This window comes from Thunnus thynnus, chromosome 1 (genome assembly GCF_963924715.1).
Source record: "Thunnus thynnus chromosome 1, fThuThy2.1, whole genome shotgun sequence".
Classification (NCBI taxonomy): Eukaryota; Metazoa; Chordata; class Actinopteri; order Scombriformes; family Scombridae; genus Thunnus; species Thunnus thynnus.
Window position 1 is genome coordinate 38,924,873 of NC_089517.1, and position 274,555 is coordinate 39,199,427.

General features: G+C 39.9%; 3 protein-coding genes across 7 annotated transcripts in view; 1 reads left to right on the top strand and 2 right to left on the bottom strand.

Annotated features, from left to right (window-relative positions):
* The first annotated feature begins 5,426 nt into the window (after nucleotides 1–5,426).
* mesd (mesoderm development LRP chaperone) lies at nucleotides 5,427–9,217 on the top strand. The gene is made up of 3 exons (XM_067597772.1): nucleotides 5,427–5,607; nucleotides 6,929–7,161; nucleotides 8,386–9,217. The coding sequence occupies exons 1-3, from the start codon at nucleotides 5,452–5,454 to the stop codon at nucleotides 8,651–8,653; spliced, it is 657 nt and encodes a 218-aa protein (XP_067453873.1). The 5' UTR covers nucleotides 5,427–5,451; the 3' UTR covers nucleotides 8,654–9,217.
* Nucleotides 9,218–17,894: 8,677 nt separating this feature from the next.
* On the bottom strand, nucleotides 17,895–242,633 carry cemip (cell migration inducing hyaluronidase 1). Of its 5 annotated transcripts, none has more exons than XM_067597795.1 (30): nucleotides 242,489–242,628; nucleotides 241,681–241,783; nucleotides 143,130–143,302; nucleotides 125,352–125,489; nucleotides 123,770–123,908; nucleotides 121,948–122,184; nucleotides 116,652–116,831; nucleotides 105,184–105,254; nucleotides 104,363–104,458; nucleotides 101,710–101,831; nucleotides 96,737–96,884; nucleotides 93,905–94,096; nucleotides 81,276–81,445; nucleotides 77,804–78,013; nucleotides 75,713–75,918; nucleotides 55,779–55,848; nucleotides 54,602–54,730; nucleotides 49,549–49,634; nucleotides 46,785–46,916; nucleotides 46,426–46,461; nucleotides 43,162–43,317; nucleotides 38,466–38,646; nucleotides 34,985–35,200; nucleotides 34,106–34,317; nucleotides 29,993–30,178; nucleotides 28,681–28,885; nucleotides 27,375–27,461; nucleotides 23,442–23,599; nucleotides 22,898–22,998; nucleotides 17,895–21,686 (listed from the first exon to the last, which is right to left on the bottom strand). In XM_067597795.1, exons 3-30 carry the CDS (start codon nucleotides 143,182–143,184, stop codon nucleotides 21,559–21,561), a joined length of 4,047 nt encoding a protein of 1,348 aa, XP_067453896.1. In that variant the 5' UTR covers nucleotides 143,185–143,302; nucleotides 241,681–241,783; nucleotides 242,489–242,628; the 3' UTR covers nucleotides 17,895–21,558. The 5 variants fall into 5 exon arrangements, with proteins under 5 accessions (XP_067453896.1, XP_067453923.1, XP_067453913.1 ...); XM_067597822.1 differs by having other exon boundaries at nucleotides 242,493–242,625; XM_067597812.1 differs by lacking the exon at nucleotides 242,489–242,628 and adding an exon at nucleotides 242,167–242,462.
* Nucleotides 242,634–269,634: 27,001 nt separating this feature from the next.
* Nucleotides 269,635–274,555, bottom strand: part of abhd17c (abhydrolase domain containing 17C, depalmitoylase) — a 36,125-nt gene continuing 31,204 nt past the window's right edge. The window contains exon 3 of the mRNA XM_067597837.1: nucleotides 269,635–272,550. Coding sequence (XP_067453938.1) covers nucleotides 272,331–272,550 — 220 coding nt within the window. The 3' untranslated portion in view covers nucleotides 269,635–272,330. The remainder of the gene's footprint in view (nucleotides 272,551–274,555) is intronic.

Sequence of the window (274,555 nt, forward strand, 5' to 3'; positions counted from 1 at the left end):
TTTTCTCCTTAACTGAGGTTCCAAATTGTGGCATAATTCCAGATGGAGATGCCTTGGGAGACGAAAGCAACTTAATAACCTCTTTTCACTCTCCACAAAAAGATTCCTGCAGTCCTGAAAACCCTCTCACGTCTCGGGCACGTAGAGGTCTTTCTGCCATGGCTGAGATTTGATGAATGTCAAGGCTGACTAATGAGCATCTAACCTATTACATTGCAAATCGGTTAGGCTACCCATTGCTTTCAATCAATTTGAATTGCTTGTAATTATTGCACCTGTAGCCTGGCCTAAAAAGTAGGCTATCTCAAAATGAAAGAGAAATGAATCTTAAACCAAAAAAACTGTTAACCCCTGATAATACCTATTTATGTTAGGGATATATGACACCTAGTCAATGTATGCCTTTACAAAATAGAATATTTTGCCATTGGCTACATATCTTTAAGTGATGAACATGTGGCTGCATATGCTTAGATAATAATAATAATAATAATAATAATAATAATAATAATAATAATAATAATAATAATAGGATACATATCATTCATAAAATTCAACATTTTAGATGCCATATTTAATCTAACTATGAGTCTGGGAACCTCTGTCTGTCTGTGTCTGTCTGTCTGAACGGACACTGCACTAGTATGGTCTAATAGCAATTATCCAACACAGCCATATTTACTATGCTGCTCGCAAATCCACGCTGACTTTAAAAAATTGCGCACAGGAGTTGAGACTTGATGTGAGATTTGATCGTAGCCTCCGTTCACATCCAAATTGATAAATGCCGAGCTTTGCGTGGAAATGACTTTACGCTCACTATTCTGTGATACGTTCATTTGATAAATGAGGGCCATGGTGTGTAACATTGTTCAAAAATATTGCACTGGGAAATGATTGATTGCACAAAAGCAAATGGTAAGTCTATGTCAAGGTGTAACATAAGACAACATGAGGTTATTATAATATAAATGATAATGAATGAATAATACATATTGCCTGAGATATATTGTGTGCTAAGTAGTTGTGATATATAAGTGGTGGGTGATGGTGTCATTATTGCCTAAGCTAATCTTTACTATTTAAGTCATTCCTGTACACTAGCCATTGCTGGCTAATAGGGATGTGCAGAGATCCCAGTATTTGTATTTGTATCTGTATTTGTTGAGACAGCAAAATTATTTGTATCTGTATTTGTATTCCAATAAAAGAGGAAAGAGGCTTAAAAATCCTGTTTTTATTTTTATTACACTTTTAATTTTAGAAAATTATTATGCTTACTGAGCTAAAACTTAACTCATCGCCTCATTGCAGCCAGACGTATCTATTTGTACACCCATAACACAGAGACAGCACACCGTGTAACGTTTAGGGAGGAACTTCAAAGGCAATTCTTGCGTTGCATTTTTCATTTATTGCCTATTTTTTACAACCTAACTTTGTGGAAAGGAGAAGGAGAACAACAGGTTATGGAGAGTCTTTAAGAGCACTTGCTTGTGTCAGTAGCTCAACTTTATCTCTGGGGAACACCACCAACAAATGATTTTTAAAATATTTGTATGAAACAAATATTTGTATAAAACCCACTATTTGTGCTTTGCCGAATAATGTATTTGTATTCGGGCACACCTCTACTGGCTAAGCTCTATACATTTTGAGCAGATCACTGCTGACCTCTAACATTGCTAACTAAGCTCAAATTGTTAGCTATTCAGGTCACTGCTGACCATTAGCCATTGCTGGCTAAGCTAAAAAAAAAAATATTGGTAGCTGTCCAGGTCAGTGCTGATCTAATCATTGCTGGGTGGTTTATTCACCTAGGTCTATTCATTCACGGTACATCATTGATGCTAATCACTTAAGCTTAAAAAAAAACAACAATTCTGCATCTGGCTCATTATTATGTTTTATCTCTTAGCAGAATACGCTTCTTTGTATGATTAATGGTGGCTTGTTTCATTCCTGCTTGTTAAGTTAACATTATCTGGGGGAGAATATTAGGCTGTGTCTTTTCTAGGGCTTGCGTCCTTTATTTGGGAGATTTATCTTGCTGCTGCTCAGGACTGATCCCTTGATTACAAAATCTCCCTGTAGAGTCTAAGTGTCAGAGACTTTTGACAACTCTAATTATCAGTATCATCTATACAATACACAGTTATCTTTACTACATTTACTTGTCTCTCCTGATTGAATTGAAAGCAAAAATTCAGCCAGGAAGACTATCTTTACTTCTCATACCATCACGCCTTTCACATCTCTCATGCATGCATCTCATAATTTCCTTGGCTGTCATTATTCAGGGCTGTCAATTGAGCAATCAGCTGTTCACACCAGTTGGTCACATCTATCCAATAGCACGTCATCACACCTCCATTGTTAGCCTATCATGGTGTGGCTGTCCTCTTAAATACGTTTGTCTCCCTCTCTGCCTTTAGTGCTGTCATGCTGCTGTTATGCATGCCCCACCACCTCCCCATTACCACCAGTCTTCAGTCTTCTGCAGATTCATCAGTGCATCGTTTCATCGACCTCACCAGCCTTATCAATCTCAGCAGAAGTCATCAGCCACCACCAGTATCTGGATTCCAGGGGGGATTTATCTTGCTGCTGCTCAGGACTGATGTCCCTCGGTTACAAAATCTCCCTGTAGAGTCTAAGCGCCAGAGACTTTTGACAAGACTTATTATCAATATCATCTGTACAATAAACAAATATCTTCATTCATTCATCTCTCCTGATTGAAATGACTTCAAACAGGTGAAACCATTTCTGTGAACTGTAAACAGGATACAAGTAGTGCAAAGAATTGAAGAGTACAAGGAGTGCTGAGATAAATATTAAATGGTAAAGAAAGTGACATGTTAATTTATATAAATATAGTAGGTGAATGAAAATGTGCAAATGAGAGAGTAAGAAAGCCTAAAAAGTCTAACAAAATGATTATTGATTTGTGTGCAAATCATACATAACCACTACATTTATTAGAAATCATTGAAGCCATCATCAGTCATTAATTGTATACAACTGAATCATATTGGGTTACATTGTGTAAAACTCTCTGTATGATCTTTTCCAACTAAATATAAGCGTAGAATTACTCAAAAAATGAGATAGAGACCTATTTGCAGCTTAGGTTTTCATTTAAAACCATGCAGGAGCAGGTGTCAGGAAATGTGCCAACTGATTGCTCAGTTGTATTATTTAGGCTGATGATGTCATAGGCATAGTCTTAGGTAGAACATTAATACATATCAACACCCAAAACAACTTAAGTCTTACTAAATATGAACAATGAAGTCTTCTTAGAGTTGCATATTGTTATGAATATGTTGTAAACAGTGGTAAAGTACTCTTTAATTAGGGAAAAATAAACATATTCTGTTTAAGTTCAACTTAAGTAAACATACAGAAATATTATTATGAGCTAAATATACTTAAATTAATAAACTAAGTATCAATAAGTATTCAGGAAGTATCAAAACTAACAGAACTCGTTCTGTATTACATATTTTACATTAGTGAAATATTATTACTTGATACGTAGGTGGCATTTTAATTTAGCTGATTGAGTTGGATCAATCTTTAACTCTTTTATAAAAGGGTCCACAACACAGCTGTTTTCACTTACTTCACATGATTAGACCACCTGTGCTTAATCAATATCTTTCACACTCCCCTGTCAGTTTTGTTGCACCTGATAGAGCAGGACAACTGACACCTTTATCATTCTTACAATGGACTATGCTGACCTCATCTTTATACTCTTACTTAGTTACTTTCCAATAATAGTTGTAGATTTCAGTGGATCTGCTGTTTTTTTTTTGGGTAGTAGTATTGAATTCAAGTTGTATTGAATACAAAGTCCATTCACAGTTGTAATTACGATGTTTAATCAATAGCAATAAAATAAATGATTTGATTCATTGCTTTTTCTATTATGGCTTTTAAAGATTTATACTTTAGTAGATTAGAAACTTGACATATTGCTGGTGGAGAAACTGGACTGTTGCAGTATCAGACAGAGGGATACTGTAGCGAGAAATGATCTTTGTTGAAAGATTTACATGTTCAAAACTGATGTGAAAGTCTTTACATTAGCTGTCATCATGAGGGTGAATGCGCTAATATGATCATAATATGCAGGTATACAGATAGATATTATTATACTATATGTGAAGCATTATAGGGATGTTGCATGTTTTTTGGGTAGTGTGTGTGTGTGTGTGTCAATATTTTGTGTATCTTAATTTTGTTCCAAAATTACACATCAGTTTATTTCAAAATGATTTTAACACTACATATTTCCCAGAATGAGACTGTATATTTTATATATACTGAATGATGAACCTTCCTTCAGGTATGTTACATGGAAACAAACCCTCTTTTCTACTTGGTAGGAGGCTGTGATGAACACACTGTGACTGTGAGTGCTGTTGTGCTGTCAGTGGGACTTGCAGCTGCACAGGGCACAGTGCCATTGGGTGGAGTCGGTCAGAGAGGAAACAGCTCCACAGTTTGTGTCAGCAGGGCTGATCTCTGATCTCCACGACCCAGTGAACTCTGCTGGCCTTCACACGCTCCTTTCTACATTGTCTGAACAATCTAGTCACATGTACAGTGAGGGAACATTATTATTATTATTATTATTATTTATTTTTATCATTATCATTATTATTATTATTATTATGTTCATGACTGTACCAACCAATTTAAAACTAATGTATTAGTCTACTGTTACTGTTATTGTTTCCTGCCTATTATGATGGATGCTCCTCTCTGAACCCAGCTCACATATTTGTATAGTTATTGTATTTTTCCCATTCATGCTTTTGGACCTTATTTGCAGAAAAGTGCAAAATAAAGAAAAAAATCTAATTTAAACATGTAACTAAAAATATCAACTACTAGCACCTTCAGAAAAACCTAAAACAGCATTCTTTACACAACAGCATACAGCCAATTAACTTGTTTCCCTGACATCTCACATCGATACAGATAGCTCCCAAGTGTAATTGTGGGATTGTCATTTACATTAACAGATAACTTTTACTGAGTTTGGGGTTGATTTCTATGCAGATTGACGATAAATATAAGAGAATGAGCCAAATAGGGGTGGTGAAATATTTCGAAATACTTGTATTTGTGACACATGTGCGTAAAAAATGAACAACATCAAAAAGAAAAAATGAACAAGGTTTTTAGGGTTTCTGGCAAATAAAAATAAAAATAGGACAATAAACATGATAATGATAGCAACATGTATTCATTTGGCTGATGTTTTCGTCCAAAGCAAACAGACAAATGATAAAAAAATATCTACATTATTTAAATTGTATTTTTATTTTGAAACCCCCTCCTCTGATGTGTGTGCCTCCGGTCGGCTCTAGACGCGCCCCTCGCGTCTTGTGACCGGCTGACTCTTGAGCCAATCAGAAAACACCATCTGTAAACATGGCGTCTGGCTTCAGGTGGAGATGTGTGGTGCTCCTGCTCTGCACGTATTTTCTTTGTATTTTGGCGACAGACAGCAAAGCTAAGCCTAAGAAAAAGAAGGACATCAGAGACTACAATGACGCAGACATGGCACGGCTGCTGGAGCAGTGGGAGGTAACGTGTAACGTGCTAGTTCCACACATTAGCAACTAGCCAAGCCGTTAGCTCCGTTTATGAGCCGTGCATCATCAGCAACACACAACTCCTTAGTTTAATACTGTACCAATTTGAGCTATATAACAAGTTCTTGTTTGATAGTCTATGGATAGGCTATGTTCTGTTCTCTGATCTAACCTTGTCTCTTAAAGGACAGGGTCACAATTTTGTCTGTTGTAAAAGATCAGTCAGGAGCCCAAATGAACACGGAAACATGTTTTCTTGTTGTAATCATCCCTCCTGTTCATACTGACATTAGAATATCCCTTCATTATACACTTACAATGGAAGTGATGGAGGACAAAATCCACAGTCCTCCTTCTGTGCAAAAATGTATTTAAAAGTTTATCTGAAGCTAATATGAAGCTTCAGCATCCAAACGAGTCAAATCAAGTAGATATCTTTCAATGTTACAGTCTTTTTAGTGCCAACGTCTTTTTCTTACTATACTTCCACCACAGCTCAACAGGGAAACACTGTCTGAAGAAACTCAAAGAGGGAATTTAAGACTGTAAATGTGTCAGATATCCACTTGATATGACTAACTCAGACTGATGAAGCCTCATATAAGCTTCACATCAACTTTTAAATGACTGTGTGGACACACTGTGGATTTTGGCCTCCATCACTTACATTGAAAGCACATTTGAAGGATCTTTTAATAGTCAGTATGAACAGGAGGAATGATTACAGCGAGGAAAACCTCTTTCACTGTTCATATGGACACCTGACTGCTGTCTTAAGACATACTTGAAAAATGATGAACCTGTCCTTTTTAAGATGTGTACAAGCATGATTTGAGACATTACAACTAGTTTGGAACCAGCTGTCTAATATTCATCTTACACAAGTGTGATGTGGGAATTTGAAGCCTCCACGTCACAAACACTGAGAATGGACTTCACAGTGAAGTAGGAGACATCTTGTGTCCAGCAGTTAAACTTTTGAAATTAACAATATTCACATATTCAGAGATTGTGACATTTGTAATGAGGGAAAAGGAGGAGTATCCCTAAAGGGGTACTGGAACTTTTCTCTCCACATAGAAACCATCAGATACAAATAATCCAAAGAAAAGTATTTTTATAATTCTTAAAACATGACCTGAGGAGATCTTTAAGTGAGACTTGATGAGGTGTGAGCTGTGTTAACAAGCATGCTGCAACATTTTGAATGGGTCTGGGCACAGAGCTTCCAGTCATGTGCAGAGTGAGACAGTAACAGTGTTTCAACATGTCCTCTCATGACTCACCATGGATCATTTTCTCTTGGTCCACAGGAGGATGATGACATTGAGGAAGGTGACCTCCCGGAGCACAAAAGGTCTCCTCCACCCATCGACTTCGCTAAGGTGGACCCGTCCAAGCCCGAGGAGCTGCTGAAGATGTCCAAGAAGGGCCGGACTCTGATGGTTTTTGCTACAGTGTCGGGGGATCCCACTGAGAAAGAGACGGAGGAGATCACTGGTCTGTGGCAGGGCAGCCTCTTTAACGCCAACTTTGATATTCAGAGGTACAAACTCACTGAACTCATTCAACATCAACAAGTACTGTGTTTAACTGCTTTTCATACGACTGTTGGTCCTATTGAATACCTAGAAAAAGATGCCCCACTCTGTAATCTGATGTTTGAAAAGTAGACATTGACAATAAACAATCTGGGTGATCATGTGGGGTCACTTTCAGACAGTCCTCAAGCATAAATGGCAGATAGCAGCTTAAAACCCTGTCTAACTTGAACACGCCCTCATCACATATTCAAAAAATACATTCAATCACACACACACTCACACAGTATGGGATTTCTGTAGTTATATATGGGGGTGTGGAGGGGGAACATGATGTTTTCTTGTAGTTTGTGTGTACATGCTGCTCACAGGACAGCATTTTTCTAGAAAAAGGGCCAGTAAGCACAGTTGCAGTGACTACAGACTGAGACCAGGATCAATTGATTGTAAATTATTTCATTTTGTATTGGCGGGCCATTTTCTATATTTTTCTTATTGTCAACAAATCTCATGTTTGGATCCAAACCGACAATGAACGTATGTGTATTAAAGCCTGTTATATCTTATTCCTCTGTGCTGTAGACCTTCATTCACTATTAAGAACATGTCAATGAGCCACACTGCTGCACTGGGTGACATGTTCCTTCCACCTGAAGAGTTTGGTCTCAGTAGCTTGTTTAGAAGAAAGCCTAATAACCGTAATCACACTTTCAAGTAGTTCTGTGTTAGACAGTGCCACTTTGTACTACATTGTACATTGTGGAGCTTTAGTATAAATATATGTCATGCAACTTACACAAGTGTGATGTGGACTCTGACTGGACTTTTCAGTGTTTCCAGCAATTTTACAACATTTAAAATAAAAAAAATTACGCATATGCATATTCATACAGTCTAGATTTTAATGAGGAAGAAGGAGCAGATGACATTTTAACTCAACTTTTTGTTTAAAAACCATATCAGATACAAATTATTATAGTATTTTTATATATCTCAAAACATGTGTGGAGGGGTCCAAGTTCTTAAAATTTTAGATGGGCTCCAGTTCCAAACCGGATCATCACAAACTCCAGTGCAGCTTATTGAAACAATATTCTTCAATCATAAGCGTCAGGTATTGTGTATCATTACTAAAAACTGAAGTCATACAAGGTGTATTCAGCCATTTGAAACAACAGTCACATTACAGTGGAGGGTTTTGATCCACGTGTCCCCCTGTCCTCCTGCAGGTTTGTGGTGGGCTCCAACAGGGTGATCTTCATGCTGCGGGACGGCAGCATGGCCTGGGAGGTCAAAGACTTCCTGGTGGCCCAGGAGCGCTGTATGGACGTTACTGTGGAGGGACAGGTGTTCCCTGGGACAGCAGCCAAGAAAGATGACGCCAAATACAAGCAGCAGAATGAAGTCAACAGCAAGAAGAAGAGCAAGAAGAAGACAGAGAGCAAGAAGCCTGACCTGGAGGGGAACAGCGCTAGCCATCTCAAACAGGAGCTGTGATGCAGTAACGCAGGAGATGAGGGGCTCACAGGTCCCTTTCTTCTGGACTCTTGACATGTGACAGCCTCAGACTCTGGCAGCATGCCTATTGTTACCAGCAATCTGTGAGAGGCTGCAGGAGCACATGACGAGACCGTGGTTCAAAGTCTACTGGGTTCATTAACCTTGACTGCTGAGCTGTCCCTCATTGGTGCAGTGACAATTACATTCTTCAAATCATCATCCACTCAGTGGTAAAAAAAAAAAAAAAGCTCTTTAAAATCTGTTGCCTTCTTTTGTTATTTTCTGATCATCATCAAATGAAAACCCACATATGTACATATTGTTTGAAAGGTACACAAGATAAGCATCATTAAATGTAATTCTCTATGCCAGGAGCCATGTGAGGTGTGAAAGTGGTTTTCCTGGTACAGACAGTGGAGTCCCTCATCAGACCTTCAGGTCCTAGTCTGTGTTAGACTCTGTTCAGGTCCGGCTGCACTTCAAGATTTGATGCAACGGCAGCACTCACGTTTTCTGTTAGATTTTTCACTGAATATGAAATAAAGATTTTTATAAAATGGATTTAGATGTGTTCCATTGGTGATGTTTGAATTATAAGTCTTTGTAACTCATCTCTGCTCATCCTGCTGGTCTTCAAGGCCATTTTCCTTTACAAACAAATCTTAACGGATGGATTTTGCACAGTTGGTTGTCACTTTGTCATAAACAACCACCTGATGTCATTTGACTGAGGTTCTATACTAGGGTCACATGATGTCAACTGAGCCATCTCCAAGACAGATGAGCAAACTCCATGAAGATGATCACTGCGTCCCGGTTCCATACTACGTACTACTATACAGTACATACTACATACTAATCTTCATAGTGTACTGTTTCTGCAGTCAAGTATGAGTCACAGTTCATTCTCCTTCATTTCCTAGACAAAATCGGATATTTTCATGACAGAAGCATGCAGAAATAGCGATCTAGCTCTTCACAGAATGAACTTGATAATTCAGTGGACATCAGGTAAGGCAACTTATTGTGAACTGCAACATTTGAATTGTCACAATATTAGGTGAGTACTTGAATTGATTTTTGGAGCATGGAACCAACATATTCAGGCCACATTTCCTCCACCTGATTTCTTTTTCCCTTATCTCAAGCATCAAAAGTACATAAATTGGGAGACCACATGAACTCAGATTATCACATTATTGGTCTTCATATTGCAATAAAGGAAAGCACATGGTATTGCATCATCAAACTTTATTAAATCATTTAAATTAAATAAGTAGAACAATTTCTCCAAGAATCCGTGAACTGTTTGGGACACTTTCAAATGTGCCGGTCGGGGCCATTCTATACACTCATCAATGAATCACAAGCAGCATCAGAAGAAAAACAAAAAGAGCCTCCTGTAAGAAATTAACTAACTCATTGTATGCATAAAGCACAATGGATGGAAATTCCTTCCTTACAATCTGGGTAGACATCTGGACTTGATGGTATATCGATAGAGGAGGGCAAATGACTGACTGCCTCCAGCGAATATGGAAGCTGAGCAGTCCAGGTGAGCTGAATCCTCCTGACGACCCGACTCTGCCCACCAAGCTCCTGCAGGCAGAGGACAAAGAGTCTGTCCAGAGAGGGTCGTCACAATGAAAAATGACTTAGGTATTAATTAATAAATGAAGAAATGTAGAACTACAGAAATGGCCTTAAAAAAGATTATTTATGGAAATGTAAAAAATAAATCCAGGATTACTTTATTTGTCATTTTTCATTATCAAATGTATTAATTTTTCATTTATTTATGTATTTCATTATTTATTTCTGCATCTATTTGTTTATTTATACATAAGTCATTTTTTGTCCTCCATACAAGTGGGCCTCCTATCGTTTTTGTTGAAACATGATCCAGGTGAGAATTAGAAGGATCCTACCTGTCTAAAGACCTGGAAAACACTAACGTACTTTATCCTACCTATTCTGGAGGGAAGTCCAACATTTGACTAGTGGGTTCAACAATTCCATCCTAGAGGTGTAAGCCACATTGGTGAAGGAGGAGGCCACGTAAGGTTAATGAGCTGTCTTCATTTATTTAATGAATAAAATACTTAACAGCAACTATGACTGCTGTTATGACAACAGTACATTCTTATTTTGTCTCTGAGCACTTTCATCTGCCAGCAATGTCAAGTTTAGCTCACTGCTCCAATATGCTTGGACAGCTTGCGTCATACTTTGTAACACTTTACCTACACACAGCTGATCAGGTTTGAGTTTCTCCCCAACAGTGTGTGGGTCTCATTCTGCCCTCTATGAAACAAGACAGCATCATTCAGAGTCATAGTTGCTGTTAAGTATTGTATTCTTTACGTGGCCTCCTCTTTCACTGATGTGGCTTACACCTCTAGGATGGAATTGTTGGACCAACAAGTCAAATGCTGAAAGCTTCATGAATATTAAACAAACAAAAATGAGCTGACTGGCCTCAAGGGTGATTTAGATAATTGGTTTTCAAAGTGGGGTCTGGGGACCCCCAGGGGTGCTTGAGGGGGTCCCCATAAAATGGGGAGTAGTTTAATTTTTACTAATATTCTATTCACTAGAATTTAGCACAATGTATAAGAATGACTATTCTGATCAGAGGTTTGACTCTCTCCAGTTATCTTCCCAGCTACAGTATAGACAGGAATTCTCTACTGAACCTCAGATGGGGTCCCCAGGACAAAAATCTTATCAAATGGGGGTCCACAGCTTGTTACATATCAATTTGTGGGTCCTTGACATGAAAAGGTTTGAGAACCAATTGTCTGAGTACCAATGGTTCAATTGTGTACTGAAGGACTGATTAAGAATAAGCATTGCACTATGATTGTAATATTCAATAAACAGCATCCATTCTATATCATAAATATGAATAATAACCATATTAACTGAATTTGCCAAAATCAGAATGTCAGTATAGCTAATGCTAACAGCAGATTAGTGCTGATTAAAATACATTTCTAGCCAAAAGAAAGACATGACAGTAATGTCACATAACTTGCTAACACACAATATATTTACCTTGTGTTTAGAGTGCATGGAGAAATTAAAACTCACCTGGAAGAAAACATTGATGCTTCCAGTCCTATTTAGAAGATGGTTTAGTGCTGCACTTGTGGCCTCTCTTGGCCAAAATGAGTATTACAACAACAAACACTTAGATCCTGTCCAAACAAAAAAAAAAATCACCTGCCAAAACTTTTTTTTTCACCTTTTTTTACAGATGGAAAAAAAATTAAGCTACTTGTTAATTTGTTAAGCAACTGGAAAAAACCTTTATTCCCCACCTGTTCTTAAGTCATAAACACAGGAGAGAAAACAATTTAGATCAGACTTAGAAACTGGATCTCCAGAGATGTTTTTTTTCTCACTTGCCTCTCAGGACTTCCATACCAACATTACAATGCTATGATGCTAAAATATTGGCAAAATATACAGCTTGTAGAATTAAAGGATTCCTTTCAGATATTCTACGCTGCAATTAAACAGCTTTTATTCATGCTCGTTTTATTTGACCAACTGAGGACATGACATGCAATAGATGTTATGAGTACAGAATAGACCGAATAACAAAATTACAGATATACAGCATGGACAAACAGGATGACAAAATTATAGATAGATCGATAACATACATGAAGAATCTGATCAGGAGAACAACTTCCAGGTGCTGCCAATCAGATAAGACCTGAGCCATGCAGCCTCCATCAACATGGAGACCTGGGAGGAGGACAGACTACATATACACACAGGGGAGACTCACATCACACACACACACACACACACACACACACACTGGAGAGAGAAAGACATGGAATTAAGATACAGGGTAGAGAGAGAGACAAGAGGTTCAGGCTGAATGGCCGATGGTCCAGTACAGAAAAGCCTGGAGGAGAGAGAGATTATTCCAGAGAAAGGACCCTGCCGCCTGATGACTCTGGGGACACACAGGAGCCCTGCATTCTGAGAGCGGAGAGCAGAGAATATAAGGCTGAAGGAGATCAGAGAGGTATGAAGGAGCATTTTATGACATCAGTAGCACCTTAAAGTCTCATCTAACGTGGATAGGAAGCCAATGAAGGGAGGCTGGAATTGGTGTAATACAGTCAAAAAGCTCTAAAAGACTTAAACAAAGAAAATGTAATACCCTTTCCAAAGCAGAACAACTGCACATTAGGTCTGGACAATAAGTTTTAAATCAATTACTATATACTGTATAATACTACACCACTGCCATTTCTTGATTATGTACATGACTGCCTAATCTTACAATTATTGAGATGATGATGGTGAAAGTGGTTATGGAAATGACATTTTATTTGTATTTTTTACAGTTTATTATTTTACTCCAGTCTTCTTTTTAATGTTGTAACTGTAACATTGTCTGCTCTTTTTATTTGTTAAGACTGTTGGGCTGCATTTTGTGTATGAAATATTCTGTATGAAGTGTATTATTATGATTACTGACTATCATTTTCCAATACTCTGTTTCTTATTTCACACAATGGTGCACTGACAACTACTTCCAACTGAATGTGGACAAAACAAAAGAACTGGTCTTTAACACATCAAACACACCCCTCACTGGACTGAATTCCACCTCCATCCACAGCAAGACAGTAGAACAGGTCAACAACTTCAAATATCTTGGCCTCACATAAGACAATAAACTCAGCTTTGATCAACACATCACTGATATCCATAAAGGATCCCAGCAGAAACTCCATGTCAAGCAAACTCAGAGCACTTTCTGTTGCCCCCCACCTCCTGTTTTGCTTTACAAAAGCATAATCCAACCCTTCCTGCTGTACTGTTCTCCCTGTTTGTTTACCATGTTGGTCATCTCCAACAAAAACAAATGATCACACATGCTACCTCCAAAATCATCCACTTTCCTACACCCAGTCTCTTAGCCATCACACGCGTCACCCTCACAATAGCAAATGACACTGATCTCCCCTCAATCCACACCCCACACCACTGCCGTCAGGCTGCAGATCCAGACTTATCTGTGTGTGTGTGTGTGTACAGATACATGTATATGTGTTGGGATACAGTCAAGGGAATGAATGTCATGTTTATGTATTTGTAGCTTATGTATATCTGTACGTTGCTCTGTGGTTATCTGTATGTTTCTGTGTATGTACAGGCTGTGAAAACAAATTTCCTGTGGAACAATATATATATATATATATATATATATATATATATATATATATACATATATATATATATATAACAGCAGTTATTATGGAATGGTGTGGTTTTCCATTCCATATAAAATAGCATTTTATATGGAATAGAAAACCACATAAAATGAGAATAAATGTTTAATTCAAATATTTATAATAAACATAGGCTATTGTGCACTAAATAATAAGCCCTTACATCCTCACTCACTGGAAAATTGTGTTTGAATCCTGCCTGGTTCTGATGTAGTTTCACATGTCTTAAAGATGGCCTACTTGACTTCTTACAACCCCCAGAACCTTCCTGTACTTGATGGGGCAGGTCATGAAGGTAGAGGGACATAATGGCCCCGGTGTTAGCAAGATGGGTCTGTGTGGCCATGTAGCCTTGTGCAGCTTAGTAAGCAGGCTATCCATGACCCTGCAATTACTGCTAGGGCAGGTGGCTTTGCCAAGAATAGAGTCGGAGGTAGAAATCAGTGGAGGGCCTGATCCACCAGAGAGAGCGACCCGCAGGCAACCTGCTCCCTGTCATGCATGTTCAAAAACTTCTGACATGATGCAGACCACTGGTGCGTAGCTGCTGGAGAATTGAATTGTTTACACTCCAGGTCTTCAAAGTCATGAGGGGCACCTGCAACGGCGTGGGGTGAACCTCCACATCCTCCTCAAACCGAGAGGCAGGAGCCATAAGGTCTTCAAAGGGGTGACATCCAGAGCCCTGGATGCCCTGCCAATAACCTCCTCAAAACGGCAGTTTAACAAGGTGCTGCCTGCCATTTGCCCGCAAGATAAATCATTTTCCTCAGAGGATAAGACAGTCTCTACATCCACATCCTCTGAGTCTTCCCCCTCCTCCTCCAACACAGTAATGGAGAGAGGAAGAGGGTCAGTGTCCTTGTCCTTTGTGGCTTCAGCCATTCTCCCAATTTTCCCCTTAGGCATGTCAGAAAGAGGGGAACCAGCCTGCTTCACTCCGAAAAAGCGTCAGTGGGCCTCTGGTATGTGCAGACAGTATAAAACAGTCCATGCACAATTGAGGGTTCTCCCTGGACAATATGGCATGCTGATGCCCCAAACAGAGCACACACTCATCATGACTGTCTCCAAGGCATGGAAACCCCACAACCCACACAGGAGTGTTCCTGCTGGCTTGCCATCTTGACATCCACTCCGTTCACTTCCTTGTTTATCACCAGCCCTGTGGGATACTAGCCCTGCTGCTAATATAGCTAGCCTAGCTTATAATGCCGTGGAGCTATTTAGGATGCTTGGTGACAGCACTCGCTTTGAAGGGGAAAGAAACAGGGGATGTCCGCTGTTAGCTGACCCGGTCTATGCTCAATACGGATTACCACTGTGCATGTTAGCCAGCAACAGCCAGCAATATGCAGCAGGGGCACACTGGCGTCTAACCACCTTGGGTTTATTTATACTGGAGGCAAAGAGATGCTGGCTTGACAGGGGAATCAAGTCTTCCCACCTGCTGTCAGCCGACTCAAGTGTCTACGCTCAGCACAGGACCCAACGAGCATGTTAGCTCACAAACCCGAAGCAGTATACCAGTATGAGGAATCACAGCCACAGTGACTGGGAGGGTGAGCCCAGCCCGGGACCCACCAAGCGTGTTAGCTCACAAAACTGCAAGCCATATACTGGAACAGGGAACTGTTTGTCTGTTTTTTTAGATGAAGGGAAAAACAGAGCAAGGGAAACAACAATCCAGGGAGGCTGCCCGCAGACAGACGCCCAGCTACAACTTCTGTTGGTAAGTGGATTCACGCTGTGACTTGCACACTGTCATTCACTTCTCACACATTTTTCTTTCAAAATTGCAACACAGATTGTCACACACTGCACCTTGACTCAAGTGGAGATCAAACAATCAGTGATTACATGCCAGCACAGGTGCTTCATAGGTAAACTGTGGGGTGTGACCAGACAAGCTGGTGTGTCTTAAAGAAATATCCACGTACCTTGACAGCAGGGGGATCATTCCCCGTACATATGGAATATGTAACGGAGTGGAGAGATAGTTTCCATCTATAGATTCCCATATATGTGTATTACAGTTTAAAATGCTTTACAGAATTCTAGCCACAGAAAGCTGAACATAGCACAAAACGTAAGTAATTTGTGTTTGGTAGATTATTTGTTTGTTGTAACAATGCTTCTTGGCAATAAATCTTATACCGTTGGAAAGCCTGTTTATTTCCCTTTTAAATGGTCCCACAAATGCATGTTCTTTACATTTGTAAAGAACATGCATTTGTGGGATGAGCAGCAGAGCTGAGTATGTGGGTTGCGCCCATGAAAAATATACCAAATCTTCTCTGCCAATGCCAAACAGCTTATTCTGCCATTGACTCTTGTTTGGTGTTTGGTGGATTGGATGATTGAAGTTTGAAGAAACAAGACATATTGGCAATTTAACAATTTATTCATTTATCAAACAGGAGCTTCAGTAGTGTGTGGCAGAACCATACACAGCCACAACAGCCTGGCACCTCCTCCTCATGCTGGTCACCAGCCTGGTCACACACTGTTTGGCTGCTATGTCAAATTTGCTTCACAGCACTGTTCCTGGGGGCTTGTTTGGGATGCGGACGTGACTATGGGAGGAAGTCACGTCATGCGAGAACCAAATGGCGGAAGTACGGCGGTGTCTTGGTTAGACAATAGCAAGATGGCACCGCCCGGTGGTTGCCGTCTTGCGCTCACCCAATTCTGTGAAAAACACACGTGTCTGATGGCGGATAAGGAGAGATAGAGCAACGCTGTATCTAATGTTATCTGACCAACAGATGTGTCTGGTTTGTTCCTCGGCTCGGATGCTGATGGTGGCCGTCTTCACGCTGTTGGCAAGGGTTTACGGCAAGCTGGTCCTCGGCGGCGTGGTGGAGAAAACAGCAGAGTCGACTTAGTTGAAGAAAAGCGGGGCAGAGAAGTTCTGCATCTTCCTGAAGGAAATCCATTCCTTCCTTCTGCAGGAGGTGAGAGCACTGATTGCAGCAGCAGTCTCTCTTGGATCCAGGGATGGTGTTCAAGTGAACACGGCAAAGTCTGGTCTCGTCCGGCTAGGGGAGTCTTCCAACCGGTGGGGAAAAACACGTGCATGGTGTTGCCTCCGTTAGTCAAGCTGACTCACAGAGGGACAGGACTACCCCCTAGTTCAGTTCAACATGGAGAGCGATATTTCTCTGTGCGCATCAGGTTTTAAAGGGACAGTGATGTCACGGCTGTGTCATCATGACGCTCCGCTGTGCAGGAGCATCTCTGCTAATGAGGGACAGTTTGTTGACACCGTTTCCTGTTTAGCACCTAGGTGCCAAATTGCGAAGCATCACTGCAAATGGAGTTTGCAATGGACTCATGTTGTCTGTACGCAGCATTTTGGCGCTGTTCCTTTGTCTCAGGGGGAACAAAGGAAAAAGCACCTCATGGTCAGGCTTCAGAAGTTACATGTAGGCTTTCTTTATGTAACCTCATGGCATGAGGCCCAACAGAAGAAAAAAGAATGTTTCAAACAATAATTGTAATAGTAAATGAAGCACAAGGATACTTGTCCTCCAATGAGGAGGTTGGATGTAGATTAAATAAAAGAAGGATGGGACTGAGTCCAGATCTGTATGATTTGTTAATTACCTGCATAATTTTATTAAAAAAGTATTAAGTGTTTACAGCTATGCTAGTGGGGCTGTACTTAGCTACATCCTTATGTTAGCATGCTAACATGCTGAAGTTGACCAGCATGTTAAACCTAATGAGATGCTCACAGAGCTGAAGTTACAAACTAAGACCATGACTGTGATATATGATTTTATCATAGATCATATATATACTGTATTGTGGATACTATAAATGACACCTGTGTGCTTGTTTGATTTGAGAAAGCTATGTAACCAAAAATCAGCATAATGGATACACAGTATTTTAAGGAAGATGCAGTCTTGTGTACTGTATGTTGCTGCATTTGTGCCGGCAGCTGTATAGAAAGGAGTGACAGTCAGACAAACTGTTGGTCATCATTTATTTCTGTACAAAAGTCTTCAAAGAAAAAGATGGAGTTTCATCACTTTACAAGCTCAAGCCACATATACAACACATCCATTTGGTGTACAGTTAAAACAAGTCATATACACGTATGTAGTGAGTGTCTGGTACAAGTCTTAAAATGGAGCTATAAAGGTTTCTTACATACAGTATACATACAGGACAGTAATAACATTACAACTCAAATGATGTTTATTGTAGATTTGGATCAACGGTGTCTGTACAATAAATAAGTATAAAATATATCTCTTATCAATCTGGATTTTTAAAAACACATTAAACATACAAAACACTCAGTTACTGCTACAACCTCCGAAAAAAGACCAGCTATTTCGGCAAAGGGAGGGGGAATCCTTTTTCAAGCCAGATTGGAACAAAGATTTCTCTGTTGTTTTGAAATGGGGAAATTGCACATTTAAAAACTCCCTGATTTAACATTCAGTGGATAATTTAATTTCATCTTGTGTATTGTTTTGGGCTTCTTGCTGGTTCACTGCAAAAACACAGACAGATGGAACACGAACACAGATATGAAACAAACATGAGAGGAAAACATCACAACATCAAGTGAGCGAGTGCTCAGAATGAAACAGAGCAAGTTAACAACCACTGGTTTGGATGCAAAACAAGGAATGTTTCTATTTTTTCTTTTCTTTTCTCTCTTTAAACACTTTAGTCAAACAGAGCAGGACAATCAAACCACTCAACTTCTATGTCTGTCACATATCACAGAGACCTGCATGGGAAGGGTTCTTGCTGATGTGTTTGATTAGCTGGCTCACCCTTGCTTGGTGTTTGCTACCTCTGTTCATATCGAGGCTTCGCAATTGCATCACAAATTGCCTAGCAACCGTGGCTGACATCATGGAGGTCCATCGGAGAATTGGTCAGTAGTTAGTAATGTGTAAATATGAAACAAACAACCAGGCTAGAAAACAAACAAACAAAAAAAATCATAGAAATTATTACTGTTGATAATGATAATGAGAAAGTGATAATAATGTAATATTGCAGGTTTCTTTGCAAATGTAGGTTACTATGACTCGGTAAACTGGCAAACCCAATCTCCTACAAACTACAGTCATATGCAAATTATTTATATTAGCAATTTATGTTTATTTCCAGTGTTCACTGTGTGAAGAAATGATCAAAAAGTTAAAGCTAATAATGGTGTGTTAATTATTACTCTCTATTTGGTTCACTTCAAACAACCTTGGGTGCGTTGACCTGTTTGGTTTGGTTTGGTTTGTTTAGACAGGTAAAAAGATGTCAATTGAACTCGGATACTGACCAAACTTCCACTAAACTTTTCAATAAACTTTCACACCAGATTGTTTAGAAAAAGAATTAATCTGTTTACCATGACCATGATCTTCCCCTTTCGAAGGAACAGTGTTCAAAATAGTCTTGTACCCAGTCTCCTTACTTTGTAGCTACATCATGTTTTCCTCTAAATGTTCTTTGCTAACACAAAATATTTGCATATGAATGTCTTTGGTACTGTAGGAGGTTAGAATTTATAACTTCAGCTCTGTGAGCACTTGCATAGATCTGTAACGGACTTCGCTATTAGTTGAACAACATACTAAGACTGTTTTTAGTTGGTGGGACTCAATGTCTGAGCCCCTTACAGAAACTCAACGAGCTTCTGCAGGGAGCAGGTACGCTGGTAAGTGGCCTTTGTCTACAGGACAGGAAATGCCAGACTGAGATGTGTGGCCTGCTCACTGGCCACCCAGCTGGCAACATGCCAAACCTTTGCACCCTTCCTTGTAGGCAGCGAGCCCACACCACGATGACCCCATGGGTGTCTCCACCAGGCCTAACCACCCAGCACACACATACAAGCTCTTCTCCCATGTCTGGATCCAGGAAGGGGTCCAGTTTCCCTTCCGAGTGAGATTGTTCTGTCTGTCATTGGCTGATCCAAAAGGGTTCTTGAAAGGAGCCCATCTAGGTCGTTCATGCATATGATCAGGATGCCTCCTGGATATCTCTGTGGAGGTATTCCAGGCACACCCAAATGGGATGGGACCCTGGACCAGACCCACAACATGCTGGAGGGATTACATATGTCATTGGGCCCTCAGGATCCCCAGGAGGAGCCAGTGGATGTGGCGAGGGATAAGGACAACTTGGCCTACTTTGCTCAGCCTGCTGCCAATATGACCCTGACCAGAAAAAGATGGATAGAATATACAGACTACCCATTGAAGCTAGCGAATGACTTGATAAATATCCTATGTGACTTGAGAATTCAAAATTGATTTAGATTTCGCTCTTTTATCTCTAGCTCCTAGCTAGTAAATAGCCACTACTCCCCTATCTGTTGTCCAGTAAGTAACCCTCAATTCATTTTTTAAAACTTCTCAAAACCGTCATCACACCTACTTAACACAACGATTGGCAAAGTGCACTGTGGTGAGACTGTAGGTAAACTGTGAACTTCTCTCTCAACCTGCATCCAACAACTTTTGTAACTTTCCAAAATTGACAATCTGACCAGCACGTCTACATCACACAGGGATTATCCAGGTGTGCAGAACTTCTTTCTCAAGATTTCTTTTCATTCTTCAGACAACTACTTGTCACTTTTCCTTTGTACAAACAAGAAGAACATCATGAATGCCTTAATGGAGAGAGTGACTGCACCATTTGCGCAATTATTGTGTCTTGCCCTGATGGCAGGCCTCTCACCCTGCCTTGGAGTATGCTTTATCTGAACAGCTATAAACACTTTGCTTTCACACTCTGGACTCAACTGCGTCATCTAACTGCACCCTCTAAAAGTGACACCAGAGGGTGTCCACATTCAGATTTAGATTCAGTGACTCAAGGAGGTCATCATTCTGACACTGTAGATGTCAGGTGGGCTGGGGTAAACCAAAAGCGAAGTCCGTTAGAGGACAGAGTACTGTGAAATATTTAAAGGTTGAACTGTCATGCCAGTTTCTACTCTAAAGCTCAACAAGGTTTTCCGTGATGTTAAGATGAAACTAAGTTACGGTCAGTGTTTGCTGGTGCATAAAACAGATGTTTTTACAGAATGGCAATAATGGTAGGCTGACCAAATCCAATGGTTATGTAGCAGACAAGCTAATAAGGTATAAACATAACAATGACCAAATGTGTTGAAAATGAAATGTGATGAAATGACAGTGTTCAACCAGAAATAGAACCAATATCAACCATGTCTATTAATGTCTGTGGAGACAACCATGTATCTGCAAACACCGCTGGCTGTTGAAAGCCACTGTTGCCAAAGAGCTGAGGACCTCCAATATGGCTGCCAGAGGGTGTGTTGTCACCTTAAAACCCTCTACTGATGTTGGGGGTCTTACACAGTTATGGTTCATCATGGGCAGTGCTGGCTCTGGGAGTCTGGGGGTCCTCCCCTTATCAACACACCGAATCACATCATTCTTTCTCAGCACCGAGCCTAGAAAAAAACACCATTTGATCCTGGACCAATGGCTTGGAGTAACTGACTGTCACACTGCAGTGCTGGCGGTGTGTGTGTGTGTGTGTTTGTGTGTGTGCATGTTTATTCTTGTGGGGGGGTATGTGTGTCAGTATATGGGGGCTACATAGTCTCTTGGCTGTCTTCCCCACTCTGCCTGCCACTCATAGCATCATCTTGTGGACCACAGGGACAGGCAGGACCTGATGGATCTTGGCTCGGTCAGTGTCCACCTCCAGATGGACCCAGTCAGGTTGAAAGGAGCCCTTGAAGCCCACAAATGCCAGCTTATCTGCAGGGAGGCAAAATGACATTATAGTAAGAGAAATCATCTGAGCAGAGGGGTGTTTTTCAGCAACACCCAGCATCATAGTCACTTTTACACAGCAGGGGTGCCATGTGGGACCAGTCCAATTCTGAACTTCTGGCTCTTCACTCTGCAACTCATAATATCTGTTACTGCACTCTTTTGCTCCTAAGACACCATGTATGCCATAATGACTGGTTACTGCAAAAAATGTTGTTGCTTACATGAATTACTTTACTGGCTAATGAAGAGTCATTCTGTTATGTTTTGACAAAGTACCGTATGATCTGTCAGTTATAACACTGCACTAAGATGTTCCTGTTTTTACAGTTGTAGACATGACCCTGTTTTAACATTTCCATGTTATCACTTTCAACAAGAAAGAACTATTCATTCCTTATAAATCAATTTATACATGATACTTGAACATCAAATTAAAAACAGAGACATGTCATAAACTAAATGTCTATTGAGTGGTTCTTGATAAATCTCTCAACATAGTAAAAATTGTAAAAGTTTGTTAGTTAGGATCTTTATTGTCCACATTGTGGAAAATGATCTTTGGCTTTACCACACATTGTTAAAGACAATGCAGGACAATGATGAAGACAAGCATCAGGGACACAACATCATCAAACAACATAATTTCAAAGACATAAATATAGTAAAAATAAAGTATAGTAAAATAAAATGGTAGAGGGGAAAGATTTTTGTGGAATTCAAAGTAGACTTTTCATTCTGCAGCCATATTGCATTTGGCAAGAAAGACTTGCTGTACACATTGTTGGTGGCTCTTACTGGTCTATAGCTCCTCCCTGAGGGTAAAAGCTCAATGTGCGAGTACAAAGAATGGGAGGGGTAACTTATTATGTGGGAAGCTTTACTTTTTTATATTTAATTCATATTTCCCACTCAATTGCTTCCCTATAATGTTGCTCGCTATCTGCAGCTTCAGTTTATTCCTAGCAGTCGGATTTCCACATGAACACCAAATTCTTATAAACCATTTCCAGAGTTGGTCTTAGCTAAATTTGTATTTATGAAGAAATAATGATATTTTACCATTATTTTGGGTCAATTACAACCATTGAAACAACAGCACCATCTACTGCAGCTTTGTTGTATTTTGTTCCAGACATGCTGACACATTAATCACAATGCACCTGGGTACAGATATACTGTAGTTAGTTAGTTACCTTTTAGTTTGATGCTTTTGTCTGCTCCAAGTCTCTCCAGGGCTTTAGTCCAGGGTCCTCTAGTCACCAGACGGCCTTTAGATGTCATGAGAACAATAGAACTAGAGAAGGAATGAGAGACAGCACGTCACTGTAGCGTTCACATTTAGCTAACTATAACTGCATGTGTCTTTTAGGCTTCAGCATGTGTGTGACTGATGTCTCAGGCTCTATTTAGTGTAAAACAGCCTTGTGGCAATGTCATTTAATATCTGTGGAGGCTTCAGCATCCTCTAAAGGATGATGGTGGTTAGAGGAAGATAAAGTTTGCGTCTGGTGATGGAAGGCATCATTAGGGTAAGAAGATTTTGCAGATACTTGTTGAGCCATACAGCCGTCCATCAGAGAATATACGACTTCTATCAACATTAACCTAGGTCCACTTACTAACTTTCAGTCAATCAGATCTTCCTCAGTTTTTATATATTCATGCATAAGTAAAATACCAATAAACACAATATTGAATAGAGTGATAGTATAGTGGGATAGCAGTCACTCTTCTTACTTGTCTCTCAGTCCACTGATGTAGTTGTCCAGCTGTGCAGGGATGCCCTGTAGGATTGAGTTCCTGAAGCCTTTGCTCTCCACCACCTTCCCATCATGCCCGTCGACTATTGTCAGCTGAACCCCATCTTCTGGTTGGTACAACTTCCTGCCATTCACCTGTCACAACAAAGCCAGCCAATCACACTACTGTTCTGGGATGTATGGAATAGTTTACTCAATAGCGAGCAAGACATTTCTGACACTCCATTTCTGACTCACTACTCATCATCATTTTGCATCATCATTGTCAGCTGTAAAGTTACACTACAATCATTTTTGCATTTATAAAATGCAGCATATTGCATTTTGGGATTATTAGCATTGTTTTCATCCCATTGTGGAATTTTTGATGGCATTATCTAGTGGGTGAATTTACACACTCAGAATTTGGGCGTCAAATGATCACATAGGTCATTTATACCTGCACTCCAGAACAACTCATAGGAGCGTAATATGCCACTTTCCAAAACTGTTACAAATCACTGTTAAAAAATAATTATGTTTTATGGTGTGATATTGCTGTGGTTAAGGTCTGGTCAGGTTTAGGCACAAAAAACACTTGGTTAGGGTTATGGAAAGATTATGGTTTGGGTTAAAATCACACAGTAAACACACAGCATGACTCTTGCAGTTGGAAACATAAAGCGAACATTGGTCTCCTGCAGCTAAGTCCACTTTTTGCCTTTTTGCCATCTAACTAGCTGTCCACCCAACCTGCCTCCTCCAAATGGGGAAGTCACCTTATACTGATGTCATTTGAACTCCATCACTTCCACGGGTCATAATTACTAAAGCCACTAGATGGCGTCTGTCACTCAAGCATGACTATAGGTTGACTGTAGGTTGTAGAAACAGCTGTTTGTGGCTTGCAGCTCTCTCTCTCTCAAACAAACAAAACTATGTGTGCTGTTATTATTCAGGTACAAATGAAAGAAAAAAGACATTTCACTCCAAACATATTTTGTCTGCTACTTAGAGCACTACTATTTGCAAAAAGGTTTCCAGAGGGACTGGCTGACAGGACAGTAATCCTTGCTTAGCATGATGCTAACAACATATTAATACAATGGAAAATCCCATAGAAAAATGGCAAAGCAAGAGTTAGCGTTACACTCTTTAACTTACAACAATTAGTAGATGTTAGGGATGTGCAGAGAGTCTAGTATTTGTATTTGTATCTATATTTGTTGAGGCAGCAAAATTATTTGTATTTGTATTAGAATAAAAGTGGAAATAGGTGTAAAAATCCAGTTTTTGCTTTTATTACACTTTTAGGATATTAAAGTGTTAAAATAAGCATTTATGAATAAACTATCTTATGAAGGAGGTCCCCACAACGGGTCTCAAACTCAAGTCTCCTAGATCATAGACGACTGTGCTGACTACTGAGCTAAACCGAATGCATCACCAATGCGCAGACAGACCTGAAGGTATTTATATACCCATAACACAGAGACAGTACAGCATGTAACGTGTAGAGAAGAACTTCAAAGGCAATTCTTGCTTTCCACTTTTCCTTTACTGCTTATTTTTTACAACCTAACTTTGTGGAAAGGAGAAGGGGAATAACAGGTTATGGAGAGTCCCTTGTAAGCACTTTGTGTGTGTCATTAGCTCAGCTTTATTTCTGGGGAACATCCCCAACTCCAGGAGTGATGTCCAAATAAAGAAATGTGCATCATGTAGCAAGTAGACAGAGACTGAGATAGCACTGTAACCGACCTGCGTGCTGATATTTGATGTTTTTTTTTCCTTCCCGAAAACAAATAATTTTTAAAATATTTGTACGAAATGAATGTTCGTAAAAAAACCCACTATTTGTGCTTTGCCGAATAACATATTTGTATTCGGGCACACCCCTACTAGATATGTACACAAAACGGTCTTAATGAACCCATAATAACTTTTAAGATGTAACAGGAGCATTACCAAACAAACAACATGACAAGGGAGCCTTGAATTAAAATATGACAAATACAGCATGTGCAATCCATTGTACTCGGGACTCGGGGAAAAAAACGACCTCTGACACGGAAAGTGCGATGGAACGGTCATTTAAGTCGGAATTCCAAGTCGTAAATTTGGGCAACATCCATCCAGCTCAACTTCGCCAACAGAAATACACCTGACATCACAGCAATATGGCGGCGCACACAGTGAACAGTGCAGAATTACCCTTTCATCAATTTTTACTTTATGTAGTGTTTGTGTTGTGAAACTGTAACTGTAACAACTATGTTGTTGCTATTTCCATTTCCTTTCAAGTTCGATGCCCAGCTTCTCTGGTCTGCATGTTGAAGTGTCCTTGGCCAAGATACTGAACCCCAAATTGCTCATGATGGCTGAGCCATCAGTGTGTGAGTGTATGATTAGACATGATAGTCTCTGCCATCAGTGTATGAATGTGTGTGTGTGTGAATGCGTAAATGTAGCATGTAGTGTAAAAGCCCTTTGAGTGGTCAGAAGATTAGTTGCAGTCCATTTACCATTTACCATTTGTCAACTGTTGAATTAAAGAATAACCAGCAAAACTCTTTCACATAAGCTTACGGCATGTTAGCAAATAGGAACTAAAGGAGAGTAGCACCTTAACATCCTGTCATTCAATTCTTGTGCATGTTGGACTCTATAAAACAGCAGCAGAGCAGAATTTGCTCTCTAATAACATTAAATGATGAAAATGTATCTGTGGATTCACTGAGAGAAGTGTTGGTGAATGTCCCTCGCACCCATGATGATCATTACTTAAGACTTCAACTGTAAAATAAGTTTTGAAATCCATCAGTGATGCAGCCTGTGAACAAACTAAAATAAGGTTCTTCCTATCAGAACATTTTAAACTCACTTTTCTCTCTGTGCTCCCTCTCGTGCACAAGGTGCAAAATATGGTGTGTGCATTGTCTTTTTCGATAAATGTCAGATTATGTCTGACTAAAGCTACAAGGAACATTTACGTGAATGTTTGAATGACAAAAGCCATCACTTTAACAGCTTGATAAAGCCAGCAGGGTTATGAATTCTGTGTCTGAAAAGGGCTTAATCAACACATCTCACTGGTTTAACCTGTACACAAACAGAAATGTAAGAACAACATCTGTGGTTTTAGAGGGAAGTTACATGCTGGAACTACTGTATTTTTTCACAGACAACAGCCAGGCACAGAGACTGGGCACAGCTTCCTGGAGTCTTGCCGTCACAGTGAGGTTGGCAGGTTTGGTACTGAAAGTACTGAGTGGATATTGTTTGTCCAGAAATAGTTCCAGCACAAATTCCTCTGTACAACCCAAACTTATCTCACTCTTTCAAATAAACCAATGAGCGTACTTCCCAAGATGTTGAACCATTCCTTTAAGAAGAGATTTAAAACCTATTAATGCAGATGTGTGTATGGTCTCTGGAGGTTCTTTCCAAAGTCTTCATAGCAAAGTTACACTCACACTGAGCTCTGGCTGAGGGTCTCACACAGCAGCCGAGCTCAGTAGCTGGGAGCCAGAACCTCAACACACTTAAACATGACTTGTAAAATATTACCATCTACCCTAAAACATCTAATGGGAAATGAAATAGAGGTAGTTACAGTTCTCTCCCTTCCATGATCCATCTAAGTGCCTGTCTGGTTTGTTTACTGATTGTTCATTGATATCCAGTGTGCAGTATGCAGGTTATGTAACCGGACAGTGTTGTTGAGATCAGTGGAAACATACAGTTGCATGTAATGGGTGTAGTAATGAAACCGCTATTGTGTCTCTAAATGGCATCTCTTGGAGGACTGAAGATGAAATACTTCTTATAGTATATATTATAGACATTATATTATATATATTCCCAGTGGTCCAAGTCTGAGCTGTGTAGTAACTCTCCACCTGTGTGGACTGTATGAAACAAAGGTTACCTCAGTAAAGGCAAAGTCCTCCTTGATGTGGAAGAAGCGAGTGTTGTAGGACTCCAGTCTGACCTCCAGGAAGTGTTCTGATGAGTGCTGAGAGAAAATAACAAAAGGACAGAGTTGGGCTGAATAAACAACATTTGGCATTTCACTGGAAACAATTAGTCTCTAATTCTCACCACAATTACAGAACAAAACATCTGAGATGCAGTAAACACAACTGCAAATGTCACTTTGATATAAAACAATATTTCTAGAGGTTGCTGTGGGGAAACGGAGGCTCAGCAGCAGGAAACAGTAACAGTGTGACATTCACATAATACAACTGACAATTGCAGTGGAATGTATTACTCTGAAATATCAATATATGCATAAAATGTATTTAATATTGTGTGAATGACAGCATTTATACAGTATGTAAAAATAGAAGTGTGCAGATAAATAAAACTAAATCAAAAACCCAACTGATGAAAATATACAAAAACATTCAATGTGTTCAGTTTGAACATATAAGAATAACTGAAATATCAACTCAGATGCAATATTTAGACTGTAAAATCAGTCTGTGGACTAGGGATGTGCCCAAATACAAATACGTTACTCAGCAAAGCACAAATAGTGGGTTTTTTATGAACATTTATTTCGTACAAATATTTTAAAAATGATTTGTTTTCAGGAAGAAAAAAAAGAACATGTCAAATACCAGCATGCAGGTCGGTTACATCACTATCTCAGTCTCTCTCCTCTGCTGCACTGTTACATCTATCAGCAGGTCTTAACGAAGGGAGTCACATCCACCTGCTACATGACGCACATTTCCTAATTAAACATCACTCCCTGGGATGGGGATATTCCCCAGATATCAAGCTGAGCTAATGACATGCAGAAAGTGTTCTAAAGGGACTCTCCATAACCTGTTGGCCCCCTTCTTCTTTCCACAAAGTTAGGTTGTAAAAGATAGGCAATAAATGAAAAGTGCAAAGCAATAATCGCCTTTGAAGTTCTTCCCTACAAGTTATACGCTGTGCTGTCTCTGTGTTATGAGTATATAAGTAAGTATGTCTGTGTATGGATTGGAACTGGATTTTTACACCTATTTCCACTTTTATTCAAATACAAATATAAATATTTTTGCTGCCTCAACAAATACAAATACTGGGCTCTCTGCACATCCCTACTGTAGACTGTGTTCTTCTAAAGGCCTGAACAGTGTCAGTTTCACTAAAACTGTCTGAAAAAACAAGCTCCTCATATAATAAAGTCTGCATTAGAACATTTGAAATAAATTCAGTTGACCCTTCCCCTTTCTCACCAGCTTGGCGCTTGGAATCTTTCTGGGCATGGGAACATCCACAACAGGCAGCTCAGTGTGTCTGGGATAGGCCTGGGCCATGCAGTTGCTGGGTGGACTGCCTTTAGGGATGATGGCTGTGACCTTTACCCTCTCACATCCCTTGACAGAGCAGAAGGCAAACTGCTCCCTGTCGTTGTGGGCCTTTACCTTCAGGAACAGCAAGCTGCAACACACACACTACAAGTTTAGACATGGTGAACGTCTCTGTGTGCTCAAGTTTTTAATCCACTTACCAAAGCCCACATCTATCTATTTTTCTCTCTTCTTCTCACTGTGCCTGCTACTCAAGCTGTCATATATCCCCTTTATCATCTCTGCTTTGCTTTATATGTATTTTTCAAAATATATTTTGGCCTTGTAAGAATAGCAGTTTATTTTAACTGCAAAAAGCAACACGTGACTAAATCCAGTATTAAAATTCTTTGAGGTAAATTATTTAACAATTGTTGCTGGGTGGACATAAATTAGGGTGAAAAACCACAAAAATAAGATGGTTAATACATGAGAATCATCCTTTAATTTTAATATTTAAAGCTGCATTAGTTGGTTGTTTTTGGCCACTTGGGGGCAGCAGTTGACAACACAACATTGACATAACATCACTGGATGTTGTTATGGTTGATGTGTTAGCAAACATTTTCCTATTTACATATCCAGCAGACACAGAGCGACATTTACTTGGAGTGATGTTTGTGTCCACCTGATGAATGTGAAGGTGAAGATGTTTCTAGTACCTAACTGTGCCTTTCTGCTGTTTGGTGCTGAGCAGGGAGTGTACAGTGAGTTTATCGCAGCTTTTTCACTAAAAACAGCAGCCTGCTGCTGCTGGAAACCAGGTTGATCAGAGCTGAGTTGGTGGCTGGTGACTTTTCACATAGAGCAGGTCTAGACCGTACTCTTTAATTTACAGAGACCCAACAATCCCCCCATGAGCAGCACTTGGTTATCTAAAAGATGTTAAAAGTCTCTGCACAGATGAGTGGAACTGCATAGTTGTTGATAATTCTCTGTGGGTTTGTCACTTCAAGCATCACCTTTCACATTACACACAGTTATTTGATCCACTTTTAATATACCCACATATTGATTCGTGTAGCTTTAATCAGAAAACATCAGAACAGACTGTGACTCTGTGTTAGCTATATTAACTTAAAGCATGATATGAAAATCAACATGCAGAAAAAGTATAATAGTAAAATTCTTTTTTTGTGAGATAAGCTAAGGTGGTGCTCTGTGTGTGTGTGTGTGTGTGTGTGTGTGTGTGTCTGACCCAGTGTCTTCCTCCCAGTAGTAGTAGCCTCTGGCCAGGTGGGAGTGGTTGATCTTCTCCCTCTGCATGGTCCTCATGAAGACTCCAGTCTTGCGTGTCTGTTTGGTCAGGCGGTTGTGGATGTCTGAGATGACAGTGAAGGTGGTGCCTTGTGGGTAGCAGAGGCCCACGTTGATCCAGTCATTTCTGAAACACAAACAAGCAGAGCAATTTATACTCTGATTTCTACCTGTCTAATCAGGTCAATATCACATGAATTGAGAACAGAGCTAGAAGTTACTAATAAAAGATAAATGATTCTCTGGTTCCAGCCTCTTTACTATTTTTTTTTTTGGTTTTGGACTATAGGTCAGACAAAGAAAAAAATATTTCAGCTATTTTTTTCTTTTAACATTTTCTGACATTTAATAAAGTGAACAAAAAAATTAATTTATAATAAAAAAATCCCAATTGCTGATGATATTGGCTCAAATGGTAGAATAAAATAAAAACAATAATAAATTCTGGTGTTGAAATTCATATGCATAGTATACACGTATTAATGAACTGTATGGACAAAGTGCTAAACTGAGTTTAGGGAAAATTTGAAGCAAAACATTCATAGTATGCATCTGGAATTCAGATGCATATTCTCACTTAGCGTTCATTTTTTTCATGAGTGAAACTGAACTTTAAGTTAAAATTACTATAATGTCCTGCAAGCACATCCACTAGCCTGTACATTATCCCCATATATAAATTATGCATTGGCAATAAAACAGACACTTGCACTGTGTCTCATTTATACACTGCTCTGTGTGGCTGATCATCAGTCTGTTGTGTGCAGCATGCAAGATATATGTTAGATGTTACAATCTATCTTCTTTGACACCAGTTATTAATCTGTGACTTCTTTTACCCATTACAAAGATTTAACAAATATTTATTTTAAGGCTATCTAACCAATCAACATTTATTCTGAAGGTCAGAGGTCTGTATCAGAAGTCTTTTTACTTTCCAAATATTTGAAAATTACACTTTATTAATTTGTGCGCAAACATTGCTATACCGAATGCACAGTTTATTTACTAAGCTCTCACTTTATTCATCTGCAGTGGTGCAGCTTGATGTAGTTAAAGTATTTCAGTAAAAGTAGTGGTTTGGTCCCTCTGACTGATATATTATTATATATGACATCATTAGATTATTAATAGTGAAGCATCAGTGTTAGAGCAGCATGTTACTGTTGTAGCTGCTGGAGGTGGAGCTAGTTTACACTACTTTATATACAGTTAGCTAGTTTAGTCCAGTGGTTCCCAACCTAGGGGTTGGGCCCCTCCAAAGGGTCACCAGATAAATCTGAGGGGTTGTGAGATGATTAATGGGAGAGGAAAGAAGAAAAAACAAAGTTCTGATACATAAATCTGTTTTCAGTTTTTGGACTTTTTCTCTAATCTTTGATTTTTGCTGAAATATTGGATCATTTGAACATTTATTGAAATGAAAGCATGTGAGAAGTTTAGAGGGAAAAATCACTATTTGGTGGAGCTGTTAACAACTCATAGACATGTGAAATGTGACCCCGACTACACACTGCTTTTTGTAAGACGTCAAAAGACAAAAAGGTTGGAAACCACTGGTTTCATCTTTAACAATGTGTTGTATTTTAAAAGCTTGTTATATTATCCATTGTGTCAAATCTTCATCTGAAAAGTAACTAAAGCTGTCAAATAAATGTAGTGGAGTAGAAAGTATAATATTTCCCTCTGAAATGTAGCATCACATGGAAATACTCAAGTAAAGTACAAGTACCTCAAAACTGTCCCTTAAAGCTACTACAAGGAGTTTTTAACTGGTTATGAAAGAGTCTCATGATGCCTCTGATGTCTCTATGTGACTTACATAAATAAACAAGACCATCAGTGAGATGATTGACTATTTCTATAAAGTTATTCTAAATGCCTGTCACCAGGTCAGATTCCTCACAAAATCAAACAATTTATGGCATGACATGTAGCAAAGTTCAAAATAAATAAAACAAGTAAAATCTACGATATAAACTCCCTATAACAATCTATTCTACCAGATCCTTCATCAAAACTTCAAAAATCATCAGGAGGTGGCTGCACACACACCACACTGAATAAAGCAGGAAAAGAACAACCGTTTAATCCATGATTGGTTAGTTTACCCTCATCAAGACAGACTGCAGAAGTCTAAAATAAACAGGTCATATTTCAGCTCTCCCTGCACCTTCACCTGCTATAATATTCAGTGAACTGTAGGTGGTGCCATTGGTGTATGCACCATATGTGGGACTAAACTGCTCTGGCTCTCCAATCACCATGTTAGGGTGGACTCAGGCCATGGGGAATAGTTGACATGCTTGAAATGACATTCTCTTAAAATAACTGATGGTGAAACTGTAAACAGTATGAGAAGGGAGGAGCACAAAGCCTCCACAAAGTCAGGCTGTCCCCATTTCTGTGGTGAATCCTGGTTAATAGCAGGAATCAGAGGAATTATCTGACAGCATCCATCAGCTTCATTCACTCACCACGAATCACCCCAGTGACCTCAGGAGTTGCCCTGCCATTTACACGAAACCTTCAACCAGGGATCAGCTTTCAAAACGGTATGAACCCTGTCAGTTCACTTCCTGTGTCCCATCATCCACAAAATTTCCATGTAATTCTATACATGCTTCATTCTTTTTATATTCTTTCGATTTCAGCCTCGTCATGAAGGTTGAATATAATCAGTATAATTCTACCAAAGTGCTTGTTTGATTGTGGAACAGTGTCTGCAATCCTCACTTTGTAACACATTCTGTACTGTTCCTGAAGTGAATAATGAATCTCCATGATCAAATTCATGAAGACTTTTACATTAGCTACTCTACATTCCTGCAAGGCCAAAAAAGTGTCACCTCAGCATGCTCAAAGCTGTCAAACTGTACTGGACATTTCTGCAATGGACCTGTCAGAAATCACCTATCATAGAAATTATGATAATGAATGAACAAAACATGAACTTGCACATTTTAAACATTTTTGGGCCCACTACTTTCTTTTCCATCATGTTCTACAGTTTACAAATCCAACATGCCGCAAAGCAAAAATTCCACCTGGATACTAAACATTATCACCCCTCCTTGCTTTCAGACATAAAGTCTTCCTCCTCAACCTCTCCTTTTCCTCCCCTGGGTGGGTGCTTCAGTGCTGCTCCAATAACAGTGCGATGGAGGAATTGGAGGTAAAATACAGGCTAAAATTCACTTCACGGATGGCTGACCGCAGCAGATGAAGCCCTCGGGCTGCTCGGTGCAGTCAGAGAAGCGGGCTTGTAAACAGGTCAAATGTTGGTGAGGGATTGGCTGGATGCATTATGTGGGATCAAGAAGGTGAATTATGCTATCTGCGATGGTTGTAAAGTCTGTTAAGACTCATTAATAATGAAAATTCTCCTTCAAATAGGCAACCTTTTCAACTAATTTTGACATTGCTAATGTTGAAATCTAACAGCTAAATTACAGCTCACATCGACCTGACTCCACTACCACATTCACTTGTATTTACCACTGTCAAAGAGAAAAAAACACAGTATAATAAAACTCCACAGGGCACCAATAACCTATGGTACATTTGCTAGATGGTTGAAAAGGTGATTATTGGAGAAACTGAAGTGCCAACATGATACTGAATAATAATTTCATCTTGTTCTGCTCATAACTGTCCATTGAGTATTTGAAGTCTGTATGTAATATGTAATGTTTGATATTTGTTGTCTTGGCTGTCTGTATGTGTTATGCAATTTAGCATTTTTTGAAATTGTTTGTGTTGTTTAGTGTCATCTGTTGTTGTGAAGTCCTGTCATATATACTTGTATACTTATGTTCACTGTGTTTGTGCTATAATCTGCCCAGCAGATGGAAATTAAGAATTTGGCTAAATCTGGCACATTTACATCACACTGATGTTAATTAACGTGTGTATCCAAGACTCTCACCTGGTCAAACAAACTAAATGAGACTTTGCCTGCTATAAATATGCAGGTAAAGTTGTGTGCAGGTGGTGTGGTGGTGGAGTATGTGCTGTATGTGCTGTCACAGCTGCAGCTTGCGTGTTCACTGACTTGTTGAAGTTGATGAGCCAGATGGTGACCTCAGTAGGCGCCACCTGGTCCCAGTGGATGGTGTAGCCTTTGGCAAGTGTGATCACTGGCTGGAACTGCTGGTAGTGCTTCCTCTTCCCCAGAGCACCCTCTAGTGTCAGGGGCCGATCAGGGTACTCATCCCTCACCATGTGCATGTTCTGGTTGGCAGGGTTACGTGTCTGGACATAAATCTGGAGAAAACACAGCCACAGAGTGAAGCCTGATTCTCTAATATTTAGAAAAAAAGTTTGTGAAATATCATTATCAGAATATATTTCTTCTAATATCGTTTGATTTAAATGGTCCCTGGTCTCCCCTGGTGTGTGCTAGGCACCTCATATTTAACATGGTGCAAATGTTTTTGTTATATTATCCATTTAGCTATTTGACTTAAGACTAAAAGAATAATACAAAAAATAAAAATTAAATTTGGCCATGAAAACTGTTAAATATATATAAGCAGAACAACAGCAGACCCCACACAAGAGGCATTGTGTGTACAGGTATGATTAAGAACCAGACAAGTGTTTGAACTGGATTAGTGGATGAGTGTGACTGACATCATGAATATGTTTATTCACACTGCATAACATCTACTTAAAATATGGTTCAAGTCAACAGAATTAACCATTCACAATAGCACAGGCTAATGGACCAGATGGATGACTAATATATGTCTAGATATTCATGATTGATTTCTAATTTCACACATGTATTATAAAGAGAACTGTGATTGTGATATGCAAATGCATGTAATCAACCAATGCCAAACAGGGTGTTACAGAGAGTAGATTTGTGTTTGTGAAAGCTGATTTGTGAGGATGGATGTGTGAGTGTGTGTGAAGCTTGCTGACCTACCTGGGCATAGTGGCCGCTGCAGATAGCAGCCTTCCAGTCGGGTACGTCGATGCAGTCGGGGTGGCGGAGCAGCCAGTTGTCCTCTTTCACCAGGTAGGCTCCGGGATACTCACTGACTGAGCCGTCGATATCATGGAAGATGGTCGTCTTGTCCCCATCCATCTGCATCTTATTAAACCAGGGACCAGGCTCCCCAAAAAACACCCGAGATGTGATCTGCAGGAGGTGGGAGGGGGGTACATGGATAGGCATAGATTAGCACCTGCTCATAGACTGTATTTCATGTTCACATTCAAAATTATGAAAATTCTAAATATTCAGTGCTTCTAGTCCAGTTATAACTCTCAATGAAGTGAGGCAGCAAAGCCTCTGAAAAAACATTTGGAACATTTCTCTTTGTTTTCAGTTTTGACTGAATTTCTAGATTCCTCTGAAGGAGTCAATTGACTTTATCTGATACTGAAGTTTAGGGTAAACAGGGTGCTCTGGTAGTGAGGAAGGCTTAGAAGCTGCTTTAATTAAATATATCATCCATTTACCTTCAAATTTAAAGTCCCCTCCACTCAAAAATGTGTTTTGTTTCTTGTTCCTTTAGTTGGATGTTTTACTTTCACTGTACAGAATCATGTATGTGCAGAGTTTGTTTTCACATTCATCTGCTGAAGGAGTAAAGTTTCTCTGTGCGTAACTGCGAGTATGATTTCTGACATCACAACTAGTTTTAAGCCAATCGCGGTCCATGCAACTTATACAAGATGTGACATCATGTGTTCAGCAGGTCATCTTTTGAAATAAAAAAGTATTTATTTTAAAATTATTATTGAAAGCAGAGTATTTATTATACATCTTAAAACATGTTTGGAGTGGAGCTTGTCAAATATAAGAAATAAAGTTTATAGATTTATTAACAAAGTTCGGGGACAAAGACCACCCCTTGTACACATCCCATTTCCGCACAATAGAGTATTTACGCACACCTTATCCGTTCCTCTCCCCTTTTGTCTCAGTTTGCAAGTGACCTGTGACAGACTTGCATCGCAAACGCTTACCTCCCGCCCATGCTCCATGACCCACGTTCCTCAGCAAAATATTGTTCATGACTCTCGATCCAGCAGTACCAACGAGATACCTCCTTCACCACCACATCCACACAGAAGCCATTTCCATCGCTGCTCCTCAAAGGAAAGCTACTCCCTCAGACGCCGCACTACTGATCAGCTGGGATCCAGATACTCCATACACACCCATGCAATAGCCAACTTTGACGCAGCTTGTTTTCCTGCAATTAACATCTTCAACTGGATGCTCACTTACCTCCAGAGTGCTCTCAGAGAGATGAACGTCTTGGTCTAGCGAAATGATAATAAAGCCAAACTTTTCCAACTCTACGGAGACTCTACTTTCATCATCTCTCTGGCCAGCAGCTCAAATCCTCCCGCTCTTCCAGGTTCACCATCTAATGCCACTCAGATGCACACTGCACACCGATCACATCACCACGCGACCTGCTTCAATGGAGCCCTGGCTGAGGGCCAGGTTGCACTCCACATATATTTTCTGACCTAACCCTTCATCCCAATTCTCCTGCTTATTTCTTAAGTGCTTGTTTAATTTTTATTGCTCATACTGACTCACCTTTCTGTTTCTCCCACCACCAGTTCATTCCATCAGCAAGCCATGGAACTTTCTCCTTCCAACCCACTCCATTTCCATTAACTCTGAAGAACCATCCATTCCATCTCATACATAGTTGTCCCACGGTTTGCACTCTGTCCTCACACTCAGCCCCTTCCCCCCTTTTTTTTCTACTTTTCCTCAACGCTCCTTCATACCACAGACTTTGTACACCTTTGACGGCCTCAAGCCTTTATCACAGGCTTCTAAAGTCTCTGACGGCTCAAGCCTTAACTGCAGGCTAAACGCTTCTCTTCTTGCTTCTGACAGCCATTGTACTCCATCAAGGTGCATCATACCTATTGCTACTTACGCAACTGTATCCCTCTTGCGGTGGTGCCCATGTCAGGCTAAGTCGCCCACACAATCCCACCAAGCATGGTTGATGATGTCACCATATCCCAGAGCACCAATTACTGTAAGCACCTTCAAATTAGCCCAGAAGAACCATCCATACTGCCAGATCATCCATTTTCTTGTACATGGTTGTCCCACAGTTCCCACCCAGTCCTTGCACATGAGGTCCTTGAAATCCTTAGGGTACTGTATCCAGCCTTGCCTCACATTACAGCATGTTATCCAAAGGTCAGTAAGGCCGAACCATGTCATAAGCCGAAACGTGTGCCCCTCACTTCAGACTTCTTGGCCTGCTACATCAGAATTCTCTGCAAAGGCTACTTGTGTCCTTACACTGACAAGTCTTAGAATCTATGTTCCTATGGGTGTTCTCCGGCTTTCTGCGCTGCTCAGAGTTCACCGCTTCTCCCCTCAACTATGATCCATCTCAACACGTAACACATCCGATATTTTCCATTCATTCTTCTGAGACAAAGATGCCACTACCACACACCCTCATAGTTAACCTTGAGCAAAGCAAATTAACCAGCCTGGCCTCTCTCACTCCACATTTCTCTTTGTTTAAATTCATATCTGAGCCTTTGGAACCCATTCAAACCTACATAAACCAGAGACTAGCCCACTATGCCTCTCCATAAGACCCGCTCTTCACCACCGAATCAGGCAGAGTTGCTACGTGTTCCTGGTTGCACAAGTCAGCGATTTCTCCAGAGCCATACTCATACCGCGTCAGAGCTGCTCCAACTGCTTCCAGACAAGGAATCCCGGATCATCCATAAAAATTCCCTGCTTACCTAACCTGCCACGACATGGACAACATTAGAAACTTCCATGAACCCCTTTCTGCATGAAGTTTCTTTTGGGGGCTCTATCCAGCCAATGGACTGATGAGACAGTTTCCCCACTCAGTCTTGACTCCCCCCCCCCCGTTCCCTCCTATGTCTCACCATCCGCCGTTGTCGTGTCATTGACAAACTGCCATACATCCATCGACAGCCCTTCCCCCATCCCTTCACCCCTTCATCCCCTCATCCCTCGACCCTCACCCCTTCCTCCCTCCATCCCTAATCCCTTCCTTGGACTCTCCAACCCAGTCATCATTCAACATCTCAGCTCTCTTTCATTATCTCAATTAAACTATTTCAAATCCATATTGTTGTTGGCGTGGTCTTGGTTAGTGAAATGACACATTTTAGTATGTGTGAGAACAAATTTTTATACGGCAGTGTAAGTGTGATGAGTTTCTCTAAGCCTGGGGTTTATCTATTTCTTCATGTTCTTCTGTTTATTACTTTTCACAGAAATGTTGCCTCCCTCTGAATGAAAATTTAATTCAAACTTAAATCAATGGTCTGGTTTCATTTAGTCTCAAAACAACATCTAAGTTCCTCAGTGTCACTGACTGAATCAGTCCAGATGTTTTGTATATTTCACAGAGAAACTGACTCACAGGTACGTGGTCGAAAGTGATGTCAGTGACATTATTGTTGGGGCAGCTCTGCCATGAGTTGTTGAGCCTGAAGCCGAAAGCACTGGTGTGCCGTCCATCCAATGCCGTGTATTTCCGAAACGTACAGTTCTGCACATTGATGGGCCCGTCGTAGATCTGCATGCCTCGGATGGGGAAATCACTGCAGGGAAACAAATCCACACCCACACACCAATCCATCAGTAATTTACTCTCTACATTTGGTACTAAAGCAGGAAGGAGGGTGATGTTGATAGTGCAGTGTCAATTTGTGGAGGTTGGGGAGGAGTTCAAATTCCATCTCATACTGTCATTACTTCATCATGAGCACAAGCTTTGCCTAACTTGAACCATATGGCTGTGGTTGGCTAACATTTACCAGGTTAGGTTAGTCCTGAGTCAGGCAGTCAGCATGGCTGTGTCTTATATAAGGGAAAGTGTAAATAGCTGTTAGAGAATTTCTCTCAGTCATGCTTCATTGACTCATTTTGATGTAGTTCCATCACTGAGTGAAGTACAAACTTTGTTTGAAGTATTAAAGACTATTCTCCCCAATGTCACTGGTCTCTGCACTAAATTTTAGTCTAAAAAGTACATTTTCATCCAAACTGCTCTGTTACCACAATCCAACTTGGCAGGATTTCACTGCTTATTCATTTACATATATTGTCTTCCGTTCACTCACTATAATTTCCATTCATAATATTGTGAACAATATGTTACAAAGAAGAAAGTAACAGACTGGAGTAAAATATAGAAAGCCTAAAAAAGAAGAATCAAATTCAGCACGAATAAATGAGTGAAGAGTGAACTTTTGTCGACTTGGACAGTTTGACAAAAGTTAAAGAATGAGCATTGCAAGTGCAGAGAGCAGTCTTTCATCACTCAAATACTGCCTTTACTTAATGAATAATAAAAATATTAAGTGCAGACAATGAGAAATTCTCTAATAGCTATTCCACTGCAGTGACAGGGAGGCACTAACTGGACTATGGCTACTTAGTTTAACCAAATGATCAATCCTCCTTTGACTTTAACTGAAGCTGCACATATCAATATATATATTTTTTATGAACAATGGATCAAATAACTCTGTGTAATGTCAAAGATGTCACTCATATTTTATTGTCTTAGTTTTCAGGCCCACAAACTTTGATCTCATCAACCTGGTTTCCAGCAGCAGCAGCTGTGTTCAGTGATGAACCCACTGTACTCTACCTACTCAGCACCAAACAGCAGACACACACAGTTAGAGACTAGCTGGTGAACATAATGGAGAATTCAGATGCTTAACAGCTTGGGTCTTATATTTGTAGTTTTGGTCATCATTTCTTAGGTCTAATAAAATTGTACTCACCAAAATAATAAATCTGGAAGAACAAAAAACAAAAAACAATGAGCTGAAAGAGGCTCAAAAACTCCTGCCTTTTTCAGTTGGAAAAAGGCAGGAGTTTTACACATATGTTAATATGACCAGTCAGGTCAGATACACACTGGTAAGTGATAGTACAGTGAAAAACAGGAGTAAGACTAACTACCATAACTCACAGTCTAGTGTGTTTGGACTGGGGAAAAGAAGTGTGTGCACAGTTGACTCCCTGCCATGGATGCTGATGAAAATCTTTTCTACCCAGTGGCCTTCATCAAATGTTCAGCACTGCACAGCATGAGAGAACTTGTGCAATGGTGTGCCTAAGTTCATCTCATTGCATTAAAGAATGCCAGGCTGATGATGAAGCATCCAGACAGAAGTGCTTTATGTGGATTTCTCTTTTTCCCACACAATCAAGGAATCTCGAATAATACTGCTGTTGAGACATTCCTTCTATACTCTGCCAAGTGGGCCAGGGAGAGGACTGATTACTATGTCTGGCTCTCACACATATCAGTCTCCATTAAACTGGTACTCCACCCAAAGTCTACCTTTGGGGTATTAAACACTCACCCTTGAAAAGTGGCTGTCAAAAGTTGTCAGTTTGCTGCTTTACAAAGAACAGCATCTCTGGTCATTTAGAATAATTTTTTAAAGGCTTACAGTGGTAATATATGTAATATATAGAACTGTCTCAAACCACTCCTGCAGAATAATCTACTTCTTTTCTGTCCATCTGTATGATCTGTATGTTCCAAACATTCATAGTTTATAATAGTATACTTGAGCTATGAGTGTAGACTATCCGCAGCAGTGTATTTAGCTGTATTTTGACAAAACCTGTCACCATCAGAATTCTTTGTAATTGGCATTAACTCAAGCTGACCACAGCTGCTTCCCTTAGCAAAGGAGCAAACTACCAACTTTTCACAGCCAGCTGTCAAGCCTTCCTGGGCAGCTTTATTTACTCAGGGGAAACCAATTGAGAGCAACTTTCTCATTTACAGTGGTGCCCTGCAGATACACAACCAAACAAGTCATATAACAAAAAGAGTAAAAAGTGTAAAACCAACAATCTTACACTAAACATAAATACAACACAAATACAACACAAATAACTTATAAAACATCAAAGAACAAAAAGAAAATAACAGTGATATAAGTACATTACACAGGGATAAAACAGACACATTAGCATTCATTATATAAAACATTGTCCAACAGAATCTTAAAATGTTCTAGGGATCAAAATTTCTGTCTAATTTAAGGGAGTCTTGAAGCTCATTCCACCTATAAGGAGCATAATAGGTGAATGCAGTTCTGTATTCATATATGGGATATCCAAGGTAATGCAGTCTTGTGAATGAGTGTGGTATCCCATATTTCTAAGTCTTAAAAGTGGTGATAAATAACATGATAGTTTATCTAGGATGGCTTTATAAATAATAGCAAGACAGACAGTTCCATTCGAGTTGTAAGTAATGTCCATCCTACCTTCTCATAAAGGATACAATAATGGGTTCTATATACTGTCACCTGTAATAATTCTAAGAGAACTGAGACACACAGAATCAAGCAGTTTGAGGGTATGGGCAGCAGCATGCATGTAAATTACATCTGCATAGTCAAGCACTGATAAAAACGCTGCCTGTACAATCTGCAACCTTCTGCTAAGAGAGGCGCTGCTTATTTCTATTTGCAAGTCAAAAGATGTCTAGACGTCAAGGTACAAAAACATAGCTACATTTGGCAGAAAAGTGAGTTATTTGTTATATAGACTACATATGTTTATGTTGTAACACCATTTCACTGACTATATTTCAAGAAGTGTGTTCACACATACACTAGTATGCTGGGTTTGAATCTGATTCTGGTTTTGATCATATTTGGGATGTGATGTTTACAAAGAACATATGCATGCACTCACTGTGTGTGTCGCATTTTGGTTCATGTATGTGCAGCAGTGCAAAAGGGCTGAGTGAAGGTGAATATTAATCAGCAGCCAGTCACAGTGAAGCATGACAATAGTAGTTCAACAAATGGAAAGACACCTCTTCAGGAAATCATATTGTTATCTGGAGGTGTAGAGTGGCATGATGTGAACACACAGCACCACACATCTGCAGCCAGAGAAAGATGGTGTGGGTTTTTCAAACAGTTAATTATATTACAAAGATGACAGAAATCAGGCAGGTCTTAAACGTGTTAGATTAATGTCTGAATCTAACAATAATGTTGTTCAGGTGTCACTGAATTTATCCAGGATTTCACAGAAACATCAGTGCTGATGTTCTGTTTGTTGCCCACAGCTGGCTGTGTGTCACAGCTGGCTGCAGCATCACACAGCAGCTGAAACCATAAGTGTGTCTCCAAACTGAGAAAGAGGCTGTGCACATTTACACACCTGGCCCAGTAATGGTAAGATCATTAACACTGGATCTGACGATAATTAATGTTCTACGTTCTGCTACACATCTACACAGGTCAGCTGTTACACACACTTTTCAGCTTTATATCGTGGAATTCTTTGTAATAAAGCAGCCCCTCACTGTATGGATCAGAACTAGCTGAAAGATACTAGATCCCCCCCAATGTCTGACTGAAGATTTCACCCCTGAAATCATTCAATATCAATTCAATATCATTCAATGCCTTACAAGCTTGAAGACTAAAAGAGAGAGAGATAGAGACAGAGAGAGTGAGTGAGTGAGGAGTGAGTGTGTGTACAGTTAACACCAACTTTCTCAAGACGCTAATAACTCCACCCTAATTGCATGTGACAATTTGTGCTGGTCTTTGTGAGTTAGACTGTTTTTGCAACAAGGCTTCTTTGCATAGAAAAGGGACAAATTTTGCGCCAAATGTATGAATATTAACTAATTTACATACATGCAAATAGAACAGATGCACCATGACGCTATTTGCTTGGCAGAGCAGTGTGTGGCACATCTCACCCTTTGCACCCTTTTGCATCTTTTTGTCTCATTTACTCAGGATTAGCAGCTGCAACAGCCACACAAACCTTTCGTGGATTTGGCTCTCAGAGTATAGTTAGAACCTGCTACACATTAAAATATAGTCACTAGACATCTTGCATTTTTCACTTTTCAAAGCTGCATCAACAGATTTTTGTGAGACAGCAAGCAAAGACAGAAGAAAATACATCAAATTATCACCTTCTAAAGTTGTTGTGGCAACATTAGCAGTCATTGGGTGTAGTTTTTAGCCCCCTGATGCAGCTGGAAGCATGGTTGATGAGAGAGAAACCAAGACAAAGAGCTAAAAGATGCTATAACTGTCACTTACATGCCACGCGGGAGGGTCCTGCCAGTGAGGTCAGAACCCCCTCGGCCCCAGATATGGTTGTCGGGGAGGGACATCCCACGATTATCACTTTCACCTACAAACAGCGAGTTCTTCACCTGCTGACGAGAGCCATCGTCATCTGGAAACGTTCCTCCACTGCACACACAGACAGAAGAAGCAGCAGGAGTAGCAGCATTAGTAATACTAGATGTAGTAGTAGTACTACAGTATACTGTAAACAATTTTACAGTACTGTATTATACTACAGCAAACTAGCTTTTAGTTTGCATTGGCTTCCGGTAAAATCCGGAATAGAATTTAAAATCCTTCTCCTCACCTACAAAACTCTTAATGGTCAGGTATCATCATATCTTGAAGAGCTCATAGTACCCTATTGTCCCACTAGAACACTGCGCTCCCAGAGTGCAGGTTCACTTGTGGTTCCTACAGTCTTCAAAAGTAGAATGGGAGGCAGAGCCTTCAACTATCAGGCTCCTCTCTTGTGGAACCATCTTCCAGATTCGGTCCGGGGGGCAGACACCCTCTCTACGTTTAAGAGTAGGCTTAAAACTTTCCTTTTTGATAAAGCCTTGGACCAGCCCTTAGTTATGCTGCTATAGGCCTTCCCATGATGCACTGAGCTCCTCTCTCCTCCTCCCCCTCTACATCTGTACGCATTCATGTACCATTAATGCAAGTTTCTAACTTGGCTTCTTCTGTGGAGTTTTTGTGCTTTCTCGTCTCACAGGTTCCTATGGATCATGGTCATGGACCGTCTGGTTATGGATCTTGAGCCTCCGTAGGTCATGGTTGTGGACCCCGTGCTGCCATGGTCCTGCTGAACACCCATGCCTGCTATATTATTATTAGTCATATTTCTATTATTATTATTGTTGTTGTTGTTGTTATGCTTCTCTGTGTCTCTCTCTCTCTCCCCCTCCCTCTTTCTCTCTCAACCCAACCGGTCAAAGCAGATGGCCGCCCACCTAGAGCCCAGTTCTGCGTGAGGTATCTTCCTGTTAAAGGGAAGTTTTTCCTGCCGCTGTCACCAAGTGTTTGCTCATGGGGGAATGTTGTGTCTCTGTGAACATGACCTGCTCTATGTGAAAAGTGCCCTGAAATAACTTCTGCTGTGATTTGGTGCTATATAAATAAAATTGAATTGAAAATTGAATTACATCTAAAAGGTGTCCCATCTGCCTCAGTTCATTTTTGACAAACTGCAGTTTGGTCAGTTCACAAAAACTATGTATGAAGTCCAGTATCTGCAGACCTGAGATCAGTTTGTCAGTAATGTAGACAGGTGAGACACTTGACATGACCTAATGAATGACCATTACTTACAGAAAAAATATCATTGACACTGCAGTAGAATGTATGGAGTTATTCTTGTAGGGGCAAAATGCTCTCTGATATGATGTACATTCATATTAAAAGTAAAAAGTCGACTAAAAGAAATCATACTGCATGGTGGTATTTCTAAATTCTTTCCTCAGCAGTTAGTGCTATGGTCACTGAACTGGAAAATCAGAAACCTGCAAGCTGGAACCAATTTGAATAATGAGTGTACAGCATTATTCTAAATCAGCTGTGTGGGGCGGAGCTTATAAGGTACAGTAAGCCCATCTACCATCCAGTTTAGCGGCATAGTAGCTAATCATGTTTAAAACCTGTCTATAAACCTGAGCTCGTTCCTACACAGCAATCATTTTCATCTGATTATGCAGCTGTGTAATCCCCTTGAAGTTTGTTTGAACCAACAGGTCAAGAATCCAAAGAAGACTAAGTACCACAGTACCATCATTCAGCTCCTGTGTCCCTCCTGTATCATTTATTTACCTACTTTATGTACTTACTAACATTCAGCATCCCCTGCTGACATTTACCTGGCATTCATAATCAGCAATGCCAAAATACACACAGAACCTTGAAGAAGCATTCAGCTAGTCTTTCCTTCATTCATTTGCATCTCACCGTTATTATTCAACTAGATGGAACAGGTGAAACCAACACTCAACCTTCTCAGCCTTTCCCCAGCAATTAAAAAACAAATAATCCTGGTATTTAAACAGAAACTCCACCAGTTTTACACATCAAGATCAGTTTACATGTTGTGGTCAGTACTACTCAGCCTGTGAAAACAGACTTTGAAAGATGTGGGCGTTACCCGGCAGGGAGGCTCTTATGAAGAGGTGCTATGTAGCTGTGGATGTTTGGAGTGATGGTCAGCACCTTGGGGGAGGAAAAGTGGACATGACGCCTTTGATGTCTTAAAGCTGAAAAGGTTTATTGGGGCACCAGAGTGTTCTGCTCCAATGCTGTCTCTTTCTGTTACGGCCCCTGAAGGTCTGAATCCTAGTCTTTATCAGCTTATATGAAAAATTAGTCTAATTGGTTCACTAGTTTCTAAACAAGGAACTACATTTTACTCGTGACAGTTTATGTCACGTTGCATGGAACTGCAGCAGTTTTGGTTTGAATGTCTGACTGTGTCAATAGAACTACACATCCACCTATCTGTGTTGTCTAGGAATGCCTCCTCCGACCTTGGTGACCATGGCAATGCTGATTTACCCTCTATCAGAGAGGTTTCTGCTTTCCCCGAAACATCACAGACAGCTGGAGTCTCAAGGAGAAGAGAAAATGTCCCCTTCCTGCTTAAGAATTACAGTGTGACCTCAAGGCCCAGACTTGACCCAGTGTAACCCAATTTGTAACCCCTAAAGATGGAAAATTCCATAACACTATGTAGTTGCATTATGGGAAGTGCTTGACCCATACTAGAGACTAAAAGTCAGGATGTCTCGGCCTCTGTTGCATGTTCATGTCTTTTGAGTCCTGGGACTTTATGGTATATTACTAAATGTGTATCACCTTTTAAGCATGTGTGTGCATGCCTCTCAGGTCTGCTTTACCTATGCACACCTTACACCTCCAGGATTTCTGTGTGGTTGTACCATCAAGAGTATACATCTTGCTTTGTAAAGTCAGTTGAAAACTTCACACCAATTCCCACCTCTGTGACCATTGCACCCCTAAATTACTTTTCACACTGCATCAAAGCACTCCGTTTCCCAGTGCATCCTAAGCAGATTCCATATAAGGTGTTTTCCAATTACTCACACAGACAGAGGAAGAAAGGGGGGGTGGGGGAGTGGGGAGGTCGTTCCTGCATCACCACCAGTAAATGCAAACAGCAGCCCTTTACTTTTATCCACAGAACACAGAAATATGAACAGTGATTTAATAGCAGGGGGGTCTTACCTCGCTAGAGTGAGGCCAATACCATTATCTGCAAATCTAAACAAGAAAGAGAGAATATTATTGCTATGAGCACAGTCTGAGGTCTCCAGAGAATACACATACACACACACACACACACACACACAGAAGAAGGAAGTAAAAGTTATTATTACATAGGGATGAATTTCTCACTGTCATCTCTGTCATCAAACATGCAGAAAAACAACCTGCACTACTGTACATGAAACTCAAAATGATGATTTTCAACCACAGTCACACTTAAATTTAGCAAACTTCACACTCAGACAAACATGTGCCCACTCTTTTATTTGGCTAAAGTACTGCTCAGTTTCAGCCGCATCCATACATGCAGTACTCACTGGCAGTCATCCAGCCAGACATCCCCTCCTCTCAGCCAGGCTCCGTGGTCCTGGTTCTTGTAGGCTACAAAGTGGTGGATGAGAGCAGGGACTCTGGGTTTGAAGGGGTCAGCATCCTGGTGGGGGCCATACCTAAGTATCCAAACAGTAACCACAGCACCACAGAGAAACATGGAGTTGAAAAAGACAGCGTTGGAATTTAATGATATTTATTTATGTTCTGTATGTTCAAGTCTCACTTAAAGTTATAATCTTTAAGACTTCAGTCCTGATTGGTTTGGTGAATCTGTGGTTACTGGTGGTAACAACAGCCATGTTTTAGAGATATACAGAGTTCTTTCAAAATGACTGGCAGCAAACAAATCTTGAGAGGCTACTTAGGTGTACAACAGAAGAGGAACCTGTGTATCTTTTTAATGGATGCATTAAGAGCATTGGATACTGCACAGTGAGTCAGCCAGTCCTGCCAATTTGCCCCTGTGGGGCAGTACTGAAACAAAGAAAATCCCCTGCAGTCTTATTAAGAATAGAGTTATGATAGAAATGAAAAGTTTTTGTGTGCTCTCTGCAGCTAAAAGATTATATGTGAGTAAAAAGACACATCACTCTAACAGCACTGTACGACTGCTATAATTATTACTATTATTATTATTATCATTTACTATTATATACCATATTATGCATTTTCAGGTTGTAGGTACAGGTTGTGAACATTATTTAGGCTGCAACTAAAAAGTGTAATGTTTCTGCTTTCTCAGACAACAAATGCTGATTAGAGAGAGTTGCAATAATTTTAGCCTTTAGTTATTTGCACACGATGAAAAGTAAACCTAATAAGATTTGATAAGGGGGATGAAAGGATTCAGGTTCAATAAGTGGACTTGATACTATATTTAAATTTGATAAAATGCCATCAAACCCGATCCCTGGGCCCAAGAAGCATTTCCTCCATAGACTGCTGTTATATAAAAGTGACACCTGTGAAACTTTTGAGAGTCAGACCTTGAATAATCAGGTCAGTTATTAATCTGTTTATTATGAATTTTGAAAGTATGAAGGTAATCCATTAGTAAAATCTTCCCGACACAAAACATTTTATTTTGTAATAAAATTGACAAAATGATATTGAAGGGCCACCTACTTTTTTTCAAAGCTTTCAACCTTATCTCACAGACTTCATCAGTGAATGGAGTTTGCTCAGTTGTGATGTAAGTCACAGGATTACATGTGGTTGTATAGAGGGGAGGGGGTAACCTCTGCCTCTGTTCAAAGATGGTCTCTTGTGTCACATGACACAGGGTTGATGAACTTTGACCTCCTCCCAGTCAATGCTGCAGTTCCATACTTAGATCATGGTCTGATCAGGTTGTCTGCTCAAGTGTGCGGTGGAGAGAAAGCCAGCGGTTGTGTGACGGTGGCTGTATAATGTTGGCAGTGAACGTCAGTGCAATGTGTGTACGGTTTAGGCTATCTGTCAGTGAATAGATGCTCCTGCTGTAGCGACATTAGAGATGTTTCTAGTGGAGCAGCATGTCCACCCACTGAGTCCCGTTAATCTGCACATGTGACAAGTGAATTTGAAATCCTAGATTACAAACTTTGTTCTCTTTTCCACAGATCTAACACCCGCATCTCGGTGCTCCACATGCCTGCTCACCCAAACTTTGCTCTGTGCTCCATAAGAGTAGTTAACATCATGGATATGATCTGGATTGTGATATTAAAGATTAGATAATAATGTTAAATGGAACATAATGTTGTGATATTGTCCCTCCAAGCACAGACACACAGACTTTTAAAAGGCATCCATTGCTTCGACATTGCTATGTTTTGTGTTGTGTTTAAATATTTTAAATAAAATGTGAACACTCTTTTGTAAAAGTTTATTCACGTAACTAACTGTATTCCTTTCATAAAGCCATATTGATTATTCAAAGCTCTGTCAGACTGAAGATTTTGAATAATCAGCTTGAGCATGGCTCGGCGTCTGACAGAGCTTTGAATAATCGATATGACTTTATGAAAGGAATACAGTTAAAGTTATGTGAATGAACATTTACAAAAGAGTGAACATTTTATTTAAAATGTTTAAACATTCAGAAAATAGCCATGCCTCTTCTATTCAGCCTCTATTCAGTCTTGTAATTGGTTTGCTCGCTCTGCATGAAAGCAGACAGATTTCCCTCAATATCGATCCCTGCTCCCATTTACACATGACCCCATGCAAGAAATGTTCCTGAACATTTCAGGGATAGACTGCATGTGTGAAAGGGCCTTTAGAATGGCTATTGCTGCATTTTAGAATGCATGGCACAACTGGGTTTTTGCAGTCTCATATTTGCCTTTATCAAATGAATCTGTCTATCTATCTTTGACCTTTTTCCTGTGAGGCAATCTGTGAGAAAGCTTTGTGAGAAAGAGCATCACTGAATTGAAGAGGGAGTGGTTGGAATGGTGAGGTCAGGATGACACACTGGTCCTTTCATACTGACAACATGGGTTTTACTGGTAACTTACTTTTGTACTTTTACTTGAGTTGATTTCAGTGCAAATAATCTCACTTCTACTTGAGTAAGATTTAAAGTCACATTCCCTGATGTTGTTCTGCATTACACTAAATCCTAACGTTTGTCAGTAACAAAACATCGACAGGAAAACATCACGATTAGAGATTACAAATCCATCATGCTGAGTTATACTGGCTGTGATGACTTCAGCTTGTAATTCAGCATGTTTATTTGTTACAGAATGAGGAGAGTCTGACCTGGCTCCAACCAGAGACAGGAAGGGTCTCTTGTCCTTGTCGTTTGCCTGGGTGGTCTTTACTCCATTATCAAGGATTATTCCAGCCTGAAACAGAAAGAGGATAAACTACATATCAAGTGTATAAGACATTGATTACAATAAGAGAGAATAAAGCAATGTCAGAATGTAGCACTCTTAGATCTGTCCTTGTGTTAGACACTTGTGCGGGTTGATTAAAGATAAAGTCAGTGATTCTAATCCAATACACATTTTGTCAAATTCAGCGAATATCTCCTCACGGTGCTGCACGCTGAAAAAAATCCAGTGTCCATGGACAGCACTGGCTCTGTTAATGGGCATGTAAACACAGTGGCTGTGACCGAGCCACACAACATTACTCCAGCAGGGGGCATTCGTGCTAGTGTACAGGCCAGGGAGAAGTTATCAGAGCAGCTGTCTGTGTGAGGACGTGACAGTCTCCCATCTCCAGCACCTGTTGAATGGTGGGGGAGGGCTGGTGAACTGGAGAGAGAGAGGCTGTCAATTCACATAGAATTGGCCACGTGTTTTCTTCATGGAACAGACACACTTCCATTTTATTAAATTTATCAATTCACACTGAACCTGAGACAGTCTCAGGTCAGTGTCTCAGGACAGTCTCGCTGTCTATGTGTTTGACCTTATTAACTGTATCAATGAATCAATAAAAACAAACAGTGTTGATTTCTTCCTCTTCAGCTGACATGCAAACCATTTTGGTTCAGTAAATTTCTGCTGTCAGTCAGCCTGGTGAAGGAAGTTTGTCTGGCTGCTGTCATCTCAGCTGACAGACGGCTGCTTCTGTGGACAGAGATGCTGAACGCAGGTCGAGTGAGAGGCGGGGAGTGTGGATGGTCTGTCGTGCTCACGTGAGACAATTTTTTTTTCCACTCCTGATAAAGTGTCAGAGGCACAGAAGTGACTCTACAGTGACACATCACCCTGGATTCCACCATATTTCTCTTTTGGTCGTTGCCTTAGCAATGTGTGTCCATGAATTTGGGGGGCAGAGCTTCTGAAGGAGCATGAGGGGACGAGTGTATTTGTTTGGGTGTTTAGCTCAAATATCAACAATCTTTCTCCAGAATGACTGACTCTACCTTTAACTGAGGAGTCAGATTGTGTTTGGCTGCAACAAAATCTTGGTGTGTGGTAAAAATGTGAAATGAATATGAATGAATATGACACAAGCTTCTAAATCTCCTGCACTCCAGTGCAGTTATTAGAATTTGTAATTCCTGATCTTTTAGCTGAGCTGAAGCCATAATTCTAGTCTTATTTCCTACGGAATCAAATAAAGGTCATTAATATCTTGAGCTTGTGAAATGGTTGGTGAATGTGTAATAAAGTTTTGCAGCTGTAGAAATATTTTGTGTATGTGTGATTAAAATTTGTGCAGGAATATTTTCAACAGTGAGGTTTCACATAGCCTGAGAGACGGACACACAGATTTCCTACCTTTTTGTGTGACAGTGAAGTTACATGAGAGACGGAAACACAAAGTTAAGCGTAAGGCAACGCAGTTGTCCAAATGAATATTTTTAAGTTCAGGAAGGTTTATGTACCCAGAATAGAACAGTTATGTAGCTTTAGGATGTTAGCAAACGTCCGCCTGCATTACCAAAGTAGCAGCATCAACGCTGGCAAGAACTTTTCAAGCTGAAGAGTTTTCACCAGTGGCTTGCAAGCCTGGCAGCATGCTGGGCCTGCTCTGAACCCCTGCCAGGCCTAAGCATCGGGATTTTTAAAAAAAATGTATTTTAAGATGTTTTCTAAACTAAAATGTGTTATACAAGTAGTGTAGTTACTTTAAGGAATAGCGTGTAGCGAGTGTGCAGTCAAGGGAGAGAGAGAGAGAGCGAGAGCGAGAGCGTGTGTGTGACGGTGAGGCTGCAGCTAATTTTCTGCTGAAAATAAGCACAGAGACCCAGGAACATCTGAGAACGGCTTCTCACTAACAGCTGCGTGTGTTTACAGCAGAGAGCAGGAGGACAGACATCTCACTCCACTAGTCTGTGCTGAGACTCTGCTGCTGCTGCAGATGGTCACAGAGCAGACACTTTCAGTCTATAATTGTCATGTCTGTCGTCTGACCAAGAATTGATAACACGCTTAGTATTTTACAAATGATTGTTGATTTTATTTGATGAACGTGGACACTGATACGCGAAAATGAACTAAATGAGTTTTATTTCTATTAAAGTCTGTGTAAAGCAATAATAAATATGTGTTCTGAGTTTTTCACACCACAGAAAAATGTGTTATTAACCACTCAGCCAAATTTGACTGACTACAAAAATCGCAGAATATATAAAACTAGATTTCAAAATCATGAAAAAACAAACATTGTTCTGAGCTCTGAAAGGTGGGGGTGTGTCCACTGAAGGTGCTGAAACTGAACAGCCTCTGAGACTCTGAACTTAACAACGCTCATGCTGAACTCCCTTAAAAAATATACAGTTTAAAATAAGCCTTGTTTGTAGGTGTAAAAGCAACATGGATGATATTTTAAAAATAAAGTAACACTAGTAGCCACTGTTTAATGTGGCACCTATTTTGTAGGTAAATGTGGACTTCTTTCAGTAAAAATGTAGCTTACATGAGTAGTGAACAAGCATCCATCACCAATCATTGTTATGTTAAACTGTCATTTTTTCAGTGAAGTTCAGTGTCAATGTTAGTCACTTCTTTGAAAAGTGCCGGTGAGGGGCTGGACGTAGTAACTGTAGGAGTACGTCTGTATGTCTGTACACAAGGCTGCTACACAGGCACGGCTAACGCAGCATGAGTAGACATAGATATATCCTCTCAGTGGATTGGGGCTTTAACACCAACTCTACCCGTTAGCGGACACTTCAGCTGGGTTTGAAATAACTCCTTGAACACTACCGTTGACCGAAAATGGCCCCACTCACCAGTAACAGCTAATACTATGACACTATGAAAGGGCAGAGAGAGACAGGAACCAGGAATAGAGAGAGGGGTATAACAACAACATACACACAACAATAGCCTGTGGCCACAACCAAACCATGAACGTTGCAATTATGTGGTATACCAGGAGTCAAATACTGAGCTCAAAGGGACTGAATGCTTCTAAAGAGCTGCAGTGTTGGTTGGTACTAGCAACCCTTTCACATTACGCAGAACAGAGCTCTAAGGTAGGGACACTCCCCATTTAGAGGTAAATGATACATCACTGACTTTAAATTACAGATGAATGTCAATTTTGTTTCAGATATCACTTAGTGGAGCTGTGAATCCTATAACCAGAGATGTTCAATACAACTTCCATCAAAGTACACAAGCTGTTTCAGAGAGGTGTTGGAGCACAATAACTTTTCCTTATATAAAATAAAAATAGAAGTAATGATCAAAGCCATCCTCAGCCAGTAGCTCGCTTCAAAAAAAGACCCCACCGCGGTGTTGCTGCTCCGAAAAACCCCAACCTGCAGCCCTGACGCAACCTCGTCTCACACAAACATCCTGGGGTGGCAGCCTGGCATGAGTTATGCTCCCATTAGGATGATCCAAATTAAAAGTGAAAAAGGGAGAGAGGGAGTGAGACGGGAAAGAAAAGAGATCACTGTTGGGGGCAGACAAAGGAGGGAGATAACAATAACACTTCCTCTTCACCAGCGTCTCATAAATCTCTCTCTGCTCGAGCTGTGCTGTGCTCGATGCCGCAGGCGCCTCCAAACTCTCTCCTGCTCTCTCCGTCTCATCCTTCTCCCTCGGCTCACTTTCCTCCGTTTCTGTTGTCTGTCCTCTATTTTGTTGTTCTCAGCATTCATCTAAAGCTTTTCCTCTCTCTGTTTTCAGCAGGTCGTATCTGACACTCTGTAATCTCACTGCCCCCACCTCTATGAGATCCAAATGTATCAATATGCTGTATTAGCTGCTAATTTTTATAAAAACACACACTGACATCTAGTTATGCAAAGCCAGGTACCCTGACACTTACTGTCATTCTTACTAACTAAGTTTGGTGTGCCACAGTCTAAATACTGTTTCAGAAACTTTTCCAGCCAAAAGTAATTTAATATTGCACGTCCATAAATTTGGGACTCTCACAGAGACAGATGTGCCAGCACGCCTGTTTTACTATATGCCGAGGTGAAATATTCTGATGGCACACAGCAAAAATTTTAACATAATTACCATAACTATTGTAAAAAACAAAAGCAAAATGTTACCTCTGAAAAAGAAGCTACCTAGAGTGAGAGCAGTGATGCAGGAATGCATTTGTTTAGTGCAGAGTGTGCAGAGGGTTGAGCAGCGCCAGTGACTTTGAAGAGCCCTAATAATTGTGCCATATTATGTTTGGGGCATGGTTACAAACAGTCTGCCTGTTGATTTAAACCATTAAACCCCCCAAATAAATCAAAACGCAAGAGAAAATAAATGGATGTGTAAAATCAAGAGACACCAACAATCTGATGTATTCAGAAAAACTCAACAACTGTGCTAAGCTTTTAACAGCCCTTCTGTCTCCAGGCTCAAGACTATTTTTAAAGTTTGATGTTTCCAGTTCCACAATGTTTTATGTGTTTCATTTGTTTATTTTACAGTTTTTCTGTTATTTTAATGTATTTTGAGAATTCTATTCATTTTTTTTCTCTGTTCTTTTATTTGTTGGGTTTTATTTAATTTGGTGCTGATTTGTTTTAGTTTTTTTGCCTTTGTAAAGCACTTTGCACCACTGTTTTAAAAAGTGGCATATAGCCTGAATTCAGTTTATTATTATTATTATTATTATTACTATAACCTGCTTATGTTTATGGGGTGCTTTTAAGTGAGACTTCTTCCAAAGAACAATGACAGGATCAGTTGTTCATGTGTGCTACAAGACGACATGCAGTATATTCTAGTGTCAATATGTTCAAGTGTCAGAGCCTTCTAGCAGTCAAATGTGACGGAAGCAAAGGAGGAAATCAGGTGATGTTATTATAAAGTGACAATGTCCATGTAAGGAGGAGGTTGTTGTGAATGGATGAGTCAACATGAGAGAGCCAGTCTGTCCATAGACTCACCCTGTAGTTGGAATGAGCTCTGTTGTTGCTGAAGTGGCCCATAGGTATGTGTTCAGTGTGTCCGGGAGAGTACAGCCCCTCTGAGGGTCCAGTGGGCACATGGTGGAAGATGAACCAGAAACCTGTTTCCTGAGGGATCACACACACACACACACACACACACGCACACACACACACACAAAGAGGCTGTCAAGATATAGGTTATAAAGATTTATTGGTCCCCTCCAGACATGTTTTAAGACATATGGAAATACTCTGGAACAATAATGTCTATCTTATATGGTTTTTCCACAAAAAAGTATAATTACATCTTTAAAAACCTTCTCCATTAAAATTCCAGAATCTATAAATATGCAAATATATTCCATTTCAGAAGTTTATCAGCTGGACACAAGATCCTTCACTGTAAAGTCCATTCTCAGTGTTTGTGCACTGGAGGCTTCGAGTTTTCACATCACACTTGTGTAAATTAAATATTGGACCAGGATTGGCTTCAAAACTAGTTGTGATGTCACAAATGATGCTCATAGACCCACATCTTACAATCAGATTTTCAATGAGCACAGAGAAACTTTCCACCTTCAGCTGATGAACGTGAAAACAAACTCTGCACATACATCATCCGCAAAGTGAAGAGAACAACATCCAGCTGAAGGAACAAGAAGAAAAACATATTTTTGAATGGAGGAGGACTTGAGCTATCACACATGTAGAACAACAAAGAATCTGTGGACATGTGTAAATACATGTAGAGGTCTTTTTCTTCATACATAAACATGTGCACACTCCAAACACACAAAAGATCGTCTTGGCTTTGCCACTCTGTCAGCCTGTCTGTTTCTGTGTTGTTCTTCACAGGTATGCAAATGAGAAAAGTTATTACATTGGCGAGGATAAATGAGACTCCATTCCGCCCGACGTATCCTTGTGAAATCCCAGAAGTATGATCATAATTGGCACTCTATCATAGTGAAACTGCAGCAGTGCCTCTGTCTGTTGTCTGCTTGATTCTGAAGTTAATAGGAGTATACAGCCATTAATCTGACCTGGCAACGTGGTAATGAGACAGACCTCCACCTGGAGAGACGGGGGGAGGCGGGTGGGGAGTGGTATGGAGGGGGGAGAGAGATGGAGGGGTTGTGGAAGAAGAAAGTGAAGGCAGAAGTGAGAGACTCACCTCTGAGCCTGCAGCTGCACAGTTGATGAGGTTGTTATTGGGATTGGCGATCCAGAAAGTTGAAGTTGCACTAAGAGGGAGAGTGTCAGAGTGGGGAAAAGGAAAAAGAGAAAAGAGTTTGGTTATTGGATTTCACACAAATAGTGAGGTGATGGTAAATAAAAACAGTGTGATCACTGACTCACAAGACAACGGTCACCGAGGGAGAGAAAATGACTTGTGTGGATAAACAAATAGGCTGAGGGTCATTTAATAGAATCATTTTTTGTATATCAGTACATTTGTATAAATTAAGTCCTGTAAGGTGCAAGCAAGTCATTTCTTTAAGCAAAACCAGCGTTATCTGAATATGTCTACTGCAGTGATGTCACATGATATTATACATATTAAACCCAAATACAAAAGGAAAAGAAAATGAAAGGTTGTATTGTAATGCATTTATCAAGATTTTCCAACACATAGGAAAAAACATTTTGCAAGTGTCCAGTATCTTTCAAGTTTAAAGGCATCTAGTTATTAAAATAAACAAACAAAAAACAAGTCTCTATTGCACAGCACAACTATGCAATGTCCATTCTAGATTTTTATGGCTTTTGATTGGTCAAGAGAAAGTCAATATGCTGCCAGCGATGTAATTCACAAAAACAAGAGAGTTGTTTGTGTGCTCAATAATATATAAATAAGGCCATAAAATATTGATCTAACACAACATAAGCAAACATTGATTTTGATTCATGCCCATAAATAACAGAGTGGTTCCCTGATTGATTACAAGTCTTTATACAATAAATCCTTTACAGAAATATTAACAAAAGTTACAGATTTGTGCTTTTGCCTGTGACTGATGAGAACCCAGAGGGTTAAAGTTCTAATAACACCACAGCTCTATCACATCTCTGTTATAATATCCACCAGAAGCATTTAAGAAGTTAAACGTTCTCGACAAGTTACTGAATGTAAAACGCCTTGTCTCCCATATTGTCATCAGCACAGAAGTTCTCTCTTGGCCTTGTGAATAGTAGTTAGACAAAATATTTCCAGAAAATCAGCAAAAGAAAATGCAAATGAATGTGCGTTTTCATCCTCTACTGTTATGCAAATATTAAGCCATTGCAGAAGAAGTGGACACAATGAGATGACATCAGTAAAAGAGCGGCAGTCAAAGCTCAGATGGTGAAAAGCGATGTACAATACATGACGGAAATACGACATTTCTGTTTATTTCATGTATTAATTTGAGCAACATTACACACAGATCTGATGTTTTCTTCTCTTCAGTGGAGTTTAAGTCACACACTTCATATGCCTCATGACTTATTCTCTAAAGCCGGGCTCAGACTGCAGGAGTTTTAAATCCTGACCGATTTTGAAATCAGGTTGCATCACAAACATAAGGAGAAACTTCACAGATGTTCTTCTCTCTAATCTCAAACATGCACACATTATAGGATTTGAAAATAATGGCACATCACACACTACAGGATATTATTAAGATTATCGTGCCTGAGGGAGCGATGCACCGCCTCACGTGATCTCACATGATTTCACAGCAGATGTAAACGAAATGCTTTGCAGTGAGAAAAAAATAAAATCAGAAGGCAAATGAGTCTGGATGAAAAAATAGTTGGGGAGACACGTCAACCCAGGTTGTCTGTTCTTCAATGAGAACTGCAGATGAGATTTTAACTGTCAGTTTTAATATCTGTCAACAGTCATATGCTAGCCAACGTTAGCCCAAAGGGCTAGAATTTTTACGGTTGCTTGGCAACACCATCAGCTCTTTCTCATTGGCTACTGCGGTCCCGCTCAGAAAGTAGTGACATAATCATCCAAATTTTTAAGATTGGATCTGTTAACACCTCACTTTACCAGATAATCTGTGCCAAACATCGGTACCAACCAAGGTCCCAGACCAGATTTCTTCTCCGATTGTCAGGAGTGAATCAGGGATAAATTGGCCAAAACTCCTGTAGTCTGTTAAGTCTCAAGTCTGTTTCCATGGCATCTTATCACATTTTACTTTCACTGATACATCAACAGCCAAACATGAAAGCTTTTTTGCAATACATATTTCCTCAAGCATTTATATGCATACAATGAACATGTGCATAAAAGCAAGTGGATGGAAATGCACCTTCCTCTTATTTCAAGTGGAAATTGATATCCTTTGGACATCCAGGGTACAGCCCTGCTAGCAGACACAAGATGCTACAACGTTCATTACACCCCACAATACAAAAGTGTTGAGCTAAATTCTGGATGTATTATGAGAAGTGGATAATGTGTTGATGTTCAATCCAGAGCATACACAATTCCTTTATTACACAAATTCTTCCTGGTTTGCTTGTGCATTGTGTGGAAAATTCACAATATTTTTTAATTACTTGTGTACAAGTGTAAATTTTGGAATTATGATGGCGCTAGAAAGGTCAGGAGAGCTCACCTAAGAATATTGGAATTTATCCTTTGGAGAATAAAGTTTCATGCTCTGGAGTCAAGTGTTGGAAGGAAGGATGGACAGACAGAGCTACTGACTCCAGCAAAGGGCTACACTACACCTAGTGTTCATAACAGCAAACTCTGGAAATAGTGTAACTTGAATCACTGTTGGCTTATACTGTATCAGTCATTGACTGATGCAGAGGCAGGGAACATTAAATTATTCCTTAGGCAATGATGCAGATAATTCGAAGACACAATCCAACTTGTAAGCATAAAAAAACATCTTAAATTCCAATAATATCATTAGAAAGGTGACAAACTGTGGCAAAGTGGCTTTACTCTCTGCTACATCCTTCATCTTGGCCTATTTGTTAACCTCTCTTCTTAATTATGCAGCCTTAACAAGGGTATACACTCCTCTACCCATCACCCCCTGTTGCACCTCAGTTTGGATGAGAAAGGAATTAGCTCTGGTGTAATCAAGGTCTCAGTCAGTCTCAATCAAGGCTCAGTCCTCTCCAGGTTTCTTAATGTGATTTCTGTTAGAAAGGATGGGAGGGAGAAAGGTCCAGACAACACAGAGTCGACTCAGCAGACCAGCAATGGAAGAAGTATTCAGATCCAGTAAGTACCCATAGAACAATATAAAAATACTCCATTACAAGTAAAAGTCTTGCATTAAAAATTCTACTACATGAGTATTATGAGCTTGATCTAGTTAAAGTATTGCAGTAAAAGTAGTGGTTTGGTCCCTCTGACTGATATATTATTATATATGACATCATTAGATTATTAATAGTGAAGCATCAGTGTTAGAGCAGCATGTTACTGTTGTAGCTGCTGGGGGTGGAGCTAGTTTACACTACTTTATATACAGTTAGCTAGTTTAGTCCAGTGGTTCCCAACCTAGGGGTCGGGCCCCTCCAAAGGGTCACCAGATAAATCAGAGGGGTCGTGAGATGATTAATGGGAGAGGAAAGAAGAAAAAACAAAGTTCTGATACACAAATCTGTTTTCAGTTTTTGGACTTTTTCTCTAATCTTTGATTTTTGCTGAAATATTGGATCATTTGAATATTTATTGAAATGAAAGCATGTGAGAAGTTTAGAGGGAAAAATCACTATTTGGTGGAGCTGTTAACAACTCATAGACATGTGAAATGTGACCCCGACTACACACTGCTTTTTGTAAGACGTCAAGAGACAAAAAGGTTGGAAACCGCTGGGATCATCTTTAACAATGTGTTGTATTTTAAAAGCTTGTTCTCTATCGTATCGAGACTATCTCTCAACACAGTTGCATATTCCATATGCACGGAGACTGACTCCACTCTGAGAGTAGGAAACGTGAGAGCAGACATCCAAACTTTAGCTTTGGAAAGCGAAATTAGCAAAATATCCACTTAATGGAATAGGCTGTGGACTGTTACAACCTGTGGACCAGGCTTTGGCAGCCTTGGTGTCTCCGTCTAAGCCAGTCCTTGGGAAAAGAGTAGTTGCCCAAGCAAGAACTGCAAAATGATGGACGACTTGATGACTAAAATGCATTGCACTATGGCAGCCCAAACACAGGTGGCTAACACAGGGGCCATATTGGCCCTTAACACCATGCGACTCAGCAGCTGAGGGAGGAGTGTGGTGAAGACCTGCTGACGGAGCAGCAACAGGTCTCCTCACTTCTCCGTAATTTGATAAAGGGAGCAGGCAGAGGCAGCTGGCAAGGCTATGTCAGGACTCTGGGGAGTTCGGTGCCACCTGTGGCTATCACAGTCCATGCTGCAGCCAGAGGACAGGGTGTGTCTACTGAGGTTACCTGTAGAGTCGTCGTTGTTAACATCAGGTGCTTTAAGGTGGAGCCAGGACAGCCTCATCAGCCTAAGCATCCACAGCCTACCTAGAGTCAGGGCGATCGGAGGGGTCGGCTGGATGCATCACGGTGGGGCAGGTCTAAGCTTAGATGACATTCTCACTTTGCCCTTGTGCCAGTGGCACTGTCTTGGCCTGGCCAGGGAGATGTCTTGTATCCTTGTCAGTTGGCATAGCAGAGGGCAGGCCATCTGAGCGCCCTCTATCCTTTCACACCCAACCTTTGCATCTTGCAGGTTGGCCATGATTTCAGCTGCGTTTAGCACCTGAGCATTGGGCAGTGATACGCAGCATCTGGTGCTGTCACTAGTCAATTAATGTGTAAGGTGTCTATTTGTATACGGCGTTTCACAGGGGTTTTTTGTTTTGACACAGTCCTCTGGTGGTGGGGACGTCTCATTCGAATACCAGAATCAGGGATCTTGGGGTGTACTTGAGGAGCTGCATCTGCTCTGTCTCCTTGGTCTCCTCGCATATGGAATATGTAACTGTGTGGAGATATAGTCTCGATACAATAGAGAATGTTCGGTTACATTCTAACCTTGGTTCTCTGAGTGAAGAGACTATCTCTCCAGGGCAAGGCCACTCGGGAACCGTTCCAATCAGTGTTAATCAGTGATTACATGCACACTTGGGCCTTATATACCTGTGCATGGGCCACGTAGTGGTGTATTTTAAAGAGATATCCATGTCAACTGTCCCAGTGGGATCAATCCCTGCACATGTGGAATATGTAACTGTGTGGAGAGATAGTCTCCTCACTCAGAGAATCAAGGTTACAATGTAACCAAATGATGTTATATTATCCATTGTGTCAAATCTTCATTTGAAGAGTAACTAAAGCTGTTAAATAAATGTAGTGGAGTATAAAGTACAATATTTCCCTCTGAAATGTAGAGGAGTGGAAGTATAAAGTAGCATCAAATGGATATACTCAAGTAAAGTACGAATACCTCAAAATTGTACTCAAGTATTTGAGTAAATGTACTTAGTTACTTTCCACCATGATGGGTTGACAGTGATGATGTATGGATGCTGAACTGAACTGCTACATGAAAAAAATGGAGTAAAGATCACACAAGCTGGATTGACTCTAACGTGCTGGTACAGGCACCACTAATCATTTACATGGAAGTATGTTGGGAAAACATGTCAGGTCAGGATACAATGATAAAGTTGCAGAGGAAAAAAGCTGACAAAAATATATTAAAACTGCTTAATTGCACCTAACTAAACACATTTTCTGTAATTCTTTAAAACTTTTCCCACAAGAGAAAAATAAAAACCACTAAGTGGATCTTATAGTCCAACTGAAATCACATTTAGTCATCTCTTTCCTTTGTGTAGTCAAACATAATCAGTCAGTGTGTTAAATTGTATTGTTAATAGTTTTTTATTATTAAAAGGAAGAAAAAAGTTTTTGGGGAAATATCATAAATGCTCCTTTTTGTCTAAGAGGCTGGAGAGGTGTGTTTGGTTGGGACAGCAGATGGCAGGCTGCGGAGGTGCCAATGTTACACCACAACGAATGACAGTAAATTTGTTTACAGAAAGTAAAGCTACAAGTCATGAGCAGACTTTGTGTTGTTAGCAGTGGTATTGAAGAGTAAGAACCCCACCAGCATCTAATGGGTCCAAAGTGACATTTACACATATGTTTACATGCTGTTTAATGTGCTGCAGCTTAGCAGCTAATTAGCTATGTAGCTTGCTAACTGACAATAGCAGTGCACTTTTCCCCGGTGAATATCTGTTTGGTGGCTTGTTCAACAAGGTAAGCTGCAGGACAAGATGTGTGTTCATGTTTGTAAGTTAGATAAGAAGGAGACTTTAGCAGGAAAGCTAATGTGGGTGGTTGTCCAGCATCTGTGGCTCTTGTGTAGCAGGATGCTATCAGGCTCAGTGTGACCCTTGTTATGCATTATCGCTTTATGCAAGATTTGAGTTGCTGCATGGAAATAAGGACTACAGCTGCATAGACAGATAATGGAATGGTATTTCATTGAATTAATGCATTTATGTGTGGAATTCATCTTTTGGTTTCTGTTTTTTTTCTCAAAGGAGAACACAGGAAAAGTCATTTACAGAGCAGATATGTATGTTGTAGCAGACAAGAAATGCATTTTAATTTCAGTTGGAATTTAAGATGACTGATTAAATTACAGAAAACAGAAATATAGTTTTGATGTATTCATTCGTGACTCTCACAGCCTTGAAACATTACATTTTAACATTTACAACAATGCCCATGACGTCTTTTGGAGCACACAAACACCATAAACACACCTGTCACCTGTGCAGCATGGGGCTGTTAAACTGGAAACACTGCAGCTACACCTTATTGTTATACAGTCTGTGGGCTACACACAGCATGACATGGCTATGCGATGATGCTAGCCATGCTAACTAGCTGCTAGCCACTGTGCAGGCTGCTAAATGGATCTCTTTGTATCCACGGGTTGGTGCTCCTGTCAGTGTCAGAATGAATGTGTGTTTTTAAAACTTAGTGAGCTGCACTCAGGGCTCCGCTGTAAACACCACTTGAGGACGTAATAGAAACTGTTCACGCCAATTAATTTAGAGAGAGCATTGGCCAATGGGGAAACTCCAACACCGGGCTGGTCACACTAATGGTGTAACTTCATCACTCAGTGAGTCAGTCAGTCAGTCAGTCAGCGACAGACATTTCCAGACAAAAGCTGCAGCCTCACATCACACAATATTTTGACTGCTGGCTGTCAGAGAGCATTCAGGCCTGGACGCCTGCATGCAGCAGCTCTTCTACTTAATGGGGGTTTGTGTATACAGCGGAGGGCTGCAGGATAAGCCACACACATCCATACTGTTGATAGCTGAACCTTGTTAGCCATCTTTCAATCACTTGTAAGGTGTACACAAACACATCGAGTGGACACTGACATTCAGTTAGTGTGTGTATGTAGATTTGAGTAGACCTGGGGGCAGACCATTTTATTTTAATCTTCATTCTGTGCCACTGCATGTTTCCATCTCTTCTCTCTTTTAGACTTTGCAGTTTTTGTTTATGTTAATGCATAACAGACAAAGGGAAAAATGAATTGGCAAAGATTTTAAATATCCTATTTTCATATTACCTCTTAAAATAGCCTACATTCAATTCTATAATATGTCCCTATCTTATTTAATATAATTAATAGTGTTAGGAGTAAAGGGGGCGGGGTTTATAGTTCCTCTTTCTTCCTTTCCCTTTCTTAAACTGGACTGGTTTTCATTGAGAGGATAACAAGGGGGTGTGGTTAAGCTGCGGGCTGATAAAAGGACGCCACGGTGAGGTGCGTGCGCAACCACTGGAGTAATGTGAGGCAGCTCAGCTGGGAAAGCGCGAACCTTTGAAAGTGATACGAGTTGAGTTAAAGCCCAGAGAGACGTCCTTTTTAGAAGCGTTCGGGACATTACAGCCTCACACCTTTCCTGCACCCGGACCCTTTAGTAAAACCAGTTTTGTTCTTCGGGGACCCATCCCCCAACCAGCAAAACCTGAACTGAACCGCCAGAAGGAGCTCGCGGCTCACGAGAGCAACGCCAGAGCTGGCGAGGCCGAGCCGGAGGGACTTGCACTGCTAGTCGGCGTGGCAACCCGATAAGGTAACCCACCTCCAGACTGTCTATCTCTAACACTGGAAACCAGTCCGTCTTTCTCTGATTTCTTCCTAGTTTTCTCCTTTTCTACACCCTCCAGGTTAGGACTAGTATTGGTTCATTGATATTGAATCCCCTAGACTCGACTAGTCCGTAACATAATTTGGGAGACTCGTCCGGGAGATGGATTCGAAGCGATTAGAGTTCAGTTAGTGAGTTACATCCAAGCATTCTGTTTGCGGGAAGAGGCACAAGTGAGTTGGATTCAGCTCGGGAAAAGTTGTATGTTGCTAGGTTTAGAAGTAGGCCATGGACATACAGCTACGGGCAGAACAGCTGCTCGGTGCCAGACTCTCGTTTTAAACAGATGGTTGTGTATGTATGTAAAACTCAGCTAGCTAGACGAAAGGTTAAGGAAAATTTATCGGGTGTGTCGAGGTTAAAAACGAGGATAGGTCTGTAAGTTGACGATAACAGTGTGGCTTAGCGGGTTGGTTGACGGCTGGTGTTTTGCTGCTGTGCGCGGCGTAAGGGTGCATTGGTTTGTGGTCTGTCCGTAAGTTGTATTGTCATAAGCGCTGTGTGCGACTTAAGGGTGCATTGGTTTGCGGTCTGTGTGTAAGTAGCAGTGTCATGAGTGCTGTGTGACTTATGTTTGCATTGATCTCTGAGAATAGAGTGACCTATGAGCTACCTCCTGTTAGCAGGTTATACGTTTAGTTTATGGCCATCTGATAAGTTACCTTAGAGGTAATTTTTGCGAGGCCCTTGTCTCCTTTGGTTACCCCCACCGGTGAGCGCTCACTAACGGTGACTATGGCTACTTTCAGAGTAGAAGAGTTTTGTGGGAGCGATTTTGGGCGAAATGAGTTGCGTAAGCTTAGAAAAGAAGATTTGCTTGCGGTAGCTCAATATTGTGAGGTCGAGATAAATCCAGAAGCTAGAAAGCCAGAAATTGTGGAGACTCTCATATCAGCGTTACACCTGCATGATCCGGTACAGGAGAGAGAGAGGGAGGAGAGAGAGAGAGAAAGAGCGAGAGAGGGGGAGCGGATGTTTCAACTTGAGCTGGCAAAAATGGCAGCAAGAGAGCAAGAGCAGAAACTTGAGTTGGCAAGGTTGGCATTGGAGCAAGAGAAGCTTAAAGCTAACCACAGTGTCCTACAACGTAAGCACGAAGCTCGTTTTGATGTTTCCAGCTGTTTAAGACTAATGCCAAAATTTAACGGTGATGATGTGGCCTCTTTCTTCGAAGCTTTTGAGAAAGTAGCCAAAGAGCTAGAGTGGCCTGAAAATAGGTGGACGCTGCTTATCCAGAGTGTGCTTGAGGGTAAAGCTCAAGAAGCTTATGCAGCCTTAGATGCATCTGACAGCCGAGACTATGATGCTGTGAGGAAGGTGGTTTTGGCAGCCTATGAGGTGGTGCCAGAAGCCTACCGACAGAGGTTCAGGTCTCTGCAGCGGAAACAAGGTGAGACTTTCCTTGATTTGGCTAGGCAACAGGAAGTTGTGTTTGACAGGTGGTTAGCAAGTACCAACACACATACCTTTCAAGAGTTGCGACAACTTATACTGGTGGAGCAGTTTAAAACCAGTTTACCCCGCCACATGGAAATACATCTAAATGAGAGGGGCGTTACAGAGCTGAGAGGAGCTGCTATGGCAGCGGATTCTTATGAGTTAACGCACAGAGAGGCGCCTTGGAAAAGCAAGGTTGGCAGACAGGATAGGAGGCAGGCTACCACTGACAGGCCTACAGAGGCTAGCGTGGTTAAGCCTACTCTTCCCTCCCTGCGGTCTCAAGGACCAGGGAAAAGGTATGAGAAGCCTTTCATTCCTAGAAGTGATGTCATCTGTCATTATTGCAAAAAGCCTGGCCATATAAAGTCCAGTTGTCCTGGTCTCAGGAGAAGAAATGGGGACGAGAAAGTTGTGGGGTTGATAAATGCCCACCCACAGATTGGTCTTTGTGAAGTGGACAGCGTGAACCTGCCATCCTGCCCAGTAGTTTGAAGGTTTTGTGTCAAGGGGGGCTGTTTCTGGGGCACCTGATAGGGAAATGGTCCCTATATCCATCCTGAGGGACACAGGGGCCACACAGTCCTTATTGGTTCAGGGTATTATAGATCTCTCGCCCGCCACCTATTTAAAAGCTTCTACCCCAGTGAAGGGTGTGGGAGGTGGTTTTATTAGGGCTCCTTTGCACCGGATATTTCTGGAGTCTAACATTGTAAATGGGCCGGTAGTGGTCGGCATTGTACCTTCCTTGGCAGTTGAAGGGGTTGCCTTTGTGTTGGGAAATGATTTGGCCGGTACTCAGGTTTGCGTGACACCAGTTGTGTGTGAGAAACCTTGTGAAGTCCCAGAGACCATGGCTTTGGAAAGAGAACACCCCGAGGTGTTTACAGCTTGTGTGGTGACACGTGCTCAGGCTCTGGCTGCTGAAAAAGGAAATTCCAGCGAGCAGGATGAACTGTCTGGTGGGTTGGCTGATACCTTTTTCGCTAGGCTAGCTGAAGTGTCACCTTGCTCTCAGTTCACTCGGGAAGCCCTCATATTAGAGCAGGAAAAGGATCCTTCTGTAGCTCCATTGAGACAGACAGCTGCTAGTGCTGAGGACATGAAAGAGGTAGCTGAAGGCTTCTTTATCCAAGATGGAGTCCTGTTGAGGAAATGGCGGCCTCGTGATCGTCCTGCTTAGGAGACATGGACCGTTAGGACTCAAGTTGTGCTGCCTGAGAGTTTTAGGGAGGAAGTCCTGCGTTTAGCCCATGAAGTATCCATGGCTGGTCATTTAGGCATCCGGAAAACTCAGGAAAAAATCAGCAGACATTTCTACTGGCCCAAAATGCATAAGGACGTGGTGTCGTATTGTCGTAGTTGTCATGCTTGTCAGGTTGTAGGCAAGCCCAACCAGACCATTCCAGCTGCTCCCCTCTGCCCTCTACCGGTCATGGAGGAACCCTTTTCAAGGGTAATGATTGATTGTGTTGGCCCTTTGCCAAAAACTAAGAAAGGGAATGAGTACCTCCTGACTATTATGGATGTTTCTACGAGGTTTCCAGAGGCTGTGCCATTGAAGTCAATTAAAACCAGGGTCATAGTGGAGGCTCTGCTCCATTTCTTTTCTAGGGTAGGTTTACCACTAGAAGTCCAACATAATCGTGGGTCCAACTTCACTTCTGGTGCATTTCAGGAAGTGATGCATGAGCTGGGAATTAAACAAATTATGTCATCTGCCTATCATCCTCAGTCCCAAGGTGCAATCGAGAGGTACCACCAAACTTTAAAGTCTATGATTAAAACCTATTGTGTTGGTTACTCAAATGACTGGGATGTAGCTATGCCATTTCTATTGTTCGCTATTAGAGACTCTGTGAATGAGGCTACCGGTTTTAGCCCTTTCGAGTTGGTTTATGGACATCAAGTGAGAGGACCGCTGAGGATGGCGAAAGAACAGCTGTTGCAGTCAGCCGGGCAGACAGACGCTCCCAGTGGGATTTTGCAGTATGTAGCATCCTTCAAGGACCGGCTGCATACAGCTTGTGACTTGGCCAGGAGTAACTTGGAAGCAGCTAAGGGAAAGATGAAGGCTCAGTATGACAAGAAGGCAGTGAAACGTACCTTCAAGGCAGGGGACCAGGTTCTGGTTTTGTTGCCCATGGGTGGAGATAAGCTAGGGGTGAAATTCTATGGTCCGTATAAGGTTATTAAGAAAGTGGGTGCTTGCAATTATGTTGTTGAGACCCCCGACCGGAGGCACAAATCACGAGTATGTCACATCAATCTCTTGAAACCTTATTATACCCGTGACACTTCGTCCACTGTGTGTATAACCTCTCAAGTTGCTGTGGAAGAGGAGGCGAGTGAGGATGATGATGATGTTGGGTCAGTGGAGCCTGTTACAGCTAGGCTCAAGAATTCCAGCGCCCTGGCCAATCTCAGGGAGTCACTCAGTTACCTCACTACAGAGCAGAGAGAGGATGTAGTACATCTAGTGGACCAGTATAGTTCTTTGTTTAAAGATACCCCTGGCTTGACGAAGTTAATAACCCATGATGTAGACACTGGTGAGGCAACCCCCATTAAGCAACATCCGTACCGCATTAACCCACAAAAATGGGCTCAGGTGAAGTCAGAGTTGCTTTATATGGAAGAAATTGGTGTCATTGAACAGGGCTCAAGTGAATGGAGTTCTCCCTTAGTCCCTGTTCCCAAACCCGATTTAAGCGTACGACCTTGCATTGATTACCGAAAGGTGAATAATGTTACTAAAACTGACGCGTATCCCATACCCAGGTTAGAAGACTGCATTGATAAGATCGGCAAGGCACAGTATGTCTCAAAGTTTGACTTGTTAAAAGGCTACTGGCAAGTGCCGTTGACAGAAAGGGCAAAAGATGTATCTGCCTTTGTGACGCAGGAATGTTTGTATCGCTGTCGAGCTCTCCTGTTTGGCATGAAGAACGCGCCAGCAACCTTTCAGAGGTTAATGAATCTGGTAACCTCCAGATTACAGAACACTGTAACCTATTTAGATGATGTGGTTTGCTATAGCTCTTCATGGTCTGATCACGTGCAACATATGAGACAGTTGTTTGAACGGCTTGAGCAAGCAGGGTTGGTAGTCAACTTGCCCAAGTGTGAGATTGGAAAGGGGCAGGTCACATACTTGGGGCACCAGGTTGGTCAAGGTTCAGTGAGGCCGAGGACTGCCAAGGTGCAGGCCATTTTAGACATGCCTGTTCCAAAAACGAAACGTCAGCTAATGCGCCTTTTGGGCATGTGTGGATTTTATAGGCGGTTTGTCCCCAACTTTGCAGCGGTGACAACACCACTAACAAACTTGCTGAAGAAGGGAGTGAGGTTTAGCTGGTCGGCAGACTGTCAGAAAGCACTGGAAATGGTTAAAGCTATCCTAGCTAGTGAACCAGTATTGGTGGCTCCGGACTTCTCTGTCCCATTCAAGCTGGCAGTGGATGCTTGTGATGTTGGAGTGGGGGCAGTGTTACTACAGACTGATGTGTCAGGGATAGATAGGCCGGTTGCCTACTTCTCAAAAAAATTGAATCGCCATCAGAAACGTTATTCTACCATTGAGAAGGAGGCCCTGGCTCTAGTTCTGGCAGTTCAACACTTTGAGGTGTATGTCTGTAGTGCTGGAGGTGATCTGGTGGTTCTCACTGACCACAACCCATTGACATTTCTAGCCAAGTTCAAAACGTCCAGTCAGAGAGTGTTCCGTTGGAGTTTAATTTGGCAACCATATAACTTGACAGTAGTGCATTTACCAGGCAAAGAAAATGTGATCGCCGACACCCTGTCAAGGGGATGAACATGTAGTGAGAAGCCGTGAGTGCAGTGTTTATAGTAATGCATGTGTATTGGAGTCAAGAGACTGATTACATTATACATTGGTATAGTCTTTCACATTTATAGGCATAACTCCAGAGTAGACATTAATCATGTCACTAGTGATAAGATACCTTTTATACTAAGGGTCAGAGACTAGACATGCCAGTAATGAGTGTGCTAATGTGATGTGTACATTGTTGTTTTTAAGAAAAGAGAAAATGCTAAAAAAAATAAATAAAATAAAATAGAAAAAAAAACATAGGTGGAATCCAGATGGGTTTTTTTTTTTTGTTGTAAGGGGGGAGGAATGTTAGGAGTAAAGGGGGCGGGGTTTATAGTTCCTCTTTCTTCCTTTCCCTTTCTTAAACTGGACTGGTTTTCATTGAGAGGATAACAAGGGGGTGTGGTTAAGCTGCGGGCTGATAAAAGGACGCCACGGTGAGGTGCGTGCGCAACCACTGGAGTAATGTGAGGCAGCTCAGCTGGGAAAGCGCGAACCTTTGAAAGTGATACGAGTTGAGTTAAAGCCCAGAGAGACGTCCTTTTTAGAAGCGTTCGGGACATTACAGCCTCACACCTTTCCTGCACCCGGACCCTTTAGTAAAACCAGTTTTGTTCTTCGGGGACCCATCCCCCAACCACCAAAACCTGAACTGAACCGCCAGAAGGAGCTCGCGGCTCACGAGAGCAACGCCAGAGCTGGCGAGGCCGAGTCGGAGGGACTTGCACTGCTAGTCGGCGTGGCAACCCGATAAGGTAACCCACCTCCAGACTGTCTATCTCTAACACTGGAAACCAGTCCGTCTTTCTCTGATTTCTTCCTAGTTTTCTCCTTTTCTACACCCTCCAGGTTAGGACTAGTATTGGTTCATTGATATTGAATCCCCTAGACTCGACTAGTCCGTAACAATAGTTATTTGTATTATTATGCATTGTTTAAATGCAAGGCCCTGGACTACACCTCCGTTGTTTTGTTCTGTTATCATTTCTGTGACATTTGCAGCATTTCTGAATGTGGTTGTTTCCTGCTTCTACAGCGGGTTTGTGTATTAGGTTGTGTTTTCTGTTTTTATCGTGTTTTCTGTATTTGTGATTTTTTTTTTCTAAATGCTGCCTATGTGTTATCAAATTGCCTTTTTGCATGTGATTTCTTAAGTCGCAGTGTGTTGAGCCTTCAGGGCCACTGTATATTTCTGCATCTCCACTCTAGGAAATGTTCTGTTTTTAAATCAATGTGTCAGTCTGTTTGATTATATGTTTATGTAGTGCTTTACTCACTCTTAAATTATCATTTTTTCATAATGGTAAAAATTCTTCTTGATTTATTTTTGTGTGCATATATGTGCCCCAGCAAGCACCTTTCACACATGCACCACACATAATGTGAAAATCATTATAATTCCATTTGCAAGTATGTGAGAAAAAGCAGCTTAGGGTAATGAGTAGGAATATGAATAAATATGAATAGAAATAGCAGATGTGCAGTAAATGACAACAGTGCACCTTAAGCCTCTCCTTTCTCCACTTTCCCCTCTTGTCTTCTCTTCTTCCTCTCTCCCTCCTTATTCTGTGTTTCCTCAGTCTCTCTCCCAAACCCCCTTCACTCTGTTGCTCTTGTTGCAGATTAACACACTCCTGCAAAGGTAGATGTGTATTTTATTTTTAAACTAAATGCCAGAATTAAACTGTATGCCAAAGATGAATCTGCAGTCTTTATGTAATCTTCAATCAGCCCACCACCGGTTGGTGTAAGAACCTCAGAAAATGGATACACTGACTTCCACATTACTGCATATTAATCACGAGGAAGGTTGATAAGGACTGACTTATTCTCTAATAGAAAAGGTATTTCACTCTGGACAAAAGTGGTGAATTGCCAATGTTTCCATCCCTAAAGGACAGCCATACCATAATTATCATTAATTTAAGTCATGATAGTGCATGCAAAAGGAATGTATCACCTGTGCTTGACAGGGTTAATGTCGTAGAGCCATGAGGTGTGAAAAACATGGTAAAGCTTTTAATAAGGTTTATGTCTTCATCAGAGTAAGAAGAGGCAGTGGTGGTGTAGATGTTTAAACTGCCTTTACACAGCTAAGAGTCACCTCTCATTGGATGGACAGATTCTGGCTGTTGCTTATGTCTTGTAAATTTCACAGTGACCATGATGCACTATGACACACATGACAAAATAGATTCATGTCTTCATTTAGTTCATATGGTTTTGGTTTGTTTTGGATGTGGAGATTCAGTAGCTTGTCCTGCACATCAGTTTCTTCACAATGTCACAATGTTTCTTGTCTTTAAAAACACATTGGCTATATGGTTGCCTATGTGTTTTTGAAGGAGATGAAGAGGTCATAGTAACTATGACGGGAGCAAAGGAGGAAATCAGGTGACATTATTATAGAGTGACAAAGTCTACATAGGTAGGAGGTTGGGGTGTGCCCGAATACAAATACATTATTCAGCAAAGCACAAATAGTGGGTTTTATATGAATATTTGTTTCATACAAATATTATTTGTTGGGGGTGTTCCCCAGAAATAAAGCTGATCTACTGACACAAGCAAAGTGCTCCCAATGGACTCTCCATAACCTCTTGTTCACCTTCTCCTTTCCACAAAGTTAGGTTGTAAAAAATAGGCAATAAATGAAAAGTGCAAAGCAAGAATGGCCTTTGAAGTTCTTCTCTACACATTACACGGTGTGCTGTCTCTGTGTTATGGGTGTATAAATAGGTAGAGGACAGCACACGTAGCCTTGCTTTTGTAGTTAGCTAAATTTTAAACAGATATTTACAGTGCTGATGTGGGAGTGCTGGGGTTTGTAAAATAAGGGCTTTGTGTGTGTGTGAATGGAAACATCTCCACTGAAGAAATTGATGCTTAAAAACACACCTAACTGCCACAGCTTGCTGCTGGAGATGGCTTGGATGGATAACTTCTTTTGTCAAATGCATGCTCAAGGACACACATACACACACTGACTTCAAACACTTAAAGTGTTTAGGCTGAGCACATTCATCTGGCTCTGTTTAAGTGACAATTCTCATCCTCCTCATGCAACCCACGTGTCTCCTGCTGCTAGCAAATCTGACAAAAATTTATTGTTCTCATCTGAGCATTTAAATTCAACACACACACAACTCAACAATGACAGGAAAAGAGACAGAAGGAGCCACGAGGCACCGTGCAACACTGACTGGAAATTAATCATCACGAATCTTAAAGTGAGGAATGTTGTTAGTGCAATCATGTTTGATTAAATGGAAATACTTGAACCACAGTAATAAATGCACTGGGATTTGGAAATCATTACTGAATACAATGATCCAGACAAATCTGACAAAAAGCCTCATTAGGAATATAGTGCATTGTGTATATAACTAGATAAATTAGGAAAGCAGAGGAGAAGAAATGAAATGAAATGAAGGGAGTAGAAAGCAGGGGCCAAATAATGTTAAAGAGAAACAGCAAATCCTTCCAGTGTGTTCATTCTGGAGAGCAGGTGGATGACTCCGTATCAGTGAAAGCCTGTGCCATTATGCATCCCTAACCTTGGCCTTTATGCTCTGCAGCTGAAGGCAGAGGCAGTGTGGGGAGATAAAAAGTCATGTGACCTGGATTAAACTGCTTTATATTCAAAGCTGCATCTTTATGCTTTAAATATAATGCCTTTCTAACAAAGTGAAGGTGCCGGGGGGGAAACAGTGTACCTCTGCTGATAAATGTTTGTGTGTGTGCATGTGATCGAGAGAGCCAAGCTAGGCTTTGCAACACAAGGGTGAGATTCATGCTTTATCAGTACTTTTCAGTTTTACAAGAGAAAAGACTTCGAAGATGAAGACTAACTGGTTGGTTTGGCAAATGTACAGTACATCTGGTTAACTGCCCCACCTGAAAGAGTACTGCAGAGCTGCTTCCCGCAGCTTTTCTTAGGGAGAGTCCAGGACTGTCTCCCACGCGGTGGATGACACGGTCGAGAGCTTTGGCAAGACAACGTGGGGTCATCCAGCAAAAAAGTTGAACCTGGTTCAACTTTGGCTGCAAAGCAACGTGATGTCATCCAGCAAGGCACTGCGATGGCCAACCACAGACATGCAAGCGCACATTCTTGGTGGATTATTTTATAACATGATTTTCGTGTTTCTGCTGTTTACCTCGAAAGATATTGGTGGTTTTGGCGTCTGATGGCACTTTAATTCGCATGCATAAACTTATAGATCCCCTCCACTCAAATATGTGTTTTACTTGTTGTTCCTTCAGTTCTATGTTTAAGCTTCACTGTGCAGAATGATGTATGTGCAGAGTTTGACACTAGAAGGCTGTATTCACATTAATCTGCTGGAGGTGGAAAGTTTCTCTGTGCTCACTGTAAATCAGATTTTAAATGGTGTACCCTACGAGCATGATTTGTGACATCACAACTAGTTTGGAAGCCAATCCTGGTCCAATATTAAACTTTCACAAGTGTGATGTGGAAACATGAAACCTCCAGTGAACATACACTGAGAATGGATGTTTTAGTGAAGTAGGAGACACCTTGTGTCCAGCAGTTCAACTTTGGAAAGTGAAAATATTTACATATTTATAGAGTCTAGATTTTTTATGAGGGAGAAGGAGGAGATGCTATTTTATGGATTTCTTTGTGAAAAACCATATTAGATAAACATAATTGTTCCAAGCAGAGTAGTTTTTATGTCTTAAAACATGTCTGGAGGGGATCTTTAACAACAATACAGAAGAAGTCCATTTGTTGTTTTGTTTGTTATGACATCAGTATACAGTATATGATCATGAATTGTGTAGCAGATCACTTGCTGACCTTTAAAAATGTTGGAGTGTAACTGGAAATACCATCCATCCTTTTAATGGATGGAAAATAATTGCAGGTGATGCAATATTCGCTAAAAACTAATTGTAACAAAATGGCGCTACAGTAAAATAAAAGGGTGTGTATGTGTGTTTGTGTGTGTGAAAGAGAGAGAGAGAGAAAGAAAGAGAGAGAGAGCAAGAGAGACAGAGAGAGTTTTAACTGATGATCACAAGCCATCGCCAATTTGCATTCGGCCTCTCTCGTTCTACAGTGTGAAAGTTTAAGATTTTTTTCAGGACAGCTAACGCATTTGTTTTCTTTTATCTTTTAAAAAGTTTATTATTTTAATAAGTTTGTTGTCTCTCTAAAGAGTTTCTGTGCTGTCATGTGAAGGAGAATTGTTTTAAGCTGGAATCTCTCTTTGTTCAGTCTCTTAACTTTAGATGTAATCAACATAGAGATGTGCAGCATTGTACATAATTATCCCAACTTTTGAAAAGTATTCTGGCAGAGAGCAAACCACATTGTTGTAACAGTAATAATGTGTGGGAGGAAGTGCAAAAATTACATAACTAGCTTGAGATTAATTGCCACTGTTTGTGCATATGTGGTACTGGAGGCGTGTTTGTGTGGTCGGCCCACACTAAGCTCTACACCCCTCTTAAAATGATCATTTCACACTCCATCCAAAGGCTGTGATTGTTCAATGGTATATGTGTTGGTACATGGTAAATATTGAAGCCCCATTATAATAAGTAACAGAGTCATGTGCAAAATGAGACCGCTGCAAATGTGGTACTGCCACTGCGTGTGAAAGGGACAATGTGTACTGCACACCGTGGTTGAAAAAGCTTTAAATGTACCCTTATTACAAACTATTTGTCTTCACTCTGAAGAAGTCTGTGGAGAAGGACTTCTACAGTTTTTCTCATATTTGTTTCTATAATACAGCTATAAAATAAAAAGGATGCATCATGTTGTACAGTAATTAACACTTAGCTTGTATTCAATCTACTGTAAAGCACAAAGTTAACAAAACTACTTGAAACTATTTGGGAAATATGTCTGCTGAAGAATAGACTGATGTGTGATGTGACAGAGACATTGCGCAACCAGAAAATGTGCATGTGCATCCAGTGGACACGAGGAGTGAAATGTTTTTCATTGTATTGTCTCTGTACTCCAGCACGTTGGGTTTGAAACGAAACGTGAAAAGTGAATATTCACTTGAATGTGAATATGAGGCTGAAGTGCTGACTTTAAGCATTCAGGTGTGTGAGGGTGTTCCCAACCACACTGTCTGAACAATAAAACAATGAAAAACATGTCATTGTCCTAATACTATGGATTCCTCTACATGTGTTTGGGGTTGTTAGTTATAACAGTGTTTTCACAATTACTTGGCTAGTTGCTGAGAATTCTCTTTTTCAAAAAATGGGTATGAGCGAGGAGGTGTTCATCACACCATAACTAATGCTGCTTATAACCACTGTAGAGTGATCACCTTGTATATATCTCCAGCAGTTTAAGAGCTGGAGATATATGTTAGTTTTTCTCTTGAAAATCACACATTTTTGTGCTTAAGCAGGAGAAAATACTCACTTGGCCCTGTGTTTCCACTATATGACAATATCCCTTACATATTTTTGATCTGCTGATTACAGTGCCTCATTGAATCTCTATCAGACATATACTGTGTAAACCTTTTTTAACCCAAGACTCAATGTATTTTTTATGGCTGTACCATTCCATCAAATGGAAATATTCTAAATGTCTTGTGCATTATTTTCAGAGTTCAGCCTCCAGAGAGTGGGAGTGAAGAGGTTAAACACAGTACCTGCAGTCTTGCCGTGGGTTGGCCACGTATCCTGGGTATGCTCCTTCAGTGATGTAACGGCACATTTTGCTGTCTCTGTCTGAAGGCAGCAGAGTCCCTGCTCGCACCATCAGACCCAGGCAGTGGTCGAACGTGTTTCTCTCCTCCGGGCCATCCTCTGTGAAGAAACAGTGTCCCAGCGTGTCGTAGCCCACCACATCCTTTACCTACGAGGGGATGGAGATACATCGAGTTTATATGACACACTGCATGTCTCCCCTTGCAAATCTAACTGGAGGAATAATCGCAGACAAAGAGTTCAGTCAGCTATTAAAGTATCAACTTTCCAAAGAAAAAAATCTCATCTTTGCACCTTTTGATAATGTACCAGCATTCTTAATCCTCCTTACCTCCTTCATCCATGTTTCATCTCCTTTATCCATGCCTCTATGTGATTGCATATTGCAAGAAGGGAAGCTCTGACTGTTGCCTGTGTCTAAATGTCAAACAGCAGTTCAGAGTGTCTGGCCTTCTTGGAGTCTCCGTTCATGGACTCATGGATGTACTGAGAGAACTGCATACTGTGTTCCATTCACTCCAAAGAGGGTCGCTCAACAAGAGCATTTGCCAAAAAAGTTCTTTAAAGGGGACCTATTATGCTTATTTCCAGCTCTATATTTTTTATTTTTGGACTCCACTGGAGTAGCTTTGCATGATCCACAGTTCAAAAAACTTTTTATTTATCTTATACTGGCCCTTTATGCAGTCCTTCAGGTCAGCCTCTGTCTCTTACAGGCAGTTTTAGCTCCAGTCTCTTTAAGGCAAGCTTTCTGAAAGCTGAGAGGCAGCTGTATCAGAGTCGTGTTAAGTTACCGTTGATGCAAACCCAACATTTCCTGCTTTACTGCTTAAAATTAAAGCTTTTAAATTACTTAATAATGGGAGACTTTTATTGTGAAGAATTTACAGGAAGTGAAACATGGTCCTCACTGAATTAGTAGAGCTCCATGAGCAGCACTAAAAACTGGTTGACACAACAAGATATTGAGATATTTGGTGCTTTTTGCTGAGTGGATCAGTTGCATGCAGGGAGGAACAGCACAAGCAGAAACAGCCACAGTGATGATGATGTCTGATGAAGAGCTGCAGACGACTAGCACACCTCCAACTGGTAAACTACTTATTTTACTTTTCACTGCTGTGTAATGGAGTCATGGCTTGGCGTGACCACACCCAAAACAATGGAAAAATGCCATAATGTTAGCACAGTGGAGCAGTGAACTAATAGTGAAGTAATAGATCCCCTTTGACCTTCCACATTTTTGGCCCATAGAGCATTAGAGTCTGTCTCTGACTGAGCTGGCTGACTCCCCTCCCCCACCCCCAAACACAGGAATGACAAAAATTTACTGATACAGCTTTTTAAATCACAGTCATGTTGAAGTGTTTGTGATAATCTGAAAAGTTTATTCATTGTTTTACAGCTGTTCCTTGTGTAATGATTGTGGATTGGAAAAGTCCCTTTGGGCCAGTGTGCGTCACATGATCCTGCAATACTGACTGTGGCCTCTACACCTAATATCACCTCATAGCCCAACGCTGTTTCTGGGAGCTTGGACTCTATAGTTAAACACTCACATGGGCAGTGATGGGGAAAACTAGAAATGGGTGATTGGGAGGAAAAAGCAGTATGGTCTTAACCTGGATTGTAGTCATAGATTGTCCACAGCAATGATATAAAAAAAAGTGTTGTACAGTATGTTATTAGTTGTGATGAACATGAGCTCTGCGATAACCCTGGTACGGCATACTGCAACGTGTTGTATATCATTAAAGAAATAGCTTGACATTTTGGGAACAACGTTATTTGCTTTCTTGCCGAAAGTTAGACAACAAGATCAATATCATCCATACCATACCTAAATATTCAGCTGCAGCCAGTTAGCTTATTTTAGCATAAAGGGAAATAGCTAGCCTGTCTCTGTCAAAAGGCAGAGTCCTGTCATTACTATGAAGCTGCCAGGAAGTCTCTGACACATAAACCCGAAAAAACACATGTAGTAGTAATACATAAACAAATAAACAAATACAAAAAAGAAAAACTGAGCTCACCAGCAGTCCATTGGAGGCGTGGATGGTTACGCAGCGGGAGAAAGAGTGGTGGATGGACAGATCGCTGACAGAGGTGGGGGGGTCATAACCCCCCCTCTCGTCCACGTCTCCGTTCATATGGAAGTGGATCGGATAGTGTCCCATTGTCTGCTGACCCATGTGCTGCAGCTCCATGCCAGATATATGAACTGCCTTGAAGCCCCGCTCCACCTAATGACAGCAGATAAGATGAAACATCAGTCAGCGAGATCAGTCACGCAAACAAAATAAATAATAAAAAGACAGAAAATGACATGAATAAAAGCAAAATTCACAAAATGTTCCCAAATAAAAGTAAAATAGCAAAATATAAGGAGGGAAGATGCAGAAGAAGAGAAAGGCTGAAAGGAAAGAAAGAAAGGAGGAGGATGGACAGAGCGATAGAAGGATGCAAGACATAAGGAGCAGGGTGACAGAAAGGAAGAAGGGAATGATGATGAAAACAAAAAGAGAACATGTAAAAGAATGGTGATGAGATGGAGGAAGGGATTGTGGATGAAAAGATGGAGGAATCAAGGAAACATGAGAAGGAGGGACTATTACAAAGACAGAATAGAGGGAGGTTAGACAGAGTTCACATGTGATGAGAGTCAGGTGGATGAGAGGATGGAGAGGTGAAAAGGTGAGAGTGAAGAAAAAGGGAAGGGGAGAAAGGAAGAAGAAGGAGGAGGGAGGCATGGAGAAGAGAAAAGAAACATGGGATATAGGGAGTGGAGCAGAAAAGGGGTGTAACAAAGACAAAGGGGTGGAGAGGAAAATGCAAAGAGACAAGGAGAACGAGGGAAAGACAGAAGGGATGAAAGGACGTGTTTGAGGCGGTGACAGAGGAGTCAATGCGGGCCGACGGAGCTTCATCAGTGAATAACAGCAGCTTTGTTCATAAACCAGAGCCGCTGTTGCACCACATCACAGGAAAACCTCCTAACTAATACTTTAAGTGATCTTCACTATAACTTCAGTTGAAATTTTGCAGCCTTTGAGAAGATGCTACAAGTCCAACTGATATTTGTGGAGATACAAAGTTTGAACACAACAGTAACAGCATGACTGTCGAGGGTAGAGTATTGCTCTGAGGCGTTCATTTTGAAGGGCTTTACTGAAATCTCACTGGGGCTTTCCTATGTGTGTGTGTGTGTGTGTGTGTTGCTCGTACATGCTGTACACACACCCATGCATGAGAAATATGTGACATGAGCCTGTGATGGAAATGTATAATAGGATATGACAGCTTGCCCTCAGGAGAGAGAGGCATGAAGGCAGCAGGAATACAACCACAGCCTTTCTCTTCTGTCCTTTCCCATCTCTCAGCGTCTCTCTCCTCTGTCTGTTTTCCTCATGCCAACAGGTCAACAGGCTGGTATATAGGGCACAGGTTTTTTTTGAGCATCTTAACTTGCTCTGATTGAACTTATAGTGGTACATTAGAGCAATAGATTTGTTAATATTTTTTAAAGGAAAATATGGAAGTATTTACATGGCTGTGAAGATTTTCAGCCACCACGTCATTGTATATCTAGATTAAAAGTTGATTTAGCACCTCAAGAAGTTAATTTAGCACTTCTAGATTAAGTATTTGCATGTGCAAATGATGCTGTTGCAAAGAGCCTAGCACCTTATGAGCCTCGCAATCTTTTTTTAGGGATGGTGATGGCAGTTGATCCAACACTTTGGTCCAGACTGGAAGATCTCGACAACTATTGGATAGTTTGACAAAACAATGCCAACTCACCCTCCACTTACTAACCACTAACAACTATTTTTTTTCCTTGAGCTTTCAACTTTATCACACAGTTTTCATCAGCTCATGATGAATGAAGGGCTACAACTAACTATTCATTGATCGTTTGGTCTATAAAATGTGAGAAAATAGTAAAAAATGCCCATCACAATGTCCTAAAACCCAAGGTGTCTTCAGATGTGTTGTTTTGTCAGACCAACAAACCCAAAGATATTCAGTTTACTGTCACATAAGAAAAAGAAAGGCAGCAAATCTTCACAATTAAGAAAAACATTAAATGTTTGGTAGAAAAATAACTTGATCGATTATTAAAATAGTTTCTGATTCATTTTCTGTCCATTGATTAATCAATTAGTTGTTTCAGCTCTAGATGGATGAATGAAAAGATCCATCTCCATGACAACTGAGCAAACTCCATCCGCTGCTGAGGATTGTGTGATACAGCTGAAACTTCCAGAGAAAAAGTCAAGGATGATCTTTAATGTGTTGTCTTGAACTTTGGTTCATACATTAATGTTCCCCTCACGATTAACGGTAAGAACTTTGGTGATCCACTGACTTTTCATAAACCGTCATGATCCGGTCAAAATTTGACTGTTTTATGTGCTTCTTTAGAACAAATCTACTCTATGATTGGTTCTTGTATGAGGCCCAATAACCATGAAAAATATGTTGGCATTTGATTTTTTTTTTTTTTAATCATCAGTTTGTTATAATTGGATTTGCTTCCTTTAACTTTTCCCATTACATGTGTACTTTGACTGTAGAAGGCAAATGTATTCACTGATAATAAGAGTCATACATATCATACAGTGCCATACATTTGTTGTTTTTTTGTGTTGAACCAAAGTAAGAATAGAGAAATGTGCCTTCATGGATAAATACTGGGGATAAGATCAGGGTTTGGACTTTGACCTTTGACCTGTTTCTATATAACAGGTGCAGGGATATGGTCTGAGTGGTTTTCTTTAATTGTATTTGATTGTATTTCAGTGAAGCTAAGTAAGGCTCATTTAGATTAATAATTTAGATATGCTTAAAAGCTGAATATGTCTGCATTAATAAAACACAGCTTGCATCATAGCTAAACAAAAGATTGGTAATGGCTTCAATATAATTTATTTCCATCAAACATGCTATGATTGGCTCCAGTCCAGATAAGGCAGATCAGTGCAGGACATGTCTGGGAAAGAAAACATCTACTCAGGCCGTTCATTTTTTATTACTGAAAATGAATAGTTGAATTAATGCTGTTCTCTTTACAGACCATGTTTCTGTATAACAACTGCATTTAGGAAGCATCTATTGCATTACAGTCTGCTATAAACAGGTAAACTGTGCCATTTTCGTTAACCTCAAGATTGATTGCTACAACAGCTGTAACCATGGTAACTGACTGTACACATCAAAGATGGTGATAGGTGTAGCGTCACAATGCTTAGAAGACTTTATAATTTAAAATGAAAATGAGACACACTGAGGAAAACTAGACTCAAATGGTTTTAGCTTTTTGATGCACATAAAATGACAGAAACAGAAAATGACAGAAGCACTGTGCAGCTGTTACAAAACATGCAGATAGGTCTGCAACAGGTTTGAAGGTCAGTGCTCGATGACCCCTGGGTGGAAACTTGCTCATATGTATATCACCTGTTTGTCTGCTCAGTAAAGGGCAAGTTTGAGAAAACACTGTACCTTCAAATGTCCTCCAAAAGTGTCAAAATCAAAGAATTTGCAGGCCTCGTTGCCATAGCAGCCGGGATCCATCTCACCACGGAGCAGGATGTTGCGACTCAGCAGGCCAACCTCCGCCCTCATATCCACGCCGTCCACCTCCTCACCCATGTGGATGAACTGGGCCTTACCTACACACACACACACACACACACACACACACACACGGGCTCAACATTAAAACATTGCAGCAAACACAATATAAAGACATCTGTTGAAAACTGTTTTGTGGATATACACCCATCTGCTTACGGTGCTGTCTGTAGCGTCACTGTTTCTACTAAACAGTCCATTCAACAGAGCTGAGCACAGATTAAAAAGATGCACAATCTCACCAGAGACGAAGTACATTTTGTTTGTTTGCTGTGTGTGTGTGTGTGTGTGTGTGTGTGTGTGTGTGTGTGTGTGTGTCTGAGCAGATGTTTCAGATAATTGCAATGCAGAACATAATGGTGAATAAGTCAAGGTTTGTAGCACCACTTTTTATCTTTTTAAAGGAGAATGAACAGGCAGCACTTAAATACCATGAGGAAGGATTTTACATGTCTGGAAATGTTCACAGTGACAATTTTATCATATATCCATCTCACCAATTGTGAGATAAAACAGTAGAATGCCATTCACAGTACAAAGTGATCGACCAAAGTGCTCGCATGTGTTTGAATGGCAAACACAAATTGTTGCCAGATGATGATGTCATAATAGGCTTGTTTGAGATGACCTGCACCTCACCTGTAAAGTGGACGAGATCGAGCGGCTGCAGCAGAAGAAAGTGACAAAAAGCTGTAGTCAAGTCAAGACAGCCCTCAGAATGTACAGGAAGTCACAGAGATATTTACATCCTGTTAGATCTGATACAGATTTAATAAAATGTTATCAGATCAGTCTATTCAAGCTTGTAGCCTATTTAAGGAATAAGGCAGGTGATTTTCTGTATTTTTCAAATTGTCAACAAATCTCATGTATGGATCCAAACCAACAATGAACTGATCTACTAACAAGTATTGTGTGTGTATCCAAAGCCTGATATATCTTAGACCTCCGTAGACCTCCGTTGTTGTAAAAGACTATTAAAACGTGTCAATGAGCCACACTGCTGCACTGGCGGACGTGTTCCTTCACCCTGAAGACAATGGTTATGGTAGTTTGTTTAGAAATGGCTCCAAAGACTAAACCAGGAGAGTATTCTTGCTGATCTATAGTCTGAGTCATGTAATGTTGAAAAAGTGAATGAGATATTTACTTTCTCTGTTTCTTGGTTCAAACTTGACAAAGGCTATTAATTCTATACTAAATGCTACCTATTTGATTTTGAAAGCAAGGTGTCATTTTCTATTAGCAAATAAAATGCTAGCATTCTTTTTTTGCTAATTAAAGCTCATTTGATTTTGTCCCATTCGTCTCATTGATTGGTCACAAAAGTATTTACAACAGTCTATGATCAAGACCATTTCTGTCACTGCTGATGTCATTTGGTCTGATGGAAAGCTTTCTCCAGAAAGAGGAAGTTGAAGATGTCATTGAGAAAAAGATCTATAGTTGAGACAGGTTCAATTATTTTGCTGCATGTCCCTGTGAGTCCTCTGCATCTGTGCCCCCACTGTGCCAACACAGTAGTCTCACTGAAATGAAGTAGACAGCTATGTTTTTAATGCAGTGCTGTCTGTCTGAACATTGTCTGAGTGGGGATTCAGACCGCTTTGCTTCACCTGAGCTCTCTGCGGTCAGACAGTAAGGCCGGGGGCTGACCTGAAGACATAAGACATAAAAGCTCATATGTTCCTGTACCAAAACAGAAATGGACCTTCATCAGAAAGTTTGCCTTGTTCATTTATATTTCAATCCACACACAAAAAGGGAAAGACTAAGGGCCAAATGTACAAAGAATGGATTGCGCCCGCTAAGAGCACCATGAATTGCGCAGCATTTGTACCTGCAATCTGCCCCGTTTTAAGGTTGTATTCACAGAAGATTTTGCACTAATGATATGCTGGTGGAAAAACACGCCCATAAAGTTTTGCAGCTGAATGTAATTTGCCCTTGTTTTGTGTCTGTTTGAGTAAATGAAGCAGTTTCCAGTGTTTCAGGCTTTTTTCCACACAGATTGCTCCATAATGAAAACTGCAGAGAGCACAAAAGCCTTTAAATTGCGTGTTTTTAATTAGCAGAGATGTGCACACACAGAGCTCTCCAAAATCACAAACCAGCTTTCATGCATTTTGTCTTTTTTACTTCTTTAGTATTTTGCATCTATAACATAATCTATTGAAATGTCAACTGTCAAAATACAGTTATTAATGTGCTTCAGGCAGGTCTTCAACGTGTTAGATTCATGTCTGAATTGTACGATAATGTTGTCCAGGTGTCACTGAATGTATCACAGAAACATCAGTGCTGATGTTCTGTTCTGCTTCACATCTAGACAGGTCAGCTGTTACACACACAGTTCAGGTTTATAGACAGACAGAGAGAGAGAGAGAGAGTGAGTGAGGAGTGTGTGTACAGTTAACACCAACTATCTCAAGACGCTAATAACTCCACCCTGATTGCATGTGACAATTAGCGCTGGTCTTTGTGAATGAGACTGTTTTTGCAACAAGGCTTATTTGCATAGAAAGGATTTTGCGCCGAATGAATGAATATTACCTCATTTACATACATGCAAATGGCACAGACGCACCGTGACACTATTTGCTTGGCAGCGCGGTATGTGGCGAATCTCACCCTTTGCAGGTGCTTTGTGAATTACACACACATCTTTTTGTCTCATTTGCCCAGGATTAACGGCCACAAAAGCTGCGCAATCCTTCCGTGGATTTGGCTCTAAATGTGGAAGTGATGGTGGATGGAGAGACAAGGAACAACATAGACTGATGACTGATAAATTAATTCTAACGAGAATGACGGGCATGGAGACTGGATCAGATGACAAACAAATATAATCCAACAACACCGTACACACTATAGCAGTAATATCTACTGTAATGACAGCACTACTGACTAAAACCCCAACAGTCTCATTCCAACTTGGTCCAATCAGTTGCCAGACATCTATCAAGTGCAACACTAAGAATGCTTTGAGGACTGTCTGTGTGTGCTACTAACCACAATAATAAGATTCATCATGCTGAGACTGCAAAGATGAATAAAAGACAGAAGTGCTGAAGAGAGATTGGGGAGGCAGTGGGATGCAAACAGGACATCAGGCTTTTCATCCTGCCATGACTGATTGTGCTGATTCAGAGCAGGTCATCTAAGGACCTTTAGATGTGGTTAGACAACAAACTGTATGAAGTATCAGTTGAAGCATACTGAGGCCTTTAGAAACCCTCCAGTTCTGAACCTGTGCTTCCACTCACCCACACACATACACTCATACTGGGCCTCAGCAAGTATGAAAGCAGCAGTATTCAGTAATTTGCAAAGTGCAGCTCCTTGGAAGGCCAATTTGCACCCCAGCAAATGATAGTGAGGCTGAGAAGAACAAAGAGGATCCAAAAAGGAATGCTGGAGAGGAAAAGGGCAGCAAAAATAACAGAGTAAGAAGAAGAATGGTGCAGAAGTGATAACAGCTACACATCCTCCACTCCTACACATTCACATCCTTAACAACGCAAATGTGCTGATTAGGGAAAACAAAGTGATGCCAGGGAGAAAAAAATAAATAAATAAATGAAAGAAATGTTCAAGTGTGAAATCTGAGAGACAGAAGATCACACACCCACATGCTTAATCTCTTTTCTCCTCCTACTCCCTGCACCAGCGGAGCCAGGACTGTACAAGTACAAATGCACACTTTGATTCTATTCAGACTTACAAGAAAAATTGGATTATTTTAGATCTCAGTTGACTAGTAGTGCCTCCTGCATGTTTATCAGTTTTCAAACTACTTACATGTACATCTTTGAGGATAAATAACCAGCCTTGTTTATTTTTTTTAACTCTCATGCACAAAGTCACTGATTGTTCATAAAGTGATGAATAGCTCTTCATGAGGGATCAGCAGGGGTTGTCTGGCATGCTGCCTGATGCAGGTTGCTGTGGATCATGTCAGTGGACAGGAAGTGGGGTAAAAAAGTGGGGCAATAGTATCTATATCTGGAGACTGAAATTCCATGAAAATTGGAACTCTGACCTAATGTCTTTTTTCTTTTTTCTGATGTAGTCATTTTTTCTTTCTGACATCACAGAAATTGTCACTATATCTTTAAAAGGTGATTAAAGCATTATAAAGACTGCCTTTTCTGCATTTATAACTAATTCAGTTGACATACTGTCACAGTTATTATATGAATGGTTACTATAGAATACTATATAAGACATGCAGGCTCATGACATCACAGATAAACAACAGGACAAGAAAGATGACAGTAACACAGAGAAAACCTTTGGACAGGGAGGAGGGAACAATGCAAACAAATGTGAGTACACTCACGACCACACAAACATGCATGTGCAATCTAACATTAAATGCCTTGCCTTGCCCTCTGCAAAAGACCTGGATGGTAAAGGACCTGGACACCAGCATATATAATGTCTGACCAAAGTCAGTTCATCACCATGGTCAGTGAAAAGGTAAACAGTGTTTTTAGTAACTGAGAAGACGAGATAGTGGAATGCTCCATGCCTTAAATTCACATGGATCCTGGTGGCACATCCTGACACTAATTCTTGTCATGTGATACATATGAAATGACACAACACTAGGCCAGTGTGTGTTGCATTTAAATTAATTATTAACATGTACTCTTCCTGACCAGATCACCTGTACTGTGATGGACTTTCCTTCTGATTTTCTATCTGTGAAAACATGGCAGCTACTTGGAGTCGATGTCAATTTCAAAATTCTGAAACCACAAAATCAATAAGAAACTGGCAGCAGTTTGAGGAAGACACTTTCCTGTTTCAACAAGACAGTGCAAGACAGCTCCCTCAAGAAATGCTTTTCCCAGTTTGGTGTGGAAGATCAACACCTTTGGGATAAACTGGACTGTGAACCAAGCCTTATCACCCAAAATCAGTTTCAGACCTCACTAATGCTCTTGTGGCTGAATGGGAGCAAACTCCTGCAGCCAGGTTCCAACATCTGGTGGGAAGCCTGATAGCAGAAGAGTGGAGCAGCAGAGTAATGCCAATGGTTTTGGAAAGGCGTGTTCAACTGTCACATATTGGTGGGATTTTCAGCTTTCCATGTACCTTGTTTGGGTGTCCGCACTACTTCACCAAGTCTGGGTTGGACATGTATTTGTTCTCAGTGGATAATAAATCTCATGGTGAAAACTGGAGCTGGTGGGATGCAGCCTGGCTTTACAAGGCTAGGTAAATGTCAGGATAGAAATAGAATAATGCTAAATCCTACACCACTGCTCCAAGCCATTGATCTTCTCCACAACATTTATTTTCCACACTCATCATCATTTATGCCATTTAGAACTGTCAAAAGTTCAACATGTAAAACCTCGGCACAAGTTATTGGACTCAAACTGATAAATAGCCCCAAGCTATTCTGTCTCTCTCAGCCATCTCCAAGCTCTCACGTTGCCAACAACAAAAACAACACACCCTCCTGTCTGTGCTTAACCTCGGGGGCTAGGGAATAGACTTGATTATCACTACATGTTCAAAAACAGTGTTGCAAAGTGGCACATGGGTGGGAATTAATGAAACAGATTACAGTCATGTGTAGACTGACAGGAGCTCTGAGGAGCAGCCCCCCGGCTCACAAAAATAGGATTTCCACTCTGGATGGCCAAACACCCAGTGACGTCAGAGAGCTGAGGAAAAACAGAGAGGAAGGTGGGGAGGAGTGTAATGGACTGATTTCGTGATGCAGCCAGGCAGGAGAGAAATGCCAGCAGCTCAGGCAGAGATCTGAAAATAAATCCTTGACTCAGAAATCCACGGTTTGTGAATGGGTGTTGGGAAGCAACAGCTATGAGAGGACACGTCACATCATCTTACTGCTGACTTTTAGCCGCTGCAGGCACTGAGAGTATTTCCGAGAGACAAAGACCAAGGCTATTTTAATCATACAGGGGAACACTGAGGGCTGACCAGGCTGATCTGAAGAACTCTGTCTGATAACTCTCTGGGTATTTGTGCACGTATGATTAGGGATGGGAATCGAGAACCGCTTGCACTTGAGAACTGGTCTCAAATTGTCCAATCCACTGGAATCGAATGCCTCAGAGCTTATCAATTCCTCTTACCGATGCCCAGGCATGTGATGTTGACGGAACGAAAAAGGCGGAACTCAACTGTGAGGGCAGCTCAGCCTCCGGACTGTCTACAGCACACATGCTAGAGTTACCTTCCGCTATCTTGTAATTCATCTACAAAAAAGGCAGCGGTTACAAGCATTTTTTTTAATTTAATGAGTAAAAAAATGATGTTTGCGAGATGAACATGACCTAAACTGTGAACTTTCTCCGCCGTCACTTAGAGACTAATGTTAGCAGAGCAGAGCAGCGATCAGCAGTAACAAATGAGACCACTGGCCAACACACACTGCTGCATTAAACAGCCTAAACTAACTCTGAGGTGAGAAAAAGAAAAGAGAACAGAAAATAAGAAGAAAATAACTCCGTGCTCAGTCTGTTTCTTCAATGTCTTGGAAAACAGGGGCTTTCCCCGGAGCTAGCAGTGCAGCAGAGAGGCTGCTCTCCACTGCTGGAGACATGATGTTAATAACACTCCTTCTTCTGCTCATTTTGTTATTCTCATATAGACAGGAGACTGTAATTCATTAATTAATGCAGTTAACTTTTGGTTGAGGACCATTTAACATATCTACCAGTCATGTTTCATATATTCATCAGCATGCAAGGTTATTAATAAACAGTGGAGATAATAAAATAGTTGCATTGACAGTGAAACCCTGTGTAGGCCTACTTTTTTCCACACAGAAAATTGATTGGGAAATTGATAAAGAATTGGACTGATAAGCAGAATCAATAATGGCATTGGTATCAATAAAATCTTAACAATACCCATCCCTTCGTATGATGGTATTTGTAAGCAGTAAAAGAGAAAGAAAATAAATGTCTGTATTCATAATAGCATGCGTGCCAGTGTGTGTCAGCGTGAATGGGCTCAGTCAGGAACACACAGTCCTCCAGGATGCAGGCTGAGACTTTCCCTTGGCCCTGAGTCAGTCCAAACACCTTTCACTGACTCCCACACACTGCTCTAGGCTGTCTCAACCTGGCCTCTATCAGACTGGATGTTTATGTGCACATACACACATGCACACACACCGTAGACTCAGCCTTAACTCTCATGGAAGGGTTCCTAGAAATAAAGATGGTTTCAGTGTGTGATTTAAATCTTTTCAGGCAAATAGAAAGGCCAAATCACTATAGATTACATCTAGGTCGAGGAACACATTCACTACTGAGGCTTCAATAAGTGAAAGTGATCTCATCCTGAAGGAATGTCTGCGTTTTGTCAAAGATAGTACTACAGACATTAAAGTTAGAATCCTTAAGATTTCAGTCCTGGTTGACCTGTGGTTACTAGTGGTAACAGCAAGTGTCTTTTAACAACACAGCTCCAACAGATCAGTTGAAAATGATACATGTGCCAGCAAATGCACCTTGAGCAGCTACTCTGATGACAGAATTCAATAGAAGAAGATTTGGTGTATCCATTTCCAGTCCAGCCAGATGGTGGACTGAGAAGATTCATCACCTGATGTTGTTTTCATAGAGTTGACAAATTAGGAGCAGACTCTGGTTCCAGCAGTATTTTTCCGCCACTGTAAATTCCCCTTTTCAAAGTTTTCTTTCAATGATTCTCAACATAGAAACAAAAGAGACGCCTGAATACTATAACAACGCCAGGTTTATGTTACAGGCATCAGTTTGAATAATTTCAACTTCGTACTAGAGAAATCATATTTTTCCCAAGACTCTGGCACGCGGATGGCTCTAAGTGCTACAATACACATGAGCTACAGCAGCCTTTTCTATAGAGAAGAACCTACGCAAACTCAAAATGCTTCATTGATTCATAATGGGCCATTCATACATACAGTCTCAAAAGCTGGGACAGTGATAGGCTGCTATTCATTGTGAATGAGACCTAGCTTTGCAGTCTGGCAGCCCCCATTGACCTAGAGAGACTCAGAAAGCGCTTAGCTACACTACAGAGCAAAGCTGAAAGAGCCTCAACTTTATGCAAATGTCCTCTGACACAATGCGAGAGCCAATCACACTCACTTTGATTCCCATGGTAACGGAAGTACAGAGTTGTTTACTACTCCACTACATGAAAGAATGTGAAGAACCAAATGGAGGAAAAACCAATCATTGCAGTCTCCGGTGTCCCAATTCCATTTGTTGTGTTTAACAAGCTACCAGGACTTGAAAAAGAAAAGGAAACCAATTGTAAATGATGTGCTCAACGCAACACAAACACAGAGTTACAGATTAATGAGGGAGCAGAGAGTATGTCTAAGGGAGCAGAACACTTTGCCATAGTTGCTGAATTCATCCAAAATTGATGCATAATCTGAAAGCGAACTGATAAAAACTGCTGAATGTTTAATTAACAGAATCTTAAACCATTTCAGCTGGATGTTTCAAACTAAATGCATCTTGGGAGTTGGAGTTAATGGAAAACCACAGTTTATTACAACTTATTTTTGTAACTCCGGCCACCAGTTGCTTGTAATAACATTGTGCTGTGACAACACCGTGACAAACCAAACAGACCAAATGGGGAAACCAATACTGGCAGGCTATGGTGAGTCAAGTACAGTAGGTCAAAGTTAACTGTGATGGATGTTTACAATGGACAGTTTTGGTAATAATTACACATTCGTTGTAACCGTCTGTTATGACTGTCGTTAAGACTAACATGGGGGATTGTTTCCAACCTGTTGGATGGTCTGACTGCTCTTCTGTGTTTTTCAAGCTCTGCCTACACTTTGCATTAACATAAACCCAGGGCCAATCTAAGTGTGATTAAGTTTTTGTTATTCCAACATCTAAACTGTGAAAAAAGCTGCCTGATTGTGTTAAAGGTTACCAGAATTCATTACCATTTTAAGAAACTGATTCAGGACACTGTTTTACCTTTCTGTGTGAGTGATGTACTTGGACTGCTGGTTTTATGTGCATGGTCTTTTTCATTAATCAAGCTTATTTCTCGTTCGGTCACCTTTTGCTTTTAACCTTGTGGAACACTTTCCAACAAAGTGGTTTGTGTTTTAAGTCCTATACGAGTAAATAGGACTTAACGTGGCTCGCCATTTCAATTTAGAATGAAATTCCTTCAAATTAAGTGCTAAATGTGTGTTTGTGATTATTGTGGCCTGGCCTTTCTAAAAGATTTTGTTACAGCCTCAGCAAGTGGCCTAAAATGTTTTACCGGCACACTGTTGAGAACCGAATAGAAGTAGAAAACACAGCTCAACTCTCACAGAGACTACTTTAAGCTGAAGAACCTTTCTTCAAGCTGACGCCTCCATCTACTCAGATGGAGATGGTGAGTGGTGGCTTCCTCAGCTTCTCTACATACTTTCTCCTCTCTCTTTTAGCATGCTCCAGCAAACAGGAAAAGTATGTCCCTCTGTTTGCTCCAGCAAACAGAGGGACATACTTTTCATGGATTTTATTAAGTCAGTTATGCTGTGCAGCAAATACAACACAAATATCCCACAGAACAATCTTGGCAACAAGTAGCTTGTGAAACAATCTTGGCAACAAAGACTATGGAAAGGATGGCCTTTTTGCGGGCATGCCTGAGTGATCTGACATCACTTAGATGGGGAAGAAGAGGTATTTTTCAAACGAAATGTTCAGAGCAGGTTTAAGCACTGGCTTTTGACTTGAAGGAGGCATTTTTACATATGTTCACCTCATGTTTGATAACTCTGACCATCTTTAATGTAGACATTATAACAGTATATAAATGACAGAAAAACAAAAAAAGCCTGTTATGTTCCCTACGTTTGTAATTTTATCTCAAAGATAGAAGCCTCCCTGTTTACCGATTATTGCCCTACACCTGCACCAGAGCTGCATTTTCAGCTGCATGTTGTTCACTAAAAATGAGTCTAACCAACAACATATTCTGTGTTATTTGATCAGTGGATCAGTTTTATACACCGGAATAGTAGAAGACAAGTAGAAACAGCTACAGTGAGCAAAAAGTTGAGGATGAAATCTGATTACAGATGCTCACAGCATGGCTCGGCATATCATGCTGCACCCCAGCAGTATAAAAAAGTTATTAAAAAAAATTATTGACTTTCTTCTTTATTAAAATAATGTGAGGCAATGAATTGTCTCAGCTCACAGTTTGTTTGGCTGTGGGGGATACAGAGAGCGGAAGGGCGATTTTACATGCCACAGTGCCACTGAAAGTCTTTCACACTTTCTCAAGAATGCTACAATTTGATAATTGTGAGTCAAAACCTGCAAGAACAGTGAGAGACAAACTGGCGGCCATAAGAGAGGTCTGGGAGAAGTGGGTGGACTGTCTGCTATAATGGTTAAGCTACATTTGGGTCCAAAAAAGAAAAGGTATAAATGCAGTTGCAAGAACAATACTTTCCACTCATATCTTGGGATGTTTGATTTGAAAGAAAACTTATTTTAATTCTAACTATTCTAATCTTTCATCTGTTTCACTCTGCAGATGTCTCTCGTTTTTCACTCTGCATTGAGTGTTTTGTCAGAATGAGAGAGAGTGATGGTTATTTTGGGTGCTTTAACTGTGCGCTCTCCCTCATGCCTCTATGCGCTTTTTTTCCTCCATTTCCCGGTTGATGATCATGGAGGCTGCTGTGGAAATTGTAAATGAAAGTTGTGACAACATTTTAGGTGCTAATTCAAAAGGCTTATCTCTGACTGGTCACCGCAGTTACAGTAAAATCAGGTGCATCTACAGAGCCTCACCCCTCATTAAACTGATATAACAGCTACATGAGTTTCATATTTTACCTGCAAGACTTGTGTTTTAATGCTGTTGTTCATTGTATTAGTTCAGTTATAAAATCTAAAGGCACCGCGGAGCATCTCTCTTTACAGCACTGCCAGCCAGAGAGTCAATCACACTAGATGGTAGAGGAGGAGACGACTGAGACACTGGTGTGTACCTGTTTAAACAGAAGTTTAACCGACTTTGCTGCATTTAACATTGCAGCTGAGAGCGTCACAGCTCGGAGCAGGAAACACAGTCACTCTGCATCGCACTGCTGACCTCCACTTCCATCAACTCCATTTGGAAAGACAAACAGCCAATGAGGAAACTCCAACACACACCAGCCGACCAATGTAACTTTATCACTCACTCAGGCACTCACAGACAACCGTGGTTATAGGGCTGATCCGTGGCCGGTCTAGCCAAAAATGGAAGACTAGCATTTTGTAGTTGAATTCCTCATTGTACAGTATATAAGAATACATCACTATGAAATATATTGCTAAAAAAGTTCTGCTATTGTTTCCCTTCAATGATGATGTATTCAAAACTACTTTCTGCACATTTCTGCTACTTTTTTAGACTATACAAGTGCTATCTCTTGCTAAAAAATTGTACCTTTAGCAATTACAATAATAATAATAATAATACTAATAAACCTCTACTTTAATAAAGAAAGCAATTATGAGAGGTGTGTTGTAATAAAAACAAGTGGTGTCCACTGATTAAATGCAGTCTGTCTGCACTGTGAAGAGTGAAAACCCAAATATTCACAAAGTTAGTGATGAATGACAGGTTGTTTCTTCATGCAAAATAGATTAGGGGTTTAAAATTGAATTAAGCTGATTTATTTTCAAATCATTTTTGACCCTTAGGACAAGGGGAGTATACAGAATTTTAAGACTACACAATTAATAATGTTTCATGGGCACTGCAATTCTGAAAATATTGCTAGCAGCAGTTGTTGGTTGATTCAAACCATAAAGCTGATATTGGATGTCAAAAATATGCATCTTTTTACCTAACATAGCATGAGGCCTTGTAGTCAGTGAAAGCAGAAGGAGGGTTCACCTTTGTTAGTTCTGCCTTGTTAATTGATGGAAATTAAAGAGGAACGCCATTTTAAGAGTTCATATGCAATCATACTACAGAAATCTTGTTTTGAGTACAAGGACACAAACCCTTATTGGTATCAAAGTCAGTTTCAGATGTATGTTTCCAGATGTAGGAAGGTACAGTGTACTTTTCCAAGTTTTGTCTTTCCCAGGATCGAAATTATGTGATTTTTAAAAAATGGGCAGCATTCCCCTTTAAGTTAAACCACATACCAATTCCAAGAATAAACATTTAGTTACAGCATTATGGGGGCAGTGAGAGCCTATGAGAGCCTAAAGGCTTTAGAAGTGGGCTTATGACCCACTTTTCCAGCCAGTGGTCACTTCAATTACAGACAAGGAAAATGTGAGTTGGGAAGTTTACTCTCCTCTACATCAACAGCTACTCTCAAAAGATTACTCTCAAACATGTCAAAGAACACTATGGACTACACTGTATGTTAATGGCTAAAATTGATTAGTATGAGACCTAATGTTAATAGTAATAGATCTGAATTTTAACTGCACTGATGTCACATGTTTATAACATGTCATAGGATCTCTCACCTTGGACCTTGACCTGGTTGGGTTTGCAGGTAGTGCAGGGAAGCAGGATGAACTCTTCAGCCTGGTGCATGGAGTAATCAGTACTGGCCACCACCACCTTATCCCCGGATGCCCAGCCCTCTGGTTGGTCAGCAAGCTCCAGGATGCTGCTATTGGACATCATGTCAATAGTAATGGAGGCCTGTGGACGAACTACAGGGGGAGACAGTAAGCGTTAGGGTTTGAAGAATGCAGCATAGCTAAATTCACACAGGCCAGGCACACACAGCACTAGCCTACATTGAGAAGGTCAAACCCCACCCATGTACACAATACATGTGTGCATATTTAAGACCAACACTCATTTCCAACAATTTTGTTTGGCAGCACTGAGCAATGTGGTCAACAATATTTTTTATATTTCTAAGCCTTTTAACTGAATAACTTTTGACTTACTGTATGTCATGTGTGAGTGTAGGATCACAACTGGAGATGCCTGCCTGAACTGGCTTTCATATTTCCATATTTTAAAGTGTTCTCAGATTCTTGTGTTTCCTTCAATAACAATATCTTAGGCCACCTCCATTCATGATCACTTGGAGTGGCTGCTTTTCAGACGTTCTTCTGCCCATTCATGTCAGCTCCTTCTGGGGAATCCCAAAGTATTCTCACTCTTGATGGGATATATAATCCCTGCATTATTCTGGGTCTGTCCCAGGGTCTCTTCCCAGTTGGACATGCTCGGAAAACCTCTCAGAGGAGATATGAAGTAAGCGCCCTTATCAGATGTCCAAACCACCTCAACTGGCTCCTTTCAATGCAGAAGAGCATCGGTTCCACTATGATCCCTTTCTTGGCCAAGGAAACTCATTTCACTGCTTGTATCCACAATCTCATACTTGAGGTCACTACATTGGTTGGAACATTGATTGATCTAACCCTAATCAAGAGATGCAATCATCTTTACCATAAGAGTTTGGTACAACAACCACATTAATACTGGCACAGCACAAATCTGTCTGTCAGTCCTGCGTTACATCTTACTGTTATTGTGTGTTTTCTTGTGAGATACAAAGAGAAACAGTAGACATGGTGAGTTTGATGTTTTGATACAACATACTCAGACATGTACAAACCACGCAGCAACCTCTGGGGCTGAAAAATGAAGCCAATGTGGAAGTGGCAAAAACCTGCATTCTATCTAATAGACATCATGGGGCGACTCCACTGGCAGCAAAAAGAAGTCCAATTGTATGGAAGTCTATGAGAAAATGACCCTACTTCTCACTTTATTTATTAACTCAGTAAACTGTTTCCTAATGAGTTTATGATCTCAATTGCTAGTTTCAAGTCTTCTTCAATACAGCATGATGTTCATTTTGTAAATTAGTGTATTATGGTCCAATTTAATTTAAATTTGACTATAAAGCAGGGTATGCTTTAGGGCGTGGCTACGTCGTGATTGACAAGGCGCTACCACGGCGACAATGTTGCTTACTTAATGTAACCATTGCATATAGGCGTAGCTGCTGCTATTTCACAGTGTGTTTTCAGTTGACTAAAGTTAATTGAACATTGTGGTCGCCTAAAAAAGTCTTGTTCAGCGTTTGGTTTTAATAAAAGACCTATCAATGAGTTGGATTACCATAGATTGTAAATGCACCGTGCTAACAGAGCTAGCAGCTAGCACTATGGTCAGCTCACACAATGTCTACACAGACTGTGTAGCAAAAGCAGCATATTAGCAGAGCAGCAGCAGCAGTTTCAGTCCTCCGTCTATACAGGATGGGTTCAGGCACAGTATTGAGAGTCACCTGTGTTTCAGCAGTGCATAAAGCCCTACACACAATCACTTCACTTAGGCACATAAAACCAAAGAAAAGAAGCATAAAAATGTCCTTCAGGTTGCAGTTATACATGTTAAGCATGAGTGAAACACCTGTGTAAACAGCTATATTGATTAAAATAGAGGTGTATCTGTTCATGTCTCAGTGACATGTCTCACCTCACATTGAAGGGAAACAGGTTTTCCTAGAATGAGTGGGCATACAGTTGTACTATGACATCTTTTGCATGCAAGGCAATTGTGGAATGATGTAAATGGGTTGTACCCGTTGTAAACTTTGACAAAGATAACACCAACACTCCCGAGAACTCTCTGCATAACACAAACACACACACACACACACACACAGACAAGCCCAGACAGAGTCTGTGGTATCTCAGTGTGGATGGAGCAGCGTCTGTGAACTCTGAGCTGACAGTGTTTGCCTGCACCATGATATGGGCTCCATGCATTCCAACCATAGCAGCCTGCCCACACACACAACACACACTCTGCAGCACAGCCAGAGAGTGTGTGTCTGTGTATATATACATACACACTAAAAATCACTGGGTCAAAATGTACCCAATATGGGTCAGAACAACACCAACACAACATTGGGTTAATGTTACCCAGAGAGCCACTCAACACTTTTTTTGACCCAGTTTTAATGTTCTTATCATATTACTGTTGCGTTAACTAATGCTTATTATAATCTATTCTACTCTTTTTAAACGTACATGTCACAGCTTGTTATTGGTTGTCAATAACTTGTGCATCTTTTGCAGTTTTAAACATCATATGCACATCATTTTGTACAAGTAACGATAAATTTGTGGCACTTTTAAGCTAAAACTTGAGCTTGGTGTGTTTAACACTGGGTCAAAGTAACCATACTTTAACCATATTTCAGGTTGGGTAAATAACTCAGTGCTCCCATTTAAAAAGCATAGAAGTGAAAAAACGCTCATACACATACTGTAGTCACAAACATACACACAGAGACTGACAGTAAATGACAAACTTACCAAGTTTTCCACAAAGGAATCGGACTCTATAGTTGCGACAGAGGCCATGAGCCTGGTCCTTGTTGAGGCAGACAAAGCCATAGTCCTTGTCATTCTTGTGGATCACATCTCCTGTCTGGTTGGAAGGTATGCCATCATGAGTTTCAGCCTGGACAAGGGAAAGATGGATTATAAAATGAAAACAAGGTACTATTGATAACACCAATTTCCAACATGAAAACATTGTTGTTAAATTTTGTGACACACCAATGGTATGAGCCTTTTTGCACGGGTGTTACCAAGCACATTAACAATGGACCATGAAACTGAAGCAGCTAAATGGAATTCAGCCATCATTCATTTTATTAATTACACCTGTGTTTTTCCTATTGTCACATGTTAAAATGTTTTCTCTGAAAAAATGCCTATTGTGGATAACAATGTTCCTCAAAATGAAAGGAACACTTCAAAATGTTGGGAAATATGCTTGTATTGTTGCTGTGTCAGCTGCAATGGATATTGAGAAGTTGTTTGTCTTGTCTTGGCAGTTTCCGTTGTCCGCCATACTAGTCTAGGTTAACTTTATTGCTACTGCTGGTTGCCATTTCTCGCTGGAATTTCATGTGTCATGTTGGTTAGCTACCGAGCTGTAAGATATCTATAAATTACTTGCTGTAAAACAGCTGTGGTAATGAAAGGATGTGAGTCCCATATCCAATCCAGTTTCAACAACATTTTTCCACATATGAATTCACTGCTAACCTCAAAATTGCTCTCTTATATGAACATTATACATGGGACCTATGACAGCTTTACTGCTGCATGCTTGCAGAAACAGTGTTCTTGTGCTTTCCAATAGATTTCTCTTCATAACAGAGCTGATGGCAGTGGAGAGGCCAGCAGAAGCTGCCAGTTTCCCTTGTTTTTATTCAAAGGTTCATTTAGTAAATGATGCCAATGTCTGAAAATGTATGTGGTAACAAATTACTGACAATTCTGTACATGCTTTTTTTCTGATAAACCTCTCCCAAAAAAAGTAATAAAACTATGACCTGTTGAACTTCAGTACCCTCAGTGTTACAATTACAGCACAAAGTCTTGGAACAACAAGAGGAGAGTGCAGATGTTCAGCCTCAGGCACTGAGAAACTCCACATTTCCTTAGGATGGTCAGATAATCCAAAACAAATCACAACCACATTACGTAACATATTGGAACGAGACAACAAAAAACACTTGGTTGCTAAAATTAGAGATCCCACAGAGGCAAATTAGACAGTAAAAACTGCAAACTGAGGAAAACTTTGACTATGTCCAGATTCAGCAGGAAAATGATGACACATACAGAGCTGACAACCCAGAGAGGAGAGGGCTGTTCTCACTAAATGTATAAGAATTAAATAAATTTGAACCTACCTACTATATGGTAAAAGACAGCCAGAAAACTATATTTCCAACAATCTATTGGGAATTGTTTTTAATTTTGCAAAACACTCCATTAAGAGATCAAGAGAACAAGAGGGAAGATTGTAGAACATACAAAATAGATGCAATAAAGGTAGCAAATTGATCAAGTTATATAGCTGCACAGCGATCATAAAAAAGGGCAGCTGCAGGCTACAGCAGCTATTCTTCATTGTAATGGAATGGGTGTTGGAGGTGGTGTGGGCAGACCTGGCACTACTGCTTATCTTCATGAAAAGGAAAACAGCTGCTGCGTTATGGTGCCAGCCTGGATCCACATTCACTGACTGCAGCCTTGCCATGTCCCAGCAGCACAGTAATAGCAGGCTGGCTCAGTGCTGCTGAGTAGTTAAGCAGTTAAGCTTAAACTGTTGTAGGAATCCAACAGAACATCAGCATTGCTGTTTCTTCAGCAGAACCTATAGATATATTTTTGATCAGAGAGTTGCTTTATGGCTTCCTCTTCCTTGGTGTGAGATTTGTTATGGCAGTGAGAGAGTGTGAGACGGAGCCTGTGAGAGAAAGGGGAGAGTTGGCAACCTTCTGGTCACGATAAGATCAAGACTTGACTGAGTGAGTCACTGTTGTTGGTCCAATAATGCTACAACGCTGACTGCTCTTAGAAATACAATTTCCCCTTTTCCTGACAACGGACATACTTTGGTGTTCAAGAACAGACCAACAGACAGTCAACAGATGATACTTTGGCGTATCAAATTCAGATGTGCACGTGATCATTGTGCTAGCATGCTGCTAGTTGTTGTTGTGTTGGTTTTTTTTTTCAGCTTTATTCTTATTGATCTTTTCTGGCAAAAAGAAAGGGCTACATGATAGTGTATAGGAACAACATATGTTATAGGGACATACTCTATATGTAGGCCATTTTTTTCCAGTATCACATATTGATCATATCGTAGTCCTAAAGGTTCTATATGTAGAATTGTGAAGAAATTTACATGTTTTAATGTTTTTTTTATTGCCAAGGAGTGAACAGGTATTAATGTCACATAAAAAATGAAACCATCCCCAACTTTCTTGGTCGTCTGTAACAGCCTGTGGATTGATTTCTATGTGAAGGACCCGGGCCAGATTTTCTGCGAAAATCAAACGGAAGTCACGTTTTGCACACTCCTGAGTGCATTGCCTTTCTCCTGCTAACGTCAACAAACGACCTGCATAACCCATTGATGTGCTGTAATAGCTGGATAGAGCTAATTTTTCCCAGTGGCCAAAATCCCCCTGCAGCCCGAAAAGCATTTTCCCAAAAGACCACCATTGTAAAAAAAACGTCTGTAAAACTGTTGACAGGACACCTCGAACTGCAGACAAGGTCGATTATGACTCTTTCTACTATGAATTTTTGATCCATGGAGGTTTTATATTTGTAAAAGTTTCCTCAAGCCAAGAAAAGTGATTTTAAAATCTGTGATGTCATCACAATGCAAAGTCTATAGGAAACCTGGAAGATAGATTTTTTTTTTTGGCGTATGCATTAGCCCAGCAATTCTTATTGGACTAAATGAATGCTGTTTTAGTCCAGTATCCAGCTCTTATAATACATGGCATAACCACACAACTACACAACAAACAGCGTTACTGACTATAAAACCCTGCAGATGTTAGCTCTCCAGCTAATGAGATGGCTAGTTGCCTCCATCAACCACTACACATTTCACAACAAAACAACCCTACAATGACAAGTCACCCACCCGAGCACACACAGCTAAAACATTATTAGCAGAACATTACTAACCCCTTTTGTTTTTCCTGTTGGTGGTCAAAAGTTCGTAATAAGCACACATTTCACAACAAAACAGCAGTGCATTGCGCCCCAGCCACAACTTGTTGCTGCCCGGACACAGCCTGCTGCTTGCCGGAGGGGTTGGTTGATTAACGCATATTTGGGCGAGCTGGGTGTAAGTGTAAGTGAGGAAAGACATCACCTTCAATAGTCTCATTTTCACTTGTAGACTTGCCACACATTTATCCCAAGAAGTGTTGCAAAAGTCAAAGCGTAAATTTGTGACGTGAGAGAGCACATTTGTGAAGTTGCAGTGACTGATTCAAGAGGTTGTAATCAACGAGTTGTGGTTGTACTGGAAAATAGACTCAAGTAAAAAAAAAACATATATATATATGAGTAAATGTTGGATTACAAGCTTGCAGCTGTCATTGTATTTATGTAAATATCAATCTACACATTTGTGAATATTTTTCTGTGACTTCACATTCAGATATTCAGATTCAGGATATTTTCTGAGTGAAAATTTCAACATACAAGTTCAGATTTTTGCTCTACAAGTTCTCACATTGTATTCTACAAGTTCTCAAAAAGAAGTCTTCAAGCTCTCACATTTTGAAACATAATTACCTTCATAATAAACCTTACGACTGAGTAATTACACTATACAACACACTGAACAGTAACTGCTGGAGTTCTGGAGATAGAGAGAACTCCACTCCCAAAAATCCTGAGACCACAAAACTGTTGGATGTTCTTGTACCAAAACAAACATAGAAACAACCAGCTGCTTGTACTGTTTATATGCAGTGCAAAAGGCAAAAAAGGATAAAAAAAAAAAAATAGAGAGTTTGAATGAGATTCTGGATGAAGAGGCATGAGTAATGTGGACTGTAGAACCTACAGAGGGAACTGAAGGTGAGCGAATTTCAGGCTGAGATAGGTTGTGGTAGGTTTTTGATTTGATGTTGTAGAGGTGTTCATTCTCTTTACAGCTTGATCAGTATTTCAGCTGCACTCACACCGAAAACCTTTTCTCACCATTTTCCCCTTCTTTTTTTAATTTACCAGTATCCCTCAGGTGACACATGATTTGCAAATATCAAATATTTTTTAAAAAATCTATATGAGAACAACTAGCAGCCACTGGACCGGAAGAGTTCAGATTAGCTTCTTTACATATCACACACTAACTTGGACCCATCAGCTGTCATGCCCAAATTATATTCATAATTGGCTCAACAGTCGTAATGCGTGTCCCTGCCTTATAATAACAAACAAGCATATTTTCCCAGAGAGTTTGAATGTTCCTTGAAGCGCAGGCCTGTGAAGAGGGCTAGGACTGATGAACTGTAGACAGCTGATGTTTGGATGTTAAGACATTAGAATGCCAGATGCATCTAATTAGTAGATTTACCACTGTTTCATCTAAAGATGAACCTGAAATAATTTTCAAATATTTCACCTGTGCAGTTTGCTAGAAACAGACGTCACCTCAGGCTGTCTAACATTTACACAGATGAATCTGGAGGAACTCTGTGTAAAATGAGTGATAAATATTACCTTAGCAAAATCTTTAAGCTTTACAGTTTCTGTTGATAACCTCACTGTGCTGTTTCATATCACTTCAGAAGAACGTGATAATTACCCAGTTGCCAGCATCAGCAGCTCTCATCTCTGTGGCTTGGAGACTGCATTTTGCTATCAGTATCTGTGATCAGCAGACAGGGTATCTGTGGGACTCATATGCATATATGCATGAGCGTTTGATGAAGTAAGAAGAGATTTACCTGGATGTCCAGTGGACTGCTACACAGTCGGTCTGGATAAGCCTCATGCAGGTCCGATAGTTTCTCCCAGTCTCCAGATCCTCTCTCATCATCCCTGTCAAACCATTCTGTCCACTCTGCCTCTGTGGGACACACACACACACACACACCACCAGTAGCTCCCAGTTCAGTGGTCAGACAGCTAAGCGGTAGATATTACAATAATCTATGTCAAAGCTTTGACTTGTAGTCCATTTAGTCTGTCAGAGAACATTTGTAGCAGGGTAATTGAAGGGCTCCCATTATGTTCTCTGTCTGGCTGCCACAGTGGGGGACATGCAATTGACTACTGTGGGCCTGAATTTCAGTCTGAAGCCCCACACAGTCAGACTGCCTGAGAATGTTTGTGAGAAGCTCTCACAGCTTCTTCCACTGTGTGTTTATCTGCAGGCATGCGCACATGTCCATATATGCATGCTGGAGAGTGGCAGTTTTATTAAAAGAGCTGCTATCTGACGGGAGATGAGAAGCATCTAATTGGAATCAGCTATGAAGCAGTGTTGAAGGAAGGGTCGATAATGGTAGCATGCCAGACGGCTGGGACTGAGGCAGACGTATTGATGAGAAGATGATGTGGTGATGATACCACCAAGGCTGATCAATTACAGCTCAGGAAGAATTTAAAGAGACCAAGTGAGATGATGAAACACGTGTAGGAGTTTTGTTTGCCTGTGTATGTCTGTGTGTCTGTATTTATTAAGGTCCTGCAGTTGAAATTACAGCCTGTTACAACCACCATACTGTCAGGCAGAAAATAAGCTATTCTCAGTCCTGCTACCATAAAGATGCATTACACTGACTGCTTCAGTAGCTCGCTTCATGTTAAGTGATCTTATCAAAGATACTTATTATGCCAGACCATTGACTGTATATAAATATGGACGTCATGACAGCTCCCCAAAAATGAAGCCAAAACATCTCGATCGCCCCCTGGTGGCTGGCTGCAGTATACGTCATAAGTCCCGCCCCCTCCGTGTTAGTAGATGGGACATGAGCCAAACTAAAAACTTAAAGTATACGTTAATTAAATTTTTCCCAAATATGGTTTCTGACATTTTAGGTAGTTCTTATCACGCTGATGTTTGTCGAAGTGATAATTTTTCTGTTCTGTTTTTAATTAGTTTGATGATATAAAAAGGGGGCATTGCATCATGATTGACAGCTGTGACAGCCACTCTCTAATCTTTGTTAGATGACGGGACGGCTGAGGGGGTGTGTCCCACGGGCCGTCATTCCGCCATGTGACTCTACTGCGTATACTGCGTGGAAACACTTCGTCCATATTTCTATACAGTCAATGTGCCAGACTTGTGAAGTCCAAACCTAGAGTTAAATTTCATCATATTCCAACTTCAGAGATTTATTGGTATCAGCAATAAAAAGGCTGTGGTGGGAAAAAAACTATTAGCTCCTATTAGCTCACTACTATGTGAGCTAATAGGAATTGATAATGAGTCCCAGCATAATATCCTGTCATTAAATGATTGTGCGTGTCAAGAGTAATAACATTAACTGATGTGAAAATGTATCAGTGGATTCACAGTGAGGAGTGGCATCCCTTGCTAACCCTGAACCTAATAATGTATACTAATTAATGCTTAAAACTCAACTCTCTCCACCCAACCAGCCAAAGCAGAAGGCCCCCACCTAGAACCCAGTTCTGCTTGAGGGGGAGTTTTTCCTTGCTGCTGTCTCCAAGTGCTGCTCATGGGGGAACGTTGGGTCTCTGTAAATTAAAGAGTACGGTCTAGACCTGCTCTATGTGAAAAGTGCCCTGAGATGACTTTTGTTTTGATTTGATTTAAACTGAATTAAAACAGCAAACTAATTCTTAAAATCTATCAGCGATGCAGCCTGAGAACTCATAAAATACACATTGGTTTTCACAATTCACGTTGGTTCATTTTCTTCAGGAATTTGACTATGAACAAATTGCGAGTGTGTTGAAGTGAAAGCAGCAGTGTAGTGCTAGTCTTAATGTTTTTTTTACACTTTGTTAAAGAGGATATTTCAATTGACATAAAAAGCTTTTTAAAAATAGATTTTGATGACCCAATAGATAAAAAACACTCAAAAAGGTCAGAGGGACTCAAATCGTACCAATTTTAAAAAAGCTATTTATAATACCTTTTTTAAAATTGATCATTTTATTATTTGAATATAATGAAACACAGTAAAACTCTATGATTATTGGTGGCATACTATAGGGTCCATAGTTGAACTGATCTAGCATCTAGCAACAGGGAAACTTGATTCTAAAAAAACTGCAAATGTGTCAGATATCCACTTGATATGACTAACTCAGACTGCTGAAGCCTCATATAAGCTTCATATAAGCTTCACATCACCCTTTAAATGACTGTGTGGACACACTGTGGATTTTTTCCCCCATCACTTCCATTGAAAGCACATTTGAAGGGGATCTTTTGATAGCCAGTGTGAACAGGAGGAATAATTACAGTGAGGAAAACCTCTCTCACTGTTCATATGGACACCTGACTGCTGTTTTAAGACGCACTTAAAACAGTCACTTCGCTCAATAAAACACATACATGTTGTACAACACTTCCCAGCATTATTGTGCTTCTGTGCATGTGTGTGTGAGAAGAGTTACCTTGCACCCACTGGCTGCTGGTGGTGATGGTAAAATGCTCCCCATAACTCCAATGGAAAACACGAGAGCTCCGGGCCTCTGAGGACGCCTTGGTCCCTTTTAAAAAAAACACACACACACACATACACACACACACATTATGGAAATTCTGTTAAGCCGGGTATACACTGTGTGATTTTGGGCTGTCCCAGAAGAGAGATGACCAACGTGAAAGAAACTTAAATTTAGAATATCCATCTCACAGTGTGACTGCTGCTACGATCTATGTCTAACCAACCAACAGGAATGCAGCATGAAATGATGCACTGATCAACGTGACACTGGCACTAAACCCAGTGATGGAGGTAAAACAAGCAAAAGAAAATGTTTGGGATTCGAGCAAAGAAGAAAATCTTGTTGAGTTGTAGCAGCGGAAGCCTTGTTTGTATGATGTGTCCTCCACCTGTTATCATGACTGCGCCAAGAAGGACAAAGCTTTATTCTTGCTTTATTGTTTACCACTATAGAGGTGCAGAGGGATGACGCATGCTGATGACGTTTTCTTGTATATTGACTGTTGTAGCCTACGATTCAGCAGGTGTCATCATCATACAGTCTACATACATCAAACTTTATGTTGTCCCCAAGGTTAGTAGATCCATGTTGCACAGTGTAGCTTGCAAACTTATAAGATTGCTGAAATCTCACAGTCTATAGGTGCCATTATGTAACACATCATGTAACACAGAGCCAGAGGATCACTAGAACATGTAAGCTTTTTTTCTGAATGTTGTAGAGAGCGAAAGATCAGGCAAGAAGCAAAATTTAGAAGGGATTCCTACCTTGATAGACAGCGTGATCCTCCACAACAGAAGAAGCATCACCTTTCACGACTATAAAAGTCCAGGGATGCCTGTAGGCGAAAAAGAGAGGAGAGATGAAGCAGGAGAAGGAACAGGAAGAACCAGACAGACAGACAGAAAGAGAGACAGATGAAGCCGGAAAATGAAGAGGACAAACAAATAGAAATGTGAGGAACATCTACAATAGACTACACACACACACACTGTATGTCCAACCATGGCAATTCGTGAAATAGTCACGAAATTGAACCTAGTGATTCGTGTCCACGGACATGAATTTTCCAATTTTTTTTCTTGCCACTCAGCACAACTTTCAAACTAATGTATTTCAATAGGAGTACCTTTCATGCCTGCAGCACTTTTTCTCTGGACTCAGGAGCACAGAGGATTTTTTCTCAGTTGTAATTTATTTTTAAACTATAACCACTATATTACTCAACATTTAGTCACGGGATTTTATTCTTATTTTTATTTCTTTATCAGTCCTGTGCCAGGAAGTATTTTCCTCCCTGCTGATTTTAATGATATCCTCAACAACGCTCCAAAAGAATCACTGAAGGGTCCTTGATAGTGATGCAATACAGCAAAATGAAGGGTTAGTGTTATGGCCATTGGTTTTAATTATTTCATCTTCGATTGTGATGAATCAAGTTTTTTTGTCAGTTTTGGACAATAGCAGAAGGGACTACATTAGCCTACCCATGATCCTCAGCGACTGTTACTATGGTGAAGACACCAGCTAAAGCCGTGACATAACATATATTCAGTATAACATTATATATAGTACTGCAGATTGGTGGTTACAATCAGGAACAAAATACTGAGTACAGAGACAGACAGACAGATAGATGCCTACATTTTTGGGGGGTGCAGAATAACATTTCTAGCAAGAAATATAAAATTTATTTTCATAACATTCGTTCAGTGAATGTATATGGTATTTAGCTTGTCACTTGATACAGGGATTCTTGCAGGCTTTCTATCTATTGCTATGGTGGTTGCTATGACTGCTGCTATGACTGAAACCATGTACTTTCATGATTTTGGAATAATTTTCTTTGCATTGTGTATGATGTTCAATAAAAAAACATGGATTTTAGAGTGCCCCAGGAATGAATTGAATTTGAAATCCCAAATTCATAGCTTTGCAATTAGCTGACCAGAGGAGATCAGTTTCCCCCATAGTGAATGTAGACTTTTCAATGTATGTTACCATAGAAACTGCTCTGAGAGCAGGAAAGTTAGTCGTTAATCTACTGCAATTTTTAACATATTGGTAAGCATTCAGGATAAATAATAATAAACAAGCTGTTTAAACACAGTTTGAAGCGCTGCATAACTCCCAATGACACTGAACCCAAAACCTCATTTCTAGAATACTAGCTACATTACCTGAAATAAACCAACATCTTTACTTTTTCTTGTCATAGATCATCTAGATGCAGTGTAATTACCAGCTCGGCTTTACTAGATATTTGATATATACAGCAGGTATATCATTTTATGACCATATATTTACAACCCTATTTTGCAAACCGGAAGAACTACAACTGTGGTGCTGATTTGTGTCAAGGTGAATGGCGCTGCTCTAGGGAACTGTAGTTTTTTTTTTTGTTTGTTTTTTAAATATTAGTGTTTTTCCTAATGTAGCCGCTTCTGCTATTGTCCAAAACTGACAAAAAATACTTTATTTCTCAGAATCAAAGGTGAAATAATTAAAAGCAATGGCCATAACATTAACCCATGGTATTGGAGTTATCAAGGACACTTTCATGTTTTTGTGTGGAGAAATGTTGAGGATATCATTAAAATTGAAAGTGAGGAAATTACTTCCCGCCACAGGACTGATAAAGAAATAAAAACAAGGATAAAATCCTGTGATTAAATGTTGAGTAATATAGTGGTTGTAGTTTAAAAATGAATTACAACTAAGAAAAAAACAATACATCTTCTGTGCTCCCAAGTCCAGAAAAAAAAGTACTGCAGGCATGAAAGGTACTCCTATTGAAATACATCAGTTTGATAGTCTTGCTGAGTAGCAAGAAAAAAATGGAAAATTCATGTCCATGGACACGAATCACTGGATGAAATTTCGTGACTATTTCATGAATCGCTATGAGACTGGGTTGGTCTGTCAGCACTCATGCACAGATGGTGGTATTATATTCCTAATGATATTGACATAAAGATTGAGCAGCTGACACTCACACGTGGGGAGTGTGGGTAATTAAATGACCTATCCCAGCATGCATCAGTCAGGTAAAGACATATTGGCTTTCAGGGAGGAATGAAAGTGAGAGGTTGTATATGGATAATGTGCTGATATCAGCTGGTTTTGTGACTGACAGTAATCAACAGACAGGAAGAAGTTGAAGTTTATGACATCATTAATATTATTAATAATGTCCAAAACACTAAACAGTTAGAACCTCCACAGGTAAGTATCCCTTCACATTACTCTTTTATTCTTGATGAAATTGGACATATGGATATTAAATATCACATCCTTTGAGAGATATGTTCCTGAAAATTCTTAGCAGAGAATTTTCACAATAAAAATATATTGTCTCTTTAATATACAGTAGACCCACATGCTTCTACAGGAGATAATTGGATTTAATTTATTTATTGATTGTATTACCCCTATCAGCTCTTGAATGTGCATTTTTACCATCACCATATAGTTCTTATGTATGGATGATCCTACTCATTTGTTCATTATATGGACATTCAAGAAAAACAACATACTGTATATATAAGTGAACAATGTACAGTATTGTATTTGTGTGAGCCACAGGAAGGCCTCATTAGTCAAGCATGACCCCATGAGCTTTAATAAACCTCCGCACTCTTAGACCAGACCCTACAACTTAATGCATTCATGTTATTGATTAAACCTGTGCTTTTTATGCTATGTATTTATCAATATGTCTGCTATGAGAAAAGAATAAGATACAGTATATAATTTAAAGTTGTTATCCCTAAGACCGGACTTTTTATTAGCATTTAATGGCAGAGGCTGTGTATCTACCTACATTACTAATATAATGCTGGTAAGTACCCACATCTAGATGGAGTGGACTAAACTAGTAAAATTGTAATCTTTGAAGAAGGTAAAATTATTTTGTTAGAAAGTTTGTTTGGGAAAGCATCAAGGAAAATATATAACAATTAGTCATACCTGTAAGTACTTAAGACAAACAGATGGAGCATTAGAGAGAGTTTTATCTAGCACATACCTGCCAAGTAAAAAATGGCTCAGGGGAGATGGAGCCAGCTAGTAGTAAAACCTGAAGTCCCGTATGGAAAAATAATATATAAACATATATACCCCTACGACAGTGACACTGTCATATATGATATATATATGGACACATATTGTAGACACAAACAAGTGGTTCAAAGTATAGGATGGTATAGGTATAACACATACATGTTACACATGCAGTATATGTGCTATACATACATGTCACATAAATTAAAGGACCATATAATACAGTTTTTATGTTTATAAACATGTCCCCCATACGTCAAAAAAATGGTGATAAACATGTCACATATATTACTAAACTATATTGCCTTTTTTAAATCTCTGTTTATGCATGAACATATCATAAACATTTACATTTATGTACATATCATAAATGTTGAATATATTGAAATCACATATGGTGCCTGTGTCCATCCATCAACTCTCAGAAAAATAATGATTCTTAAATGGTTCTTCAAAAGGCTCGGTAGTTAGTGAATGGTTCTTCAGGTATTTTATATGGTTCTTTGTAGTATGAACAGGTTCTTTATTCTTATTTGAGTTATTTGATGGTTGGTGATGGCATAAAATAAAAAAAATAGTTTCCATGGTTTGAGGCAGTTGGTTACTAACAGACTTTGGAATTGTTAATTAGTCAATGCTAGGTCAATTAAAAAAACAATAAAAATGAATACCAATAAAATAGAAAAAAGACTCCCAACAAAAATAAATACTGAATTTGTGACAATTTCTAACTCCAGCATTATTTGACCTGCTTGTTTTCTATCTTCCAGCTTTACACTGCTGATGACTTCAAATAAAGTATGTTCTTTTTCAAAATAAATATTTTCTGATTCTCTTTTAAAATAAATTGATCAAAGTAGTACAGTAGTTAAGACGTCTTCATATTAGCTGATGTTGTTATATAGAACATAAAAAGTGGATTAAATAATAGTCCTGCATCCAATCTGCAATCTACCTTGAGAAACTTTACACAGAGATATGCACGTTTTTCTCCCCAGTGTGCCCTTTACTGGGGGGTCGCAAATCTGGATGAAGCCTTGCTACTTTAAAAGAGCCATTTCTTTATTTGTCTTTACTTCAAATCATATAACAAACTGAAGTAGTTGACAATACACCTAACCACTGGAAAGTGAGCATAGCTCTGTGGGACTGAGAAGAGTACACAAAACAGAGAGATGCATGGCTGCCCCGTAGGTCTGCACACAGGCAGAAAACGAGCACCCCCTCCAACTACATCCTCCGGGAAAATGGCCTTCTGTGACAGTGTGACAGTCATCAATATCCCTGACCAGCTCTCTTTTCACCCAGTCTGAGCAATTTCAACGGCACTGGTGAGGTCAGGTTAGTATTTTCACTGCAATGTTTGTAGCTAATGTCAAAAATATGCTTGTTTTGCTCTTTCAGATGTCTGTTCTTGAGTCTGTGCCAGTGTCTAACCAGTTAGCAGCTAACTAGCATGTTGTGGTAGTCAGTGCTCTATGTTAGGGTCAGTTGTGGAGACAAGCACGAGAGTCAACATCCATTAATATTGAGGTAAAGTTAGCTAGTTCATTTTATTAAAAACACACATTCAAAAAGGCGTGTCTGTTTTGTCAGAGTTTGCTGCGTTAGCTAATTCACATTAGTCTAAATAAGCTAGCTGACATTAGCTGTCTGTTGCTGTTAGCATCTGACAACCAGTAAAATGATCACTAATTGTTTTTGGACACATTTAGGAGAAATTGCACTGGATGCTTAATGTTTCTGCATCAGTAATGTTCCATAAAAAATGCTGCGATTTTGTTTGCTGTTAAATAACCACTTCGGAGCAGAAACCCTCCTGTCTGTATTTTCCGTAGCTAATGGAATACAGCAAAGCATTTAACCCTGATGGTGCATTTAATATAGATAAAAATCAAATTTCATGGCACCTGACAAATGGTGTAAAGCCATGATAACCTAAATTAATGGTCTAAATTAAGTTATATTAAATATTTATAGGCTTTCGAATAGTTGAACATTGTGTGTTATATCAAGGAGGGGTCCTTGAGAAAAAGCTTCATTCTGTTAATTAAGCTTAATTATGTTCTTAACTCTGTTAAAAAGTGGTTATTGAGTAAAAATAACACATTTGTTGACTTTCTAACACTATAGCTTATTAAGGATTAAACAGTACATACAACTGTTGCTATTGCATAACTCCCATTCAATTTTAAAAAACAGTCACATTTTTTTCATATCAGAACTAAAACAATTAAATGATAAACTAATTACCTGCTCGACAGGAAAGTTATTGGCAACAATTTTGATAAACTTTTTTTATTTGTTATATTGTTTAAGTCATTTATCACTCAAAAATGACAAAGGTCTTTGTTTACAGAGTCTCAAATTTGAGGATGTTCTGTTTTTCTCTGTACTGGATAATTGTAAAATGAATATCTTTGGGGTTTGGACTGTTAGACAGACTAAGCAAGATATTTGACAATGTCACCTTAGGCTCTGGAAACTTGCAACGGGCATTTTATAAGCTTTAAAAGCTAAACACTTTACAGGCTAAACAATTAAGTGATTTATCAAAAAATAACTGACAGATACATCTATGAAGAAAATAACCATTAGCTGCAGCCCTAATATTAATTACTGTCATAGTTTATAAGACATTAATGTATAATTATAAAACCAAGCATTAATAACTCCATAAAACCATATAAAACTAGTTAAACCATGCAAAACACAACAAAACTAATAAAACCCAATGTAAAATGTATATAAATACTGATAAAATCCAAACTGAATAGTAAATTAAAACATGCAAATGAATAAAAACTCAGCTTTAAAAGAATGTCCCACCCTGACACATTCCTTTGTAAAAGTTTCTGTGTGGTTCCAGTGTTGTAGCTGAGCTAGTGGCTCTGCTATGAGGCTCTCTGTTGTGTGTGCCTGTGGGGGAGTGTCAGTACGTAGCCAAGAAACACATCTAACAAAATTAGTAGGCTTAACATTATTGCAAACACTTTGCAACATGACCCCAGTGACATTGGACAGTTTTTCCATGAGTGTACAATTAATGGAAACATTCAAATTAATGTGAATAAACAAACTCTGGTTTGATCGTTGGCTAGCTTGAACTTTAGTTAGGCAGTTTACTAATGTTGCATAGCAGGCAGCCAGGAACTACTTTCTTGTAAATGACTCTTGTAATCTGCTTGTTATTTAATAAAACTGTTTTTATTGGATTATGACTATAATTTCCATATTGTAATATTTGGTAACCATTTTATAAAAGCAGTATCCCACTCCTGGCCATGTAGTATATTGTGACCACAATATACCACGGCCAGTCATGAGATATTGCTTAAATATACAGTAGTTTTTCTTTGCTTGTTTGTTTTTTTTAAAGGTTGCCCAGTCTTTTTAAATGGGACAAGTTTGCTTGTAGAATAACAGAATAACAACTGCAAAAAGTCAAGGCTGGATGTTCTTCACAGATCAGTAGTAGCCTATACACTTAAGTGTTTGTTGCACCTAGTTACGCTATAGACACATACACACACATACACATACATAAAGCCTACCTCAATAAAACTTTTTGTGTATTCTGTTCACATGTTAGATAAAAAAAGATGTTTTGAAGGAGCAGAGATGCAGAGCTGCAGCTTTGTGCTCTTATTGAAAATAACTGTCATTAGTCACTGACGCCAATGAACTAGCTGTACCAATACCAAGCTAAGTCCAACTGATCAGTATACAACATTTAACTGACTTCAGCTTTACTGTATACAGTAGCATATCTCAAAGTTCTATTTGTAACCTTATTTCATTCCTGTATGAGCTGCAAAACAGATATCATGACAAGATACAATGACAGTAACCTACTGTTAAATGTTTGTTAAATATTAGTGAATGTAAAGCTAATGTTTGCTTTGATGTATTAACAACTTTTAGCTACCTAGCTTGTATGGCTAATGTTAGGTAGGTTATAGGTTGTTTACCTATCCAACAAATATAATACCAACCTTTTCAAAGTGTGAAGCTCCCTCTGCATTTGCAATGCAGCACACATGTTCACCTCAGTTTTGGGAGAACTGAAATGCCAACACATGGTGAGTAGTTTAGGGGGCCTGGGAAAGTGAAGTACTCCCACTCAGTACATAGAGCAGTCATTGAGGTAATGGAGGAGTGACTCACATTGATCAGTAACTCTTGCTGCTGATTTGTTATGATCATTCTTTACAGTGAGTCAGTAAAATTTTGTCTACATCATAAAACAGAAATGTATAATTAGAGATGAAGGGGGGTGAGAATCAAACATTCAGCATATGTGATACTGACACTGTTTGGTTGGTTTCCAAATTGAGTTTCCATACCCCAGAATTTAAAAATGTATCTTTGTATGTTCCTCAGCTGACTTTAAATTCATTTTAACTGAGCTTTTAAAAAGCAGTTACTGTACAGTTACTGTATTTCTCTGCGCTGCCACTGGCACCACTGTGGCAGCTGCAGTAAACATATGCAAATTACATAACTGAGAATGTATTGCGGCGTCTACACTGTCTCATGAATTCCAGCTTATTAAAATGTCTCTGGGTGCGCCGCAAATTGCACAGCCTCTCTCCTGATGACACCACTGTTGGCCTGGTTGGCAACAGTGTCAGGAGAGAAGGCGACAAGAGTCATTAGGCAGGAATCCTCGCCTCACCATTTCTCCCATCCATTTATTCTGTCTTCCACAGCCACGGAGCAACGTGCAAATTGGGAAAGGGAATGTTAACTTCTGCTCTGTCCTCATGTCGTGTATGAAACCCTCTCATTGCATTAAGTTTCATAACACTGCCTGGCTCAGAGGCTAACCACAAGGCTCACACTGCCAAGATTCACCGGCATCTTCTCTCAGCCCACAACAAGGCCTCTCATACTGCAGATGACTAGTTTTGTGCAAAACACATTCATACAAGCTTGTGGTTAACTGTATAAGTAAGCTCTTAAAATTAAATTTCTTAAAAAAAAAAAAAATTCTGAATAACAAAAGAGCACAGTTGAGTCTTGCTGGAGGAATGTGTCAGTGTACAAGTGTACACATTCTTAGAGACTCAGAAAACCCTTATGTCAGAAACTCTGAGACATCTCCAAGGGTTTTGTTATCATGGCATGATTCAGTTTCCATTTCCCATGCATTCCTGACATAGTAACACTAGCGCTTCTTTCCCCCCAAAACACTGTCCGTAGAGTGAGATACAACATCACTAAAGCACACACAACATCTGCCACAGTACTCCATAAGCAGTAGAAGTGTGTGTGTGTGTTTGTGTGTGTAACAAGGCTTTGCTTTATTTTTTATGTCTCCATAAAAAAGGGCCAAACGAAGTTTTTACAAATATATATGTTTTGGGGAATTTTTTTTTCCATTGGCTAGTTGACAGTGCAGACACAGAGGGAAACACAGGGTGAGAGAGAGAGAAGAATGACATGTAACAAAGGTCCCCGCTGGAATCAAACTTGGGATCTTGGGGTGTGTGCCTTAACCAATAGACCGCCGGGATGCACAGGCTAAGACTTTTGCTTTGCTTTTTTCTAACAAATTAATAATAACATCTTTACCAAAAAAAGCACCAGCATTGGTCATTTGTTCATATGCTTAAAATGACCATTGCTTACATTTTACTGATGTGCATGTGCAAAGTAGGAAGTAGTGTGACACTATCATACCTTGACTTTGACACAGTCTCCTTCCAACAGTCAATGCTGATTTTTTTTAACGATGACCCTGAACTTTCTGCAACACTTTCCCCCTAAACTTAATCAGGTGGCAGATCAGTGGCTAATCTGAATTGTTTTTGGAGGGCACTGACAAACAACTCATTTTGTCATTATGGTTTAAGCATTTGTTGCTTGGGACAGTAGGACTATTACATTGTGCTGTTGGACTCAGTACTGGACATGACAATAGCTGTGTTTCCAGTAACCTATTTTTATGCGCATTTTGAAGTATTGCATTAAAAAAGCTTAATAGAAACCCCAAAATTAAAAAAAAAACTTACTCAATTTCGCAAAAAAGTTTTTACACTCGCTTGAGGTGGATTTGGGAAATGTTGAAAAAGAGTTTATGTGCAAAATGAGTAATGGTAACACCTTTATCGAATAAATAATGACATAGCAAACATTTAACTCACATGACTGATCAGCTGTTTCCGCTCTTGGTGTCTTCTGGTGTTTCCAGATAGCATGACGCATTGCCAATGACCTCTCTCCATTTTTCTCTCGTCAAAACAATAGAACTATTTGTTTTGTTCCCAGTTGGTAATCTCTACTTCTTCTACTCTGTTCACTGGTGGATTATTTAAGCCTCTACCGCCGTCTTCTGACAAAACTATGTGTAGCCAAGTTTATTCGCTTCAAACCAGTTGATGGAAATGCACCTAATGCGCATTTTCCTTTTTGCAACATTTCAAAAATTCACTTAAAATTCCCTTGCAAATCTAATGGAAGCACAGCTAATAATGCCACTTCTGTTCCTTCTTCAAGTATCTGCAGGCAGTACTATATCACCAGCAGGAGGACAGAAGACAAGGAAAGACTGCCTGTGCACTGCAGGTGTGCACACAGCCCTTGAATCAGGTTGTGGTGACAGATGGGTTGAAATTGTATGTCCTGTGTGGACTGTGTGTGTAGACTGTGTTTCATAGAGGATCTGGCAACTTGGGTAACATCAGACAAACATAAAAAAACATATGTATCTGTGTGTATAACGAATATTCATAATAAGGGTTGACGGCCATGCAAATTACGGGAGTTTCCCAGGAGAAACAACATGTGAAAATACAGAAGAAACCCGGGAAAACGGGACTGTTGGCAGGTCTGGTGCATCAGTACACTCTGACATTACTGCTGGGTGTGCTTACAGGTGCAATATAGTACACTTCTGACCACATCACATCCAGTGAAAGAGCCAGATATTTTTCTCAGGAGTTGGTGGAGACCAAAATAGCATTAAAAAGAGAGTGAATACTGGACTTACAGTTATCAGGTGGACACAAACACAACTGTTCACAAATGTTCCTTCCTTCCTGTGTCTGCTGGGTGTGTAAATCAGCAAGTGTTTGCTAACTTAGCCAACAACTTCATAAGGTTATAATATATCAGTGTTTGCAGCTAATTGCTCTGCCTTGTGCCTACAGCTTTAAGAAACATTAACAAACAGTCACCAGTTATATCAAGAGTGTAAAGGAAAAACCCCTGAGTTCGTTAAGGATGGGTGTGTTTTACTGTCCTTACTGATTATACTTTTCATTTATATGCAAAAGAATGTGGTCTGGCCTTATTCAAAAGTTCAAGAACATATTGCTTTCTGATATACAGGTATCTCTCTCTTGGGAAATTACACCTATGGGGATTATGATCTCCAGTCTCATCAGAGTCAACCACAGATACAAAAATTGCCTTTACAAAATCACTTACATTTAATTTAATGGTTGATCATTTTCCTTCCCATTATCCAATTGTCATATAGGTTCCACACATTTACAACAATTTATCATGATTCACACTGTCTTTATTTATATGAATTAACATTAGCCTAAAAGGGTACACATTATTTCTGTATAAAGTATAAAATGTAAGAGTGGACAAACTGATATCATGTGGGTTTTGCTCCAGTAAATAAACTGTAGGTATGTAGCATATATATATATACATACATATATATAGCCACCAGATCCCCTCATTGTAGGGGTCAAGCATTCAGACCTGTACCAGGTTTTCCTTTGTCACCCATCTGTATATATATACATATATACATACACATATATACATACACACACACACACACACACACACTCACATATATATATATATATACACATACACATATATATACACACACATTTACAATTGTTACACTGAAGACTTCTTATTTTAATGCTCCATACAATATAGTGCTGGAAGCTTAGACAACACATTTTCTTGACAGAGTGTGAACTGAATACCTCTGAGATTGTATTGGGAGAACTGAGCAGAAGTGTTGAGCTCATAGTACTGACCAGCAGGGTGTGACTAACAGTTATTGTCATTATGCTATTATTTTTTTTATTAGTTTTGTCTTTGTTTCAGAAACTTGAAATGACAATTTCTCTATCACAAGTTGCCAGAGGCTATAGTGATGTCATTTAATTTCAAAAATAATATTTCAGGAGCTCACCGAAATCCCAGAGTGCTGATGTGCTGGCTGCCCAATCTGGAGAGGCTCGTCTTGGCTGAGTCCTCCAAGTTGTTTGAACCCTCATCGTTGACCACCATGGCCATTATGAGTCCCTCTTCCACACTATCCACATACTTTGCAAGACGACGACTCTCGTCCTTACTGCGATATGTGTCAAACCTGTGGGAATGAATTAAGGTTACAGGAGGAACAAGAGAAAGAGAATCATTATTGTGTCTTCTTTTCATTGTAAAACACTGACTGAGTGAAGGACTTTTGAAAACCACTCTGCATGTAGAACAGTCCTATGTATTGATCAACAACTCTAAGAACCTCCCACAAACAGTATATGATGGGCATATTTTGTTTAAGTAAAAATTAATTCCCATATTTCAAGAAATTCATCACAGAGTACCAGCCAAAATCAGTGATCTGTGGGTCACAAACTGTGGGTCTACTCACAAACTGTGCAACCTGGAAAAGGAGATAACTGAGAGCAAGGCAAGTTTTTAAATGGGCAAAGGCAATTAGATGTAACCAAACCCAGACGCCGGCTGCAGGGGGTCGCTGGGAAACGTTGCCAAAACATTGCTTTCCCACCAGGGGAGAGCAAGGTGTGGTGACAGGCCAACAGCAACTTTTCACTGCAGCGCCAGCTCAGATAAGAGGGACTGAGAGAAGAAAGTAAAAAACTACAGTGCTGACGGACCCAATGTTGCTAAAGGCAGGGAAGTAGTAGAGGAAGAAGGCCCACTGGTGGAGAGCGAACCCCAAAGAACGCACCACGAAGAGGAAAAGAAAAGCACAGGAAACGGAAAGAAAAAGAAAGAGCCAACTTTTTGAAAGACCCTTTCGAGCATGCCAGACAGCTGCTAGAGGAGAAAAAGAGTGGGAAGTTGGAAGTCACCAGGGAGCAGCTGGGACAGCACGTCAAGAGGCAGTACAGCGATCCAACAAGGGACGTCCCGTTAAGAACACTAGGGTATGTGCCTCAGCCTACCCCGTCAACATCTGAGTTCAACATCATCCCCCCCAAGCTTAGTGAAGTCAGGCATGTCATGGAGAAGGCAAGGTCCTCATCAGCACCAAGCCCCCATGGAGTACCCTACAAGCCCTATAAGAAGTGCCCCAAGGTGCTAGAACTGCTATGGTACCTCATGAGAATCGCCTGGAAAAAATAACGGATTCTATCTGAGTTGTACAGAACAGTAGTGGTCTTCATCCCCAAAGAATGGTGAATAGTAATTGTATAGTGCCTTTCTAGTCTTCTGACCACTCAAAGCGCTTTTTACACTACGAATCACATTCACCCATTCACACACATTCATATGCTGAATGGGTACATACAAGGTCCCAACTTGCCCATCAGAGGCAATCTAATCATTCACACACATTCACACACTGATGGCACAGCCATCACGAGCAGTTTGGGGTTAAGTATCTTGCCCAAGGACACATTGACATGCAGACTGGAGGAGCCGGGAATTGAATTAGTGGATGACCCACTCTACTTCCTGAGCCACAGACATCCAGGATGCGAACTCCAAAGACATTGGCCAATTCAGGAGCATCGGGGATGGGATTGTTGACCAGAAAATCAGTTGCTCAGACTTGTGGAAGATCCCACAGGCAAGACTCAGCTTCTTCATCAGGCCAACCTATGACTCGCTTTCCTAACCTTGGAATCTCCACCAGTGGTTTGGGAATGAGGAATTCTGCTTACTCTGTTCCGCAAGCCTCCACTAAATCTTGTCAGGTTGCAAGACCGCACTTTCACAGGTGAAGAGAAAGCTGGCTGAGGTGCTGGATGGGTGTAGACAGGAAAGCAGGGGATTTTCACCACCAGTGGAACACCACATCCATTTTGTCAGGGAAGGAGGAGGAAGGAGAAGCACCAGGCCAAGAGAAACACCAGGGCTCTTTTCCTCCAACCAGTGGATAATGAGAATTGATCTCAGCAGACAGTTCCAGTTCCCCGGTGAGATTACCACCATGTCTCTTCATCCCATCATAGTAGTGTGGTCCACCAAGGCAAAAGCTGTACTCCTCACTGAGCTCACAGTCCCATTGGAGGAGGGGGTTGAGGCCACCTATGAATGAAAGAAGACTGAAGAAGGCTGTTGAGTGCAGGGAGGCCAGCTGGAGGACCACCATCTACCCAGTGGAGGTTGGATGCTGAGGCTTTGTGGGACTGTCAACCACATGCCTGTTGAGGGATGCAGGAGTGACAGCAGGAAAGATGGAGAAGGCAACAAAACAACTGGCAGAGAAGGGCAGCTTTTGGCTGTGGCTAAAGAGGAAGGACAAGTGTTGGGGAAAGCACACCTAACCCAGATGCCAACTGCAGGGGATGGCAGGGAGATGTTCCTGTCACTGCTCCATCAACAGGAGACGTCCCAGGATTAAAGGAGCAAAATGTTGAGGATTGGTGGTTCCTGGCTGATGACTCTGCAGCTCACCCATGGGCACTAGGGGAGGTGCATCAGGCAGTAATGCCCAGCAGGTTATACCAGCTACCTGTCCATTTACTGACTTACTGACTTTACTGACCAAAATCAAATGTATAAAATGGGCTTAAGAAAAAGTAGTGCATTTAAAGTGTATGTACAGTGCAGTAAAAACAAAAACAAAAAATAAATGACATAAAAGTGAAGATTCATTTTTTTTTTAAATTAATTATTAAAAATATATTATTTGTCAAAAAATATCTAATAGTGCGCCCAACCATCTTGTAACCTAAGAGGTGCACCACACTTAATAGTTCTGTATGTAGGAATCAGAAATTCCTTCTCATTAGTGACATCTGTGGCCGTTAAATGAGCTGCAGTCAACATCCTGGTGCTCACGCTCACGTGCTTGAGGCACAATACTATTGCAGGTGATGTCTTTTTCCTCACTTACACTTACACATAAAAGATCTCTAACGTTGTGTTTTGCACAATGTTTCAGCAAAGCATCTTTCACTCCTAGTCAGGCCTGGGTACTCAACATAGAAATCAGCATACAGGCTGTTACAGACAACTGAGAAAGTTGGTGAAGGTCTCATTTTTTATGTTACATTACTACTTGTTCACTCACTGGCAATAAAAAATGATTAATACATGTAAATTGTTTCACAATTCTACATATAGAACCTTTAATTAACCTTAAATCGCCCACATTTAATTAGGGACAAGTCCCCCACACTTAATTGGGGACAAATCCCCCAAAAATCAAAGCTTTAATTAATGTAACAAATCAAAGGTCAAACAGCTGAGTATAAGACATTTTCACTAACAGGATTGCCATTAATAACAAAATAAAAACTAAAAAAACAAAAACTCATTTCCATTGTGGAAGTACATTTTGACATGATGCACATAAGAGTCAAATAAAAAAACTACCCCAGCTATGCCAATTTGCCAATTGCCAATTGTTCAAATTAGTATTTTCTGGCATAGGTGTATGTCAAGGTGTTCCTGAATTGTCCCTACCAATATTTTTACTCAAACCATCTTACTATTTAATCCTGATGTTAACAGTGGGATCTATGCAGAATTGCAGGTTTGTGTGTTTTCTGCAAAAAGTGGGTTATTATGATAATGAATGAAAAAATGCCATATGGGGGATTTCTGACTATATGATCTGGCAACCCTCAACTTCAAGTTGTATTACATATTACTGACTAGCTACAGCCCAGCAGTAATAGTAGTAGAGTTGGAGTAGAATGAATGGTAGAGAATCTGATGCAGTTAGTATTAATAGTTTAACATTTCAAATGTCACAGAATTGTAAAGTCTTCACTGGAAGACTAATATAACTACGACTAATATAATTAATATTATATTTAAATTTCAGGGGTTTGGTGTTGTTAGCTAATTTGTGATTGTTACTCAGACATGTTGTCATTTTATTAAACAACTTTACTGTAGATGAAAACTCCTCCTTAATTGAATTAAGACTTCAGGTCCTTTTTAACCCCTTAACATCCACCCTTTTTATAGAATTTTCACCTATTTGGCATACCTAAATGGAAAAGCTCATAACAGAAGAACTTTAAGGCCATGATGCATGTATTAGGCTTCATTTGACAAGTGACATCATCTAGTTTCTGAAAATGTGCTTGTTTAGCATGTGGCTAAAACACAAACAAAACTACATCAGTTCAAATAAGTGTTTTTGGTCCTCGTCTATCATGACTCATATTTAAATAACAATAATTAAAACATGCTTTATGCCAGAACTATGCAGAACACCATATACCTTCTACATCTTGTCAACCTGTATAATAATCCAGACCTCTAGGCCTAACCTTATGGGAGCTAGGGAGTTTTTAGTTTGTGGTGTCACTGCTGTCCCCGAACCTCTCCAATCATTTCAAATTGGCCAAATTGTGCCAATTGCTTTTACTCATTACAGCATGATGCTACCGCTTACAACTGGCTTAAGCGGGTCGCTGGCAACCCGGTGGATGTTAAAAGGTTAAAGAAGAACCAAATGCTCTGTAATCAATCAAACATTAATCTTCTGTGAAATTATTAGGAGAATTATTTATGTATATCTGCTCACTTTTGAGAAAAAGGAAAAATAGTTGACTTTTGTAATTTTAGTTGCCAATAGCACCCCAAAATCTCAAAATATTCTCCCAGCTCACTGGATAATTAGAACGTCTAGGATTAGGGGACGCTATGGGTTCTTTAACAAAATCAGGGAGTGTACCTCCATAAGAAGAAGAAGCTAAAATAACATCTAAAAGCACAAAAGCAAAACACAGAGAGCAAATATATATATATTATAAATATATATATTGAACAACCAGTGACATCCACTTGTGTAACACTAACCTACTTCAAAGCATTATTTTCTTCCTTTCCATGTATGAGTGTTGAATTGTTCCCTAATCTCTCACTGCACTTGACTCATGCATATTAAATGTGTGGTAATGACAGTGTATTAAACATTTTATATGGTTGTCAGACATGGTGTAACAACAGTAAATCAGACTGTATTAGATATAGTTCACTGCCCTGCCTCCTCCTCTAAAATAGCTTAATCTATTTACAACAAAAACTGTTTATCAATTTTATCTGACTTCCATTTGGAATAAAAACATGATGGATAATTAATCATGAAAGGATATTAAGGATGGCATCGATTTCTAAATTTAATATCCTAGTATGAAACAATGCCAGAGCCATTAGAGGATTATTTGTCTCTTTCATAACAATCTTGGGGTTATGAGACATCAGCCACCACATCATTTCTGCTCTAATTAGGAGTCTCAGAGACACAGCCTCGGCTCCGAGGACACCTTCACCTGTCATCATGCAGGACCTCTCCGGACTTAGGGTCAATGACGTGGATAATGATGCCTCGGTTCCCCCAGCTTCTCTGGAACAGGTAGTTGTTTTGGTTGCTCTCTCCAGGGTGGAGGGTCTTGTTGAGGAAAGTCCATGACAGCTTCTTTCCTCCATGGATCTCAAGTGTACCTCCGGTCCCCACACCAATGTACTTCCGGCCAAAGTAACTGTGTTCCTGATCACTGTCATCCAATCTGAGAACAGTAATGAGAGTTATTTTTAAAATTACTTAGTTACATTCATTCAGTTAAATACGACTTACATTTGAGAGAACAAAGTATACTTCAGTTTTCACTTTAATGATGATTGGGTAAAAACAATACGATGCTTGTGGTGTTTCCCTTATAATAGTACAGGCCTGGTGGGCCGCCAGGCCAACGAGAACCCCCGCCAGGCCAAAAATATATTTTTAAATGCCAAAAATAACGCCAAATATCCATTCATTCAGAAATCAATAGCATTTGGGAGCCTCTAAGCAGCGCTGTTTTGAAATGTGAGTTCATGTCTGTGTCTGTAGCGTAACTCCTTTTAAGGAATAGAGCAGTGCATAAGTGAGTAATTGGTTTAATGAGAGAGCGAGCGGCAGACAACTGATTGTGAATGTGAGCGCAGCAGGGGAAAAGGTAAGTAGTAAATTGTCAGTCTGGCAGTAAATGTATAGTACAGACTACATTGTGTCACTTAATAAATGCTGCAGCTTCCCAAGACCAAGGAGGAGGAAGGGGGTTAGCTCCGAAGTTAGCAACAATGGGTTAGCCTAACCTGAAGACGCTAAACAGAGAATTACAGAACGGAGAAATTTCCCAATTGCCTTACTTTCTTCTCTTCCTCCTACTGAGGATGTAAATCTTTAAAAAATAATGTATAATTTCAATTTTTTTAAAGTTCCAATAATTTCCTAAAACAGCTGGCCACTGTAGTTTTTAGCAGAAGTCTCTAAGTCTTCTAGTGAGTGTTTCTGGCAGCAGGATGGTGTGTGTGGGATTGAGTGAAAATAAATTAGTGTGTGTGTTCATGGTAATGAAGGAACATGTCACTCAGTGCAACAGTGTAGCTCACTGATGTTAAATAGTTTTTGGACAACAATGGAGCTCTATGGCACAGAGAAATAAGATATATCACACTAGAGACACACACACAATACTAGCCCTGATCCAGTTCAAAAACACCATTTCCTGTAACTTGAAATTTTCAGTCACTGAGAAGGTCATAAAACTTGTACAAACTCAATACAAACTCACCAAACCGTAGACAGTGTTCCCAGCAATTGATAAGCTAGGTAAAACAACACTATGTCAGGCAAATGCGAAGAAACAAAAAATCCTTATTCATTCCAGAAGATTGCCCACCATCTGGGGAGTTCAGGATCAGGGCTAAGGCAATACTGGTTTATAAGGTCATTCTATGCTGGCTTTGATCTTTTCATAGGATTTATGGACAACAGGAAAAATATAAAACACTGGAAAACATCTAGTTTATATTGATACACTTACTAACATCAAATCAATCAAACTACATTTGATTCATCACATCAGAGAATGAACTAAACAGGAACTAAATTGAATCAAGTTTTTAACAACAGGCCAATGCTGTTTCAACATATCAGATATGATTTGTTAATGGATTAATGTTCGACATTTGTTAATGTTAATGGATTTGAATAGTGAGACTGGTTATAACCTATGTTAATATGTTGATTAGCATCACTTACTGAGAACACTTCTGCCCTTCAGAACACAGTATCAGCATGTTCTCATGAGTTACTTCACATAACTGTACCTTCCAAATAGGGAAATGGTGAGGTTGCCTTTATAAGGACAGTCTGGGCTTCCGATGTGCAGTTCCCCTTTGTTTCCAATCAGAATGTGTTTTGTTCGAAGCACTATGGGCCTGTTGGTGTCAGCAATCACCAGCTTTCCTAAATGGGCAAGAGACACAGACAGACAGAGAGAGAGAGAGAGAGAGAGAGAGAGAGAGAGAGAGAGAGAGAGAGTGATGAAGCTTCCTGGCAGGTTTTTTATGCCCCGGTGCCCTCAGACACTTCCTGTCTTCCTACCATTTATGGCCCTGGGCTCAGGCTGTTCACACACACACACACACACACACACACACACACACACACACACAGAACAGATGTAGCTGGCCAACCACCCCTGTTACCAGGTCTGCAATCCAATGATTCAATAGTGAAGTGGTGAATAGCTGTTGAACATCAGACATAACCTGCTGTATGTGCTGCTTTTCTTTGAACGGCTGAGGACCTGCTTTCAACAACGCTTTTTTCTTAAATAATATTACTCTGTTTGTGCTTTTGTTTTGCACAATACATTCTAAAATAGGCAATCAAATCTTTTTACTTCGAAAGATCTTTCAGTCTGAGATACTTCTGTCAAGGTATTGACCATATAGTAGAGAATAGACTATTCATGGCTCTACAGTTAAATGTTGCAGAAAACTATTTGAGGATATGAACATTACATCCTAACACCACCCCACTATGAAACAACAATATCTTCAATTACTTTCATGATTTGAATTTACACATTAATTTAATATATTTGCCAGATCCATTATTATCAGTTTAAGGTGTTATTTAGGTTAGGATTTTGGGTTACTTTAGGGATCTGATTTTTTTTAGATGCAAATTAATGATGTTTTAAGGGATTCCTATTCAATATCCAAGGATTTCATAAATTGACCTCGCTTTGGGGTCAGTTAAGAAAAATAAATAAATTTGGGGTTGATTAAGGGGTTTTATGGAGTAAAAGCAACATCACCATCAATTAATGTGCAAATTCAGAGGTTTCAGGGGGCACTTTTAAATATGAATGAAGGGATGGATTTAATGCTGTTTAGTCAATTTTAAGGGCTTTGAACAAACTACAAATCCCTTAAAACAAACAGATAATGCATTAAATATACATTAATATATTATAATCCATTAAATTTATTCATTAATTATTACCCTAAAACTCATTTAAAACATCTTGAGTAAATTAAGCAGCAAGCAGCATTGGCATGAAGATATAAACAGATACGGTGAACTGGCTGACAATAAAGGCAGCCTAGCATCTGGATGAAGGGATTGGATGTTACTAATGTGATTATGTCTCTTCAGTGGAGACAAAGCTTCAGTGGACATTTAAGTCACATGCTTCATGTAAGTCATAATTCATTCTCTAAGTCTGTCTCCATTGCACACGCATTTTGCTTTTATCAATATACCAACTTTTCCACCTGAGCCATGTGTAAAAACCTTTTTCTGAATTTTTGGTGTTTCCACTCAAGTTTTTAATGTGAAAGTGGAGATAAAAACAGGCAGTTAAAGAAGATGATCACAACATGGATTTGACTGGCTTACCTCCATTGAGAATCTCGATGGAGTGGACTGTAGCTGAAGTTGTGAGGAGGACCTTCCTGCCATAACCAATAGTAACACGGTGGTCTTCACTGTGTCCTGGCATCCATGGCTGCAGTCCTGGCTCCTTATCCGGACACTCTGCAAGAGACAGGAAAAAACACAAACATTTAACTTCTCAGCACAAATCATCCATTAATTTGTGAGCTGATACATCTCTCTCATGTTGTTGAAGTCCTGTCCCAGCACACTTCTAACAAAATGCTTGTGGGATTGGCTCCCAATTGACCAGGTGTGCTGTTAAAGAAGATGGGTTTTCATTCCTCATACAGCTACTTCTGTCACTTTTTATCTGTACAATGGAGTGCTACACCATGAATGCCTTTTAAAAGAGAACAGGTAGAAACACTGCTACCTTTAGATGTCTTCAGACAACACGTTTGAAGCATACTGAGGTATGCTATGCTGAGGTAAAGGAAACATCCACGGTGATTCATAGCTGCTATCTGCATTATTTTGTGGGATTTGGACCCACTACTACTACAGTACAACTCATAATATTCCTTATTTATACAACAGGTAAAAATCAAGAGTAACAAAAACCGGGGCAGATGACGCAGATGAATATGGACAAATGCAGGAAGACCAGAGATATTGGATCAAATAAATACAAGATTCTCCTCATGATAGTACAAAAAATGAAATGAAATGAAAATGTGGCTGTGAGTCACCTTTTCTCTTGTCTCTCCCTAGCCTTCACTGTATCAACAAGCAACCTTGTAGCAACGCTGCAGTTCCTCTAAGGTGTATGAAGACAAAGAATTGATGGAAAACATTCAGCCACTTTTAGAGCAAATGAAATATTTTACAATTTGCCTCGGCCACTGTAGCATTTCTCAGGCTTTATCGCCACCGTGAAGAAGTCTTTTACAGCTGGAACATTGCTTTTATAGGACAAATATGAAATACAAAACACTTGGACATGTTTTGAGGGGGAAAATGACTGTGTATATAGACATCAGGGTAAAAATCTGGTTTTGTATCAGTCCCTCAGAATCAATAAAATTCTCCTAGCCTTATTCTTGCAGTGCCTGGTGTAAATACTCTTTAGGCAGGGTAGAGCATCATCTATAATATGTTATTGTATGTAACTACTCTTTGCAGGGCCTTGTGGTCCTGTTCAGTGCTGTTTTTGTACCAGGCAGTGATGTTACCCATCAGGACACTCTTGATGGTGCAGGAGTAGAAATTCCTCAGTATTTGAGGGGATACCCAGAATTTCCTCAAGTGTCTGAGATGAAACAGTCTCTGCCTTGCCTTTCTCACCACTGAGTCAGTATGCTGTGCCCAGGTCAGGCCCTTGGTGATGTGGACACCAAGGTACTTGAAGCTGTCCACCCTCTCCAGAGAGGAACCTTTGATATTAAAGGGGGCGTAATTCTCTCCCTGCTTCCTCCCAAAGTTCAGCAGTAGGTTATTGTCCTGACACCAGTGGGTCAGGTCCTCTACTTCCTTCAGGTAAGCCTTTTCATTGTTAATTGTGATCAGGCCCACCACAGCTGTCGTCAGTAAATTTGATGATGGTGTTGGAATCAAAAGTGGCTACACAGTTGTGTGTGTACAGGGAGTACAGCAGGGGGGCTCAAAACGCAGCCCTGGGGTGCTCCAGTGTTAAGGATAAGGGTAGAAGAGGTGTGTCCGCCTACTGTCACCACCTGGGGTCTGCCCATCAAGGATCCAAATGCACAGGCATGAGGTGTTTAATTCCAGGTCCTTGAGCTTTGTCATGAGTACGGGGGGGAACTATCATTTTAAATGCTGAACTGTAGTCAATGAACAGTAAACTCACATAGCTCCCTTTCTTGTCCAGGTGAGATAGGGTAGTGTGGAGGATGTGTCTTCTGTTGATCAATTGGGACGGTACCCAAACTGTAGTGGGTCTAGTAGATGGTGAGGGGCACATGTAATCCATGACCAGCTGTTCAAAGCACTTCATTACTACAGAGGTGAGTTCGACTGGGCAGTAGTCATTCAGGTAGGCTGGTCTTGTTTTCTTGGGCACAGGAATGATGGTGGATTTCTTGAAGCACGTGGGTATGACAGACCGAGCCAGGGACAGGTTGAATATCATTGTGAACACCGGCGCTAGTTGGTTCAGCACATAGTTTGAGGACCTGTCCACTGATACCACTGGTCCTGCTGCTTTCTTGGTGTTTACACTCTTGAAAGCCCTCCTGATGTCATCTCTCTACTGAAGGAAGGATGTATGTATGTGTGTATGTATTTCCTTCGCATATCTTGAGAACCCTTCATCCAATTTACTCCACACTTGGTGGGTGTGTTGCTGTGGACCCACGGGAATACATTTAATATTAATAAACTGGGCAGGGCTTCAAGGTTCTGTGAGCAAGCAACAGAGAGACAAGCTGGTGAAGAGAGACACTGTGGAAAGCTTTCTCTGAGAGAGGGAAAGCCTGTGAATGACAGAAATAAACTTTATTTTCTGATTATTTCATTGTGGCTACGTTCTAAAGCACAAATAAATAATCATCAAACACGAAACAGGTGATTTACTGTGGAGACAGATGCTCTTAGTTTCTGTTTCATTTTCCTCCTCTGCATTTCTCCTTTTCAATCATTCATTACATCCAACTAATGCATCAGTAAATACAAAGAACAACAGGACAAATCTGTTTTGTTTTTTCCTTGTGCGAATGCTGTGCTTCAAGCACAGCGCTGATGAGTGAGAGAGAGAGGAGAGGGAGTGGTGGAAAGCTTTCTCTGAGACAGAAAGCCTGAGAATGAGATAAATGACTGACCAATCAGTGATCTGCAGTGTTTTCATGTCACTATTTAGTATCAGCTCAGTTTGAGTTTTTTCACATGGTGTACTGTAAAAAAAATTAAAAATAGACAGCGAAAAATATATTTATTTTTAAATGCAGCCCTCATTATACTTGAAATGAGAAAAGATTTACTATTACAGTACTTAACATCTGTGTATAATAGAATGTTAGTTTCTCTCATGTTGTTGGTGTGTATACTCATTCACACCTCACATCAACAGTATTCATTTTTTCTATGCATTGAAGCAGCATTACTGGAGGCCAAGCAATCAGCCTGTTCCAAACAGGCACATTTTGAAAGGGCACTACCCTAGTGCTCAGAAAGGGTGATAGGTGTGAAAAGTGTATCCACTCATCCATTAACCTCTGCTTCAGCTGTTTTTGCTTGCTGGCTGCCAATGGCCTCAAAGCGAGCATAAAAGTTCATTTTTTACTCAGCTTTTTACTAGAGATGCATCAGCATTTGACAAGGAGGGGGTGGGGGGTGGGCTTGTAATCTGTCATAGTTGTTAGACCTTGCCACATGCTTCTGGGATTACCCTCCTAGAACTGTAGTTCTACTTTCTTACCATAGTCCCTTTTTTCCTCCTTTACTGCTCTTCTTACATTGTAGGCTGCTGCCTGTCCATGTTTCCAGACTGCAGCCCTGAGTTGTGGGCTGCAGTGTGTGTGTTTATGGCATCCCAGAGGGTTCTGATAATCCATGATTTCTGGTTGTGAAATGATTTAACTGCAGTCTTGGGTACAGTTTTCTCTGTTGTTTCACAAATTAAATTCACCACAGACTCAGTGAATCTGTTTTTATGTCATCTGTGACATTGATGGTGGTGTCCTGGAACGTGCTCCAGATGGTGTCATGTAGTGCAAACTGTAAGGCGGCCTCTTATTGGCCTGACTGTTTCCTGACCTCTCACGTCACTGGGGACATGTGTCATAGTTTGTTTACATACTTTGACCTCAGCAAAAGGGATGCATGATCGCTCTTCCTGAACGCAGATAGCGTTTCTGCTCTGTATCTATTTTTGAATGGCATGTAGCAGTGATCTAGTATTAATATTAGAGTATTAATTCCCCTTGTGGTGCAATCAATATGCTGATGGAAGTCTGGCATAACCTTCTTAAGGTTAGCCTGATTGAAGTCACCAGCAACAACGAGCGCAGCATTAAGATTACTGGAGTTTATGAAATTGATAATTAATTAATAATTATTATTTAATTATGAAATTAATGAAATGTCCTGAGGTATCAGAGCTACTAGTGCAGATTAACTATGTAATCTTGTCACATCCTCTTGAATATATTTGCATAAATACTCGCCTATCATCCGTCCGTTACAAACCACTGTTACAAAAATGTTTTATACTCTTTCATCATCTGCCGCTTGGTTTGGTTCAGGTATAAAGGCAGTTAATGGAAACCTGTACTGATTCACATTTTATTTTCCTGAAACTTCGGACGTAGCTTAAAACTTGATCACCATCTTAATGGAAGCATAACTACTAGTGATTAACAGTGCCATCACCAGCCCAGCTAAGATATATTACAGTACAATATATTGTGATCAGCTTAAAAAAAACTGCAGTCAGTGACTACAAAATGGTCTAATTTAGGAAAGTGTTTTGTAATTACAGACATGGCCAGTGTTCACAAACTAGTTAGCTACAGGCCCGGACATTGGCAGCACCAGGACAATTCCCTTTGGCCTGCCTGATTCATTTACTGATTGGCCTGGGGTGTCAAGGCCAGTATCAAAACACAAAATCATTAAGGTAAATCATAGCAAAAACAACTCCAGACAGCTACATTCATTCAAATTTGTAGGCATGCAGTCCCCTCCTCCCGTCATTGCTTTTGACTGATGTTAATATCCCTGACACCTGTTTGGTCCAACACACAAAGCCTCCTGCATCAACAACATCATCGCCTGGAAACGTTCCAGTCTGTGCGCAAAATACAGTGATGCTGGGTTTTCCCCGCCATTATAACACTGAAGCACAGAGCCTAAGTGTTTTTTACAAGGCCTAAGCAGAAATGAACAGAAACAACTATGCTGAGAGTTTTCTACCGCGTTCTGTTGTCATTTATTGTTGCACTAGCTTCTCTGTCCCCTCCTCTGCTCTCTGTGTTTGACCGAGGGCAGGGCTCACACACACACACACACACACAGAGCAGCACAGAGTGGACAGCAGAGACGCCAGTGGAGACAGTGAACCAGGTGAAGTGAAGATAACATTTTACTCAAGTTGAGGACAACTACGCTCATGGCTAAAAAGCCAATAAGTAATTTATAAAACCACCTGCTCAACAAGCATAGACATGTCAAAAAGCAATATTTTTATAATATATAACTGCTTTGCCCGCAGTGTCCCACCCACCGCCGGTATGTTTTACACAACCACAACATGCTGGTCAAGCTAACAGCAAATTGTTACAAACAAGCTAAAACAAAAGCTGTCTGTATGTAGCTTTTGGCAATTTGGTAAATTCTTGTTAACTAAGCTGCTGTCTGAGACAAACTGGTCACTCCTCCCTCTACCAGCAGTATCTGCAGACAGTGAATCACTTCAGCAGCAGAGGGAGGAGGACAGAGGACAGGAGGAATGACTGATACTGACTGATGTCTGTGTCTAAACTTCACTCAGTATTTGGATGTCAGGAATATTATTTATTTTACTGGCATGTTAGATTTGTTTCCAGTGAGATATTATTGAGTTTATATAGTGACTTTGCTGTTGTAAACATTACTGTTGCTGCTCAAAAAACAATGTTTTGTTATATTTAAAATAGAAATCGATTCTAATCCTGAGTGTTGATAAGATAAATTGAATTGTTATCTAGATAAGATAACAATTCTAACCATACCCATCCCTACAGCTGGTTAGTAGCTTCGCCCTGACTGTAGGTGTCAGACGCACAGTGCGACATAAAATATATTTTATCTTTTTTTTATAAATACTGTTATAATACAAAGTCAAATAACATCAAGTTTTCATTATTTCTGCGTGCTCTTGCTGTGTTGTTGACTCAACTATTTTTCTGCTTGTAGCTTAATATGCTGGTTTCAGTCAGTTTAGTGTTTTGTGGTTGCGTTACGCTGCTGTGATTAGAAGATGAAATGACTTGTGACGTGCTTTGAAGATTTGGCTCTGCAGAAACTTAATTGTGTGCACTTATTTAAAAAGTAGCTTACATATGTGGAAGATAAATAATAATCATGCAGATTTATGTCTTGGTCCAGATTCATTTGGATTCAAATGAATCCACCTGGGTAGGTGGCCTGGGTAGGTGTGAGATTACCGGATTGAATTTTTGTCCAATGCCGGCCCTGGTTAGCTAATTATGACTTTATTCCTTTTAATTATTTCCTTTCTATTTTAGCCTTTAGTAGAGAGTTGAGAGTGCAAAGTCCTTGTCACACCAGCATTTAGAGCAACAGAACTTCAGGATGAAATGAATTCACTCAAAAGGATTTGATAGATCAATGGATTTGCTCACAGAGGCGAAGTAACCTTTCAAGTATAGTTCAACTTGAACTTTTTCTTGACAGGACTGACCTTCTAGGGAATGAAGAGAACTGGAGAGTCCAAATGGAAAAGCCATCATGTAAGCAGTGTTACACTATCCAATTTGAAATAAACTTGCTCTGTTGGAGTATAAATTGTTCCACAACAGAGATGTGGCACAGCATGCAGTCATTTATGAGACAAAAGTGGATGGAAAAAATACATTTCCTTAAATGAACAGTGTTAATGTGCTGTCCAGTTAGCAACCAAGAGCACAAATAGTCAACAAGCTTCTAGTGCTGCTTTGCTAGAATCAATTTTGCTCTGCAACTTTGTGGTGTAACCAGGCACTGAAGAAAGAAAAGAGGGTGATTACAGATGCAGGCACCAGATTCAAACCAGGTACACACATTTATACATACACAGGCCAACCTCTCACCTGTCATTGAAAGCAACAGATGAACACAAGTTTGCTTGGGGCTGTTTACAGGCAGTGTGGAAAATGTAGGAAATCATGAGGTGGAAGTAAATACAGCAGAGGAGGAAACAACAAAAAGTAAGTTACAACACACAATAACCCACTGAACATCACAGATTGATGCAGGTTTGTCAATGAGTGCTCTGCATTTGATTCTGTCATTCAGTGTCTAATCTGTAACTTTCTCAGCTTTCCAACTATTTGCATGGAGATAAAATAGCAAACAAGGTTATTGGATTGCTCACTCAAGAGTAAGAGTGACTGATAAACCCATTTAGTTTGTGTCTGTTATTGTCAGGATAGCACTGAGACACTATGTAACTGTCCAGTTTGCCCAATAAGTTTCAATCTATTGCTCTCCTGTGTGTGTGGTGGCTTCCTCATCTCCCTGCTGCCTAATGCATTCATCAATGGCACTGACTGGTTGGGGACCTGAATTGTCAAGTAGATTTCCCAGAGGCCTAACACAGATTGATAGGTGGCAAAGTGCAATCAGCTGGTTTCTGCTGTCTGTGAGTGATGGCTGCTTGTCTGTGGTGTGTTTGTCTGCAGTCCTGCTGTGACTCTAGAGTGGCTGGGATACTATTCCATTATCTGTCTATGTTACATTAACAAACCATCCATCGTAGCATGATAAGTCTAGTGACACTGGCATGGCATCCCAGGTGCAGACTGCTGTGCATACTGAGTGTTGAAGGACAGGTTCACAATTTTTCAAGTGTGTCTTAAAACAGCAGTCAGGTGTCCATATGAACAGTGAATCATTCCTCCTGTTCACACTGGCTATTAAAAGATCCCTTTCAAATACACTTACAATGTAAGTGATGGGGAAAAAAATCCACAGTGTGTCCACACAGTCATTTAAAAGTTGATGTGAAGCTTATATGAGGCTTCAGCAGTCTGAGTTAGTCATATCAAGTGGATATCTGACACATTTACAGTTTTAGAATCAAATTCCCTCTTTGTGTTTCCACAGACAGTGTTTCCCTGTTGCTAGATGCTAGATCAGTTCAACTATGGACCCTGTAGTGTGCCACCAATAATTATAGTTTTACTGTGTTTCATTATATTCAAATAATAAATTGATCAATTTTAAAAAAAGGTATCATAAATAGCTTTTTTAAAATTGGTACGATTTGAGTCCCTCTGACCTTTTTGAGTGTATTTCATCTATTGGGTCATCAAAATCTATTTTTAAAAAGCTTTTTATGTCATTTGAAATGTCCTCTTTAACAAAGTGTAAAAAAACATTAAGACTAGCATTACACTGCTGCTTTCACTTCAACACACTCGCAATTTGTTCATCTTGAAATTGCTGAAGAAAATGAATCAATGTGATCTCATGGGATGGTGTATAAACAGCATGCCATTTTTAAGTACATTTCGAATCTCCTGTCTATTCAGTTTTTTAAGCTTTTCAGATCTCATTTAATGCTGTTGGTTAGGTTTAGACAAAAAGCCCACTTGGTTAGGGTTAGGGAAAGATCATGGTTTGGGTTAAAATGATCAGTAAAATGCAGTAAAAATGTCTGACGTGACAGTAAAAATGTCCCAATGTAATGATAAAAATGTCCAGTTAGTTTTTTTTTTTGTTTTTTTTAAAAGAACTTTGCCACTTGGTGATACCAGGCTGAATGAATATGCCTTTGGAAACAAGTGGAACTGAATCACTCATACCATTTATTACAATTTCCACCTCCTTAAAGAACATGAAGGAGACAGACATAAAATGGAAATGCTGACACTATAAAACCACAGGCTCACATGCAGTATACAGTAAAAAGTTCCTCATCAGCAGCTGTTCACAGCAGCAACCACACACACTTCTGAGTTAGCGTCTGAACCTAGTCCTCCGAGATCTGTGTCTGCCAGTAACTTCAGTGTTTGACAGCTGTGAGTAAAACTGCTGAACCTGCTGCTTTACTTTTTGAATTCTTTTCTTCATTTAACAACACAGTGAACTGTGCCTGAACTCAATCTCAAAACCTTTAACACAGGTGAGTCGGGGAGAATGACACTGTGAAAATAAAGCAGGAGAAATATAGACTTCAAAGCACTGCACCTGGTTTCTTCACAACTCTAATTATAGGTGAAGAGAGGATAATAATGGACTGTAACACAGCAATGATCTGTCATGTTATTGTTTAGAGCCATCACTGTGGTGTGTTTGTGTTGAGTGTACTTGCCCTGTTCTCAATGGACCACTCCAAAAATACTGGAGCTTATATCTGAAGGGATACTGACAACACGGGGCCTATTGTGGCTTCATATTCTTTGTATAGTAAATTTCATAATGGTGGAGCCAAAAGTGAGAAAAGACATAACCAGCATTAAGACAAGAAGAAATATTACAAAACAACAACTATGGCTCCAGTAAACAAAATGAAATATCAACAAATCTACATGATCATCTGCAAAGAGCCAATCTGGGTGTTGAATCCATAAAACCCTAAATCATCAATTTAACTGGAGTACAAATTAAGAGGAAATATAATTGGTCATAAAGCTGCAAAAAACAAGCATCTAAACAGTATTTAACAGCTGACCATGAGGGGGGGGGAAGAAACAAAGGAAATGAACCATCACAACCAGTCATGATGTACTGAATCATTGATTGGCTATTCCTTCTGTGCATACATGTGATAAATCATGTTTCTCTTACACTTCAATGTCAGTAGGAGTAAGTCACTTGATAAATGTGTCTTATTCTTCACAGTCTGTTGGTTATTTAAAACATTCCTAAGTGTGTTTTTCCTACGAGTCGGATAAACACAGATGCTGGTTTTCCTCTCTCTGTGTGCAGTCTACTACAACAGCCCCTGACTTCTATTTGCTCAGGTTTTGTAGGTATGTTGTGCATGAAAACCAATACATACTTGGTAAAATCAACAAATCAAAACCAATCAATGACTCAATCAATGAACTGTATAACAGAGACCCAAAGTCATGCATTCTTGGTCATGCATTCCAAGAATATCATATCATTGCATTGTCCTTTCATTCAAAAAAGACAAAGAAAGAACAGGAACGTTGTGCTACTTTTAGCCAGTGCTGAACACACTGAAAGAGCTGGAATTGGAGGTCTGAACACTGCTGCACTTGTGTTCTAATGAAATGTGTTGCAAGTACACCGTGATGAGTCAAATATAGAGGAAATGAACTGATAGCATACACCGTCTAAACAAAACAAATTTGTCTTAACAACACATTTGTTAATGAACTGGAACCTGCTTAACAGTTGTCTTAGTCAGACCTTTTACACATTTTCATTTACATTTTCTTAATGAGTCTGATTATGAGGATCCTCTTTACATTTACTATACATCATCCTCATTTTCTTTTCTGAATTATCTTTGATGTATTCTATCATTGTTTGCTTTTTAATGGCTCAATTTCCCCATGACAGGGATCATTAAACTTTCATGTGATATAATTGCAAAGCAAATCAAACACAGTGCAGGCAGCAGCTTTAGCTACGGTGTTTATAGCCACGTGAGCAGAATGACTATGAATGGCAGCACCTGTCTGTCGGTCCATCGGGGGGGCCAGATGCATAAACGATACGTACGCACAAAAACCATGCATACGCCATTTCCTGCACATGACACTTAGTAGTGTCACATCTCGTAAAGTCGGTTTAGATATGAGCGCTATATGATGATATATATTATGATATAGACCATATAAAGAGCCACACAGAATGGTTCCGTGTAATGACAGCTGTCTTCTTTTTCGTTTGTTTCATTGACAGCTGAACAGACTGGTGGAGCAGGCGGTGAATTGATATGAAAACAGCTGGTTCAGGCCGTCTTCATCCATTTATGGTTAATTGTGGGAGTGGAAATGAGGCTCATGCACATGCATCCAGTTCCTCGATGACTGAGATTTATAAAACAGAACCATGCGCACACATGACTTTATAAATCTGATGAAAAGAATGCGTATGCATATTTCTGGCTTAGTGAGTACACACAGTTTTAGTCATGAATCTACACAGAGTTTGATGCATCTGGCCCCTGGTTCGGACTGAAATATCTCAACAAATACTGGATGGGTCACCATGAAAAACTGTACCAACATTCATGTTCTCTCAGGGTGAATTGTAATAACTTAAGTGATTCCCTGACTTTTCATCTGACACCATCATCAGGTCAAACTATTTATGTGTCCAATTCTTTGGTTTATGACTGAATACCTGCAAAACTAATGACATTCCCATCAGCCTCAGCTGTACTTTGTTTTTAGTGTTTATTAGCAAATGTTAGCATGCTAAGATGCTAAACTAAGTTGGTGAACAAGATAAATATTACACCTGCTAAACATTAGCATGTTAATGTCATAGTGAGCATGTTAGCCTGCTGACTTTAGCACAAACTGAGGCTACAGTTAGCCTGCTAGTTATACTTGGTGTTGCAGCTGATATAGAAAATTAGAACTCTTGTCTATGATGTCATGATTAGGGAGGGGCCAGAGAATTCAACTGAACTGAACTTTCAAACCCAAGCAAGCACATACAAGCTAATGTTGAGCAGAAATGCAGTTTTTACACACAATCTCTGTATTGCTGGAAAGATGACCCATGCCAACAAGGGATGCCAGCCAGCTATGTGATTATGTGTATGGTACCAAAAAAAAGTAATTTAGTGTGCAGTTCCTTTTTAATGATTCCTCTCCAGTCAAAGTGCCAGTCAAAGTGTGGCCAGTGTGGATTTTGGGATTTGGGATTCTACTGGAACAAATTTATGCCAGGATCAAAGTAAACAATATCAGCCTTATAGTGATCAGATCCAACAGATGTGTGGTGTCGGGTAAAAACTGTCATTATATCCCAACCAACTTATTCTATGTCTTGGAAGCCTTGTGATATGTTGATGAAATAATTACTATGTCAGAATTCTTTTGGCTTTTCTCACGAACTTTGACAATTTCTATAATTTCATTCATGACTCTTCATTGTTGTTAACACTCCTGCTCCTGGCAGTCTGTCTCAGACCCCTCCTGCTCTGTTACTTCTACAAGTCCTGCAGATCATGAAAGACTGCAAGCTTGGCCAGGGTTTAACCTGCTGTCTGCCTCATCTCAAAGCCCAGTAATGGCAGGAATTTAAGTCATTTTGATCACCTGAACTGATGTAGTGCAATCTCCACAGACACAAATGTCATGTAGACTGATCCCAGCATCAGGTTTGAGCTCGTCTTTGTGTTTTCATGGCTGTTCCTGCATCTAAAGCTAACTACACAGTTTTTCTATTTATTCCAATCATCTATTTCTGTGCAGCAGATAACTTTACCTAAAAACAGCTAAAACCTAAAGACCCTGGTGTTGCTGTCAGATGAAGACTATGCATCTTTTTTTCTGCAAAAACTTATAGGTTTTGAAAGTTTTATGAGCAGAAAAGTTGAGACAATTTTTCTAAACCCATAAAGGAGCATCATTATTGTTTTACACCTGGCCAGAGAAAACCAAGATAAAGTCACATGAAAACTCATATTCAAAATTCATTCTCAAATCTCATATTATTCATCCAATCATGCTCTTTATTATGATGTAACTTTGTGTTTGAGCTTGTTCATTGAGATGTGGCCCTGTGACTTAACCTCAAATGAAAAGCCAATCTGCCTGAGATTGAGACACTCTTGTAATTGTGATTAGAAAGATTTGCTTACAGCTCTAAAAGCCTCTGTTTGCAGTCGCAATAAAGCTGCAATAAAAAGAGCCGCTGAGAGAGAAGAAGGGATATGTGTTAAGTTTATAGTGGAGGAACTTTTTTCTAATGCCTTGAGCACTATTCTTCAAACGCACACAAACACACAAACACACAGAACAGGGCCAGGATCAGTTGTGGCCTTGTTGTTTGCAAGACTGCCAGAAGAAGATTTCTGCTTTCCCATATGACACATAAGCCTGAAATGTGTTTATATGCATAAGTTTGACTGATATTTGCTTAAATTTCAGTGCATGCCAGAGAGGTTTTGGTTTGACCCGAAGCATTGGTTAAAGGATACAAAGTTCCTGAGTGAACCAGTCCTGCTGTTCGGGTCAGTGAAGGCATCCCTCACACCAGCTCTGTCTGCCTGTCTGTCTATGTCAGCACTGTCTCTCAGGGATTAGTACTGTTCAACACCTCCTCAGCAGAGAATCCATAAGCCGATGGTGGTGCCACTGCAGGTGAACACTGTGCATCACTGCTACTCTATGCTTATAACACATCGTTGATGCTGATGTTACATTACAGCTTAATTGTAGCTATTATATCGATTAATTTAACAGGTCAATTAATCCAAGTTACAAAAAAACAAACAACAAAAAAAACCCAACACACTATATTTTCTCTTTTCTCACATGCAGTTATGCAAATAGTTCCAGTTTTATTTGTCCTAGTTTTAAATGATCATCTCTGCAGTCCCTAAAATACTATTACGCCTGGGGAGGAAATTTTAAGAGTAACTTTAACAGGAAGTATACCAATTAGCAACATTTTATTTTATGAACTGTATTTTATGTGATGCACTTCCACTACAGTAGCTCTGCTTCCTCTTCTGGACTTTTCCCTGGGAAGGAGTTCATTCTCTTTGCTCTGTATTCTTTCTGTTTTTGCTTTATGTCATGCTAGCTTATTACAAAAAAAGTGAATGTATTGATGTTTTTAGTTGTATTTATTTTCATGCATACATTTGCTAATTAGGAGAGAAGTTTGTAAAAGTGCTGCTGTGTGGCTTGCAACACCACAGTCTACTGCTGAGCAACCCAGTCTCACATCAAAATATGTAATAGCTATGTTGGTCCACATCGCAAAACATATTAGTTTCACAATAACAGCTCTAAAAAAATTTTTGTTGAGAAATGTTAAAGACATTATTAAAAGAAAACCTTGATATGGTAACAGTGAGGGAAAAACTTCTGGGCGGGTCCCCCGGTCAGCCAATTGCAAAGCTTCAAATCTGGATTTCAGATTCAATTCATCCCTTGAAAGAACATAACAGCTCAGATAACTGCACAACACAAATACAATGTTTCAGCAGCATCCATTACAACCACTAAAGCAAAGATAGAAAGCCTGACAAACTAAACATCATATACATTCACTGAATGAAAATTATGAAAATAAAATGCACATTGCTCACTAAAAATGTTCAAATCAAAACCCATTTCAATGCTGAAACTATCTTAAAATATTGCATATTCCTCTGAGAATAAAAGGAATGTCAGCTTTTTTTTTTGGTTTGTTTTTACAGACAGAAAGTTGTCAGTCACGTGATGTGGACACAGGTCAATAGAAAATAAAAGGCCAAAAAAAAGTGTAGGCATCTCACAATTTTAGAGCCGTTGTTGTAAAACTAATATGTTTTGCGTTGTGGACCAATGTAGCTATTACACATTTTGATATGAGACTGGATTGTGTTGAGATCATGTTAGCTAGTATGACTCTGCTCATGGTATCACACAGACACAGAGAGAAATTATGTTTATATACTACCAATATGTTTTGCTAAATGTGTTTTCAGGGAAACATGTTGCTGCCTGGATTATGTTCAGTAGCAAAATGTTTCCATTGGAGGAAGTGCTGTGTTCTTGTAGTGCATGCAAGTTGCAGAGCCATGGACAGCTTCAGGAGGACGAGAGAAAGAGACTGTATCTAATACCAAATATTACAAAGAGAAAAAAAAAACCACTTAACTAACTGAGCTAATCACTTAGTTGGAAATTCAGGCCTGTTGTGACTAATATGTCATTGTGGAAAAAATGCTATGTGAGGGTGTTTGTGGAGAAGCTTGTTTCACAATGCGGTGTCGTGGGGAAGGGCAGCAAAGTCTTCACTGCATGGTGATAGACAGAGGGAATATTCGGCTTTAACGCATCACAGAAATGATGAGAGAGGCTGCTGAGCTGAATGTGCTGTCAGGAGGCTAACTCCAGTAGCAACACCGCATGCACTGGTTGTTTAAAAATTGGTGATCTGACACCAAATCCACATACGATAATTATGCATAAAAGCAGCCCATGAGCCATAGTGCATAAAAAAACCCTGAACATGTCCATCAGTCATGTAACATGCATCACTGACAGAAGATTAAGTCTGCTGCACAGAGTTACACACACACATTTAAAATGACCGATGACAGGACCTTAGACTTTAATTATACTTTATGTATTTCTTCATGGCAGAATTAGAAACACTAATGGTTATTTACCCCCCCCCCATCTCAGAATTGTGTTGCATCCAGGGTGTTCAGGTCTCTTTTGGGGTAGCAAAGCGCCAATGGTTCCCTTCCTACTTAAGACACTCTTGTGTTTTTAGGTTTAGGCAACAAATAGACTCTGTTTCAGGTTTAAATGTTGATAATATTAACACATCCTGTGTACTTCAGGTCACTGTTGACTTTTTTAATATTTAACCGAGACCACCACCTTTCCTTAACCCTAACAAAGTGCTTTGAGTTGAGTTCACGCAGGGTGATTACATACAAAGTCAATGCAAAGTCGCCAGTTAAAAATGTTTCAGCTTGAGAGAAGAATTTGCACATATCATGGGGCTTTATGTGTTTACCTCATAAACGTACAGAGAGAAGGGGGGAAAAAAAAGGAGAGAGACTGGAGGGAAATAACAGAAAGAGGCTGAACTCACCACAAACACACAGACACACTCTTACAGACATGGCTGGTGTGTCTGTTGCCAGCTAGCTTACAGCTAATGTTCAGTAATGTATTTTGGCTGTTTGGGGCAAACAAAAACAAATGGTCCAGTAGTCAAACTCACACTAGTAACTCGAGGCAAAAATTTGCTTTGTGTTCTGTCTGAACAGAGCTTAAGAACGTTAATCATTCTTTATATGAGTGGATATTGTGGGAAAACAAATAAAATATGTCATCAGTGAACGTAATTTGGGCGGCATGATGTTTGTTTCGAAATGTATTTGCTGTTGCAAATTGACAGTTTTAATTAATTTTTAGGAGACAGTATTGGAACGGAAATGGGCTTGTGGTGCTCACAGCATGGAAGATCAGTGATTAGTGATTACTTACTGATTAGTTTTCACTGGAACTACTTTTAACCAAAGAAACAGTCCCTCTGAAAACAGTGTGTTCTGTGGATTATCCAGAATAACTGGGACACTGCTTCTGGAAACAGACACTGATGATGAATTCCTTGAGTGTCAAGGCTCTGAGCACCACAAACTAAACGCCATTCACCTCCGTTACATAGGTAAATAAATATGTTTTTGACAAAAAAGTCCAAATCCATGTTCACTTACTAACCTTTTCAACGGCATCTCACAGTATTCCATGAGATGAGACCATGAGATGTGGTGAAAAGCTCTGGAAAAGGCTAGTTAGTGGACATTAAGTTAAGATTTGTCCAAGTTTCCAAGGTTAAATATAAGCTTTCATGCTGTTTTTATTGTAATTTGGGTTAATCAACCCTTTAATAGCTAGTTTGCATGCGGATAATCACCTTTGCGAGAAGAACATGACCTATAGTGTGAACTTTCTACACTGACAGCGATCAGCAGTAACAAATGAGACCACTGGCCAACACACACTGCTGCATTAAACAGCCTAAACTAACTCTGAGGTGAGAAAAAGAAAAGAGAACAGAAAATAAGAAGAAAATAACTCAATGCTCTGTCTGTTTCACCTCAAAAACCCTGCGCCTGTTCAACGATTAATGAATTCATTAATTAATGCAGTGACTTTGGTTGCATGTATCTTATCTATCAGTTATGTTTCATATATTCATCAGCATGCAAGGGTATTAATAAACAGTGGAGATATTAAAACAGTTGCATTGATACTGAAACCCTGTGTAGGCACGCTTTTTTTCCACAGAAAATTGATCAGGAATCGGTAAGGGAATTGATAAAGAATCGAACTGATAAGCAGAATCAATAATGGCAGTGATATCAATAAAATCTTCCCACCCTTATTTTGCATTTCATATATGTTTCTGACAGAGTGTCATACACATATGAATATATTATGTACTCCACGTAAAAGTAATCTCAGTCTCTCTGAAGGCTACAGGGTTGTGATGCATTCAGGGTGTTTGTGGGACTAATCCATCATGGTTCTCAACAGCTACTGTTTGTTTACATATTGGAGCAGATGCTACATGCGCTACATTTGAGTACACTCCACTGCAGATTTCTGACTAAAATAATGTACGGTGATGAGTCAGACAGAAAATAACAAGCCAGGATAAAGTGTGACAGGCAATAGAGAGCTGACTGGAGAGAGGAAGGAAGCAGAATGCAGCCATCAGCCTTATCTTAGTGGTCCACATCCACTCAGTCACACAGTACAAACATCCATTAAAGGACAGCACCACCATGATGTTTGTCTTTTTATTGTTATCAATAAATCCTATTAAAGATCAGAGCTTTTTAACGGGGGCTGTAAGACTGAACACTAAGCTGTCAATCAAACAGGCACACTGACCTGACAAGCTGGATTCTTGAGGAGAAACTATATGTACTATATTCTGAAACAGACCTTCGACTTCACTATCAGTCTCTGGAGAGAAGCTTTGTCTGGCAGATGTCACTGTGCATTCCCAGGGACGTGACAAGGTGACTGACTTTAAAATCACGTATGTTTGAAAGTGACAGTATTCTTTTCAATCTCATTTACCTCAAAAATATTAGATTTGTCAAGGTTACATAATTCCGAGGTTCAGTTTTATCAATCACCTGACCCATATCATTCATGTCTGATTTAGCTACATTCTTTTTCATTCATTTCACAAACAACATCCTGAAATCTGTACATTGAATAATGAGAATCAGTTTGATATTACAGTGATGTATAGGGTGGTAGAATCTAATAACTGACTGATGAACTTGCTGTATTGACAATAATTGTATTTGATGTCAGTGTAAAATAGCAAAACAAGTGTCCTCAGTCCACCATTTCTGTGAAAATAAAGATCAGTAAAAAAACACTGTTCCTAACTCACCTGCTTGGATGCTGGGGAGCAGCAGAGCTGCCAGAAACAGGACACATGTCTTCATCTCTCTAAGCCTGCTGCTGACCAACTTCACACCAGAGGCCTTCAAAGGTTGCTTCAGACCTCCCAGTGGGCTTCCGAGTTGGAAGTGCCAAGTTCACAGCAGGAAGTCACCAAAGCACCTAGAACATCAAATTGAAAAGCAGAAGAGTCAGCATGACATGTACAACTAGGTGATTCTAAAGACTCCCTGGAGTACAAGCATGGCAGGAGGTCTGTCACATTTCTGGACAGCCATGTAGCACACTAGAGGAGTCTTTCAAAACACCAGCTTTAATGGTGCGGTTTAGCTTTATCTTCAAAGAGTTTTGGACAGCAGATCCTTACTGTGTGTACAGATGCAGACTGAACAATACCAACATAATATTGGTTTACTAAAGATGCACGGCACTGATATATGAAGAAAAGATGAAATCCAAATGCACAGTTATTATTTGATATCTGGCCTCAGCCCATCTACACAAGATTAGCAGCAGAAGTGCTTTGCACATTTCTGACATGCCGATGTGTTTCAAAGTTTAATCAGTTTCAACTTTGACTTTGTTTGTCAGTGACCTGTAACTTCCTTTAGAATGGGCACTATTGTTTTTTTTTTGGACGTGGTCTTGACATGGAATCGACCCCATTTGAAATCAATCTCAAAACTGCTCTGACTTGGATTCATCTCTGACTTAACTAAGTGGTCTTGACTACAGCCCTGCAGTCATTGATAAGGTTGAGGTTTTTCTAAAGCTGCTCAAAACATTCACTAGAATTCACTAGAAGACAATGTCATGCATTAATGTGCACACAAACATGCTGAGCATGGGAAACACTGATCATCAGACCTTTTTGGACAAACAACCCAAATGCATGTGCATCTGCAATTATGTCACCACAGTACTACATATTCATATAGAATCCAAGTGGCCCAGACCACAACCTGGTTTTTAAATAGGCTGCTTTTCAGAGAAGCCATCATGAGTGAAGAGTCTGGACAGTCACTGTCTGGCTGCCACGCTAGCAGCAGCGCCTGGAAGTTCTTCTTACCACAGCTTCATAAATAAATCTGTAAAATATGCTGTGACATTTTGCATTTCTAATTACTCATTTACTGTAATGACAAACGATGTTTACAGCAGATTAATTCATCTAAAGGTAGTTCTGCCTTGTGGAGATTCTCTTACCACTGCATGACCTCCAGAAAATTGGCTGAATCGCTGTAAACTGTGCAGCATCCAACATTAGCTTTGATTAGATTTAATTAGCTCATGCTGCCATGTGGAGAGCTCAGTGAGAGGCTGCGGGCATAAAGGAACTCTATAATAATTAATCATCATTTATTTTATCATGCAATTAGCTCGCTGTTTGACTTGGGGTGACAGAGTTTGTGGGAGTTTCTTGGTGCAGTCAGCTATAGTATGCTGGCCTATTTACAGTACCATGCATGTACACATACACTGTTCACACATTAATGAGCCTGGCACACTGTTATTTTTCATTCTGTTTGTTTGCTATACTTTGTGCTGCTAATGCTGCTTGTCTCTCTGTAATTCTTGCCAACACACTTATCTCTGTCCAGCTGTCTGCTGTTTATGGATGCAATGTGTGCATATGCTCTGCAGTCAATCTGGAAAGTGTGTACACACGCAGGTCACTGTATAGTAATCATTGGTAAACATTTCTCCCAGGTAATCTCCTCAGCATATTGGAATCGTATGATTATCTTGTCTGGCAGCAGATTATTCCCTAATCTGCAACAAAAGAAAGTGAGACATTCCATTCCTTTTTGCTAGCAAAGTGTCCATTTTAGCTTATATGTGACTTCTCACAGTTGTAGGTACTACAGATTTAATGATTTAATTGCCGTGTGGAAATCACGGTGAGTGAAAATGGGAAGTAGTTTAATTACACAATACTTTCATTCATTAGAAGTAATCCCACTGAGATGATTGCTCTCATTATATGTTTTACATAGCACCATTATTTGGCTACTCCATGAACAGCATAGACAAACTAACTCAACAACAAATTATAGAGTCCTTGAAACTGAATCAGATCAAATTAAATTAAGACGACTGTGGATACCGACATCAAAGTATGTGAGAAGCTGCATTCTGTAATCATTCTCCTCCAGTCCATAGAAAATGTGGTGAGTGCTGCTACAGCACAGTGAAATTTGCTTTAGAGGTAGGAGATGCAAACAGAACCGAATGGATGCAGGTTTTTCAGCAGCAGATTTTCAGGTTAGGATACATGTGCACAAGTTGAAAAGTTTTCAACTTGAGCAAGAAATTTGAGGTTATTATAAGATGTGTGACTCACACGAGCAAAAACACACCACAGCTGCAGATCCCCGACGGTGTCTACACTGGTTCTGTTCAGTCACAGCACTACTCCATACATAGCTGATGTAGATACTAAATCAGAAAGAGTACACTCCAGTTTGCAGTTGTGGCTGACATAGACAACTGTATGCCAGGCTGGATTACCTTCCAGGCAAAGTGGCAATTGCATCAGGTCCCCAGACCCCCAGGGGGCCCTAAAGCGCCAGGTCTACACCATTTTGGCTTTATCATGATTAATTAATAATTATTCATACATTATTAATATAGAATAAATTAAATAATAATAATCATAAAAATTTTATATGATTAATAGAACATTTGTTTAGGAATATGTACCACTAAAACCACCTGAAATGGCTATGTAGAGGAGCCTAAATGTGGTTGTTATTTTGGTTATGCGTATTCCCAAATAAAGCTGCATTTAATCAAATAACCAAAACATAACCAATATAAAGCAAACCCAGGGCAAGGCAATATTCCAGGATAGGAGTAGTAGGTCTCTGGGGCTCTTGGCAAAATATAATTAACCTCTTAACATCCACCGGGTCACCAGCGACCCGCTTAAGCCAGCTGTAAGCAGTAGCATCACGCAGTAATGAGTAAAAGCAATTGGCACAATGTGGCCAATTGGAGATGATTGGAGAGGTTTGGGGACACCAGTGACACCACAAACTAAAAACTCTCTAGCTCCCATAAGGTTAGGCCTAGAGGTCTGGATTAATATACAGGTTGATAAGATGTAGAAGGTATATTTCCAAAAACTAGAAGATGTCACTTGTCAAATGAAGTCGTGGCCTTACAGTTCTTCTGTTATAAGCTTTTCCATTTCGGTGTGCCAAATAGGCAAAAATTCTATAAAAAGGGTGGCTATTAAAGGGTTAAGATGATTTGTATTCATTTGTATTCTACTGTGTGTACTGCTCTCCACAGACAGTGTGAAGACCGGGGGATCAAATGGGGTCCTCAGCTCATTCTTGCCACTGGGTTAAATTTTAAGCATATCTGATCCACCAGATTTGTGTTAGGCAGACTGGAAATGCATCTGTCCTTGAAATCTAGTGTCAGATTAAATAAGAAAGACACACCTTTCTGTTCAGTTGTTAAAAACACTGCCATGTTATAAAAAAAACACTGTCATAACTGTGCATTCTGTGTACACAAGACAAGAGATAGCAGAACAAACTTGTGCATCAGTGTTTATTCAGTTGAAAACTATGCTACCAGCTGACAAATCTAAATACACAAGAATATGAGTAAATGTTCCATTTCTCCAGTTTCCTAATGAAGGAAAGAAGCAAATAGGACGCAGTTAGAAGACTTGTCATCGTCAGCACCTCAACATGGCAAAGACATGGCAACATCCTGCATGGTGATCCTGAAAGAATAAGAACAAATTCAGATATCACATTTGTTTTGTGCCATCAAAGTCAAGTCATTGGTGGATATATCTTTAGGGTGATTCTATGTATAAAAAGCTGTTCAAATAAGAAACGCTTTGCTGCATTTATTGTGGAACACTTTGAACCTTCACTGCAGTGATTGTTAGACTGTATGTATTTAAGCGACTGCAGGATCTAGATTCTCTAAATTCCTTGAGGAACTAGAGTGATCAGCACATCTGTTGGTGTGGAAGTGTGTGGAGTGTGAGAGTGATTACGGGGCTGTTCAAAGTACGCATGTTTGTATTCCCATTGATGCATAATGAGTGGGATTGTCTCATGAGAGGGCTCACATGTTTCCTTCTCAGGACCAAAAGGCTCCTGACTTGGCAGTGAAAACTGGTTTGGTGCATGTGTTCCTGACTCACAGTCTGCAATGCTGCCTCAGAGGAATATACTACACCTTTGATCACTATTGTAAAACACTGCTCATTTAATCATGGAAACCTGAAAAGGACCACTAATAATCAAAATATTACCTGGCCAAATGTTGATTACATTAAACTTTAAACTTAAAATCATTTTAGTCCATTGAGATATCCAGATGTGAGTCCCTCAGAAGCTTCTCTCTACAGCTGCAAATTTGCACTGATGTCCATCAGTTAAACAGATACCTGGGAGAGGTTTTGGGTAGGTAGCAAAACCCACAAAAGGCCAGAACCACTCCTGAGGGTCTGGGTGCTGACTACGGCTTAATATTCTACAAAGGAAACAGAACAACGGAAACAAATTAAAACATCATGAGGGGCAAGAGGAAAGTATGATCTGTGATAGCCTCTAGCCCTTCCATCCTAGGACTTCCACAACTGATTGGAAGCTTAAGGCTTCAGTGTGTTTCAAGCAAGTGCTTTTTGCATTTTCTAACAGCCTTTAAAGCAGCATCTGTCTGGGTCAGACAGGTTTTGTAACTTTCCAAAACATACAAACTCACAATCGGGCCAACTTTACGCAGCAAGTGGCTGTTCTTCACACAACTATGTCCACCATTTTTTGTGTATACAACTGAGTGCAACACCATGAATGCCTTTGAGGAGTGACTGTATGACAGTGTGCACTAATAACACCTCTCAGTCATATTTACAATGTCAATTGGATGATTTTGCAAATCCCCAGATTATATCCAGTGTCAAGGTTTTTCAAATTTTCACCATCTACAATATCTGTGCTTGGCAGTTGTACCTTTTGGAGGTATTCCAGGCATGTCCAACTGGGAGGAGACCCCGGGGGAAGACCCAGAACACACTCAGGGGGATTACATATCCTGTCTGCTCTGGGGTCATGGGATGTCTTAGGATCTCCCTGGAGGACATGGCTAGGAAGACGGATATAAAGGCTACTGTACTTTGCTTGTTACCATCACAACCCAGATAGAGGACATAAAATTGATAAGTGGATGCCTGTCGGTCAACTCCTTTGCTAGTCATTCAAATTCCTATTTCCTAGCTGTGGAGTCCCATTAATGGCCAACAAGCCCGTTAATAACACAGTTAATAACCACCTTCCCCTCAGTTTGTTATTCTCATACAGGCAGGAGACTGTAAGATTCTTTTAGATTATTTAATTAATTAATTAATGCAGTAAACTTTTTAAAATAAAAAGGCTGTGACCAGTTATTTTTCATGTTGTAATTCAGTGGCGTAAGGACACCAGTCAATGGTTTGGCACACAGTGGAGCAAGAGACTGAAAATAGTTCCGAATTGGCACCCAAGTATTGTGATAGTACTGAATCAGAAGATAAGCATATCATCCCAGGACTGCAATATCAACACTTTCATTTGTTACAACCTTTATTTTTCATCTTTTTGTTCCATTTTGGTATAGAATTTAAATCCCTACGGACACTTTTGTCTGTCAAATCATAAATTTTTTCACTTGAGGGCACAACATTCTAAATGTATGCGCACAAACCGTGTACACGCATGTATGTTCTCCAGCCTTTGCCATCTTTGTCTTAAAAAAAATCCTTGGAAAACCCTGTCCTCCTTTGCTCCCGTCATCATTACTACCACCACCAGAGGGCTTCTGTAACTTGAATGTAAATATATGTTGTTTTGGGGCTCTTGCTCTTTTCTTGGCAGAAGATGCCCCTTCATCATCACACTATGTTGCTATATCTCAAACCTCTATCTTTCTAATCTTTGAGGTTTTCTCAAAGAAAGATTTGCCACTCTGTAATTTCATATTTATTTATTTGGATTCCCATTAGACACTACCAAGGTAGCAACTACTCTTCCTAACCATTACTACTGCCTGGAGCACAGGGCGTTTGTCGATAGCCTAGAGAGTTCATAAAGGAGTGGAGAATCCTATCAACAAAATATCTTTGGCATGCATCATCAGGCAGTTGGATTAATGTGTTTTCTGCAAATGCAGTGAAAACTCTAATAGTTGGATGTCCATAGATGTTACTGCAGTTTTGCTTACTGCAGCAAAGAGTAGAATTGTATTAATCAAAGTACAATGTCTGCATGGGCGCCACCTTATTAGTATTACTGCTTTAATCGTATTATGACTGCATTACTGGTGTGCATTTAAACATAGCCATTGATGTTCCATGCATGTGAGAAATATGTTTCCCACCCAGGAGAGGATTACGTAAAGGATTCATAACAAGAATCAGCACAAGTTTCACATTGAACCAGGCTGGAGGAAAGTCAGGCTGTGTAGCTTTGGGTGGTGGATGAACAGATGCATCTGATTTCAACACTAACAGGTTCCATTCTGCACTCATGCCAAAATGTTTTTGTGTCGGGAAGGATATTTTTTTATTTTAGCTAAGGTTTTTCTTATTTACCCATGACCAAAACTCCACCCTCACCACATTGTTTGACCGTTTCATGAGGTGACTGCTTTATTTCTCTTATTGTCATGTGAGTCAATTCGTGACAGAAAAGCCAAGGATGCGTAGTCCAGCACAGATAACACCGAGGAGTGTCCACAAGCTCGTGTTCAAAAAGAGTGTGAAGTATTTCATCTGCTAATCGAATGCACTCTCGCTGTCACACACAGATCACACACACGTGAGTACTGGCAGGAGCCACTTAAGAGAAGCATTCATGCATTATTAATAATAAAAGCTTGTTCTGTCTTGACTTTCTTGAATTCTAAGTGTTCAAATTATTTTTACTGAGCAGTGATACCGCAGCGCTGGCAGCCAGTCAGTAGACCACGCAGCCACTTTTCCTCAGTAGGCCTGTCAACATGATATGGAGCTGCCAGCTGGCAAGACGGACAGTCAGTAAGACAGTCAGCCAGGTCAAAGCTTGTGGTTAGTGATTGAGATACATACAGTTAGATCTTTTTTTCTGGTCTGGCCTTCCCACCTTGATTATTTCTGGGGCCATGACCAGGATTTTACACGTACTCAGGTCAGCAGCCTCCATGGCACATGACCCTGCCTCCATCCCCAGAGAGTTTTCACTAGCTAGTCACCAGAAGGTATCTGTAACATTTGTTTAATATTATTTTTACTTTTTATTTATAGTTTAAGACAATATTGTAGTTGATCAATTCGTCAGTCAACAAAAAAATGATCAACTATTTAATTGGGTTTTTTTCAGTTATTTTTGAGTACATTGCCCAAAATCCATTGCTTCCAGCTGTGATTATTTACTGGTTTTCTTAATGTTCTATCATGGTAAACAAAAGTATAGTAAAAATATCTCTATAAAATACTTTGCAGTAACAGACTAAGATAACACAGTCCATGTGTTATCACTGACATGAGTATAAATTATATTTAAATGAAAGACTGAAAGGTCTCAATTCAGCAGCCCAGCAGTTACTGTTAGCTACAGTTAGTACTCTGAAACCACAGCCAGAAAGATGAGTCAATGTCAACACCTGTATTGTGTTTTAAGCTGTACTGAAGTCTCAAGTAAGTGATCATAAGAGTCCGGGCAGAATGGATGATCTGTTATCTCTAGCCAAGTCAGTCTAAGCAGCACACTCCCTAACACTTCATGCTGGAAGCAATGCATGATTTACTTCTTATGCCAACTAAAAGAGAAGGAAAAAGGTGTTGAATCCTTTTTGTATTATTCTTGTGTTTCAGTGTGGATGGAAAGGTTTTTGACACACAAGTTTTTAAATTTACATGCATGAGCAATGAGCAAGGACATGACCACAGTCTGAAGAGCTTAGGACAGAGCTATTCAATTACAAATTCAATTGGGCCAGATTATAAAACCTGGAAATGTAAATGGGCCAGACATTTTCAGCAGCCTATTTAAAAACCTTTTTTTTAAGCTTTTGGTAATGACAAATTTTAAATAAATGCAAATGAATGTAGTAAAAAAAAAAATAGCAATGTTTATTGTTTCACTTTTTAAATAGGAAAAATATTTTTGGTTACATATCTGACCCAAACAGAATTCTGTACTCCAACACAACAAACTCTTCCTGACACTCCTCTCCCATACTCTCACTTAGGTTTCCACTGTTGTCTTCCTGCAACAACTCAACTCTTTTACCTACAACTCTTTATTTCAGTGGAAAAAACAAGCACTTTTAGTGGACGTACATTGACGTCACCATACCTAGCTATCCAAGATGGCGGACCCACCTGCACAGGCGGCATATGTTACTCACGCTGGTTTTGTTTCCTGAGTGCTTACAGATTTTAGACCACGGCCACAATGCTGTAACTATTTAGGCTACATAATAACATTGCTATTACTTACTATTGTTTAATTTAAGCTTGCTGGGCCATTCAGCAATTGCTTCTGGGCTGGATATGGCTGACAATAGAATAGACTGGGCTTAGGATAACAGCCTTTAATCATGACATTGGCTTTCCTGTGGATGAATATCTGCTCTCCACAGCAGGGGGTTCATACTGCCAGCAGGGACAGATAACCTACCATTCACATCCTCAGTCTTTCACCTTCAGCCCTCAAGCTACCTGACTGAGAGACTACTCCAACACACACACACTCAGGTAGGAAATCTCTGTTTGTGTCATGTGTAATTCTTCAGTATAACTTTGGTGTAAAGAAACATTGTGAGGTCCATTTCAACATTCACATTCATTCACTCTTCCACATTCACAGAGCTGAAGCCATACGGTAGCTTATGTGTTCATGTGGCTTCCAAGCCCTGCTGGTTATTGGACGTTTTATGAGCTCAGAGTGACTGTGAAATTTTGAACACAAGCTGGCACTGCTCTGACAACACTCCCTAACACACATCCTAAAAATGAACTTCTGAGAGAAATTGCTACTTTCCTTGCTGAACTACACTGCCTGCCACACATACAGTGACACACACACACACACACACACATTTGCCAGCAAGTTAACTAAGGGTGGAGGACACGGTAACAAAAACTTACAATTAATCTCTTGCCGAAGCAGCACTGAGTCCATGAATAGCATGTAATAATATACCTCTGGGGGAGAACAAAGTGTTGGGTGGAGCTCTGTTAGTAGCATTAACAGCAGCTCTGGCTGAGGACTAGCTAAACACCGGCCATATGGAGGTGAATAAAATCTGCTGACACCACATACACACTTACTTTTTCCAAGTACATTTTTGTCTGAATAAATGTTTTGATCTCTGTCTCGTCTACAGGAAGCCAATCCCATTGCTGCCTCAGGAATAACACACCACTGCTGAAGATTTTGATAAGCTTATACTGCATTCCACTTGAAGTTGGAAGTCAGAAATCCTATCTGATGACATGTAGATACTATCTCCGTGGCTCGCAGTGGTCCACCTTATTTCACCTGCCAATAAGCTTCACCAGAAGGGTGTAACCTACATGTAATTACACACTATATCCTCCAAAAAAGCTGCCTAACAACCAGCAGGAGTCTCTGCTGCAGCAATAAGAACATTATCCCTCACCGGCTTCCCTCTCATGAAACACTGCCAACTGTGTTTCACTCATGGCTGAACAAGCTGGAAGCACCGATGCCTGAGATTCATCTCTGGTCTCTCAGGTGTTGGATAAATATTTCTATTCCTGAGCAAGGTGCAAAAGAGCTCCGAGCTCCGCTGATACATAAGCTGATATTATCTTATCACAGATGTGTCTGTATAAGCATATATGTCAGCTAATATGTTACAAGCAATGGGAGAACAGAAATCCCAAAGATATGTTTGAGATCATTTAGAAACAGTGTTTCCGTTACATAATTTTTCCACTAGTGAGCACTGGGTTTATTTTTTACTATGCTAAAAATGTCATTACAGGCAAGTTGGAAGTCAAAGTACTCATTTGTACTCAGTTTTTGTGCTGTTAAACTGGAAACACTGTGGCTACACCTTATTTTTATACAGTCTATGGGCTACACACAGAATGGCATGGCTATGCTAATGATGTTAGCCATGCTAACTAGCTGCTAGCTGCTGTGCAGGCTACCAAAATAGATCTGTCATATCTCTTTGTATCTGCGGGTTGGTGCTCCTGTCAGCATGGGAGCCTCTGTGTGAGATGCTTCGGTCAGGAAATGTGTTTTTTTAAAACTTATTTCGGGACTGCGCTCATTCTCAGTCCTGCTGAGAGTGAGCTGTGCTCCATTGTAAACGCCCCCTGAGGATGTAATAGATACACGCCGATTCATTTTGAAAGAGCAATGGCCAATGAGGAAACTCCAACACTGGGCCGGTCGCCCAGTGTTGGGTCAGTCAGTCGGTGACAGACATTCAGGATTATAGGGCTGGTCTGTGACCGGTCCAGCCAAAGATAGGTCAGTGAAGAGGTCAGTGGTCTTTGTGGTAAAGATGTAAATACATCCAGTATGAAACAAATTTAGAAAATTAAATATGATTTTAAGCAAGGGTAGTGTAGAAAATAAGATTCATCATCGACAAAACAATCTGAACCCAAGGTCCACTTAATCTCCTGGTCTGCAGCTGTTGACTGTATCACATGGTCTTCATCAGCAAATTAATTTTTTCTCAGTTGCTATTGCATTGAAGATCTTCAAACTTTCCATTATTCTGAGTACTTTAAAGACTTTGCATCCATGTTGTCTTAAAAGTTATTTAACTTAGTAAGTGGATGTTGAGTTAAGATTGTTTTACAAACTGTTGCTGTCAAGAATGACTAGATGAATAGACAAGTACACATGACTGATATACTCACTTCCCCCAAACTTGAAGTGCAGCATCTTATATTTATTAGCTGTTAATGTTGCTGTCTACAAACCCTTCATCCTACGTGCTCCAGTCTACTCATCCATGTGCAACTTTTAATCTTAATTCTATTTCTCGTTATTTTTCTTTCTGTTGATAATGAACCAGTACAGTACCAGTCAAAAGTTGGACACACTTACTGCTAATGTTAGTTGATGGGGTGGGGGTCAAATTCTGGCTAGGGCCCCAAAGAAGCATGGGCCAGCCCTGAAACACAGACACACTCATAGCAGCTGTGGCCACAGTGCTAAAAATATGTATATCATTAACAATATCCTGAAGCCTGCAGTGACAATGGATAATATGATTCACTCAGCAGCCAGTCAGCCAGTTCTGATGACAGACCTGTCTGAACACACATGCGAACAGGTATTTGGAGGTGGTGCAAGCGTGTGTGTGTGTGTGTGTGTGTGTGCATGCAGGCATACTACATACATGTGTGTATATTGTTGCGTGTGTAAAAGCAACCAGCATGACAACCAGTGCCTCCAGTGGTAACCCTGCATGTAATTTTGTGTGTGTGTATGTGTGAGTGTGTGTGTGCATGTGTGTGTGCGCATGTGTGTGCATTCTTGTGTGACAGAGTGCTTTCATCTGGGTCTCACCACATGTCTTCATGCTCATGCTAACCTTGTTAAGTGTACCTGGATCAGGTTGAGGACAGCACATTCAGTATGTGGCCAAATGTTATTTTCCTGCAACCAAATCCAGACTACTTTTCAAGAGACACACACACACACACACACACACACACACACACACACACACACACTACAAAATACCCAAAGTCTAGCCTTGGGCAAACAGAAAACAAAAGGCCATATTTCACAAATTTGCCTGGCAGTATGTTTAAGTAAATAATAATAAAAAGTAATTCAACTATTGTACAGTTTAGATTTTATACTTAATTACTTATACATACTTACTACTACCAATGTATATCATATTTTATATACTATAACAATGAAAGGGATGTCTGATTTTGGTTGTGATGTCATCCATGTTCTGTGTGACATATTATTTTATAAAGTTTGGGGGACAAATTGGATAGATGAAAAAAAGTTAAATGTTGGAAAAATGTAGCTGTCATTAAATGATAAAAATGATACACCCCTTTACCACATGTCAATAATTAGCACATGTTTACTTTTTTAAAGGTTCTTCATGTAATATATCTGACTACTCTAGTTTTAAACTATAAACGGTAGCGATATTGCTGATCATACAACTTCATTAGATTGTCATTCAACATCTAATCCAAGTTCTAAACATCAAACTAGGTCTTCTGTATATAAATAATGTCTGTTTGTCTTTTCTACAACTGTAAAAATATTGCTCAGTCAACTGTTATAGTCTATGCTTGATTATGAAGGTATTATGTAATGTACGCTCCCACCTCATCTTTCAAGCAGTTAAACCCTGTTAATCACAGTGCATTACACTTTATCACTAATGATGAACTGCATTCTCATCCTCGCTTTATGTATCACATAGATGGACTCTTACTGAAAAGAAAATCATAATATGATCATGATATTCATGAAGCTCTACTGTTAAAGCATTACTACACATCTCTTCTTTAATTTAAATCTTATAACTACAGGGTCAGAATCAACTATATTGGCCGAGTATGTTTAAGTATACATGGAATGTGACTTTGGTTTCCAGTAGCTTTATGATACTTTCTACTATGCACAGAGCCAAGAACAAATGTACAGGAAGATACATACAGCTACTGTATGCATCATTAGAGACACACAGTTTGTGGTTTGTCATATACAGTACATTTTCTGTACTGGCCCTTTCATCATACCAGTGGGGTTGACAGAATGGCGCTGACCAGACCGGTTGCTGAGCTCTCAAACTCCGGAGAGATAGATGTTCTGACAAGATAAAGAAGTAACAGCAGGATGCAAAGACGCTAAATGACTTCTTTGGTTATTTTAGCTGGAGTTCAATGGTGGCTCATATCTCCTGACCCTTAATGAAATAATTTTTGAGTTTTATGTGAAAAGTATGTGCAAAGTATTCAGTAAAACACATGGTCTAACAATAGCTCAAGTCAGTAGAAGCAAACACACCAGTGTAACACATGGCTGGGCTACTGCCGGATGCAGTCAGATCAAAGAGAACAGATGACTGGACTCTGAAGTGTAGTTTTTGTCTGAAGACAATTAATATGGTATGTTAGTATGTGTGCATATCACAATATGTTTTATGTGCCTTATTCTTTATTCCATACTGCCATCTATTGACTATGGATAGTGAAATCCCTCTAACAACTAAGTAAACAAATATGTTGTGTCTGCATTATTAATTTTCATTGTAAGATCAAATTGGGTTTGTTGAACTCTGTGCAGCTGTTAGCAGTGTGGAAAATCATCTTAACAGCTGGTTAGTTACAAATTTATGCTGAAATATTGTTAGACCATGTGTTTTACTGAATACTTTGCACATAAAACTCAAAAATGATTTCATTAAGGGTCAGGAGATATTAGTTACAGAGGAGGAGCTGCCATTTTAAGTCCTCACCACGTTTTCTCTTGAGAACTAAGTGATTAATATGCATTAGAGGTTGTGGCATGAAACGCGTTCTCCATGCCCAAAACATGCCCAAAACTCTGCCTTTTTTGGCTAGCTGATAAAAAAGGTCTGACGGACTTTTTCAGCAAGCTGGTCCTAAACTGAGCTCAGGAAACTCTTATGTTGTCTGGCCAATTTAACTGCAACTATTTGACAAGCCTAGTTAAAGAAGTTAGTGTACCCACATTCATTTTATTCAACATTCAGCTACAAAATCACAAGGACTCAACAGAAGTCATATCGCCGGCCCAAATGTCACTGCCTTGGAAAACCGTGCCAGTGATGCCTCGGCCGGGATCTCTGCCTGTCAGCCCTGAAGTGAAACCGCAGAACCGGCTGGTAGACCCTGCTGTTGGGCCCTCATCGGCTGGGTGAACCACTGCATCTGGAGTCGCTTGGGAGCGTAACCGGCAGCTGAGGCTCCTTCACGGCATAGCCCTGCAGGCAGACAGGCCCGCACCTCCCTTTAGGCCGTGCCGGAGGACTCAACACTATACAACAACTTTAGGAAGTCAGCTGAAACTGTCTCATATCTGCAACGACAAGAAGGCATAATCCATATCTTTCTGTGATTAAGAGTTGATGTTGAATAAGAAGAATTCCCATAGATAACTCTAATGTTAAATCACATATTTCACTTTTGCCCACTGAGTTAAGGCTTATCTCACCATTTAAAGATCTTTTATTCATTTGTTTGATTATTTTCTTCATTATGTATTCCTTACTAATGCTTCATTTATTCAGTTATTGGCAGGCATTTAGCAATAAATGAATGTCCTCATTTATCAGTAAGAAGTTGTCTGTGTGTGTTCTTCAAGCAGAAGACAGAGGTTCCTGTATTGGATAGAATTCCAATTCTTGGTTATGAGACTGATTCATTTAATGATATTTAATTTCCTCCTAAGGGAGGTGGTGCCCTATGTTAACGAGTAAAAACTCAAATGCTAAAAGTTAGGGGTGTGTGTCCGATTACAAATACATTATTCGGCAAAGCACAAATAGTGGGTTTTTTCACAAATATTTGTTTCATAGAAATATCTTAAAAATTATTTGTTTTTGGGAAGAAAAAGCATGTTGTTAAATGTTAAATACCAGCGCACAGGTCAGTTACATCACTATCTCAGTCTTTCTCCTCTGCTCCACTGTTACATCTATCAGCAGGTCTCAACGAGGGGAGTCACATCCACCTGCTACATGACGCACATTTCCTAATTTGGACATCACTCCCGGAGTTGGGGGTGTTCCCAAGAGATAAAGCTGAACTACTGACACAAATGAAGTGCTCCCATGGGAACACTTCATGAACACTTATTGTAACACTTTAATTTTCTAAAATTAAAAGCGTGATAAAAACAAAAACAGAAACAAATACAGATACAAATACAAATACTGGGCCTTCTGCACATCCCTACTAAAAGTAGTTATAGTCCTTCAACAGTATATAAAACCTGCGTAGACTTGCACAATAAATGTTTAATATGGTATGTACGTACTGTTGTACAATGTGTTTATTACACTGTGTACATTTAGTACAGCAGATGTTTTGTGCTCTGTAGTGACTCAGGAGGTCAGCAAGTCCTGGTTGGTGGGCAGATCGGCCCCAATAATCTTATCTGCAGTCCTACATGATTTGATAATTACTCCTTTATACTAGTTTGGAATAGTTTTTTATAACTCTTATTTATAGTTTTCTTTATAACTCAATTGCTTTTAAGAATGTTTTTGTTGGTTGACTAATTTTTATTCAACTAATTGTTTTACTCTCCGAGTAAGAAAACAAATTGTCCAACAGCTTTTATTTCCCATTATTGATGACGGTGATATCAGAACACCTCTGAATCCCATCTTCAGGCTTTACTGTAGTTTACAATAATATTTGTAGATTTGTCCTGAGGTGTCCTTACCACACGCATCATTGTTTGATGTATGACACACTGAACTGGTTACCACTTTGCTCTAGGAGACATTTTCATTGGTTGCTCTTTGTTTTCAAATGTATTTACTTTAACTATTATTCATCATATTCACTCAGACACACTCAACATCCTCTTTTTCATTGTGCTTAGAATCTTTAAAGAAATTGGGAGACATGTTTTTTAAGTTTAGAGCACCATCAAGTTGGAAGTTACTTCTTTTCATGACTTTAAGACTTCTTTGCTTGTTTGCCTTAAATCTACTTGTTCTTGTCTTTGATTGTATGTACCTTCATTTTTGTTCATACGTAGACTCTATACTTTGACATAATGTTATTTGATCTATTCATTTATTTTATTTCTCGTTCATTCTTTGTATAAATGATTCGTGTAACAGATATAGCAGGTGGGGTTTGAGATGGTGCGAGAGCCCTTATGTGTACGTCCATGTTGATATTATGTTGATTGTTTTGTGTTATTGTATTGTTTAATTTATCATCATTATTATTACTAATGTATTTTGTGTTGTTTAAATGTTGTAACTTTTATTTTCTGTGCCTAAGGACATCCTCGAAAACGAGATGGTGCATCTCAACAAGCTTATCCTCTATTTCAATTTTGAAATGAAAATATATATGTTGCTTTGTGTATTCTGGTTGTGTCATTTTTAAAATTTATTAATTTCTCGCTTGAGAAGGTCTTGAGCTGAATAAGATTACCTGATTAAATAATGTTGCCTAATACAGAATAACAACATGTACATGTTTCTTTTTCAGAAGAAAGACACATAGCTGTTGGAATATATGCAAATATGCATAATCTTGAGTATATATACACAACAGTGAGCTGAATTTTGACACCTGCCGGCTATAATAGAAGATCAGAGGTGAGGTGATGTGAGACTGACTGACAGGCCGACATGCTTCCCTTTCAGCTTTCTGTCTCTCTCTAATCCCTCTGTCGCTGCAATGAAATGATGAAATCCCTCAAGAGTTACATTAAAGTGGAGGAAAGGGAGAAATGACCTCATTAGAGCTAGCGGTAACATCAACAACAGCATGGAGTGTGATCCTCGGCGAGCCCTGCAGTCACACTGTGCCATCCCTGCACAGCCCAGAAATTACAGCAGCTGAAAATGTAAGCGTGATGAAATTGAAACACATGCTGCAAATGATGAAACTCATTTGACGTGGGCTGGGGGGAACAAGGTGCTGAGGGTTGGGATGGGGTTTTTTTTGTTTCCTTGATTGTTTGAAAGTACCTTCACTGTGTTCGTGTTTCTGTCAAAATGCTGAGTGCGAAGTGGTATAATGCAAGAAGATCAAAAACAATACAGGGAATCAAAAGAAGTGAATGCAAGAGAAAGGGAGATTATAGAGTTGAAGCAATGAAGTACTCAACACCTGAGATAAAACAAAATATATTAATGTGACTACGATTGGTACTGATCTACATCCTTTTTAAACTATAAAAAGCACACATCCAAATATGTCGTATTTTAGTCTCTGTGCCGTCTGCACTGGAATTAGAACGATATAATGGTTTTCCCTTTCATTTCAATCATTATAGTCCATCACAGTCCAGGCCTCATCAAAGACTTCAAACACAGACATAATCACATCAGTCAGGAATGTAACACCACAGAGGATGATCCAAGCAAAGCTGACTCCACTGATGAACACACCTTCAAACAGAGAAGAAGAGCTGTCTCACCAATGTTGAGTTTTTTGAATGACTGCTTGGAGCATAAAATTTGGCCACACCTTCAGAGGGGAAGGACATTTCTAACCTGGTTCCCCACTGACAATAAGGAGAAGGAATATTCAGGTTTACTACAAATTAGGTCTATCATTCATATCAGATATGATGACATTGTCCTGACAAGTTACATGCTGAGATCTGGAAATACTACAGTATCACTAAAAAGAAGAAACAAGAGCAGTGAGAACAGATGGGAAACAAGCCAACAGTTTACCCAGGTCATCTAGGTCATCTGGGTAGGTAAAACTGAAAGTGAGTCACTCATTACACAACTACAGTAGGCATGATTGGTCAAAGTTGAAACAGGAAGTAGGTCTGCAAACTGTGATGGATGTTTACGGACAGTTGGGGTAAAAATGTTATTTTTTTACCGTATTTGGTCTCCAAACTGCCTGACTGCTCATGTTTCTTGACCTGTCGGATGTCACTGTAGCTGTGTAACCTGGTTCTCAGATCTCAGTAATGAAATTGTTGGGTATAGTGTTATTATTACTGATTGGTAGGTTAGAAACCTATGCAAATAAGGCAAAAGTTGTAAAAATAAAAAAAGAAAAACAAAGAAAAGAAATGCAATTTCCCTTTGAGTAAAGGCCCAGATACAGTAGGTGCTACCAGTAGAGGTCACATACAGACACAAATTATATTTAGTCTGATTAGTTCAGGTATGGTATGGTCCCATTGTACTGTGTTAATATGCCTAATACTCTAGTGAATCCCAGTCATTGACTCTTTATGTGGTGTTTCATCACAGTAGAAAAATGTTTTGTTGTCTCCTGCCAGGGTTGGTTTTTGGGGCAGTGTGTGAAGTCTGTTAAGTGCAGGAAAAACAACTTATTGTTTTATGTTACGTATTACTGCTGCCATAGTTGGTGTTCTTTCCCTGTATCAGTCAACCACAGGTCAACCACATTTTAGATTGGGTGTAATTATCCTCAAGTCTGTCCAGTTGGGGTCTTTGATTCTCTTACAGATATGGATAAACCACATGTAGCTGTTGCTGCTGCACTACATGTGTGCAAGCATGTGGCACTCTAAACCTAACCCAACTCACTAACGCTGTTGATCATTTTGTTTGATATCATCACCTACTGCAACTGCCAATTGATGAAGGATGAAAATGAAACTGACCCTAAATCAGCTGCAATCAGCAGCTGCTGCTTGTTGATGCAAAATACGAAGCCTCAGCTGGTCACAGTAGAGCAGTAGTCACAGTTTAATCGATGATCAGTGATTTAGAATTGTGACTTCATTGACTCTATGTTTTAAGTGTGCTGTGTTTATATATATTCTTGGTGGACATGGTGTATGTAATTTACCATCTATTGTCAACCAGCACAAACGGAAATGATTTACAAAGAACATATTTCAGCCATCAATGCTGATAACAATCCATCTTGACTGGGAAATGGCTCCAGTGCCTGCTGTCTCGGAGATATTCTCAGCCTGTGATTTTCACTTCTGGCTGACAGAGCGCACAGCCAGCAGGCTCCCACTGATTTGCTAAATAAATATAAAAGACACTTGTTTTAATTACTTTTCCCAATTAAGCGTTTTCTCCTGGCGAGCCACAGCAGCCACGCTGAGAGGAAGAGAGGAGGCAAAGTGAGAGCGGGTCATAGAGTTGACAGTCTCATTGGTTCAAACAGAGAGACCTGCTGTGCCAAGACAGGCAGTCGTACAGATATACAACTGCTGTGCTGCTGCAGTGTTAACTAGGACAGAATCCCCAAACATGTTCCCCAACAACAAAAACACAGCATACAAGCTGGAGCCTCCATTTTCATCAGCTATGAACTATGACACATTCACACACATAAAAACAAGTCCTGAATTTAAAGATGATCATTTATAGTCTGCATTTTGCTTTCACAAATTCCCTCTCTTTAAAGTCAATATGACGCATTTAACTATAAGGGGAGTGTGTATGTGTGTGTGTGTGTGTGTGTGTGCATACGCAGAAGAACGAACCACAACTGCATATAATGTATACAGCATTAATCATGTAAAGATAACTTGGCTTCTGTAGCCATGACCATGAGAGTATCAGGTCAAAGAATCATCATGGGCACTTCAATTATATTCTGTACAGGACCAATGACAGACAAGTACACACTGCAAACATTCACGCAACGTCTTTCTCCCTCGAGAGAGGAAGAGGAGGAGGAATAGTTACTGAGGAAGGGTGGAGGGACAGACATTTCCTTCACTTTGAACAAAATAAATACTAGGTGTAGGAAATGTGAATGTGGACATTTCTTACTTACTAATATGACATTCTGACACAGGCTTAAAACAATCAGTTTTATTTTAATATTATTGTGTTTAAAATACCAAATCTGCTATTTTCATGTTTGGTATTCAAATATATATTTGACCATTCAAATGAATACAAACTCCAAATGCCTCTGAATGCAGGTTTTTGTTTTGTCAGGATGGGAACACCTGTTTTGAATGCAGTTCAAACAACAACAAAACTCAAAGCCAAAGAAACATATGGCATAAAAATATTCATGCATTATTTTGTTGAATCTTCTTCAAATGTTGATCAGCTCAATATGTGCTAAATGATTAATGATAAAACAACCACATTTTTCTACTATGGATGTAAAGGATAGTATAAAAGAAAGAGCAGTGACAGCAGTGCAGTGCTGGCAGGTTGGAATCTGGACTGACACATGTTGATGTAACTGCTCCTGAGCGTCCTGCCCTCTGCCACAATGCCCCCTGTCCACTGGAATGGCACATTCTTATTTCACTAAACTGACAACGCTTTCCTTAGTGCACACCCATTTTAATGCTGACACAACACGCCATGAATGTTTCCCAACCCCCGGTCTGTCTGTCTGTCTGTCACACAGTAAGGTGACACTTGAACACAAGTCAGTACATATTATTAGCCAGTTGAGGAGGAGGGGGTGGTGTGTAGCTTCAGGAAAATATTTCTTTGTCTGTTCACTTCACTGTGCTTTCTTGGAATGAAACCCTTAAGCTCTGCTGAACCCACCAATGGACCCATCTTTACATTATCATCTTGTGCAGAAAAGCACCGTTTAGTGTGGAAATTCCATGAAGATCCCAAATACTGTATGTCAGACTGAATTTTGGGGAAAAATGTGTACAATGATGCACAACATATGTAGACTATTTCAATTGAGTGGAATGGAACAGCCATTAAAAAAAAAAGTATAGACACGTAAGGTGAGAACCTGTGTGTCTATCACACGGTGCAGCCTCCATAATCAGCACTAGCATGCTGTCTATTATATTAATAAGATAAATACTGAAGACATAAATCTTTAGAAACAGCTCATAAATATACAGTAAAAGTCAAAAGTTTGGACTCACTTTCCCAAAGTATACAGTATACAGTAACTCATTTGTTTGGGACTATTTCACTTCAGTGGTGGATTAATCCGCATTTGGTGCTCTAATGAGTATTTCGGGCAGCAGGACGGTCTGCAACGATGTGACTCTTTGATGTGATAGGATATAGAAGATTTTAGAAACACACACTTGTTCAATTCATTGTTGGTTTGACAATAAGAAGAATATAGAATATCACCAGATTTATTCCATAGGACGTATTTAACATTTACAGAGAGAAACAGCAGACTTTCTTATAAATAGACATGTTAAGATCACTTCCCTGCAGTGAATGTGAGTGTATCAGGTCACAGAATCGTCACAGGTACTTAAATTTTTTCCCTGATTGACCAATGACAGACAAGTACACACTGCAAACATTCTTGCATTGCATTTTTCTTTCTCAAGAGAGAGGGAGAGGAGAAGGACGACAGACATTTCCTCTCTAGCTTTAAAAATTCAGGGAATGCTTTGGATTCAGGCCACAAAATGACAGCAGGCATTTAAATCTGGGCCAGCAGTCTGTGCAATGCCTCAGTATGCTCCCAGCCTGCACCCAGCAGGCCACATACAACCACCAGGCTAATCAAAAGCAACTTGAAACCTGACTGAAACCTTGAATTAACCAGGAGATACAGCAGTCACAGCAACATGCCAGCTTCATGCAAAACTATCAGTGAGGCTGGAGCCCTTTACCTCCTCAAGACCTGAATCATTGCCTTAACAGTCAATCACTGCCTCAGAAAAATGCAACACAGCTGCAAAAATTCCTAAAGAGTGGGTGTCTGGAGGTGGGCAGACTGGAGAGGCGAGGAGGGAGTATGGAGGGAAGAGAGGAAATAACTGCTGATCCTGGTGGAGGTGTCGCAGGCCTGAACCAATAAAACATTTAACAAACTGACTACCTATTTATTTAATTCCTCCCACTTCCTACATGCTCGACGAGGGGCGCGACTAAACAGCTGACAAAATCTCCATTTCCTGACAAATGACTCCTGACACAGCAGGGAACCACTCTGATAACTTTCCTGGAAACATCACGGATGTTTTTTAATAAGATCATCTCCATATGCTGTGTTTCTATGAGGGCCTTGCCAAACAGTCCGACATTTGAAAGTCAGATAAGAGGAGGATTTTTTCAAGCACACACATACACACACTCACTTTAAGCCAGCAATGCTAACCCACACTACATTAACAAGTCCAATGTGTGAAGGTGAGGTATGAAACGGTTGGTTGGTTGAGCTGGCCTGTCGTGAGCAGAAGATGGAACGTTCTCCCCTCCTCTATTAATCTGGTTAAATCTCCTTTGCTTGACAGGTTTGTTGATCTTTAAACCTGTAATGTGGCTGTGAGCACATCACATATCCATAATTTATAAGACATACTGAGGCCCACATACACAAGCATAGCTGAGCTGCTAGCAAAGCCATGAGGACACATCAGGGCTTCTTGACAGAACAGGGACATGAATCCGTGAAGCCAAACACATTTACACATGCTGACATGTCTGTGATTTGTGGTCAGCCAGTTGGAATATGAATCCCTTAAGAATCCAGAGTATTGACCGTAACAATGAAACTGAAATTTTTCTGTGCATAACTATCTTTCTTATTCAGAATCTTCTCAGACACTTAGTTTAACACCCATGTAGGGAATGATTCTTGGAAGCGTAATAATTTAATCTCATTCGGTCCTCAGAGGAGACGGTGTATTAGTGTGTAATAGCTTCAATGAGACAACGTTCACTTAACCCTCATCCTACCAACATAGAATAACTACTGTAAGAAACAACCTTCTCAAAACATTATTAGTTATTAGAGATATTATTTTAAAAAAAACAAACATATTATTTTAGGAATGTTATACTTAATTTGTATATTGTGTAAGATGAAACTATATACTTTTCATTAATACAAATTGCAGCTTTTATCCGAAGTACAATCTTTCAAAAATCCTTCAAAATGACTGACCGATAGTGTGTGATACTTTAAATTAGGACCCATGGCAAACATGAACTCAATAAATAGTTCCATCTATTAAAACTGCATAGGCAGAATTGGGTGCTTTTGACTGGGGTCCCCCAGGACCCTAATACATTGTTATTTTTAAAAAGCACTAATTAAAACAGAAACAGAACAATGATGTGAAGTCATTAGGAACAAATTGATTGACAAAGTCGTGAAAAGTTGGAATGATAATAAGAAATGAAGCACCTATGAGATAAGTATACCCCTGGGGTCTGCAGGTACCCCAGTCTGTAGGATGAAGCTTAAACACAGGGTGATGCCTGTTTTCAGTCGGTTTTTAAGAACAACAGAGCACTACTGGATGTCATTAAACAGAGCTAACCTGTTCTACAATCTTCACTACAGGAGCTTTGCCAATTACAATTATCTGCTAAAAGCAAGCAGGACATACTGTAGTTACAGGAAGACATTATGTCAGTATTGAGATATGTGCCCTCAAGAAGTAGACTTCATGGGTACTCAGCCTCCTGTGACTATTATTTAAGTGGTCAGCCAATAACACGGCCCATCAAACTGTCAATCTAAATGACACGATTCACAGAAATCACAGGGCAACATGTCCAAACGACACTACCTGTCAGGTGGTGAGAAGAGCGTGTTGTCACGGTAAGTAGAAATGTTTCTAATCATGGCCACATTAACCTGTTAGGGGGCCCCAGGCCAAAAAAAATTACCATTGGGCCCCTATTGATCCAACCTGCCACCCTCTGTGTATTGTGAATGTACATATGTGAGCACAATATGAAGTGAAATATTATGTTTTTTTCTGGAGCTTTCAACCACATCATCATTGAGATGATCAGTGCTCATCACATGGCCTAAGGCTGGTGTTCAAGACAGGTTTTGGCACTGATGTGAACGGTCCCCTTGATCTTTCTCCAGCTGTCTACTGACTTCATAATAACTGAGCAAACTACATTTGCTGGTGAATGATATTATATGTGATTGAAATTCCAGAAAAGGATCCTGAATTAAAGGACAGGTTCACAATTTTTCAAGTCTGTCTTAATACAACAGTCTCCCCCCCGGGCTTCTCAAAGTCCAGACCTCGGTCCGCATCCGGACCAAATGGCAAGTCAGTCCGGACCCAGTCCATATCTTGTGTTATGAATACACTAATGTTTTCTATTTTGAAATAAATTTTCTATTGATCAATAAATTGTGAGGTGAAATATACAGTGTAGCTGGAGATCATTCACAGTGATCCTGTCCCCAGATCATTGACATTGTTGTCTTGGCAACGTCAACTGCTGGAGAGAGTGTTGTGTGTTGTTGCTGCTGAGTTCATGCATTAACGTTACACCAGAGAATTTGCTATCAGTTCCTAAATTGCAGATACAGAATGTGTCTTGTTTTCTCTAGTACATAATTTCTACAACTAGTGTGACTGTGACATATGTCAGCCCATGGACATCTGACCTTGAATAGAAATCAGATGACCTTTGAGTAATAGGATAGAGAACCCCTTGTCTAGAGAGGTTTTCCTCACTGTAATCATTCCTCCTGTTCATACTGGCTATTAAAAGATCCCCTTCAAATGTGCTTTCAATGTAAGTGATGGAGGCCAAAATCCACATATATCATATCATAGATATCTGTCACATTTACAGTCTTTTTAGCATCAAGTTCCCTCTTTGTGTTTCCTCAGACAGTGTTTCCCTGTTGAGCTGTGGTGGAAGTATAGTAACAAAAAGAGGGACTTTGGCACTAAAAAGACTGTAACGTTGAAACAACCCTAACCCTACTTGATTTGACTCATTTGGTCTAAGAGCTGAAGCTTCATATTAGCTTCAGTGTTCATTTGGGCACCTGACTATTGTTTTAAGACACACTTGTAAATTGTAAACCCATCATTTAAAATAATCTTGCCAAAATACTGTTCCCACAGTCAGAATGAACTTTCATGCTTAAAATATAAAGGCCTTAAAAGTAGATTTTGATGATTTGACATAGCGTCCCTTCCAAAAAAATTTTTACCAGACACACAAAAAAAGGATCTTGCACTGTTTATATACTTGCTTAGATATTTAATTCATTTTTTCATATTTATTCAAGTTTGTTGGTATTATTTAGTTAACTGTTCAATTATATTTTCAATATATTTTGTTTATCAACATAAAGGTCATGCTGCATCAAATCCTCCATGCTGCCAGAATAAATTCAGGTGAATAATTTATTTATTGGTTTAAAAGTAGTCAAATATGTACTGAGTCTAAAAAATACACTGTTCTATAAAATCACAAACATGTAATAGGGATGCCAATATATCCGATATGCCGACATTTCCCAAATCATTGTGGCCGATTGCTGATGCCGATACCGATATATGCACATATTTTTTTCCACCTGGCTGAGGAGACTATTATGCAAGCAATCATAGATTGTATTAAGTATGATCAGAAAAGACAATACACAAAGAAGGAACTGGAGGTTGAAAGACTGGAGTTCAGAAGCTCAGCATTAAAACTTTACTGCTCAACCCACTTGGCAGGTTTATTAAAGAGTTCTTTGAGTTCATTAGACAGACAGGATTAATGGGTAGGATTTAATCTCTGGTCCACATGCCAAAGCAGAGGGTGGCACCTAATACACTGGTTGCAAACTGCCAATATAAACCAAAAAGAAGAAGAAGAGGAGTGGTACATCCTGTCAGCCCAAGTGTTTCCTATCTGAGCAGCCAAACATAGCAGTTCCTCCACGGACTGTTTCACCCTGATGGTTCTGGTGCTTCCTTCACAGGCTCCACTTCACTCAGCTGCCTGACAGACCTGCTGCTTCTTCCCACTTTAACCTGAATAACACAACGGGGCAAACTGGGAGCAATATCTCACTCTCAAACTGTGATTATATCACAGCCAAGAGGTGATGTTTGGGTGGGCGATGTTTTGATGCGCAGCAGAGGGCTGACAACCCCCTTCATTGTTATATAATCACAATATACCACCACCAAGAGTGAGATACTGCTTTTGTAAACTGCTTGCCAAATATTACAAATCGACACAACCCAATAAAAACTGTTTTATTAAATAACAATTACTGCTGCATCATTCATAGGAAGGAACAGACAGAGAGCTCAAACACAACAAGAGAGTTTCCTCACAAATGACTATTTGAGATGTTAGAGCTTGAGATGAAAGTAGACACAGGCTGCCATGCCATGCAAGAAGAAATAAGACATAACTCAAGCTTCTATTATGCTTAGAGCTGTATCTGCATCTGCAATATATGCAGGGAGGGGGATGCCACTAAGGTTCCTGCATACTCTCCTGCACCAGTCCCAAATTGAATCTCTGTGGAGGTCACCATAGAGGCCACACAAATCATGTGATTTAGCAAAAATGCTACACTGGAATTGATGGGAAAATGTTTTTGTCCATCATAGTTGTTCTGACAAAAAACCCTAATGCACAACATGTCTACCGGGTCTCAGAGACCTTGATGAAGACTTGGAGTCAGTATGTGTTGGCTGGCCTGATTGCAAGTGCTCAAAGAATAAATTTATAAGATTATATCACCTGAAGACAGAGTGCCTTAGTTTGTGTGAGTCTGTGTGAATATGTGGCTGCCGTGCCAGGCTATGCAACGCTGTTAATGTTCATCTTGGTGCCTGTAACATTACGTCTGATGATGTATAAAGCTTGTATGATTAAACTGTGGTGCATTCAAGCAAGTATAGTTGTAATGGCCTGACATGACATATGTGTTTCAGAACCTATAAAATATGATTGGTCTTGGACAGACTAGGCCCACCTGATTTCCTCTGTGCCCACCCTACGCTTCTGATGTTTTAGTAAGCCCTCATCTCTCTCTGAGTGGTGTACATGTAGATGAACGGGAGAGAAATCCATCATGACATATACAGTACATCAGAGATGTGACTATCACTCCTTCACTGTGTGTGTAATAAACATTTATTACATGTAGCAGATGAGATCTAAACCACCAAATTCATTGTCCTTCCTTAGAAGGGCTCTTAATGTGACACTTAATGTCACTGAAGCATTAAATGAAACACATCTGAAGAGCGCTACATTTATAAAAATGTACTTAAAAATCTACTCAATGAAACCCCGGCTGTCTGCAATACTGTGCAGTACACAAAATCAAAAATATGTAATCCTACATTCTGCCGACAGTACATTTGTAAATAATACATATAGCGCACACACACACACAAACACACACACACACACACACACACACTATTGTATTTTTTGTTAAGAGATCAGTCAAAATTCTACTTTTACATTGGATGGATTTTTTTTTCTTTTTGCAGCAGTAGCATAGAAGAGTCACTGAGAATTATGAACTTGACTGACTTTTTGAATTTTGAATGACCTCAGAATGAGCAAAAAAAAGAGTAAGAGTCTCAAAAGTTAAACCAATGGTTACACAAAAGGCACAGGCTAGACTGTATATTGGCATGTATGTACAGTATATCAGTGTATGAGCTACTGTACAGCAGGTACTTCCCCAGTGTGTGTGTGTGTGTGTGTGTGTGAAGGGTTAGAAAACCTTGCTGCTTCAAAAGGAGATAACAGATAGCAGCTGCAGGGCAGAGGCCTGTGGCAGATTGGTGGGGATTTTTATAGAGAACACAACCCATAAAACCAGCATGCCATTACCTTCACAGCCATGTAGATCTGAGATACACAAACATGTTAAAACACACAGTGAAGAAGTTAGGAGACAGGAGAAGCTGCTTGTCTGTCACAGAGGCAGTAAATCTCAGCAATCAAGACTGGAATGACACTGTGGTGTGAGAAGAGACTTTTATCATTTCAGGATCACATTAAATCATTGCAGTCTCTCCTTGGCAAGGTACAACAATTATCCTCCATTAAGCATTCCTATGTGTGTGTGTGTGTGTGTGTGTGTGTGTGCATGACTGAGTGTGACTTATTGGAACAAGAAGGGGGGCTAACCTGAAAACAGATAAATCAACACAGAAGTGGGGAGTCCATTTATGGGCATTATTATTTATTTAAAAGGAGACATTTAACAACACACACACACACACACACACACACACACACACACACACACACACACACACACATCAGTGTCATACTAGAGACTGAAATCCAGCGCCATGTGTCAGTGAACAGGGCACAACACATCACAGCTCTGAACCAGATGTTTAACTTGAACTCATAAAACATCCTGAACACTACGTTTGCTTCTCAGCTCCTCCCTCATAGGTACTTACACATTACTACACAATCTAGAGGTTTATATATGACTTCCTGAGAAAAACAATTTGTTTCACAATTCCTTACTTTTGGGTTACATCCTTAAACAACTGTTTGCATGCAGTAAATAATAAAATAATGACTGACAGAGCCTACAGCAGACTCCAGAATAAAACTAAGAGCTACTATATCTCACTGCATCTCTTTTATCTTGTGCTTAAAAAGCAAATTAAAGCTCCAGAGCAATAAGGCACCACTTATAAAGGGGTTATAAATAGTAACAAATGACTATATTAATGGTTAATACATCCTTTATAGATCAGTTATAAACCATTAATAAGAACCAGTTTGGGGCTACCAGGTGGTGGAAAATCATAATTTCTCTTTGGTAATGAAGCCGTTTTAAATGTTAGTGACCCATTAATAGATGCTCAGGGGTTTCTAATAAGCAATCAAGCATGCAGTTGTTCATGTTAATGAATGGATTGTTGTTCAGATACTCTGAAAAGCTTTCCCAGAAGTGGTTGAATTGTTCGAAACTGACAGGATTAATGTTTTTGATTTATGTTATGTTTTTTTATGTTTATATTAGGCTGCCACCTCTCGCTTGTTGCTGTGGTTGTATCTATGCTCTAAAGTAGGGTTGGGGATTGATATCACTTTATCTAATATGAATCTGGCTATTTTGCCATCAAGTTAGAAATGGACTTAAAATATCTATCGCAACCCAACATCACTCGCAAGTGTAGCGAGTAACTTGCTCATTAGCAAGCTTTTTGTAAAAAAGCAACCTATCACTTCTCACATTCACTTCATTTTAACTTTACTCAAACCCTCCTGCCCCACCATTGCATCACTTCATTATTGTCAGTGTTTGGTAAATCACTGTGGATCCTCATTTTCCTAAATTTGAAATTCTTCAACTTTCAACCCCTTCCTTTTTTCCGCAATCAGTCAATCCAGCGATGCCTGCTCTACTACAATGTCTTGAAAAACAAATTGCTTATGTCCCATAGAAAACAACAAGTGGTCAACTTATCTTTGTGCCATGTCACATTCAGTTAGGAGAAAAGTAAACCAAGGAGTAAACCAAGGTCAGAGCTACCTTCAGCTTCAACCTGTAGGATAACCTGGCTGCATTCAACTGTTTTGCACTCAGTGACATGTGACCTGGTCGGACAACAGAGAGGTCAAACAGAAGAAGTCATGCAGTCTAAATGAGGCACAGGAAGATTTACTACTGTTTTTTGTTGTTGGTGATGTTGAAGCTTTGAATTGTTTGGCCTCACTAGACTATTTGGGAAAGTATGTTCACTCAGTGTTCACTATCTCTAGAATGGGGTTGTGAGCACAGTGTTTAGCTATGCTAGGAGATAATAGCCAAAGCAATGACAATGCAATCTAAGTACTTAAACACTAAGGTCTCTTTAAGGGATCAAACACTGTGGGCTGCAGTGGTGGAACAAATCCAGAAACTTCATGTCGAGCATCGACAAAAGTGCACAATTAATTGAACAATGAGTAGAAACCCAAACTACATGTAACTGTAGTAACTTCAATTCTAATCATGCGTACTTCTTGGATCCTTTGAACCATCAGCTACTTCTTTTCACTGCTTTTATTTAAAGGAGTCACTCTGTTTTAGCTTGGCATGGCATATATTGTTATTTTCAGAATAAAATAAGCTACTCAGCTGAGAGATTTTAACAGATTTTGTCACAATTGTTTTTCATTTTTTCATGGGATTGGGCTCCCATCATGCTTTTGGTGATCCAGGTATTGTTTCAGCAGAGAAGTAGTGGATGCTTTCTCTCTGGACATTGGTGTGGTTCAACTGGGACCCAGCAGTAATTTTATGCCACAGGGTCGTTTGATGCCCTAGATGACCGAGAGTCTGCACAGACCTAATGTCAAATCATGATGATTATAAGGCCAGATCTGAAGTTATAGGGAGCATCTTTTTGTATAATTTTGAAGTGCATTTATGTCTATCTGAGACACTGCTATCACTGGAAAGAGCAGATTCCAGCAGTATGTGTATGACATATGTGTGCTGGACTTTAGTTGAGTTCAAAGGAATAATCTGACTGGACATTTGTGTAAGTTGTAGCTGTAACACATTTTGGTTTTAGTGAAATCCTTTATATCATCAGCTCCATCTGCTTTATTTTATAGTTTTCTCTCAGGTGAGGCACCAGGAGTTAGGGTTCCCATGAAGGGAAACTTAAATTAACAGTCTGACATTTTGGAAAGGTCTCTTGTTTTCCATCTCACCCAGAGTCAGATGAGCAATCTTTTTCATCTCTGTGTGTTCAGTACAGAGAGAGGTCCAGGATGTGTTTATCTTAGCTCAGCACAAAGACTGGAAGCAGCATCTAACGGCAGAACTCTGAACCTCTGGGTTGTTGTTTTAACTTGACCATGCCTTTTGAATGCTCTCCAGTCTATCATGCGAAACCAAAGACTTGAAGGTCTTACATAACTCTACACATGTACCTTGATTTGTCATGGTTACTACAGTCTCCAGTCACATGGACCTGTAGCCTGGGGACCATTTCTCCACAGCAGAAATAGAACAACAGACAAGATTAGGGGTTTTGTAATGTTTCCAATCCTGTTGTGCCAGTCGTCTGTCTCCAGGACATGAGAAAGTGTCTCATGGTCATTTTGGGGTTGCTTGGTTTGCTATGTTTGGTATTGTGTTACACTGAAGACACCAGGAGTCTAGGCATTTTTCATAAACATCATTAGAGACTGAGAACCCCCTGGGAAGACTGGAGAGGAAACATGAGAAGGCCACAGAAAACCCATGTTCTGACCCTGCTGTGCGCACGTGCTGGAGTAAAAACATACCACACATACACACATATGCACTTATCATTAATGTCACATGCTCAGTCAAAAACACATTTAAACATATATGTAGCAGACATGACAAGAAGGGGGCATGGGATTGATTCACTGAAAGATGTTTCATTCTAAGATCATTTGAAATATCTGAAGACTGATCACAAGATGTTTACATGCTGATGAGCAAGGAAATAAGACATTTTTCCTTGTTGAACAAGGACAATGTAGAAATGGTGCTCTGCTTTGAAAGCTCTGGTGCATTGGCAAAAACAAGTGAAGAGATATTAAGAGATTTTTTTTAGAATTGACACAATTAGTCAATTAATTGATTAGTTGATTGACTGTAAATTAATAGGCAATTATTTCCATTACTGATGAATCCTTTGAGTGACTTTTGTTACTGTTATTAGGAAATTGTGATCAGCATTTTTCGCGATATTCTTATATGTAATTAATCAATTAATCAAGTTTAATCAATGATGATAGTAATCATTAGTTGCACCCCTAGATTTTTTGGTCCGGGTATCATCGGATAATTCGTAATTCATTTGTGATTCAAAAACCAAAAAACGGTAAATCTGTTATTTGTTTCAAAATAAAAAACGTTTTTGGTGTCAGAATCAAATAACGAAAAACCAATCAAACCCGGCCTGTTTTTGGTTTTTGCCGATTCGTTTTATTGTAATTCCTTTTTGGATTGAATACTGCACAGGTCTGCGGACATTCAGCCAATTCGTTTTTGCATTTGAAACCAAAAACGGAAGTCACATGGTTTTTCCTTTTTTCCTTTTAAACCAAAAATGAAAAACGAAATCACGTGATCTATTCCTTTTTTGTTTCCCAACGAAAATCCAGAAAACCAAATTCAAAAGACCGTGCAATTTTGGTTTAGAAATCAAGTATTTCTATGTCTTGGTCATATTAGCATATATTTTCTGGAGTAATAGTAGGCCATTTTCCACATTTTCATCAAAGTATTAACCCACCTTATTGTATTCCTTAGTAATAGCAAAGGCTTTACAATAATATGACTCCATTACTGACATTTTTACCTGAAATAACCAGGTAACAGTTAACAGATTAACCTGTTATCCCATCACTACTGTGTTATTCCTGAGAACGTCTGCCTCATTATTGCCTTGAGATATTTTTACCTATTATCACCCTCTTGTTTTGCCCCATTGTTACTCTGTTTTAGCAATTACACATCAATATACACACCAGTTTTCTAAGATTCATCCATTCCAGATGGATGGAGTGTTTTTAGTCAAAAGGGAGAATAGATTGTTTTGTGTAGATGATAATATACAAAATACATTTGTCTCTATTGCCCAATTTAAAATAAAGTAACATCTTTGCCAGTCAAATTGTTTGTTATTAGCTAATTAGACATCATGTTCTTATGTCTTTATGTAACTCTACAATAAACACTTGTCATCTTAGAGGTGCACCAGCCTCTGATGTAAATGTGGAGTTACCAGATGAGATCTGGAGGGACTGTTTAGACCACAGAAGTGCAAATGAATACACTTTAAAGTTGTTGGGCTCCACTCTTCCAAAACTAAACTGAGTAAGATCTACTTATCAGTATCATGATCATGTGACATGTTAATTAGCTCAAAGATCATTCTCTCATTTACTGGTCCTGTCTTATGTTGTTATTATAGTTTCTTACAATGCAACCAGATCTATGCGTGCACACACACACACACACACACACAGAAACACACAAATGGATGCTAAAGTGCTGGAGATGTCTACTAAGAGAGGAGTACCAATGTAATGTCCTGCTGTCTTAAAACCATTTGAAGGTCAGCACATTTGCCACTCAGCGCACTGCATCCCACTCTCTGCTCATCAAAGGCTCTTTCACTCAGACTGGAGCTCTGTTAAAGTGCACTAGTTTGAGTGGATGTGATGGGGGCATAGGGCAGTATTTTAACGGTAATTTACCTCCATAGCAGTGTCAAAAGACTGAGAGAAGAGCAAGTTTGAGGAGCGAGTTGTTTGTAATTTCCATCTGAAATGTCAGATTTTTGAGTACTTCAACTGGGGATATGCCCTAATGCTTCCACACAGTTACACACAGCAGTCTGCAAGACTTGTTTGGTGTCTAATGATCTCAAAGACGGAAAAGGCAATACATTCTTCAACTGGATTTTAGCCATGCTACTTTGCCATCTCTAGTCATACCATCTGCAAGGAATAGTCACATGATGGCGATGCCTTGATTGGTTGGTTGATTGGTCTGTTGATCTACCACTTTGGTCTTACTTATACTTAAATATCTACTATTTACTATGAAATTCAGTACAGATATTCATGTTCCCCAGAGAATGAATCCGATGACTTTTCATCTAGCACCACCATATGCTAGACATGTTTGGCTCAGACTGAAATGTCTCCATCCAAATTGACATTCCTGTTCCCCTCAGGATGATTTATAATCGCTTTGGTGATCCATTGATTGTTCAGTACCGCCATGATCAGGTCAAAATTTGAATTTGTCCAATATGACCAAACACCTGCTAACTAATGACATTCCCATCAGCCTCAGCTGTTCTGTGTTTTAAACATGTCAGCAAAGGTTAGCATGCTAACACACTAATTTATACAGTGAACATGAGACACATTCACTGCTGAAGATCTGCATGTTAGCTTGATAACAACTACTTTTATTTCACCACAACTGCTAAGGATAAAAATCAATCTTTGGGGTTCAATGTTCATCCATTGTACTATTTGTTTTTCAGCCTCACAGCTGCTATTATGGCTGTAGTGTCTTGTGTCTTTACATTTAATCCTGGCTCATTCGGACATGTCATCACATTAATAGACTTTCAGTGTATGTAGGTCATTTGAGGAGTGTTACAGTCTCCACATTTTGGTGCCCTAGATGAGACATCCCTGATGGAATTATAATAATTATATGATACTTTATTACTTTATATCTAACTTTATTCAACTTCATTCACCTTCTGTCCTGTGTCATTTCACTGACATCACCTTTCAAGTAGTATCTTTACATGCACACTAGTCCCTGTCTGCATTAAGAAAATATAATGTGGTAGTTTTCTATTTACTAGTTTGTCCGATAGTATTTACTAAAATATCTATAGAGAGAGTGTGAATCTGTCAGAACATGATTTGGACACTCATTAACATCTGAATTAAAGATGTTGGCAGGAATGTTTGGGATCAGAACTCTGAGCTGGTAAATCAGCAGCAGTGAAATACTGATGTCACTGAATCCTCACACCACAGGGCCTAATGCATAATGCATCAGGCTGCATTAAGACCAAATCCAGCAATCCAACAATCCAGCACTACGACGCAGGGGGCCCCAGTGGTGGGGGCGTGTTGTTTGACGTACCGGTGAGACAATGAAACATGATCCAGGAAGTCGAGCTGGAGTTACAGATGAATGCATTGAAGCCAAAACACTGTGTGGCGGTTTGTAACACTCTGGAAAGTTTTCATGGTCATGGTCATGGTCGATCAAGTAAACAGCCAAATATGACATTCATGATACAAAGTAATCCACCAGGAATGTGCGATGTGTGATTGGCCACTGCAGCGTGACATCAAGTTGTGTTTCGGCAGAAGTTGATTCCTGTTCAACTTCTCGCTGGACGCCAGCTGCATTTTTTTGCTGAGCCCTATGCGGTCCCCACTCCTGCAGTGTAAATGCACGACAATAAAATGAATAGTGGATGCTGGATTTGGTGTGAATGCTGGCCGCATTCTGTCAGTCATTCTCCTGTAAACCCTGGGAGGGAGGCAAGAGAGGAAGGAAGCTCCACTGATGGGTTCATCATTCTCAAATGTTCCCTTTATCACAGATAATGAAGCCATCACAGCAGAATGGGAGAAGCACAGAGACAGACAGGAGAGATTCCTCACCTCTCTCTTTTGAAGCATTAGTCACTCTCCTTTTGCATCTCCATCTTCCTGTGAACCCTCATTAAGTGATTCAGTCAGTGCGATGGAAGAGAAAAAGCCTGCAGCCAGTGGCCATGCTGAGCCCAATGAATGACTAGTCATGACCGTTTAAATGCCACCTCCTCCTGCATGCATGTCCACTTATGAGGGCCACTGACTCACAGAGCAGCAGGATCAAGGCAGCTTGTTACATGATTTCCACTTCCACATAAACATGTCTAAAGGCATTAGAAATATCAGCGCGTACCCCAGATATGTATTCTTGCTTGGGTGGAACATCTTCCAAAATGATATTTGGATCATTGTGAGACAATTCTGGTTTATTACAGCTCAGATTTGAGCTCCCTATTAAGCATTTATAAACAGTAGGCTATATAAACAATGAATGGTTTTAACACTATAATGTAGTTATAAGCAAATATATAAATATATAATAATAAAACAGACTACAGTATATTTCTGTATGTCTTCTTTTTCTGCTTTCCTGTGGAGGGGTCATCCGTGGTGTGTTGCGCCTATTTTAGCCACATCTCTGCAAATGTGTGAGCAGGGAAGGAGGAAACCCCTGGTCCATTTACTGAATCATCGAGTAGCACATTATAGTGTGTTATAAACCATTTATTAACTGTTTATAGACTCTCTATAAATGCTATAGGGGGACTTCAGGTGTTAGCATTTTTGTTTTTTTTCTCCCATTATTTCTATGAGTATTGATAACATTACACTCATCAACGTAATTGCAACAATTTAGGAACACAGCAACATCTCTCCAACAAAGTCCAATGGGTCAAGAAACACCAGCAGTCAGATGTTCAGCATTGCCTCTGACTAAATGTGTTCAAACTGACAGAACTGGCGGTAATCGGGGGTGAAAGTGGATTTGAGATCAGGTCCTTGTCACTGCACAAGTGATTTCTGCTGTTCATGGTGTCAGGGGTCAAGGGTCAGGACAGGATCACAGTTTAGGGTGCCTGCAAAGATAGGAGCCGGCTCTGTGGGGGGATGTGAACCGCTCACATGTTACACCCGATAAAGCCCCGCACCAGCAGGTGAAAGAAGCAGGTGGTTGGTGACGTGTCTCAAAAGAGACATATGGCTGTCTACAACCTCCTCAGGTCTGAATCAGCAGAGACAAGACATAAGAGTACAGACAGAAAAAAACACATAAAACCCATTTCTGTAATGAATGAAAATGTGAATGAAATGTCATCGAGTAGCATCCCAGCTAGGATGCTGGGTTGTATTAAATATCAGATAAGTCCTGACTCACTAAACTGATATGGCCCTACATAGACATATAAATACACACACACACACACACACACACACACACACACACACACACACAGATTCTCTGCTGTACTTGAAAGTTCAAAGCAGTGACCAGTGGGGGTCCTCAAAGGCAGAGCACATGTTGACAGCCAGTTCACATCTCCGAGGTCCTTATAATTGATTTCCCTGCTGTAACTTTCACATTTGTCTGAGAGGCGTCACGTTAATGACTCTCACTCTCACAGACACACTTAGAGAGCTTAAGTGAGAGTCGAAAACAAAAACTGTTAGAAAATCACAGCAGAGGCTGTCAAAAGCATTCACTGTGAGTCTGAGAAGATCGGAGTAATACCCAGAAACACTGGGAAAGCCTGAGTCCTCAGAGCAAGACAGTAAGAGACATACAGAGCTAACAGACAGAAAGAAGGTCTTACAATCCAGAAAAACATCAAACAGCAAACTGCAGCACAAAAAATAAGAACCAGTCAAAGAACAAGATGTACATATGAGCACAGTCAAATACAAATTTACAACAAATGACAATGGAATGGAAATGATTTAACTCCCACCGATGAATATCATGTGCTGTGCATACTGACGGATCAGTACTGGCTGAAGCAAGCAAAAGAAAATAGGGGAAAAAAAGAATAAATGGACAAAACATATTCAGCAGTTTTACAACATGTACAATGCATTTAGAGCCACCTGGCAAATGCAAAAAACACAAGCCAGAAGCTCTACAAGTACAAATAAACAACACTTGTGTTTGTTTCACTGCAATATCAATTTATCTCCAAAAAATGACAGCACAGCAGTGTCATTTGAGAACACAGTCTGCACTGTACAGGTATATGTCAAACTCCCTCTGAGAGGCAGACAGGCCTCAGTTTTAGCTACACTGTACAACAGTGATATTTGAAGTAAAAGGGTGAAAGACAGGGTTGCAAATGTTGATGTGATATTAAAGTCATTCATCACATCCCGCAAGGAAAAACCAAGTTCAGCACAACAGCAGGGAGCGGGGAGTGACCATAGCAACTTTCCCCCTATGAGAAGTTATACTCAGAGCCTCCAGGTGGATGCTGGGTGGGGGTAGGCTTTTTGAAACACTATATGAAAAGCTGTTGTAGTAGCAGTAAGTACAACCAAAAGAGTGAGCAGAGGATAAATTTCAAGGATCAAAAGCGTGTGTTGGATATATGATGCAGTTAGAAGACTATGCCATGTGAGTGTAGCAGTGGACTTGCCTCAACAAGATCTAATATAGACTTTATTGGTGTAAAGTTCTTCTGTTTGCCTTGTATTTGCTGTGGGCTTTGTCTTCCACCACATGGCCAGCTCTATCATCTGTGTGTCTTGGATGCAAGTGAGGTCTGGTGGTGCTAGTGATCATATTCTATTCTTTCTTTGCATCAAAGGGCCCACTGGCACTCAGGATACCCTGATGAGAGATCCAGCTATGTGATCAATCAGTGCCAGTGGCCTCTTGTATGCATGGCTTGTGAAACTGCTAGGAGGCCCCCCTGTGAAAAAAGTGCCCCTAGTTGTTCTCTGTGTAACTCTGTAGTAATTTAATTCAACACAAATTATTTTTAGGACTATGTATAATGTAACACAGTATAACTGAAAGACTAAAGGTTGTGTTTTGACTCAGGTTGCCCTACAAGACGATGCCTCAATGCCTGCATGTTCACAAACAAATCTGCAACCAGTCAAATAACCACATACTGGCACATAATGAAGCTCAGGCCTTTGGAGCTTCTATGTATATAATAAAATAATCCAGTCTTACTTGTGTGCACTTGATCCTTGGAGGTTTTTTCTTATTTAGATGAACTGACCCTTTAATATATTGATAGAGAGTGGGAAACATCATAGAACTGGGGATGCTAAACACACCACATCTGCAAAATGTGTGATTCCAGACTGTGTCTGTGTTAGGCATGTGCAGAGAGTCCAGTATTTGTATTTGTATCTGTATTTGTTGAGGCAGCAAAATTATTTGTATTTGTATTCGAATAAAAGTGTAAAGAGGCTTAAAAATCCTGTTTTTGCTTTTATTACGCTTTTAATTTTAGAAAATTAAAGTGTTACAATAAGTGTTTATGAATAAACTACCTTATGAAGGAGGTCCCCAAACTGGGTCTCAAACTGGAGTCTCCCAGATCATAGATGACTGCGCTGACTACTGAGCTAAAACTTTACTCTTCACCTCATTGCAGACAGACCTCTAACTAACAAATATTTTTAAAAATATTTTTTGAAACAAATATTCATAAAAAACCCACTATTTGTGCTTTGCTGAATAATGTATTTGTATTCGGGCACACCCCTAGTCTGTGTATCCACAGTCCACACTAACATGATGGATTTGTCTTTTCACCCCCCAGTGCTCACAATGATATCTGTCTTACAACGCTAAACTGAGCAGCTATAAAGATACCTTACAGACAGACAGTTAGAGAATGAAAAAAATGAAAAAGCACATGAACAGACACAACTATAATCTTCAGTGAAGTGGCATGTAAAAGCAGAATGTGCTGAGACATTTGGCTGTGCTTCAATAAGCCCCGGAGCGACTAACGAGTATCTTTATGTTGTATGAGCTGTTCTGTGCCCTGCTGTCTGCTCTGATTCCCTCTGTCAGCTGTCACACGTCTACCTCTGTACTGTGAGGATGTGTGAAAACTTTACTGTTCATTGATCAGCAACACACACACACACACACACACACACAGAGGCAGTTGCATATTTTTACATTGATAGTTGCTTGAGTGAAATGCTGAAACTTGTTTGTGTCTGTTTCTGGGATTTAAAGATAAAACCCACCTCCCATATGCCTCATCTTTTATATTCCTTACATGGTACATTTGCTCTATCTCTCTGTTCCACATAGAGTGTGTGTGTGTCCATGTGGTTTAAATCACAGGCTGGTGTAATAACAAGCCACAAGAGTGCTCAGGCCCTTTTGTCTAAAACTGCTACTTGTCCTAAAAGAGGCAGTTCATCTTTGAATTGGTCCTTACCAATCAATCATGACAATCACTACCCAGAGACAACATGAGAGCTGTAAGAGTTAAAACACAACAGCAACATGAAAAATTACATTAAACATTTAAAAAAAAAAAAAACTGCTGTGCATACCACTCAAGTTGTTTCTCAAAAACAAGGCAATTTATTGCTCACAATAACAATTGTCTTGCTGTGCATACTGGAGAGACCATAATTGTGAGCCTGGTTCACTCAGCAGCTCTTCTTATTATGTGGAATGGAACACAATTTTAACAGAGACGGAGTGTGTATTGTGTGTGTTGTTAATGGCAAAATGACAATGTGTCTCACAGTTGAGAATAAATAACAGCATTTTCAGAGTATTGGGGAAATGGAGATGAGTTTCTTCCAACTTCTGTGGTAACTGCATAAATCACAAAACCTATTGCAAAGAAAACCAGTGCTCTTACATGTCTTCACAAGTCCATGTGTCTCTAGCCATAAACTCTAAATTCCACTTTCTGATGTAGTTTTACTCCTAGAGATGTAATATCAGTCTGTCAGCTGGGCCACCATTTGTTTTGCATTTAACAATTACTGCATGGATTGCCATGAAACTGAGTATGGACATGCATGTTATCCTCAGGATGAATTGTTACAATTTTGATGATTCTCTGACTTTTCATGTAGCATCCCAATCAGGTCAAAAAAACGACTATCATTCCTATCGCCGGCATGAGACTAGTTTTGGCGTTTCGCTTCTCTGGCTCTCTGCTATGGCTCTCTCCTTTTCACAGAAACAAAGAGAAAAAAATTCACATACATAATTTGCACACACTCATCCGCCCATCCAGATCACTCTCTTGGGCGAGTGTGTGTGACATGTAGTTTTCCCCACAACCCCAAATCAGTTTAGTTCAATCCAGTTTCACAAACATAAAAGAAAGACAACTCAAAAGACTGCTGCGGGTTTTACCGCTAATCCCCACAAAACAAACCAACGATGCTAGCAAAGCAACACAGTACTTAAAATAAGCACAGCAGAAACATCTGACAGGTTGGAAAACCATGTTTGACTATAGATATATATATATTCAAACATTACAGTTATGGCTGAAAACAACAACAGAAATAAACAAGTTTGCCAAGTTCACATATCTCCACAACTCAAATCAAGTGCCAATTGTCTACCCAGAAGTGACTGTTGTATTCATCAGAACTATAGTTTTAATGTAATATAGAGAATAATGTAATATAGAACTATTAAACATTAGAACTATAGTTCTAATGAATGGCAGAGTAATATTTTTAGTGATGAGACATTTTTCCTTTGAGCACAGCTAGATGTGCTTTCATGCTGATTTCATCACGTTCTAAATGTCTAGTTGACCAGTCAGATTGCTTGGTTGGAACTACCTGTTAACAATATATTTATAATTAATTAACTTTATAATTAACTTTATAATAACAGGGCTTCATTTAACTCTATTATATTAGTGCTTTATTTAACTCTATTATAACAATACTTATTTAAATCTATTATAACGGTACTTTATTTAACTTTATTATAACTACTTTATTTCACTTTATTGTAACAGTAGTTTACTTAGTAGCTTTGTGTTTCAGTAGTTTACAGTAGTTTAGAGGAGATTTCAAAATATATATTGTGTATCGCAATATAGTAATCTGAATTGTCAGGATCATCAGATAATGTGTTGATGGGTAAAATATTATTTCCTGCAGTATGTGGTGCTGATGATGACTCATTGGAAGTTGTGTATATATTTGATGAACTACATGTCATTTAAGCCTCACTTCCTGTTGCATGTATGCAATAATACATAAGAGAAATATTAATGCAGAAATACATTTACCAGAAGTATGTGGGAAATAACTGTAACTTCATGTGTCCACTATGTGGCGCTAGAGAACACCCACTAATTATCCGTCATATTGCTGTATATCATGTGTAGACCACACCATGTAAATTTCATGTCAATCAGATGATGTTTGTCACGTAAGGCTGATTTCCTGTTGTCAGTAGGTGGCGCTATGACTATGACTTATTATTGACATGTAGATGTGTTCAGGCCTGGACTCTAGTATGAGAAATTTGGGGCTGACTGGACGATGTAAAACCGAGTTACAACATCTTCCTGTTTAATGTCCCAAATATGTTTTGGGCAAAATTGTCCAGCATGCCACGTTAAGGGCGTTCCATGAAAACTAAACTAAACTAAACTATTATGTATAGACTGATGAGAGCAATGAACCCACCAAATTTCATGCAGATCAAAGAAACTTTGTTCCACCATGGCTCTGTGTTTGGGGGCGCTATGGAGCCCGCTGGCAATGCCCGGGCACAATCGCTACAGAAGTTTGCAATTTTCGCCTGTTCTGATGTGTCTGCCGATTTTTGTGAGTTTTTGAGCATCCTAGACTCCTCAAAAATGGCGTACTATAATAATAATAATAATAATAATAATAATCCCTTCAAAAACAATAGGTTCCTCGCACTTTCAGTGCCAGAGACTGTTGGGCACTTTAGACAGCTGCCACTCTGGTTGTCACTATTAGCTAAGACTGCAGTCTGCAGTGTAATTCCATAAACTTCACAGAAAGAATTACATCAAATAAATACCAAATAAAGGTTAAGCTTCAGTTGCACCTTTCTGCTTTTCTCCACAAGCAAGTGCCATCTCTTTTGCTCACCAATGTGTGCTTTCTTTTTCTCTTTCTCACTCTCTCTTTCCTGTCTCTCTCTTGTTCTGTCTTTCCTCTCACTGTTTCTCTCTCTCTTTTCAGGAAGTTGGTTACAGAATGCGTAAAAGTCTTTAATATTATATCAATTTCCACCCCTGATCCCTGATAGAGTCAGCAGTTCACCAAAGCAGGGCAGTGTCCAACCTAGGTCTAACAAATATGAGCAAACAAACAAACCCAATATACCAAATAAGCAATAATAAAGTATGTAAAGTTTTACTTTCTGGACAGAGGTAGAATACAATGTGGACAATTCTTTGTCTCCTTATGTAAAACTTAACCTGCTGATAGATTTTATTTACAACTCGAAGAAAATGTCATAATGATAGGTGAGAGGGTAACAGACAGGGCTGACAGACAGAAAGCAAAGACAGAGAAGACAGAGGAGAAAAAATGAAGGAGGAATCCAATAAAACCAGAAGAATTCCAATGAAAGACAATATGGTAGAGTGAAACAACAGAAAATGGAGGGTTTATGTGATAATTCAGCCAGTAAATGTCACGTAAATACCAAGACGTCAGAATCCAGCTAAGTTTGATTGCACTGTGCCTTTATCAGCCCCTAAAGCAGGCATCATGGTCAGAAATACACTTCACATGTATAGTACTGGTGTGAAATGTCAGTGGTGCGAAGGCAATCACACCTCATTAAACTCCTCTGGTCTAATCTTTCTTTCTTTGTTTCTTTCTCTGTGAGAAAGACAAAGAATCAGCAGAGAGCAGGCAAGGAAGACAAGAGCTAATTATATTGTGCTACATGAAATGTCATGTAAGCTGTAGGATCTCTACACAAGACCCTCGTTTTCTATAAATTACTGCTTGCATGCTACATTATATATTAAGACTAACCTTTACTGGAGTAATGTGAAAATAATGTCAACAATTGGGATGTGCAGAGGGCCCAGTATTTGTATTTGTATCTGTATTTGTTGAAGCAGCAAAATTATTTGTATTTGTATTTGAATAAAAGTGGAAAGAGGCTTTAAAATCCTGTTTTTGTTTTTATTACGCTTTTAATTTTAGAAAATTAAAATGTTACAATAAGTGTTCATGAATAAACTACCTTATGAAGGAGGTCCCCACACCAGACGACTGTGCTGACTACTGAGCTAAAACTTTACTCATTGTCTCATTGCAGACAGACCTCTACCTATTTATATACTTATAACACAGAGACAGCACAGCGTGTAACGTGTAGGGAAGAACTTCAAAGGCAATTCTTGCTTTGCACTTTTTATTTATTGCCTATTTTTTACAACCTAACTTTGTGGAAAGGAGAAGGGGAACAACAGGTTATGGAGTATGGAGTGTGTCAGTAGCTCAGCTTTATATCTGGGGAACACCCGCCACACCAGGACTGATGTCCATATGAGGAAATGTGCGTCATGTAGCAGGTGGATGTGACTCCCCTCGTTGAGACCTGCTGATAGATGTAACAGTGGAGCAGAGGACAGAGACTGAGATAGTGATGTAACTGCTGGTATTTGACATGTTTTTTTTTTCTTCCCGAAAACAAATAATTTTTTAAAATATTTGTATGAAACAAATATTTGTAAAAAAAACCCCAACCCACTATTTGTGCTTTGCCAAATAATGTATTTGTATTCGGGCACACCCCTAGTCAACAGCCAGGGCATTTACATGAAAAATGAAAAATCAGAGCTAGAGAAAGAGGTTCAGACCCTGGCTCCTTCCTCACCTCTAAAGAGCTGACCAATCACCGTATGAAGTGAGTGTGAAGGTCAGATCATCTTTTTTCCAAAAGTTACAGAAATGGTTGGACACAGAGCCTAATGTGACATTGCAAAGGTGTTGCCAGAGGGGGTTTCTGAGGCAATTGAACCATCTGACAAACACTTCTGAAGAAGCACACTGGCAGCTTGAGTGACAGGGTGAGGAGTTCAGACATCCAAAAGGAGTTTAGAGTTGAGCTGCTGCTGCTTTGCATCGAAATGAATCAGTTGAGGAGGTTCAGGCATCTGATTACAGTTAGGGTTACATGTGGATGTGGGGGGTAGTCCAGACATGTCCAACTGGAAGTAGATGCCAGGTCAGACCTAGAACATGCTGGAGGGATTATATATCCCATCTGACCTGAAGGCCTCAGGATATCTCTGGAGGAGTAGAAGATTTGGTTGGGCAAAAGTACATCTGGGCTACCTTTCTTGTCCCAGACCCAGATATACTGTAAGTGGTGGGAAATGCATGGATGGATGGGGGCACCATATGTTCATATGACTTTAAAAATCTGATGAAAATAGTGTGTATTGAAGTCTTTGCTTTTGTGTGCACACAGAAATCTTTGGTATTTTTGTAAGGTAGAGTGAAAATGTTCCCAAAAAAGCAGAGATTGAGAGCAGCAGCAGTTTCCTGTGATAGCTGTCAGATTCCACAGCAATGATACCAACACTCAGGTAACTCAGCTGACATAAATCACACACACGCACACACACTTCACACTTCATGAGGCTGTATGTATTCCACAGGCAAGTATGATAAGGCCTCCTCTGTGGCTGGTAAAAAAAAAACTCACATGAATAAGTCCATGTGTTATGTCACCAGCCATCACAACCTGCCACCTTCTTGGCAGATAAAGAGTAGAGGTGTCAGGTTCATCCAAGCATGAGTGTGTGTGTACTGTTTGTGTGTGCATAATCCTTCCACACTGTGATCTCACTGACCCACATAAAATCCTGGAAAGGAAAACCCGAGTTCAACACGTTTGCTCATTATGTGTAGGCTTAGTACCTTGTTGTGATTTATGTGCACTGTCTATGCCAGGGACAGCTACGGCTACACACAAACACATATACATACAAGCAAATACATGGATGCATGCACACACACACATATACTTAGTCAAGTCAGAGCTACACCCGGCTGGTGTTGCATAAAAGCCCCTTTTTGCACACTGTTTACCGTGCTGCCATTTTCTGATTGGATGTCCGTGGTCTTAAGCTGGAGTTTATACAAGTGCTCTGTACAGCTGCAAGGAACTGCAGCACCCCAACTCTACAGCTAAATCAGTCTGCTTTCCCTCTAAATAGACACTCTCACTCCAAGTTTTTCCTGTTTATTTTGACAGTTGAAGGCCTAAATCCCAAATCACTGCTGTGTCTAATCTTTTGAGGCTAAATGTTTTTAGTTTTTACTTATTTTCATTGAAAAATACCCAGATTTTTAAAAAGAGATTGATTTTTACTTGAGGTTCAAACTTGACCTCAGAAACAGCAGTTGACAAAACAGTCTTACCTCAAGGTCCATTTAGTAGCTGTTCTTCAGCTTTCAGTCAAGTCATACAATCTTCATCAGCAGATTTTGTTCTGTTATCATGGAATAGAAAATTTTCCATTTTTCCATCTTTTTCTTAGAAGTTGATTTTCATCTGCTGATGTGATATAATTCAACGCCACAGTTGCCAAGTCTGCTTATTATAAGCCACTTTGGATTCAGATTCAAAAAACTTTATTTATCCCAGAAGGGCAATTCGGTTTCACAGCCTACCCAGTTCACGTAAATAAAATAAATACAACTCGGTCTAGCAGCAGCATTCCAACATCAACATCAACATGTCAGTGACAACCAGTCAACGAATGGTACAACAGCAAGAGCAGCAGGTGACACACCTTCAGGTCACCACGTAAGGGCTGACGTGTGGAGTCAGGTGATAAGAACAAGTTTACACAGACTGCCCTACATTTAGCTTACTACTGTTGGCATTAGCAGCCTCATAGCAGAAGGAATGAAAGATCCTGAATAACAGTTAGTTTTCCTCAGGGCCGCATTGTAGCGCTGGCCTAAGGGCATTAAAGAGAATTCACCAGAAAGAACATGGTCAGATTGACTAATGATACCGTTTGCTTTCTGGACCACATGTTTCCTCCAGAGGGAGCACAGGTTTTTTTGCTGGACTCCAGTGATCTTGGAGCACACTTTAACAATGCTGTTTAGACTATTCTTGTCCTCCATTGAACCAGCATATGAAAGAAAATGTTAAAAGACTTTCAATAAAAGAAATGATAGAAGTTACATAAAATATTATAAATATTTGGGATTGTTTTTCTGTAAAGTCGCTTACAAATATTGGTAGATGCAGGTTGCGGTTTTTTGGGCTTGATTCTAAAGTGTAGTTGCTTATTCGGGCATGCTCCCTGTATATCTAACATACACCAGTACATGTGTGGTTCTGACAGCAGGCAGCAATATTTGACAACTTAGATGGAGCTCGGTCAAACTTTAATGTTAGACATACAGGGAGCATGCACTAACTGGTGAACCACTAGTTAATGCGTGTACCACGTAAAGTTAGTCCTTGCAGTAGCGGCCCTGGTTGGATTCCGACCCAACCCTTTACTGCATGTCATCCCCTCTCTCTAAATCCCATTCTTGCTGTCTCTGTCCATTATACCTGTCTAATAAAGCCAAAATGCTTTAAAAAATTATCTTTAAAAAAATCCCTAGCAGATGTTTTTGATATGTTGTTTAAACACATGATAGTTTTTGAAATGGTTGGGTCTTGAGGATATTTGTTTATTCTTGACTTTGTGTGCAAATTAATCTTCAACTCAAAGGTCCATCATTTTTCAGAGCTTTCAGCTGCATCTTATGGTTTTCATCAGTGAATGGAACATGGCTGGATAACAAATGGTCATTACCCCTGTCTCTGTTTAAGGATGGGAAAGCTTTGCATTCATATGAGTCGTTTTGGAAGACAACAAACTATTTATCTTGTCATTTGCTCAGTTGCGCTCTGGATTATCCTGAGTAACTACAACACTGATTCTGGAAAAAAAATGTTACTGTTTGGTTTTTCAAACAACAGTTTTTTTCCATTCCATTCACCTCTATTGTATTGGAGTGGCAGTATTACTCTTGAATATCTAAACAATTCTGCAAATAAAATCATCTGTATGGCTACCCATCACTAGAGGCGTGAGGGAAGTACATCTTTCCCTTTAAATATTAATGCTGTGTTAGCATTATTTTTCATGGGTTGTCAGTTTATTTCATTGTAATTTCTCATTTTAGAACAATATTCTATGCTTTCCATTTGCATGTTACCAGCAGAGAATTTCCATGCAGATTAGATGGGAATCTTGCATCAGTGATTCCTGGGGTTCACATCTATCTATTCCACTACCTGTCTCTGCGCCTCCAGCTGGGCTCAGCAGGGTTAAAGCTTTTCAGCCAGGCAGCAAACCTGTGAAGGCAATCTTCAGGTGCCTCTTCACTCTAAAGTAGGCCAGGCCAGCTCACACACACACACACACACACACAGGGACTGACTGGCTTGAACAGCAGTGGACGCCAGCATGGGTTCCGATTAGACTGCGTCAGGCTAGCTGTTTCCCTTTGTTTCAAGTCTTTCTGCTAAGCTAAGATAACAGGCTACTGGCTGTAGCTTCATACCTGACCAGTGATCAGTGAGCATTGTCCCTGACAAATAATAATTATAGCTCTGCCCATTTTACTCAAAAGAATTGCTAAGATCTCAATTGGACCAAAAATAGGTCCAGTGTAGTGAGAAACACAAGTAGGCACATGATCAGACATGTTGTCCACAAGCCATTAGTTTAACTAGATTAGCTGCGTCATTTGGAGGTAAAACTGAAAGTGAGTGCATCCAAAATGTCGCTAGTAATGCCTAATTACACAAGTGTGCACACATACAGTGAGTACAAGTGGTCGCAGTTGAAGCAGGAAGTTGTGATGGAACAACAGAGTTTGGGGAATAATTTGACTTGTTCACCTTTGTTTTCATTTCCAGATAAGTTTGTCTAACATGGAGGTTTGTTTCAAACCTGTCAGATCATCTGACTGCTTGTGTTTCTTGACCTGTTGATGTCACCGTGTTCCTGGATCTCAGTTATTACTTTAGTGAAGATTAAAGCCAAAATGGTTTGTTGATTAAACAATTAGTTGGATGACAGAAAATGAATCACCAACTATTTTTGATAATCAATTTTAGTCACTTTTAAGCCAAAGTTCCCAACATTTTGATATTTTATTGAGAAAACCATCAATAGATTAATCAACAAAATATAATCATCAGATAAATCAATGATGAAAGTAATTTACAGAAATTATAGTCGGAAAAACAAAAATAAAACTACACTGTACTGATCGATTGATTCAATGATTCTATCAGGAGAATTTCATATCCAGTCAAGCCTGGGAAGAGCTCCAACTCTCAGTCACCTCATATCATATCTCCTCCCACTGGGCAGCTGTATGTGCTATTACTGTACATGACCATCAGTCCTGTAAAACAGTAGAAAAGTTCCAGGGAGAGGGGATAAATACCTGTGTTACGCAGCTCTGTAAACTTGTCCACCACACCTGCTGTCCTTGATACGTGGACCAGCATCCAGATGTTCCTCAACGACCATTTCCCCTTCCAAACTGGTAATTATGCTCCTACAACTTTGCTCTCAGCCCAGTAAATATACACCACCTCTCCACGCACCAGTGCTCTGCCTCCCTGCCATCAGGCAACAGTCAGATTCTGAATACCTTCCACTGCATTGTTGTCATTTCACAGGTGTAATCCCCAATTCACTGACCTGTCGACACTCGTACTGCAGTTCAGACACACACACACACACACACACCACTCACATGAGTTTCAACGTGATCATAATAACATTATTCAGGGCTTAATCTCAGTCTTGACAAGCTGAGACATGCTGAAAAATATAAAGTAAAAAAAGAGTTAAATAAACAGCGCATGCCCTGGAAATAATTGTGTGTGTTCGTGTGAGTGCGTCTGTCAAAGGACTGTGTCAACACCAAATAATGGAACAATTATTGCTCTTACATCCAGTGCTGTATTTAATTACAGAAAACAACAGTGTTGTCTTTGAAACACTCTGACCTACACTGGTCTGACAGACAAGACAAAGTGTTTCTGAGAGTGAAACACCAACTTTTTTTTTTTTCCCAGAGAGGCAGTTTCTTTGTCTGTGACATGATGTGGTTGCCAAAGATAAGACCCACCGATAAGTCACATAGAGAGGCGAGAGCTCATCTTACAAGACCAACAAGACAGGACAAGCAATACACTCCTTCTCCTGCCCTTTAAATAACCACCCAGTTAATTAATAAGGCATATTTTGATAAATGAATATTGCATTGTGTACATTGATCCGCCGTTCCAGATTAGAAGCACAGAAAAAAAGACGACACCAGATCGATTTAGTGCTCCAAAGTATAAGGCACTTCTAAATGTGGAGTATGAGAGAGAGACAGGGGGAGACAGCTCAGTCCTCTCCTACCACATTAGCCCTATCTATTCTCATCTTTTCCCAGCTCAGTCCTTCTCTGACAGCGGCTGCTAATATTGACTCATTGCAACCCAACCTGCTTATTAGACTTTCATGAGGATGGATTGGAAGTTTTCACTGATTTTATTTTGCATTTGTACCCATCCTCCCATTTTTTTGCCATAATTTACTATTCCAATCCTCTTTTCCTATATCTACAACATGTTTATCGATGATTTTCCCTCACTTGCATTGCACAGACTGCAACAGGTGCAGAGTTAGTGACATACATGTTGCTCTCCTTCACATTCATTAAGATTACAGCACGAGTTAGACCAGTAGTCTGAAACTACTGGCCATTTACTGACTACAGAAATCATCCCCTGTTCATGTGGGAGGACTGCACTCAATAGTCTGTTAAAACCTGCAGTGAGAACTGCCTCACACTGCCTTAAGGATGTTAAGTTTTTTAATGGTAGGAACGATGATCAATGAAGAACTGAAAAAAGATGCACAATTGAACTGTAGACATCCAGACATCTGGAAAGCATGTCCACAATGACAATGCTAATATCCTGATGTTTAGCAAGTATAATGTTTACCTTTTCTTACGTTAGCAAAGTATCAGACAAACTGACCTGATGATGGTTCTAGAGGAAAAGTTCATCACCAAAGTTGCTACAATTCATCCTGAGGGGAACATGAATGTCTGTGCCAAATTTCATGGCAATTTATCCAGTAGATGATGAGATTATTTAGCTGGGTAGGTGAAAACTGTGACATGCTGGCATTGCATAAAAAGTGAGGAGATAACCGTAGTCTTTAGGATTTATCCGCTGGGGAGCAATATTATCATTTCACCCAAAACCAAAAATGTCAGTGCCAGAGGAAAAGTCATAGGACCATCAGAATCAGTCCTCTGGAAACCATTGATCTCTGTCCAATGTTTCACAGCAATTCACAGTTAAGGTATTATAGTCTTGATTGTTAGGTCTACTCATTGACTGACCAACCAACTAACATTACCATTATTAGAGCCACACCACTAGCATGCCTCAATACATAAAACATCTGTTAATGCACTCTGTATTGCTACAACATCCAGTCCACAACATCCCAGATGGTCCACATGGTGACGTAGTTGCATGGACATCAAACACTGTGACTATTCTCTGCTCTACCACCTGGATGTTACACAGCTAGTATGCTGTCCTACCCAACAATATACTGTTGTGTTATTGTACCGTATGCAAATCCAAACACTGACTGCATATTAGAGAGGCTGCTGTATATAAGTCTAAGATGTTTATATGTAAAGAAACTAAATATTGCCATTTTAACTTTGTTAGTCTATGTTTGACTAACCTGGAGATTTATTTACAACATGTCGGATCTTCTGACTGTTTGTGTTTTGTGACTCATTGGATTTTCTTGTATTGATGTCACCTGGGCTCGATTATCCATATATGGGATAGGGTGAGTGCCTGGGGCACCAGCCAGTGGGGGGTGGGCACCAAATGATTAAGACAAGACCTTTAAAGTATTTGTCATATATATTATTTACTGGAAGAGATGCAAATAGATACAAAATTAACTGTTGATACAATATATAAATATGTAAAAAGAAAAAGAATTGTGATTGGATGTAAGTGCCTGCCCCCCCCCCCCCCCCCCCCCCCAAAAAAAAATCAAAGTTGAGTCCACAACGATGCAGTGCCACCAATCTATCATATCAGGCAAATTAAAATTGTTCATAATGTACCTGCAATCGCAAGCTTTTTTGTTCGGAAAGAAGCAAGGACAGAGACATCCACTGATGTCCTGCCACCAGGAGGAGCAAGAGGCACTAGCAGCAAAGCTAAAATTTGTGCTAGCAGTAAAGCTAACGTCTGCTCAACCGATACAGCTCAGGCAGTCACAGCAGCTAATGTGAGCTAATGTCTGCTCAACCGATACAGCTCAGGCAGTCACAGCAGCTAATGTGAGCCAAGGCAGGAACCAGGTGCAGGAGCGAGGGGCAGTCAGCAGCTGAACTTGGAGACGGGAAGCAACGGTGGGAGTGGAGGCAACAGAGAGGATGATGGAGACGTCGATGGAAATATCACGTATAGGCTGGACGGTCAGCGGCAGCCGCCAGAGAATTTTGCAATCTCAACAAACCCTGAACTATGGGGAGCCATCACGGAGTGCATCAAGGAAGTGGCCATTTCTCTAGGTCCTGCAGCCTTACAGAATAGGGCACCCAAATACCCAGCTTCTGTGCGGGACATTGGTATTGGAGGAAAAACACTGTAACTTACCAATGATTTATTGCATTGTTTCCTCCCAAACAACAAGGTAGTGCCTAGAGAGTGGTTAATTTACTCACCATCAGAAGGTATGGTTTACTGCTTTACCTATAAACTGCTATCCTCACAACATAATGCTTTTACATCTGGGTTCTCTGACTGGAGACATCCAGAGTGAATCTTGGACCATGACAAGAGTGCAAACCCCTTCTCCTCCCGCCCAATAAAAACAACAACAAATTTGGTCTTTGCAAGCTGAAATGATGCCCATGTTTATTTGCATATAGAGCAGGGAAGTGAGATCCCGTCACAAGTGGTCACTCAAGACGCATTTGGAGACGCATGTTAGTGCCAGGTGTGAACAGGGCCTGTCACCGCAGATTTAACCCTCAATATGTCGTACAAGTTGACATTCATCTTTAGATTTGTCAGGGAGGGAGAGAAAGTGGTGGAGAGATTCATTGGTTTCGAGCCTATTCACAGCCACAATGGAGCAAGTCTTGCTGAATGTGTTATAAGAATGGCTCATGATCTGGAGTTAGATTTATCAAATTGCCAGGGACACAGTTATGACAACGACAGTAACATGGCTGGTAAACATAATAGCCTTCAGGCACATCTTAAAAAAAGCAAACCTATTTACTTAATTTCATCAGTGTAAACAGCACTGACAATAGCTGTAAAGATGTGAGCGATTTCTTTGACCTTCTTCAGTCATTGTATTCGTTTTGTGCCGCATCCCCTAACCTCTTTAATCAGATATTACAACAAGGATGTGAACATCAGCAGGACTCTAAAACCATAGATTTCAGCTACTGCAGAAAACACTGATCATTGAGGTCGAAATTAGCTTTAAGCTTGTTGAACCTCATTATTCTCTCCTGCCTAGATTGGCCTAGATTCTTAACGTTGTGGCTTTCCCATTCCTTATTAATAAGAGTCTTCCCTCCAGCAGACAATAATGGGTTCTCCCATAATGGACATGAAGGCAAAACTAGTCCCTTGATTGCACATTTATTTTGAATTATTTTTGCTATTTCACATGAAAAATTAATAATTGGGTTCTTAATGTTTGTATTGACCTTTGTACAATACCACGAAGAATAAAGAGATACTCGCTTTTACTCTCACCAACAATTTTTCTGTTCCAGCCACATCCAACTGCTGACCTCACACTGTTCGTGAACCGATTCTTGGTTTTTTATTCCCCCGAAGAAACTTTATAAAAAGCTTTTTAATTTCTTTTAACCAATAATCATGTAATTTAAGTGGAATTGAAGATATCATAAAAGACAGTCTAGGGAAAACATTAATTTTAATTATCTCTGCTCTACCTCATAAGGATAGCAAAAGTGTTCCTCATCTGGTAAAATCTTCTCTAATTGTTTTAATCAATTTAGGACCATTTATCTCAAATATCTTTTCAATGGGGGAGATGGTATTAATACCAAGATATTTCAGTCCCTCTTTCTTCAAAAACTATTTGAGTTATGGCAAGATGGGCTGGAAAAGTCATGCAGTTGAGCGGAGTCGCTTCGCTCTTGTTCCAATTAACTTTATATCCTCAAAGACTGCCAAACTCATTTATGAGCTTTAATAAGTGTGGCAATGAGTTTGCTGGATTTGAAAGAGTTAATAATATATCATCTGCATATAAATTTATTCTAAAATCATACCCATTTATACCACTTATTTGTTGGTTAGGTCTAATAGCACATGCCAGGAGTTCTAATGCCAAGATAAAAATTATTATTGAGACTGGACATCCTTGCCTTGTTGATCTAGTTAGCTCAAAGGGTGAGGACACAATTCTGTTTGTTTTTAACACAGGCAAGTGGTTTGTAATAAAGTGCCCTAATCCTCTGCATACATACAGGTCCAAAGCCATATTTTCCTAAAGTATGAAATAAATATGGCCATTCGATCCTGTTGAATGCTTTTTCAGCATCCAACGATAACATTACTGCTGGATGCTGAAGTGAAGCAGCTCTGTACATTATATGAAACCAATGAAGGAACCACTTTTTCAAGACGCATTGCAAGTATTTTAGCAAATAACTTGTAGTCATTGTTAAGCAAACTAAGAGGTCTGTAATTGTTCATTTGCATATGATCTTTCCCAGGTTTTGGTATTGTTGAAATTACAGCTATTCATATGCTGATAGGCATTGATTGAGACATTATAATATCATTATATAGCCAAGAGTCAAGACATCTTGAAAGCCTTTATAAAATTCAATACTAAATCCATCTTCACAAGCATACATTTGTGATGTGCTATTGTGTGTAGTTTTGTATTGCGTGTCTTGCATACTCTTTTTTTGTATAACTTTGTATGTTGTTTTTACTCTATACTGTTTGTTATTGTGTTGTGTCTTTGCTCTGACCTGCCAAGGAACTACAGATGTGAATTAGCTTGACACTATAATCTGGTTTGGTGCATCAAATAGTGACATTTATGTTTGAGCATCAGTATTTATCAGCACATGTTCTTCTTTGGCTTTGACATTGATGTATGTAGTGTTTAGTACCTGGTAGTGGTGTAAAGAAGCAGAGAGGGGACAGACAGTGTAGTAAAATGTCTGAACAGACAGCAAGGTTGTGATAGTGCTTTATGTTTGAAACAGGGTGTGTTTTTGGGAGAAGATGGAGAACCTTGCTGAGCTGCTGTATCTCTGGCTGTACAAAGCTCAACACAAAAAGCCTTTCACCAAATTTGTCTGATGTGTTTGAGGAGCAACAGAGCTGCTACAACACAGCCCTTCCTAGGGGAATAGTGTGTGTGTGTGTGTGTTGTTGTGCGTCTACTGCTTCTGACCACACTTAAGCATATCAGATACTGAATGCTGTTGCCCACAAATAACAGGAAGAGGAATTGTTTGAATCAAGATGAAATCTGTGCTCAGGAATGACAGTAACAGCTTATACACACCCATTACATACACTGTAATGAAAGAGCAGTTTGTCTTTTTCTGTTTTTCCATCATCACAGAACAGCGGACATTTCGGAGAGTCACAGTTTTAGCAGCCAGCAGCAATAAGCTTAGTGTCCTCTGGGACATATTCCAGGGTCCAGCCACCATTCATAGAGTGCATACTGCTAGAGGCAAACAATAGGCAGTGGATGAATGTGAGTGCATAGCAGGTAATCCTCAGAGTGATGCACAGTTCTTCAAAGCAAGAACAAACCTCAGATGCTGTTATCCAACAAAGCTGACGCACCTGAGCACTCTGAAGCTCTGTCAATATTCCTATGTATAGGTGTATGTACAACAGGTAAATATGTCAATGTATCCTGTGACTTAAAATAGCAACATTTGATGTGATGAGGTGTGATGTCACCCGTTGGTTTGCACTGATGCCATTTGAAGTCCAGAGTTGCTGGTTATGTTCAGTACCATCTTTTCTGTTGGGAGCCAGGTCCTTCAAAGAGGGAGTGCGTAGACATCGTGTCTACACTGAAAGCATCTCAGCCGCTTTTTTCAATTTTCCATCTCAAGTGCGTCTGACAGTACAGTATTTTTCCAAGTTAATCAATCCAGCAGTCTACACAGCCCACGGAACAGCTCACGTGTCAGGCATGCTATACGTGCATTAATGCAACCCAAAGCGTATTTTCAGGCTTCAAGTCTTCTTTCCCCTCTTTAACGCGTGTAACTACAGTCAACACAAAATGCTGAAACTTTCCAAATCAGAAGTTGACAAAGCAAAGCAACTTACTGTTTATTCTGATAAATCATAGAACTACCCATAGTGTTACTAACCTCACCACAGAAGCCTTGAAGCCTGAGTGTAGAACACTTAGTGAAGGATGGCAGGTCTGGAGGTGAGGAGGTGGAGGTCGGGAGAGGCTGCCACAGTGTTGATGATGTTTGATGAAGAGCTGCAGATGACCAGCACACCTCCAACAGGTAAACTACTTATTTTACTTTGCCTTCTTTGTAATGGAGTCATGGCTCGACGTGTCTACCCCGAAAACAATGGAAAAACGCCATAATGTTAGCAGAGCAGATGACCATATAAGAAATCTGTCATGAGCCGACATCAGCTCAGGCTGAAAGTAGAAAAAACTGTTGGAAACCAAGTGTTCAGAGCAGTCTGAAACTGTTACTTTTGCTCCCAGGGATTACTTCTCCATACGTTTTTACTTATTGTTTGACACATTGGGCACATTTAATACGAATATCTTACATATATGACTGAAAATAAGAAAAAAGCATAATAGGTGCCCTTTTGATCAGCTGATCCTACAGTAAATATAGCTGGGACCATCATCAGTCTTTATAAGTAACCTGCTAAATTGAAAAGATGCAGCAAAAGGTTGGTAGCCTTGATATTTCCTAAGTAAATCAACCTGAGGGTGAGTTCTGGGAGGACCAGTTTAATGCTGGAGAAATATCAGTGATGTGTGCTCCAGATGGGATTAAATCAGTGAGTGTAGTAAGTATTCAGATCAGCCATCCTTCCCTAGAGAAATAAATCCCATCTGAATGGAGCTTTAGGCTTATGAGTATATATTTTTTTAATACAAATCTTGCTTAGTACAGCTGTAAGTGTAGCCAAAGAATAGATTAACACATAGCTAATCTGCTCTTATTTAATTGTTATTGTTCTGTGGTGGATGTAAATCATTTTGTCCCCTTCAGCTTTGGCAATTTATGGAATCCGTGTCAGGTTGACAAAGGAGCCACTAAAGTAACGTGAATGGAATTGAAAGGAAGTGAAGTGAGAGACAGACAGATGGATATAGAAGCGTGGCAGAGCAGAGGGGGAAGAGGCAGCAAGAAGAAGACAAACAAAGACAGGGTGGGGGACAGCTCAGCCAGTCATCTTATCCCAGGCTGACGTGAAGTGCCACAATTTAAGACATTCACTTTCAATCACGGCCATAAAGGCTGCGAGCCAGCAACTCCCCGGAGCAGCCCTGGCATCCCACACCAAATCCATCAGGTCTGACTGAGAGAGAGAGGGAGATGGATTCTCTGTTGTAAAACAATCTTGTGCTTGGCGAATAAAAGGAATCTATCATTTGGAATACAGATCGGAACTGGCCTGGCTTTTAAATGTGATAGCCATCAGAAGAGGAAACGGAGGCAACAGAGGAGAAGATAAATAAAAGGAAAAACAAGTGGATTCTTGACTGTAACAGTGCTGGCTGAGAATACTGTTCGGTTTGCACACAGAGATACAGTAAAGCCGACAGCAGCATGAGCACAAGACTGTAAACACTTTGCACATTATCCAGGGATTAAACAAAATGTTCTCATCTACAAAAAAGGATCCCTCCTGTCCGTGCAGACAAAAACAACATTTTGAACTCCATTCAAAATGAGTTGTGCTTGAGAGATTTGTACTCTTAGGGACTTTTCTGCATTATTAGTGCAGCATGCAATAAATTAGGAAAATGGACATACACTTGTTTGAGTTACTGAAAGCTCCAACAAGTCCGACAAGTCCATGTCTGTAGGTACATACATAAATATACAAGTCAAGTCAGCTACATAACCCATAGAGTCCTTAAATGTTAAATACCAGTGGTGGAAAGTTACTAAGTAGGCTTCAGGTACTGTGCAACTACAGTAAACACAATTTTGAGGTACCAGTTTTTTTGCTACTCTATACTTCTATTCCCCTATCTTTTGATATTACATTGCATGTTTTACTCCACTACATTTATCTGACAGCTATAGTTACTTTAGAGATGAACATTTTCTTATATTTTTAAATCAAGAATTAACATATAAAACACAATACATTGTAGTTAATTAGCAAGACAAAAGTGTATGGCCGTCTCTGTTAGGTGTAGCCTATTTAAGCTAAATCACACACATCAGCATGCTAACATGCTCACAATGATAATGCGAGCTAGTGTTTAGCAGGTATGTTAACCATGTTCACCGGGTTGGTTTAACGTGTAAGCTTGCTAACATCGCTAACAACATATAACATAAACATATAACATATAACCTAAAGAAAATGACGTGTTCAGATTAAAAAAGCCTTCCTGAATAAAAAGATTTCTAAGCCTGTTTTAAAAAAGGCAAGGGTCTGTGCTACCCTCAGATGGTTAGGAAGGCTGTTGTGCAGCAGAACACAAGGCTAGATCCCCCATGATGCAGAGCTTAGTACTAGGGGCCCAGATGAGCAAGCTGCTGGCAGATCTGAGGGTGTGGGTGAAGGCCTGCAGTGTGATCAGTTCCCGCAGATAGGGAGGAGCATGTCCACCCATGGACCTGCATGCAAGTAGCAGGACTCCACAGTCAACCTTGAGCTGGCAGGCTGGATGAAGAGACAGCTGCTGTCCTCCGGAGAACAGGAATCCCAGTATAGCAGGTAGGCAGCACTTTACGTTGATCAATCTAAAGTCCGCCAGTTCAATAGAACATATTTCAAAGCACGCAGACAGAAAACATGAAAAGCTTGAGCAAAATGTAGGAAGACCACGTAAATCAAACAAGAAGAGTCAATTGTCAATTTAGCAAAGAGGAGCGGTAGCCAGCATGCACCAGCGCCTCAGTGCACAGTAGCCTCTCTCCCACAAGCTCCAAAATGAACGACCCATGGAACAACCTTACCAACAAAGGTTATGGAATGGGCAGCAGTTTGTGGGCATTTGTGAACAATCTGACTCCAGTTTGATTGGGAAGTAGAGGTAACTTTGCAAACGGAGCATTTTTATGTTCACTTTAAGTTTTGAAACTTTGACATGTTTAACAAAGATCTCAAATATCTGACATTAACAGTATATAAATGACAGAAAATCACAAAAAGCATGTTATGTCCCCTTTAAGTAACATTTTGAAGGCAGGACCTTACAACCTACATAGTTGTACTGCTACTTTTACTTAAGTAAACAAATTAACATGATGGCCGATGTGTCACACGAGTTGACCTTTCTGAGTTCAGACATTTGACCTTTCACCCTGACTGTCCTCAGATCACATCGTCCTTTCCGTTGGGATCTCAGCCTGAAGCCAGTTCTTTTTAATTTGGCAACAACACAGTGTAACCATGCTGAACTCTTAACACACTCTGGGAGGGGAACCTCGCTCCAACATTCCTGAAGAAATGGCCCAAATATTTCCTGGCTGAGGGAGACAGAGAACAGTTAGAGTGGGGTCACCTCAGCGTGTACGATGTGTATCAAATATTCAGACGAAAACATAATGTAATACAAGTGTTAAATTCAGAGGTATGTTTCCCTTGAGATAACAGCACAGATAAAAGGAAGAGAGCGACAGAAACCAAGAGCAGAGATGATGGAGGAAGATGGAAAAGCACAGCTGCCTCTCTACGCCTACTTCCTGTCTCCCTCTCCATTATTGCAGTCTATATTTACATACTGTATTTCCAAAGTGAAGTGTAAAAGTTTTCAGAAGTAATTTAAAACAGTATTTTGTCAAAACTATCCCCTCAGCCAGGCGGATCCTCTATATTTATCTTCCTCTTTGTGTTTTTAAAATTTTTTACGTTTCCCTTTACCCAGCATGTTAACGCTCACTTGATTGCACTTTTCACACTTTTCTCCACATATATGGACTAAACTACACACACTGACAGCAGCCCTGTAGGCAGTCTTTTCACCCGTCCGTTCATCCATCCAGTCCCAGCAGAGGCACAGGGACATTAAGGAGAGGTGCAGTGTCCCGTGGTCCTCCTAGGACGCTTCCCAAAAAAGCCGTGAACTGCACACCTCATGGCCAATCCACAATAAAGACCTTTTACTCCTCAGGAGCTGAAAACTCTAGCCACCATCATTTCCCAGTCTTTCCTCCAAACTCCATCTGCTAGTTGTCTCTCTAACGGGTAAATGCCTTCAGACAGAAAATTGGAGAAGTGAATCTAATTTATCATGGCCTTAAAGTCCTTGCAGTAGATCCAAAATGCACTCCCACTGAGTTTTGGTAATGAAATTACAAGTAATGGCATTAGCATGATGATGAAGTGATGTTATTAGAAGCAAAATTTATAAAAATCTGATGGAATTTATTAGCATGAAGAACTATATTCTTTGTGTAGACTACAGCTGAGAACAGACATTAAAGCTGCTCTATGATCATGTGAAAGGTGGCACCAGTAGTGACAAACTGCTAATCTTGCACATTTATGCTGCAGTTTGAGAAGAAAAGGCAAATAAACTGAGGAAAACAGCTAGATTTGGATAAGATAGTGGATGGAGAGATGAGTGCAGACAGGGCCGTAGCTAGCAGTGAGGACACAGAGTTCAGGACTCTGACCAGCTGACCATACAATAATGTCTATCTTTAGTTAATACAGTGCATCAAATACCTGACAAATAAAGGTACATAATCACAAAAATCCTACAAAAAATCCATGTGCTGTTAACCCTGTATTTAAACGACATCATCCCTCCTCCATCCCCCTCCCCTCTCTGTGACAGTCAGCTAGAGGGCTACGCATATACTCATAGGACTGGAGATACATCCAGGTAACTGCTATTTATGCTTAACTGGCATGCACATTATATAATAGGCACCAGGAGTTTATCCACCCTTGTTTTTTCCCCGGCCTGTTTTTGGGGACCACTCCCCTGGCCATTATCAGAGACCTGCCTTTTAATTAAATACGGTATTGTCATATTGCCCAGCCCTAATTCAACAATTTAAAACTTGCACATTATAGATTTTTATAAATAGTTTACAGTATTTTATAAATGTTTCACTATAGGGTGGGGGTGTTGGGAGGGACTTGGATTAAGTATTTCTGGCTAAGTATTCCAGCCCTGTCAACAGAGAGTGTTGAAGGAGAGAGAACTTCAGATAAAGGGGAACTTCCAGTGAGCTCACATTCTTAACTGAAACATCATCAACTGGATCATAAAGTTTGCTTGTGTTTTTTAGTGATGATTTTTTTATTATTATTATTTGCTCCCTGGTTATGTCAACAGTCCAGATCCAGTTGTAAAAATTAATTACTAAGATCAAATTTTAAAAAATTGATCTTAATGAGAATGTTGGGCAGCAACACAAACATTTAGATTTCTATAACAACACGCACTCTTTAAATCAGACTGTAACAGACTCAGATCAACTTGAGCTGATGAGTCATCATGCCCAAATCATCAGTTCAACAATGATAATGTGTGCTCTAAATTATATTGTGAAACAGTTAAGAGGCTGAGGGTCTGATTGAGGAATGGTAGCAAAATGCAACATTAAAAACAAATAGCTGTTTGAACAGACTCTTAAACTTCATGATAAATCATAAGGAAAACTACAAAACATGAGACTTCTTAACTTATTAAAGGAAAATTTAGTATTTCTTTTACAGATTGGTCTGATTTTAAATGTTTTGACCATATTTTCTGATTATGATCAAATTAGCCATCCTGGAAGAGACCACTCCCATTAGGATAGAAATGCTTCATCATAGGATAAAGGTGATCACTCAAAATAACTTTGTATTGATTTGCAGTGACCCTTCCCAAACCATGCCAGCAAAATGCCCCCCACAGCATAACAGAGCCACCAGATCCCCTAACTGAATCGCTCAGGCCTGTACCGTTGTCTTGGTGAACGCCACGCATGCACTTGCCACTTTTCGAGAATATCTAACTATAAAGCAAGGAATCTGTCTGTCTGTATGTATGTATGTATGTATGTATGTATGTATGTCCTTTGCATATCTTGAGAACCGTCCATCCGATCTACTTCACACTTGGCGGGTGTATTGCTGGGGACCCAAGGACGTGCAGTGTCGAATTTGGTACAATTTGACACACGACATTATTAATAAACTTTGAATGAACAGGCGAAAATTCAAGCTGTTTGATATAAACACCGTCACATCACAGTGGGGTGGGGCTTCTGGGCTCTGACTTGCTGAGAGGGATAAAGGCACGCGCCCCACTCAAACTGCCCAAGAGAGAAGAATGAAAAAAACAAAGGTGGAGGCAGTAAAACTAGCCAATAGGTGTGTAGACACGTTTGATTGACAGCAGAATCAACCAAAGGAAGGCTGTAAACTGCTTCTACAGTTCAAGCTCTCTTTAGTCTCACTGGTGAAGTTTCTGTCTGGATTTAAACCATTTAATTTATCAAATTCTTATTTTAATTGATACATTTGTCAGATGATACATACATATGCGTTTCTCCAGAAATAATAAGCAATCTGCCCCTTGCGAACAGGTACATTTTGACTGGGCACTGCACCGGTGGTGAAGGATGACTCATCTGACCATATCATTTTTTTTCACATCTCTGTAGACCAGTGCCTATGGCTGTTGCACCACTGAACTCTCAAATGTGCATTCATCTTTGTAATGAGGGGTTTATGCACTGCTACCCTACTATAATATCCCTCTGTATGCAATTGTCGACGAACTGTTCTTGCTGACAGAGTCTGTTCATGTCCTGCATTGACATTCTCAGTCCTGAGGAAGAGTTGCTCTTCTGTTTTTCCTTACATATCGAACTAATGCATGAGCATTACTGTCATCAAATGTGCGCTGTCAACCACAATTGCTGACCCTATTTACTGATGTCTTTCCCATCGATCTAAATGCAGATGTCACTTTAGTCACTGTTCCTATTGAAACATTGGCCAGTTGAGCAGTCTTTGTGACTGAAGCTCCTGCCATCTGTGCCTCAACAATCAACCCTCTCTCTCAAGGTCACTTAGATCTTTTCCTCTTGCCATCTTGATACAAAATAAGAATCAATTGGGCCTGCTCAGCATTTTTATACATGCCACAGAGCATGACTGGATTGTGCCATGCAGTGCACCTGTGTGGAAGCATCTGCATTCATTATGTTTCTCCACTCATTATTCAGATTTTTCCTTTGTCACCTGTCTATACCCATACATATACAGTATATCTTAAACATCTTAAAACTGTTAACAATTCAAGTAATATACAAAATCACATTCATCCCAATGATACATTTGTTTTTTGACTTGCAAATATGTGATTGAAATAAAGAGCTGGTGCATGGTGTTGTGATGTCCTGTAGCCATGTCTAATGATTGGCTGTATACATGTCTTGCATGAAATGACATAATCTGAAATGTTAGTGTCGGCCACCTTTTATTTAGTGCATTACATATGTATTTTACTAATTAAAACTGTAGTGTGTGTGCCTGGAGTTGGTTTCACATAGACACTGCTTGTCTGTGTGAAGCCTTCATCCATCCATTCACAGGTTCTCATCAGATAAAAAGCTTTTCCTCCTGCTCAAACATCAAGCACACTTGTGTCACAGAGAGAGCAAGAGCTCAAAGAGCCTTACATCACTCTTGATGTTATGCACCACATAGTTTGCGAGCAATCTAATTGGCATTAGCAGTCTAACCTGAGGTAACGGGTGATCTCCTTGTGCTGCACATGACAGTGAGAGCTCTGCTCAAGGAGGCTCTACAGAAGAAAAGGATGAGGAGGCTGCTCTAAATCAAGTCTCCCTTGAAGCTGCTCAACAGAAACTTGTAAGAGGCTGTTGACTTCCCTCCAGGTGCAGCTGTTTTATTCTCTATCTGACACTGACATAATATGTGCTGAGGCTAAAGTTGAGACACATTCTACATGGATAGCCCTGAGCAGAGTCCCTAAACACACCTTGTCCTCAGCACTGGATACATAGCTTGGAGGAGCTGCGCGTCTGTTTTGGAAAAGCATTACATGTAAAAGAAAGGTGTGAGATGCCTTACCTCCTGGCTAACACAGAAGTAAGAGCTGGGTTGTAACAATAAATGACACCTGCCCACAGCTAATAGAAAGAAGGAAATCATAGTTCAATTTATGGTTTGCTCACATTGTTGTGGAGCAACCCAGAAGGAAAAGAGTTTCGAAAGATCACTAACCTGTTGGAGGTATTTCTTTCTGCTATTCAAATTGCTGAACAAATCATAGATGTAGACAGTGATTAAGGGGTCTGGTACCAGGCCAATTCCAAACTGAGAGAAAAAAACAAAATCCAAAAAATGAAATAAAGGTAGCATACTCATTTTTTAAAACAGAGTGACAAACAGACAACGACAGCTCTTTAGGTCTGTGTATTATATCAGATATAATGTTGTGTTCAGCAAACGCAAAGCAAATTTTTCGTGCGATGAGATTACATATAAAGTCAATGTAAAAACATGAAAAGACACAATTTTGCATATTCGCATGAGTTGAGAATATTCAGCATCAGCGAAAATATCACGCGTATCATGGGGCTGGACCAGGGGATTCAGCCGCAGCACCAGCTCTGGAGGAGAAAGCCGGGGAGCACGTTGGTGGTGGTGGTGCTGATTTCTGGAGGAATAAACACACACTGGACCACCACACCAGTCACACTCTAGTTGGTGCCATTGCTCGCTGGCTGGCTGGGGCAAATAAGCACAAATGATTCCGCGGCCAAACTTGCACCAATTACACGAATAAAAACAAATGTTCTTGCGTTGAAACTTGCGCGAGTAAAGTGAGGCGAAAATTCGCTTTTGCATTTGGTGTGAACACAACATAAGCCATAGTCAAAGTCTATCTCTGTCAAAGCAGCCGTGTAATACCAGGAGCCATTCCCATCAGACTACATACATCATGCATTATTACGTTTTGTTATTGTTGATGTTCTTACTGATTTAACAGGCTATTCATGGCCTTTACTGTCATGACCTTCAGGACGATCAAACAATTCTGTCTATCTGTCAGAAGATGCTATTCCAGCAAGCATCACCACTGATATCTGTTAACCCAACAATCTCATCTCAGTCTCACTGCAGACTGCTCACAAGAGCTGCTGCACTATTGGTTTTTTCCTTACCGCACAAATTTTCGAAGCCATTCAGACTGTTGCGTTAAGCACAATAAAAGAAATAAAATCTCATATATTATAAAATAATTGGTTCCTAAATATTATATTGGCCTGTATGCAAGGCGACCCTAATTATAAGACTCCCCCTTTTCCAACAGCTGTTTTTGGAAAAATACTTTTTGAATATAATTTACATCATAGTATAGTTACATACTCACATTCTCTCCCACCAGGCTCTTGCAAGCGGTCATAAATTATCCTTATCCTTATCATCTGTGACGGTGGTATTGAAATATTCTGTTTCTGCAGTAGAGACATCGGAAGATGCTTTGGACTCATTTCACTCGTAGTTAACTTATTTCTTCCATGGCAGCAAAACACGTTTATATGAGCCTTCAGAAACTCCTGCAGGTTAAACTGGACTAACAAAACACTTTTAGGGCTGATTGACTCCAACACACTCACTATAAACAGACTTTAAGACACTCACTAGCCTAGCAACATCAATGCTACAAACAGCCCATAATGCAACACTCCATGTAGGAGTTGGTTTTACATCGCTACTTTATGCATTCAAAAAGAATATCTGATTTTGTGAACATGTAACTGTCTAGACCCCTAATATAAGACATCTTATATTCAAACCAATATGGTTAACTTTTCGAATGCATTTATTTCTCTAGTAGTCTATTCTTTTTATCCTCATCTTTATGTCTGATGTCCCTAAACGTCTTAGCACATCATTCGGCACATCATTTTTTATGTCAAGTAAGGATGCCACAGTGAGGAAATTTTTCCCACCGGTTAATAAACTCATGACAACCGTGGGTAAGTAATGTAATTGGTGTATGCCCAGACACCATGTTACCAGTAACACCAACTACCACGGCAAGCCTAATGTCAAGCCTGAGAGAATAACCAATCACTTGAGCCACTCACTCAGCAGTGGAAGCGCTGATCAGCTTGACTCTGCTGTGGGCATGATGTGATTGTGTTACCGCAGCAATGTGGTAACTGCGACAACTCTACTGCTCAAATAATCACACGCTGGCAATTTATAAATGCATAAACAAAAACATGCACAGAGCGGGTTTGCTACCACACACTACCATATCTGCAAGAGGCTTTAACAACAACACAACAAAGTGAGGAGAGTGAAATGTAATGTGCTGCAGCTAAAAAACAAACAGCTTTAAGAGGGTACATGTACAGCACACAAGCATTTTCAAAGCAGAGCCGTTTATCATTAGTCTTGCTTGCTTTGCTGTAGTCACTTGTAACTTGTACATTTTCTTCCCAAAACACTGAAGCATTTGTATGCTGACCCTGAATCTTTCATTTTATAGGGACTGCCTGTAACTGCTGTGTTTCATTCTCTGATTTTTCTATTCCTGACAGACACAGTGATCTCTCATTGCTGTGAACTGGATGTAGAGATCAGGTTGACACACTGTATAATTATGTCTTCTTATGCACATAAAAACAATGAAGTGTGTGGGTGTAAACTGATTTAATTACTCTTTCTGGATGACTTTCTTAACTTTCAATTTCTTTAATGTTTCTTTTCGCCTTGACAGTGTTTTTTGTCTTTTTGTCCACGATAATGTCCACATTACTGTTCTTTGTCTTATTTATTTCAGTGTATTTCTGTAGCCATATTCTTTCATAGTTTCAAGTAATTATAAGTATTCTTTTAAACACTCCTACCCAGAAAAAAAACATACTTGTACTTGTGTTGGAGCAGAGTGTGATAATAATTTATGTATAATACATCCCCACCAGTGTCATCTAAGGGTGTCATTTCTATTAGGAATCTGCGTGACAAGCAGTTTTGGGCAGTAACACATTACTTTGTAACAGGTAACTAATTTTTTTCAGTGACGAGTAGTGGAAGGGATTACATTTTGAAATTCGGTAATTACATTACAGTTACTTATCCCAGTAATGCTCAGTTACTTTTACACTTGGGGGTCTACATGCTCATCTAGCTGACGGAGGAGAACTGTGTGAAAATGTTTACTGTTACACACATTTTGAATGTAGGACTTTTACTTTAATGTTTCACAACATGACACTTAACGTCAAAAACCAACCCATGGCAATCTCATGGCAATTTGTGAAATAGTCATGAAATTTAATCTATTGATTCGTGTCCACAGAAACTGACTGCTATCGCTGAAACCACTTACGCTCATGTTTTTGGAATAATTGTCTTTGCATTGTGTAGTTTTCTGAGCTGTTATATTATTTGTGTTATTTTATGTAACTCTTCGATGATGTTCAATAAAAAAAACATGGATTTTAGAGTGCCCCAGGCATGAATTGAATTTGAAATCCCAAATTCATAGCTTTGCGATTAGCTGACCAGAGGAGATCAGTTTCCCCCATAGTGAATGTAGACTTTTCAATGTATGTTACCATAGAAACTGCTCTGAGAGCAGGAAAGTTAGTCGTTAATCTACTGCAATTTTTAACATATTGGTAAGCATTCAGGATAAATAATAATAAACAAGCTGTTTAAACACAGTTTGAAGAGCTGCATAACTCCCAATGACACTGAACCCAAAACCTCATTTCTAGAATACTAGCTACATTACCTGAAATAAACCAACGTCTTTACTTTTTCTTGTCATAGATCATCTAGATGCAGTGTAATTACCAGCTCGGCTTTACTAGATATTTGATATATACAGCAGGTATATCATTTTATGACCATATATTTACAACCCTATTTTGCAAACCGGAAGAACTACAACTGTGGTGCTGATTTGTGTCAAGGTGAATGGCGCTGCTCTAGGAAACTGTAGTTTTTTTGTTTGTTTTTTGTTTTTAAATAGTATTTTTCCTAGAATTGAAGTTGTAAATACTGAATTGAGAGTACACTGAGGAGTTTAAGGGAGTGGTTAACAGTGAGAATAATTACAAAAACACTGTCAACACATGCTTATGTCATATGCTCCTCTGTAGCCTACTCCTTTGCTACTGTTGCAGCTGTAAAACAATGGATAAATTGCAGAGCATCAGACAACCCCCGCGAAATGACTCGTTTCACTATCAGAATTTGACCCATTTGGTCCGATAACAATTGGAAAGTCTAGAAGAGCCGCATGATTCAATTATTTTATCTCCATTCAAGTTAGCAGAGAGCTAATTGGAAGTTAGTCAGCTTGGACAGCAGAAGTCTCTGGGTGCGCATTCAAATATTCAGCCCGAGAATGTCCCTCCCAACATGAGATTTAAAAACTCTGTGTAATGTGAAATACATAGAGATTTATCTGGCAGTGATACGCTTCATCAGCATTGTGTGAACTCTTTTGGCAAGGGCTTGAATGGACGTGCATTTATATATAAAGCTCTGCACTGCAGGTTTAACGTAGGCTACTACTGCATGAATCTTTTTGGCTGCAGCTGACATTGTTTTGTTCCTCCACTTCTAAAACCAAACCTCCAATATGGTGGCAGTTTCTGTCTGACCATACTGACATAAATACAGTCCACCTGCTTCTTTGCCTATTTCAATGACAAGCTGCTCATTAGTCTGGGATTCAGTGGGAGTTTTAGTGTCCCATGATGCTCTACAAATGTTGTTGTTGAGGTTTTTATACACACTCTGGAGGACATACTAAATTTGTTTTATTTGAGCTGTAAATGGTCTCCATTAGAAAGCCAGAACATCAGCAGAAAATATACATTTCTGTCAGGCCACAAAACTACATATTATCCTGAGGACTGGTCACTGCTCTGAGTTTTTCACCTGAAGTAAAGTCATTTTCATTATGCATTTTTCTCACTGTGTAGCACAGCAGTGACTACATCTATCTGAGAATAAAGCCGCTTCTACAGTGTGTTATGGAGTTTTATTGAAACTGCAACAAGGGACAAATCACTTTTCAGGCAGACAGTGAGGGAAAGGGCACAGAAACCCTGTTGAAGCTCCTAATCCACCAGGAGCTGTCTTTTCCTGTAACATATTACACAGACTGCTGTTTTTAATCGGACCTGGCCTCTCTTTCTTTCTGTCATGTTGTGTCAAAAACAGACAAGTTAATATGAAGCATAGAATGAATAGCTTGGTTTCTGTTAGACAATGACAAGTATTCAATTGCACTAATTGTTTGGCTGTAGGTAAGTGCTTAGGAGGCTTGGGGCCTGCGGTCAACACTCAGCCAAAGCTCCCTTTCTTTGTTTAGAGGCCCCTGCAGGGCGGACGCTCACTTTAATTGGATGTATTCTTTTTTCCTCCAGGTTTTGAAACTGATTGACCATTAGTAGAACTGTAAATCCTCCACTGCTGAGGGAGTTACGAGAATGCAGAGAGCCAGAGACCAGGGATGCAAGATTTCACTGCTGATGTGATCTCTGGCCTGTGGTGACACTTCAGGAACCATTTAGGAACATTTGGACAAAGTAGTTAAGGCTCCCTGGTACCTAACAGGCTCAGCCTGAGGCCTGTAACACATAACTGCGGTCTATTGAGGAACAACTTTATCCGAGTATACAGTATTTAACAATAGTCTCTGTACTGATCATTATGCCTGATAGTTGACTGGAAACAAATGAAATACTTATGAAATTCAGAGATATGCCAGTGGCATCTTAGGTCTCTCTCACATCTCTAAGTTGGTTGATACTTTGTTGCCTTTTAGTTCTGATCTGTTTCATAGTCAAACCAAGAGAAGTAACCATGATATTATATGACAGGTAACTCATCCTGTGTCATCAGCATTACATGGACCCACATGGAGAAATCAAATTGATCCTAGAAATTAAGTTAATAGACTACTAAACTGAAACAGCAGACACATTTTGAGGGAAATGCAGTGCTGTATTTTCTGTCAACACAAAGAGAAAATGTTAATTACCATATCTGGCAAGTCACAAAAATGTTGATACCGAACGTATGACTAAATGTTCACTGACAAAGTATTTCATGTTTTTCCTGCCAAAATATCTGATCTTGCCGTACCTATACAGCATTATCAAACTTTGTATGGTTGTGTTTAGGCACTGGCAGCTCTTAGTTACCATCTTTCACTAACCTTAACCAAAGTGCCTTGGATGCCTAAACCTAACCACACACAGGACTCAGGATATGAACCATCTACGTCCTGCAACGTCCTCCCTATGTCTTCAGTGCAGTATATAAATGTGTGCGCATGTGTACAAATGAGTGAACATAATAGAGGCAGCAATTAAATTCACAAATGCAATGAAATTGGGAAAGCAATTTAGTTGTATCCAAATGTAATCTCCAGGAGACAGGGCTGAACAAAGAGCTTGCCAAGAAATAACTGGTTATAAGCATTATTAATCCAAAATGCAACTGGATACATATAAGTGGCAGCTGGTGACTCAAAAAATTAGGGAGGAAAGGAGGAAAACCGATCCATGGCATCATGTTATTTTACACTTGTTGGCCATTTATCTCTACTTTCTTATGTTCAAGTTCTGTTATGTTCTCATGTTCAAATGCAGGGCTGTGCAGGGACCTTTAGAGGGACAGGTAGAACAAGATTTTGAAACACCATACATTAACATCATTTATAGCATAACCTGTTGAATTATAGCAACCCATATTCATACAGAATGTAACATGGAATCTTACAACAAACTGCATCATACTATATCACATGTCACATGTGACCTAAGTATGGAAATTCAGATCATAGGTCGATGACCTTTGACCTCTTCCCAGTGGATGCTGTCAGTGGTTTTGTTTTGGTGTTCACAGTTGATGTCTGTTCATTTAGTCTCTTCTAAAGACCTTGCTGTTTCACTAATGTAGTGTTCCCTGCACTTACTAAGTACCATACATTTTTACTAAACTTATTAACTTAAATGTATTATTTAATGAGGGTCTGCAGTTTTCTCTAGCCCCAAGCTAGTTACCCACTGATGTATAAGCCAGCCTTAGTGAAAACTGACCAAAAGAGGAACAAATGGCTTAGTTTTGGTCTGCTAGCTGTGTTAAAGAGAGATAGAGCAGGTAACAGTGTTCAGAGATGCAGAATATATTTCCCTGCCATTTAATCATAATTGAAATTTCCAGTTAAACATCTTTGGAGCTGTTCAATTCTGTCAGAAGGCCCTTGTTTCTTGCTGAAGTGAACAGAGCGGAGCAGTTTAAAGCTCAATCAGCCATGTGTTGTAATTTGAAGTCTTAATTTCCCAAGAAATCACAGAAAATTAGTCCTACAGAACTTAGTCAAGAGCTGAACGGCTTTACAATTGACATACACAGACATCCATCTGAAGTGTGACAGAACAATCATAGCTCTGCTCTGTTGTAGGTCTGCATCTCCCTCCACCAACCTGTAATAGGGTCACAAGCATGATATCATTATGATGTATGCAAGGTATTTTTAGATATAATTCTCAATTGCTCTCTGACGAGCACTAAACACACACACACACAGCAGAGCTGCCATACTTCAAAAAGAGAACTTACAATCCAAGCTGTCTGAAGTGCCTACTTAAAAACTCTGCTCTGTAATTACAGATGTACAGTAGATGAAGCCCTCAATCATGTGGCGGGTCTAGGACTGCAGGGAGCCTTCAGAGGATGCTTCACACACACACACACACACACACACACACACACACACATATGCACACACTGACTGTGGTGTATGCCAGAAAGAGAAATATATCCCAGAGCAGTGAGGAAAAACAGCTGAGATATTCTAGTAATTTCTTCCATATGTCTTCAGTTGCAGCTATCAAACATTATGCTCTGCGAGTGGGATCAATGTGTTGATATTGGCCTCGATGGTTGGCAGCTGTAAGTTAATTGCATTCATACAAACTGTGTGTTGCCTGTTTGAGTCAGAAACATTCCTGTCATCGTTATTATGGCAAATATAGTTGACCCTGGAGTCATGGCTCCATTCAAAGCCATTTTTCCACCCAATGTAGCCTTTGCATATTGAGCAAGCCCTTAAGTGAACTGATGCTGAGCATAACACTACTGATGTTATAATTATATACTATATATATATATATATAGTATGTATATAGACACCAACAGGGGAAGGGCAGTGTGTGTGAAGTGGTGGTGGGGGGCAGTGGGGGGCAGAGGAGGATGGGCTCCTGCTGTCCTCCTTAGAGCGGGATCTCATATCAATTTAATGCTCTTCATTTTTCTTCATCTTCATCTATCTGTTATTGGCCAAAACACATAAAATGACACTCCAACGAAGGACATCCTCCCTAACCAATCAACAACCAGAATATAATATTGACATTGCGTTGGTCCAATGCAGTCTGAAAGCAAAACAAAGGCTGACCTACCTAAATCTTTTTAAAGCTACAGGCTTTATGCCACCAAATTAAATGAAGTGGATTTAGTAAACATACCCACACACACTTCCAGGCATGGTGGTCCAATGCATTTTCTTTTGAATGTGACATTAAATCAAAAGACGGCAGGATATTTAAGTATGTCAAAAAGACTTCTTCGTGCTAATAAACGCCTGCCCACCAAGTGGCAATGCAATACAAAGAATTAGCACCAGCAGCACTCTACAGCAGAGAAAACACAGGGATGATTTTCAAACTTCTAAATAACAAACTATTTCCATGAGAGAGAAATTTGGAACTCTCATTTGGGCCTTTGAGCCTCTATGCATAATAGATCCGGTGGTGTGTTTGGAGAGCTTGTAAGTGATGGTGATTGGTTCAGAGGATTCAGATTAAGATGCTTTAAGGGAGAATAATACTCAGAAGGAACCAGAGAGGCCCACAATGGGACTTCCCACACATCTGATTGATCACAGACAAACTGAATGTTTCACCAAACTAAACAGTTTGGAATGGTAGATAATTACTTTCATGGGTAGTGTGACAAATTACTATTTCAATTATATGTAACAATGTCACCTACCAAGAAATACAGTTTTAGTTCTGGTAGAAAAGGAGGAAAGTTTGATGGTCACTAATAGTAGTTCCCATGACTTTTATTTATCCAATTTTCAGAAATTATTGTTCCCATATAGCAAAAATCTATGTGATAGTATTACTTTTGGCAATGTGGTTAGCCAAACACTGCGGCTCAGTGTCAGAGAGTCTTGGCTATTACCTACAGCAATCTGGGCCCATTTATTATCATCCTCCTCATCAGCATCATTTTGGTCCTTTGAGATACGAATCCTGCAGTATGAGACAATCCAGTGATATTTCTGGCAGAGTTACCAGTAATATCCTGTCTTGTGTGAAGATCACATTGCCTCCAGCTAAAGGTGATGTGTGTCTTAATATGTGGCGAGATGACAGGTAGACAAAGAGACAGACAAACAGACTGACAGACAGACGGACAGACTGAAAGAACAGTGAACAACAGAGAGACAGTGAGATTATGCCAAGATAAGAACACGGGATCTTACCTCTGATACTGTTGATAGTTCAATATCCCTGTACTCTACGAAGGACATTCTTAAATTCACTGGCACTGTCTGTAGAGTATGGTCTTGACCTGCTCTATGTGAAAAGTGCCCAGAGATAACTTTTTAAATAAATTGAATTGAATTGAATTGAATTGAACTGGCAGTTACCTCAAGCTATAGGAACCACGCATAACCATTTCTGTCAAAATACACTGATTTTCTAGCTCATATTATTCCACTGACTGATACAACTCTGACAAAAACAGTCTTGTTAGATTGGCAAAGGTCCACTCGATCCAATCCAGTAAAATAATCAGTCCAAAACACATTATTACATCAATAAATATCCATGAACGGCTGTTGCATCATTTTAAATTAGCCGGCAGATATCCTTATCTTCCCACGTATTCTCCATCATAACTTGCATTAGTATGTAAACATTAGCCACATCTCGGTATCAAAATGGCAGCTGCATGCTGACCTTTCGATTGACACCTCTCTTAACCCAATAGGATCTTACATGTCCTGTCCACAGCCTACAATAGCCAACGAGAGTCTGCAATGAAAGGAGGTGCCTGCCCCTCTTCTTTTGTGTGGAGACTGAGCCAATAGGAACAGTTTCTGTCAATGACTGGCGCTTCAAACAGCCGGTGAAATTCCAAAAATGACCATATGCTGCTTTATTGCTTTTTATAAAGGCAACATGGATTTTATATAAATATAAATAGTTTGCTGTGATTTACTTTTTATATGAACTGCTTTTCCACCTTAGCACTTGTTTTGACTCTTTTAGATGCACAAAGTTTAGTTTCAGGAAGGGAACAAAGCACTATAATATGTTTATGCTTCAGTTACTCTGAAGCAGGGGTTATTTGATGTCTTTGAATGGCCTTTTTTTGGAAGATGGCTAGACATACCCTTAGAAGAACATGCAAAATATTAATTTTCTGTAGTATGTACAACTATGGTTACCGACTCTCTTTCCCCCTCCCTACACTCGTAATTTGAGTGTAATTCATTTGCCAGAAAAGAGGCAAAACACACAAAGAACAAAGTTAAAGAGGATTTGACTGATAGCATTATTTTTTTTATTTTTTTCAAATTTTCTATAGATATCCTGATACCATTATCATGAATTCTTTTGGCCACGATAATGTTGTGAAAATCTGATTTTGGGACAGCCCTAGTTGGCGCACACAAAAGGTGAAGAATGAAAAAAAAAGCTTGGGGGATGTTCAGATCCTGCCTACTTTCTCACCTCTACACACCTGGCCAATAGCTGTGTGAAATGAGCGGCCTTGTTGGATTGTTAGCCAGACACAAGGCCAAGTGGTCACTGAATGGTTTGATGAGTATGAAAATGATGTGAATCATATGCTGTGGCCTTCGCAATCACCAGATCTCAACCCAGTTGAACACCTATGGGAGATTTTGGACTGACGTGTTGAACAGCGCTCTCCACCAACATCATTAAAACACCAAATGAGGGAATATCTTTTTGAAGAATGGTGCTCATCCCTCCAGAAAAGTTCAGAGACTTGTAGAATCAATGCAAAGGCTGAGAAACCCAAAACCACACCCCTACCACAGGCTAGAATAAATTAGTGTGTCACCTCTGCCCAGGGTTTTTTTTCTCGCTTTTTCGCTCTTCTTCATTTTGGACGTTTTGGACACCATTTTAACTTTCTATGTACTTTTCTTCTTTCGTATCACATGATCTCTTAAGTTCACTTTCTTTTCTTTTAAGCTACGTGCAATATTCTAACTTCAGTGAAACAAACTTTATGTTGAAATTCTTTCACACTTAATATCTTGAGATATAGTTTCGTTTTGGCCGGCAAAATTATTTTTCAAGATATTTAGTAAGAAAGTCAGTACTGTCAGTCAAACTTCAATTAAAATGACACACTTCCTGCAGATAAAGATATCTTCAACGCTGTGTTACCAGAAGACAGCAATATCAGATCAGTCTGTTTCCTTCATCTAACAGTTGAACCCTGTGCTGATTCATCGAATCACCTGAAGAAACCATTTCATCTGAAGACCCCACAACGCTCATAAGCAGAACTCCGCTGAAAAACCCCACTGGGAACTCTGCTGCTGAATAGCTGATTCCTCAACTCTGACGCCAGCAGACAGACCGCTAAGTCACTCGGTCATCTGAGGACATTGCTACGCAAAGTAGGCTAAACAACACTTCTCCTGCCCTTCACCTATTTCTATGATTAATAGTTGGTGTCATTTGAATTGAACTCTCCAGTTAATTTTTTTAGAGAAGTTGGTTTGGAGTAAGAGAGGTGCTGCTTTGTTGAGCTGTCGATCCATGGGTGAATCAGCCTGAGACAAGCTGTGGCTCCAAGGCTGAATGGTGCAGGCTTTGCTGAGTTTGCTGTGCGTTCCAAAAAAATCCAGTAAAATCGGTTTGCCTTGCCAAGTTTTCCAGCATTGAAAGAAACACTAAATTTGAATGACATAGTGTATGTACGGATGTGGACAACAAAAAAGCTGGAAGAGAGTGAACTTGAACCTAAAACCTGATAAACTGGATTATAAAAATAATACAGTCTCCTTGCAGTCAACACTATCTTACTGTTTTCTTGCCCATTATCGACAGTCTTTTTTTTATAATATTTTTTTTATAATTATATTAATTAATCACAGTTCAGGACTTGTGAGTCAAGGGAATAGCTCCATCTTATGCATCATAATCAAGACGTTCAATTGATAATCATGCTACACAGTAGGCATCTAATTTGCATGATGAAAAGAAATCACATAGCTTATTGAAGCTTTATTCTGTATCAGGTAACCTATGTGGTCACACTGGTAGAATGTGAAGGTAGTGCTGTAAAATTCTTTTTGAAGAAAGATCTTTTTGCAAGAAACATGCTCACCAGCCAGCTGACTCAGGACCTGCTGCAGAGGAGGCAATTTTTCCATGATATTCCACCAGTATTTATGAAATTAAATCAGATTTCCTTTTATGTTGGCTATTCTGAAGTGCTTATTTAGGTGATATAAAATTATGTGTCTGGTTCTGTTCAGCGGTCATTACTGTGACCTGTCAGCTGGGGCAGTGGGTATACTTTTTTGGCATGTGAAACCGCATTAAAGCTGGCATTCTGTAAATGACATTATGTTTTTTAACAACAATGTTGTGCCCTCATGAAATTGAGTTTGATTCTCCTCTATGGGACAAACTAACAGAGTGTAAGGATCTCCCCCTGTCTCTCACACTAGTTTCACTCACTAACTCTTTTCCATTCATCTCTATTTTTTCTTCTCTATTTCAAATAATATTGAGCTACTGCCAATAACAAACACAACACTTCCTGCAGATGTTTCATATTAATCTGCTTTTTTTTTTTTTTTTGGATGTTGGAAGTTTTTTTGATGTTTAATTTGAAACATGTGTGCAGGAAGTGTTGAGTTCATTGACAGTAGCTTAACACCAAACAAAAACAAAAAAGAAACAGCTAAGTAGACTGGAACGAATCAGTGAATGAACACAGTATTTCTGTTTAAACAAGAGAAAGTAAGAGCAGCAGAGTGGTGAATATGACACGACTGATGGACTGATGGAGTTAGTGCCATGGACATGAACATTATACTAAATGTATCATGACAAAATTGTTGCAACAGCAAATAGCTTCAACAGTATCAATATGATCAAAACAGGAGATAGAAATATCTCACTAAAATGTGACAAAACATACCTACAGTATAAAACAAGAAATCTGAATTAAAGGCCTGTCCCTAATATAAGCCTGCTTCAAATAAAGGCCTGGTTTTCTGCAGTTCAGGTGAAGTAACTAAAGGTCATAAAAACCATGGGTTGTAAATACTGAAAGACGAAATGACAAAATGCAACAAACTGCTCTTGTTTGGAGATCAATTGGAAATATATTCAAAATACAGCATATTAAAAGAATCACTTTTCACAATAGTGCAACACAGTAAAGGCTCCAGATTTGGGTGCTGGGAGATGTGCACCTGCACAGACTTTCTACCTCATTATTGATGTTATTATATGTTAGTGGAAGCTATAGATGTGAAGACATTGAGCCCTGGGCTATGAGGACTTGGAGTAGAAGCTGTATTTCTAAGTAGCTAATTTGCTAATGCACACCTACTCTGCTCTCACACACATTAGGATTATAGTCAGCTTCTATAATACTATCAACAAACACATGCACATTAGATTGTGCATAAATCCACACATGCCAGCCTGCATACACATCATTAAAGCCATTGATTTGACATCAGAATGAATTATGAGCTGGAGGAGTAGAGGCCTCCATTTAACTGCATCATTTATTGACAAAAAACCTTTTACAGAAGAGATGTGGCAGCAGCTTGACACTGAGCTAGCCATTATCCTACGCCTGTCTATTGGTGTTTGAATGAGAAAATATCTGCATCAGACAAATAAAAGATAATTGGAATCTACTTTTCTCCCTGAATGGATTATTGTCAAATGTTGGGGGGCCATAACCCGCTCCGCTATTGACAAATGCTAATGCCCTCACCAAAGTCTGCTGCACAACCGGTTCAGCCACGGTAAATGGTAGATAGACTGCATTTATATAGCACCTGTCTAGCACCTTTCTTATCGACCACTCAGAGCTGCCACTGATGGCAGAGGCTGCCATGCAAGGTGCCAACCTGCTCATCAGGAGACACCTGCCCATTTACCCACACATACATATACCACATTAACTATATGCATATGTGCACGCACACACCCGAACAATACACATTTATCTACGTCCAATCATATATCGAACATTCTATTCCAATGGGAAAGATCACGCTGTTTAGAAGTGAGAGTTGAAAGGCTGCCAGTGTTTTCAGTTGAGCCCCGGACAGCATATTTGATCTTTTCCAGTTTTAGAAATGACATTATATCCCACAACCAGGACATGTTTGAAGGGGGTGAGCGATTTTTCCTGAAGAAGAGAATTCAACAAAATTAAAGAGGCAAAACATTAATTTGTATAGCAGTCATTCTAACCTCCTCCTCAGGGACACCAAAGATAGCAACCTGAGGCGATGATACCAGAGTCAGTTCCAATATCTCTGACATAAGATCAAAGAAAGACCTCCAGTATTCCGCCAAGCTCGGGCATGACCAAAACATATGAGTCAAGTCTGCTAGTGCCTGAGAGCATCTGTCACAGCATCAGATCTGATATATGTGCAGTTCAGTATCTTGCCCAAGGACAATTCGACATGCGGACTGGAGGAGCTGGGCCACCGACCCTCTGATTAGTGGATGACCCGCTCAACCTCCTGGGCCACAGTCACCCCAACACAAACAATATTTGCGTCTGTCAATGTGTGTTTCAGGGCAATACTTCAAAGCGATGCCTCCACAATAATCCCTCTATTTTGATTGAAGTATTGCCTGCGTGAAGTTAGACACAATTCCCAATTTAAACTTTATAGCAACACATGCCTGTCTGTATTCACACACACTGCTGTATTTTGCTACTGCAATCTGAAAAGTTCTCTCCTTGCCATCTTCTTCACCCTAGGAGGGCAGTCTCACACACACACACGTACACACAAACACATACACTGTGGTTAAGGCCTGTAGGTGGAGGTAGCAGCAAAGAACATGGAACATTTTCAGTCTGCTAGAAAACTAACTCCCTACAACTTCTGATGGGTCCCAACCTGGCAAGAATACAAATTACTAAGGGTTTGACTGAGAGCACGCTGCTGAATTTTAAGCTCTTCCACTCCCGCCCCCCTACCATAGACCCATTTTTGGGGGGAACAGGGGATGTTTAGGAAGAGATAGCAAGTCAACAGTATATGCCACATAGAAATGGTTTACATCATCTGAAAGCTGGGAGCCTGAAGATCAATTTGAAATGCAGTTCAGCACTTTTCTGGTAATAAATCTGTAATGAACATTGTGTTTTGGTTAGGCGCCTATTCAAATTTTTAGAGTTTAGAGTGTATAAAGGCTTGGAACATTATAATGGTAGTATATGATGTCCATTCCCATGCTCAATTATGTCTCATAAGTTGTTGCAGCAATTTTTAGGTTGATGCCATTTGGTGCACAGATTTGATGCAAAATTTAACCATTTTTGACAACTAAAGAATAAAAAAAAAGATCAAAAATACCTCCAAAATACCACATTAAAACGCCAAGTCCTTGTGGAATACCATAGAAAAATACATGCTGTTATTTGGTATCAAAAACCTTTGACATTTAGAGATTTCTGTAAGAATTGCATTTTTCAGTGATTGGATGACTAGCACTTCTGTTTTGGAAATTGCTCAGAAACGCCTAATTGTCAACATACTCAGGAAAGCCATATATCCTGTGAACGCCCTCAGTCTCTAGTTTGTGGTTGTAAAGTTTCATGAGGCTGTGATTATCCTATAGCTCACAATAGGTCATTTTATAAAGTGAGGTCAAGTTTCAAAAATGGTCTCACTACGATGAAATGACTACCATAGGGACTAACATCATCTCACATGAATACAATTGGGTTCAGTGGAAAGCCGATACTCTTGTGGATTCAGTCATACCAAATATATGCAATTCCTAGACTGTTTAGGGACCCCTGTATGTAGAAATATTCAAATGCATTACTTTTAGAATAGGCCAAAATAACACATTTATACTGCATGCAAAAAACTGCATGGTTTTTTCCCAAAACTGCATGGGATTAGCATAAAGTGGGCATGTCTGTAAAGGGGAGACTTGTGGGTAACCATAGAACCCATTTTCATTCAGATATCATGAGGTGAGAGGTCAAGGGACCCCTTTGAAAATTGCAATGACAGTTTTTCCATCACCAAAATTTTGCCTAACTTTGGAGCATTATTTAGCCCACTTCCCAACAAGCTAGCATGACATGGTATCATGGTTACCAATGGATTCCTTACGTCGCCTAGTTTAATATGATACAAGTATCTTCACTGTAGCTTTAAAATTATTGTCTTTCAGAGGCCTGCTACAGCCTCTGAAAGACAGTAATGTCACCCAAGGACCTCGGGCAGTGAAAGAGGGTAAAGGGTCAGTTCACACAAATTATAGAAAAACATATTGGCTCTCTTCCCTCTAGTGGTATCTCTCCACGCGGATAGTTTTGGCTTTATTTGTGAAGGTTTGGAGATATTTAAGATTCCTGCTCCCAACATGTTCTATTTTTCTTCAACAAGTCCTCCAATCTGAATCATTCAAATATGTTTGTTATTGTCTCCCAGAACAACACATGGAATAATTGGTCTTGTGATATCACTTGAGTCAGCATCAATTGGGGCTGAAGATTTCAATTTTGAAAATAAAAAAATATGGGGGTGTAGAGTTAGAAAGAAGTGAGATTACCAGACCTCTGCTTGATGCCAACGGCTCCAGGCTACAATAGCTCCTACTAGCATACACATGAGTGAATCAAGTCGAGTTGCATTGTGGGTTTTGACAAAGAATGCATGGAATAAACAAGACGATATCTGTAGTTCTGCTGCATCAAGTTTGATTTGTGAGTGTATAAGCGTGCAATGCTAAATCAGTGGAATACTCTTTACACTTTAAAGAAACTAATGTTGATTGATAGTAGGAGACGAGATGTGAAAGTCAAACACTTCGTATGTCCATCCATCAACCCAAACTTCCACCATAAATGGTAAATGGCTGCATTTATATAGCACTTTTATTCAAAGCGCCTCTCATTTACCCCTTCACACTCTCACACACCAATAGCAGCAGGTACCATTGAAGGTGCTGGCCTGACCATCGGGAGCAATTCGGGATTCATTGTCTTGCCCTGAGGGAAAGGGGAAGTTCAACCCTGCAATTAGTGGATGCTTTGCCTGCTGAGCCACAGCCTCCCTGGAGTTGGTCTGGCTTATATTGTGATCACAGCTCAGCTGTAAACATCTGTAGTGTGACCACATTTTTAAAGAAAAATATCCACCCATCATTTTGAAAGGTCACCTAAACTCCACCTCTTCCTGCAATCTCAAGCTGTCAGTCAAAAAGCAACAGACGAGCTCTTCCCCTACAAAGGAAATAAGTAAGTAGAGTCCATACATCAGCATCACCTCAGGAGATGGGACCACTATGATGCACTATGACACTATGAAGAACAGTGTCATATGACCACTGGGGTAAATGAGCTAGCAGTATATGTAACAGTAACCTAGACTAACAAAAAGTAGCCTACAGATGTCTCTGTCTGTCACATAACTTTTACCTTTCACATTGCAGTGGTCACCCGCATGTATCCCACATCACTGCCCATGACCTGAGAACCTCCATGTCTGCCAGCTCTGCCTTCCTAATTTACACATTGAGATCTGATCATGATGCAGGCATACTGGAGATAATGAGAGCACTTATTAATACCAAGAAAAAATGCAAAGGACCGTGTTGTCTTTACCCAGAAAACTGATCTAGATACAGATCACGTTAATCTCAGACTGAAATGAGGTACTGAAGACAGATATGAAATACAGAAATAAAATGAGAACAGTTGTTTGATACTCATAAAGCTAAATGAGAAAAAATGTTTGTCTTTGGAAGCACTAACCCTTCACTTCAACATTTTTCTTGCTTTATCTTTTCTTCTTTTCTGTTACCGTATTCAGTCTCACTTTTTTTTTTGCCATAGTGGCAAATAACATGAAGACAGCATTTTGACCACCATCATGGGACACTACAACTGCAACTCTCCACAGAGCATCTCATCAAACTCTGTTGAGGCCAATACATGCTGTGAAGGTCTGCGTTGGTCCAAGTGACGTAAATTTCATTGTCCAACCATATCAGAGGGTCTGCGCGGTCTGACCCTCTGCTCACTTTGTGACCACCAGACTGTGCACATAGCAAGCATGCCAACTGCACATGTACTAGAATGCCTGTCTTGTCTACTGTATGTATGTACTGTATTCCTCTTCTTATTAAGCTGTCATTTTTCTTTTTTGACTTTTCCTGTTCAGCAACATATAGGAACTCCTTGGCTTTATGTAAAACAATACAAGGGGCTGTGTTGGTGTAAGCGTGTTTTTTAAAGTGCTGGTGAAACAATGAAGTCCGATTGGAGTAACAGATTATTGAACTTAAAGACTGATCAGAAAAACACTGCACAGTGGTTTGTAGTATTCACAGACTGGATTTTACATCTCCGGAAATCATGCTGCAACCCTGTTTACCAGTACATGGACCCTTGATTGTAGTATGTATGGAACTGCATGTGCATCTGCAGTCTGTGTACAAGTCAACAGCTGTCCGTGGATGCAGAACACAGAAATTACAAGTTGGTCTTTAGGTGGGTTAGCAGCTCCTCAAGGCAAGGTGAGGCCTTTACAGACACCACTGAAGTTTTTGAGTAAAATTATATCATTACCCTCATCACAATGGTGCGTACACACAAACACACACACACACACACACAACAGTGTCAGTACCCAGCGATGCGGGGATCATGAGAAAGAGCTGAATATTCCTGCTATGGATGGAGGTTGAAATGAAAACCATGTTGTGCTGCAAGCATCCTCACAATCACCTTGGTGTGACTGCACACTGCCGGCTGAGAACAGATGAAGAGATTTAATCAATTCTTGTGTTTCTTTCTTTTTCACCACCAACATTAATTCAAAACACGGGGTCTTAAATCTGAGCTTGCTGCTGGTGAATATATGAGAAGAGAAGCAGTTAAAGCCTGGACCAGCTGGAAAAGATAAACAGGACTGGTGTTAATGATGTGTGGGGCTAATACTCTCCTCTGAAATAATCACATCAGACACACCACGCAGTCTACCTCTGATATTATATGAAATCTCCCAGGTCTCTTTTAGATATGGTCAATCTGCCATATCACACATTATACACATGATCCTATAAAACATCGAAATGCATAATAATCAAGACATACTGAGAGAAAAGGGATGACTCCAGTCTGTCTCAAGGAAAAATAATAATTAAGTCAAATACTTCCTAAAAATATCACAGTAAGTTGAGATAAATGTTTAAAATTAATCATATATTAAATTTAATATTAAATGCTTAACCTACAAAAATAATAATTTCACACTAATTACAACATAAGCAGGGTAGCATATTATTAGATTATGGGAGGGTTATGAGGTGCCTTTACATCACAAAACCTTGTGTGAAATTATGACATTAACGTGAACCAGAGAGCGTAAGTGTTATGATTTTAAAATACTTTATCGTTTTTTCATTATTTTACTTTAACCAGCAAATTGCTAGCCAAAGGCTAAAATCACAGCTGACTGACAACTAACAACGCTATTCACAAACCTTCACTTAAAACAAAACTTCACAAAACTGTGTGAAACCCCCCAGAAAAGAATCGGTGTGGTCCATCTCCACATGTTCAGTCTCCAAACACAACACCCAACCAATTCAACAAACCAAACCAGCACTCTGAACTTTGGAAAACCAACCCAGACCAAGACAATTTTTAAAAATCAGTGCAGCAGAATCAGAGATATCCTGACATTTAGTCTCTACTATGGTCTTAACCTCCAAAAACACTGGCTCCTACATTTCCCATAATGCAACGGGATAGTATCCTCAATTGTTACTTCCTGACTGGTAAAGTCTGGTAAAAAAAAAAAAAAAAAAAAATTATTATTTTTTAATTTATGTATCTATTTTTTTTAAAACAAGAATAAAACTTAAGGGATCCTTGCTGGTAGTGTAATCTACGCAAGAAGTGATGGCATATGACTGGGGGTGACTCATTGGGATGGGGAGATGGTCAGCTCAACCCCCTGCCGACCCTACTAACAGGCCAGTCCAGTTTTTCAAATGTAAGCATCAGATTAAACATCAAGTAAGACCATCTGTACATCCATCTCAACATCAAAGGAAAAGGTCCTGGCCACATGGATCATCTGGGGTTCCTAACCACCCGGATGGAGGAGCTTCTACCCTCTGGTCACTGGGATCCTGGATGGGATTGCTACATAGGACTGTCATCCGAGGCTGTTAATCGTACCACAGAGCATGCCTGTAAAAAACTACATCAAGTTCAAAGCAGTGTTTCATCAGCAAAAAGACCTGGACTGTGTTTCATGAAGTGCTTTTTGGACTACTGTTGGTACTCATTGCTGTATTGCTGTATGTGTCTGTCTGGCCAGAGCAATCAACACTGATGGAAAACAGCTGGGACACAGAGTGATTGAGCTTGGGACAAATGCTGGCTCATGGCCAGTTGATGCTCCTACAGTGAGTTTTCATCATAACTTACTGGGATATTTTGCAATCTATTCCTCTGTCCTGCGACACGGACAAGCCCAGGTACCAGAGTGAATCACTGATCCAGTGGACTGGTCATCTGCCACCCCGTTTCAGAGAATAGCAGGTCTTCTCTTCATGCTGATCCTGCTCTCCAGAGATGGTCAGCTAAATCCTGGACCAGTGACCCCTGGAGTGCTGCAGAATTTCAATGCTGATTTGTGCCCGAGTGTGTCTGGGACTCCGCTGGTGCCAGTGATGAATGAGCAGCAACTTTCTAAGCTGGGCTAAACTTTGTTAACACCAGACATGATGTCTCCATGAATAACTTTTCACTACCAGGCTGTGGAAACCTTGATCTAGTGTCTCTCTCACAAAACCTGCTGCTGACACCACTGTGTGTCAAAACCCTGCAATGAGGAGGCAGAGGTTATTCAAAACCTTACAAACTGTCAATCATGCAAAAGTGTTATGGGACCTGAAGCTGAAACTGAGGGGGCTATTTGGTGGACATTTTAACATCAGAAGCATTACTGCAAAGAGCAATCAGCTAACTCATCTCGTGTCTGACTCAAATCTGGATTTTCTCTGTCTGACTGACACATGGTTGAAACAAACAACTCCTGCGAGTGTGTTCACCGTGCCCGAATACCAATGTTTCAGAAGAGACAGACCTGATGGAAGAGGAGGAGGGGTGCTTTTTATGTGAGAGACAGCATCAAATGTTCAAATCACGTTAGAATATTTTGGGATAAAAATCCCAACAAATGTCTTTTAACATCATAGATATCTATAGGCCCCCTTCTGCAGATGACACTTTCTATGATCGACTCACAGAAGTCTTGAAAGAGTGCAATCTCAACAAAGAATTATTACTTATGAGTGACTTTAATGTGAACTGGGAGGATAAATCTAAGAGGAAAAAACTAAAAATGATCACAGAGAAATTCCAACTAGAACAACTAGTAAAATGCCCAACTAGGATTGCAATCCATTGTGATCCATTGCAAAATGGTCCAGTACACAAATCAATCTGATATTTAACAAATTTAACAAACCAGAAAGAATAACTAAAAGTTATAATTTAATCACTGGCTTATCAGATCATAACTTAATCCTATGTGCAAGAAAGATGAGATGATGACATCATCAGGGTTATTTTCTAAAATATTGGAAAGCTCATAGAGCTGCAACGATTAGTCAATTAGTTTGCAACTATTAAATTAATCGCCAACAATTTTGATGATTGATTCTTCTCAAATATGAATATTTTCTGGTTTCTTTAGTCCTCCATGATAGTAAACTGAATATCTTTGGGTTGTGGACTGTTGGTCAGGACAAATGAAGACATCTGAGGACGTCACATTGGGCTTTGTGAAACACAAATCGACAGTTGTCACCATTTTCTGGCATTTTATAGAACAAACAACTAATCGATTAATCAGAAAATAATCAACTGATTAAGTGATAATGAAAGTAATTGTTAGTTACAAGAGACATAAAACTTTCACATATTGAGTAGTACTCTTGATGACTAATACACTTAACTTGGTGTGTGAATGTGGTGGACTCTACCTTTATAATAATTTTAATAATTTACAAAAAAATCCTCAGTCCTCAGGGACCTATTGCAGCTATTGCAGTTGATGTAGGAAATGTTAAAGGAGATTGGGTTTACTAAAATACTAAAATGAAATATTCCACTGCCAGATAATTGCTGAAAGGAATAATTACACCATATCTAAAGCAGCTTTCTTCAATTTGTGGCACAAAGGATTTTCAGCTTCACTCCAAATATTCACATCAGTGGAAGGCAGACAGGACAGGGCCTGATGCTGTGACAGCAGCCAGGAGGAATGATTGACAGGCAGCATATGGATGAGAGATGAAACCCATCAGCAGCAGAGAAAGGACACACTGTGGTAACACAACGTGCACACCTTTTGTGTTAATGGATGAATATTAAAAACTATAGCCTACTGGGAGTGTGTGACATTACACACACCATCCTAGGTGTATGTGTGTGTGTGAGAGAGAGAGACAGAGAGAGAGAGAGAGAGAGAGAGAGAGAGAGAGAGAGAGAGAGAGAGAGAGAGAGAGAGAGAGAGAGAGCTGTGATGAGAAACTGACAAAGTCATTTCTCTGCCTCCTGAAAATAATCCCTGTGGAAGGACTATATGTCTGATAGCAGCTCTGGGCCGACCAACAGAGAGGAAACCCAGGAGAGGGTGAGAGAGAGAGAGAGAGGGAGAGAGAGAGATAGAGAGAGAGAGAGATATTAATAAGAATTAAAGAGAAAGTCCAGAATATTGGATGGAATACATAAAGTAATGTCACTGTGCCTGTGTCAACTGTTTATGCTTTAATAAAAAGAAGGATCAGATATCCACTGATATGCTGCTGATATCAACTTGGTGTCATATACGTCCCCATATCTGTGTCTCATATTGAAGTATTAGACAAGCTACCAAAGACACTTATTATATACTACATTAATTTTAATTCTGTATAAATCTGTACTTAAATGAATCTAATGACTGTAGTGTTAGCTGGTTTCCAGTCCTTCTCATTTCACTGAAGATCAACAGTCCAGCTTACTGTTTTGCTTCTGTGGTCCATACAGTTGCATCCCTATTGCTCCAAGCTACCCTTGAAAAAATGCAGCACAATTCAATTCAATTTCAGTATTTACATGAAAATGCAGATTCACGCTAGGCTGCGAAACAGATGTTACCTGTATATGAGTAGGTATGTGTTTGTTACATTTGATCATTCATGTAATCAACGCACCCAAACTGCGACATAAGGCTGCCTGTTTGTTCACAAAAATGTCACTCAAGAAAAAAAAAAGGATTTCACAGTGTAAAGCTTTAAGTCCTGCTGTTGAAAATCAGTACTTAGCAGCATCAGCAGTTGTAATAAGGGACCAGAAACAATTTTAAAATAATGGCAGAAATGAGGAGAGTAGTTTGATAGTAACTTACATAAAGACTCTAGGAAGCTGTTGGAGTGTGAGACTTTTCTTAACAACTAATGATTTACATTAATTTTCATACCAAAAAGCTAACAAAAAAACATTGTCAAACTTCTCAGTAAACTGGCAGCCATGATGCACATCATAATGATTTCAGTAATAGCCTATATTTAAACTCCAAACCATTACGATGAAGGCAGAGCAATTCTTAAACCCAACAATTGTTTTCCAGCAGTGGGAAACTATCTCATGACTCTCATGAGACACTTGCCTGATGCCATGGTCACACCACAAAGTGATATTCACTTGCATGCAAAATTAGTGCAGGCTTAGCTGGTGAACTGCTGTAGCTAGCCAAGCTAACTGCTAACTCGTGCAAGTCGGACAGAGTGGTTCCCAGAACTTCTCTCTCCTGTCATGTTTACATCTACCTGGCATTTTGTTCACCATTACACAATATTTCATTAAATAATAAGTTATTGAAGAGGGAAAATAAAGCAGTTAGGAAAATCATTTGTTCGCTAGTTTAGCTTGGTTGCTAAGAGTAACTTCCCACAGTTTATTTGTAAAAAAGACGTATATGTACCATTGACTCCTGTCTCATAACTGTCTGTAAACCATTGCTATTCTTCACTCCAATACAGGACTTAAGTAAAAGTGAACGTTGCAACATAGCTCACAAGCTAGCTTCCTTCACATTGGATTCTTCGGCTCTCCGTCCTCTCAAACGGTCAGCTCTGTCAACATCATGGCTGATTAAGAAGAACTGGATACCAGACTCAAAGATGGTGCCCTGTTCATTCCTAGGAATGATGCTAAGTGGCGCATGAAAGCACAAAATCGGTTTGGCTGTAAAGAAATTACCCAGATGTTGCTCACGCTTCCACATTTCACGCTTCATAGAGCATGCTCAGTAGAGAATTACGCTGGCCGAGCTGGATGATTTCCGGTTGGCTCTCCATTCACTTGAATCGGGATGAAATAATTTAATGGTGCGTCTCTTCTGGACTCTCCAAATGTTGTTGGACCACATGGATTGAATTCTGATAATAAAACAAGTCATTTTGTGGGGATTGTGACGCTTAAAAAATGTATTTATTGTTTTACAGCCGCTCCTTTTCCTATGACTGTATATTTGAAAAATGCTTTTTTGGCCAGTGTGCATCACATGATGGACTCAGAAGTTGTAATTACATGGTTTGGCCACTATGTCAAATTTCACAGCCTGGCGCACTTCTGGGGGCTTGATCAATATGGGCTGCTGTTGGTCAACTGCACAAATTCATGGGTCAAAGTTCACCAAAGTGACAGCATCCCCTGCCAGCAAATCCGCTGATCGCAGATCCACTGTAATGATTTTTTTTCTTTTACACTTTTACATTTATACAAGATCGACATACAAAAAAGGAAACAAACAACAACCACAACACCGACAAAAACAACAACAAAAAGTATAGAACAGTACAATGACAGATTATACAACACAAAATATAGAAGGGGGGGATACAGTATAGTGCTTCACAATGAATTATTGATTTCATTATCATAGGGTCTACTTGACCTGTATAGGAGGAACCAAGGTTTCAAAATAAATTCACATAGGACTGTTCAGTACTAGTCTGTATTAAGTGCAAATATGTGATACTGAAATGCATTTCCAACCTTGATCCCAGTCCATTCCAGAATTGTATTTAGTATTGCTGATCATATCAGCTATTCATTCCATATCAAGATTAAAAAATTCAAGCAATCGTGTTTCTAGAAACATTTTGGATTACCAATCTTCCAATTTAATTTATTTAAATCATTTTTGTTTAGATCCTGTCTTTTTTTGACTGTAGCTGTATTGCCCTATACCCTAGCAAGCAAACAACAGGACAAGGAGAGAGATTTATATTCATTATTACTGAAATCGAATGAACACTCCAGTCCAAAAGGACTTGACTGCAGGGCAGTGCCACAGCATATGAATCAAAGTTCCCACTTGTCCACAACCATGCCAGCAGAGATCAGAGGAGCTTGGGTCTATTTCTTTAAGTCTGTAGGGAGTGATATATGCTCTGCGAAGGATTTTCAATTGTATAACTCTGAATCTGACTGACATGGAAATTACTGCAGGGTCCCTCCATATTCTTTCTCATTCTGCAGAGGTGAGTGAAACCCATTGGGACTGAGTCTGAATATAGAGATTCAAGGAGGAATGAATCAACATCCGATAGAGAGCTGAGACAGTACCTCTGTCTGATGCTAATTATAGTCAAAGTTTTCTTTGGGAAGTTTTGAGAAAATTGATTTTAATTGTGCATACTGTTATATCTCCTTCTAAGCTCCTCAAAGGATAAAACCTCCCCATTCTCTATGATTTGTGAAATTTCTGTAATATTGTGTTGCTGTCATGCATAGCTTGACAGTAGATTCCCTGTAGCTTTAAAAGCTGTATTGTGCCATATTGGACAGGATGTTAAAGCAGTTCTTGTGTTTTTCCATTTTTTTTATTTTTTTATTTTTTTAATAATTTCACATGAGAACTTAATAATACCATTATCTAGCTTTGTGGGTGGAACAGGATGATACCACTGATAAATGCAAGATAATACAGATACACATCTAGGATTCCAAGACCCCCTTTATCTCTCAGCAGTGATAGTTTTTTTTTATGATTAATTCTAGACTTCTTGTCTTTCCACAGAAAAGAGGAAAACATTACGTTTATATTATCAAACCAAGGGTTTGGAATATATAAAGGAACAGAAGAAAATAAAAAAATAAGCAAAAAATTTTCATCTTCAGTACTTCAGCTCTGCCACTGTACAGGCGGTGTTGACCACCTTCTAAGCTCTTCCTTGATATAATGTAATAAAGATTGTGTATTCAAATCAAATATTTTATTAATAGCTGTTCTAATCATTACACTCAAATATTTCATCCCCTCTGCTTTCTAGATAAAAGGCGCTGGTCCAAGATCAGTGATGTATGTTCAGTGATTTAGAAGTAGCTTCACTTTTGGTCCAATTGGACAAGGTCAATGAAATATCATCTGCATACATATTTAGTTTGAAATCAAGATCACCAATTAGAACACCTGTCATATCCTTGTCCCTATGGTTTGTACATGCTAATAGTTCTAAAGCTAAGATAAACAGTAATGGAGACAAGGGACAGCCTTGTCTGGTCAGCTGATGGCAATTAGGCCATTGTTCCTAACTGATGAAACAGGTTCATCATACAGTGCTCTAATCCTTTGTACACTGAAATGAATTGAATTTGCTGAGATTTCATAGTTTTAAATCCTGGAGGCTTTGATGCCCTCTGTTAAACTGGCAGGTGGAACAACACCACAGCAATGAGCACTTAACCACAAAAATGGGGACCCCACATAAAAAAAACAAATTCCAGAGGATTTCCTTTGAGGATTTCACTCACCCTTTAATTCTTGTATTTTTAATTCTCTTCCAGAAATACACACACACACAAAGTGGAACATAGCTCTGTAAAAGATACTGGTTCCAGTTTATTTATGCTGCTGCCCAGTACCAGCTAATGGCTGTTTGAACATTGTGCTGGCAGTCACGTGACATCAGACACATTCACAGATCAATATATTTGCCACTCTCAGTGGGAGGAGGGGGCTATGACACACGAGAAAGTATTTTACAGCTCTGTTTGACTTTTGCCAAAACTAAATTCTAAACACACAGTCGCTCTCTGTGTGCGGCTGCATCACTCACACACACACACACACACACACACACACACACACACACACACACACACACACACAGTGAGACACAGGTGTTCTTTTTGTTAACCTGAGCAGTGTTCCCTGCTCTAATGTATGTACTGCAAATGTTCCCTGTCACAGGCAATCTGACTGTGGTTGCAGGCAAAACCACTGCTCTCACCTTTATTATTCATCACCAACAACACGCACACGCACGCACACACACACAATTACACACACACACACAAACCTTAGAGTCCTTCCATATGTGGATAACAAGGCTTGCCTGTCCAAACACATATCTTGGCACATTAGAGGTAAGACTTGATAAACAAGCAGGACATGCTGTGTGTGTGTGTGTGTGTGTGTGCGCGCTCCGCTGCCATTAATACAGGGTCAGTGCAGTGGTATCGTGTTGAGATCTGCTGTTTCCAGAGCACAGACAAGCTCCTTTATCTCTGTCGACAGCTCCATGCCTGATCTGATTCTGCTTTAAAACTACTAATCACTGCTGAGACATTCTTGGCCTGTTGCATAAAGGCCCTGCAGCAGCTTCACACTTGACGCTACAAAACATCATCCAGCAGTGTTCATGTCAGAGTCTACTCCACGTGAATGTAGATGAGGAGACTTCATGGAGAGGATTTCCAGCTGTAAACAGACTCCATGTATCTGAGGGTTGTTCTCCCCAGAAACTGAATTCAGAAGGTGGTGGTCAATAATTGGCAGCCAGTGTTCTCACTAGAAAGGAAGCCATGACCTCCAGTCTTTATGAAAGAAAATAAATATATGTATATGTGCACTGAGCCATCTCTCCCCATTTACAACCTTCTGCTGACTATACTTGTCATTGTATAACAACTTAACCATCTCAATGACACCTGAATCTCCATCCACTTAGGAAGGCCGTGCCATGACAACTTTGGATATACCAAGCAAGTGGACGTTGTGTAGATTTTTTGTTGTTAAACTATTTCCAAAGGCTAGAATAAACCTTCAGCATAACCAGAGTTGTTCATGTTCCTGAAAACAACTGCTAGCTACAGTCCATTCACATGTGGAGAACAGGTGGCAGTTTGTGGCGAGGAAATCTTGAGATTTATCCACAACATAATGTGTTACAGCTTTGCCCATTTAGTAATTTTATTACTGTGCTGACAATATGTATATTATTTATATCTGCCAGAGATCTTTTCTTAGCCTACAAAAGGTGGTACAGTAAATTCAAATCCTGCAAATGAACAAGTGGGTAAACAAGAATTCCAGTGGGTGTACACTACACTACACCCCTTCTCTCAGCACTGTGATCTAAATTGGACTCTTGGGATCCAAACTAAACACGGTCTGGAGGACGTGGCTGTGTTGTGTACTTTTAAACGGCTGCTGTATGTAAGCTTTACGCAGCAGCAGCAGCAGCGGCACATGGACACTCAAGTAGAGGATATCTGTCTGTATTTTGTCTGTCTGGATCACATCAATCCACAAAAATCACAGACTCACACACAAAGCAAGAGCAGCTGTCTGTTGTAGCGCCAGGGAAGGACCTGGAATCAATTTACAACCAGTTATCCACGCAAGCCCCTCATTGCTTTTTTATTTAATTAATTAAGAACATGGAAGACAGGTTGACTTGGCTTCTGTAGCAGGGCAACAAGTACAGGCAAGAAAACAACTGCTCTAAACAATTTCACAGCCCATTAAGGAGTTGATGGATGGGTCAAAAAGAAAAAAGAAAAAAAAAGAATTAAATTCCGTCTAGGCAGCCTCATCTACGAATATGGAGCTATTTACTGTCCAAAGCAGAGCGGAGGGGAAAGCAGAGTGACTCCTCCTCTCCTGCCTGACCAGAGGGGAGACACATTTTCCTCTTTCAATTGAGGCTGGAGAGCTGATGGTTTCCTCAAGTAAACTGTGGCCTTTGGCTGCCTGCCCAATCATCCACGGTGGCAGCTCCCTGCCAGTTCTTCTCTCTGACTGTACTGTGTGTCTGTGGCTCTGTGTGTGTGTGTGTGTGTGTGTGTGTGTGTGTGTGGAAACTCTAGCCTACATTGGAAACTAAAGGCCTTTTTGCTGCCAAGAGTTGTGTTTCTCACATTGGAAAAGGATTTCAAGAGACATAATACAAGAAAGGCCAAAAGGTTTAGTGTGTGTGCGTCTGTGCGTGTGTTTTAGAATGCGTAAGATCTGTCAATTGCTGTGTTTAAGAGTAACATGCATGTTAGACAAAAACAAAATACAGAGGAAAGTAAAGGTATGTATGTAGCATACATGTATGTTTGCAGTGTTTTTTCTTCTTTGGATTACATTTTTTTAATTTTGTGTCCAATATTGATACCAAGCACTTTGATGCATAAGTTAACAGCTGCATTCATTTGATTTTGGGAGGGGGGGGCAGGAGACCAAGTCGAAAACACGTCTGACGTTGTATCATCTTATAAAGTTCTTGCTAACTTTGTTAGCAACCAGTTGCCTTTTTACACATCCAGCAGACAAAGAGCTTCATTTGGAGTTGAAAAAATTCACCGTCCTTTTAGCTCTGTTTTGGTCTCCATCTACTCCTGAGAAAAATACCTAGCTCTCCCTAGCTGCCAACCAGCTAGTTGCTAACTTCGTCTGTCTGCTGTTTGTTGCTTGCAGCTAACATACAATGCTAGGCTTATTATTATATTATTAGACCTATTTTCTGAAATAGCTACCTGCTTCTGCTAGAAATAAAGTTGACATGAAAAGAGCAGAAGTTGTGGACCAGAAACAAAAACAATGAGCTAAAACAGGCTAAAAAGCTCTGTTAAGCTGAGAGAAACTGCGGAATTGGTGACAATTCCCGGAGGGTTTGTCACTTTGTCATCTTTCATATAACAGAGTAATTTCATCCATTGTTAATATTTAAAAAACAGATAAGTGCAGCTAAAAGTTTTTTGAAGGTTGTACTCTTTTCTCTACCAGTTAAGCCATTGCTCATGCCACACAGTTTTTATTCCAAACAAATAAGAAGCATAGAATTTATCAACTCAACCTGCTTCACAGGAGTTGATGAATTTTTCCCAGGAAACACCAACCAGACACTCAGAGGTTTATGTACTCAGGGTTTGTAGCAGAATGTGCGTACATTTCACAGGCTTCTCAGTCATACCATGCTCAGGTCTGAGCTGGGAGATTTATTTAACTGACATTTTCTCCCCAATAGCCATCCTTCCTTTTTTGCAGGAAAACAATTGTGTGATTGCAGTTGCTGTTTTTTTTTCAACCAGTATTTCTGGTTCAGCAGCAGAGAACTTTGTCTCTTTTTTGTGGTTAATTGCTGTCAGACATGCTCAAGATGCACCTTTAACAGCCTAACATCAGGTCTTAATTAGCAGCATTGCATTCAAATGAACTCAACCGCAGTTTTGCTCATTAACACCATCACTCATGCTAAATACCCTGTTATATTAAAAAGATTCAGAGATGCTATATTTTGTAGCCTCACCAGTAATATGTGGTAGGTTTGGGAAATCTACTGGTAGTGTTTAGGGCAATAAATGTCAAAGCTTTCATGAGCTAGATTAAGTTGGATCACCATCCAGTTCTATCCATCAGTAAACCAGAGCAGCAAAACAGACACTCATTCATTCAAAGATCTCCCTCATTACCACTTAAAGAGAGAACTATGTAACTTTTGCTGAACAGCAGCCACTGTGGCCACAAGGGGCAATTACAAGATACTGGGACATTGAATTTCCCTTCATTTCCCAAGACTTCTTCCTGCTGCTTAAAGACGCCATCATTAGAGGATATGACTTTGAACCCATTTCCACCTGGTCTTAAAATGCAATGTACCTGGATGAGGTTGAAATCATTGGAATGCAATTGATTGTCCAGACCTGAGATCTGGTTCCAGGTTTTCTCACATGTTGTGTGGCCCACTGCACATGCACATTAGTGTTTCTCTCATAGACTCCAGGAAAGACTTGCAAATATAAAACCTTCAAGACAGATTACTCTCTAATCATGTCATTATCCAGAAAACAGATCACATATTTATACCAGGTGGAGACCTGTCTGAGAGGGAATTGAAAGGGACCACAGACAGGACATAACAACCTGTCTCCTGGTGAGATACACTGTGTTTACTTCTTGTTTGACTTTGTGATAAAACCATTGAATTGTTGTTTATCTGGACATGTTAAAATATAGTGTAACAGTAGTACGAGTAGAGAGGAGCCATGAGGTCAGAATCAAACTGATGTCAGTAATGCTACAATATCTATCTAAAGTTAGCTACTACTAATTTAACTAGTCATACCAGACACTGATGTGTGGTCAGGGTAGGCAGTGCCTCACTAAAGCTAAAACACGTACTCCAGTAAAACCAGTCAGTGGTCAATAGTTGTTTTAAAAGTATAGTATGCTCCTACATCTTGCTCCTAAAAACTACTGGTCCTAAACGCAGGAAGTTTAAGGCCATGGGCTGAGGCACAGGCTGTCTGTGCCTATGTCGGCAGGTTTGGCGCAAAGGCCAGTCTTTTTGTAGATTTGTGCATGCATAGTCGGTTCTCATAGTGTGTTGAATGATCAACAATCAGGCAAAGACCAGCCCTGCCCCCCACTTCACGTGACATCCACTCCTTCTTACTCAGCGCCCTCCCTAGCACGGATAGCTTAACAGCAGCGGTCAGCATGGATATTTCTTACTTAAAAAGATTTTCAACATTGTCTTATGAGGAAAAAAGAGTTGTGGTTGCTAATTGGAAACCAACACCTGAACTACACGATCTTACCCAGCCAAAGGGGCAAAAGATTACACAAACTTTTCAAACAGAGTTGTACCAAAAGAAGGACTGGCTATGTGCAGCCAGACTAGCAAGCTTTTTTTGCTTTCCATGCCTATTCTTCTCCTCCAGCAGCGACAGCGTGTGGGTGAAAAGGGGGATACTGTGACCTGAACAATTTACCAAGAGCTCAGCTGAAGCATGAAAAATCCACAACCCATGTCCTCTCTCAGATTGCCTTGAAAACCTTTTGCAAGAGTTGCATTGACACGGCCCTGGATGAGCAGTGCAGGCTCTATATCGGTGTGTACAATGCAAAGGTAGAGGAAAACAGGGAAATCTTAAAAAGCTTCATCGATGTGACCTGTTACCTTGCCAAACAATAGCTGGACTTTCTGGGAAATGACAAGAGCAGTAGCTCTGCCAATCATTATGTTGAACTGCTGCATGTGTTGGCAGAAAAAGATGACAGGTTAGCCACACACTTCAGCTCCTCAAATGTGCTTACCGGCACATCAAATGGGATTCAGAATGATTTAATTGAGGTTATCAGGGGTCAAATAAAAAATGACATTCAAGCAGCATCCTTTGTTGCAGTGGAAGTGGATGAAACTACGTATTCACAAACAAGGCTCGAGTATGTATTGGATGTATTAGAAAAGTATAATTGTGCTGATAAGTTGATCGCACAAACATATGATGGAGCTTCAGTGATGGCCTAAGAGCTTAACAGGGTTTGGGCAAAAATCAAAGAGAAAGTGTCTGAAGCTATATTTACACATTGCTATGCGCATAAATTGAATTTTGTGCTTTCACAATAAGCAAGATTCATTCCAGAGTGTAAAATTGACTGTTGAAGGGCTCACACCATTTTTCAGCAAGTCTACCAAACGTACACATTTACTGGATGAAGTTGTGAAATGCCACATCCTTAAAACGTCATCTGTCGGGTGGAACTCCAATTCTAGGTCAGATGATGGAGAACTCAGATGACTGGGATGGCGAGACCCTCACAGTGGCCTCAGGATTTGATCTCTGGCTCTCAATAGCATTCACCTGTTTTCGCCTGATGGCGTACAATGGCATTTTTAGCATCACAGATGTGCTATTTCGTCTTCTTCATAACAAGGAAATGGACATTTGCCTGTGCTCTGTGTCCGTCAGAGACACTATGTGTGCCTTGAACAATCAGTGAGAGCAGTTTTTTATGATGGTTTTGAACAGAAAAGTAAGGAACTAAAACTGATAAATAAGGAGACCCACCACCACAAATCTGTCAGAGATGAGATGTTCTTGACAACATCACTGTACGAATGAAAGCCAGGTTTGACCATCTGGAGGAGCTTGACTTAGTTGACTGCAAGAAATTTGCCAAGATGTCAGCTAAATTGGATGATCACAAATTGAAGAGCCTGTCCAGATATGCAAATTCTTGGATCTGATTAGATTAAAGTCTGATTTGGAAGGATTATACTGATCACAAACAGTCTAAGGAATGATGTCTTACATTTTTGTAGACAATGATCTGCAGGATACTGTACCCAAGGCCACAACTTTTCAGTGATAAAGTGCATAAGACCTATAGCTGTAACAGAATAGAACAGAGCAGGCTTTCCTCCATAGCTCTTATTTTCATTGAAAAGGAGAGACATATGAAACTAAGAAATACACCTAATGAAGAGGACTTTTACAACAAAGTTAGGCTTTGGCAATAAACCTTTTATTGGCTTTGTGTATGTTGTCTGATGTTAGGCTACTGTGCACTGACACCAAGTCTTTTTTTCTTTATCCTGGTGCGCCATCACCAGACCCTCATTGTGTCTGGTTATCGGTGCACTTTTGCGCATTTTGTAGGAGTGAATAAGTTTTTTCTTATTAAGATGGATGGAGATAAGATAAGATAAGATGGAGCTGCCAGGCAAGAGGAAAAAGAGGAAGAGGATTTCACCGCATGTTACTGATACCAGACCAAGTAAGGCTGTAGCAATATCTCTGATTGCACTGAATTGAGCAAGGGTGTTTTCCAGTGCTTATCCATTCAACGTATCATTTGTCAGAGGAAGATTTTGCTATTTCAGCTTTTAAATATGACAGTCTGACTTTAAAATCCAAATGAAAGCAGTGAAAGGTTGTACTGCCCAAGACTGAGTCTCTGTGTCAGCAGCTGAACTCAGACCAGCCCCGGCAGATCAGACAGATCAGAGCAGCTGCAGATTCATAAGCGATACAAGCCTATAATAAGAAAAGGAATCTCTCAGCCTCCTACAGACACACACACACACACACACACACACTGCCAGTCACAGACAACAGATCACGCAACAGCTTTTACATTTACAAGTCAGTCGCAGATGAAAGGAAGTGCTACAACCTCAGCTTGTGTAATCCTCGCTCCAGCTTCGCATCTTGAGGAGACACCTCTCTCTCTCTCTCAGCTGGTTCATTTTCAGGATTCTCTACACACCTTCATATTTCATGTTTTCATCATCATCACCATCATCATCATCAACTCCCACCAAACTGACAACCTGTTCTAGCTAGTAGTTTAAGCCATGACTGATTGTGTAACATTCTTCTTCTTCTTTTTTTTTTTTTTTTTACAGAGCAGGTCACTTAGACAAAACATTTCTCTGCTTTCCTCCACTTCCTCACTATCATCATCACTGCCACTCTTCTCAGCCTACTCCTACTCTTTGTTACAGTGCTATTCTCCTCCTCGTCATCATGTCATCCACTCTGGAGGACAATGAAGGTGATAAGGGAACACAGGAAAGCCAGCAGTCAGACAAAGACGGCTTCAAGGCATCATCATTGCATCAGCTGAAGCACACATTTTGCAGTCACAAACACATAATTCCTGTCAGCTGCCTGTAGCATGGATGAGCTCCATCACACACGAAGGCAAAAGAAAAAGGTATGACGAGCATGTTAAGCACCAGGCAAGTAAGCAACCACGTAACTGTACAGTCATAACCAACATCACAATGTATTAGTGAATAACAGGCATCAGGTGATGCTGTGTGAGGTAACTGTAGAGTTAATATGGTATTAAACTGAAATCATTTTCAGATGTTTGAAGGAAACTCGTGTATTTGTAAATGTTTTAAAGCAGATAAAGAAACACCCAAAGAACTGTTATTAAATAAAAATCCACAGGCTGGATGTGTTAAACAAGGCTTCCACTGGGACACTGCTGGCATGTTCTCAGGACTGTTTCAGGAAATTTGGTGAGGTTTTTTGGGTGTGTGCCTAATTTATATATTTTTTAGTCATATTTGTTCAGTTAACAAAAAAAAAAAACATAAATATGCCAGTATTTCTTACAAAATAATTATATTCTGGCATTATGGGGAGGGCTTTGAAACAGCTTAGACCATTTTGTAGGGAGATAAAATAAGCAGAAAATACGATTAAACAGTTAAAATTATATAGAAAAAGCAGACAAAGAAAAGTTTAGGGTGTGTTAGTAGACTCTTATCCTCATTTTTTTCTAAAATCATGGCTATATATCTGTACAGACAACAGCTGAGAGCATCACATCTGTAGACAGTGAAGGAGAAAATGGTCCACTAACCTGTTGGAAGGAGGCTGGGAACAGAGTGCACTTGTTTTCTCTGGAGCCGAAGAACCACCGCTGGACACTGCGCACTGTTCACTGACTGGAGGAGAAGGGAAACCTGCAGACGATTGGTTTCATACCGGTGATTTTGTGGTGAATGACAACCACCCATTTGAACCTATTATAGTCTCAGAAAAAGCATATTGTTCTTGCTGTTTTTAAGATCTTAACCTTTTAAGCTAAAGTTATTTTTAAAGATCCATCAGGCTAAACGTGTGGCTTATCTCACTACCCGCAAATTAAAAATCCGCTTTCTGGTCATATCTTCACATAAAGCCACAACAGAACATGAGTGCTGCCTTCACTGTATCTTGATGGTGAGTTGGTATATTTTGTTATTTACAGTAATGTTTGCACTTGGTTGCACGCGATTGTTAAAGACAGACCGGAGCTGGAGACTGAGCGGTGCTATCAGCGCGCACTGGCCGGGAGTCAACTTACCTCTGTCCCTAAAGTCGTGGTAGGACAGGCAGCGTGCGTTCAACAGTTCAGCCCGTACTACATGCTGACAAGATGCGCGGAGCGACCCTTTCAAGCCCGCTCTGACAGCGTGCAGTGAACTGTGCCTCCTCCTCCAGCAGCGCACGCTACCCGCGCAGAAACCGTATTTATCGACACGGATCTTTCTCCGCACACCTGTGGCTCACAACGGCCACATTACACCCTCAAGTACCCATTCTGTGGGATGCCCCACAGGATCAGTGCACTCACACCATGCCCACGCCCCTGAAAAAGGGTATTAAAAGAGTCCATAGAGACCTACCGACCCGTAGTTTATAATCCGTGCCAGTCCCGGAGCCTGGGAGACGCGCAGCCCGGAGCAGTGCAGTAATGGATGGGAGCGCTGCTTATGTGTCAGCCGGTGTCAGAGCGCAAAGACACGGCCATTCCCTGTCCGAGGCGCACGGTGCGGCGCCGCCTCTATTTACTCCAGCTGGAGGAAAGTCACGCCCACTGTGTGTGTGTGTGTGTGTGTGTGTGTGCGTGTGTTTGGTGTGTGTGTGTGTGTGTGTGTGTGTGTGTGTGTGTGTGTGTGTGTGTGTGTGTGTGTGTGTTGGGGGGACTACTAAGCATACTTATTTGCAGGGGCGTAGCCAGGATTTTATAATAGGCTGCTAGGTCAAATAAAAATACTGATGAAGAAATACATTAATACATACATCAATTAAGCTCAAAATATGAAATACAAATAAATAAAAATCAAAAATAATTTTAAAAGTCAACCTGCCAACCTTCTGTCTCCACCACTCAGGACCAATCACCGGACCTGGGGCATCACAGCTTTCTCCATGGCTGCCCCCTCTGGAACTCTCTCCCCAAACACATCTGTCCAAGTTCAAATCACCAATCAAATTGCGTCTCTTCAGAACTGCTTTTAATGTGTGATTAATGATGTGTGTCATATGTTTTTAGTGTGTTTTTCTATGGCATATGTTTTTAGTTTTTAGTCTATGACATATGCTTTTGGTGTGTTGTTTTTCTATGATTGTTGTAATTTATGTAAAGTGTCTTTGAATACCCTGAAAAGCGCTCGATAAATAAAATGTATTATCAGGGCCCGAGCAGGGGCCCAACAGTCCCTGCCACTGAAAGTGCAAAAACAATAGGTTCTATTGTTTTTGAAGAGATTATTATCATTATTATTGTTATTATTATTATTGTTATTATAGTACGCCATTGCATTTTTGAGGAGCTTAGGATGCTCAAAAACTCACAAAAATTGCCAGACATGTCAGAACTGGCAAAAATTGCAAAGCTCTGTAGTGATTGGGCTCTGGTGTGGTCAGTGGGCTCTATAGCACCCCATAACGCAGGGCCATTTTGGAACAAAGTTTCTTTGATATTCATGAAATTCAGTGGGTTTATTGCTGTCATCATTATCAACATAAAACTTTTTTAAAAAAATTTTTGCCCAATAGAAAGTCAGCCATTTTGGATTTCGAGTGTCAATTTTCATTTTATGAACATGTTTGAGGCCTTTAGGATGCATGAAGACTAATGACACTTTGTTTATATGTTTGAACCAATAAATGCTTCAGTTAGTATCAAAATCAGGCTTGGTCATGGCATTTCCACTCTTTAGCGCCCCTAGTTACTTTTAGGATTTTTGAGGTGCTAGGAGTGCTCGAAACCTCACAGAAATTTGCACATACATCAGAAGTAGTGTAATTTGATATTGGATATGGGGCTTGGACATGGGTGTGGTAAAATGGCTCAAGAGCACCTCCTAGAAAATTTCAAAGTCTAAGTCCCCACCTTTAAATTTGACATATATGTACAAAATTTTTGGGGCCAATGTAACAACCTCAGACTTAAAGAAAAAAGCCTATAGGCGCCATAGCCTAAGTCCAACAGGAAGTCAGCCATTTTGAATCTACTTTGCTTTTTCTCACAAAGTGAAGCCATTTACAGGTGTTGTATTGTAACATTCTCCTAGAGATTTAACCCGAGCAACTTCAAATTTGGTAGGTTACATCTAAAGACCTTTGTGATGTTAAATTGCTTTTTAGTTTTCATGGAACGTCCTTGGTGTGGCGTGCCAGACAATTTTGCCCAAAACATGTTTGGGGCATTAAACAGGAAGTTGTTGTAACTCAACTTTACATTGTCCAATCTGCCCCAAATTTCTCATGTTTGATAAGAGTCCATGCCGGAACACATCTACATGTCAATATTGAGTCATAGTCATAGCGCCATCTACTTACAACAGAAAGTTAGCCTTATGTTACAAACATCATCCAATTTCCATAAAAATTACATGATATGGTGTACACATGATATACAGCAACATGATATATAATTAGTGGGTGTTCTCTAGCGCCACATAGTGGACACAGCAAGTGATAGTTATCTCCTACATGCAATGTCCAATATTCATGAAAATGTATATCTATGTCAGTTGCCCTCTGGTGAATGTATTGCTGCATTAATATTTCACTTATGTAATATTGCCTACGTGCAACAGGAAGTGAGGCCTAAATGGCACATAGTTCATTAAATGTATACAAAATTTCTAATATGTCATCTCTAGTGATACATACTGTACAGAGGAAGTAATACTTTACCTATTCACATTGTCATTTCCTGACAATTCAGAGCCATGTCAACAGACCTCTATTAGTGATACAACCACTGCCGCGAGGGCCCGTTCATCACTCCTTGCAGCTTTAGTTAACACTGTTATTGTTTAACCATGGGGAGATTCTGTCAGTTGACCTCTTTTTAACTTTTAATGGAGAAACAGTATTTAAAGCAGATGACAATGCATTGTTGAAAATTTCAACCATGTCATATAAAGAGTGGTCATAACTGTATGGCTCAAATGATCTCATAATACAGTGGAAACCACTTATAGTGATTACATCTGTCCAGGTCAAATTGATCACTATAAGGGGATAATTATTATAACCGATTTTTTCTCTTTTTCTGTATTTCTCATGCAGATTACCGTCTAATTGACATTTTTATATGTATTACATGAATATAAAGTAATGAAACAGGCAGCTTGGCTATTTACTGAATTTTTTTAGACCGTTTCAAAATACAGAACAGCTGTTTAAACGCTTGTTGTTTTGCTGCTGCATCTCGTTGGCTCGTTTTTGGCAGTTTGTCATAAGCTTCAAGGAGACTACGTTTTTCATTGAGAGACTTTCTTTTTCCCGTCATGATTTCAATGTACATGCAGCACCAGCCTCAGGTCACCAGTTGAACCAGAATCAACTTTTGGAGAAACCCAATCTGTAATGCTGCGGTGGCCAATCACAGCTGCTGATCAGACTGATTAGAGCTGTAACCCTGTCATGAGGGAGGACAAAAACATTACTAGGAAGAGGGGATGACATTTCTGTTCATTTGATAACATTAAATGTAAAGTTAGGCTTTGCTGACAGCTTCCCAACTCATTTTAAAAAGATGAGAGAAAGAGAAAGAGAGAGAGAGAGGCAGTGATCAAGCGAGCTGAAGAGTGGATGATGAGGGTGAGCAGTATTAGCGAGAAAGCTGGTGAATGAGAGGAATAAAATGTTATTTTCTGATTGTTTCACAGCGGTTACAAATAAACATGCCCATATCCCGCACGTCCACACGAACCTGCGGAGGTGCACCACAACATCTGATAATGGTGCCGCAGCCACTAATTGCATATCATACATATCATGGGAGTAAGGGAAAAAATATATATATAATTACTGTAGTTTTACATTTTTTTTCATGTGTTTTTATGGATGAAAAGGCCCAAAATGAACACTGCAAGCAGACTACTTGATTACTATAGGTGAATTATTTAAACAGCATTTGTGTAGGAACGATTCTTTCCCGAGCTTTTTGATTCATGTAAGCAGCTGATCACTGTAACCGTGATCACTATAAGCGGTTTCCACTGTATTAAAAAACATTGTTTCAGCCTTGTCATCTAGGAATCTCTTTTGAACCAGAAATTCCCTTTTAATCTTTGTTAAGTTTAGGTTGACATCAAAAAGCACACAATCATGGTAAGAAACAGGTAGTTCAAATACTGAAACATTATCAATGTTTAACCCTGTTGTTACTACTAAATCTGTAGTGTTATCATGCTGATGGGTGGCTTCATTTACATTCTTTTTATTAATATGACTGTTCAGGTCTATCATGTCAAGTGAGATCAATTCTGAGATTTTCTGTAGGAATAGTCATGAATATTTTGGTGGCCACAAACTGTATAGAAGTCCTTGACTGGTGAGTGTGGTTGTCATGTCCTTTATTGGGATAGAGACTACCTCTGAATGCCTTCGGTGATGTGAAGCAGAGGGGCGGGTGAAGGGGGAGCACTGTCCTGTGTGCGCTGTTGGGGGGGGGGGGGGGGGGGGGGGGGGGGGAATCCTGGTAAGGAGGGGAAGGGACTCTGACGAGGAGGGGGAGAGCATGCTGTCTACTTGAGTGTGCTGTCCTTCACACTGTCCTTTACACTGTTCTTTGCACTTATCCCCACAGTCTTGTTTGGGTGTGGCATCCCAAATGCATAACATAGATTGGCATTTTGGCATTGAGTAGTCTGGATCCAGTGATATTTGGGTGAAGCCCATCAAGTTTAAAGCAATCTTTACAGTTCCAAAAAATATTGAAATTGTCAATAAACTTTATCGCATGGCCACGCTGATTTCAGCCATGTATTCAGGACAAGGAGTCTGCTAAAAGATTCTATTCCTTTTTTCCAAGTTGGAATTGGTCCAGAAATTAGTGTATCTTGTGATTTATAGTGGCTTAGCTTTACCAGTAGCAGGGAAAAATCTTTTTTCAGGATTTCAGAGTCAGTTTTCTTTCATGCGAAAGACCCAGCATGGTTAATGACTTTGATATTACCTGGACGTGTAGTTAGGATAGCTGGCAACAGCCCAGTCAGATGCTTGATAGTTGTGTCATCCATGGTTAGATTTTCAGTCTTTTCCATTTTTACATGCTTTGTTATAGAGTGCCCAGTCAAAATAGTGCGGCTGTGGCTCAGGAGGTAGAGTAGGTCGTCCACCAATCGGAAGATCAGCGGTTCTATTCCCGGCTCCTCCAGTCTGCATGTCGAAGTGTCCTTGGGCAAGATACTTAACCCCTAATTGCCCCTGATGGCTGTGCCATCAGTGTGTGAATGGTTAGATTTCCTCTGATGGGCAGGTTAGGACCCTGTTATGTAGCCCCTGTGCCCATTCAGTGTATGAATATGGGTACATGTGATTTGTAGTGTAAAAGCGCTTTGAGTGGTCGGAAGACTATAAAGGCACTATACGAGTACAGTCCATTTACCATTTTAACTCAGGTGGGGAGTTAGCACTGTTTCTTCTGGCCCTCGGATTCCCTGCTAACCCTGTGTTCAAGATGGTTAGCAATTATCACACATTTCATTCCGAATCAGTGGATCATACCTGTTGTGCAATGAGAGTTCAGGTGGTGGAGTGAGTGCTGGTTCTCTGCAATTTGATTTCCTGCTGGATTTGCCTCTGCAGTGGACGACATTAGACCAAGTCAGAACTGGAGTTGATGTTTTCGGCCTAGCTCCTGTGCGGTGCCAGTAAGCAGCATCATTAGGGAAAGCTGGTGCGGGAGCCTCCGCAGCTAGTCCAGAGCTGCCGACAGCATTAGACCAAGTCCTTGGAGCCTCCACAGCTAATCCAGAGGTTTTTGGACACATCTAGGGGACCGTGTCGGCTAAGTCTGTGTCGGATGCTCTACATTTGTAGTACATTTGTAGTCCTGTGTATAAAGGTCTGTGTCTGTCCATTAGCATTTGGTAGCTCTGTACCTCATGTATTAGCTGCTACAGAGTTAATGAATTGCTCATTCTCACGTACTTGATGCAGCATTTCAATCTTTTTTTCATACTGTGTTATCCTCTCACTCAGTCACTGACAGTCCATGCAGCTTACTAACTTTGCTGGATTTGGAGACATAGCTTTTATGTTGTCTTTTGCTGGTCAGAGAAGCTTGTGTGCTGTGCTAAGCTAGCTTAGGCTAGAAGCTAAGTCATGGGTGATGGGGCTCTGAAACTTTCTCGTGTCCCAAACATAAACTTTGCTCTGTTCTGCAATTCCACTATAGATGCTTTCATTAGCACCAGTGTAACTGATAATAGCTCGCTTTGGAATAATATTTAGGAAATTAGAAAATGCAAGGAAAGAAAAGATAGTACAAAGCATATAGCAAGCAGAGAGGTGAGGAAAACACGTCTGCACTACCAGCACTACCACTGCAGCACTGATCAAGCAGTTATCCTTCTGTCAGAGATCCAAAAGAGGAAAAGAGGTAGGCAAGAAGGTGTACGCACCAGACTGAAGAAGCATCCACTCAGACCCCCTCTTCCCTCCATCGCACTGGTGAATGTACACTACATTCCCTTCATAATAAAATGGATTTACTGCATGCTGTTCCGGGTGGAGAGGGCCTTCAGAGATACCTGTATCATTGCTCTGACTAAAACCTGGCTAGACAAGGCTGCCCCAGATACCGAGCTCAGTCTCCATTACCTTTCCACTGTAAGGGTTGACAGGACTAGTGAGTCGAGCAAGAAGAGGGGCGGTGGGGTCTGCATCTTTATCAACAAGAGGTGGTGTAATAACATCAAAATCTCCAGACATGGAGATGCTGACCCTGTCATTATGCCCCTTCTGTCTCCTGAGGGAATTCCCTGCTGTGGTCATTGGCTGGGTTTACATCCCACCCGGCACTGATACCAAAGTGGCAGTGGAGCTAGTAGCCAAGAGCACTAGCTCCATGCTGACTAAATATCCCAAAGCCCTGGTGTTCATTGTGGGTAATTTCAACAGCTGCAGACTCGATGGTGTTCTGCCCTCATCCTACCAGTACGTTGATGCTCCCACAAGGAAAGATAACATTCTGGACTTGTGTTATTACATCCAGCACTTGGGTGCACCTCCACTCGGTTTTTCAGACCACAATGTTGTCTTCCTGCTCCAACACTACAACCCAGAACTGAAATGTTTTAAGTCTCAAATCTACTGCACCATCCAATGGTTGGAGAACGGACTCACTGGCATGCACAGACTGTCATGTTTATCAAGGTGAGCTGGATCACAGAATATCACTTATCATATCCTTTAAAACAATCAACAGGCAGATCAAGAATGACATTATCAAGCCCAAACTCAAATACAGATTCGAGTAGGAGTTTAGCACCATGAATACAAAACAAGCGTTTCATAAAGTGACAACACTAACTTTGTATTGTGAATCAATACAAGATTAGTCCACAATCACAGTCCCCACCACCTTTGCTAACACTCTGAAAACCTTCTACACATGATTTGACATCCAAAACCACTCTGCTGTCTGTGAGGAGTTGCTTAGTGCCCTCCCCTCTCATGAGCCCACATATCCACCCTTCACAATGGTGGATGTTGGTCTCCCCGATCTTCTACTCCATCTTCTGGGAATCCTACAGGACAGCATCATTGGAGTTGCAAAGTGGGAAGAGCTATTTCAGGTGCTGGTTCTGGAAGTAATAATCCTAATCATTTTTCCCATAGAGCATGTGACATGACTCACAGTGTGAGCACTCCTATAGCTTGGATCAGCATGAAACTCTCCTGGTTAAATTATCAGTACAGAAGATGAACACCTGCATTAGAAACCATCTGGTTCTTTAGTAAAAACTCGAAGGTACAAGACTCTGTACATTAAAATTTGGGGTAGAAGTTAACTAAAACTCCAAAGGTGCATTTCAGCAAGAAACAGACAGCCACAATCTTGAAAAATTAAGTCATGTGTACTGTTAACGGTGGGCACAAGCTACAGATTACGATGTTGAGAAAACTGATTTTACAATCTGCAGATTAAATCAGTACACTTTTAATTTCTGGGTCATTTTTGAGTGAATTCAGTAACTACTACATCTGTTGTTTACAGCCTCAGCGACAAAGTGTCTTGAGTTCATTACGCACTGATTTGTTGCCATGGATTCTTTTCCATAACAACAGCGGCCAACGCTCATGGGTATTGTAGTATTCTAAACCATTCGCCAAAATCACGGACAAAATGTGATTTCTCAGAAATTAAGCTGAAGTAATTGCAACTAGTGGTCATAATATAATCATATCATTACATTATCCAGGAGAGTCCTGAGTTTCTATGTTAAGTAATATTGACAATGTCATTTAAGGAAAATTTTGAAATGGGAATACAGAATGGGGAAAAACACTTCCGGAAGCAGCAGACCCTCCCACTTTGCAACTCTATACCCATCAATAACTGTGAAAACAAATTTTAATAAAGACTACAGTATATCTATCTCTCTAACACACCCAATGAGGGAATATCTTTTAGAGGAATGCTGTTATTCCAGTCCCACTTACTTAGACAGTCTATGACTAGGAGCACTGAAGCTGTTCTAGACTAACTAACAGACTTCATGTTGGTTTTTTCCATTCATTAGTCACCCATCTGTCTCACTACAAGTGTAGGGGAAATGTCTAATTACTCAAGTACTGAAATACAGTGTTAAGGTAAGTTCCATTCTGTGACACTTAATCTGCACTCTGTCCATGTGTGTGACATTTCATTGCATTTTCATTTCATTTCATTTCACTTATATGAATGCCAGGTGAGCAATATTGCTAGAAAATCTAATTATTGAGAATAATAAAAGCAAACCTCTGTCTCCATTTAGAACATAGATTGGACTCTTCCATTTCTGATACCAGCATCACAGATGCTGCTTTCCTCTTTTCCTCTATGCTGTTCTCTGATCAGTTGGCACAAATATCTGCAATCATTTAACTCTCTCCAAAACTCAAAATGGATTGTATCTTATCTGGAAATGTTCCCCAGAGCATAAAAACAAACAAACTTGTTAAAAGACTGTATTTCATGATGATCTTAATTATCAGTGAAAATTGTAAATAAGTCATTATGAATTCAAATAAATAAAGAGATGACAAGGAACTTTTAATTTGTCTGTCACTTGAGGATTGTTGAAGAATTTTGTGAGCTTTAATTTTGTGTGTGTGTGTGTCAGTGGGTGTGTGTGCATATTTGAAAGGGAAATTGAGAAAGAGAGTTCTAATGTTAAATTTGAGTTGGGCAATGGTGGAAAGTAACTAAGTACATTTACTCAAGTTCTGTACTTAAGTACAATTTTGAGGTACTTGTACTTTACTTGAGTATTTCCATTTGATGCTACTTTATACTTCCACTCCACTACATTTATTTGACAGCTTTAGTTACTTTTCAGATGAAAATTTGACACAATGGATAATATAACAAACTTTTAAAATACAATACATTGTTAAAGATGAAACCAGTGGTTTCCAACCTTTTTGTCTTTTGACGTCTTACAAAAAGCAGTGTGTAGTCGGGGTCACATTTCACATGTCTATGAGTTGTTAACAGCTCCACCAAAATAGTGATTTTTCCCTCTAAACTTCTCACATGCTTTCATTTCAATAAATGTTCAAATGATCCAATATTTCAGCAAAAATCAAAGATTAGAGAAAAAGTCCAAAAACTGAAAACAGATTTGTGTATCAGAACTTTGTTTTTTTTTTCACTGGACTAAACTAGCTAACTGTATATAAAGTAGTTGAAACTAGCTCCACCTCCAGCAGCTACAACAGTAACATGCTGCTCTAACACTGATGCTTCACTATTAATAATCTAATGATGTCATATATAATAATATATCAGTTATTGCAGAATGAGTACTTTTACTTTAATACTTTGAGTACATTTTGCTGCTAATACTTGTGTACTTTTATTTAAGTAGGATTTTAAGTAGGACTTTTACTTGTAATGGAGTATTTTTACATTTCTGTACAACAATGTAAATTTCTCACCTAGTGCACTGGGTTAGTGCAGGTCATCACTGTTTTTACTCTTTGGAGCCATTTCTAAACAAGCTATGGTAGCCACTGTTTTCAGGGATGAAGGAACAGTGTGTGACTCATTGATGTGATTTTAATCGTTTTTGGACAACAATGAAGCTCTATGGCACAGAGGAATAAGATGTACCAGGCTTTGGATACACACACAATACATGTTAGTAGATCAGTTCATTGTTGGTTTGGCTCTGCACATGACATTTGTTGACTACTGTATGTGTCATTATATCTATGCATCCATGTACATATGTTGTGTCACTGTCTGTTTAATCACGTCTTAATCTTCACCAGCTTTGACGTAAGTAGTTGATTGGAGTTGACATCAACTTGTGTCTCAAGGGAAATGAAACAAGTGTGTTTTGTTGTCTTGCCAGTAAACATTTGCGTCAAGTTTAATATTTCTCAGCTTCCTGCATCGCTGGGAAACTTTTTGGTGTATGAGTTGCAGTGGGCAGTGCCAGCATTTATTTTGAGATTCAATTCACAATGCAGGGCATCCTGTTTAGTAACCGGTGCTTCAATAGGGCATTAGAGAAACCATTCAAAGCTGTTAAAAAGTCAGAAGTAAGAAACTCATGAAAGTCACATAAAAGCAACATCCAGAGGTTATGTTAAGGTAACATAGTAAATCTAAAAGTGGTGCAGATCTAAAAGAATGCACTCAAACTACAGTCAACTATCTCCATAATGGTCTTTGTACTAAAACATCATTATAGTAAGCTACAGTACTTAATTGAACTGAGATATATTTATGGTGTACAATGACAAACCTTTAACAGCTAACATCTCTTACAGATTCAGCATCATGACTGACACTTGAGGACTCAAACACACAGGTCATGTGGTTGAATGAATCTCAGTGACAACTATGCCAACCTGCCGATGTCCCAAGTAAGTGGGTGCTGCTTGGCCCTGCACCTCAGGGCCGGAGACACTGTTCATGAATTAAGAGGAATTATCAGTGTGGTTTGGCAGTTTACCAAATAACTGGTCATGGTGGCATGCTTGTCTTAATGAAGTGGAAGAAATGTCACGCATGCCAAGCTGATTTGCATGAAATGGGACTCCCTGCGCCACCAGCACTTTTCCTTATCTTATCACACGACAGTGCAGTCTGCAGGCGGTGTGGATGTATGTTTGTGGAATAAGCTGATACAGTCATTTCACATCATCCTGCTGTCATCAATCTGTCTTCCTTTACAGCTTGTGAACAATTTGGCTTTGCAGATAGTTGCTTCTGCTGTGAAGTTACATCAATTATGGAAGTAATATTGAATTTTTATATGAGATCAGACTGTCATTTCTTCTCTGATCACAGTTGCCCAAAAGCAGTGAATAACATTTGGCTGCTATGGAAACTAAAATCTTCAAGTGTATCGACTAATTTGTAGGTTTGTTATCTCAAGCAATTTGCATTGCATCTTAACTGTATTTTTTAAAATTCACTTTCTGGTGAGAAGTGGGTGAGAAAAGCTACTAGCTGGCTAGCATTGCACAAAGACTGGAAACGGGGAACCAGCTAACCTGGCTCTGTCCAAAAATAACAAAATCCACCTACCAACCCATGCAAAAATCTAAGTGTGCAAACATCAACTTACTGTTTTCAGGGGGGTGATGTGTTGAACTATCACTTTGCTGGGAACAGTATGTTTTTTGGAGTTTCTGTTGTTGCCTGGCAACTGCTCAGCTTGTGGTATTGTTGACTGACACTTCCATAGGTTTGACATCTCATCCTTATTGGAGTTATGAACCAAAAGGAGATCAAGTAAATCAAGTAGTAACTAACAGGTGTGTTTTAGTTCCCACGGTGTGAATTTGGGACTGGAACTGGAAATGAGAACTTCATCCTGTATGTTATCAGTCATAATATTATTTTCCAAAGGTTTTCACGACAGGAAGGAGAGGGAGATATGTTTGGCAGAGAGATGTTGTGGATGTAGTGTGAGTGTATTTATTTGCTCTGGATTACAAACCTACACATTCATTTTCTGTGATGGCTGATACTTGACAGTTAACACAACAGATGAAGTTGAAATACTATTTCTGTATTAAGCTTGATTAATTGCATCCTCAGTTTTTCATTTATTAATTGATTTATTCATTGTGGTTTTATTGTAACTCTGATACTGCATTGTGTTGTAAAGGTGACAGATGTTATTATATTCTGAACACTAAATACTTGGGATAAAAATAAAACTTGAATAACATTTGTATGAAGTATTAATGAACTGGATTCTAATGTGAAGGATGCCATCATTACAATCACAATAAAGAAAACATCTCTTTCAATTATTGTTGTTATAAGTTGTAAACCAAAACCAGAACACACATGGACTGTTGCCCTGTCATTGGCTTAGCTGTGGTTTATGAGATGTTTAACCCTGAGTTGTCTGGAATAAGATCAGTTGTGACCTCTGTCACTTTCAGTGCTCCTCCTGCTGTACTGTGGGTTTTTTTTTTCACTTTTGTAGGTTGAGATAGGTGGAGCCATTTAGTCTGATGTCTTGCACCTGGGCAGTCCTGGGCCTAGGTTATTTAAACTGGCTCCCCCTGTCTGTCTCTGTCTATCATCATCACCTACCTACACTGCAGACGCCGCTGACTTACAGACTACAGATTCATTCATTAAGTTACTTTTGCCCTAGTTCTGAATCAAATTCAAAATACTCTAAATCTTGTGTGATCTCCCTCCTGGTGGAGCTCACTGAGTCTGGGCTGTGACATCATTAATATTTGGATGATGAATGTTTCAACATTTCTTGTTTCTACAGCTTCTTATTCTCTTTAAGTTGTGTGATGATGTTGTTAAATGTGACCTTGCTAAAGGTCACTGTCTGCTGCTGCAATAACCACATTTTTCTGTGGAGAGTGTTTCATCTCATGTCATATTAAACACTCCTCCAGTGGTTCTGATGATGTTGATTGTAATGAACAACTCCACCTTTTTTACATGAACACACTCACAACTGAATCAGTAAACCCAAAATGAAGAGAACCAGCTGATAACTGGCTTCATGATACCAGTGAAGCAGATAACCCAAGCTTTAAATTCATACAGTTCAGAATAAGGACAGATTTCAACAGCTCAGATAATTTGATTAATTAAAAGTTCAAATCTTTCACCATGTATGATCTTATGAAGGCAACACTATCAGAAGTGTCACATCTGCCTCTGAAAAGGGGAATGAATTATACTTGTGAATTGAGACCTAGTTGCATCTGAATTTTGACATGCTAAAGTGTAAAGCTCTTCATTGTCCAGCCAGTGTGAGAGAGGGGCTGGAACTAACCACTACTCAGGAAATGATGATGATGCAAGGTGAAATAATACAAGCAGCAGAGAAGAAGGGATGAAGGGATTGCCTGCAGTGAGTGCAGGGAAAGTGACAGAAATCAATGACAGTTAAGTGTTTGATTAGGAGCTGTATAATGTGAAGTGCTGTTTTACCGAACCACAGGAGTAAACTTCACCCGGTGAACGCAGCACTCAGCTGTTTTTAAACACCTGCAAGTTCCAGTTTAGCTGAATCTGATCTGAATCACAATTAAGCCAGTCAGACGCTAAAGCTGCAACTTTACTTGATGCGAGGGGTTAACGACAGCCCCATCATAGGTTTTAATAATTTACCGTCAGATTTCATGATGTGTAAATAAATCAACAAATAAAGACTTTAAGAAAGTGTTCTGTTAAAAGTGAGTTTTCTGAATTTGCTCAGTCTCAGATTCTTGGGCAGGTGGTTCCAGTAGTGGTGGTGCACTGACAGAGGAAGCTCTGTCTTCAGTCCTAAACCTTCATTAGGAGCAGCCAGGAGGTTCCTGCCTAAAGGACCTCACACTGTTTCCTGGTTGATAAGTGGGGAGTAACAAACACCAGGAAGTACTTTCAATGTAACGAGTAGGATCTAAAACCAGCTGGCAGCCTGTGTAAGGAGTAATACGGTCTCTTTTCTTGCCCTGTGTTAGAGATCTGCTGCTGCAATTTGAACAATTTGGCCACCGTGAATTAATTTGGATTATTTTACTGATGTATTTTTCAAAGTTGAGACATATCAGAAACTTCAAGTTAATTAAATTAGATGATTTATTTCATTTTTCCTTTTTAGGGCTAGAGTTAGGGTTAGGGTTAGGGTTAGGGTTAGGGCGTCAGGGCGTTAGGGTTAGGGTTAGGGCTAGGGTTAGGGCGTCAGGGCGTTAGGGTTAGGGTTAGGGCTTGGGTTAGGGTTAGGGTTAGGATTAGGGTTAGGGTTAGGGTTAGGGCAGTAATCCCCATGTTCTGATTGATAATCACTGACAAGGTTAGCTGTGAGTTGTCCATAGTGCAGAAACACACACTTGCAACACCACACACACACAACTAACTAGCATTCTATTGGTTAGTTGTGTATACTTTCTTCTGCCAGCCATTACTCGCAGGAGGAAGCAAAAAATCATTTTGAAACCTCGCCTCCAGCAGTGCTCAGAAAGCAGCTTAGATCCAGCAGCAGTTGGTGTAGATGGAAAGTGGCTGCTGCTCCAGACTCACACTGAGCTCCATTCAGCTCTCACACACTCATGGAGAGCTTTATTGTTCCACAGATCATCTTCCTCTCAACATCCTTCCAACCGCATGCTGCCATCCACTCCCACTAAGTCACTAACATACAAACAACAGCTTTCCTTCTTCGCTTCACAACAGCACAGTTTTTTGTTTTAATTTCCTACCAGCTGTCCACATGTTGCTGAAAACAGAAATAAATAATCATAAAGTGTGTATACAGTACATGAAGAAAATGTTGTGCTTCTATGATCGCCTATCAATTTGACTATACATACTCTGTTACACTGTTCTAGCTGGGGTTCTAGCTAGAAAAAAGAGTGTAAAAACATTAGCTTTTAACATTTGAAACATTAGAAAGGTGTAAAACAGAAGAGTAACAAAATTAATATAAATATTACATATTTGTCAGGTAATCTGTGTTTTATACAGTGATATTCTTTGATGAAGTTATGGTACTGTTACCTTTTCATTCTGAGCGTAAGGAGTTTAACAAAACAGGAAAATGCATGGCTTTTGATTTTTTTATTTTATTTTATGCATTATCTTTGAAAGCAGTTTCTGAATACATGAAACTTGTACTCACAGGGGAAGTGATTTCAGTTTATACCATATATCATCAGGATATATATGTGAGCTGGTTTTATAGGCTTTAACTAACATTGTTGTTAACTTGTCCAACAGAATAGTCATATTTACTTTATTTAATTTTAACCACTTTAGCCTGTATTTATTTAGCTAATTTAGCAGAATATTTCTTTCATGCCTAACATACAAGAAACAATATTCAGCGTGTTTTGGGGGTTGGTCTTAAGTTGTTACATGAGATCTGCAGATGAACTCTCCTGGTAACCACAGCAGTGAAATGGTTTGTTTGTCAGATGTTATCCTTTGACAAATTTTGCAAAAAAGAATCCTTTTGCTATGAAAATAATGATGACAAAGAATGTTTCCAAACTCTAATTCATAGTCTTTTCTATTTCATTTTCAATTTCAGGTTGCACATTGACTGAGTCAATTTCATTTTGTATTTGATTATGACAGTGCTATGCTCAAGAGAAAAGTGATTATCGGTGGAGAAAATAAAAGTTTGATTTTTTTAATTTTAAGTTTTTCATACAGTACATTATGTGTTCATAAAAAAAAGAAATGTAAATGTGATTAAATGTTTTAATTTATTGGCAGTGATAGACTTCCATACATACGTTGTTTGTACTATGTAAAAATTTAAAATAAAGCATCTAAACTGCAGTGACTGAGATCTGTGTACTTACATGAGTGATAGGATTAACCAAGTGTGTTCTGAAGAACATCAACACACTCACAGTTTGTGGCAATTAGGCACTGTTAGCATATGGAAGCACAAGAAGGAGGCAAAGTCAACAGACAGTGAGTGTTGGGGTTGGGACAGATCTTTGCTAGCTTGTAAACTGCAAAGAAATGAGAAATCAAATAAGTTAAAGAAATGAAATGAATTTTCTTCTGTTCTGAAGAAAACAGAAGGAAGGACAAGTGCAACAAGAGAAACAACAAAACACAGAAAATAGATGTTAGATAGAAAACAGGACGTTAACAGAACACTATGATGATTCAGAGTGAGACAGTATTAAGATGCAGGCTGTGTGTTCATTCAAGCCCCATAGACTCAGTTCATTTCCTCAGCCCTGTTTGTTAATGTGTTAAGAGTCCACACACACACACACACACACACACACACACACACAAGCAAAGACAGATCCAAACACATTGTTCAATGATGGATACATACATCTTGTGTCTTCAGCATATGCTTGACACATCACATCGCAAATCTATCCGACCATAATGAGTGTCTGTATGTGAGATTAGATTGAAATGATAACAGTCACAGTGGTTGTATCATCCGAGCAGAAGGAGCCGTGACTCATTTGCATAGAATGAAACACGGAGCTGAGCGGCAGGAAGAGACTACAACGGATGAAGGAAATCCATCACTTTCCATTTGAATGTGAGAATATGAGCTTGAAGGAAAAGTTGAGTCCCGTTTCACAATGTTGAGAGTTTGGGTTCAGACGGTCATCAGTCTCTGGTTAGTCATAATATGAAACGGGCCAGTTTAAAGGGGCTCTTCCATAAAGGTGGGGGGGCTTATTAGAGACAAGTTTCACTTTCAGACCTTAGTATGGGTCAAGCTCCAAAACCACTTGATCCTACACTTCCCATAATGCAACTGGACAGCATCTCTTTGTGAGATCCTCCTACCTGATAAGTGCAAGCATCTTTCTGCAACATTTTACTTTAAGTCCCCCTGTTTAGCATTTAGAAGCAGTATATAAACATTTCATAAATGATTGATTAAACACACCATTTATTAATTGTTCATATACTGCTTATAAATGCTAAATTGAGGAACTTAAAGTGTCATCTATAAAACTTCATACCCCTAATTTGTAACACTGCCTGTCTGTTATATATGTGTGGTCTCCATCCCAGATTGAGAAAATTTCATGATGACATCATCAGGCTCTCTGGCTTGACAAAGCTCATCAAGTGACAGAGAAGATGTTATACAAGTCTTTTCACAGGCTGAGTGGTACTCCCCATCAGTGGTGACTGCTTAATTAGGGGCGCTGGGGTTCCAATTATCCAAAGAAGAAAGGCTATTAAAACAAGAATTATATTTTACAAAATGACTATAAAATAAAAATGTTTATTCGTACTCTATGTCTCATAGTCATGCCAGCATTTATTAAATCTTGTTCTCAAATTATATTGGGTTCATTTTTGTATTAAAATGCAGTGTGAGGGGCACCAGCCAAATGAATATGTATGTAGGTCCTTCAACTTTTGGCAAGAAGGTGAGCTGAGGCTGCTCTCTAATTGGTTGCTTCAGATTTTCCAAAGGATGCAGCTCTCTGCACCTGGACACTCCCATTTTTATTGGTAGCTATAGACACAGGGGTTTCTGCAACGCCATCAGAGAGATGTGTTTAGGTGGAGTTTCAGTTTTTCAAAGCAGATGTCTGTCCTGTACAGAAGTCAAACAGCAGCAATTCTATTCTAACATTACTTTATTGTTTTCATGGTAATGTTACTTGTGTGCAGAGAGCTTCTGTGTTTTGAACCCATGCTGGTGGTTGATGGTTTAGGACAAATTCAGCTACTTTTTCACTACCCGTTAAGCTAACTGTGTAGTCTGTGTTAGCATTATCACTGCTGCTAGCTGCCGTTTCTTAGTGGAATAACAAAAAAACATGTATAAATGTATAAAATAGGTGGCATTTTCCTTTAATCAGATCAGGTGTTTTCCTTCACATGGTTGTCAGTTTTTAGAAAATTCATCACATGAAGTGGACCAGTACATACAGAAACTTAACAATAAATCCACTGTTTGAGTTAGTAAATTATGTGTATAGTGACTTCATGAGACAAATCAGTCCATCTCTGTCCCAGTCAGTTGTGTTCATTGCAACAAAGGTTCTTTGCCTTTTTCTGGGGAAAATCCAGCAATTCTGTCCTCTAGACTCAAAACAGACCCGGACAACATAATATCACATCACGTAGGCTGTTAGCCAGCTGATATGACAGACAAATGTTACAAGCAATATATACAATATATATTTATCATTAACCTGATACTTTGTATTCTACTTGTCTACGGTGTGATGAAGTGGAACATCACAATTAATAAAGTCTGGGATCAAGAAAATCCTTGGGTTAACAGTAGTATTTACTATTATCTGACCGATCTGCTGATACTGATTTCCATATATTGGAGTTTTAAAAAATGTGATAATGATAATTCTGATCCCAAACAGCTTGATGACAAGAATACACCACACTAGAGATAAGAGTCATACATTTAATCCAAATTCCTCTAATCTGTGTGTGAAGTGTGGCTTTCACAATTCTTTATGCACTTCTTCTGGCTTTGTACAAAAGTGATAAAAAAGTATGGAGTGAAAGCCGAGAGTGGTTTCTATTACTTGTAAAACAAAAATGAAATTTTCAGCAGAGATGTGTATTTTTCAGAGATATCCTATGGGGTGACAGATAATGTTTTCCTCCCTTGTTTATAAAAAGCTCATTTTAAAACCAAAAAAGCTGAGGTGCATACAGACATGCAAAGAAATGATGAAATATGACCATATTTGACTAGAAAAATCAATGTCCAAAGATAACAATATCTATCAGCTCTTTCTGTAAATGTGTCCCGAGCTCCGCCTGCATATAACGCATCCTGAACTCATACACAGCTAACATGTATCATATTTTGTGCAGTTCTTTTATAATCATGAGATGCCATTTACTTTTTGTTGTACTGTTTTGTACTGTTGTTTTTGTTGTGTGTTTCTTATGTCATGAAATGTGGGGATTGGTTGGATCGTTTGAGTAGGACAGGAATGGATGTAAATACTGAGCAGGTCTCCAGTCTGAAACAGTGGTGGAGGTGGACTGTAGCTGATTATTGATGAATAGACATTTTATGTATTCTCAACAGTTGCCTGTCTCTGTGGTGAAGAATGTTCACTGAGGTTGTGTTTTAAATCACACTGACTATATTTGTACAAGTGCAAACTGTTGTTCTAGAGAAATCTGAGGAGGAGGACTGGTGTTAGTGTGTGTGATGTTCTGCAGTCTGGTAGAGTGCATTTGGGTTCAAATATCTACAGGTGGTTCTGCAGTCTCAGCACAAAGATCAGGGACCATATTGCTATATTGTTAAAACAGCTAGAAAAGCCGTTGACGGACAGCAGAGGCAGCAGTCTGATTTATATAACAATGAGGAGTTAGGTTTAGGCTTTTGGGCAGACTGCTTCCCTCTGATGAACATTTTTAGCAGCAGCAGACAAAAGATCCTCAGTTAGAAATTTGTGATCCTTGTGACATCAGGTTATTTGAACAGACTCAGGTGAGCAGGTGTGTATATCAGTGGCAGCTGGTGACTCAAAAAATTGGGGAGGACAGGAGGAAAACCAACATGGACTCTTAGAACAAACCGCATCATTGCCCCCCACTCAATGAAATCAGAGGGGTGGAGGGCAATTTTATATGCCAATAAAACAATTTGCTTTCAAAAACAAAAACCCCTGAGTGGTGAATAGGCTGGTTATTTAAAGACATTTAGCATATACGTATTGTTTCTAAACAAAGAAAGAGCTCATTTTAGCCATGGAGTGGATCAAATGTGTCATTTTATCAACAAAGTGAAATTCAAATTTATAGTATTGTTATATTGTGACAACAGATTTATGTTCTCATCAAAAACAGACAACATATCACATGATTTACATGTGTTTCCTGTGTATTTTCTTAGTATACAGAAATATATAAAGTAGCACAAAGCTTATAATGTGATACAGGTTCAGATCAGTGCTGAACACCAGAAAGACTGAACACTAAAAACATTCACAGATTTACAAGTATTAATGCATGTATCGAATACATGACTTACACACTCTTATCTATATGCACCACATATAAAATATAGTCTACAAAACTGACATGTTAACACTTGTTATTCTCATTACTTTAAGCTTATTACTCAATATAGATTCATCTTAAAAACCAACTGAAGACATTGTCACAACAAGCAGCCAGACCTCCTGCACACTCATTCACTAATCACACAACGTCAACAGCTGACTGAACAACCACTCAATTAAAAACGGGATCAATTCCAAATCAATGAGTCCAGACAGCTCACTGTAACTTCAACAAGCAAACTACCTACAACACATTATATGATCTCTGCTGCATTCTTGTTAAGGAGATAAATTCACACAGCAGCCACACAGAGACATTTAACCATCAGAGATGAAACTAGCGACCAAAGAGACAGAGAGAAAGAAGCTGTATCTGACGTTATCTGATGTCTTCTTCTTTCTTTCATGGAGATGAAGTATTCATGTCATAACATCCATTTGTGGCTGTTGGTCATCTTGTTTGTTAGTTAGCGGAACTTTGTGGCTGCTGGTTAACCAGTCTGATACATAGACTGAATATAAATATGGACGACGCGTCGCCACTTCCTACCGCTACGCAAAAGTGAAGCCAAAATATCTCTTTACCGGGAGCTGCCATCTTGCTTGTGTGACGTCATTTGGAGCCAGAGTGTGCACAGTAGAGTCGGGCGGCGGGATGACGGCCCGTGGAACACGCCCCCTCAGCCATCCCACTGCCTGACGGAGGTTTGAGAGCGGCTGTCACCGCTGTCAATCATGACGTCATCCCTCTTTCTATATCGCCAAATAACTAATTACAAACAAACTTACAAGAAAAATGAGCACTTGAACAAACATCGGCATGATAAGAACTACCTGAAATGACAGAAACCATTTTTGAGAAAAATTTATTTGACGTGTACTTTGATTTTTTTAGTTTGGCTCATGTCCCATCCACTAACATAGAGGGGGCGGGACTTATGACCTATACTGCAGCCAGCCACCAGGGGGCGATCGAGACGTTTTGGCTTCACTTTTGGGGAGCTGTCATGACGTCCATCTTTATATGCAGTCTATGGTCTGATATCATTAGCAACAATGACAAACAAGCTAACTCTCTTGGTTGTTTCTCCGGTTGCTTCTCTCTCCAGCCTCCCCGGTGGCATCCTGCTGCTGCTGCACTCCTCCAGATCCTTCAGGGCTGCTACAAGAAGCTAACTGTTGCGTTGGCTAACGCTAGGAGCTATCTGCTGCTCGTTATCTAGGCCTACTGCTGCTACTCTGCCTTACAGTGGAGAGAATTGAAGATGAAATCTGGAAACTATCATTAGACCAACGTGATGTTAATATTGCATTCTGGTTGTTGATTGGTTAGGGAGGACGTCCTCCTTGGAGCATCATTTTATGTGTCTTAGCCAATCATAGATTAGCATGAAAAAAATGAAGTACATTAAATTGATGTAAGAGATCCCGCCCTGCGGAGGACAGCAGGAGCCCGTCCTCCTCTGCCCCCCCCCCCCCACCACCACCACTTCACACACACTGCTCTTTCTCCTCCTCCTTTCTCCTCACACTGCTCTGTTGCTGTTGAAGCATTTTAACCAGAATTTCAATAATGGATTTTTTCCAAAGAAGAGAGAAAAATATATTTTATAAATAATACAGGGATTTGGTAATGGTTTGTTTCAACCAAATATTCTTTTTTATATTTTGATTTCCCTCTTGCCTCTCAAAAAATAGAGAAGGATCAACCTCCTCTGCCTCCATGGACCAGCCTCCACTGGTGTATATATAGTGTATGTTTTATGCTGTGCTGTTTTCATGCATGCCCTCTGATGTTATCTACTGTGTCTGAGGCAGAGGCGTTACAAGGTGTGTGTGAGTGGTGCAGTCTCAGAGGGCTTCATCTTCCTCCTTCTAGAGGGAATACATCAGGACAGAAAGATGCTGCATTCAGTCTGGATCACACAGACCTGATTACTGAGTTTTATGGCACAAAAAGATTATGACAGCAACTTCCACACAGATTATTGCTGTGAGTTTATCTCATTTAGGATGCAATATTCCAGCCTTTTAGCTCTTTTCCACTACGAGAACCTTGGACCTGAAGCTTCCCATAATCTGAACCTCTGAGAACTTGTAGGGCAAAGGCGGTTGGTTCTGCCTTGCTTTTCCATTGTATTTTACAAACTGAGAAGAATCACATATATATAATATATCAGATATATTTGGACATACGTCATTAAAGCAGGACAGACATAGTCATTTCGTAAAGCTGAACCCAGGATACAAGTCCACCTACGGATCGGTAAGTGTTCTAGGTTTTTTCTTTAAACATTAATATCAACAAGTGATGACAATACACATATTACTGTTGGGTGTGCAAATAGGTTTCAGCTCAGTATTCCTGGGAAATATTTTCATAATGGACAATCCTGCAGCTCACAGTGCATCTTTGGCGATGCAGGCGGACAGTAACAGTGTGGAGGCTGGGGTGTGTGTGTGTGTGTGTTGTATGGAATGCATTCAGCTCTCATGATGAGTGGAGCTCACATCCTGTCATGGTACAACAATTAATGTTGGCTTTTTTTTAACCATTTGTAGTAGTTGTCATACAAGAATACTGTACAAATAAATAAGTTCTTTATTTACTGATAACATTGTCAGTTAACACAATCTGGGGTTAAGCACACATTCACTTTTGATAGGATTGGTACAATGCAGCACAACAAGCACAGCATTGACACATATTACTTTATAAAGTTGTTACAGCTAATATTGTTAGCAAACAGTCGTTTATTTCCACATCCAGCAGTTACGGAACAACATTATCAATCATTTGGAGTCGTGTTTCTGTCCACCTGGTGAATGTAAGTCCAATATTCACTCTCTTTTAGCTCTGTTTTTGTTCTCCACCAACTCCTGAGGGAAATATCTGGCTCTTTAGCTGCTAAATTCTCCACTATGTTCACAGCTAGTCTATAGCTAACTGTGTCTGTTTGCTGTTTGGTGCTGAGCAGGTAGTGTACAGTGGGTTTATCAGAGCTTCTTCTCTGAACAGTTATCTGCTGCTGAAGACAAAGCTGCTCAGAGTTTGAGAGTGAACCAAAACACTGAAGTTGTGGGCTGTAAAACCAAAACAGTGAGCCGTAAGAGGCTAAAAGTCTCTGTAGACCTGAGGAGAACCGCAGGTGATGATCATTCTCTGAGGCTTTGTCATTGTTAACATAAAAATATGAATTAGAGCAGCTTTAAGGTTTAAGTATTAAGTCCATTGTCTTAAATTCTATATGCACTTTTAGCTATTAATGGTGAAACTAACTGTACTGACTAAAAACTGTTCAATTATTTTGAGATATTGGTGGAAGGGTCCCCACCACAATCACTTTCCTACAGTCCCTTATTTAAACAGACTCAGGTGATCATACAGGTGTGTATGTAGGTATCATATTCATTGTGTTTTTATGCACTATGATGTTATCTGAGAGGAGATCAATGGCACATTTTCACCCATGCAGGATTACAAAGAAGCACCAGCTTTGACCTCTATGATTCCAAGACTTTGGCCTGACTTTACATATTTGTCTCATGTTACTTGTGTGACTTAAACATTGATACCTTCCTTCTATTCTAAACCATAATGGCATGGGAGAGCATACTACTTCTGCAGGTATATGACGACAGAAAATAGGCAATAATGCAAAAGATATTATTTCACTGAATGAAACAGTATGTTACTGTGGTGGAATGATATGAACAGAGAGCAGTGAGGTCAAGCTGAAACTGAGGCTGGAGCTGTCTCCATCTCACCCCATCAGTTTCTGTTTTCTCTCTCTCATTCTGTCCTATCCCTCTCTCTCAGTTCTTCATCCCTCAGTCTCTGTTCCTCTTTCTCTCATGTCCTCCTCTCTCCTCCCAGTCTCACCTTTCACTCTTCTGTCCTTTTCAATCCCTCTCCATATTTCTCCTGTTTAGTCAAGATGTGAAAAGATCGCTGAACTGCTTCAAATGTAACATGACGCTGTTTGTTTAACACTGCAACAGTGCACCTGCAGCTTTTTGATCTTAATTCAGAGACTGAGGAAAACTATGCAGGTTGTTCTAGATCAAATCTTGAGATGAACTTGAAGTTGCACTGCAAAAAATGTAAGGTATGAATGCTTCAGCTTCATCGTAGCAAGCATAATAATCATGTTCTGTTATGGAATCTAGTTTAACAGTTACATTCATTAGTGTAACTGCTGTCTAATCAAGCCAACACCAGTGGAAACCCCTAGTGTTGGTTTCTAAATATTTCTCAATTTTCAAAGAATTCCCCTGTTCCAATCAAAACAGTGAGAACATCCAGGAGAAAAAGCACCGCAGGCTGCAAACAGAGTCCAGAACAGAGAATAGTGTGTTCACTCATCATGTCCTCATATTCTGAGGTGATAATGTCGCTGTACGCACTGCTGCTGTCCTAAAAAGCAGGAGACGTTCAACTGCTATCAGGTGTTTCTGTTCCTGTCCTCCCTACATTTACATTAATAAGGTTGGAGACAGTTATGCTCTGTTAGACTGTAGGCAGCAGACTAGAAGTCATTTTAGGCTCCTTCATGTGAGTGCAGTTTACATCACTTTCTGCCAGCAGCTGTTATGATCAAAGCCCATTTTAAAATATCTTCTTACACAGTTTAGTATTGGGCTTCTCTTCCTGATTAAAAAAAGGAAAACCTGAATATTTCCGAATATCTAATAAAGCCAAAGACATACATTTAAAGTACTGCTTTATAATATAATAATATAATATAATAATCCTGCAAATTATTTTATTGCAAAATATGTGGACATTGTGGTTCTTTTACTTCCTCATCTTTACTTTTCAAAGTAATGGACTCCTTGGCAAAAGCTTGCCATCATATTTTTAGATCATTACTGAGGTACTGTCAATGACATTGCAGCTGTTTTTCTGACACAAGAATGATTGTTTTCAGTATATTGACATTATTTATATTTTGATAGCAAAATCTTATATTTATACCAATGTCTCTTACACTCTACAGCATGTAAAGAACCACACGTTTTCCTCTTGAAGACACACGCAGAATAACACAGTCCCCTCCACTCAAAAATGTGTTTTTCCTCTTGTTCCCTCAGTTGGATGTTTAAGCTTCACTGTGCAGAATGATGTATGTGCAGAGTTTCACACTAGAAGACTGTTTTCACATTCATCTGCTGAAAGTTGAAAGTTTCTCACTGTGCTCACTGTAAATCAGATTTGAACAGGTGGGACTATGAGCAGCATTTGTGACATCGTCATCATCACTAGTTTAAAAGCCAATCCTGGTCCAGTGGGCAATTTACACAAGTGTGATGTGCACATACACTGAGAATGGACTTTACAATGAAGGAGAAATCTTGTGTGCAGCTGATAAACTTTTGAAATGAAAGAATTTTTATTGAGGGAGAAGGAGTAGATGCCATTTTAAGGTTTTTAAAGTCCAGATGGAACGGCATTTTCAAAAGTATCTAACTTCCATGTTGTGACGTATTTCTGAGTGAAATAGGACAGACAGGTGGGACATGACGTTGTAAAGAATTTGATTTGAAGGTTAACAAGTGGGCATGTCATAACAAACATAAGCCCTGTGCTGCTAAAAGTTGAAGATTGATTGATGGGTGGATGTCATGATATTATTGGTTGAAACTGGTTGGTTCAAGCCCACATAAGCACACGTCATATTTTATTTTACAGGAAGAAAACATGTATTTCTTGTATTTTCTAGGCATATATTGTCATATTTGTGCACAATATGACCGGGGATGTGATCTAAAAGGGTTAAACAGGCGTTTTTCATTTCATCTCGACTTTAAGGTGGTTATTTGTTTTTTTGTCGAAAAACCATATTAGACAGATATTATTGTTCCAAGCAGAGAATTTATATTTCTATGTCTTAATACATGTCTGGAGGGAATCTTTAACATAGACATCATAACTGAGCAATAAGCAGATCTTCTGCTGGACACTGGGAAGGTAAGAGTGGGAAACTGCATCGCTGACCAGTGAACTGGAGCAGCTGAACATATGAACGTGACGTATTTGGCTGTTAACAAGCTCCAGAAACATTATACAGTACATGGTTAACCAGATAACATTACTTTACTCAGTAATAAAGCTGTTTTCTCTGCTATGGTATTTTCTAATTTATAGAAAATGTCTGAACTTCACCAGATGACAGCAACCAAGATTTGGGTGCACTGAATAGTGTATCATGAAGTAAAACCTTTACTGCAGGATATTTTGTGGTAATGGAACAGGTTTTGATTGTCATGTTGCTGACTTACATAAACAAAGCTCAAGGCTGCAGTGTTTATTAAAACATGCACGTTTGCGACTTGATTTTTTACTCCTGCATATTTGCATATACTGTCATTGTCTTTGTATGAATATCCAAGTTTTGTCCTTCATACAGCTGGTTGTGGATAAGTTGTCCATTTCATTTGTGTAAGAGGATGTTTTCCACATAGAATAAGATAAGTCATAACCTCTACATCTAATTCAATACAACACTAATTCACACTCATCAATTTATCAAAGGTTACAATTAAACATCACATGCAATGCTCATAGTACACTAAGAATGAAGGTGAACATCATTAGGTGAGTGACTGTATTGAATCAGTGTATTGGTTTCTTTTGTATGTTCTTTAGTACCACCTAGTGGTGATTCCAAATAGCTGCATTGAAGAGGAAGTGAGCGAATAGTGAACAGGAAGTACCAGGTAGTATCAGGTAGTACCTCTTTCCCCAAGTTCATAGGTGAGCATCACAGTCCTCTTAATCCTGTGCCTGAAAGTCCATAAAAACAGCTTCATCCGCAAGTCACCTTCTACTTACATTTCTATTAACATGTTTATGTTATTATTTCTTGGGTTTGACTGCAGTATTTTTGATGATGGTTACTTTGTCAGCTACATTTGTGCTTGGTGCTTTTGTAAATGATATTTACTGTTGTATTTTCATCCTTTATTACACATATAGACCTTTAAGCACCTGTTCACATGGGTTTGTCAATAATCTTTTCTCTACTGGTGTACTGAGATATTATGTAGTACTTACAAAAGGTACTTACTTTTTACTTACAGGGTTTTGGGGGAATGAATAAAGGTCTAGCTCATCTCATTTTGTGTTGCTTTGGTAAACAGAGCGTTAGTATTGGATCAGACACAAACATTAAATGAGCATCATCGGCCAAAAAACACTTGGATCAGGATATTCTCAGCTACAACACTTCCTTGCTGATTCTGAAAGTCTAACATTTGGTTTTAGAGAAAGCAAGTGTTCAACTTTCATACCAATGACTGCATTAGCAAGTATTATTACCATTATATCATCAAGAGCAATAAGAAAACATGATATGAGATATTGAGAAAGCAGATTTTCAAACAGAGTCCCCAATAAGTTTCATACAAAATGCAGACATAGACAGTGGAAGTGGTAACCCACTGGAAACATATTTGACATTAGTTGGTTCACCCAAATTACTTATTAATTATTCTTACTTCCCTAATGTGGTATGTAGCCATGCAGACAGAAACATTAAGGTAAGACACAAACTTTCATGCATCCTTTATTCCATTATAAGCATTAAAACATCCATTGTGTTGCCTTCTTGCAACAACAACCACATGAAGAACAATCTGTTTTATGGCATATTTAAGGCTTTTCTTCTGTTTTACACAATATTATTATCAAAATCTGATTCTACTAGCTTTATCTGCCTTTCATTTGCATATCATGATTCCAGTGTTAAAATAAAAGAGACTAGACTGCCCTGTGTAAGGGCTAATATGTATAGAGAAGATACTGAAGAATACCGTTACAGAGAATTATCGTACAAACCAGCTTCAGAGACAGTGTAAATCTATCAACATTTAGACTGGAAAATCGTAAAAATGTCAGTATCAAAACAATAAATCGGGACTAAAGCAAGGTCTTCATTTCCTTTAAAAAGAGGAGCTAGAGGAAATATACTAGAGAGATGGCCGAGGGCTCATCATCCAACAACATGGCCCATTAACATTAGCTATGATCAGAAAACACTAATACCCAACTGACAAACCACTTCACAGCAGTACACTTATCACAAGTCGCTATGCAAATAACCCTCCAACACAATCCTTCTCTCAAAACATCTTAAGCGTTATACTTCAATGTGATAGTGTTTTACCAATTTTATGTTATTATTTAGCTTAATTTTTTAGTGTTTTACTTTTCTTTTTTTTTTTCATTTGCTGGGGGTAAAGAAAAATGATTCAAATACAGTCAATACAAGTTGAAATGTCCACAATGATAAGATGTGATTTTGCATGCGGTGCTTAGTTCCACAGCATCCCATTCCCCTTCATGGTTCTTTCAAATGTCTTTGGAGTTTGAGCTGGAATAAAGAGCCGACTGTCACAGAGGGCTCAGCAGACAAAGCTGTTGGTAAAGGAGGGCTGTTGCCTCTCCTACTGCAAACAGGGACACACAGCTGACAGTATCGGGGTGGCGATGGTCAGGTTGAATTTGGTTTTAGTACCTTCCTGTCATTTCCGTATTCCCTAAACTGTCTGGCTTTCACAGTGATTGACTGATTGATTCCTCTGATGAATAGCAGCAGTTATCAGTCCTCCTGAAGACCACAAGAGCCCCGCTGTAGTCGACAGGAACGTTTGGGAGAAATGTCTACATACATAAGGCTTTATTTGAAATGACTGATAAAAGAACCCAGCGACAGCATGTTCACCTTGAATATCTCGGCATGGAGCAGAGTTTACAGTTGAGTGAGGGAACACCAGAGCGCTTGTCTTTCTGTCTGCGGGGATACCCAGCGACATGCTCTCTGGCTTCAGTTTACAGTACTGAGTCAAGAGTGTTTCTGTTTGAAACTGCTGTCAAGTCTTATCACACATGATCTCCAGTTAACAAAAGCACTGCCCTGATAGCTGCTGCTCTCTCTTCTACTGAGGTAAGCATACATATTACCCAACATTTGGGATGTTCATTGCTGCATTGCTTTATGGCAAATGTACACACTTGATGCACAAAATGACCCTCAAAGTTAGATTGAAGGGTTCTAACAGTATTGACGATTCAACAATGGCTTCACCGGGTGCTCAGATGTCTAGATTTGTTTGGATTCCCTGGTAGGTTCAGCATTAAATTCTGCAAGATGACCCACTAATCACAAAGTATGTCGATTAACATCTTTGGTTCACACTGTATACTAATGGTGAACCAGTTCTAAAGATTGAGATTTTATTGAACTGAATGTGCAGAAATTACCAGCAGCTGAAAATGATTCAAGGCCTTCAGTCATTTTCTCACAGAACTGCATTTGTGTTTGCCAATAATCAAGAAAAATTGTAAATTGCAGGATTTCCTAATGAAGTTCTGCATTATCTTCTCCTTGTAGAAGAGAACAGCTTGCATCAGGGCTACAAAGGTCACCGCTACAAAGGCCAGATTTGCAGCAGTGCACTCTGATTTAACAGCTTTTAAACATACACACCAACTGAAAACACATTTTGTTCTACCTGCAATTAAGAAAAACATGGAATGCCGATAACAAAAAGAAAAACAACATGTACATATATGAACCCAGAAAAAAAACATTACCTGAAAATACCTGCACATTAAAAGTGCATTTGTTTGATCAACCCTGAATGGTAACTTAAAAATACAGAAAAAGTAAAAAACTTCAATTGTATCTCAAGGTGCAAAATTGATACTTCTTCACCTGGTATAAAAGAATACAAAAATCAAGCTTGACCGTTGCAAAGACTCTCTGTTGAAAGGAAAGCAGGGATCATGGGAGAAACAGAGGATGTGACAGACTGAAGCTCACAGTGACAGACGCTGACACAGAACAGGTGAGGGGGGGAGAGAGTGAGCAGAGGAAGGGAAGGAGGGAGAGAGTGGGAGTGGGAAATGAATCCAGAGCGAGCAGCGAGTGCAAGCACTGTCCAGGCTCGAGCTGACTGGCGAACTGGGTCCACATGTAGGAACGCCAGCCAGGTTTTGGGGACACTACATGTTAAATCTAAGCTCCGTGCCTGGCCTGGCCTTACCCTCAAGCTGCACCTCAACAAACTAAAACCACCTCCTCTTCCAGTCCACTTGACATTCTCACTCTGAAATGGCTCCAAGGACAGGCGAGAATGTTGTAGTGAGTTTCCTCCCGCCCTGCCCCGTCTGCTGAGAGAGGAAGTCGGGAGATGATAAGGAGGAGGCTGTGTTGAGATGAACCCTGGCCTGAGTGCTGAGCTCCCTCAGGAAGTGGGAAGCTCGAAGGAGATGAACTGCTTGAGTCTCTCCAGGTACTGGGCGTAGAGTTCAATGTCATTGTGGCCGGCTCCCTCCACCCACAGGGGCTCCACGGCGCGAGGGCAGCGCTCGTACATGGCCAGGCCGTGGGAGAAGTCGATCACCTCGTCCTCGGTACCATGGATCACCAGCACTGGGGATGCCACCTTGGACACCTTGTCAATACTGTGGAGGGGAAAGAAATAAATGTTAGAATGAAAGACAGACAACACTGAGCTGTGACAGACGCTGATAAGAGGATCAAAGGATATTGTGTTTGAAGGGTCTGTTGGATTGAAACTGTTTTGACTTGTTATGGTGGTAAAGGCACTGAAGTGGAAGTCCTTTCTTGATACAGAGTATTCTAAAGGTCCAACTCGCATCCAAACTCACGAGAATGTGAGGACGCAGTTAGGAAACGATTGGTTAAACAGCAGCTCAACCAGACTTAGGTGATTACACTTCAACACATCTGTAAACATGTTATCCTCACTGTCATGTATACTTACAATAAAACCAAATCTAAAACCAAACTTTCCACATCAGATTTCTACTCTGAGACCAAAGTTTATCTTGGAAAGGGAATTATATTTTATGTTTAAAACTCTGGAGGCTGGCCTGCAGGTTGTTGGATGCTTTCTAAACAAAAACCGGATGATTGTTGGGATGTATGTTCTGAGTGTTGACCAGCATGTCACAGTCAGAGTTAGAGCTCATCACGGTGGGGGCTGGAGATTCAACAATACTCTCCGAGGACAAATGGATGAGTGAAAATGGCGACAGTGATGCAGGTGGAAGAGTGCTCCGCTGTGTTATTAACATCATCAGCCTCTCTGCTGCACTGTTAACTCGGGGGTTTGTGAGGTGAAACAGACTGAACACAGTTATTTTCTTGGCATGAGAGTTGGTTTAGGTTGTTTAATGCTGCAGTGTGTGTTGGTCAGCCGGTCTCGTTTATTATCGCTCGATTTCACTGCTCCGCTCTGCTAACGTTAGCCTCTGAGAACGTAGCTAATTATTTACTCATTAAAATCAAAACATGGTTGCAACTGCTACCTTCTCTGAAGATGAACTCTAGCGTGTGTGTGTGCACTGTGCAGGTGCTGCGCTGCCCTTACACTTGAGTTCTGCCTTTTTCATTCTGTCAACATCAAGTTATTAAATAACATTTAGAAAATCAATTTTTGACATTTGCGAAATGAAACCTGCCCTAAAGGGTAGATACTTTTTTCCTGATTTTATGGCCAAACTCTATTTCAATTCCCCCCTCATACTACAGAGCTCTGCACCTGGTTGGGTGGAGTCCAGGGCCTTGAAGACTGTAATAGGAGACATTACAGTTATCAGAAATTGCCATGTTTTATTTACATTTATTGAATTATCGAAGTTGTTTTTGATTTCAACACTGTAGGGTACCAGATGTTTTTGTTGAGGGAGCAGGACACTCTAAACTTGAACTTCTTATAGTTATAGAGCCTTGTTTCAATGAATCTTCTGTTTCATTGGTTGGCTATTCGTGTGCAATTTGTTCATTTAAAGCATGTGTGAAACAATTGATTTAATCTCTTTATTCAGTGGGCTGGGTCTATGTTAGCAGTGTACCTATTAAAGCTAATATGCACACAAGTCATATCATCATCACAATATTGAACAATGTTATTACATATCACAGATATTCCTCATATTGTGCAGTCCTACAAATAACTACATCCTGATACACACTGAGAACTGTAACTGCCAACATAACATTACTCACACTACAAGATCAGAAAAGACGGTGGCAAAGTATGAAGTTGATCATGACGGTCACACACAGAAGCTAATTTTATGTCTGTAACAACACACACACACACACACACACCTCTCTCTTCTACACATAACTATGCAGGCTTGCTCTCACTCGCTCTCTGAGTAGAAGCTCACTTCATCTCTTTTTTTTTGCACATGAAGTGGCACACACTGAGTATAATTACATTTTTCCTCAGCAGTTCAGGGCATATTTGTACGAACCTGTCCATTTCCAAGTTCACAAAGCTGTGGGAAACACCTGCAGAGGCGTCCATGTATAACTCTGTGCTTCTGCCCAGCTTCTAGCACGTATCAAACAGAGACAGGCTTCTTTCCTACAGACCCCCAGGGGCCATCTTTAACTAAGCATCAGTAAATGATTCGCTGGCTTCCTCAATCCTTC

Excerpts from the sequence above, each read along its gene's own strand:
- mesd (XM_067597772.1), top strand. The coding sequence starts at position 5,452 with ATGGCGTCTGGCTTCAGGTGGAGATGTGTGGTGCTCCTGCTCTGCACG. Across the intron at positions 5,608-6,928 it reads GGCTGCTGGAGCAGTGGGAG|GAGGATGATGACATTGAGGA; the intron begins GTAACGTGTAAC and ends CTTGGTCCACAG. Across the intron at positions 7,162-8,385 it reads GCCAACTTTGATATTCAGAG|GTTTGTGGTGGGCTCCAACA; the intron begins GTACAAACTCAC and ends GTCCTCCTGCAG.
- cemip (XM_067597803.1), bottom strand. The coding sequence starts at position 143,184 with ATGAAGACATGTGTCCTGTTTCTGGCAGCTCTGCTGCTCCCCAGCATC. Across the intron at positions 123,909-125,351 it reads CATCGAGATTCTCAATGGAG|GAAAGCTGGTGATTGCTGAC; the intron begins GTAAGCCAGTCA and ends TTGCCCATTTAG. Across the intron at positions 116,832-121,947 it reads GAGGTCCTGCATGATGACAG|GTTTGACACATATCGCAGTA; the intron begins GTGAAGGTGTCC and ends TCATTCCCACAG.